At 47.0% G+C, this 288,031-nt stretch overlaps 2 protein-coding genes across 4 annotated transcripts; one reads left to right on the top strand and one right to left on the bottom strand.

Moving 5' to 3' along the window:
* The first annotated feature begins 28,038 nt into the window (after positions 1-28,038).
* Positions 28,039-51,954, top strand: TEKTIP1 (tektin bundle interacting protein 1). Its single transcript, XM_069216722.1, has 4 exons — positions 28,039-28,200; positions 30,350-30,546; positions 35,118-35,243; positions 51,784-51,954. Exons 1-4 carry the CDS (start codon positions 28,121-28,123, stop codon positions 51,858-51,860), a joined length of 480 nt encoding a protein of 159 aa, XP_069072823.1. The 5' UTR covers positions 28,039-28,120; the 3' UTR covers positions 51,861-51,954.
* Positions 51,955-81,966: 30,012 nt separating this feature from the next.
* Positions 81,967-212,801, bottom strand: LOC138267709 (GRAM domain-containing protein 2B-like). 3 transcript variants are annotated; one of them, XM_069216863.1, is made up of 14 exons: positions 143,507-143,703; positions 135,218-135,280; positions 126,222-126,362; positions 124,863-124,944; positions 115,187-115,256; positions 114,991-115,094; positions 113,476-113,574; positions 110,084-110,155; positions 109,051-109,122; positions 106,190-106,262; positions 103,134-103,211; positions 102,344-102,431; positions 99,321-99,428; positions 81,967-83,614 (listed from the first exon to the last, which is right to left on the bottom strand). In XM_069216863.1, the coding sequence occupies exons 1-14, from the start codon at positions 143,554-143,556 to the stop codon at positions 83,599-83,601; spliced, it is 1,116 nt and encodes a 371-aa protein (XP_069072964.1). In that variant the 5' UTR covers positions 143,557-143,703; the 3' UTR covers positions 81,967-83,598. The 3 variants fall into 3 exon arrangements, with proteins under 3 accessions (XP_069072964.1, XP_069072967.1, XP_069072965.1); XM_069216866.1 differs by lacking the exons at positions 135,218-135,280; positions 143,507-143,703 and adding an exon at positions 211,500-212,801; XM_069216864.1 differs by lacking the exon at positions 135,218-135,280 and having other exon boundaries at positions 143,507-144,093.
* Positions 212,802-288,031: the final 75,230 nt, after the last annotated feature.

Genomic DNA, 288,031 nt, shown 5'->3' with positions numbered 1-288,031 from the left:
TGTGTCGAGCAGTAGGCTTATCCAAGGAGTAGTGTTAAGCATTTGTTGTACATACACATAGACAATAAATGAGGTACACACACTCAGAGACAAATCCAGCCAATAGGTTTGTGTATAGAAAAATATCTTTTTCTTAGTTTATTTTAAGAACCACAGGTTCAAATTCTACATGTAATATCTCATTCGAAAGGTATTGCAGGTAAGTACTTTAAGAACTTTAAATCATAAAAATTGCATGTATACTTTTCAAGTTATTGACAAATAGCTGTTTTAAAAGTGGACACTTAGTGCAATTTTCACAGTTCCTAGGGGGAGGTAAGTTTTTGTTAGTTTGACCAGGTAAGTAAGACACTTACAGGGTTCAGTTCTTGGTCCAAGGTAGCCCACCGTTGGGGGTTCAGGGTAACCCCAAAGTCACCACACCAGCAGCTCAGGGCCGGTCAGGTGCAGAGTTCAAAGTGGTGCCCAAACACATAGGCTAGAATGGAGAGAAGGGGGTGCCCCGGTTCCGGTCTGCTTGCAGGTAAGTACCCGCGTCTTCGAGGGCAGACCAGGGGGGTTTTGTAGGGCACCGGGGGGGACACAAGCCCACACAGAAATTTCACCCTCAGCAGCGCGGGGGCGGCCGGGGTGCAGTGTAGAAACAAGCGTCGGGTTTGTAATGGAAGTCAATGGGAGATCTAGGGATCTCTTCAGCGCTGCAGGCAGGCAAGGGGGGGGGTTCCTCGGGGAAACCTCCACTTGGGCACGGGAGAGGGACTCCTGGGGTTACTTCTCCAGTGAAAGTCCGGTCCTGGGGGCTGCGGGTGCAGGGTCTCTCCCAGGTGTCGGGACTTAGGATTCAAAGAGTCGCGGTCAGGGGAAGCCTCGGGATTCCCTCTGCAGGCGGCGCTGTGGGGGCTCAGGGGGGACAGGTTTTTTGTACTCACAGTCTTAGAGTAGTCCTGGGGTCCCTCCTGAGGTGTTGGATCTCCACCAGCCGAGTCGGGGTCGCCGGGTGCAGTGTTGCAAGTCTCACGCTTCTTGCGGGGAACTTGCAGGGTTCTTTAAAGCTGCTGGAAACAAAGTTGCAGCTTTTCTTGGAGCAGGTCCGCTGTCCTCGGGAGTTTCTTGTCTTTTCGAAGCAGGGGCAGTCCTCAGAGGATGTCGAGGTCGCTGGTCCCTTTGGAAGGCGTCGCTGGAGCAGGATCTTTGGAAGGCAGGAGACAGGCCGGTGAGTTTCTGGAGCCAAGGCAGTTGTCGTCTTCTGGTCTTCCTCTGCAGGGGTTTTTCAGCTTGGCAGTCCTTCTTCTTGTAGTTGCAGGAATCTAATTTTCTAGGGTTCAGGGTAGCCCTTAAATACTAAATTTAAGGGCGTGTTTAGGTCTGGGGGGTTAGTAGCCAATGGCTACTAGCCCTGAGGGTGGGTACACCCTCTTTGTGCCTCCTCCCAAGGGGAGGGGGGTCACAATCCTAACCCTATTGGGGGAATCCTCCATCTGCAAGATGGAGGATTTCTAAAAGTTAGAGTCACTTCAGCTCAGGACACCTTAGGGGCTGTCCTGACTGGTCAGTGACTCCTCCTTGTTTTTCTCATTATCTTCTCCGGCCTTGCCGCCAAAAGTGGGGCCTGGCCGGAGGGGGGCGGGGCAACTCCACTAGCTGGAGTGTCCTGCTGGGTTGGCACAAAGGAGGTGAGCCTTTGAGGCTCACCGCCAGGTGTGACAATTCCTGCCTGGGGGGAGGTGTTAGCATCTCCACCCAGTGCAGGCTTTGTTACTGGCCTCAGAGTGACAAAGGCACCCTCCCCATGGGGCCAGCAACATGTCTCGGTTTGTGGCAGGCTGCTAAAACTAGTCAGCCTACACAGATAGTCGGTTAAGTTTCAGGGGGCACCTCTAAGGTGCCCTCTGTGGTGTATTTTACAATAAAATGTACACTGGCATCAGTGTGCATTTATTGTGCTGAGAAGTTTGATACCAAACTTCCAGTTTTCAGTGTAGCCATTATGGTGCTGTGGAGTTCGTGTTTGACAAACTCCCAGACCATATACTCTTATGGCCACCCTGCACTTACAATGTCTAAGGTTTTGTTTAGACACTGTAGGGGTACCATGCTCATGCACTGGTACCCTCACCTATGGTATAGTGCACACCTGCCTTAGGGCTGTAAGGCCTGCTAGAGGGGTGTCCTTACCTATACTGCATAGGCAGTGAGAGGCTGGCATGGCACCCTGAGGGGAGTGCCATGTCGACTTACTCGTTTTGTCCTCACTAGCACACACAAGCTGGCAAGCAGTGTGTCTGTGCTGAGTGAGAGGTCTCCAGGGTGGCATAAGACATGCTGCAGCCCTTAGAGACCTTCCTTGGCATCAGGGCCCTTGGTACTAGAAGTACCAGTTACAAGGGACTTATCTGGATGCCAGGGTCTGCCAATTGTGGATACAAAAGTACAGGTTAGGGAAAGAACACTGGTGCTGGGGCCTGGTTAGCAGGCCTCAGCACACTTTCAATTGTAAACATAGCATCAGCAAAGGCAAAAAGTCAGGGGGCAACCATGCCAAGGAGGCATTTCCTTACACAACCCCCCCCCCCCCCCAAACGAAAGAGGATGAGACTAACCTTTCCCAAGAGAGTCTTCATTTTCTAAGTGGAAGAACCTGGAAAGGCCATCTGCATTGGCATGGGCAGTCCCAGGTCTGTGTTCCACTATAAAGTCCATTCCCTGTAGGGAGATGGACCACCTCAACAGTTTAGGATTTTCACCTTTCATTTGCATCAGCCATTTGAGAGGTCTGTGGTCAGTTTGAACTAGGAAGTGAGTCCCAAAGAGGTATGGTCTCAGCTTCTTCAGGGACCAAACCACAGCAAAGGCCTCCCTCTCAATGGCACTCCAACGCTGCTCCCTGGGGAGTAACCTCCTGCTAATGAAAGCAACAGGCTGGTCAAGGCCATCTTCATTTGTTTGGGACAAAACTGCCCCTATCCCATGTTCAGAGGCATCAGTCTGCACAATGAACTGCTTAGAATAATCTGGAGCTTTTAGAACTGGTGCTGAGCACATTGCCTGTTTCAGGGTGTCAAAGGCCTGTTGGCATTCCACAGTCCAGTTCACTTTCTTGGGCATTTTCTTGGAGGTGAGTTCAGTGAGGGCTGTCACGATGGATCCATATCCCTTCACAAACCTCCTGTAATACCCAGTCAAGCCAAGGAATGCCCTGACTTGAGTCTGGGTTTTTGGAGCTACCCAGTCCAGAATAGTCTGGATCTTGGGTTGGAGTGGCTGAACTTGGCCTCCACCTACAAGGTGGCCCAAGTAAACCACAGTTCCCTGCCCTATCTGGCATTTGGATGCCTTGATAGAGAGGCCTGCTGATTGCAGAGCCTTCAAAACCTTCTTCAGGTGGACCAGGTGATCCTGCCAGGTGGAGCTAAAGACAGCAATATCATCAAGATAAGCTGTGCTAAAGGACTCCAAGCCAGCAAGGACTTGATTCACCAACCTTTGGAAGGTGGCAGGGGCATTCTTTAAACCAAAGGGCATAACAGTAAACTGATAATGCCCATCAGGTGTGGAGAATGCTGTCTTTTCTTTTGCTCCAGGTGCCATTTTTATTTGCCAGTACCCTGCTGTCAAGTCAAAGGTACTTAGAAATTTGGCAGCACCTAATTTATCAATGAGCTCATCAGCTCTTGGAATTGGATGGGCATCTGTCTTGGTGACAGAATTGAGCCCTCTGTAGTCCACACAAAACCTCATCTCTTTCTTTCCATCTTTGGTGTGAGGTTTGGGGACTAAGACCACTGGGCTAGCCCAGGGGCTGTCAGAGCGCTCAATTACTCCCAATTCCAGCATCTTGTGGACTTCCACCTTGATGCTTTCCTTAACATGGTCAGACTGTCTAAAGATTTTGTTCTTGACAGGCATGCTGTCTCCTGTGTCCACATCATGGGTACACAGGTGTGTCTGACCAGGGGTTAAGGAGAAGAGTTCAGGAAACTGTTGTAGGACTCTCCTACAATCAGCTTGCTGTTGGCCAGAGAGGGTGTCTGAGTAGATCACTCCATCTACTGTGCCATCTTTTGGGTCTGATGACAGAAGATCAGGGAGAGGTTCACTCTCTGCCTCCTGATCCTCATCTGTTACCATCAACAGATTCACATCAGCCCTGTCATGGAAGAGCTTAAGGCGGTTCACATGGATCACCCTCTTGGGGCTCCTGCTTGTGCCCAGGTCCACCAGGTAGGTGACCTGACTCTTCCTTTCTAGTACTGGGTAAGGGCCACTCCATTTGTCCTGGAGTGCCCTGGGAGCCACAGGCTCCAGAACCCAGACTTTCTGCCCTGGTTGGAACTCAACCAGTGCAGCCTTTTGGTCATACCAAAACTTCTGGAGCTGTTGGCTGGCCTCAAGGTTTTTGGTTGCCTTTTCCATGTACTCTGCCATTCTAGAGCGAAGGCCAAGTACATAGTCCACTATGTCCTGTTTAGGCTCATGGAGAGGTCTCTCCCAGCCTTCTTTAACAAGGGCAAGTGGTCCCCTTACAGGATGACCAAACAGAAGTTCAAAGGGTGAGAATCCTACTCCCTTCTGTGGCACCTCTCTGTAAGCGAAAAGCAGACATGGCAAGAGGACATCCCATCTCCTTTTGAGTTTTTCTGGGAGCCCCATGATCATGCCCTTTAATGTCTTGTTGAATCTCTCAACTAAGCCATTAGTTTGTGGATGGTATGGTGTAGTGAATTTATAAGTCACCCCACACTCATTCCACATGTGCTTTAGGTATGCTGACATGAAGTTGGTACCTCTGTCAGACACCACCTCCTTAGGGAAACCCACTCTGGTAAAGATACCAATGAGGGCCTTGGCTACTGCAGGGGCAGTAGTCGACCTAAGGGGAATAGCTTCAGGATACCTGGTAGCATGATCCACTACTACCAGGATATACATATTTCCTGAGGCTGTGGGAGGTTCTAGTGGACCAACTATGTCCACACCCACTCTTTCAAAGGGCACCCCCACCACTGGAAGTGGAATGAGGGGGGCCTTTGGATGCCCACCTGTCTTACCACTGGCTTGACAGGTGGGGCAGGAGAGGCAAAACTCCTTAACCATGTTGGACATATTGGGCCAGTAGAAGTGGTTGACTAACCTCTCCCACGTCTTGGTTTGTCCCAAATGTCCAGCAAGGGGAATGTCATGGGCCAATGTTAGTATGAACTTCCTGAACAGCTGAGGCACTACCACTCTCCTAGTGGCACCAGGTTTGGGGTCTCTGGCCTCAGTGTACAGGAGTCCATCTTCCCAATAGACCCTATGTGTTCCATTTTTCTTGCCTTTGGACTCTTCAGCAGCTTGCTGCCTAAGGCCTTCAAGAGAGGGACAGGTTTCTTGTCCCTTACACAGCTCCTCCCTTGAGGGTCCCCCTGGGCCTAAGAGCTCAACCTGATAAGGTTCAAGCTCCAAAGGCTCAGTTCCCTCAGAGGGCAGAACTTCTTCCTGAGAAGAGAGGTTCCCTTTCTTTTGCTGTGTTGCAGTTGGTTTCCCAACTGACTTTCCTGTTCTCTTGGTAGGCTGGGCCATTCTTCCAGACTCCAGCTCTACTTGTTCACCCTGTGCCTTGCACTGTGCTCTTGTTTTCACACACACCAGTTCAGGGATACCCAGCATTGCTGCATGGGTTTTTAGTTCTACCTCAGCCCATGCTGAGGACTCCAGGTCATTTCCAAGCAGACAGTCCACTGGGATATTTGAGGAGACCACCACCTGTTTCAGGCCATTGACCCCTCCCCATTCTAAAGTAACCATTGCCATGGGATGTACTTTTCTCTGATTGTCAGCGTTGGTGACTGTGTAAGTTTTTCCAGTCAGGTATTGGCCAGGGGAAACCAGTTTCTCTGTCACCATGGTGACACTGGCACCTGTATCCCTCAGGCCCTCTATTCTAGTCCCATTAATTAAGAGTTGCTGTCTGTATTTTTGCATGTTAGGCGGCCAGACAGCTAGTGTGGCTAAATCCACCCCACCCTCAGAAACTAGAGTAGCTTCAGTGTGGACCCTGATTTGCTCTGGGCACACTGTTGATCCCACTTGGAGACTAGCCATACCAGTGTTACCTGGATGGGAGTTTGGAGTGGAACCTTTCTTGGGACAGGCCTTGTCTCCAGTTTGGTGTCCATGCTGTTTACAGCTATGACACCAGGCCTTTTTGGGATCAAAGTTTTTACCCTTGTACCCATTGTTTTGTGAAGAGGCTCTGGGCCCACCCTCCTGTGCAGGTTTTTGGGGGCCTGTAGAAGACTCTTTACTATTTTTAGTTTTGGTTGTCTCATCACCCTTCCCCTGGGGAGTCTTTGTGACCCCTTTCTTTTGGTCACCCCCTGTTGAAGTCTTGGACACCCTTGTCTTGACCCAATGGTCCGCCTTCTTTCCCAATTCTTGGGGAGAAATTGGTCCTAGGTCTACCAGATGCTGATGCAGTTTATCATTGAAACAATTACTTAACAGGTGTTCTTTCACAAATAAATTGTACAGCCCATCATAATTACTTACACCACTGCCTTGAATCCAACCATCTAGTGTTTTCACTGAGTAGTCTACAAAGTCAACCCAGGTCTGGCTCGAGGATTTTTGAGCCCCCCGGAATCTAATCCTATACTCCTCAGTGGAGAATCCAAAGCCCTCAATCAGGGTACCCTTCATGAGGTCATAAGATTCTGCATCTTGTCCAGAGAGTGTGAGGAGTCTATCCCTACACTTTCCTGTGAACATTTCCCAAAGGAGAGCACCCCAGTGAGATCTGTTCACTTTTCTGGTTACACAAGCCCTCTCAAAAGCTGTGAACCATTTGGTGATGTCATCACCATCTTCAAATTTTGTCACAATCCCTTTGGGGATTTTTAACATGTCAGGAGAATCTCTGACCCTATTTATATTGCTGCCACCATTGATGGGTCCTAGGCCCATCTCTTGTCTTTCCCTCTCTATGGCTAGGATCTGTCTTTCCAAAGCCAATCTTTTGGCCATCCTGGCTAACTGGATGTCCTCTTCACTGGGGCTATCCTCAGTGATTTCAGAGGTGTTGGTCTCTCCTGTGAGGGAACCAGCATCTCTGACTATTATTTTTGGAGTCAGGGTTTGAGGGACCCTGTTCTCCTTAGATAGGACTGGTAGGGGGGAATTGTCCTTCAAGTCACTATCCTCTTCCTCTGAGTTGCCACCCTCAGAGGGGTTGGCCTTTTCAAACTCTGCCAAAAGCTCCTGGAGCTGTATTTTGGTAGGTTTGGGGCCCATTGTTATTTTCTTTATTTTACAGAGTGACCTTAGCTCCCTCATCTTAAGATGGAGGTAAGGTGTGGTGTCGAGTTCCACCACAGTCACATCTGTGCTAGACATTTTGCTTCTAAAAGTTGGAATACTTTTTAAGAATCTACAACTGGTTCTAGAATCTAATTCAAACTTTTACAAACTTTTAAACTCTAAAAGAAATGCTAAACAGGATCTAACACAAGGCCCTAGCAGGTCTTTTAAGAATTTAGAAAACTTTTCAAATTGCAAAAATCAATTTCTAATGACAATTTTGGAATTTGTCGTGTGATCAGGTATTGGCTGAGTAGTCCAGCAAATGCAAAGTCTTGTACCCCACCGCTGATCCACCAATGTAGGAAGTTGGCTCTGTATGTGCTATTTCAAAGTAAGGAATAGCATGCACAGAGTCCAAGGGTTCCCCTTAGAGGTAAAATAGTGGTAAAAATAGATAATACTAATGCTCTATTTTGTGGTAGTGTGGTCGAGCAGTAGGCTTATCCAAGGAGTAGTGTTAAGCATTTGTTGTACATACACATAGACAATAAATGAGGTACACACACTCAGAGACAAATCCAGCCAATAGGTTTGTGTATAGAAAAATATCTTTTCTTAGTTTATTTTAAGAACCACAGGTTCAAATTCTACATGTAATATCTCATTCGAAAGGTATTGCAGGTAAGTACTTTAAGAACTTTAAATCATAAAAATTGCATGTATACTTTTCAAGTTATTGACAAATAGCTGTTTTAAAAGTGGACACTTAGTGCAATTTTCACAGTTCCTAGGGGAGGTAAGTTTTTGTTAGTTTGACCAGGTAAGTAAGACACTTACAGGGTTCAGTTCTTGGTCCAAGGTAGCCCACCGTTGGGGGTTCAGGGTAACCCCAAAGTCACCACACCAGCAGCTCAGGGCCGGTCAGGTGCAGAGTTCAAAGTGGTGCCCAAAACACATAGGCTAGAATGGAGAGAAGGGGGTGCCCCGGTTCCGGTCTGCTTGCAGGTAAGTACCCGCGTCTTCGGAGGGCAGACCAGGGGGGTTTTGTAGGGCACCGGGGGGGACACAAGCCCACACAGAAATTTCACCCTCAGCAGCGCGGGGGCGGCCGGGTGCAGTGTAGAAACAAGCGTCGGGTTTGTAATGGAAGTCAATGGGAGATCTAGGGATCTCTTCAGCGCTGCAGGCAGGCAAGGGGGGGGGTTCCTCGGGGAAACCTCCACTTGGGCACGGGAGAGGGACTCCTGGGGGTTACTTCTCCAGTGAAAGTCCGGTCCTGGGGGCTGCGGGTGCAGGGTCTCTCCCAGGTGTCGGGACTTAGGATTCAAAGAGTCGCGGTCAGGGGAAGCCTCGGGATTCCCTCTGCAGGCGGCGCTGTGGGGGCTCAGGGGGGACAGGTTTTTGTACTCACAGTCTTAGAGTAGTCCTGGGGTCCCTCCTGAGGTGTTGGATCTCCACCAGCCGAGTCGGGGTCGCCGGGTGCAGTGTTGCAAGTCTCACGCTTCTTGCGGGGAACTTGCAGGGTTCTTTAAAGCTGCTGGAAACAAAGTTGCAGCTTTTCTTGGAGCAGGTCCGCTGTCCTCGGGAGTTTCTTGTCTTTTCGAAGCAGGGGCAGTCCTCAGAGGATGTCGAGGTCGCTGGTCCCTTTGGAAGGCGTCGCTGGAGCAGGATCTTTGGAAGGCAGGAGACAGGCCGGTGAGTTTCTGGAGCCAAGGCAGTTGTCGTCTTCTGGTCTTCCTCTGCAGGGGTTTTTCAGCTTGGCAGTCCTTCTTCTTGTAGTTGCAGGAATCTAATTTTCTAGGGTTCAGGGTAGCCCTTAAATACTAAATTTAAGGGCGTGTTTAGGTCTGGGGGGTTAGTAGCCAATGGCTACTAGCCCTGAGGGTGGGTACACCCTCTTTGTGCCTCCTCCCAAGGGGAGGGGGTCACAATCCTAACCCTATTGGGGGAATCCTCCATCTGCAAGATGGAGGATTTCTAAAAGTTAGAGTCACTTCAGCTCAGGACACCTTAGGGGCTGTCCTGACTGGTCAGTGACTCCTCCTTGTTTTTCTCATTATCTTCTCCGGCCTTGCCGCCAAAAGTGGGGCCTGGCCGGAGGGGGCGGGCAACTCCACTAGCTGGAGTGTCCTGCTGGGTTGGCACAAAGGAGGTGAGCCTTTGAGGCTCACCGCCAGGTGTGACAATTCCTGCCTGGGGGAGGTGTTAGCATCTCCACCCAGTGCAGGCTTTGTTACTGGCCTCAGAGTGACAAAGGCACCCTCCCCATGGGGCCAGCAACATGTCTCGGTTTGTGGCAGGCTGCTAAAACTAGTCAGCCTACACAGATAGTCGGTTAAGTTTCAGGGGGCACCTCTAAGGTGCCCTCTGTGGTGTATTTTACAATAAAATGTACACTGGCATCAGTGTGCATTTATTGTGCTGAGAAGTTTGATACCAAACTTCCCAGTTTTCAGTGTAGCCATTATGGTGCTGTGGAGTTCGTGTTTGACAAACTCCCAGACCATATACTCTTATGGCCACCCTGCACTTACAATGTCTAAGGTTTTGTTTAGACACTGTAGGGGTACCATGCTCATGCACTGGTACCCTCACCTATGGTATAGTGCACCCTGCCTTAGGGCTGTAAGGCCTGCTAGAGGGGTGTCTTACCTATACTGCATAGGCAGTGAGAGGCTGGCATGGCACCCTGAGGGGAGTGCCATGTCGACTTACTCGTTTTGTCCTCACTAGCACACACAAGCTGGCAAGCAGTGTGTCTGTGCTGAGTGAGAGGTCTCCAGGGTGGCATAAGACATGCTGCAGCCCTTAGAGACCTTCCTTGGCATCAGGGCCCTTGGTACTAGAAGTACCAGTTACAAGGGACTTATCTGGATGCCAGGGTCTGCCAATTGTGGATACAAAAGTACAGGTTAGGGAAAGAACACTGGTGCTGGGGCCTGGTTAGCAGGCCTCAGCACACTTTCAATTGTAAACATAGCATCAGCAAAGGCAAAAAGTCAGGGGGCAACCATGCCAAGGAGGCATTTCCTTACACAACCCCCCCCCCCCAAACGAAAGAGGATGAGACTAACCTTTCCCAAGAGAGTCTTCATTTTCTAAGTGGAAGAACCTGGAAAGGCCATCTGCATTGGCATGGGCAGTCCCAGGTCTGTGTTCCACTATAAAGTCCATTCCCTGTAGGGAGATGGACCACCTCAACAGTTTAGGATTTTCACCTTTCATTTGCATCAGCCATTTGAGAGGTCTGTGGTCAGTTTGAACTAGGAAGTGAGTCCCAAAGAGGTATGGTCTCAGCTTCTTCAGGGACCAAACCACAGCAAAGGCCTCCCTCTCAATGGCACTCCAACGCTGCTCCCTGGGGAGTAACCTCCTGCTAATGAAAGCAACAGGCTGGTCAAGGCCATCTTCATTTGTTTGGGACAAAACTGCCCCTATCCCATGTTCAGAGGCATCAGTCTGCACAATGAACTGCTTAGAATAATCTGGAGCTTTTAGAACTGGTGCTGAGCACATTGCCTGTTTCAGGGTGTCAAAGGCCTGTTGGCATTCCACAGTCCAGTTCACTTTCTTGGGCATTTTCTTGGAGGTGAGTTCAGTGAGGGCTGTCACGATGGATCCATATCCCTTCACAAACCTCCTGTAATACCCAGTCAAGCCAAGGAATGCCCTGACTTGAGTCTGGGTTTTTGGAGCTACCCAGTCCAGAATAGTCTGGATCTTGGGTTGGAGTGGCTGAACTTGGCCTCCACCTACAAGGTGGCCCAAGTAAACCACAGTTCCCTGCCCTATCTGGCATTTGGATGCCTTGATAGAGAGGCCTGCTGATTGCAGAGCCTTCAAAACCTTCTTCAGGTGGACCAGGTGATCCTGCCAGGTGGAGCTAAAGACAGCAATATCATCAAGATAAGCTGTGCTAAAGGACTCCAAGCCAGCAAGGACTTGATTCACCAACCTTTGGAAGGTGGCAGGGGCATTCTTTAAACCAAAGGGCATAACAGTAAACTGATAATGCCCATCAGGTGTGGAGAATGCTGTCTTTTCTTTTGCTCCAGGTGCCATTTTTATTTGCCAGTACCCTGCTGTCAAGTCAAAGGTACTTAGAAATTTGGCAGCACCTAATTTATCAATGAGCTCATCAGCTCTTGGAATTGGATGGGCATCTGTCTTGGTGACAGAATTGAGCCCTCTGTAGTCCACACAAAACCTCATCTCTTTCTTTCCATCTTTGGTGTGAGGTTTGGGGACTAAGACCACTGGGCTAGCCCAGGGGCTGTCAGAGCGCTCAATTACTCCCAATTCCAGCATCTTGTGGACTTCCACCTTGATGCTTTCCTTAACATGGTCAGACTGTCTAAAGATTTTGTTCTTGACAGGCATGCTGTCTCCTGTGTCCACATCATGGGTACACAGGTGTGTCTGACCAGGGGTTAAGGAGAAGAGTTCAGGAAACTGTTGTAGGACTCTCCTACAATCAGCTTGCTGTTGGCCAGAGAGGGTGTCTGAGTAGATCACTCCATCTACTGTGCCATCTTTTGGGTCTGATGACAGAAGATCAGGGAGAGGTTCACTCTCTGCCTCCTGATCCTCATCTGTTACCATCAACAGATTCACATCAGCCCTGTCATGGAAGAGCTTAAGGCGGTTCACATGGATCACCCTCTTGGGGCTCCTGCTTGTGCCCAGGTCCACCAGGTAGGTGACCTGACTCTTCCTTTCTAGTACTGGGTAAGGGCCACTCCATTTGTCCTGGAGTGCCCTGGGAGCCACAGGCTCCAGAACCCAGACTTTCTGCCCTGGTTGGAACTCAACCAGTGCAGCCTTTTGGTCATACCAAAACTTCTGGAGCTGTTGGCTGGCCTCAAGGTTTTTGGTTGCCTTTTCCATGTACTCTGCCATTCTAGAGCGAAGGCCAAGTACATAGTCCACTATGTCCTGTTTAGGCTCATGGAGAGGTCTCTCCCAGCCTTCTTTAACAAGGGCAAGTGGTCCCCTTACAGGATGACCAAACAGAAGTTCAAAGGGTGAGAATCCTACTCCCTTCTGTGGCACCTCTCTGTAAGCGAAAAGCAGACATGGCAAGAGGACATCCCATCTCCTTTTGAGTTTTTCTGGGAGCCCCATGATCATGCCCTTTAATGTCTTGTTGAATCTCTCAACTAAGCCATTAGTTTGTGGATGGTATGGTGTAGTGAATTTATAAGTCACCCCACACTCATTCCACATGTGCTTTAGGTATGCTGACATGAAGTTGGTACCTCTGTCAGACACCACCTCCTTAGGGAAACCCACTCTGGTAAAGATACCAATGAGGGCCTTGGCTACTGCAGGGGCAGTAGTCGACCTAAGGGGAATAGCTTCAGGATACCTGGTAGCATGATCCACTACTACCAGGATATACATATTTCCTGAGGCTGTGGGAGGTTCTAGTGGACCAACTATGTCCACACCCACTCTTTCAAAGGGCACCCCCACCACTGGAAGTGGAATGAGGGGGGCCTTTGGATGCCCACCTGTCTTACCACTGGCTTGACAGGTGGGGCAGGAGAGGCAAAACTCCTTAACCATGTTGGACATATTGGGCCAGTAGAAGTGGTTGACTAACCTCTCCCACGTCTTGGTTTGTCCCAAATGTCCAGCAAGGGGAATGTCATGGGCCAATGTTAGTATGAACTTCCTGAACAGCTGAGGCACTACCACTCTCCTAGTGGCACCAGGTTTGGGGTCTCTGGCCTCAGTGTACAGGAGTCCATCTTCCCAATAGACCCTATGTGTTCCATTTTTCTTGCCTTTGGACTCTTCAGCAGCTTGCTGCCTAAGGCCTTCAAGAGAGGGACAGGTTTCTTGTCCCTTACACAGCTCCTCCCTTGAGGGTCCCCCTGGGCCTAAGAGCTCAACCTGATAAGGTTCAAGCTCCAAAGGCTCAGTTCCCTCAGAGGGCAGAACTTCTTCCTGAGAAGAGAGGTTCCCTTTCTTTTGCTGTGTTGCAGTTGGTTTCCCAACTGACTTTCCTGTTCTCTTGGTAGGCTGGGCCATTCTTCCAGACTCCAGCTCTACTTGTTCACCCTGTGCCTTGCACTGTGCTCTTGTTTTCACACACACCAGTTCAGGGATACCCAGCATTGCTGCATGGGTTTTTAGTTCTACCTCAGCCCATGCTGAGGACTCCAGGTCATTTCCAAGCAGACAGTCCACTGGGATATTTGAGGAGACCACCACCTGTTTCAGGCCATTGACCCCTCCCCATTCTAAAGTAACCATTGCCATGGGATGTACTTTTCTCTGATTGTCAGCGTTGGTGACTGTGTAAGTTTTTCCAGTCAGGTATTGGCCAGGGGAAACCAGTTTCTCTGTCACCATGGTGACACTGGCACCTGTATCCCTCAGGCCCTCTATTCTAGTCCCATTAATTAAGAGTTGCTGTCTGTATTTTTGCATGTTAGGCGGCCAGACAGCTAGTGTGGCTAAATCCACCCCACCCTCAGAAACTAGAGTAGCTTCAGTGTGGACCCTGATTTGCTCTGGGCACACTGTTGATCCCACTTGGAGACTAGCCATACCAGTGTTACCTGGATGGGAGTTTGGAGTGGAACCTTTCTTGGGACAGGCCTTGTCTCCAGTTTGGTGTCCATGCTGTTTACAGCTATGACACCAGGCCTTTTTGGGATCAAAGTTTTTACCCTTGTACCCATTGTTTTGTGAAGAGGCTCTGGGCCCACCCTCCTGTGCAGGTTTTTGGGGGCCTGTAGAAGACTCTTTACTATTTTTAGTTTTGGTTGTCTCATCACCCTTCCCCTGGGGAGTCTTTGTGACCCCTTTCTTTTGGTCACCCCCTGTTGAAGTCTTGGACACCCTTGTCTTGACCCAATGGTCCGCCTTCTTTCCCAATTCTTGGGGAGAAATTGGTCCTAGGTCTACCAGATGCTGATGCAGTTTATCATTGAAACAATTACTTAACAGGTGTTCTTTCACAAATAAATTGTACAGCCCATCATAATTACTTACACCACTGCCTTGAATCCAACCATCTAGTGTTTTCACTGAGTAGTCTACAAAGTCAACCCAGGTCTGGCTCGAGGATTTTTGAGCCCCCCGGAATCTAATCCTATACTCCTCAGTGGAGAATCCAAAGCCCTCAATCAGGGTACCCTTCATGAGGTCATAAGATTCTGCATCTTGTCCAGAGAGTGTGAGGAGTCTATCCCTACACTTTCCTGTGAACATTTCCCAAAGGAGAGCACCCCAGTGAGATCTGTTCACTTTTCTGGTTACACAAGCCCTCTCAAAAGCTGTGAACCATTTGGTGATGTCATCACCATCTTCAAATTTTGTCACAATCCCTTTGGGGATTTTTAACATGTCAGGAGAATCTCTGACCCTATTTATATTGCTGCCACCATTGATGGGTCCTAGGCCCATCTCTTGTCTTTCCCTCTCTATGGCTAGGATCTGTCTTTCCAAAGCCAATCTTTTGGCCATCCTGGCTAACTGGATGTCCTCTTCACTGGGGCTATCCTCAGTGATTTCAGAGGTGTTGGTCTCTCCTGTGAGGGAACCAGCATCTCTGACTATTATTTTTGGAGTCAGGGTTTGAGGGACCCTGTTCTCCTTAGATAGGACTGGTAGGGGGGAATTGTCCTCCAAGTCACTATCCTCTTCCTCTGAGTTGCCACCCTCAGAGGGGTTGGCCTTTTCAAACTCTGCCAAAAGCTCCTGGAGCTGTATTTTGGTAGGTTTGGGGCCCATTGTTATTTTCTTTATTTTACAGAGTGACCTTAGCTCCCTCATCTTAAGATGGAGGTAAGGTGTGGTGTCGAGTTCCACCACAGTCACATCTGTGCTAGACATTTTGCTTCTAAAAGTTGGAATACTTTTTAAGAATCTACAACTGGTTCTAGAATCTAATTCAAACTTTTACAAACTTTTAAACTCTAAAAGAAATGCTAAACAGGATCTAACACAAGGCCCTAGCAGGTCTTTTAAGAATTTAGAAAACTTTTCAAATTGCAAAAATCAATTTCTAATGACAATTTTGGAATTTGTCGTGTGATCAGGTATTGGCTGAGTAGTCCAGCAAATGCAAAGTCTTGTACCCCACCGCTGATCCACCAATGTAGGAAGTTGGCTCTGTATGTGCTATTTCAAAGTAAGGAATAGCATGCACAGAGTCCAAGGGTTCCCCTTAGAGGTAAAATAGTGGTAAAAATAGATAATACTAATGCTCTATTTTGTGGTAGTGTGGTCGAGCAGTAGGCTTATCCAAGGAGTAGTGTTAAGCATTTGTTGTACATACACATAGACAATAAATGAGGTACACACACTCAGAGACAAATCCAGCCAATAGGTTTGTGTATAGAAAAATATCTTTTCTTAGTTTATTTTAAGAACCACAGGTTCAAATTCTACATGTAATATCTCATTCGAAAGGTATTGCAGGTAAGTACTTTAAGAACTTTAAATCATAAAAATTGCATGTATACTTTTCAAGTTATTGACAAATAGCTGTTTTAAAAGTGGACACTTAGTGCAATTTTCACAGTTCCTAGGGGAGGTAAGTTTTTGTTAGTTTGACCAGGTAAGTAAGACACTTACAGGGTTCAGTTCTTGGTCCAAGGTAGCCCACCGTTGGGGGTTCAGGGTAACCCCAAAGTCACCACACCAGCAGCTCAGGGCCGGTCAGGTGCAGAGTTCAAAGTGGTGCCCAAAACACATAGGCTAGAATGGAGAGAAGGGGGTGCCCCGGTTCCGGTCTGCTTGCAGGTAAGTACCCGCGTCTTCGGAGGGCAGACCAGGGGGGTTTTGTAGGGCACCGGGGGGGACACAAGCCCACACAGAAATTTCACCCTCAGCAGCGCGGGGGCGGCCGGGTGCAGTGTAGAAACAAGCGTCGGGTTTGTAATGGAAGTCAATGGGAGATCTAGGGATCTCTTCAGCGCTGCAGGCAGGCAAGGGGGGGGTTCCTCGGGGAAACCTCCACTTGGGCACGGGAGAGGGACTCCTGGGGGTTACTTCTCCAGTGAAAGTCCGGTCCTGGGGGCTGCGGGTGCAGGGTCTCTCCCAGGTGTCGGGACTTAGGATTCAAAGAGTCGCGGTCAGGGGAAGCCTCGGGATTCCCTCTGCAGGCGGCGCTGTGGGGGCTCAGGGGGGACAGGTTTTTGTACTCACAGTCTTAGAGTAGTCCTGGGGTCCCTCCTGAGGTGTTGGATCTCCACCAGCCGAGTCGGGGTCGCCGGGTGCAGTGTTGCAAGTCTCACGCTTCTTGCGGGGAACTTGCAGGGTTCTTTAAAGCTGCTGGAAACAAAGTTGCAGCTTTTCTTGGAGCAGGTCCGCTGTCCTCGGGAGTTTCTTGTCTTTTCGAAGCAGGGGCAGTCCTCAGAGGATGTCGAGGTCGCTGGAGCAGGATCTTTGGAAGGCAGGAGACAGGCCGGTGAGTTTCTGGAGCCAAGGCAGTTGTCGTCTTCTGGTCTTCCTCTGCAGGGGTTTTTCAGCTAGGCAGTCCTTCTTCTTGTAGTTGCAGGAATCTAATTTTCTAGGGTTCAGGGTAGCCCTTAAATACTAAATTTAAGGGCGTGTTTAGGTCTGGGGGGTTAGTAGCCAATGGCTACTAGCCCTGAGGGTGGGTACACCCTCTTTGTGCCTCCTCCCAAGGGGAGGGGGGGTCACAATCCTAACCCTATTGGGGGAATCCTCCATCTGCAAGATGGAGGATTTCTAAAAGTTAGAGTCACTTCAGCTCAGGACACCTTAGGGGCTGTCCTGACTGGTCAGTGACTCCTCCTTGTTTTTCTCATTATCTTCTCCGGCCTTGCCGCCAAAAGTGGGGCCTGGCCGGAGGGGGCGGGCAACTCCACTAGCTGGAGTGTCCTGCTGGGTTGGCACAAAGGAGGTGAGCCTTTGAGGCTCACCGCCAGGTGTGACAATTCCTGCCTGGGGGAGGTGTTAGCATCTCCACCCAGTGCAGGCTTTGTTACTGGCCTCAGAGTGACAAAGGCACTCTCCCCATGGGGCCAGCAACATGTCTCGGTTTGTGGCAGGCTGCTAAAACTAGTCAGCCTACACAGATAGTCGGTTAAGTTTCAGGGGGCACCTCTAAGGTGCCCTCTGTGGTGTATTTTACAATAAAATGTACACTGGCATCAGTGTGCATTTATTGTGCTGAGAAGTTTGATACCAAACTTCCCAGTTTTCAGTGTAGCCATTATGGTGCTGTGGAGTTCGTGTTTGACAAACTCCCAGACCATATACTCTTATGGCCACCCTGCACTTACAATGTCTAAGGTTTTGTTTAGACACTGTAGGGGTACCATGCTCATGCACTGGTACCCTCACCTATGGTATAGTGCACCCTGCCTTAGGGCTGTAAGGCCTGCTAGAGGGGTGTCTTACCTATACTGCATAGGCAGTGAGAGGCTGGCATGGCACCCTGAGGGGAGTGCCATGTCGACTTACTCGTTTTGTCCTCACTAGCACACACAAGCTGGCAAGCAGTGTGTCTGTGCTGAGTGAGAGGTCTCCAGGGTGGCATAAGACATGCTGCAGCCCTTAGAGACCTTCCTTGGCATCAGGGCCCTTGGTACTAGAAGTACCAGTTACAAGGGACTTATCTGGATGCCAGGGTCTGCCAATTGTGGATACAAAAGTACAGGTTAGGGAAAGAACACTGGTGCTGGGGCCTGGTTAGCAGGCCTCAGCACACTTTCAATTGTAAACATAGCATCAGCAAAGGCAAAAAGTCAGGGGGCAACCATGCCAAGGAGGCATTTCCTTACACCAGTCCTCGCCAGTGCCCTCGGCCTCCTGGGGGCTGGCGAGCCCCTTGGCATGGATCCACGTCCAGGCATCCTCCGGGGAGGTGAACACGTGGGTGCGTTCATCTGTTGACACTTAGTTTGGCAGGGAACAGTATTGCGTACTTTGTCATGTTCACGTAGGCGCTGCTTTATTTTAACGTAGGAGTTGCGTTGTTTTTGTACCTCTTGAGTGAAGTCTGGGTAGGCGCTGACAACTGAGTCCTCGTATCTGAAGGGGCCTTTGTTGCGGAACTGCTGCAGTATTGCATCACGGTCTCTGAAGTTCAGAAACCTGGCTATGAGCGGTCTTGGAGGTTGGCCCGGAGCCAGGGGTCTTCCCGGGATCCTGTGCGCCCTTTCCACAGAGAAGAACTTCGATGGGGCCCCATTCAGAACTTCTTTGGATAGCCAGTGTTCCAGCAAGAGTTCCGAGTTTTGATCCAGTGATTTTTCAGGAAATCCCAGGAACCGTACGTTGTTGCCCCGGGATCTGCCCTCCGCCTCCTCCGCTCTTCTCAACAGTGTCTTTACTTCTGCATCGAGGCGGAGAATTTGTTTTTGGTTGTCCGATACCGTGGGGGTCAGTTCACTTAGCACCTCTTCCGTTGACTTCACTCTCTCAGATAATTTGCGATGGTCTACTCTGAGTAGATTCAGGTCTTGCGATACCGTATCTATCCTGTTCTCCAGTGAAGATCTAGGGGGTTATTACAACTTTGGAGGAGGTGTTAATCCGTCCCAAAAGTGACGGATATACCACCAGCCATATTACGAGTTCCATAGGATATAATGGACTCGTAATACGGCTGGTGGTATATCCGTCACTTTACCGTCGCTTTTGGGACGGATTAACACCTCCTCAAAAGTTGTAATAACCCCCTTAGTGTCCATAATTGCCTGTAGCACTTTTTCAAATTGTGAGGAGTGGGACTGGAGTGTGCTTTCCAGCGACTGTAGGGTTGGTATAAGTTGTTGATCGCCGGGTGCTGGTCCGTGTGTGCTTCGGTCTTGGCTTTTCGCTGATTTGGACTTCCCGGCCATTTTGCCTGATTTCTAAAGGCCCTTTGGGTAGCTGTACTGCACCACTGGGTGCAATCCGGGCAGTTGGCTGCGTTGGTGGCGCACCCGCGCCTCACCGTTTGTGACTCCTCGTCCCAAGCGCACCCACGCGGCCGCCTGCGTTCTTCGAGCAGGCCGGGCGGAGGCAGCGCGCCCCCGCGGGCCACCGCCGATGGGCACTCCACGATCTAGAGCGCCGGCTCCCCTGGCGACCTCCGAGTTAGGTTTTAGCCTCCGGCTGCTGGGAAGGAGGCAGGGGGCGGGCAGGATCCCCCTACCGCAGGGCCTGCCGATCAGCGAGGGCAGAAGAAAGGGGGGAGCCGAACCCACGTTACGCTCGCCGGATCCCCCGCCGGCAACAGGCTCCAATCGCTGGATCCTCCAGTGGGATGGGGGGGAGATCCACCTTGTGTGTGTGTGCTGGCCCAGCTCCAGATGTCCCTGGTGTCACCACCGCGGCCGGGCGCTCTCCCGGTGAAGCGGCGCCGCACGCCCAAGTCCAGCTCCAGGCCCGGTCCGGTTGCGCATGCGCCCCACGGACTGCGGTGGCGAGTATCTCATGCGGCCCCCAGGTCCTCTCTGGGGGCACGCCTCACACACGGATAATGGGCGACACGCCCAGGGCACCAGGGCCGCGGCGTCCACTCCCCCCCCCCGCCCGAGCAGGGGGGGGAAGAACAATGGTGAGGAAAGGAGGGGGAGTGGAGGGGGGAGCAGGGCCCAAGTTGAGGCCCGCCTCCCCTCAATGCAGGCCCCTCCCGCCGCCTCGCACTCACCGCGCACCCGGTCCCGCAGGTCGGGTCTCGGGACGCCGCTCCAGCAGGGTCAGCCGCCGCGGCCCCTCCAAGGCTCCCGGATCCCCGGCGGCCGCGACCGCTTAGCTTCAGCCAGTCCCGCCGAGGGGGGGCCAGATTCCCCAGAGTAGATCCTGTCTCCGCCGGCGGGTAATGGAGCCCCCGGGAGCGCCCTGCAGTTATTTCTTTGGCAAGCCTGAGACGGAGCGCTTAACTAAGCGTCCTTCCCGGCCGCCATCTTGGCTTCACGTCCACTTAGTGTGTTTGTGGCGCCTCGAGCGGGACCATGATTCGAGTTCATGCTCTGACTGCTGTGCCATCGTCCAGCTGCTGTCACGGCCCATGGGCCAGGCCGGTGGAATCCAGGGACAAATTCTGGACATGGAGGACCTGAAAAAGAAAGGGGACAGAGTTCAGCACCCTTGGTGCAGGTGGCAATGCCCACCCTCCTCGAGGTGAAGTTCCTGCAAGTCGGTGGAGGTAGAAGTCCAGCTGTGGGGGTATAGGAGCTGCAGAAGTCACCTACGAGCTGTCCTTCGACGGCCACCGGCTTGTAGGAGGGTCAGTGACCAGCCAGGTCACCAACAATCACTGCCAAATGCAAGCAAGAGCTGAAGAGGTATTTGTAGAGTTTTAGGGACCAGCAAGGTTCAGGAGACTCTACCCTTGAGGGGGTTTCAGGATTGGCACTCAGGAAGGCCAGCAGAAGTCATTGGAGCCCCCACGAGTGACCCACAGGCGATGGACACAGGGAGTCACAAGGAGGCCTCATAAGCACAACAAAACAGAAGTCACACATCTCAGGAGTTGCAGGACAGGGGCTGATCTTAAACTTGCAGAGTGCTGGTGGCCGGGCATCTTGGCACCTGAAGATCTCCTGGAGGAAGTGTCAACAAGCCCTGGCAAGTGCAACAGTTGCAGTGCACAAGGGTTCCAGTCCAGTGGCAGGAGCAGGGGCCCACAGTCTCCCAAGTTGGACAGAAGACAAGCAGGACCGAGAGGAAGCCATAGACTCACCACCTGTGAAGTAGAGCCTTTCGATGTCTGTGACAGGAGCCTCTGATCTCCGCCTCTCCCAGATGTCCGCCCCATTCCAGGAGTGACGCATCTGTCACTACTGTCAGATCTGGTTAGGGAAGGTAGAAGAATCTGCCTTTGACCCCAATCGCAGTTCATAAGCCACCACTGCAGATCTTGCGCAGCTCCCTACACAAAACTGGACCATGTTGGATAGTTTTTCCTGATGGTGCGCCCACTGGAACTTCAGGTTCCATTGTTGAGCCCTCATATGCCATCTGACAAGATTCACCAGCAGTATGCAGGAGGTCAAGAGGCCCAGCAGCCTCCGAGTCATTCTCCCCAAAATCCAGGATAAAGGCCGAAACATCGATATCAATCCAAATATCCTGAACTCGCTGCTCAGGAGAATAAGCCTGAAACTGCACTGTGTCCAGACCAGTTCCTATGAAAGGGAGCATCTGGGAGGGAGTCAACTGTAACTTTGGCACATTTATAGTGAACCCCAGCGAATGCAAGAGGTCTGCTGTAGTCTGGAGGTGGGCGATGACAGCCTGGGGCGAGCTCACCTACAACAGCCAGTTGTTGAGATAGGGAAGACTGAAACCCCTAACCTGTACAGATAAACAGCTGCGACCACCTCTGCTCACCTTGGTGAACACTCAAGGGGTACTAGTAAGACCAAAAGGGAAGCACAGTGAACTAAAAGTGCTTGTTGAAGCACAAGTAACCCCTGTGTGTAACCAAGATGAGGATGTGAAAATACGCACCCTGCAAGTCCAGTGTTACCAGTCAGTTTCCTTGGTCTAGGGCAGACAAGACCTGACCCAAAGTGAGCATCTTGAATTTCTTGTTTCTGAGGAAGAGATTTACGGTTCGCAAGTCTAGAATAGGGCGCAGATCCTTGTTCTTTTTTGGGAATCAGAAAGTAGTGGGAATAACAAACACTGCCTACTTCTGTTATAGAATCCCTTTTTATAGCTCTCTTAGCCAAGAGAACTGTAACTTCCTTTGAGAGCAAGGACAGATGATCCTCCACCAGTCATTCCTTTGTTTGCGGTATTGGGGGAGAAAAGATTGGAAAGGGAGGGAGTAGTCCCTCTGCAAGACCCAATTGTTCAATGTTATGGACTGCTAGAGGAGATGATGTTGGATTCTCCCTCCAACTGAGCCACCATGGTCTTGCAGAACCAGATTAGGAGGGCTTAGAGACTACAGCTGCCAGTGGGGTATATGGCGGATGACTTCTGGCTACCAGAACCACAGCGTAGGATTGCATCATGTCCCTGCACAGCTTGTGCAGGTTGGTGGCTGGCATAGGGCTGGGGCAGTGGCACGTCCCTTCCATAGGCAAGAAAGATAGCCTGGGGGGCAAGCGGTCACTGAAAAGCCCAAGGACTTGACCCTAGCACGTGAGTCCTTGAAGCGCTGAGTCTGCTTTCTCTCTGAAGAGATGAGTCCCAAAGGACATGCAGTAAGCTGTGTTTTGGTTATAGCACCCCCTAACATTTTTTGCCTGGTGTCAGTATGTTTTGACTGTAGTTCACTGGGATCCTGCTAACCAGGACCCTAGTGTCTGTGCTCTCTCCCCTAAATTTGGTTGCTGGTAAACTTTTGACACCCACAATTGGCATACTGGTGCACCTATGTAAGTCCCTTGTATATGGTGCCTACGTACCCAGGGTAATGGTATGCCAGGGGTCCCCCAGGGGCTGCAGCATGTATTGTACCACCCATGGGGCTCTTGCAACTGTGTCTGCAGGTCTGCCATTGCAGCCTGCGTGAAATGGCGCATGCACCCTTTCACCACAGATATAAGGCTTACCTTATAGCCTGGTTACTGCACTTAAACACTGTAAGTCACCCCTCTGGTAGGCCCTCCAGCCCAATGGCATAGTGCATGTCCCTAAGTGTGAGTGTACCCCTCCATGAGCAGGGTGCCCCTACAGACCTCAGGCCCCATTTCCTGGACTCTAGGTGCGGGGAAGCCACCTTAAGGTATGTAGTGGACACTTGTCAACAAGAGTGGTCCAACTACATAATAGCTTCTCTGGACCTAGGCATGTTTGGTATCATTCATGTTGGAATTGGGCAGCTACACCAATTCCAGTGCTAGTTGCATGATACCGTGTACTCTGTGGGTTCCTTAGAGGATCCTCCAGTTCTAGCTGTGCAGCCCATGCAGCTGCTGACCCCAGACACTGTTGTGCCCTCCTGCTGGCAAGCCTGGCTCAGGCAGGAGAGGTAGAACAAAGGATTTCCTGCAAGGGAGTGGTGTGACCATCTCCCCCTGTGTATTATATGTCTATGGGCTGGGGTGGTCTTTGAGTGCCACCAGACTGCTTTTGAAGGGGCACATTTGGTGCCCTCCTTGCATAATTCAGAATGTATGAGTTCAGGAACTCCAGTTCAGGTTCTGGCGTGAAACTGCACAAAGGACAGGGAAGTGACCACTCCCCTGTCCAGCTCCTCCCCTAGGGAAGTGTCCAGAGCTCCTCCAGGAGGCCACTTGATTCTACCATCTTGGAAAAAAGATGTGCAGAGGCCCCTGGGAGCATTTGGTTGGTAAGGACAGGTGACTGACATCAGTGACCCCCTCTGATAGGTGGTCACCCTGCAGAGTTACTAAGCCCCCTGTTTAGGCTATTTAGGGACTCCCTTGTGGGTGGGTCCCCAGATTTGGCATGCAAGACTCCATCAGGACACCTCTGCATCGACCTCATTTACTCCTGGCCATCAGAAACGCTGATGCACTCTTCAGGAACCAAGCAAGCCTGCAACTCCTGAGACTACCTCACCTTGCAACATTGCTTCTTCTGCTCCTTACAGCATTTGCAACATTTCCCTGGCTGTGCATCCTCTGGGGTCGGCAAGACTTCAGCTGCACCAAAGAAGCCAGAAGGAATCTCCCTTGAAATGAAGGAGTCACTCCCCTGCATTCGCAGGCACCTAAGGCAGCGACGACTGGTCGCTGCGATGTTCTGCCATCCAGCTCCAGGAAGAATCTCCAACACAGGTGGTGGTTCTGAGTAGTCCTCTTGGTCCTCTCTACCTGCTTTCTAACTTGGGAAATAGTGAGCCCTAGCCTGTCCTTGCAGAACAGTATCCCTGTGCACAGTGACTCTTGCAGCAACCAAGGCTTCTTGACTCTGGTGATCTTCAGTCTCCAAGTAGCCCCTGCCTCCAGCACTTCATCCTTGCAAGGACAGTGTCTCTTCTGCTGCTCCAATGATGTGGGACTCCTCGCCAGGTGTGTTGCCTCATTGCAACTTAATGTGCCTGCTGCCAGTGGGTTGCCTGTGGGGGCTGCGATTGCTTCTGCTGGCTCTCTCGAGTGCTGATGGTCAGCTCGGACTCCCCTCCAAGGGGCGAGTCCCCAGGTCCTTGCTGGTCCTCTTCTGCCCAGATTTGCATCTACCAAGGCTTGTTGATGGTCCTCTTGACCACCTGCGACCCGGCAACCGGCGTGGGACATCTGCACAACTCCAAGGGCTCCACAGCTGATCTTTATCTTCCCCTGTTGACCCAGATCTTCATCCACAGAAGGGTGGGTAGTCGCTCCTGCCCTGTCTAGGCACTCCTGTCCCCTTCTTTTTCAGGTCCTTTTCTTCCAGAATCCACCGTTGGGTTCCACTGGACTGGTCCTGGCCTTGCAATCTTCCTTTTCCAAGTCCCCTTGCTAGTCTTTGGGAAGACCAGGTAACTTATCTCTGCTCTCCTGGTTGCTAAAGGTCACCTCTTGGGGTCCTGAGTTCTCCCAGCTCCCTTCTAAATGCTCCACATACTTGGGTAGGGGGACCTCACTTCGCATTCAACTATTTTAGTATATGGTTTGGCCCCTCTATAGGGCCCTAGCTATTTTTCACTAGTTCTTGCCAATGCTTGTTGTTTCTATATGCTAATTCCCAATATTTAGTGTGTACTTACCTCCATTTGGGGGACTGGCCATAAGTAATCTAGTTCAGTGTTACTGTAATGAAGTACCTTTATTTTTGCAACACTGTGTGGTTCATTCCATGTGGGATAAGTTACTGGTGACTGCTGTGGTATTGCAAGTGCTTTACACTCCTCCTAGATAAGTCTTGGCTGCTCATCACAGCCACCACTAGAGAGCCCTGGCTTCCTAGACACTGTCTTCATTCACTAATAGGGAGTTGCCTGGACCTTGGTATGAGGTGCAAGCACCACAGGTGTCTACCACACACCAGGCCAGCTTCCTACAGTACTGCTCACACAAACGTTTCCAGATCCAATTTGACGCCTGGGAAATTCAAAGGTAAGGAATCTGGAGTTAGATATTGTCTCTACCAGATAATGTGTTACTGAAGATAAGTAACTCGTTCTTCCATGCACCTTGTTGAAAAGTACAGAGTGTATTATTCTGTGCACCTTGGACACTGTTGAACTATGTCTGAAATCACCTATCTTTAGAGGAAAAAAAAGTGAAAACTTTTACTCTTGAATGGGGCACGAATCTAGGATCTTGTACAGTCTGGTTCTCTGTTTACTTGGTGGCTCCAGACTTGGCTTCTCTAGCAAACTACACAACTCTTTCACGTTCAGTCATACACAAAGACAAGACTGTCTCAAAGTGCAGCCCCTCCGGAGTCACCCATTGCGAGTGCTTGGTTTGTGAGGAGCTATGTTTCGATTATTACCTCTAAAATTCTTGAGATTCTTGTATAGCCAGATACAGGTATATGAGGTTTTGTCACACTGGTCCTTGCACAAGGACAATTCTCTCACCTGCTCTTGGAAGACGTACCCATTCGCCACCCACATGTATTTAGGCGGACTCCTGCAAGGTCTTTTTTTAGCAGCCATATACCCGGTAGAAATAGCCATGGGGCTCTTTTCCACTGCTGATAAGGCCATCACATGTGATCTAAATTGGTCCCTGCATTACTTTACCTGCTCCTCTCAGTCAAAACCTTGCTGTGAAATAGGGCATCAGCATCCCTCTCCCTCATGCACAAGCCTTCTGATCCGGTGTGTCCAGGATATAGACATTTTTCCAGAGGGATCAATGTGTTCATCGGAAATGTGCTTCTTTTACCCCAAAGGGGACTTAATTTAGCCTAAACTAGATTCTTGATGGATATTTATTCCTGCAGATTGTTTGCCTTGTGGATACCCCAGGCACCAGGCTGGATCTGGAAAACGTCTCTAGAATACAGCATCCCAACATCGCTAGGAGCGAGATGTGGCTCGATATTAGATTATACACAGCTGCTGGTTCCTGTTTTTCAAACTAGGGCCATATGTACGAACGCTTTTTCCCATAGACACAGAATGAGTAAAAACATTTGCTACATCTGGCCCCAGGTCAGAAGATCCTGTTTAATTATTGACAAATTTGTCAAAATGATTTTAAGAGCATGCAAAATGTCAGCTCCCTCCCCTACTGGGGTTTAAGCTGAGCAGATAGCCCGTCCTGGTCGCCAAGACGTCTTGATATGATGAGTCTGTACTATAGTCGGTGTGGACTCTGCCTGGGCCATGAATGGTGAAATGTGGCACAGAATGCTCCTGTGGGCAGTAACCCAACTGAAGACCCCTGCAGTCCCTTGCGGCCTGATGGTGCGTCTAAGGGAGCTGGAAATGCATCAGAAATCTGCAGCATGGCCTTCTTGAAGGCTTCAATTTGCTATGGCATCACCGAAGACTATGAAACTCTGGGCGCGCCAGAAATAGTAGAATCTGCTCTGCTACCCAGGTGCTGGAGGGAGACCGACTGACATCTTGACACCCTTGCGCCTTCTCTTTGGATACAAAGTGGTAGGAAGGTGTCAAGTCCGGTTTCACTTTTTAGGGTCGAGCCTGCGTTGCATGCGCTCGCACATGTGTATCGCAGCGAGACGCTTTAGTGTTTAGAAAAGGGCTCGGAGCCCTGTCGACGTCACGTCAGTGTTTTTCATTGGTTCATGGGCTTGCTTAATAAAATCTGCTTGCTTTCATTAGTGGAAGGCATACATACGTCATGCCTTTTCCGGTGGCTAGCCCTCCTCGAGCGCAGCGACCAAGTACAGAAAACATGCGAGGCTCGCTGTTTTCTGTCCGGCTCGTGGACTTCTTTTTCTCTAATTTACTAGCGCGATTTCGCTTGGCAGAAGTCGAGCGCTTTACAGAGTTAATTGCACTTTTTCGGGTTACGTACTTAAATGCACTTTTGCCGATAGGTGAAAAGTCGGGTTAGGAGTTTACAACGCTATCAGCTCTAACATGAGCAAACGCGAGACCCGTTGCATTTCAAATGCTTGTTTGTGTTTGGACTTACTGGAGGACTTCACCCACAAAGATGACCTCTCGCGGTGACGGGCTTGGAGCCAGGTTCATGAAAGGGCCATGACTGCTTCTGTTCGATGAATTACAGCTTCGCTTCTTGGTCCCAGATCACCTTCAGGGTACACAAGGGCACATTTGTTGCACAACTTTGAGTTGTGTCCCGAGTCCAAACACCAGAGATGCACCTTGTGTGGGTCTGTGACTGGGATTTGCTTTACGCAGTCACAGCATGGTTTGAAACCTGTCGTTTTAAAACTTGACATTCTTTACAAGCACGCTGGGGATACTCTGGGAGTCATTACAAGGCAAACAAAACTGGGAGGGAGTTCGAGATCCACATCGGAAGATGCTGAAAGAAAGGGGCTGGGGTCGGGTGCCTCCTATAGGCTGCGCTCGAGCGTTGCTGGAGAAAAGTTTCCGGATTTGGTTTATGCCTAGTGAGTTCTCTAAGGAATCTGCAGTAAACAGTTTGCACAAGACAGACTCTTACTGAAGATAAGGAATCTTCATTTCGGCCAGTTCAGGCGACCTCAACACATCCGGAGTTTTTTTTAATGTTGTTAATGTTCTTTGATATAACGCTGTACATCTATAATATAAAAGAATGCAGGCTGAGGGGAAGGACTTTGCATGAGCAGGAATGGGGGTGTAAAGGGAGCTGCCCCGTTTCTTCCGGTGCCATGTTTGTGTGACGTGCCACCCCCGGCTCATCCTGGACGGGGCGCTGATGGACAGGTCGGCCTCGCAGCCTCCTCCTCCTGCTTCCCGTTGCCATGGAGGTGTCTCCACTGCTTTGTTGACTAACAATGCGCCCATACCGCTCCTCTCTGCCTGTCACACTTAGAAGGCACCTGGACCCCGACAAGGGCGGCAGACAGGCGGGGGCGTTTGGGCATGTCTCGGTTGGACTGCCGGGACCCGGGGGCCATCCCGCGCAGGACTTTGGAGGTCGACTTCCCGGCCCCCTTGAACAGGTCAGATGCTTTGGAGCTTAGTGGAAAGCGCTTGCAGTTATGTATTGTGTTGAGATATTTATATAGCGCTTACTACTCCAATGTGGGGCAATGAAGCGCTTGCTGCAAGGCACGGCTTTTTTGCGTTTTTTCCCCGTAGGACAAAGTGGCCCGCCGTAGCAGAGGTAAAAGGTCAAAGGTTTCGATTCTCGACCACTTAAACATAGGTTTCTCCAGAAAGGAGTGAATGCAGCTTACTTGGGGTAGGAAAGTCGGCGTCCTTTACTCCTGCCCCAACCCCTTGAAGATAGGCTGTTCGTGAACATTGCGCTGACAACTGCGTAAGCAGGGACACAGCGCCGGCCGCGCACCCGCGGGCTTTGTAGCGCTATAGAAGTTTCATTTTAAACAGGTATATACAAAAGATCTCGCTCCTCCTGGCAGAATGCGCTGGAGCGGGCTGTGGGGGACTAAAAGTATGGTTGGCGGTGCACCCGAGGAGCAAATTAATTCCGGGTGTGGGGGTGTATGTGTGGAAGGGCGGGGTACCAAGGGACAGGGGGATACAAGGAGGGCCTGGTGGAGATAAGCATTTAGTGGATTGGGACGAGTTATTCTGAGTTTCATTCGACACTTCCCTCGAGAACGACGCCCCTTCTCTCTAGAAGAGAGACGGATTTGACGAGGCTGTGGAAAGCCATCTCAGTCGATATCCATCTACTGTGGCTGGGGTACGCCCTTTCCGCGTGCTGGCACCACCTTGATCCAGTCAAGTATGCACAGGAAGTAACTTAAAAGGGCATCTTATACCTCACAATCTCCATACTCCTATAGTCTGCTATATGTGAACATCCGGATGCTTTGGAACAGGCTCAGTTAAGGTATCCAGTGCTATAAAAGAGATTTGGCAAACACCCCCACTTGTGTGGACTTGCACTATAAACGCCGCTGGTACAGGGAGCATTAGATGTCCGTGCACATCCGTCCTTTGCTGCTTTTGGTTACATGGCCGAGCATTTCTAGATTCTCGTGAAACGTCCTCTTGATCCGTCCCTGCCCGGGTTCCTGTGGGTCCTTTTAACTTCCGTTATAGTGTTTTGTGAGATGTGAATTAGAGATGGAGGTCCAGTAATCTGTATCCACGCTTCACGATGAAGAGCAGTCTCTCTCTGCAGTGACGTGAAAGCCGAGACGGGCCCCCATACCTGAGCAAATGCTGTTTAGACTCAGTGCGTCGCTTTCTGCAGGCCCTGCATAGAAGGAGTTCTTGAAAAGAAGTGTACCAGCGAGGGCCATGTGTGAATGACACTTCACAGCTGGAAGGATCAGCAGCTGGGACAGGTTTCAGAGCGCTTCCCTGAATGCGAGCAGTGGAAGGATACAAGTGTCCATCCAAAAAGGGAGGTAAACAGGCTGTGGTACAAGGAAAGGACAAACGAGAGGCGGAAGAAGCAAACAAATGAGATTGACAAGAAAGCCAGCCAATGGTGAGCAGTGGGCTGGGCCAGAGCTCACTATAGACATCGCCCACAGTAGGTTTTCGGCGGGTGAGACCTAAAAACAGGTCGGTAGATATTGCATTTGCATGGGCAGAAGACATTTAGGATCTGCCACGCTGAAGTAAATATAAGCAATGCGGGTTGCTTAAGAAAGTGTAAAAAACTATCAGATTTACTATGGGAAGGGTGTGTAGGGTTTCCAGGTGTAATTTACAAATACATGTTGACACTTGAAAGCACGTAAGGGATATGTGATATATGTTGTTGTAATACAACAATACTTTTGTGAGAACGTTAGCGCTGTAGTACAAAAACGTGGCCATCTGCATCATTTAGGTTTTATTAGACAAACACCTCCTTTTGTTTCTTTCTTGTAAACTCTACAAGTTGTGGGTCTCAGTCTCTGGCCTGGCACTCATGATCCACACCGTTGAGAGTAACTTAAATGGAAACCTGATTTCTACTACTTATTTCAGTTTTAAAGAATAAATACAGGCATTAAACCCAATGCTTCCATCTGTGTTTGTGTGTATTGTAAAAAAAAAAAAAATGTTGCCACAGTTATGATTGTCACTGGGGTGGGACCAGGTCTTCACTTAAGTCGATGTTACAAGGGGCAGAGCGACTGATGTAAAGGCACCTTCTAAGTGTCATGTCCTTACACCCCCCAGCGATGAAGTCATCACCCTGCCAGGACCCAACAACGCCCCCATAATTAAGCAGGCGGTGAGGTGGAAGACCACGCCCCTGGGCAGAGATGCGCAGTCTCAGGTGTGGTACACAGGGCTGACCAATGGCAACAATCGCGAGGCCTACAACCGCTGGCACGACTGGTACAAGAGGCGTGAGCTGAAGTCTGTGCCGCACGGTAAGGAGGGTACCTTGTATTTTTGTGAGTGATGTTGGCAAAGGGGCGAGTCATGTGTGGGTGTCTGCAGACCTTTTTAAAATTGATCAGGTGACTGAAGCTCCCTGGCAGTGCCTTCCAGAGTGTCATCACAAGGAGGGTTAAACCTCATTCCTGAAGGATAACCCAATTCATGCCCGGTTGTCACTATCACTAAATCCAAATACAATTATTACACTTTCTATCTCGATTTTTAATTGGTAACTCTTTTGCCTTGTTGCCTTTCTTTATATTGTTCCTTTGCAGTACACACAAGTAAATCTACATTGGTACTTTTTACAATTTTGACTAAATATTTCTAAAATAACTAAAAATTGCAACTTTGGTGGTTCTTGCAAATACTGCAGCGTTTTCTCCTCCAGCCTTTTGTTGCAATTAAATATGTATGAAGTATTTCTTTTCATAATAACCTTTCAGCTTCAAATTGCTTTTTACTAATTAGCAATAAAGAAATCATTGTATTTTACTTTCCACATATTAATAAATATTTTCAGCGTAACTATTACAATTTCCTTACACCGAAATGACTACAGCCTCGTTGTTACTTTTAACTGAATGCAAATAAAACAAACACAAATCTCCCTGGTATTTTTTTTAAAAAGAAAATAAAGGAATTTTGTTTGAATCCCCTGAAGGTGGGCAAAGTGGCCTCTACCTCTATCTCATAGTTAAAAAAAACATTCCCAAAAATGTGAACTACACAGACCTGACCAAGCTTAAAAAAGAAAGTGGTTGAACAAACTAGTTTTGCAAAGTTCCAAACTCTTTCTCCGAATTATTCTTAAAATTTTCAAAAATGTAACCTTTTGAAAAAGGTGCTATATAAATGGTATGAAAGATATTATTTGAACAAGGCTCTTGCAAAAAAGCCTCACTCAGTTTTTGGAAGAATTTCAGCTGATGGCATAGACGCAGCATTTCTCAAAGTTCATGAAATTTTAGGACCTTTTGAAACTGCTAAGTTTGTAAACATTGAAAAACTTTGTAAGCAAAATGCTTCTTTATGGCAGAAGACGCTGCAAAGAATACTTTTTTCGCCAGAAAGTCTTCCAGCTGAAAAATGTTTTAAGGGGAAAATGTCCATAGGTGGATTCCCTTGTAAAAGTTTCTCAGCAAAACTTTATTGCGATCAACGTTGTGCAACGTCCATACACTTTGTAGCAAACGTTGGGTATGTCTGAGGCATGTCAGAGTAAACTAAGGACCATATTTATATTTTTTTGCGCCACATTTGCTTCATTTTTTATACAAAAGCAGCGCAAACTTACAAAATATAGGGGCATATTTATACTTGTTTTACGCCAAATTAGCGGCATTTTTTTCACGCAAATTCTGTGCAAAACTAACTCCATATTTATACTTCGGCGCTAGACCCGTCTAGTGCCAAAGTTATGGAGTTAGTCATTTTTTGGACGTGGAAACCTACCTTGCGCCAATGAGATGTAAGGTAGGGATTCCTGTGCAAAAAATGACTCTATGGCCTTAGTGCCATATTTATCCCCCTGTGCTAAAATCACGCACGGGGGAGAAGGAGGGGTCAAGCAAGCTTTGCACCATTATTTAACATCTGGGTCAGGGCAGGCGTTAGGGGACCTGTGGGCCTATTTCCATGGTGGAACACCATGGAATAAGCCCACAGGTGCCCTCCCCAGGGACACCCCCACCAACACCAGAGGGACGGCGGAGGATGGGGGACCCCATCCCAGGTAAGTATATGTAAGTACAGGTATTTTTTTTTTTTTTTAAGTGCCATTGGGGGTCCTGAAATGGCTCCCACTACATGGCACTGGTTGCAATGGTCATGCCCAGGGACCCTGGTCCCCTGTGCTGGCCTTTGCGGGGTGGTGGGCATGACTCCTGTCTTTTCTAAGACAGGAGTCATGTGGTATGGATGGTTTTGCGCCAAAAAATGATGCTAGGTTGGTTAGTCTTTTTTTTGTTTTTTACCTCTAACCTGACTAACGTCATTTTTTAGTGCAAACCCCCCTTCTCCCATACTGCCACCCCCACCTAGCTAACGTCATTTTTTTTTACACTAGCCTACCCTTTGTGCCAGCTTGCACCATTCCATAAATATGGTGCTCGGCTGACGCTCAAGAATGGTGCAAGCTGGTGCAAAACTTTTTGAAGCAAAAATGCATTAGTGCAGTTTTGCACCAAAAAGTATAAATATGCCCCATAATTGTATTTTGTAAGTTTGCACCACTTTTGTATAAAAAAAAAATAATGCAAATGAGGGGCAGAAAAAGTATATATATGGGCCTAAATGCTTTCCACCAATAAAATGCAGTATTTTATCGGTAACTCCAGTTTGCATCTTGGCAAGATAGACTCATGTTTCCTTTGCCGGTGGCTTGAGTATAGGATTTTGGGTAATAGTCACATCTCATTTTTTTTCAGTGCTTAGAAACAGCAGACCTGAGACTTTTAACACTGGATAAAGATCAGGCTACTATTATTTTACTTGCAGAATTTTACATTTGCCCAGTTAGTGAGTTATTTTAAAGTTCAAAATGTTTTATTGCAGTTAACAAATAAACTGATAAAAATACCAACACCGAAATTGTAAACAAATCTTATCAAAATAGAATCTTTCTTGCAATAATAAACTAGTCACAAGAAATGAAAGGGAATGAGCTACACTTGGTAAACTTTAGAAAAAAAGATTACATTTTAAGGAAAAGCAGCCATGCTTTTTATAATCATTATTGAAGTACGTACACGGACATGTACATCTTATGTGAAACCAAGTGCCTGATTTATACTTTTTTTCCATTGCATTTATGTCATTTTTTTAACGCAAAAGCGGCGCAAACTTACCAAATAAGGCCCATATTTATACTTTTTTGTGCTGCATTTGCGTCCCTTTTTGATGCAAAAGTGGTGCAAACTTACAAAATACAATTATATTTTGTAACTTTGCGCCGCACTTGTATCAAAAAATGACGCAAATGTGGCACAAAAAAAGTATAAATATGGGCCATAATTGTTTTTTAAGTTTGCACCGCTTTTGTGTCAAAAAATGACGCAAATTCGGCGCTAGAAAAGTATAATTCAGGCCGCGTGTGTGAAATACGCAAGGCCCAAGGTATTATGTGACCGAGGAAGACCGAATTATTTGGCAGAGTTCACTAATTATGTGGCCAGAAAAGGCAAATTACGTGGTGCGACGCAGCATATTTTGTGACCGTTTTACTACATTTTTTTTTATTTTTTTTTTTAACCCTCATGGGCACACAATCCGGGGTAAGGTTCCACCACACTAGTTTAACACTCAAATACAGCACCAGGCTATTGAATGGTGACCTGTTCATTTTGAGAAGCTCCCTCCACTGCTTAGCTACACACATTGCAGTGTTTTTAGTAACTGTCGATCCTTTTGAGTTAGAAACATCATTTTATTTGTGATCAAATCTGCAAACTATGGAGCAGAGGATTGATTACGGGGAAAATCCACTATTATGGGTAAAACGCAGCGGCTGCAACATTCTACTGCTTTTAGACATAGGTATCGAGTGGCCCCCAGAACCGTTGCTGCGAGGCAGGTTGTTGTGATGCACCGCCCCCAGCTGACATACCATATGTCACATTATCGCATGAAATCCCCTGTGCATGACGTTTATCGAGTTTGCCTGACCTGCAAGCTGTAGCCAGGCTTTTCCATGAGTACTTGCAGGTGGGTGGCAGTAGATGGCGCTCCAGGCCAAGCCTTCACCTGCAGTGACACAGCAGCCGTGCACGCGGCAGGACTCAGGCGCTCGCCTCTGGCACCATTCACAGGTGGAGTCACGGGGCGCGTGGTGTGATATGACGTCATCGCCACGGGCGTCTGACGTCACATGGGGATGAGGTAACCTGGTCGCGGTTTAATGGCCCTTTTAAAGTACTCTAAACATTACAAACGAACACAAAATCGTGGGTAGAGGATGTTTACCTTTTGAAGCGGGGCCAAGCCATTGCTGCAACTGATCAAAACCGATTTTTCACTCGTAAAAGTATTTACGCGGAGCAAGATTTTACTCGGCTGGAGATTTACTCCTGCCATGGGTAGGAGTAAATATCTTTCAAGTGCAGAAACGGAAACAAGTCAATGCCACAGTTGGTCGGACTGTAGAAGAAGGGGGTTCTCTCATAGGGGGCGCGGGTGCGTTACCTCTCGAAATATAAAGTGTAAGAATGTTAGCAATTACATTTGTACTTCTGCTATGTTGGAAAAATAAACACTTGTAAATATGGAATTTACAAACGGGTTTCAGGGTTAGATCTGAAAAACTACGATTGCTGATTTCAAGGGGCAATCTTGAAACCTCTGTGAAGTCAAAAAGAAGGACATTTGCTCCAATGGGAGGTCGCATTCGTGCTGCAGAGTTTTTATTTGATAAAACCTTCAGGCCCCATGTAACTCTCACTGCTGTCCATTCACACATCTGTGCATCAGAGTCGCGTCTCGCACTCCCCAGCGCCGGGGTGAGGAATCAGGAGAGGGCATATCATATATCATATCATGTCATATATCTGCTTATTCCCTCCAGCCTACGCACAGCACCTGAGGGAGGCCTGCTGGTACGACCCAACGATCCCGGCCCAGTACCTGCACCCCGGCACCCGATGGGGGCCCTTCGAGTGGAACGACAAGCCCATTCCCAGGAAGGAGTTTGGTAAGAATGTAATGTGACCAGATACCTCCACGTCATCAGCAGCACCGTTTTCCAGCGCTGGGGATTCCTTTAACATCCTGGTGCATGATGGGAGTTGTAGTGTTGGTGTATTTCAGTTGGGCCGACCAAGTGCACCCACAGAGCTGTAAACAGTGATTTCCAGGGGGAAGTCCGTACTGGTGCACGGTGTCCCGGATGAGCCGGATTCCTTAAGGACCATTGTAAGGGGGGTGAGGGGGGGAGGGCCGCAGCACAGTGTTCGGTATAAGGGGAGGAGGGGCGTGGAGAGAAGCATGTGCGTTGATTGGGTGAATTATTCAGATATTCTAGTGCAGTGGTTCAAAACCTTTTGATTTCTGTGGACCCCCACTTTAACATTAATGGAACCCAGGGACCCCCACTGAATCATAATGGGAATCCGGGGACCCCCGCCTGAGTCATTACTGGAAGCTGGGGACCTAATTTATCAATATTTGTTAATATTTTTTAATTTTCTAGGCTCTCGCGGACCCCCCGGGGTCCCCGGACCACAGGTTGGGAACCACTGTTCTAGTGCACACTATTGGGTGAACATTGTATGCAAGTCCATGCTCATTAGACTTGGGGTCTGCCAGGCTCGGCCCCTGCGACCAGTGTACCAGTAACTGAGCCCAGACCCCCTCCAAGGGGCCTAGCTTGGTCAAGATGGTGGGGAGGCGAGCTTCAGATTTTACAACCATCACACTGGCACATAATGCGAAAGTACACTGTACGAGAAGCAGGGCACATGGAAGGGGTTAGTAGGCAGCAGAAAGGGAGAGGAATGCGGATTGTTAAGGTTACTAACAACATTATTTCCAAAAACAACCAACATTTTTTAAGATCTTCAAAACAGGGACGAGATGGGGATGAGACAGCTCTGGACTGTGCATTGCCACTGGGAGAGTAGGTGGCCCTGCACACAGTGGGGCGAGGCCTTCATGTCCTGCGACCAGGAGTTCACATAGCTGTGCTCTGTGCACTGCAGCGGGCAGCACAAGAAGGCCTGCGCCATGTGCCGTCTCCGGCGCCTTTCACAGCGGCCCTCCAGGGTACACACCCCCTCCTCTGGCGCCATGTGCCATCTCTAGCGCCTTTCACAGCGGTCCGCCAGGGTACTCCACACCTCTCCTCTATGTACTTCCCCCAAGCAACACCCCCCTCCTCCAAATACTGCCCCAAGGAACACTTCCTCCTCCAGAGCCTGCGCCATGTGCCGTCTCTGACGGCTTTCACACCGGTCCTCCAGGGTACACACCCCCTCCGCCAGGGCCCGCCCCTTGGAAGTAACACCACCCCCCCATCCCATGCTCTGCCCCAGGAAGCTTACTCCGGGGCCTGCGCCATGTGCCGTCTCTAGCGGCTTTCACAGCGGTCCTCCAGGGTACACACCCCTCCTCTATGTACTGCCCCAAGAAACACAGCCCCTTCTCCATAAACTGCCCCCAAGGAACACCCCCTCCTCCAGGGCCAGGGTACTCCCACACCACTCCTCAATGTACTGCCCCCCAAAGAACACCCCTTCCTCCAGGGCCTCTAGCGGCTTTCACAGTCCTCCACCCCCTCCTCTATGAACTGCCCCCAAACAACACCCCTCCTCCTTATACTGCCCCAAACAACACCCCTCCTCCTTATACTGCCCAAAGGAACACACCCTCCTCCATATACTGCCCCCAAGCAACACCCCCTCCTCCATATACTGCCCCCAAGCAACACCCTGCCCCAAAGCAACACCCCCTCCTCCATATACTGCCCCCAAGGAACACCCCACCTCCTCCATGGCCTGCCCACTGGGAACTCACACAGCACCGTCCTGTTGTGTACCTCTTGGATCATAAATAAATCTGGGCCTTCGCTTACCCTCGGAATCACACACAGCTCTGTGCTCTTGAGTGCCCCTAGGAACATCTACAGCTCGCAGGGGCTGCTTACCCTTGGGATCACACACAGCTCTGTGACCCTGTGTGCCCCTAGGAACATGTACAGCTCACATGGGTTGTTTACCCTCGGAATTACACACAGCTCTGTGCTGTTGTTACCCCTAGGAACATATACAGCTCATAGGCTTGGCTTGCTCTTGGGATCACGCACAGCTCTGTGCTATTGTGTGCCCCTAGGAACATGTACAGCTCACAGGGGTTGCTTACCCCTGGGATCACACACAGCTCTGTGCTCTTGAGGGCCCCTAAGAACATGTACAGGTCACTGGGGTTGCTTACCCTTGGGATCACACACAGCTCTGTGACACTGTGTGCCCATAGGAACATGTACAGCTCACAGGGTTTGCTTACCCTTGGGATCACACACAGCTCTGTGACACTGTGTGCCCCTAGGAACATGTACAGCTCACATGGGTTGCTTGCCCATGGGATCACACACAGCTCTGTGACACTGTGTGCCCCTAGGAAAATATACAGCTCTGAGGCTTGGCTTGCTGTCGGGAACATACACAGCACTGTCCTCTTGAGTGCCCCTAGTAACATATACAGCTCTGGGCCTTGGCTTATCCTTGGGATCACACACAGCTCTGGGCCATATTCTACGTCTTGGCAGATACACTCCTGTGTTCCATAATCTGTCTTTTAGCCCAAACACACACTGCTTGGTGCCAATGCGTGGTCCTGGACACATACACAACTGTGTTCCATAGTCTGTCCCTTAACACATGCACTGCTGTGTGTCATTGTGTGCTCCTAGACACGTACATTCCTGTGTTCCATAATATCGCACATTTGCACCTACACGGCTGCGTGTGCTTGTGTGCTGCTGGGCGCGTACATGCCCGTGTTCCATAGTCTCATTTCTGCACCTACACGGCTGTGTGTGATTGTGTGCTCCTGGGCACGTACATGCCCGTGTTCCATAGTCTCACACATTTGCACCTACACAGCTGCGTGTGATTGTGTGCCACTGAGCACGTACATGCCCGTGTTCCACAGTCTCACACATTTGCACCTACACGGCTGCGTGTGATTGTGTGCTCCTGGGCACGGACATGCCCGTGTTCCACAGTCTCACACATTTGCACCTACACGGCTGCGTGTGATTGTGTACCACTGAGCACATACATCCCCGTGTGTCTCACACATTTGCACCTACACGGCTGCATGTGATTGTGTGCTCCTGAACACGTACATGCCCGTGTTCCATAGTCTCATCTCTGCACCTACACGGCTGCGTATGATTGTGTGCTCCTGGGCACGGACATACCCGTGTTCCATAGTCTCACACATTTGCACCTACACGGCTGCGTGTGATTGTGTGCTCCTGGGCACGGACATGCCCGTGTTCCATAGTCTCACACATTTGCACCTACACGGCTGCGTGTGAATGTGTGCTCCTGGGCACGTACATGCCCGTGTTCCATAGTCTCTTCTCTGCACCTACACGGCTGCGTATGATTGTGTGCTCCTGGGCACGTACATGCCCGTGTTCCATAGTCTCTTCTCTGCACCTACACGGCTGCGTGTGATTGTGTGCCACTGAGCACATACATCCCCGTGTGTGATTGTGTGCTCCTGAGCACGTACATGCCCGTGTTCCATAGTCTCTTCTCTGCACCTACACGGCTGCGTGTGATTGTGTGCCACTGAGCACATACACAGCTGTTTGCTATAATCTGTCCTCGGCACATACACGAACGCGCCCCTCGGTTGCCCCGTGTTATTTACACGTCCACGAGACATATTCAGTTTTAAAGAAACGTCCCACTAAACGTTTGATGCGGTGACGCAGGGCGAGAGAAAATGTCGTAGGACCTGCCGGTTTGTATAACATATGAATATAGCGAAGCACTGAGTGTGAACGAGCTGCAGGGTGAAATACCTTGGTATGGAAAATTAGAAAAAAAAGATATTTAAAGTATTTTCATTTTTTTGAAAGTGTGTACTATTAAATAATAATGTATTGTTAATCTACTTTTATTTTTTAATAAATATACCAAAAGGTGATAAACCAGATCACACGGTGCGAGGAGGGGCGAGTAATGGTGAAAGCAGTGTGTACGCGTACACAGTGCACGGAAGGGCGGGTAATGGTGAAAGCAGTGTGTAATCCACACAGTGCGAGGAAAGGTGGGTAATTGTGAAAGTGGTGTGTACATCTCACAGTGGTAGGATGGGCTGGTAATGGTGAAAGCAGCTTGCATGCCACCCAATGCAAAGGAGGGCTGGTAATGGTGAAAACAAGTGTGTATGTCACAGTGCAAAGGAGGGCTGGTAATGGTGAAAACAAGTGTGTATGTCACAGTGCAAAGGAGGGCTGGTAATGGTGAAAGCAGCTTGCATGCCACCCAATGCAAAGGAGGGCTGGTAATGGTGAAAACAAGTGTGTATGTCACAGTGCAAAGGAGGGCTGGTAATGGTGAAAACAAGTGTGTATGTCACAGTGCAAAGGAGGGCTGGTAATGGTGAAAACAAGTGTGTATGTCACAGTGCAAAGGAGGGCTGGTAATGGTGAAAGCAGTGTGTATGTCACAGTGCAAAGGAGGGCTGGTAATGGTGAAAACAAGTGTGTATGTCACAGTGCAAAGGAGGGCTGGTAATGGTGAAAGCAGTGTGTATGTCACAGTGCAAAGGAGGGCTGGTAATGGTGAAAACAAGTGTGTATGTCACAGTGCAAAGGAGGGCTGGTAATGGTGAAAGCAGTGTGTATGTCACAGTGCAAAGGAGGGCTGGTAATGGTGAAAGCAGTGTGTATGTCACACAGTGCGAGGAAAGCCGGGTAATGGTGAAAGCAGTGTGTACGTCACACAGTGCGAGGAAAGCCGGGTAATGGTGAAAGCAGTGTGTACGTCACACAGTGCGAGGAAAGCCGGGTAATGGTGAAAGCAGTGTGTAATCCACACAGTGTGAGGAAAGGTGGGTAATTGTGAAAGCAAGTGTGTATGTCACAGTGCGAGGGAGGGGCAGATAGCTGTGAAAGCAGTGTGTACGTCACATAGTGCAAGGAAGGGCGGGTAATGGTGAAAGCAGTGTGTACGTCACACAGTGCGAGGAAAGCCGGGTAATGGTGAAAGCAGTGTGTATGTCACACAGTGCGAGGAAGGGCAGTTAGTCGTGAAAGTAGTGTGTACGTCACATAGTGCAAGGAAGGGCGGGTAATGTTAAAAGCAGTGTGTACATCACACAGTGCAAGGAAGGGTGGGCAATGGTGAGAGCAGTGTGTAAGTGTCACAGTGCGAGGAAGGGAGAGTAATGGGGAAAGCAGTGTGTACGTCACACGGTATGAGGAAGGGTGGGTAGTTTGAAAGCAGTGTGTACGTCACACGGTATGAGGAAGGGTGGGTAGTTTGAAAGCAGTGTGTACGTCGCACAGTTCGGGGAGCAGCAGGTAATGGTGAAAGCAGTGTGTACATAAGATAGTACGAGGAAGGGTGGGAATGGTGAAAGCAGCTTGTATGTCACAGTGCGAAGGGCAGGTAATGGTGAAAGCAGTGTGTACGTCACACAGTGCAAGGAAGGGCGGGTAACGGTGAAAGCAGTGTGTACATCACACAGTGCAAGGAAGAGGCAGGTTAATGGTGAAAGCAGTGTGTATGTCATACCATGCGAGGAAGGGAGGGGTAATGATGAAAGCAGTGTGTACGTCACACAGTGCGAGGGGGCAGGTAATGGTGAAAGCAGTGTGTACATAAAGTGGTAGGATGGGCGAGTAATGATGAAAGCTGTATGTATGTCACACAGTGCATGGGAGGGTCAGGTAATGGTGAAAGCAGTGTGTACATCACACAGATGGAGGAGGGGAAGGTAATTTGTGAAACCAGTGGTTACGTTACAGTGTGAGGAAGGGAAGATAATGGTGAAAGTAGTGTGTACGTCACACAGTGCGAGCGAGATGCAGGTAGTTGTGAAAGAAGTGTGTACGTCACACAGTGCAAGGAAGGGCAGGTAATGGAAAAATCAGTGTACATGATAGACAGATCGAGGAAGAGGCAGGTAATGATGAAAGCAGTGTATATGTTACACAGTGCAAGGATTGGCGGGTAATGGTGAATGCAGCATGACCTTCACACAGTGCGAGGAAGGGGTGGTAATTGTGAAAGCTGTGTGTACGTCACACAGTGCAAGGAAGAGGCAGGTAATGGTGAAAGCTTTGTGTATGTCACACAGTGCAAGGAAGGGGCAGGTAACGGTGAAAGCTTTGTGTATGTCACACAGTGCGAGGAAAGACAGGTAATGATGAAAGCAGTGTTTACATTACACAGTGCAAGGAAGGATGGGTAATGGTGAATGCAGTGTGTACTTCACACTGTGAGTGGAATGGTAATGGTGAAAGCAGTGTGTATGTCACACAGTGCAAGGAAGAGGCAGGTAACGGTGAAAGCTTTGTGTATGTCACACAGTGCGAGGAAAGACAGGTAATGATGAAAGCAGTGTTTACGTTACACAGTGCAAGGAAGGATGGGTAATGGTGAATGCAGTGTGTACTTCACACTGTGAGTGGAATGGTAATGGTGAAAGCAGTGTGTATGTCACACAGTGCAAGGAAGAGGCAGGTAACGGTGAAAGCTTTGTGTATGTCACACAGTGCGAGGAAAGACAGGTAATGATGAAAGCAGTGTTTACGTTACACAGTGCAAGGAAGGATGGGTAATGGTGAATGCAGTGTGTACTTCACACTGTGAGTGGAATGGTAATGGTGAAAGCAGTGTGTATGTCACACAGTGCAAGGAAGAGGCAGGTAACGGTGAAAGCAGTGTGTACATCACACACTGAGAGGAGGGACGGGTAATGGTGACAGCACCATGTACGTCGTGCAGTGCGAGTAATGGTGAAAGCATTGTGTACCTCACACAGTGCGAGGAGGGGCAGGTAATGGTGAAAGCAGTGTGTACATCACACTGTGAGAGGAGGAGCGGGGAATGGTGAAAGCGGTGTGCATGTTGCAGAGTGTGAGGAAGGGTGGTAAAGGTGACAGCAATGTGTACATCACACAGTGGTAGGAGGGGTGATTAATGGTGAAAGCAGTGTATATGTCACACAGTGTAAGGTAGGGCAGGTAATGGTGAAAGCAGTGTGCACATCACACAATGCGATAGAGGGGCAGGTATTCGTGAAAGAGGTGTGTACGTCACAAAGTGCGAGGAAGGGCAGGTAATGGTGAAAGCAGTGTGTATGTCACACAGTGCTAGGGAGGGGAGGTAATGGTGAAAGCAGTGTGCACATCACACAATGCGATAGAGGGGCAGGTATTCGTGAAAGAGGTGTGTACGTCACAAAGTGCGAGGAAGGGCAGGTAATGGTGAAAGCAGTGTGTATGTCACACAGTGCTAGGGAGGGGAGGTAATGGTGAAAGCAGTGTGCACATCACACAATGCGATAGAGGGGCAGGTATTCGTGAAAGAGGTGTGTACGTCACAAAGTGCGAGGAAGGGCAGGTAATGGTGAAAGCAGTGTGTATGTCACACAGTGCTAGGGAGGGGAGGTAATGGTGAAAGCAGTGTGCACATCACACAATGCGATAGAGGGGCAGGTATTCGTGAAAGAGGTGTGTACGTCACAAAGTGCGAGGAAGGGCAGGTAATGGTGAAAGCAGTGTGTATGTCACACAGTGCTAGGGAGGGGAGGTAATGGTGAAAGCAGTGTGCACATCACACAATGCGATAGAGTGGCAGGTATTCGTGAAAGAGGTGTGTACGTCACAAAGTGCGAGGAAGGGCAGGTAATGGTGAAAGCAGTGTTTATGTCACACAGCGCAAGGTGGGGCGGGTAACAGTGAAAGTAGTGTACGTCCCAGTGCGAGGAAGGATGGGTAATGGAGAAAGCAGTGTGCATGTCACACAGTGCAAGGAAGGGCAGGTAATGGTGGAAGCAGTGTGTTTGTCACACAGTGCAAGGAAGGGCAGGTAATGGTGGAAGCAGTGTGTTTGTCACACAGTGCATGGAAGGGCGAGTAATAGTGAAAGCAGTGTGTACATAACACATTAGGAGGAAGGGCGGGTAATGGTGAAAGCAGCTTGTATGTCACAGTGCGAGGAAGGGCAGGTAATGGTGAAAGCTGTGTGTACGTCAAACAGTGCGAGGAAGGGCAGGAAATGGTGAAAGCAGTGTGTACATCATACAGTGTGGGTAAGGGCGAGCAATGGTGAAAGCAGTGTGTACATCACAGTGCGATGAAGGGCAGGTAATGGTGAGAGCAGTGTGTACATCACACAGTGCGAGGAAAGACGGGTAATGATGAAAGCAGTGTTTATGTTACACAGTGCAAGGAAGGATGGGTAATGGTGAATGCAGTGTGTACTTCACACTGTGAGTGGAATGGTAATGGTGAAAGCAGTGTGTATGTCACACAGTGCGAGGAAGGGGCAGATAATGATGAAAGCTTTGTGTAAGTCACACAGTGCAAGGGAGGGATGGGTAATGGTGAAAGCAGTGTGTAGATAACATAGTACGAGGAAGGGCAGGTAATGGTGAAAGCAGCTTGTATGTCACAGTGCGAGGAAGGGCAGGTAATGGTGAAAGCAGTGTGTACGTCACAGTGCGAGGAAAGACTGGTAATGATGAAAGCAGCGTATACGTTACACAGTGCAAGGAAGGGCAGGTAATGGTGAATGCAGTGTGTACTTCACACTGAGTGGAATGGTAATGGTGAAAGCAGTGTGCATGTCACACAGTGCGAGGAGGGGCGGGTAAAGGTAAAAGCTTTGTGTAAGTCACACAATGCAAGGAAGGACGGGTAATGGTGAAAGCAGTGTGTACATAACACAGTAGGAGGCAGGGCGGGTAATGGTGAAAGCAGGTAGCATGTCATAATGCAAGGAAGGGCAGGTAATGGTGAAAGCTGTGTGTACATCACACAGTGCAAGGAAAGTCGGGTAATGATGAAAGCAGTGTATACGTTACACAGTGCAAGGAAGGGCGGGTAATGGTGAATGCAGCATGAACGTCACACAGTGCGAGGAAGGGCAGGTAATGGTGGAAGCTGTGTGTACGTCACACAGTGTGAAAAAGGTTGGGTAATGGTGAAGGCAGTGTGTACGTCACACAGTGGGAGGAATGGCCGGAAATTGTGAAAGCAGTGTGTACGTTACACAGTGCAAGGAAGGGTGAGTAATGGTGAACACAGGTTGAACCTCACATAGTGCGAGGAGGGCAGGTAATCGTGAAAGCAGGGTGTATGCCTTGGGTGGAACTAGGAGCCCAGCCATGTGCATCTGTGAATGCAGCCACCCATGGAATGTGGCACTGAGGATTCATGGTGGGCGTGTTGCACAGGACAGTGAAAGAGGGCACAGACCCAGTGAAAGCAGACGTTGGGAGCGATTCCCTGCATAACCGGGTATGGGCTCAGCCCAGGAGGGTACGAAGTACTCGACACCATGCACATATGGACCAGGCAGTGCAAGAGAGGGCTGGTACTGAATAACAGCAAGAGATGCCGGCCTGAGGGCAAAGGGAGAAGATTTGGTGTACCTGCCAGAGCTGCCGACTGTGAAGCCTGGGAACCAGGTTCGAATCTCAGCATAGGCTCAACATCCTTTGATTCTGGGCAAATCACTTAATGTCCCTGTGCCGATCAAGAATGAATCTATCCATGTGTAATGTAACTGGTGCTCATGTAAAGCTCTCTAATACCTTCGAGTTGAGTTTGCTCTATATAAAAACTGCAAAAAAAAGGTCATGAGCCTAGTCATGTGCACCGGAGTGTGGGGCCACATGAGAAAAGCACCATATAGCTATGAGCTCAGGCATTTGGGCATGGGTGTGGGGCCACAGGATGTGGGCACAGGGGCAATGATGGACACAGTGGGCCCAACCATGCCCTCCTGGGTGAGTGAGCCACCAGAGAGTGTGGCTGAGGCATTAAGGGGGAGAGATGAAGGACCCAGGCAGTGAGTAACACATCAAACAAGTCACTAAGTACGGAGGTAAGCCTGTTTGGCTGGGACCACCATGTCTGAGTCTGTCCTAAATCAAATCCGGAGCACCGTAGTGGGTCATAGATTAACAACTAAAATACAGAGTGTGAGCAGTGATCCAATCCGGGTGTCCCTGGCACCACCATGACAGAGTCTGACCTTGTAAACTGCATCTAGGTCACTGGATTGGGTCTCAGATCAACCCCTGAACCTCAGATTGTGGAGGTGGAGATGTCTTGGTTTTTGGCAGAGCAAAAATGTTGTACTATTTGCGCCTTAGTTTCAGTAAGTAGCACGTCCCTTCGTTGTATACCTCTGCACCTTCTCTCTTTGGCTGCGGCATACATTTTGTTTACAACCCTCTTGGCCTATACAAGATTGAACACTGGCTCCCTGCTAGAATAAGCAGACGATCACCCTAATATGTGTCCTGTGATGACCTCCAAGTGTCAATGGGCTGTTTTGTGACTCACACCTATAAAGCCCTGCACAACCAAGGACTGGTGTACATCAACCACCGCCGAACTTCCACCAATCCTCCAGACTTCTGCACTCCACCTCTCTCCCTCGCCCACATCTGCCGCAGCTGAGGTTGTTCCTGCTCGTACTGCGCAGCAAAATCCTGGAACAGCTTCCACATCCACCTGAGGACATATCCCTCCTTCCAGGAACTCAGAAAGGGACTCAAGACCGGGCTCTTCGACTGAGACACACAACACAAAAGAAGGGGAGGGATGAACTTCTCCTTTTCCGTCCTTCCTCATCTCTATAAACCATTTGCACACAACATGAGAAAGGGGGGAATAGATGATGTTCCTATAAATTCCAGAGCAACATCTGTTCGGAAACAATGCTAGGTTCTTAAAAATTGCCCTTACCCACTAGTCGTGGCATGCTTCAGCATCGGGCTTGCTACAACATCTCCGCGCTAGCCAACGTCCGGGATGGAACACACTTCTAGTGATCTACTCTGCAGAACACGCAAATAAAATGAATAAAACTATCTCATTGGGGTCCTACACAGACTTTATACACGGACTCCCTGGATAGGATTTAAAACTATATCACGGTGATGAAGTGGGCATATTACTGCCCCTTCATCCCTGTCATCTGCTCATTTGTTGACATGTTTCTGCCATTCAGCAGCACCCTTAAGGGCTGTACAGCCTTCCTCAGGACGGAAGATCCCGCCTAAATTCCAAAATACCCCATATCTGTAACACAGTTTTAGGAACAGGGATGTGATGACCTTACCAATAAACACACACAATAATTCCTAAAACAAACATAAAGAAACAAATAAATAAAACAAGAACCCTGCGTGTTTCCACACATACACTTAAGGTACAATAGTCATGCAATGGTTGATTCTAATTTAATCTCTTCAACCATGCATTGTACACTGGATTCCGAGTCCAGAATCTCCTGTCTCGACGTCCTTATCATCCCTCCAGCACAAATGCACATCACCCACAGGCTTTGTGAGGTTATTTGAGGGGCTTAGTAAGATATAGCTTACCGGGTTCCGCTCATGATTTTTCCTAAAATGGAGTGCCAGTGGGAGTGCCTCCCTGTAGTCCCACACTGTTACGAAAGAAAAAGACACGTACTCCAGCGCACATTCAATTAGAATGCTTATCTACATATCGATACCTAGAAGCCTCCAGCGCTATTGCTCATATACTTCATCTGTTTCATGGATGCCGACTCCTCTCGGATATACGAGCCCAATGCTATAACTTGGGGGTATCTCCATACGGATACCCCACCATGTAGGACCCTCATGAGATAGTTTTATCCATTTCATTTGTGTGTTCTGCGGAGTAGATCCCTAGATGTGTCTATTTAGTGCTTAATTTGTAAATAAAAAAGGTGCTGGTGCCCAAAGCTCTCCTGTGAAACACGCGGCTGCTGCAATTAAATGGGCGAGCACAGAACGTTGAGGCAGCGTAATCCTAAAGCCATTTTGGGCCTCTTTAATCCATTCACAGCCAGTCCCTGCTTTTTCCCCCTTTGTGATGCATTTTCGTTTTTCTCTTTCTCCGCCTTTCCCATATGTGTCTTTTGCTCGCAGTAAATGCTTGCTGCAGAAAACTAAGTGCCGGCCCTCAAAAATAAGTGCTGGTGCCCCGCACTGGAAACCACTGGCTCAAATTAAGCACTGTGTGTATTGTACTGTCTTCCCCGTTACCTTGTGCTCCATCCCGGACGTTGGCCAGCACGGAGATGTTGTAGCAAGCCCAATGATGAAGCATGCCATGACTAGTGGGTGAGGGCAATTAAAAAAAAACTAGCACTGTTTCCTAACAGATGTTGCTCTGGAATTTATAGGAGCATCATCTATTCCTCCTTTTCTCATATTGTGTGCACATGGTCTTCCACTGAGACCCCCGGGCTTCCTGGACCCAGCGCCTAGATACCCTGTGGGCGATTAGTGGGCTACTCAAATCCGAATGACTGATTGATGGGATTGTCCTACAAATGGCGGAGGCCAGTTTGGTAGCCTGTAGCTCAGCCCGACACTCATTCATCAGGCCACTAATGTGATCGCGGTCTGTGGTTTGGGTCCAGCTCTCTCTAGCCCCACCCCTCCCTGAGAGAGAATACCTACGCACAGCCACACCCCTATTCCGTTCCTTGCCCCCCCACCGCCATTTCATCTCTGTGAGGTCAGGCAGGCACAACTCGGAGCTCCTCCACATGTTCCAGATGTCACTGTGTTGTTTCCATGTTACTCTGGGCCTTCACTAGATACAGTCCAGGCTGGGCTTCGACCCCCATCCAACAGCAGAGATGGACGGCCGGACAGGCCTTTCATTACCTGGGCATTTCCCCGATGGACTGGAGCCCTTGGTGACCGGTTTTGAAAGCCCAGGGCCTCTGTCACTTGCTCAAGCAGACACCAGGAGTCTCAGAGAGGAAGAGAGGATAGGAGGGTGGCAGGGAGACAACGATTAAAGGGAGAAGAGCGAGAGGATGGAAGGAGAAAAGGGGATGGATGGAAAGTGAGAGACAGAAGAAGGAGAATAAGAGAGTGGGGCTGGTTTGAGCATTTTTGCTATGACTGCTTTTGGTTCCCCAATCCGGACATAGTCATAAAACCTGAATAGATTATATAGCGTACATTGGATCCCGCCTACCCTCACTTTACTCACCTTGTTGCGTGGCCTATGCATATCCCATACAAGCTATACACTAGAACTTGTTTAGTTCTAAAACCGCTAAACGTGTTGTATATCTCATCAGTGCAAAATACCACACAAGCGCACACACCAACAAAACCCGCCAAACAGATCTTCCCACTCCCTCATGTACACAGCGGCAAAGCCACTTTATGTAGCAAAGCAATGCTTCCCAACCACACAACTTCCCCCACACCAGTGAGGACAGATAAACCAGCCCCACCGCCAACCTCACAAGTGCAAACAAGACAAAAATCACCTAATGGGCAAAGTGCTGACATCCTAACAGTACACCTCATTACTTACACACACCACATTAGACAACCCACGCATGTACAACACAGCATCAAGCCCACGTAGATGACAAGGCGGTGCCTCCCCAGCTTTGCAAGACACTCGTTACAGCTGCCAACAATAGTAAAAGTACACAATACATATCCCGCCTGCATCCTCGTGCACACAAGGCGGCACCTGACCAGGTTAGGAGGTACAAAGAAGCCAACTAAACAGCAAAGCCAACTTCCCATGCATTCACCCCACACAATCAACCAACAGAAGATGTGACTGACCATCCCACACCAAACACTGCAAGCAACGCCATTATCTTACAGCTAGCGACTAGATGACCAACACAACTGACTCCTCTCCTATAGCAATGACCACAGTATCAACAGAGCACTTTACACACCCTGTCTTCACTCTCAGGTACACAATATGACATCAATTCCACGTAGTCGCAAGGCGAGAATTGTGTCGCAGAAGACCCTGGTGCATCTGACCGGGCAATGAATAATTTTGTGCCCTAATTAATTATGTTCCTACCTTACCCTGCCCTATACTAACATCCTTCACACCACCCCAACACACGTTGTGAAAGGCAAGGGGGCCCAAAGCCAACATGGCAATATTTATCTCATCCGTATCCTAGTTGGGAACATCCTTGTTGAGTCCAGGTGCTTTGACAGGGTTCGAGAGCAGAGGAGCTGTGATTACAGTAGAGAAAGGCACGAATCGAGACCTGAGGACCCGTCTCTGTCAACCTGGGTATGTGGTCGCACTGGTTGAGTCTACAGAATTTATCTGGATAAATGGATGAATTAGGATGACCACCTCACTGCAGGTGGGTACGGGCACTGTGGCCTGTCCTGATCTTGATTTCACATGTCTTATTCTAAATATTGCAATGGAAGTAAAACAAGGTTACTACAGCCACAACACATCTGCCTACCACACACAGTGGGGACTGGAAACAGTGCCTTTCTTGACTTTAATGAAGGAAGGTGCTGACCCTGGGTGGGGAGCGGAGATTGATACAGGAGAGAAGGATCTACATGGGGTGCTCATGGTTGGGTACAAAGATTTCAATATAATGGGAAGAGGGCACACTCAGTCATAGGACTGATAGAACCAGTGATGGTGACCCAAGTAGGATACTGAGGCCTCAGAAGGGTGAGAGGATGGACCAGGCAAGAAGGGTCAACTGACAAAGGAGAGAATGGCACTGGGGGACCCTGCATGTGTACCAAGATTTTAACGACATTAAACTTTGGACCGAGTCTGCAAGTGCACATGGACCGAGGAGAGGTGGGGCGATTGGGGTGCCCCTTGGAAAGCACAGAGGACAGACCTGGGTGCATAATATCAACTAGAGCAAGAAAGGCAGGAGCAGGTTGGCACCTTGGATCAGTACAGAGGGTTAAGCAGGGTCAGACCCACCAGGGCACTATCTTGGGATGAAAGGTGGCACAACAGCTCAGGTAAAAGTAAGCAAACTCAATTGTGCTTTATAACTATTATCCACCAGACACCTCTTCAAGCTCTGACCTGGCTCTGTGTACAAGCAATTGCACCAGAGCTTGCAGCAAACAAAATCCGAATGATGATATCCTCTAAATAAGTAGACTATCCACAGAGAGAGCTCCAAACCCCACATTAGGAAATTTGCCAGACTCAGCATGGGAAGAATGACGCTGGGTAGATCCTTTCTATGGAAAGTTGGCGGGAGGTAATGAGGACAGAGAAATATGAATGGATTTGATCTTTGTATTACTGGAGGGTAAGTGGAGTGCTTTAGATGTACTGGGGCAGGTTTTCAAGAACCCATATAAAGATACATGGACGATGATGATTGGGCAGATAAAAACTTGATGAGTGGATGGATGGATGAAGTTTCTCAATTGGAGGATAGGACCTACAGAGGAAAGAGTGAATGACTACTGTATGGAACACAAGCTTTTTGAAGACAGTAGACACCCCCCCCCCCCCTTTGTATAGCCCAGATTATGCATGATGGAAAGGAAGCAGAAATGCTTGCTTCACGTTATAATTTGTTGTATATGTACCTTGACTCTACATGGTTCCCTGAGGGTTTTTTAGGGGCTGTAAATTTGCTCTGACTGATCTCTCCAGTGATGTCACTGTCCTTGACACCTTTTGACCTTGTTAACTCCCAGCCTCAACCTGTTTTCACTGTTACTTACCTAGATATCGTTAACTTTCTTTGCTAACAAATTTTGTTGTCTAGTCTTGGAGTCTTCAGATCTTGCTGTGTCCCAACCATATTGTCTTCTGTCCTTCATATCTTCTAACTTTGACATCTTATAACCTTGATGTCTCCTAACCTAATCTGCGCTTGACATCTTTCGAACTTAATTTCTCCTGGCTGACAACTTTTAACCTAGAATCATTCCCAGCTTGACCTGGATGTCTTAACTAATTGATTAGTTGATGACTTCAGCATCTCCTGGTATTCTAGTGTTCCCTGCTTGATGGCTTCTGTCTGTGACATTTCGTTTTCTGTTCTTGACATCTTGCAAACTTTGCAATTGTAATCTCAACAGTATGTCTAACTTTGGTGTGTTCGATCTTTGGCCCCCTGTTGATGTTGGCACCGTACAACAATAATATACACAAAAGGTGTGGAGGGTGAGTTTACTCCATATGGCAACAATCACTTTGATTGTGAGCCTGCCACCGCTCATTGACTGTTTTGACACTGTTGTGTTGATTAGCTAGCTGGGAATTCCTCCTTATAGGAGAGGTGGTCTCACACACTTGGTCGTGTCATGCTTCATCATTGACCACCTCTACCCACTCTGGTAGGACAGTGCCACTGGGGTGGGCTCATCCTCTTGGTGAACTGCACTTCACCAGCAATTCCCAGCTAGCTAAGCAACACAACAGTGTCAAAAAAGTCCACGACTGGTGCCAGGATCACAATGAAAGTGATTGTGGCCATATGGAGTAAACTTATCCCTCCACACCTTTTGTGTATATTATTTCTACGCTGGGGGGGCGTATGGTGGATTCACCTCTCATCTCTTACCCTGTGTAAGGCATCGTACAAAATTCACATCTTCTCCCTTCGGTTTCTCTTTTGCTTCTCACAACTGTGAAAAATGTTGAATTTAGCCTCCTGTCCCTCACATCCTGTGCCTAAGAAACCTTTAGATCTTCTTTAACAAATGTTTGTCTTTTTCAGTTGTGAACCGTCACACGTTTGGCACTCAACCTGGCCAGACTGAGGAATGCCTTCACCCCTACATCCCAAAGTTCTGAACATAAACTGAAGAAGGAATTCCTGGAACAAAATCAGTGACTTGTCTGTGGTAGTCCAACAAGCTTCACAATAAACACTGTCTGTCTCCTCAAATGTTCCAGAGTCTGCTTCTTATTGTCGGGGGTTTTGGAGGTGCTTACATAATCGGTTGAACATAGCCACCCGTTCTTCTTCATCTTGTGGGAGAATGCACGTGGTGTATCTGCATACACTGTAGTCACTCTATTAAAATACTTAAAGCATCTGTCACTAATGAGTAATACACACCTACACATACTAATATACATATATATATATATACACACACACACACATATATAAACGTCATTCAATCTGGCGTATGAAAAAGCACCGAAGACCCTGCACTCATTTGACTAGTCATTTACTCAAGATTTTCCAGCGAGATGGAGGCACTTAGTCATTAAATAACTTTATTTCTGCCAGAAAGCCATAAAAGTAGGCATCACAATAAGACAATTGAATACGTCAATGAATACAATAGGCACAATCCTACACATCATCAGTTTAGAAACAAAACAATAAAAATCATTGAAAGTTTTAGATAAAAATGCATTGCAACTGGTAATTAAAAGTCTGACATAAGATGCTAAACAATCTTTCCCAAGCAGCAATAATCACAATATGGTCGGATTACTCGGCTTTTAATTGATCAGTGAGAGCTACACATAGTAATAAAGACCATTTCTTAGAGGCCTAGGGTGCAATTACAAGCCTAGTACTTGTATTCGTAAAAAGGGTCAATTTTAACAGACACCTAGACAGGAAGTTCCTTCGTTCTCCATTTCCATGCCCACAACAAAAATATTGCGTTCAAAATCCTGAGTGTCTCCCGATAATTCCTAACCCTGAGCATCTTGCATAATGCAATGATCCACTTTGAGTGGGGCTTTTTATATACTTGGGTAAAAGGAAAGAAAGTGTGCTTCCATTTCACTTTGCGGAGGATGAGTCAATAGTTTGCCGGCATGTTTTTCCCCATTTCTCAGTGACAGAATTTAGTGGCAGTATGCCCAGTCTAATTTTTACATATGAATGTTTAGCCTGAGGTGGATAAATTCAGTCCAGGTATTGCTCATATATTTAGGGGAGCACTTGTGGTTAAAAAATTGCCTGCTTTACTTCCTCTGCCTGGTCTTTCCAGATCTATGTTAACAAAAATTCCCAGTGATTCATTTACTTTCTGGGTGACGCCTTTGATGAGTTCCAGGGGGGAGTCCCATATCTCACCCATTTTATTCATCTGGCACAGATTTTTAACATGTCTAAGCCATGGGGTGCGAAACTTATTATCTCCACAGATTAGCTCTGATACAGCATCCCTATATGGTCTCAATTCCTCAGTAGACCACAATTGTAGGAAGCTGGCCTGGTGTGTGGTGCGTACCAGGTCCAGGAATCCCCTATCAGTGAAGTGTGGGCGGTGTCTAGAAGCCAGGCTCTCTAGCGGTAGCTGTGGATGAGAAACCAATGCTTATCTAGGAGACATGCAAAGCTCATGGAATACCACTGTAGTCACACAGCACTTACACACATGAAAGAAAACACTTAGGCCCATATTTATACTTTTTTAGCGCCACATTTGCGCCGCTTTTTGACGCAAAAATGGCGCAAACTTACAAAATACAATGGTATTTTCTAAGTTTGCGCTGTTTTTGCATCAAAAAGCGGCGCAAATGCGGCACTAACAAGTATAAATATGGGCCTCAGTGTTAAAAAAAATAATGGTTCTTTTGTGCTTTTAGGTAATTGTGTCACTAAAATAGAGAGGCAACCCTCCAATAGGAGGTAAGTAACACACTAGATATGTACACTAGTAATCAGAAATAGGCATTGAAAGTGTTAGAAAACAGTGTAAATAGCAATAAGCAATAGTGCCTCTAAAGGGAGCCCAAACCATATACTAAAAAAATGGAATGCAAGTGTAGGACCCCCACGTAGGTAAGTGGAATATGTACAGGGGAGGTGGGGGTACTAGGAAACCCCAAAGGTAAGTACCACAGTGCCCCCCAGCGACCAGGAAGAAAGGAGTAAGTTACTGGATTTTCCCCAAACCACCCAAACGGAAGGAAAAGAAGAAAATGCAACACCCAGATAAGACTGCAAGGAACCAGCAGTGGATTCCTAAAGAGAAAGACCTTTGAAAAAGGGGGACCAAGTCCAGAAGTGTCCAGTGGGGGCAGGAGCCACTACTCACCCAACTGTGGTTGCAGGAGCTGGTCGAGGATAGGATGGAGACGGTCAGGAATGCAGCCCTGGAGCAGGTGAAGTTCCTGGAGTCGATGGTCCTCGCCGGATGGATGATTGCAGTCGGCCAGTGGCGTGGAAAAGCCACCAACAAGCCTGGTCAAAGCCCAAAGTCGCAGTGAAGCAAAAGTGGAGCTGCCAGGGACGAGCAAGGTCCAGGAGGCCTCAACCCACTGGGTAGTCCTAGGGGGACCCTCAACAAGGCAGTGGGTCTACAGAAGAAGAGACAGCCCCCACAGGAGTCCCACTGGAAGAGGAACCAGAAGTCGCAGAGGAGCCCACGCAGCACACCTGGATAAGGGTCCCAAGCCGCAGGTGAAGCATGCAGAGGGCTGTGCGTCACAGGAAAGGGTGCCGGGGGCTGGGGCTACAAGGAACCTGAAGATCCCTTGGAGGAGATGCCAACAAGCCTTGGTAGCTGTAAGAGACGTGGTGCAGGGGCGTACTGTCCTACGAGGGAAGGCAAGGGCTTAGCTCCACCAAAGTTGGACAGCTGGTAGAGAGGACCAAGAGAACTACTCAGGACTATCACCCATGATGCAGGATCCACACAGCTCAGGATGAGAGAAGGACCATGCAGCCAGTCGTCGTTGCAGTTGGGGCCTGCGGATGCAGGGAAGTGACTCCTTCATGCCAAGGGAGATTCCTTCTTCTTTCTCATGCAGGCTGTAGGCTTGCCACCCTCAGAGAATGCACAGCTGGGGGAATGTTGCAGAAACTGGAAAGAGCCGTGGAAACAATTTTGTAAGCAGAGTCTTCATCGTGGATGCAGATTGTTGGTTCCTGGAGGGTCCAGTTGCGGTTCCAGTGGCTAGAAGTTGAAGTAGAGGTTGCAGAGGAGTTCTGCTGGAATCTTGCAAGCCGAATCTGAGGACCCACTCAAGAGAGAGACCCTAAATAGCACTGAAAGAAGGACTGGTCACCTTTTAGGAGGGAGCTCTGACGTAACTTGCGTGACCTGGCCATTCAGATGCTCCCAGTGGTCCCTGCCAACCTTGGATTCAAGATGGTAGAACTCAGGGACCCTCTGGAGGAGCTCTGGGCACCACCTCTGGGCACCACTCCACTTTCATTGTCCAGTTTCACACCAGAGCAGGGACTGGAGGTTCCTGAACCGGTGTAGGCTGGTTTATGCATGGAGGGCACCAAATGTGCCCTTCAAGCATGCCAGTGGCTTGGGGAGCTACCCATTCCAAGCCAAGTAACACCTATTTCCAAAGGGAGAGAGTGTTACCCCCCTCTCCCAAAGGCAATCCTTTGTTCTGCCTTCCTGGGCTTGAGCTGTTCAAGCAGCAGGAGAGAAGAAACCTGTCTGAGTGGCGGCAGCAGCTTGGGCTGCCCAGAAAACTCCAGATGTCTGGTAGGAGCAATGCGGGGGTCCTCTAAGGAGCCCCCAGAGTGCATGGAATCATACTTCCAATACTTGCAACAGTATTGTGGTATGATTCTGACATGGCCTGCAGATGCATTTTGCATGGGCTCCGCATGGATGGCATAATACATGCTGCAGCCCATGGGGATCCCCTGATACCCAATTGCCCTTCCATATACTAGGGACTTACTCCACATATTTTGGATACTGGTGCCCCCATGTAAGTGATTCAAGTAACCAAGTTTGAAGGTTGAGAGCATAGTCACTGGGGTCATGGTTAGCAGGATCCCAGTGACCACAGTCAAACAGACAAAAAGTGGGGGTAACCATGCTAAAAAAGAGGCTACTTTCCTACAACAAGCGCACTCAGTGTAATAATGGTTTTAAAGAGATTACATGATGGATGCACTTGAGGGCCACACTGAATCTAAGTGGTGTAAGCGGGGTACTTGATGGCAGGTTTGAAAGCCCAGGTGTATTTATTTTCAATCAGCGTCGGCACGTGGGAATTAATATAATCCCAATGCTCAGCGTCATATGTTGCAGCTCCACCGCTGTTGCTTTGTACAGACTGAGGGCTCAGGAGATGGACCCACCCATAGAGGCCCTGTGCTATCTGCCAATTGCAGCTGCTCCTTGATGAAGGATAGTTCTACTTTTCTCAATTTGTGGGGCCCATGTCAGGTTGCCAGCCATTCCTACTCCTGGGTAGTCGAAGTATTTAACCTTCTCAATTGAAACTCCACCAATGGTCACTCTGCCCAGAATGATCTATGCAGGTTTAATACCATATACTTAGATTTGGATGGATTTATTTCCAGGTCCCTGCTCATGCAAAAATCTGCAAAAGAATCCAACTCCGATTGGAGACCCATTGGAATTCTCGAAATGAGGACGGTATCATCTGCAAACATGAGAATTGGCACAGGGGCTTCAGCTAACTTAGGAGCATCATGTTTACATTGCGTTAGACAGTCTACTGCACCATTAATATAGAGGCTGAATAGGGTGGGTGCCAACACGCATCCCTGTCTGAGCCCTTGCTTTGTTGGAATCTGGGTCGTAAGGTCCCAACGCCTACACCCCCGTGTTCCACCGCACCTTAGCATAGGAATTTGTGTGTATACATTTCAAAATCAAGAGAAGGTCATCAGGAAGACCATATGATTCTGAAGACCATATGATTCTAAAGTCCTCCACGGTTTTTCCGCTAGACCAAATCACATGCCACCCTCAAATCAATCAGCGTAGAGATGGTCCCGCCTTAGGGTAATGTATTTCCTACACAATATTTTAAACCAGGAGACTTGATCGAGAGTACTGACCCCAATTCTAAACCCCGCCTGAGCATCCTCAAGAATATGATGGTTGGAATGCCAGGATTGAAGCCTTGTCAAAACTTGCCTAAAAAAATATGTTTTGGGTGATGTCAATTAGGCTTATTGGTCTGCAGTTGGCCGTAAATATCTATTCCCCTTCTTCTATAGCGGCACTATCACAGCACCATACGATGTGGGAGGAATCTCCTCCCCCCTTATGACGGCATTACTTAAAGCATTGAGGTACGGTACCCAGACCTCAGTCTGTGATAGGTACAGGCCTCCGGGAACACAGTCCAATCCAGGGCCTTATCTTTTTTCAGTAATGTGAAGGCCTGAGCTGTGTCTTCCAATTTGAAGCTGATGGACTCTTCTAAAGTCTCTCTTGACATTATCTGTAGGGTCAGGAAAAGCTCTTGCGCCTTAGGGGTCTGCTGCCTGCATCATGTCACAAGGCCGTTCCATATAGAGTTCCTCAAAGTGAGTTACCCACGCCTCAGGCTGAATTACTGCCTCGAGGTGGTTGTAAGTGGACAGTGAATCTATGGACACCAACTTCCAAAAAAGTTTAGCATGTTTCCCCTGTAGGGCATCAGTTAGGTCTGATCATTTCCCAGCTTCTCAATTCCTTTTAGCTTCCCTGAGCATTGCCTTATAAATCCTCCTTGCAGCATCTTATTTTAGTGTAATTACCCTTTTTTATTGCTTCTAAAAGAGACTTTTTGGCATTATGACAGGGTTTTCAATACCATCTAGGTGAGTTTTTTGCGCCTCTCCCCCTCCACATTACTCCTGTGGAGTGGCCTCATTTGTGCCATCAGTTGGCAGTGTACAGTGACAAAGTCAACCTTTGTTGAACCACAAAACCCAAGCGGGGCATTCGCTCTACGAACAAGTTGTAAATCTGAGCCTGAATCTCATCATTTGCCACCTCTGACCATTTTACATTCCTTCTGTTATTTGTTACTTAAATATTATTTGTCACTATTTTAGGTGCCGGACTGCTACATTTAAATGGACAAGCATCAAATGGAGCCCTTATAACCACGGTCAAGTCAACAGATGCTATGGGGGCCTGAATCTATCTTAAGGGAATTAGCCCCTACAAAAGATTACAGTTCCCTAACTTCAGCCCTATGCAGTCATGTTGAGGTTCAGGAGCACTAATTCGGGGAGCATGCCTTATGTCTTGACTTATAGCTCTGCAGTCTTGGGGTTTCCTGATCCAAAGTATGGTTTTATTAATGAGTGAATCTTGAGATTCCCTAACACCCTGTGTCAGTTTAGGGACATTTATTAGGTATATGTCATGAGGTTTATCTAAGGGTTTGATACTCCTGGCTAGGTCACTTTGCCTATATGTGGTGTCTGGAAGTTGCCCCCTCGGTACATAAAGGTTAGTGATGAAAGTTGCCTCTTTCCCTGTGTCAACCAACCTAGACAGGCAGGTCTGTTCTAACTGAGGCTTTAGCTCCTGAATCGAATCTGTGCTCCTTCTGATGTTTATTGCCTTGTTGGGGGAGCCCTTCAGAAGGGTGCTTAGTGGGGCCCCGAGGCAAGGTATTAATGTTTGCTACCAGAACTGACACTAATTTCTATTTTAGTACTTTACTTAATCTGCTCATGTAAACTTTTAATTTTGCCCCTCAGGTAATTTAGTTGTGAGCTAGTAGCAGTGCTTAATTTGTAAATAAAAACGTGCGGGTGCCCAAAGCTCTCCTCCGAAACATGCGGCTGCTGTGTTTAAAAGTGCGAGCACAGAATACTGAGACAGCGTAATCGTAAAGCCATCTCAGGCCTCTTTAATCCATTTACAGACACTCCCTGGCCCGTCCGCTCACTCTTCCAGCTTTCTTTTTCCCTTTGTGACGCTTTTTCATTTTTCTCTTCCTCTGTCTTTCCCATAGGTGTCGTTTGCTCGCAGTAAATGCTTAATGCCAAAAAATAAGTGCCAGCCCTCAAAAATAAGTGCCTGGGCTCCACACTGGAAACCACTGGCTCAAATTAAGCACTGGCTAGTAGCTGCTTTTCTCTCCTTTGCGTCATTTGGAGCAGGACCATAGACGCTGGTTTCCTTGCACTGCTTGTGTTCGGGGGACCCCAGCACTGCAAAGCGATATGGGCACTCAATATCAGGTATTAAGCAAGGGAAGGATCTCATCTGATCGTTTTGGAGGCCTATCGAGGGGGTTCTGAGTGAACCTCTATAACCGAGGGGTGGTAGTTTGAATTTCCCTAAGGCCTTTAACTGAAGCATTTGTCTTTTCCGACTTTTTAAAATATAACTTAACGCCTTTTTCAGTAGCCCCTTTATCTCCTCCCCTTCCCAACTCGAGTAACCCTTATTTTTTGGGGCAAGTAAGCCCTCAATCTCCTCAATTTGTTTGTCGATTTGGTCCATAGTACAGTTCTCCGCTGAATGTCTGGGTGATTTTCTGTCCCCCACCCATCAGTTTATCAAACACCTTCGCTTTCCCACCCTCGTAAATGCCTTCAGCTCTTATGCACGAAAGTCAATAAAAAAAATTCTAGCTTACGCAACAAGAATTTTCAATTCTATTAAGGACACAGAGGCGAGGATTATGCTATCTCACTCTTTACTGTCAACACACAGCAGCCAATAGAGAAACAGAACTACATTTCCCAATATTAAACAGCCTCGATATGTCCTTAACACCTTAGTCCTTCCTCTTTCTTTGCTTAATATCCAGCTACCAAAGACGAACCATCACCCAAGAGAATTCGTATCGTCGAACCACGGGAATCCCAAACGCGGGAGATGAACAGCACAACAGAGCAACTTAAATCGAATAGCTTTCCATGAGAAACTCAGTCAAGTCTCCGTGGAATTCTTTCACGTAGCTTTCTCGTCTGAAAAAGAAAATCTTTAAGTAATACCATATCTTAAAAACGGAGGGTCACATCATTATAATACAATGTATTTGACAGAGATACAACTTTACATTAAATTGTTACCAAAACACGGGTGGGATAATCCTTGCCTCCGTGTCCCTAATAGAATTGAAAATTCTTGTTGCTTAAGCTAGAAAATGTTTGATTCTATGTCAGGACCGGAGGCTTCGGATTCTGCTAGTTTAAAGCTGAGCAAGTACCCCAGAAGCTACATCCACAATAGGTTTATGATAAAATAACTTAAAAGTAGAATCTGAAGACCAATCAGCCGCAGTCATAATGTCTTCAAGTCTAGAACCTGAATTAAAAGCTTTAGAAGCCATAGCTCCTCTAACAGAATGGGTTCCGAAAACAGAGATACCAATTCCTGCCTCGTGCAACAGGCACCCGACCCATCTAGCTAAGGTGGCTGAAGACACAGGTCCAAGTGGTTTCTGCAATGAAATCAACAATTGTCCAGAATGATCTCTCTTCAGTTCTCGAGTAACATCTTCATAAACTTTCAAACAATTCACAACACAAAGTTTAGAATTATCCCTGAAACTTGGATAAGAAATGCATGTAGAATGTGATTTAGTTTGTTTAGAAATCCGAAAAGAAACTCCCGTAGGAGTAAATACTCTACCTGCGATATCCAGGGCTTTAACATCAGATACCCTTCGACATGAAATACGGCAAAGTAACATAGTTTAGCTGACAACTATTTTCTTGATAGACCCTCATTAGCCGGCCAAGAAACCAGGAATTTCAAGATAATATTTACATCCCATAAAGCAGAATATTTGGGTAGAGGAGGACGTACTAACTGTATACCACGTAAAAGCTTACATATCAGAGGATGTTCCCCAATAGGCTTACCCTCAAATCCAGGATGCTTAGCCAAAATGGCAGAACGGATGTTATTAATCACTCTGTAAGCAAATCCCTGCGCCGCTAACTGGGACAAAAAAATTGCTATCATTTGCACTGATGCCCCCAAGGGATCCACACTCCCTTGACTGCACCATTCCAACCATCGCTTCCATGCGTAGACACATCTCTTATGTGTACTAGGCACCAAGGATTGAGAGGAAACTTCAGACAGTTGTTCGGGGAGCCTGAAATTCTCCAAGCCATGAGCGACAACTTGCCCTCCAGAACAAGAGGATGAGGTTGTCCCAGAGGATCTAATAAGAGATCAATTGAATTCAGAATTTGCACCAAAGCTACACAACACAGGGACAATACTACTGGGAACCAAGATTGGGCTTTCCAGCATGGGGTTATCAAAATCATCTCTACACTCTGTTGAAGGACCAGGGAGAGAAACTGGTGAATCATCGAAAAAGGAAGAAACGTAACTCAGTTCCCCCATCCAGGACTGCAGTAAGGCATCTGACCCTAGGGCCGTCTGGTCTCCAACTGTAAAATCGTAGAAGATGAGAATTCAGGTGAGATGCAAACAGATCCACCATGCAAGGACCCCAAAGACGTTTCAGAAATTGAAAAACCCTGGGGTGCAATCTCCAATCGCTGGCATCTCGGAGATACCGAGAGTTCCAGTCCGCTATTATATTCACCCTGCCCGGAATGTACTCCGCTGTAATCGAGATTTGGTGATCTAGGCAGAAATGCCAAAAATCCTTTGTGATCTCCGCCAACATCTTGGATTGAGTCCCCCCAAGTTTGTTGATATATCTCACTGCAGGAATGTTGTCCATTTTTAGTAGGATACAACAATTCAGCTTGAGAGGGGACAGAGTCTTCACAGCAAATGAGCCCGCCAGGAACTCTAGACAATTGATGTGTAATTGGAGCTCTTCCGGGGACCACCAACCCCCCCGTCTCTATCTGGCCACATCTGGCTCCCCAGCCCCATCTGCTGGCATCTGACTCTATGACCACCTCCGGAACAGAGGCAAAAATTGCTCTGCCGTTCCAAGCATCCATGGGAGCTAACCACCACTGGAGTTCTGTTCTGGCTTCCTGTGATAAAACTATCAGCTCTGAATAAGCAAGCCCCTTTTCAAGATGCATACTCTTCAACCTCTGAAGAGTTCAATAATGTAGCGGGCCCGGAAAAATGGCTTGAATGGATGAAGCTAGGAGGCCCACCAGACGGGCAAGAATCCTCAAGGAAATCGAAGTAGCAGTCAATGCTTTCCTCAACTCCTTTTTGATCGCCAGTCTCTTTATCAAAGGGAGTTTCAATTGAGACGAGATGGAATCTATCCTGAAACCTAGACACTCTATCGTCTGAGAAGGATCTAGCTGGGACTTTTCCACATTTATAATGAAGCCCAAATCCTGAACTAATTGAATCATCCAAGAGAGGTGGAGAATAACAAGACGTTTCTCTTGTGCCATGATGAGAATGTCCTCGAGATACACTATGAGACGCACTCCCTTCTCTCTGAGCCACTGCATGACTGGAAGCATGAGTTTGGTGAAGCACCAGGGGGCGGAAGATAGACTGAAGAGAAGAGCTGCAAACTCGTAACAATTGTCTCCTCAAAAGAATTGAAGGAAGCGACGATGAGGCACGAAAACAGGAATGGTCAGATAGGCATCCTTGAGATCTAAACGGACCATCCAATTGACCTCTAGTAAGAGATCTTGGAGCAAATTAATGCCCTACATCTTGAAATGGCGATACACAATCCAAGCAGTGAATTGCTGAAGATTGAGCACCAGCCGAGATCCCCCTCCTTTCTTTTGCACCAGGAAGATAGTACTGATTAACCCTCTGGGATGAGGGGAAGAATGAACAATGGCTCCTTTTAGAAGCAGAGCTTCTATCTCCTGATCTATGAAACTGCTCTCTAGTTGGGAAAAACTGAGAGGAAGAGGAGGGAATTCTTGTTTAGGAGTTGAGTAAAACTCCAGATGATAACTTGTCACAGTCTCCAAAACCCATGCATCTTGAGTGATTAAGGCCCAATTGTGTGCAAACTCTGCCCCCCAACAAAACCTCCAGGAAAGAAAAAAGCTTTACCTGCTTGAGAGGAAACTTGGTTATACTGTCGTCTTCTGTGAGGTCCTCTCGGATTGCGTCCTCTATAGCCTCTACCTCTTGAGGGATAGAAGTTGGAGTTGTCCTGGAAGTTGGAATTACCTCTGCCTCAGTGATAGGGACATGAGGTCTGGGAATAGATGTGGCCTGGCGCTCGACCCCCAAAGCATCCAGCCCTGCGAAAAAGGCCGCTACTAAAAACCTTTTTGATAGAGGTCTGGGCCTTATCCAAACTGAAAAGGTTGCCACATATTTGGCAATATCTTTAACAAATTGGTCGCCAAAAAGAAGTCCATTGGCCGCAGGGCCAGCGTCAGTAGGCGCTAATTCAGCTAGCTTGGGATCAATGCGTAGCAGGAGAGACTTCCTGCGTTCCGTGGAGATGGAGCAATTAGCATTGCCTAATAGGCAATTGGCCCTTTGGGCCTATTCAAGCAATGCGTCTGGATCAATGGCTTCCTGCGATTCTTTGGCCTGAACTGCCAAGTCCTGGATCTTCGTGAGGGGACCAGAAACATCCAGCAATTTATCTTGACATCCCCTCCAGGCCCTGTCAATACCTTTTTTAGGATCCTTAGCATAGTTGTTTAGAAAAGTAACCATATGGGGATCTAACTTGGGGGTATCTGCTACCTTACCGGCTAGGTCAGGACGAGGGCATTCAGAACGCAATGTACTGCGAATGTCTTTTTCAAAGCTCTTCCGAAGTCGAGATTTGACATACAAAGCCACTTCTTGACAAGGGCTCCATTCAGTTGGTCTGGGATGTATCAAAGCCTCAGGATCAAAAAGTAAATTCTTACTAGCTTGAGAGCTCAAAGGATCTTCAGCATGACGCTTTTTGCATTTGCCTTGCGTTTTATCAGGGGATGATTTATCCTCAGAGTCAGAAGAATTGGAATAGTCAGAGGAATTCTGATTAGTCCAGGAGGAATGAGTATCTTTGTGGCTTCCTAAAGATTCATATTCATGATCATTTAAGATAGCATTCATTGACTGATCCAAAGGGTCATTCGAAGATGACTGGCCAGGCTCATTTATATTGACCACTGTGAGGTTGGGGGTTCCCCGAGCCTGCGCCAAAATGCCTGACCCCATAATTAAAAATGGGTTGTGCAAAAGGGCGCGCAAGGCTTTCACCAGGGCCTTATTTACAGAATCACGTGGAAGTCAAGAGCTTCCACCAGGCGCTCTTCCATATGCTGATCAAATTGACCGGCTTCATTAACCCCAAACTGATCATAGTCTTGATAATGTGCCATAATTGCTTTGTTTGCAACTTGAAATCTTTTAGAGGTCCCAAAGCACAATAATATTTAGTTAGTGGGGGGAAACACCCAGGTGCAGAGAAAAAACGGGAAGAAATTCTCCCAGCCGGTAATTTTTTGTAATGATTAGGCAAATCACTACTATTGCAGAGGAGGCGGCACCAAAAAACCCCTAGAGCAGAGCTCTAATGTTTATTCCAGCCCCTCCGACCGTAAAACGGGGGGTGCGCGAGCGCAAAACCTTCAGAGCTCCGTGTTTTCCGACTTGCTCGCACTGAACTTAAAAGAGAAATTCATGCGCATGCGCGAGACAGGAAACAGAGAGAGGACTGCGCTGCCGTTAGCGTGACTGCACCAGCACTCCTCACCGGCAATTTTTTAATCAGCAAAAAGCCGAGAATTACAGTGAAACCTAGACCAGAACAAAGGCGCCTGAAGGCAAGAGTGCCGCGCCACAGAGGAAAACCTGAAAATCACAATGCAAATCACCATAAAAATAAAGGACTTATCTCTGCATGTTGAGAAGCAAAGAAAGAAGAAGGACTAAGGTGTTAAGGACATATATAGCAGATGGTGGGCCCTGATTGGGGGTCATAACGAGGCTGTTTAATATTGGGAAATGTAGTTCTGTTTTTCTATTGGCTGCTGTGTGTTGACAGTAAAGAGTGAGAGCATAACCCGAAGTCTCCGGTCCTGGCATAGAATTACTTAGGCTTCTACCACCACTCAAGCCGCCCCTGCATAGACCTTAGTAGGAGGTGGTTACCGTCAGGCAGAGAGCTGGAAGGACCTGCACCAGTCCCATCACAGCACTTCCTCCCTGGCTGCAGCCACCCCTACAGGGTGAATCCAAGGTCGTAAATGCTGATGAACATCCAAGCAAACCAGGAAGTGCAAGGCAGCCAGTGGACAGCCAGCACTGAAACAGTCTACATTGTGGCGATTAAACCATGGCCTTTTTTTGCGGCAAATAAATATTCAACTGTAATGCCATAGCTGTAGAACATCCGGCATCACCCTCAGAAAGAGTTTTTTGTTGTTGTTTTTTTAAGTGCCTGTGATAACAACGAGCGGCAGGAACAGTTCTTCCAGAGGATTTTGGCAGGGGAGTCTAGCTGTTCCCCTGCCCTGCCTCTTCCTGTCGCTGACGGGTGCAGATAGGCCTGCCCTTGACCTGAGCTGGTGCCGTCCCACGCAGCAGGATAGATGGCAGCACTACAAGCGCTCAGGGCAGCCTGCTCCTCCCCAGTACTGGTGTTGGCACCTCGAGGCGCAAAGCATTATGGGGGAGGTAGTCCCCTAGCCTTCAAGTCTTCTTCAAGGTAGCCCGTGCAGCGGGACAGATGGCAGCGCTACAAGCGCTCAGGGCAGCCTGCTCCTCCCCCATACAGTTGTTGCTGCCTCCAGACGCAAAGCAGCTTGGACAGTGCTTAATTTGTGCTTGTTTCTGGTGCTGAGCACCAGCACTCATTTTTGCGGGCCGGGGCTTATTCTTCTGCCTCAAGCATTTGCTGCGAGCAAAAGACACATATGGAAAAGGCGGAGGACAGGAAAAATGAAAAAGCGTCACAAAGGGAGAAAGTTGAAAGCTGCTAGAGTGAGCTGAAGGGGCAGGGAGCAGCTTTATATAGATTGAAGAGGCCCCGATTGCTCCAGGGTACGCTGCCTCAGTATTCTGTGTTCGCACATTAAATTGCAGCAGCCGCGTGTTTAAGGGGAGGACTTTGGGCACCGGCACGTTTTTATTTACAAATTAAGCATTGAGCGGGGGTGCAGGTAGTCCCCTGGCCTCCAGGTGTGTTTCATGGTGCTTAGTCTAGATAGATAGATAATGATGAAACATGAGGGCCCCCCCACAAGGTACATGGGGGTGGTGGGGACTCCTCTCCGGACTCAGTCAGGAGCTCTCTGCACAGCACAGTACCGAGGGAGCCCCCTGGAGCTCGGATTCCCCTACCCCGGGGGCTGTGGAGGCCTGTGTTACACTGATGGATGGATGGATGGATGGATGGATGGATTTATTTATTCTAAGCATAGGGTTAGCACAGTGCCATCCACACCGAGATGTTTATGTAGCGCAAAAGGGAGATCATCTCACTACAGGCCATTTTGGACAGTCTCCTGTTTTCAAATTTTCACATACAAAGGGTCGTTTTCAAGTCTGTTTGACTAATTAGTTCAGTGGAAGAAAAGCGAGATACATCCAGGACCGGGGACAGTGACCATAAGGAGCTGGAGGGGGGCACATTGCATCTCTGCCAGTCCCCGGGTGCCCGCGTCAGAGACGCCTGCTGGAGACCGTGCACAGATTAAAACAGAGGAGTCTAAAGTATTCCTTTGGAGACTAAAGGCGGTTCTTTCCTCCCCGCTCAGGGGGAGATTAATAGACCGCCAGGGACGGGGTTGGAGGATGCACCGCCAACAGGCTGGCGGTGCATCAAGGGCAATTCTGACCGCGGCGGTAAAGCTGCGGTCAGAAAAGGGAAACCAGCGGTTTCCCGCCGGTTTTCCCCTGCCCCTGTGAATCCTCCACGGTGGCGCTGCAAGCAGCGCCGCCATGGGGATTCCGACCCCCTTCCCGCCAGCCTGGTTCTGGTGGTTTTCACCGCCAGAACCAGGCTGGCGGGAACGGGTGTCGTGGGGCCCCTGCAGTGCCCATGCCAATGGCATGGGCACTGCAGGGGCCCCCTAACAGGGCCCCACATTGATTTTCAGTGTCTGCCTAGCAGACACTGAAAATCGCGACGGGTGCAACTGCACCCGTCGCACACCAGCAACTCCGCCGGCTCCATTCGGAGCCGGCTTCCTCGTTGCTGGTGCTTTCCCGCTGGGCGGGCGGGCGGCCTTTTGGCGGTCGCCCGCCAGCCCAGCGGGAAAGTCAGAATGACCGCTGCGGTCTTTTGACCGCGGTACGGTCTTCTGGCGGTTCAGAATGACCCCCCATGTCTCCATTATGCTAACGAACCCAGGTGCCGCCCTTCAGTCCTCTGGAGAGAGGTGACATAATATTAGAGACAGGAAGCATTAAGGAAGGTGAAAGAAATAGTGGGCAAAACCCTGCCAAGCTTCCTAGCTCCATGCGTGACGAGCTGCCTGGACCATGTTTTTATCATTGAATTCTGGAACTTGCAGTCCTGATTAGTCCATTATAAAACCAAGACTACAAGTCCCAGAATTCAAAGGAAAAAAGCTGGACTGGAGCAGCACATGGCTCGCGGACCTGGGGAACTTGGCAGGGCTGTATTTGCGGATGGGCTGGGTGCAAATTCGGGGAGCTAACTGTGTCCTGTGGTTTTGGGGGCCCAGTTTAATTCTGTTCCTGCTGCAGACTTTGCCCCTCAGGGGTAGGAGGAGCAGCTGCTGCCCCTAATCGACGTGCATGAGCCCACTCAAGTGAGTCGCAGGGGTGAAGTAAGCAGGGCTGTGGGAATTGTTTTTTTTTCCTCCGGCTGTTTTCCTCCCTTTAAGCCTTGCTTTTACGCATCAATTGTTTCGCAATGACAGATAATTTTCAGCTTTCAGGAAACTAAGTTGTAGGCACTCTAGTCGAACCCAGCCGAGCTGCATAAGGTACACAGGATTATTCTTTGTAACTTTACTTCCTGCGGAGCTTTTCTATAGAACTCTCGGGTTTCCCAGATCTCTGAGTGCGAAATTCGTCCTGTCCGGGTGTACTTGGCTGCAGGCTTGCATTTGTGACACAGCCTGGCCTACTGTAACATCAGGACTACAGATCCCAGAATGCAAACTCCTGGAATGGCTGGGTGACTAAAGCATCGAATTGGGAAAACCGAGAGCTCTGTTTCCCGTACATGGAAAAATAATACTATGTTATGCTTAGTGCAGTCTATTCATGCAGCGTGTTGGCGTTAAATGACGACGTGTGGCATAAAGTGCTACAAAAGTCAAGATTTGCCTTGCGGAAGTGCGAAAGTGAAAATAATGCAACTTTACGAAATAACAAAGTTTCCCGTAGAGAGCGCAATGTTTGGAAATGTGTAAACGTAGCACTTCGCACCTCCCTGGAAACGAGGACAAGGATGGGTGCCAGCAGCTGCTTCCCGGCGCGGCGCGGGTGCCCCGAGGCTGGCTGGTCATTTGTCCACTTTAGATGATTGTTTCCGCGTGCCCGGGCACAGGGAGGGGGGTGACGCTTTGTCGGGGCAGAGAAGGGGGCCCTGCCCGCCTTACCACACCTGTGCCCGAAGGAAGGGCGGGAAGGAGGAAGGAAGCGCTTGCGGTCACCATGTGTACTGTCCGCTTCCACGTGGAGCAGGCGGGCGGCCTCTCAGCCAGGGTGCCAAGCGTCGTCGGGGCGCACTGAGGTGTCTGCATGGAGGTCATGCCGCACCAGGGGGCGCACTGAGGTGTCTGCAGTAAGGTCATGCCCCACCAGGGGGCGCACTGAGGTGTCTGCATGGAGGTCATGCCGCACCAGGGGGCGCACTGAGGTGCCTGCATGGAGGTCATGTCCCACCAGGGGGCGCACTGAGGTGCCTGCATGGAGGTCATGTCCCACCAGGGGGCGCACTGAGGTGTCTGCATGGAGGTCATGCCCCACCAGGGGCGCACTGAGGTGTCTGCAGTAAGGTCATACCCCACCAGGGGGCGCACCGAGGTGTCTGCATGGAGGTCATGTCCCACCAGGGGGCGCACTGAGGTGTCTGCATGGAGGTCATGTCCCACCAGGGGGCGCACCGAGGTGTCTGTATGGAGGTCATGCCCCACCAGGGGGCGCACTGAGGTGTCTGCATGGAGGTCATGCTGCACCAGGGGGCGCACCGAGGTGCCTGCATGGAGGTCATGTCCCACCAGGGGGCGCACTGAGGTGTCTGCATGGAGGTCATGCCCCACCAGGGGGCGCACTGAGGTGTCTGCATGGAGGTCATGTCCCCCCAGGGGGCGCACTGAGGTGTCTGCATGGAGGTCATGTCCCACCAGGGGGCGCACTGAGGTGTCTGCATGGAGGTCATGCCCCAGCAGGGGGCGCACTGAGGTGCCTGCATGGAGGTCATGTCCCACCAGGGGGCGCACTGAGGTGCCTGCATGGAGGTCATGTCCCACCAGGGGGCGCACTGAGGTGTCTGCATGGAGGTCATGCCCCACCAGGGGGCGCACTGAGGTGTCTGCAGTAAGGTCATGCCCCACCAGGGGGCGCACCGAGGTGTCTGCATGGAGGTCATGTCCCACCAGGGGGCGCACTGAGGTGTCTGCATGGAGGTCATGTCCCACCAGGGGGCGCACCGAGGTGTCTGTATGGAGGTCATGCCCCACCAGGGGGCGCACTGAGGTGTCTGCATGGAGGTCATGTCCCACCAGGGGGCGCACTGAGGTGTCTGCAGTAAGGTCATGCCCCACCAGGGGGCGCACTGAGGTGTCTGCAGTAAGGTCATGCCCCACCAGGGGGCGCGAGGCTGCAGCATGAGTTCACCATGTGTACTGTCCGCTTCCATGTGGTTCAGGCAGGGCGGCCTCTCAGCCAGGGTGCCAAGCTTCGTCGGGGCACACCGAGGTATCTGCATGGAGGTCATGTCCCAGCAGGGGGCGCACTGAGGTGTCTGCATGGAGGTCATGCCCCACCAGGGGGCGCACTGAGGTGTCTGCATGGAGGTCATGTCCCACCAGGGGGCGCACTGAGGTGTCTGCATGGAGGTCATGCCCCAGCAGGGGGCGCACTGAGGTGTCTGCATGGAGGTCATGTCCCACCAGGGGGCGCACCGAGGTGTCTGCATGGAGGTCATGACCCACCAGGGGGCGCACTGAGGTGTCTGCATGGAGGTCATGCCGCACCAGGGGGCGCACCGAGGTGTCTGCATGGAGGTCATGCCGCACCAGGGGGCGCACCGAGGTGCCTGCATGGAGGTCATGTCCCACCAGGGGGCGCACCGAGGTGTCTGCATGGAGGTCATGTCCCCCCAGGGGGCGCACTGAGGTGTCTGCATGGAGCTCATGCCGCACCAGGGGGGCGCACCGAGGTGTCTGCATGGAGGTCATGCCCCACCAGGGGGCGCACTGAGGTGTCTGCATGGAGGTCATGCCCCACCAGGGGGGCACCAAGGTGTCTGCATGGAGGTCATGCCCCACCAGGGGGCGCACTGAGGTGTCTGCATTAAGGTCATGCCCCACCAGGGGGCGCGAGGCTGCAGCATGAGTTCACCATATGTACTGTCTGCTTCCGTGTGGAGCGGGCGGGGCGGCCTCTCAGCTAGGGTGCCAAGCTTCGTCGGGGCACACTGAGGTGTCTGCATGGAGGTCATGGCCCACCAGGGGGCGCACTGAGGTGTCTGCAGTAAGGTCATGTCCCACCAGGGGGCGCACTGAGGTGTCTGCAGTAAGGTCATGCCCCAGCAGGGGGTGCACTGAGGTGTCTGCATGGAGGTCATGTCCCACCAGGTGGCGCACTGAGGTGTCTGCAGTAAGGTCATGCCCCAGCAGGGGGCGCACTGAGGTGTCTGCATGGAGGTCATGGCCCACCAGGGGGCGCACTGAGGTGTCTGCATGGAGGCCATGTCCCACCAGGTGGCGCACTGAGGTGTCTGCAGTAAGGTCATGCCCCAGCAGGGGGCGCACTGAGGTGTCTGAATGGAGGTCATGTCCCACCAGGGGGCGCACTGAGGTGTCTGCATGGAGTTCATGTCCAACCAGGGGGCGCACCGAGGTGTCTGCAGTAAGGTCATGCCCCACCAGGGGGCGCACTGAGGTGTCTGCATGGAGGTCATGCCCCACAAGGGGGCGCACTGAGGTGTCTGCATGGAGTTCATGCCCCACCAGGGGGCGCACCGAGGTGTCTGCAGTAAGGTCATGCCCCACCAGGGGGCGCACTGAGGTGTCTGCATGGAGGTCATGCCCCAGCAGGGGGCGCACCGAGGTGTCTGCATGGAGGTCAGGTCCCACCAGGGGGCGCACTGCGGTGTCTGCATGGAGGTCATGCCCCAGCAGGGGGCGCACCGAGGTGTCTGCATGGAGGTCAGGCCCCACCAGGGGGCGCGAGGCTGCAGCATGAGTTCACCATGTGTACTGTCCGCTTCCACGTGGAGCAGGCGGGCGGCCTCTCAGCCAGGGTGCCAAGCTTCGGGGGCGCACTGAGGTGTCTGCATGGAGGTCATGCCCCACCAGGGGGCGCACTGAGGTGTCTGCATGGAGGTCATGTCCCACCAGGGGGCGCACTGAGGTGTCTGCATGGAGGTCATGCCGCACCAGGGGGCGCACTGAGGTGTCTGCATGGAGGTCATGTCCCACCAGGGGGCGCACTGAGGTATCTGCATGGAGGTCAGGTCCCACCAGGGGGCGCACTGAGGTGTCTGCATGGAGGTCATGCCCCACCAGGGGGCGCACTGAGGTGTCTGCATGGAGGTCATGTCCCACAAGGGGGCGCACTGCGGTGTCTGCATGGAGGTCATGCCCCACCAGGGGGCGCACTGAGGTGTCTGCATGGAGGTCAGGTCCCACCAGGGGGCGCACTGAGGTGTCTGCATGGAGGTCATGCCCCAGCAGGGGGCGCACCGAGGTGTCTGCATGGAGGTCAGGTCTCACCAGGGGGCGCACTGCGGTGTCTGCATGGAGGTCATGCCCCAGCAGGGGGCGCACCGAGGTGTCTGCATGGAGGTCAGGTCTCACCAGGGGGCGCACTGCGGTGTCTGCATGGAGGTCATGCCCCAGCAGGGGGCGCACCGAGGTGTCTGCATGGAGGTCAGGCCCCACCAGGGGGCGCACTGAGGTGTCTGCATGGAGGTCATGTCCCTCCAGGGATTCTGATCCGTGGACCCCACCCCGAGATGGAGGGTGCAGGCGCTCATTACCCCGGGTGGCTGCAGGGCAGGCCTGCTGGGAAACCCCGCCGGAAGTCTGGCCCGGGCGTGGAGGACATGACAGGCCTGCGGGCCAGGCCTAGCCTCGGCAGACGAGCAAGGAAGCAGCTATTGCGCGGGCACCAACATACGGATAATTTCAGGACTGTTTCGCTCTGCGCCAACAGAGGATCTGCCAGCCTGGCATCGCCCTTAAAAGAAACAGTTTAACATTACAAAAAAGCCGGCTGTATTCTGTAAAGACTCGTCTACATTTCCTGCTCTGTTGTTGCAGCAGGTCTGGAAGTGGGTCACCCAGCAGAGACGTGCCCCGAGGCGTGGGCGACAATCCTGTGTGCACACCTCAAACCATTTCCGGTGTGTGCCAGGATCCAGGGAGCAGGCCGGGTCAGTACACCCTATCACAGTTAATACTGCAAAGCTTCCTCTCCCGTCCAGGCAGTGCATCAGTGAAAGGTGGACCACTTAGAGGAAAACAAGGGTACATGATTTCCCTTTTTTATTCCTACCTTTCATTTTTATTAACCTTTGACTGGGACCCTTCAAATGAAGTAGTTTTATGGGATCTTCAGTTAATTAATAAATATTGTTTGATTTGGCCTATCTACATTTCTACCCATTACTGTGTGTCCAGGGGAATTCCCAGCCCCCCCCCCGCTAATTCGAGAAGAAGATCTCCAGCAAAAAGCCCCTTTTTGGGGGACCCTTCGGGCATTGCAGTGCCGGCCCAACGAGGTGCCATCCCAATGATGAAGCATGCCAGCCCTAGGGGTGGGTGTCCTAACAAAACCACTGCTCTCACACAATCTCCAGTCCTTTGCCCCTCTCCAGTCACAAGTAATTCCGCACACGGGAAGCATGTACACCTGCTCAGAGAAGAAAAGATTGAATTGACTCCTGTAGCCAGATTTTCTGGATTATCACCCAGCACATCAGATGCATTTTGATTAGTTTCTTGTCATTTTATTTTATGTTGAAGGTTTAGAAATCTGGCATGGAACTCACCCCCCTTCCCTGGAAGCCCCTGTTGTGTGGTAATTATACCACCCAAGTATTTAGCAAAAGCTAAAACTGAGTTCCATCTTGGCACTGTTATTAATCAGTGTTAGCCATCAGAATTTATTTTATCAACTTCAGAAGAATTAAAGGGGAATTCACTCTCTCAAAGATTTTAAGCTTTAACCTGCGTGTTGCATTCAGATCTTTGCATCAAACAAAGGATACTTCTCAACTGTTTTGTTTCTCTGTGTAATGAAGGCACAATGGCACGTGTGCGACAAACTGAGTGATGTGCTGAGTGTTCTTTTGAAATGCAAGCATTTATTTGGAGGCAGAACGATACACCCAAACAGCCAATCACATTAGGAAAGAGAGAAATACTCCAGTGACCGCCGCTGATACATGATTGACAAAGTCCCTGGTTAATGGTTGAAAGGGGCTGGTCGAAAAAGGCCAATGGGTGAAGGATGCGGACTCAAAACCTACTATAATTGTATTAGAAACAATATGTCTGTTAGCGGTGCTGTAAAAACCAGAACTAAAAAATTAAAGAGGGCCACTGAGTTTGTTTGCATGGAGTGCGTGAGTCTGTGTGTGTCTTTGGTATGGAATGTTGGCGTGTATGGATTCATGGGCAATTTGTTGCGTAAAGGCCAGATTGTGTGTTTTGAGGAGCTTGTGGTTGTAGGTGAGATATAGTTTGGTTGGATGTCTTAGACCAGTGGTCTCCAAACTTTTTAATGCTGTGCTCCCCCCAGTTGAAAAATAAAAATCACTGGCTCCCCCTCAGAATTTTTAACAAATATTTTATAAAGGTGGCAATGTTCAAATATGTCTAGCGGTATTTAAACATTGTAGTTAAGTACTGATATCTTATAAAAAATGCAATCACATGTTTCTGCTTCAACCTAAACACTGTTATCTGTGTAATGCCTTTTTTGGCCAGAGCCTGGCACCCTCTCCCCCCCTCCCCCGGGGATCACTTGAGGCCCTCCTTGGGGGGCCCACCCCCCAGTTTGAAGACCCCCTGTCTTAGACTGAGTAGAGAGGGGTATTAGGTTTGAGTGGAGTGTGGTATAATGTGATTGAACTGCCTGGTAGTGCTTGGCAAGCCTGTTTTGGTGTATTTGGGAGCGCAGCGTGGGACATCTCTGTGTGTGTTTCAAGGTGGGCGGTCCTTTAGGAGTGTGAGAGAGTGCAGTGTTGATTCACTTGTGTGGGTGTGTTTGAGATGGGCCTGACTCCCCTCTGATCAGTATGATGAATCTGCTTAAGGTGAGTGTCAGCTGCACCGCGTGGGTCATGCTTGGGCGTGACCTGGTCTCGCCAGTGCTGTGGGCATTGCTTAATCTCTGCAGGTGGGGGGCACTGCATTCATCTTTACAACACTGACTACATCTCTCATTAACAGACTTTCGTCCAGAGGGGAGCGCAAGATAGTAAAACAGAGTCAAACTTAGAAATATATCTATATATTCACACACACATGTATATATATACATAACAGGTAACTATGTAATATGGACCTATATTGCCATCAAGGGCTTCTGGTGACATTTACAAACCACAAGGCCAAAGGCTAAATGATTTATAAATGTCACCTGAACACAAGATAGCAATATAGGACCAAGTTAAACATATTACTCATTATTAATTGATCTTAGTACTGTTTAGAAAGATTTTAGAGCAAATATGTATCCTCCATTTAGTATTCTTTCTTTGCCGGAGAATGCACATATGCTTGTCAATGTTTTGAGAAATGTGTGTTTTTGTTAAAGCATGTAAGATAAAAAGCTGTGCTTAGCATAGTGTGCTGACCAGCTGGTATTTTGGTATTTCTTTATGTCATTGTGTTCTGATATATAATACAACAACCGATATTACACCTAAAACAAGTCAGGACTATTGGCTTTGTCAATGGGTGTTAGTTGCATAAGATAAACAAGTACAATAACGGCTCTGTTGTATATAATATTGAGAATGATTCAGTTCTAAAATGATGAGACTGTGAAATAACTAAAACGAATCTCTTTGAAGTTACATCAAAGGCAATGAAGGGCGGTATTGCTGTCGAGTTAAGATTTGTGTTTGCTCATCCTGAGGGTGAGGGCAAAAATGGAGAACCCGACAGGGACCCGTTTCAGCACCTGCCTTTTAGAACTGCTGATGCTGAGCTCCGGTGGGACCCGGCCCACTTAAAGCCCTGAACAGCGCCTTGATATTGTCACAGTTGAGTAGGGCGCTTTATAAATTCCTGATTGATTGATTGATTGAACTTTGGTGAGATGTTTGACAGCTGCATGAATCTGGGGTTGGCTGAAAGGGTGGCGCTAGGCCGGGGGTCTGTCCTAGCGCAGTGGACAGCGGCTTCAGGCTAGAAAGAGATGTGTAAAGTCTGATAAAGAATGACAGAGTGAACTGAGGAAATAGCCCCTCCTCTCGAACTGAGTTAAATCCTGACCATCCTTTCTCACACCTTCTGGTAAGAAAAACTCTTAGAATTCCCACAGGAAAGGATACAGGTGCACCCTCAGGGTGATGAGGTGTTAAGTACACTTGAAGGGTAATTACCCAGGCTTCTTCTGCTCCTGACTGTACTGCTACAAAAGTACAATGTGAAAAGCTGAAGTTCCTTTGTTCTCTGGTTTGTAACAATCCACACAGAATCTTGAAGTCCTGCCATGTTCTGCCCTTGCTAAAGTGCTCTGTGTTGAAAGCTCTTTTGAGATCTGTATATCTTTTGTCCTCTTGCTCTTTCGTTCGGATCTTTTCTCTATCAGTGCACTTAATCTCCGCCATTAATGTCTCTTTTTAATGTTTAAAGGTACAAGTGAAGGCGTTTTATCGACTTATGTTGCTTTCCTGGAACTCCAGTCTTCCTTTTAATGAATGTACATTGTTTAGCAGAAGTTGTTGCTTTCCTGGAATTCTAGTCTTACTTTTAATGAATGTACATTGTTTAGCAGAAGTAAAGGTTTCTTTAATCCAATTGTTCTCTATTGACTTTGTTTATTTGGCTCCAAGAGGGCCAGGTGGCCCTACCACACCCCTAAAATGCTGCTGTCACCTTTGAGCTTTAGAACTTAAAAGAACTTACAATGTTGGTTTTAAAAGTCACAAATGAAGGCACAACATTACAGGAATGTACCTAAAATAGCCTATAATATAATTTTAAAACACCTCAAAAGCCTATATAACGCAAACGGTCTACGAGCAATGGGCACATTTAAATAAAACCAGAATGTATACAAAAAATATTTTTAGTAAAAGAGAGAATAGTAAACATAAAACATCTCAAAGCCGCCTTTCCATAAGAGAGCGCCCCTGATCTATCACCAAAGAGGCTCACTAGCGTCCCTCAAGTAAGACCACCAGTGCGGTGGGCAGGGAAGGCATTATTCCCAGCCCCCACACCTTTGAGGTTTATTTACAGAGTGTAAAGCAAGCTGGAACTGTTAATTAATCATGAGGCATTTAGCCCGGCTATTGGCACTACGTGGTCCCACATGCTGAATTTGCTGTGGTTTCTCTGTCCCTTTAGGCCAATCATTTTCAACTTAGAAACAGGGGGTCGTGGCATTTGGGGCCCTGCGTGAAATTGGTGATCTGGGCCTGGTAAAAACCCATGGCACGCCTGTCCTTGAGTTCTAATAATGGGTGCCTTGGGCTCATCGAGAAATAAGTGGGAGATCTGCATGCTGCATGAGAAGTGGCAATCTTAGGAACCAGCGTCTTCCTCAGTTTATCAGAGAAGGTGTACCAGTGGTCCTCTGTAGTCATGCGGGCAGTGATCCGCAAGTGCAGGATGGACGGAAGAGACACAGTGAAAGCACATCTGACATGCAGCGGAGGAGGAAAAGTGGATCCCAGACGTGCTCGTGCACAAGGTAAAGATGGTTGAGTTGTCTCAAGGCCAGGACCATTCTGCAGAGAAAGCCCACTGGCCAGAGGGTTGGAATTAAGTGAAGAGAGTGGTCCGGATGGTTGATTTAAAGGTATTGATAGCGCAACCACAGAACCGTTAGGAGAAAATTCCAAAGTTTGGCGACCCATGTCAAGAAATTTATTTGCCCACGGACCATGGGCAGAGTGAATTCCAGTGCTCCTGGCCATAGTTAAGAGTCGATATCTCCTAGTTTCTTGGTGTCACACTAAGCCTTAACTTCCTGTTGATAGTGATACACTGTCTATACTTATTTTTCAAGGTTCAAGTAAGGAATACCCACATTTTCAGCATCCTTCTAAACCTCAAGTGATTTAAGGAAGCCTATATCTTTGATGGGTGTGAATTCTATAGTTTGGAAAGAGAAACTAAGAGTTTTCTTCTTAAATGGTGGAATGATCACTTATGGGGCCAACCTGGAAAATAATATTATTTTCTGGGAGTATTTCTTGAGTTTCACCTGCAAAAATGTTGGTCGTTTTCGGGTTGTTGCCTTGAGTGGTATGCGCAGTAGTTTAAAAGCAACTCTTCTGGCAACTGGTAGCCAGTGCTGGGACTTTGATGTAGTCCAGCTGTGATAGGATGAGTGAGGTCATTGCCTGGTCTTTCCGCTGGCATCCAAAAGGAAGGCAGGTGCATCCGATTACCTCATGGCGTGGAATGTCGATTTGGTCACAAAGGTGACTTTGGGTGGAGGTGTGCAAAATATGGGTTATTTGTTTTTGCTTTAATTATGCAGATTTTCATTGAAATTACGTGCAATTACACATGATTATGTAAATTGCAAACCCATCATTTCATGCTACATTTTATGGCGAGATGTTGCTCGCATCAAGTTTTGTCGCGAGAATGCATTTTGCACTAATAAATAGTGCAAAAACAAAAGCACTACAAACAACAGCTACTTGGGTTCTGTTCCTCGCGTGCATACGCCGTAAACTTCTAGAGTGAATGGCACATTTGTGGTGAATTTTAAAACCAATGGCACATAATTAAAAAAAAATGGGTTCAATTATGGAAATTCGCATAACAAGCATAACACAATTCCCAAAATTATGCAAAGTTCAAATGTTACCCCCTGCTACTTTGAGGGATCATAGACTAGGTTGAGTCCATGATAGTTCTGGGCCTCAGAAATAGCTGATTCTTGCAGAGCTCCTCTGGAGGAGAGCAGCGGGACAGAAGTAATACTTGATGTGTCTCTAAGACGGGGATTGATCCTCCAGGGATAGTTGCATTGATACCCAGATCGTTTAGTCTGCTCAGTAAGAGTTCATGATGTATAGCTTTGAATGCTGCGGATTGGTTAAAGGAAATGCGTGCTGCCACTACTTCTTTATCCACTGTAGTTATTCAGGTCTTCCTAAAGGAATATCCGGTTGGATTTAGTGCCTTTTTCCAACTGGAAGTCTGTTTGGTGGTCAGATAGTGATGAGCTTTCCCACGGCGCTTTGAGATGTGGGAGAAGGAGATTACAGATTTTATATCTATAAAAAGCACAAAGCATACCAACAAACCATAAGCCAGCGGGGTGACCCTAGAGCTTTTGTATCGCCGCCCTTATCGTTGTCATCACAGCTGTTCAATGCAATGACAAGGAAAGTGCTCATCCAATCTCATAGATCTCTTGCTGAGAGTATTCAAACCAACCAATCACGGCAGAAATGTGACTCCGAGGTGCAGCTGCCTCAGTCTCACGGTCTGTCAAGAGGAGGTCGGGATTTGTCACTGCCATGGATCTGTATTTCCATAACTTTGTTTAAGTTCTGTCCATCAGATCATCAGTGACAGGTAGTCTCTCCAAATGCTCATTTTTCTCTGCTGGCATGTGTATCTGTCCGGTACCTACAGTTTGATCTGTGGCAATCTCCTCAGCGGGTATTGCACTTTTTGGGGCAATGTTTATATTGGCTAAAAAGTTCAAGTCTTCTGGCTCAAAGAACCCTGTTGCCTTACCCTTCACTCTAATCATAACTGCATGTTTCTGTTCTACAATCTTTTCCTCAAAGCCAGAAACATCTTCTGTTTCACAGCGGCTTCATGTGAGAAGTTTGCAGTAATGTGCAAAGGCAATACTTGAAGATCAAAGACAACCCCAGCATTTCTTGGCCAATTGCAGTATGGTTTGTCCTTGCTGATGGCATAACAAACACAGAGTTACTGGCCTTGGGTTTTGAAACCTTTGCCTGTCTTTGTGTCTCAGACTGTGTGCCCTTTAAAATTCCAACAGTTCAGCAAAAACATGTTCAATAATTGTGCCAGGAACTCCTTCAGAAATACCAACATATCATCCATTTCCATAGTTTCAGATGTGCCGTTCACTTGGATATTTTATCTCCTTAACCTGTTCTCCATATCCTTTATTTTCACTTGCGGTGCCATATTTCAGTTCCTCAGCCCGAGTGCTAATTCTGCTGTCTCTCCACAACTTTTGAGTAAAAGTCCGTAAAATCGACTTTTTGTGAACAGATGCTAACTTAATCTTCTAGGATTTCACTTCGCAGACCAGGTCAGTCATTTTGGTACCAAAAAAATCCATTTTGGAGAGGATAGCCAACAATCCGGTTAAGCAAAACCTCTGATATGTTGGTGGTAGTCACTGGATGAGCATCCGGTTTACCTCTCACTGGTGCTTCCGAGAAAAGGAGCCACCTTGAGAGTTCAGAAGTCATCATGGAATAACTGTCTCCACACACACAGCTCCTGTCAAGGAGTGAATCCTACAGTAACAACAGAGGATCTCAGCCTGGAGGAGGCTGCACTGCAAAGCACACAGTAGTCTAGAGTTTCCAATCGATTTATGGATCCCGCAAGGTTTTTTTATGTAGCCTTAACCACACTGTCCTCCACTCCTTTGGAAGGCCGTGTCTGAAACTGTCCACTACTCCGTCCCAGTGGCTTGCGGGGAGTGGACAAGCGCAGTCATACCTTCCCTAGCTGTGGATCCAGTCGTCGTCGCCCTTGGATGTGGACTGACTGCTCACGTCTCCGGCGTATGTGGTTTCTCACCCGTCTCCATCGACTCACTCTGCCCCCCTAGCTGCGCTGGCAACGCTGCCTCTAAGGCAGGGCCACTGGAATCACGCAGCAGATGAGTACCAAACTATGCTGCAGGGTTTCACTAAATTATGCGTCAATAAAAGGCAAATTATGCTGAATACAGCAGCACATTTGATGATAGTATTTCCTCTTTATTCTGTTATTTTTTTCACCTGGTAACTGTGAGAAAAGAGTTCACCCTAATTAGTGCCAATTTAACACCCAAATACATCAATAAGTGACTGTAAGATGAACAGCCAACCTTCGCGAAAAGCCTTCCGGTGGGCAGGAACTTGAGTCCCCATGTTTTGTAACATTTGATCCGTTTGAGCTAGAAACACGTTTTTTCCCTAAAATCTGCAGATTCTTTGACCGATGATGGATAATGAGGCAAAGCCATAATTATGCTAAAATCCCCGCGGCTGCAGAATCGCATAATTCCAGTGACCCTCCTCTAAGATGGGTTCATAAAGGGGCAACATACGCAAACACCCGGCTATCCTGGGTGAATCCCAGCTGAGGAAGACAGCGACTGTATGCTTGGTAGGTCTGGTGGGCCTGCCATGCCATACATTTCTTACCACATACCTTGTCCTAGTTAAGCAATCATCAAATAATTGTACTTTTGAGGCATAGTCTTAACTGGGGGCAGGCAGTATATCAGAATAGGGGGAAGCGTTTTTTTTTTTAGGTTGCAAAAGAACTATAATAGGTTTACCAAGAACTTTGTGTGGGCTTAAAGCTCGCCCACTGCTTACAACTAGTTGTCTTTATTGTCAGTCCTATTTGCTCACTTCTTATTCATTGGAATTCCTTGTCCGCTTTCAGTTTCTCCCACTCCTGAGTCATAGCCTCTCCCATCCTTCTGCTCGGCTGTCTTATGTTCTACTGCTTGCTCCTGCGAAACTGCTTTCTTCTTGTTGGGTAAACACTCCATGAGAGTGCCTGTGTTTTCCAGCTCTCTCACGAGGTTCCATCAAACAGCCGCCACCCCCGTGTCATATTGCTCTGTCCCTCCAGAGCTGCTCACTCTAGTGTGCTTCTCTACACCCCATCCACACTCTGTTGCATGTGCTGCCTCCCTTCCATCTCCCCCCACCTGGCTTTATTTTTGTTTTAACCCTCTGCCCCTATTTCCCCCCACCTATTTCTCTGTTGCTTCCCCACTTTTGTGGGTATTTTAAAATTATTTTACCATGAGGGTCCGTCAGCTATTTGCTGCTGGGTGCTCTGCTTCAAAAAAGTGATTTTTTTTTATTGATCTGTCTGTGTGGTGCCCGCCATCTTGTATTGGTCAATTAAAAAAAAAATGGCACCCGTAAGTGTAGCGACATAGTCATGCGCCTTCAGAATGACGTGACTGCCACGTCATAGCTTGTTTGAGACACAGCTTTCTGCATTACAGGTGAGTGATGCCATTCACAGGAGTGGCAGAGTGTGTGTTTTTTTTTGTAGGTGGGTAAATGTCTTCCAGAGTCAGATGAAAGAACTGTTGGTAGTGTCATGGGCCATGAAGTTAAATATTCTGGCACATTCCGTTCTTGCAAAGATGTTGACACCATGAAAACTGTGGTGTGTGATTAAGAACTTATCACAGTAGTAGACTGTTTTATAGATGAACAACTGTTAAGAATGAGCTGAGTGAAATACCATACATGGCATATCCCTGGGGTGAGGCATTACGCTGGCCATTCCACGTGGTTTGTTATCAATGTGTTGGGTAGAAGAAGCATATGGTAAAATACGGAGAACAGTTAGTTTTCTGTGTTTTCTTTTGGCCTATGCTGCATTTCATCTGCTAAAAATGCTTTGTTCCGATGCTCTAGAATATTGCCAAAAGGCATTTTAAACCCCCGTAGGTTCCACAGATGAGACCTATTGGCTTTGCCAATGCTTTTTTATTTTGAAGGTGGGACTGAAATAAAACCAAGGTCCAGACCAGCTAGAGGTGGAAAGAAGACAAGTGGTCAGACATGAAAGGAAGGGATGGAGATTCTAGGGGTAAACAGGAAGACCAAAGCTCATGCAGGAAGTGGAAGGAAGGGAAGGCCGGGAAGGCCAACAGGACGTCATATCCTGTACAACCATCTCAGCATCCAATGTGGAGACATTTTCAGCACAGCCGCAGTGGAGGAATAATTACTACTCATGAAGCCTAAATAATGAGACGAGATGAAAGAACATAAATCAATCAAAACAGATTTATTTGCACAAATGATAAACATCTTGATAAAGTGCAATGATAAATAATTAAAATAAACGTGTCACACTCTCTCTCACACACACACATTTAAATGGCAAAACATTTTAATGTGCCGTCAATCTGGCATTAACCGAATGCTTTATAGGGCAAAGTAATACTTCATGCATTCTCAGGACTAAAGAGGGGTGCTTCATAACTCCGCAGACCACGCAGCGCACTTAGACGTTAAAACAAATGTGGCACTTTACGGTCCACTTCAGTATGTGTACGCATCTAATATGTGCATATTTCAATGAAGCCTCCTATTTTCTACAAAGTTCTGATCAAATATACATACATATTTATCTATACTCTTGCACAACCAATCATACACACTTATAAATAAAGTCTAGTATCGGTGTTCCTGCTGGAACGGGTCTAACCTAAGTCACTAAGTGTCGTGATTTCTAAAACCAAGCCCGGCTTGGTCTACCCAAATGGCTATGAAAATGGTGGTCCCATATCCGGAAATGAGAAATCTAACCCAATTGACATGCAGTATTCTGCTCTCAAAGCGAAAGCTGGATGCACCAGTCTGCCCCAGGTCACTCAGCACACTGTGACCCCTAAAACCATGCCCATGTCCAACACAGAACCCTGAGGCAGCCTAGTCCAAGTGTCCAGGAGCATCCTAGTCCTGAAACAACATCATGGAAGTAACCCATGTGGCATGGACCTCCATGGTCCTGGAACAAAGAATGGACCGGTCTGTCCTAAGTGAAATGAAACCTTGTGGTTCCCAAAGCTAGGCTTGGGATAGTCTGCTCCAGGTGGCTTGGAGCAGTGTAGTTTCCAAAACCAGCCCATGGTCAGACATAAATGAAATGACCAGGAACAGAAGTGATTGGCACGGGCTGACAAGTTCTAGGAGACCCAGGGCACAGTGTATCACAGAGATCCCTAGATAACCTTGGTCTCTTGGCCACTGCTAAAGTCCTAACCTTCCTGATTACAAGGCTGATGGCACCGGAACCGACAGAGGTCTTCATGCCTACAAGAATTGAGATTGCAAGGGAGAACTCTGTCCTGGAGTGTTAGGAAAATTATTCCGAAGTTCTTCTCAACTAACCGCATCATGGCTCAAGTTTTCCAGTTCCATCTTCTGCAACTCTTTGCCCCCGCCCCCCCCCCCACCCCCCCAGTGAAAATAGTCTAATAAAAACAGTTTGATTTGTTGCTCTCTGCATCTTGAACGTACCCTAGGTTCGAGCCCACCACCCTCTCCAAAGTAATCACCAGCCTTCAAAGAGAAGGTCACTTTGCTCTTTTTAGGCCCTTAAAGTGCAGTCAGAATCACGAGCCGATTGTGAGCAGAATAAGCAAATCTTCGCCATTGTGTCCGCTTCGAAATATATTAATCATTTCTTTCATTTGCACTGTTCCTTTAAGACACGGGGTGGGGAATACCAAGGCGACACTCCGCTCCCTCCCCACAGCCCGAACAGCACGCCCCTCTCCGGGGTATCTTTGATCCTCTGTCCAGCAGAGGGCTACACGCGCCCGCAAAACGTTCCCAGCGACTCGCATGCAGGAAAGCAATGCCTAGAAACAGGCACCGCGCAGGCTTCTTCGGGACTTCACGTTTCTTTGTGCCTAGAGGAAAGCAACGAAAGACTTAGTTAAGATAAATGGAAACAACCACTGAGCAAATCTTCCCAAAGTATGGAAACTTTTTCACTCCATGTTGTTCGGACGTGGTAGTCAAAAACAGAGTGGGGGGAGCATGGGGGCGTTGAGCCTCAGACTCCACATCTTACAAGGCCCTGAACTCCTTCAGCAAAGTTTATTCATAGATTTTTATTTACAAGCAAGCCTGCCATGTTTGTAATGCTAAGACAGCCTAGATGACAATACAGCTAGCTAGTCCCAGAAGTTGTGTTTTCTTTTTTCTTCAGAACCTTTTTTTTTTTTTTTTTTTAAATACGGACGCTTATGGTAACTATCAGAAATGGGAACAGCCTCTGGAGGGCCCCCCTCAGGTTCTGGCCCAGGCCTCACAAAAATGTAGGACAATCCCGCATTTGGACAACGTTTCCAGTCACTGCTTTCACTTGACAGTCTGATGCATTTTGAGAGTTGTACACTTGGCTGCCATTAAAGCAGGCCAAGTGACACCTTATTGCAATGATTTGTGAGGGAAAAGCCAAGACTTGAATCAAGATGTGCTGGCATAATCGAGCTGGGTAGTAACTCTAACGTAATACAGAGGCACCTTTAAATGTTTATAATTACACCAAAGTACTCTGAAAAAAAATGTTAACATTGCCCTTGCTCTCCTTAAAATTGTTTGCAGAAACAGAATTTCATATATATATATATATATATATATATATATATATATATATATATATATTCAGCAAAAGATGCACATTCTAGGAATGGTTATATAAATTGAGGTATAATACATTTCCCCTACCACAATCCATTATCTACTGCACAATCTGCATATTATTTAAAAAGGTTTGTTTTAGCTCAAACAGATCAAAAGTTACTAAAAACGCAGGGACATTGTTGCCGCACAGTGGAAGGCCCTACAGATAAGGTTGTATTTGAGTGTTAAACTAACAGTATTGAACTGAGACCTTTGCCCCGACGGTATTAACATGTCAAAATGCTAATAATGAAGCAATACCATCACAAAATGTGCCCCATAATTTGTTTTTTTATGGACACAATTTAGTCAACGCCGCCACGTAATTTAGACCTCCTCTGCCACATAATTCCATTGGCGCTGGTTGCACAGAAGGATAGTATGTTAAGGGTTCCAGCAGCCCAAGGACAAGAAGCCATTTACAGTACTCAAGGGAAGGTTGCTGACACTGGTGAGTGCTGGGCGAGCCAAGGCTTTAGTGTGGGAGACAGACTGGAATGGCTAGGCGGGTGCACTAGCCAGCCACTCCCCATAGCCCCTGGCATTGGTGGTGATTACCCACAGTGTCTCATCCCACTTAGCCTCCTAGCCAATCAATCTGTGGGGAGTTAGTGAGCAACTTTCTGAAATGTTGAGATTTCCACAAGGTCCAGATTTGAGTAAGTAATGCAATACATGCTTTTTTACTTTGCATGCTGGTACTTGCAGTCCTGATTTTATAATTGGAAAAATGGGACTACCAATCACAGAAGCCAAACAACCAAACCTTACCTGGATGACCCAGTCACCCAACACCCTGGGAAACGTAAGAGGTCTGGGATTCCAAGATTTCAACAGGTCTCTGATTTGGATTCAGGTGAAAAGTTCTGAATGATGGACTGAAGTTCTGATTGCACACTTAGGAACTTATTAGAGTGTGGCAGCAGATTCATCAGCTTGCCAGGACAGTGGAGGGGTTTTCTCCTCTGTCCCTATGGAAGACTGACTGCCCTGTGTGAAGAGCTCCACCAGGCAGGCAGAGATGTCTGTGCTTTTACGGGAGCCTCCAAGGCACCTTCTTCGTAGGCACTATAGCTTTCATCAACAACCACCATGTTTGAGGCAGCCACTCTGCAAGGTATATTTCTTCTTCATAAATGAACTCCAAAAGCTGGAGTTTGTTTCTGAAAAAGAAAAAATAAATCTCTCTGACTCAACGACAGTTTTCTCCAAGTGTGTAGGGGTCATTTCTTTTGCTTTTATGTTCACAATACCAGGTTTTTCTTGGAGGACCCGAACAAGAAATGTTTTGAATAGTGTTTGCCCTAAATAGGGTGACAATCTGAGATACTTAGACTGATGGCTCGACATCAATTGTCACATCTCTGTAACATTTCCACCAGCACAGCCAGAAGAGGATCAGTTAATGGAAACAAGAGGGATCACCCACTCGAAACACAGCAGGCGACCTGGGAGTCTGGCAAACAGGGTACCCCGCACAGTAACTTCGCCACCAAACTAAGTAAACCCCTAAGTTTGAAGTAAGCATACTACATTTACCAGAATGCAACGGGGTGAACTGTGCTGGGATGAGAGGCAGTGTGCTCCCGCCGCCCTTGTGTTTAAAAGGTCTCCAAGTTGTGTTCCACTGGGAACTGCAATATCATACATTTGGAGTTCAGACTGGTCATTCGGAATGTGCATCAGACCAACTGGATACGGACATCAACTGGTTACTCTCAACCTGATCACATTACAAATTCACCCCTATTTTTCTCTCTGGTGTTAGTGAATGTAAAGTGTGTCTTTCCTCAGTCACATGTAAGCTCATGGTTTTATTGTAGTGCTGTGTGTTTGTATCATGGCTATCACTCATGTCAAAAATATTCACACAAGTCAAACTTCAGTGTACTCGTGCATGGCTTCTGATCTTTACATATGAATAATGTCTGCATTATTTGTTCCTCGTGCACCTCTCTAATCCGTGGGGTGGTGTGTGGCTGTTCATTGTGTGATCTTTGTGAATATGTAGCCGGTCTCCATTTCTGTGTATTCATACGTGTAATTTGTGTCCTTGTCATGTGCATCGGTAACTTTGAGTATGTTGTGTGAGATTGTACTCTGTCTTTGTATGTGTTTGGTGATTATATACTATTTGTATATTATGTAGTGTTACTGTACGTTTGTTCTTTTTGCCCTTTTGTCAAACGTATCTGCTATGCGTGGATCCTCGGTGTACGAACATTGTGTGTGATTCTTGTTCGCGTGTGTCTTGTTTGCGTGTATACAATGTATGTGTAAGCTTAGTACACCCTCTGTGTATGGTGTGTTCTATTATGTATATTGCAATGTGTGATATGTGACTGTTTTATGTACTTTGTGTGTTATGAGTGCGACGTGTGGCTTTCTTTGAGCTGTGCATCTGTTGTGCCTGTTTTGTGTGTGGTGTGAGCCTAGGGTTTGCTTTGCACACTCAATGCTTTAGGTATGTGTCTTTGTGTAGTCTGTAGGGCTGCTGAATTACTTGAGTGTATGATGTGCACTCTTTTGTGTTGGCTTTACACGCGCACTGCAACGTTTCCAGCGGATGTGTCTGTTATGAGCCCTTTGTACGTCGTGTTGTATAATACATAAGATGCGTCTAGTGTCTGTTAATTAGCCATGAATGCTGTGTTGCCTATATTTGGGACCACTTGAATTATGCACGTGTGAGCATGTGGCCTTTTCCACATAATTATGAATTTGCCGCATTTGCCACACAATCAATCATTTGTCGCATAGTCAGAAATTTTTAACAAAAGAAAATGTTTCTAGAACAAATGGATTAAAAGTTACTAAAAATGTGGCGACACCCGGTCTGCGAAGAAAAGACTTCTTTCAGAAAGTTTGACTGGCCACCTTCCGTAGCTTATTGCTGTGTTGGGTGTTAAACTGATACTGATAGGGTGAAATATTTACCGAGATATTATTACCATGCGAAAAAACGATAAGATAATGAAGTGATTCCATCACAAAATGTGCCTCCTTACACTGCGTAACTTGCCTTTCCTTGGCGCATAATTTAGTTCACCATGCCGCATAATTTAATGCTCCCTGCCGCATGAGTCCAGTGGCCCTGTCTATACTGTTTGTTCTGTGCTTGTGAGCTCTGTGTCCGAAGAGCCTGTGTGCTTGCTGTGTTTGTATATTTTTTCTATGTGTGAGTGTGTACACGCCGGCGCGTCATGCATGCAGTTAGTTGTGTGACGTGGTTCGAGGTCGGCTTTTGGAATAATGTACGGTTCCCAGCAGTGTGTGGGCAGGATTGCTGATGTGTGCAATGTATGTAACGCATATTCCATCTGACACCAGAGGAGAGAAGTTGCTGTGCGAGCACTTCCAAAATGTGAGAACACAGGAGCAGGTGCTGGAGACAAAGACCCTCTGTGTGCTCGCCCCATTGGCCCCACACACCGGCACCCCAAACAACCCTGTCAATCACAGACTAAAGTGAGCCTCGGTGTGCAGATACCCTATTCACGGACTGGCAGCTCAGTCAGGGCAGGAACAGCAGGCTGCTGTAAGTCACAGGCGGCAGCGGCCACAGCCACGTGCTCCTGATGCCATGTGTGCTCTGTGATCTGCTGATGCCATGTGTGATCTGTGAGCCGCTGATGCCATGTGTGATCTGTGACCCGCTGATGCCATGTGTGATCTGTGAGTGACCTGCTGATGCCATGTGTGATCTGTGAGTGACCCGCTGATGCCATGTGTGCTCTGTGACCCGCTGATGCCATGTGTGCTCTGTGACCTGCTAACGCCATGTGTGATCTGTGACCCGCTAACGCCATGTGTGCTCTGTGAACCGCTGATGCCATGTGTGCTCTGTGAACCGCTGATGCCATGTGTGCTCTGTGACCCGCTGAAGCCATGTGTGATCTGTGACCCGCTGAAGCCATGTGTGATCTGTGAGTGACCCGCTGATGCCATGTGTGCTCTGTGACCCGCTGATGCCATGTGTGCTCTGTGACCTGCTAACGCCATGTGTGCTCTGTGACCTGCTGCGCACAGTCTCTTACTACTGCCGGATTCAGGACCAGCCCCTGACACTCCGACAGATTTGAGGCAAAGAATCCCCGTAGACAAGCTAGACAGAGGGTCCTAAGTGCGGACCAGGTGGGGACTGGAACAGAGGCTGGGTGTGGTCTTGAGTATAACTTTGGGATTTTGCTGACAGCTCTCACTGCCAATGTGCTGCTGAGAGATTCATCTCTCTATAAATGGAACCGGACACAAACAGGTGGTCTATGGTTCTCTGCAGCAAGGGCTGAAGCCCACTGATCAATGTTACTATGCCTGAGACTGATGTTCAGTACTTTATACACAAATCCTGTAGGTTGCATTTACAGAATGAACTTTCACTTAGGGATTAAAATCTGTGACCGAATGTGAGAAGGTAGCCTCTTTCTAGCCTTGTTACCCCCACTTTTGGCCTGTTTGTGAGTGTATGTCAGGGTGTTTGTCACTGTTTTCACTGTCTCACTGGGATCCTGATAGCCAGGCCTCAGTGCTCATAGTGAAAACACCATGTTTTCAGTATGGTTGTTATGTGTCACTGGGATCCTGCTAGTCAGGACCCCAGTGCTCATAGGGTTGTGGCCTATATGTATGTGTCACTGGGACCCTGTCACACAGGGCCCCAGTGCTCATAGGTGTGCATGTATATGTTCCCTGTGTGGTGCCTAACTGTCTCACTGAGGCTCTGCTAACCAGAACCTCAGTGGTTATGCTCTCTCATTACTTTCAAATTGTCACTAACAGGCTAGTGACCAATTTTACCAATTTACATTGGCTTACTGGAACACCCTTATAATTCCCTAGTATATGGTACTGAGGTACCCAGGGTATTGGGGTTCCAGGAGATCCCTATGGGCTGCAGCATTTCTTTTGCCACCCATAGGGAGCTCTGACAATTCTTACACAGGCCTGCCACTGCAGCCTGAGTGAAATAACGTCCACGTTATTTCACAGCCATTTTACACTGCACTTAAGTAACTTATAAGTCACCTATATGTCTAACCTTTACCTGGTAAAGGTTAGGTGCAAAGTTACTTAGTGTGAGGGCACCCTGGCACTAGCCAAGGTGCCCCCACATTGTTCAGAGCCAATTCACTGAACTTTGTGAGTGCGGGGACACCATTACACGCGTGCACTACATATAGGTCACTACCTATATGTAGCTTCACCATGGTAACTCCGAATATGGCCATGTAACATGTCTATGATCATGGAATTGCCCCCTCTATGCCATCCTGGCATTGTTGGTACAATTCCATGATCCCAGTGGTCTGTAGCACAGACCCTGGTACTGCCAAACTGCCCTTCCTGGGGTTTCTCTGCAGCTGCTGCTGCTGCCAACCCCTCAGACAGGCAGCTGCCCTCCTGGGGTCCAGCCAGGCCTGGCCCAGGATGGCAGAACAAAGAACTTCCTCTGAGAGAGGGTGTGACACCCTCTCCCTTTGGAAAATGGTGTGAAGGCAGGGGAGGAGTAGCCTCCCCCAGCCTCTGGAAATGCTTTGTTGGGCACAGATGTGCCCAATTCTGCATAAGCCAGTCTACACCGGTTCAGGGACCCCTTAGCCCCTGCTCTGGCGCGAAACTGGACAAAGGAAAGGGGAGTGACCACTCCCCTGACCTGCACCTCCCCTGGGAGGTGTCCAGAGCTCCTCCAGTGTGCTCCAGACCTCTGCCATCTTGGAAACAGAGGTGCTGCTGGCACACTGGACTGCTCTGAGTGGCCAGTGCCACCAGGTGACGTCAGAGACTCCTTGTGATAGGCTCCTTCAGGTGTTAGTAGCCTTTCCTCTCTCCTAGGTAGCCAAACCCTCTTTTCTGGCTATTTAGGGTCTCTGTCTCTGGGGAAACTTCAGATAACGAATGCATGAGCTCAGCCGAGTTCCTCTGCATCTCCCTCTTCACCTTCTGATAAGGAATCGACCGCTGACCGCGCTGGAAGCCTGCAAACCTGCAACATAGTAGCAAAGACGACTACTGCAACTCTGTAACGCTGATCCTGCCGCCTTCTCGACTGTTTTCCTGCTTGTGCATGCTGTGGGGGTAGCCTGCCTCCTCTCTGCACCAGAAGCTCCGAAGAAATCTCCCGTGGGTCGACGGAATCGTCCCCCTGCAACCGCAGGCACCAAAAAGCTGCATCTCCGGTCCCTTGGGTCTCCTCTCAGCACGACGAGCGAGGTCCCACGAATCCAGCGACACCGTCCAAGTGACCCCCACAGTCCAGTGACTCTTCAGCCCAAGTTTGGTGGAGGTAAGTCCTTGCCTCACCTCGCTGGGCTGCATTGCTGGGAACCGCGACTTTGCAAGCTTCTCCGGCCCCTGTGCACTTCCGGCGGAAATCCTGTGTGCACAGCCAAGCCTGGGTCCACGGCACTCTAACCTGCATTGCACGACTTTCTAAGTTGGTCTCCGGCGACGTGGGACTCCTTTGTGCAACTTCGGCGAGCACCGTTTCACGCATCCTCGTAGTGCCTGTTTCTGGCACTTCTCCGGGTGCTACCTGCTTCAGTGAGGGCTCTTTGTCTTGCTCGACGTCCCCTCTCTCTGCAGGTCCAATTTGCGACCTCCTGGTCCCTCCTGGGCCCCAGCAGCGTCCAAAAACGCCAAACGCACGATTTGCGTGTAGCAAGGCTTGTTGGCGTCCATCCGGCGGGAAAACACTTCTGCACGACTCTCCAAGGCGTGGGGGATCCATCCTCCAAAGGGGAAGTCTCTAGCCCTTGTCGTTCCTGCAGTATTCACAGTTCTTCAGCCTAGTAAGAGCTTCTTTGCACCAACCGCTGGCATTTCTTGGGCATCTGCCCATCTCCGAGCTGCTTGTGACTTTTGGACTTGGTCCCCTTGCTCCACAGGTACCTTCAGACAGGAATCCATCGTTGTTGCATTGCTGATTTGTGTTTTCCTTGCATTCTCCCTCTAACACGACTATTTTGTCCTTAGGGGAACTTTGGTGCACTTTGCACTCACTTTTCAGGGTCTTGGGGAGGGTTATTTTTCTAACTCTCACTATTTTCTAATAGTCCCAGCGACCCTCTACAAGGTCACATAGGTTTGGGGTCCATTCGTGGTTCGCATTCCACTTCTGGAGTATATGGTTTGTGTTGCCCCTATCCCTATGTTTCCCCATTGCATCCTATTGTAACTATACATTGTTTGCACTGTTTTCTAAGACTATACTGCATATTTTTGCTATTGTGTATATATATCTTGTGTATATTTCCTATCCTCTTACTGAGGGTACACTCTAAGATACTTTGGCATATTGTCATAAAAATAAAGTACCTTTATTTTTAGTATAACTGTGTATTGTGTTTTCTTATGATATTGTGCAGATGACACTAAGTGGTACTGTAGTAGCTTCACACGTCTCCTAGTTCAGCCTGAGCTGCTTTGCTAAGCTACCATTATCTATCAGCCTAAGCTGCTAGACACCCTATACACTAATAAGGGATAACTGGGCCTGGTGCAAGGTGCAAGTACCCCTTGGTACTCACTACAAGCCAGTCCAGCCTCCTACATTGGTTGTGCAGTGGTGGGATAAGTGCTTGAGACTACTTACCACTCTTGTCATTGTACTTTTCATAAGAGAAAAATATACAAAACAAGGTCAGTGTATATACACATAGCCAAAAAGTTTTGCATTTCCTCTTTTCACTCTTTTCTAAGTGCTGAAAAGTACTACTAAACTTTCAAAAAGTTCTTAAAAGTTTAAAAAGTTTTTTTCTGTCTTTCCAAAAAGTTCTGAAAACTTTTTTCTCTTTTGTCTATCACTTTAACTCTCTCTAAAAATGTCTGGCACAGGCCAAAAAGTTGAACTGTCCAAACTTGCATATGATCACCTTAGCTGGAAAGGAGCAAGGAGTCTCTGCATAGAGAGAGGTTTGAGTGTAGGGAAGAATCCTTCCTTAGAACTGTTAATTAATATGCTTAGAGTACAGGATAAGGCCATAAGTGCCCAATCTGTAGAAAAAGTAGCTAATGGTTCTCAATCTGATCCAGGGACTCCCCCAGGAAAAGGTTCAGGAAAGAAACTTCTCAGCCTGCCCATTACTAGACAGTCTAGCATAGTTGGTACAGAGGTTGAATCACATCATACTGATGATGTGCTCTCACATTATACTGGTAGCCAAGCTGTTAGGGTGCCCTCTGTAAGGGACAGGTCTCCTTCTGTTCATTCCCATCATACCTCTGTATCTAGAAATGTCCCTCCCACCCACCCTGATGACAGATTGTTGGAAAGGGAGCTCAATAGATTGAGAGTGGAGCAAACCAGACTGAAGCTCAAGAAGCAACAGCTGGATTTGGATAGACAGTCTTTAGAAATAGAGAGGGAAAGACAGAAAATGGGTTTAGATACCCATGGTGGCAGCAGCAGTATTCCCCATAGTCATCCTGCAAAAGAGCATGATTCCAGGAATCTGCATAAGATAGTTCCCCCTTATAAGGAGGGGGATGACATTAACAAGTGGTTTGCTGCACTTGAGAGGGCCTGTGTTGTACAGGATGTCCCTCAAAGGCAGTGGGCTGCTATCCTATGGCTATCATTTAGTGGAAAGGGTAGGGATAGACTCCTTACTGTGAAAGAAAATGATGCCAATAATTTTACAGTTCTTAAGAATGCACTCCTGGATGGTTATGGCTTAACCACTGAACAGTACAGGATAAAGTTCAGAGAGACCAAAAAGGAGTCTTCACAAGACTGGGTTGATTTCATTGACCATTCAGTGAAGGCCTTGGAGGGGTGGTTACATGGCAGTAAAGTCACTGATTATGAAAGCCTGTATAACACAATCCTGAGAGAGCATATACTTAATAATTGTGTGTCTGATTTGTTGCACCAGTACTTGGTGGACTCTGATCTGACCTCTCCCCAAGAATTGGGAAAGAAGGCAGACAAATGGGTCAGAACAAGAGTGAACAGAAAAGTTCATACAGGGGGTGACAAAGATGGCAATAAGAAGAAAGATGGTGAAAAATCTCAAGATAAGCATGGGGATAAGGGTAAAACCAAAGATCCCACTTCAAATCTTAAACACTCTTCAGAGGGTGGGGATAAAACAAAGTCTTCCTCTTCTTCCCAACCTGCACACATTAAAAAGCCTTGGTGCTTTGTGTGTAAAAACAGAGGCCATAGGCCAGGGGATAAGTCCTGTCCAGGTAAACCCCCTGAGCCTACCACCACTAATACATCAAGCTCTAGTGCCCCTAGCAGTAGTGGTACTAGTGGTGGGACTGCTGGCAACAGTCAAGCAAAGGGTGTAGTTGGGTTCACTTATGGGTCCATAGTGGAAACTGATGTAATCAGTCCCAAGACAGTTTCTGTCACACCTAGTGGCACTGGCCTTGCCACACTGGCTGCTTGTCCCCTTACAATGGATAAGTACAGGCAGACAGTTGCAATAAATGGTGTTGAGGCCTTGGCCTACAGGGACACAGGTGCCAGTTTCACTTTGGTGACTGAAAACCTAGTGCCTCCTGAACAACACATCATTGGACAACAGTATAAGATTATTGATGTCCATAACTCCACTAAGTTTCTTCCCTTAGCTATAATTCAGTTTAGTTGGGGTGGAGTTACTGGCCCTAAGCAGGTGGTGGTATCACCTAGCTTACCTGTAGACTGTCTCTTAGGTAATGACCTAGAGGCCTCAGGTTGGGCTGATGTAGAGTTTTATGCCCATGCAGCCATGCTGGGCATCCCTGAGGAATTGTTCCCTCTCATTTCTACTGAAATGAAAAAGCAAAGGAGAGAAGGCCTGAAAACTCAGGATCCCTCTCCATCAACAGGTAAAAAGGGTATCACAGTATCCCCTAACCACCCTACCATTCAGGATACCATTCCTGTGGTGGGAGAAACCTCTCCTGGGGTGGCACCTGTTCCAAGGGAATCATCAGCTGGCATAGCTGGACTCCCTGAGGTAGAAGTACCTCTCTGTGGGATAACTAACATTGGTGACAAAAAGAACACCATTTTAGTTAACATGGAGCATCCCTCCAACCCTCCCAGAGAAACTTTAGTGCAGAAACCCTGTACTGCCTCACAACACTTAGGACAGCATCCCTGCCCTAGTGTGGAGCTCATAGGACAGCATCCCTGCCCTGCTCCAACTCAAGAGAAACAGCATCCCTGTTCCCTCTTCCAGCCAAATGGACAAAGTTTTTGCCCAGCTATGGCTTTACTGAGACAGCATCCCTGTCTGGCATTTCCATCATTACAAATAGGTTCAGTGGATAATTCCCACTGCTCTAAACTAAAACTTACTAATAGAAACTCTGAAAATACATCTTCACATTGTTGGTTAGCTAAAAAACTTCAAACAGGGTGGTTTACATCCCCACAGGGAAGTAACCATATAGTGGATGATAAAGGGAGTAACCAGTCTATTGCAGAGCTACTCTCTACTTATCACCACTTAGACAATAAAGTCTCAACTGGCCAAGGTTAGCCTTATTGTCCTTCGTTTGGGGGGGGGTTGTGTGAGAAGGTAGCCTCTTTCTAGCCTTGTTACCCCCACTTTTGGCCTGTTTGTGAGTGTATGTCAGGGTGTTTGTCACTGTTTTCACTGTCTCACTGGGATCCTGATAGCCAGGCCTCAGTGCTCATAGTGAAAACACCATGTTTTCAGTATGGTTGTTATGTGTCACTGGGATCCTGCTAGTCAGGACCCCAGTGCTCATAGGGTTGTGGCCTATATGTATGTGTCACTGGGACCCTGTCACACAGGGCCCCAGTGCTCATAGGTGTGCATGTATATGTTCCCTGTGTGGTGCCTAACTGTCTCACTGAGGCTCTGCTAACCAGAACCTCAGTGGTTATGCTCTCTCATTACTTTCAAATTGTCACTAACAGGCTAGTGACCAATTTTACCAATTTACATTGGCTTACTGGAACACCCTTATAATTCCCTAGTATATGGTACTGAGGTACCCAGGGTATTGGGGTTCCAGGAGATCCCTATGGGCTGCAGCATTTCTTTTGCCACCCATAGGGAGCTCTGACAATTCTTACACAGGCCTGCCACTGCAGCCTGAGTGAAATAACGTCCACGTTATTTCACAGCCATTTTACACTGCACTTAAGTAACTTATAAGTCACCTATATGTCTAACCTTTACCTGGTAAAGGTTAGGTGCAAAGTTACTTAGTGTGAGGGCACCCTGGCACTAGCCAAGGTGCCCCCACATTGTTCAGAGCCAATTCACTGAACTTTGTGAGTGCGGGGACACCATTACACGCGTGCACTACATATAGGTCACTACCTATATGTAGCTTCACCATGGTAACTCCGAATATGGCCATGTAACATGTCTATGATCATGGAATTGCCCCCTCTATGCCATCCTGGCATTGTTGGTACAATTCCATGATCCCAGTGGTCTGTAGCACAGACCCTGGTACTGCCAAACTGCCCTTCCTGGGGTTTCTCTGCAGCTGCTGCTGCTGCCAACCCCTCAGACAGGCAGCTGCCCTCCTGGGGTCCAGCCAGGCCTGGCCCAGGATGGCAGAACAAAGAACTTCCTCTGAGAGAGGGTGTGACACCCTCTCCCTTTGGAAAATGGTGTGAAGGCAGGGGAGGAGTAGCCTCCCCCAGCCTCTGGAAATGCTTTGTTGGGCACAGATGTGCCCAATTCTGCATAAGCCAGTCTACACCGGTTCAGGGACCCCTTAGCCCCTGCTCTGGCGCGAAACTGGACAAAGGAAAGGGGAGTGACCACTCCCCTGACCTGCATCTCCCCTGGGAGGTGTCCAGAGCTCCTCCAGTGTGCTCCAGACCTCTGCCATCTTGGAAACAGAGGTGCTGCTGGCACACTGGACTGCTCTGAGTGGCCAGTGCCACCAGGTGACGTCAGAGACTCCTTGTGATAGGCTCCTTCAGGTGTTAGTAGCCTTTCCTCTCTCCTAGGTAGCCAAACCCTCTTTTCTGGCTATTTAGGGTCTCTGTCTCTGGGGAAACTTCAGATAACGAATGCATGAGCTCAGCCGAGTTCCTCTGCATCTCCCTCTTCACCTTCTGATAAGGAATCGACCGCTGACCGCGCTGGAAGCCTGCAAACCTGCAACATAGTAGCAAAGACGACTACTGCAACTCTGTAACGCTGATCCTGCCGCCTTCTCGACTGTTTTCCTGCTTGTGCATGCTGTGGGGGTAGCCTGCCTCCTCTCTGCACCAGAAGCTCCGAAGAAATCTCCCGTGGGTCGACGGAATCGTCCCCCTGCAACCGCAGGCACCAAAAAGCTGCATCTCCGGTCCCTTGGGTCTCCTCTCAGCACGACGAGCGAGGTCCCACGAATCCAGCGACACCGTCCAAGTGACCCCCACAGTCCAGTGACTCTTCAGCCCAAGTTTGGTGGAGGTAAGTCCTTGCCTCACCTCGCTGGGCTGCATTGCTGGGAACCGCGACTTTGCAAGCTTCTCCGGCCCCTGTGCACTTCCGGCGGAAATCCTGTGTGCACAGCCAAGCCTGGGTCCACGGCACTCTAACCTGCATTGCACGACTTTCTAAGTTGGTCTCCGGCGACGTGGGACTCCTTTGTGCAACTTCGGCGAGCACCGTTTCACGCATCCTCGTAGTGCCTGTTTCTGGCACTTCTCCGGGTGCTACCTGCTTCAGTGAGGGCTCTTTGTCTTGCTCGACGTCCCCTCTCTCTGCAGGTCCAATTTGCGACCTCCTGGTCCCTCCTGGGCCCCAGCAGCGTCCAAAAACGCCAAACGCACGATTTGCGTGTAGCAAGGCTTGTTGGCGTCCATCCGGCGGGAAAACACTTCTGCACGACTCTCCAAGGCGTGGGGGATCCATCCTCCAAAGGGGAAGTCTCTAGCCCTTGTCGTTCCTGCAGTATTCACAGTTCTTCAGCCTAGTAAGAGCTTCTTTGCACCAACCGCTGGCATTTCTTGGGCATCTGCCCATCTCCGAGCTGCTTGTGACTTTTGGACTTGGTCCCCTTGCTCCACAGGTACCTTCAGACAGGAATCCATCGTTGTTGCATTGCTGATTTGTGTTTTCCTTGCATTCTCCCTCTAACACGACTATTTTGTCCTTAGGGGAACTTTGGTGCACTTTGCACTCACTTTTCAGGGTCTTGGGGAGGGTTATTTTTCTAACTCTCACTATTTTCTAATAGTCCCAGCGACCCTCTACAAGGTCACATAGGTTTGGGGTCCATTCGTGGTTCGCATTCCACTTCTGGAGTATATGGTTTGTGTTGCCCCTATCCCTATGTTTCCCCATTGCATCCTATTGTAACTATACATTGTTTGCACTGTTTTCTAAGACTATACTGCATATTTTTGCTATTGTGTATATATATCTTGTGTATATTTCCTATCCTCTTACTGAGGGTACACTCTAAGATACTTTGGCATATTGTCATAAAAATAAAGTACCTTTATTTTTAGTATAACTGTGTATTGTGTTTTCTTATGATATTGTGCAGATGACACTAAGTGGTACTGTAGTAGCTTCACACGTCTCCTAGTTCAGCCTGAGCTGCTTTGCTAAGCTACCATTATCTATCAGCCTAAGCTGCTAGACACCCTATACACTAATAAGGGATAACTGGGCCTGGTGCAAGGTGCAAGTACCCCTTGGTACTCACTACAAGCCAGTCCAGCCTCCTACACCGAACCACTTCAGTATGCGCATTGACGGATCAAGAGCCTCATTTACTAGCCCTTTGCGCCAGTGTTTCGTATTTTTTTTTTTTTAATACAACAGTGGCACTAGCAGTGCACTACACTGCGTCATATTTACAAACGTATGCATTGGGCCTAATGCATCAGTTTGTAAAGCCCTGCGTCACATTATACCTGCACCAGGTGTAATGTATGCAGGGTAGGCGTTCCCACGGGAAAAGCCACGCGGAACTGACGCAGTGAAATTAACACTTCACTGCGTCATTCTTCGACTTTGCTGTGTCAAAATTTTACCTCCTGCTCCGAGCAGGCGTAAAATTGATGCAGGGATTTTCCCTATGGGAGTATCCTTGCATTGCTGGAGTTGCGTCAGTTTAACCGCATTACTCCAGCAATGCGCGAGTTAAGTGCCAACAAATGCGTCAGAAATTATGATGCATCTGTGAAAAGGTGCGCCATGGAGCTCTGTATTGTAAATAGAGTGCATCCCCAGCATCATTAGGGTATGTGCAGCAGGCACATGAAATCTGAAGCATCAATGACGATGCATCAGTCTTCTAAATGAGGCCCCAAGTTTTCTGACATTGGTTATGACCTGTGATAGAGGCTACAAACAGATCTCTGAAGCTGTTGTAACTGCCCAAGACACTGTCCAGCAAGCTCTGAACCAATTACTTGCTTATTATACATCGAACTGTGCAATAGATACATTTACGCCTATATGGGATCTGACCATGCTACAACCTATAGAATACATTTCACGTTTCTGTTGGTTTCTTTCTGTTTTCATTTGTGTTTCTTCATCCATGTCCTTTCTCATCATGTGATTTTCCCTTTTTCCACATTTCTGTCCTCCTTTTGCAGCTCAGTTATTTCCTGTAGTTTCTTGTTAACTCTTTCCATACCCATTTTAATTTTTCTGACATTGTCTGGTCTTGTCAACCCATAACTTCTCTTTTTTGCTATATCTGTCTTCTTCTGTACCTTTTTACTATCCATTTCTTTAATACCTTCTGGGGTGGTAGGCATTTGCCACACCAAAAAATTTCAGTGTGTTCGTAAGGTAATTGGGGGAGCTCTCCTAAACTACCCCAGCCTCAACTCAGGCTCCATATCGGGGCTCCTGCCCTATATTCTTTATTCCCTTATCTTCTCACCTTTGCATTCTCTTGTCTAGTCTCTCCACCAGGATGCCAGGCCCATTCCTCCCACTCGGTCGCCCTCCGTATCCCCCTGCCCCAGGGCTCCCTCAGCTGGCTCACCCGCTCTGAAGGTTCATCTCAGGCCATGCCCCCATGAGGGTCAGCTGCTGCTCGAGCTCCACGATCCGCAGCCCGATGTACCCCGAGGACAGGAGCAAGACCACCACCCTGCGGACAGAAAGACATTGGTGAGAACCGAGCACAGGTGAGGCACATACCGCCCGACGACACACCAGAAACATACTCAATGGACACAGTGTGCAGGAGGGTTTCAAAAAGCATCGCTGGCAGAATATCAGAAACAAAAATATTGTGTGGACAGAATATTGTGCCAAAAATATCGAGAAGGTAAGTGCAAAAGGTAAGTATAGATTTACTATTCTTAATTCAACCTCTAGGTACCTTGGAGATACATATAGCGTCAAGGTATATATCTGTGGAGTTTTAGTAAAACTTTGCTTACCTTTAGAAAGTTACATTCACAATATTTTTGCCCTTAATATTTTGGGTAGGATATTTCTGTTTCCGGTATTCTGTGTAAACCTCTGCAAAACACGGGGTCATTCTACCCAGAACTTGAACAGATCACCCATCCTTTCTCTCCAGGCCACTCCGGCAAGCTATATGTCCAGCACCTTCTCACTCGTATGTCTTCACTACACCAGAAGACATAGCAACACAAACACGATAACAGCACACCCAGTCTTCAGGATCGAGATGAAAGCATAGGCCATGTGACACGAAGTCTACTACCCATGCACCCTATGCTGTGGCGCGTGCCTGCCCACAAATGCGCTCCTATACTATCCGGCCAGTCATAGACTTCCTTTAAGCATGGGAGTATCTGCATAATCGCGACCCTTTGGCCACACACCCACATCCGCCATGGTTGCACACCCATGCATTCGCTTGCATTTTTAATTCTAATTATTGAAAACTGGGAGTGGTTCCAGAGAAGTGCATCACATAGGACAGAAACAAGTAGGAAAGGACAGTTGTCAGGAGGGTGGGTGCCTTGAAATGTTATTTGGAGTTTCTGTAAAGTGACACTACTCCCAGCCCTTTGAGCAGGGGTACATTTGGGAATGGTGGTGACTGCAATGAGATAAAGTTGCTGGAATCCAGTGGGAGGGATAAGGACCATCATCTGAATGGGGAAGGAGAGCGTCTGAGGGTTTATGTTATTGGGTATGACCCCAGCGTTGTAAAGAGCGCAACCGAAGACCGCTTCGATGAAGGTGCAGCCGCTCTAAGACAAGTGTGAGTTGACGGAGGCAGAAAGGCAAAGTATAAATTGAGATAATAAATATTCATACTAGCACCTGAGGGCTGAAGGTAGGTGTGTGTATCCTGGGATGGCGAGGGCACCTAGGGTTTGAAGAGCATGCTCTAACTGTGGAAGGGAGGCCCTGGCTCGGATTTGGCCTGGAAGGATGTTGCATTGGCAGATTGTGAATAGTTTAAATGGCCAAAGCTATGGGGTGTCGCCGGGTGTCTAGAGTATTGCAAGACGTTACCGAAGGGAAAGCACGGGAGCAGGGGAAGAAGCTAGAAGAAACAAAAGGGTGAGGGGCCTCCCATGCTTTTGAACACTATGGGAAGATACTGTGGGGCTCTGAACTTGGCAGAGAGAGTCTGCGTGGGTTGATAGTGTGAAGTGGGTGCATGACTGGTGATGGAGAGTAGGCTCACGTCCTACTAGCAGGCGATTGCACGACTCGGACAAAAGAATGACGATTAGATTTGGCTTCCTAAGGGGAGGTGGAGACGGGTTTTCCTAGTATTCAGAAGTTGGACCCTGGTGTCTGAGTCAATGGAGGATATGGCGTGCTTCAGTCTCATGCAAGATATATTACAAGCTTGCAGGCTGAGGGGGTCGGGGATCCGGAGGGCATGAAAGATCTTAGGGTTTTGAGAGCACAAGAGGCAGGAAACGAGGCTGCCGCCATTTTCGATGAGTTGACTGTCATGGAGCACGGCTGGTGCTACATTTAGGCGCTGCAGGCAGATGCCTTATGGCGCAACACAAAGAACCACCAAATGGCACTGGATGCCAAACAATGGTCTCATTACTAGGGAAGGGGAAATTCTTAAATGGCAAAACATCATTTTGCCTGGTGGTTTGAAACTCCTTGCACCTGATATGTGAGGAAGAAGAGGGCCATCCAACGCTTTAAAGATCTGAGGCAGTGGAAACCTATTTGAGATTGATACACAAAGATGGGAAAAGCAGGGTAGCAGTGTATTATCAACACACAAGTTGTATGAGAAGCCAACAGAGGTGACAATGTCAATGATGGATGTGGTTGAGTGGGGTGCCCTGGCGGACCTTTGGAAGAATGCCCACTGGCAGGGTGTCCGCCCAAGAGCCAGGAGCATGACGAATCAAGAAACCGATCATTAAAAAAAAAAAAAAAAATCAGATGAGATGGACCCTACAGTAGTGGTGAGCCTGCGATTCCTAAGTAGGCGGTGGTCATACGCAAAGTGTAGACGTCAACAGAGCCAACTGACTGAGAAATCAGGGGACAGTGGAAAACAGCTTGTTGTGCAACAGGAGTTAGAAAACTAAATATGTGAGTGGTGCTTCATTGAACTGTGGCTGTTGGGGGGGGGGCACAGATTGTAGTGTTAAGCAGGTTGCGTGAGATTAGCTTGTGACCAGCTAAAAACCAACTGTTACAGGGTTGTGTGTAAGCAGGAGAGTTGAGATAGAGGATGGTGGTTAGAAAGGATTGGGCAGAATTATTATTATTTTTTTTTTAATAGCAGGGGTAATATACATGTTGTCACGTGCTGCCGTCACGGAGAGACTCAGTCTCCATATTCATAGACTCAGTTCAGTGGTCTCCCACTATCCCTGTGGCCACCTACACTCCCTGTGGTCCTACCCACGGCTCAGCTATCACACACGTAAGGTCCCTGTGGCCACACACAGCCTCTATCGCCACATCCTCACGGTCCTTGTGTTCACGCAGTCTCACTGAGCTCTTACTCAATCACCGCATTCACATGCAGTCGCCGAGGTCGCGTCCACAGTCACACGCAGTTCTTCGCTCACTCCTGCAGGGTCATATACTCACAGCATGAGGTAGATGATGAGAAGTATGTTGATGGAGCTAAGGTTCTGCCAGCTGGCCCTGCTGCCCGTCTTTGGGTTCGAGCACTCTCCTGGAGCACAAGCGAGAGTGAGAACGAGTGAGTTTATGCGAGAGAAACACTGACACAAGAGGTATAGATACGTAGCACAGAGACGTAAGGCCACAGACAGGGTCACGCATTCCCAAAGACCTTTACAATCAGTGTGATATGGTGTGTTTAGGGTCAGGTGTGCTTCACTACGAGGCAAGGCGGATCCTAGAAGGAGAAGGTGACCCCAAACATCCATTCTGCTGGACATGGTGTGTGTTCTGTGGGGGTGCTCCTCAGGTGCAGGTGGATGAAGGGGGCGGCATCTTCCAAACCAGACATTGAATAAGTGACAAACCTGACTGACTAAACTGATGGTTACTGCAATGTGTCTATATTCATTGCCTTGTTATATTTTTAAGTTGGTGGATGTTTACAAAAAAATGTTTATAACATATTTGTTATGGTGCATATAATTTGCATAAACTCCAATACCTTTTTTACTGTGAGAAGAATCTTTAAATGAAACTATTTCTTTTGACGGGTTTACAAACCACAACGTGCATGCCCAAATCCTCAACCTGTTTATAACCCTTAAAATCCTGCATGAAAAACTGACCTGCCATCACTTATGTTTTTTAAATCGACCTCTGCATCTTTCTACCTTCAGTCTCCCTCATCTGTATACAACTTACTCTGAAAAGTAGAGGGATGTGTTCAAAGACAGCTTTCAAAGACACCAACCTTTGCTCTTTGTTTTTGGAGAAGTCTTCTTGACGTCATCGTCGGTTTTGGCTCTGCCTTGCAGAGATCCCCCGCCATCTGCACAGGAGTAGAGTAGATGGTTAACTCATGCAATGATGTTGGCAGCAGACATGCACATTGAATTCAGAGTGCGGGTGGGTGTAGGGTGACTGGTTCGGATTGGTTAATGTGTGTGGGTGTGCATATGTGTCAAAGGCCTCCACTGCAGGAAACAAGTCTCATACAGAGATGTTCCCCCAGAAAAGGGCAGATCCTCTGCAACAAAGGTGTAGGTGGCATTCACAGAAAGGGCAAGTCCTTAAGAATAATAGAGGCCATTCACAGAATAGGGTGGGTCCTTCAAAACAAGGCTGAGCCATTCACAAGAAAGAGGCGCGTTCTTCATAACAATTGGGGCCATTCACAGAACAGGGCGGGTCCTTCAAAACAAGGCTGAGCCATTCACAAGAAAGAGGCGCGTTCTTCATAACAATTGGGGCTATTCACAGAACAGGGCGGGTCCTTCAAAACAAGGCTGAGCCTTTCACAAGAAGGAGGCGGGATCTTCATAAGAACTGGTGGACAAACTTTACACTCCATTTAGAAACCTAAATCTAGTCCCACAAAAGGGTGGAGTAAGTGTGTAAACTGGGTGAAAAAGCTCCACAAACATCCTTGTGTTTTTTTTTTTTTAAATGGACAACAAAAGTTTTATACTCTAATCTACATTTTCACCATACATGCTCATACATATCCTTCGAGTTGAAAACTTGCCTGAGAAAGTATGGAGCTGGAATACTCCAGGTTATCTATTTGGCTTTGTATTGTCAAGAATACTATCCGAGATATTTGTCAGTACCACAAAAGTCAAGGCTCTCCTTCAAACATGGGAAAATCCCACGGGAAGGGATCTGCCATTTTCACAATACGACTTTTGAGAACCAAGCTGTTCAGGTCTTTTGTTCCTCAACTGTCCTTTTCACTTATGTATGGGACCCTTTCTGGTTTTTTTCCACACTGATTGAATTTATATTTCCTCTCTCTGTCCTTCTCAGTGTTTCCTTCAGAGTTTTTACATTTTCAGCCTTTTTTCGTTATGCTGCCCCCCTTCTGATTTATTTCGAACTAGTTCTCACTCCCTGTCCCTCTTTCACTAATCCAAATGCACCACCCCACCCTCCCCCCCTCCGCCGCCATTGGCTCCCTTAGATTGTGACTGACAGGATTCACCTGAGCACATGTCCACATCCACCTAAAAAGAAGTGCAACGCAGTGTCTGGGGTTTCCTTTGCATTCAGTTTAAAGTTTATCCGCACTAATACCACAATTTCTTAGTTTCAAGAATTATATCTTTAAGTGATACACACTCAAATTAAAATCCGTTCCAACACCTGTTCTAAGTACACCTGCTACGAGGAAGCAACCTTGTTGTTCTAATAAAATTACAGTCAAAGGTTCATGTTATTATTGTATTTTATTTTCACGCATATGGCCGCCATTGTTCTTACATATTATCTTGTGGCACACCCTTGCAATGAAAAATAAAAATTAGGCATGACACCAACTTGCGAAGGCCTGAGCTTTTGGTTCCGACAATGCTTGTAATCTCAGTCACTCCTCCAGGTTTTCAGTCTTTTACAAACGCTTTCTCGCTCTGCCACTGACATTGTTTAACTCTCTTATTTTTATGTCCACCTCCGCACACCTCTCTATGAGGAGTTTTTGGAATTTACAAATCAATGTTTTTCTGCGCCTGGGTTCCCTTTGTCCCTTGGAAGAGCATATATTTCGTATGGCCTTCTAAGGCTGTGGACAGCTTCCTGGTGGTTGAACCTTCTCTTACTATAAATGACCAGAAGCCTGAACAAGTTTACCCTTTGGTCGGTGTTACATCTGACCTGACCAGCAGCTACCAATTACATGTGAGCACTTCTGTGCTTAAGAAGTCAAGAACACTCCCTGATGCCACGAAAATATTTTTTAACACAGGAGAAAACGGAGTCAAAACTAATCTAACTGTTGAGCTAATAATTAACAGTAAAAAAAAAAATATATATATATCACATTTTCAGACTTTTCATCAGAAACAAGTGGGTCTGGTCCTAACCCCATTGTTGGCACTGAATATTCTATTGCAACCCCACCTTATACATTTTTTGCATTGCACAAATCACACCTATACATCCATCCATAGGTCTGCGCACCAGGTGGATGTGGTTGACGTGTGTACTGGAGGAATACATGAGAAGCTGAGGTCTGTTGTGGTGCGCGTAAGAATGGACTGGGTCAGTGCTCTGAAAAGGCCTAGGACAGAGTTCCAGGATTATTCTTAAGGGCAGATTTATGCACCCCTTAGCACCCCCTACCGCCACCATGTGTGCGCCATATCTAAAATACGGCGTACCAATGTGCAGGGTAGTTGGCAATAGCGTCATTTTTCAGGACGCTATTGACATACTCAGCAGGAGTTGTGCCAAAATGTTGGAGCTAATCCTGCAGAGTACATAGGGGCCCATTCTAAAGAATGGAAGCCCCCTTTTAATGCCTGCTCTTGAACAGGTGTTAAAAGTGCAGTAATGAATGATGCAAGGAAATCTCAGATTTTCTTACGCCATTTTACCAGCTCCCCTAACGGGGAACGCCCCCTTTGTATACATTATGCCTGGCACAGGCATATAGTAGTAGTGCAAAGAGTTACAGAGTGGTGCAATGCATGAATTACGCCACTCTGAAAATTCGGTGCGTGGATTTCAGCCTCGTTGGGCCACATTAACGTAAAAAATAATTATGTTAATGTGGCGCAAGGTGGCGCTATGGTATTATAAATACGCCCCATGGAGTTCGCTCACTTCATACAAGGTGGAATTCCCTCATCTGGCAGCGCATTATTTCTCACTACTGTATGGCGTGCCTAGAATCAATGTCTAGACTTATGAAGCACTTTCTTGGCCTACAAGTGTCTCCCTGCTCTAAAATATGACTATGTGGGTTACGGCGGTGTCTGCACACTAGGGCTGACGTATATGCTCAAGGGACCACTGCTGTGGTCATCTCACCTGTAACATCCGGAAAGGAGAAGGTTGGATCTTCGCCCGGAAGTTCCTGCTCCAGGTCTGACTGGCTGGAAGTCTGAAACACAATAAACAGCAGGAAATGTAGTTTCCATGACAGAACCTCAACAAGTCACGTTATGGCTTGCTTTTCTTCACAGGCAGATGAATGGCCTTGCTTACAACAGAGCAACAGGGTCTGTAGTGCGTACAGAGGGGTATCATAGGCTAGGCACAGACCTTTCATTCAGACTCCCAAGCCTCAAAGAGGCAATGGACTTGTTGGTGGAGATACCTTAGTGGTGGGCATGGTTGCAGTGCCCATCTCATCCATCTCACCTGATGGCAATGGCTTGCAAGTGACAAGCTCAGGACAGGAACAGGGATGTGGAATTCCTATCCGACGCCGGACATCTTGTTTGGGGTCAAGGGCAACAAGTTTTTATGTTTACTTTGTCCTTGGGACAAGTAGACCCAACCCTCTGCAGCACAAACCCTTTGGCTGCCTGTTTACAGAGAGTGGAACTCTCTGCAGTTGAGGTAATGTGTTTCCAAAAGATAATGCTGTTCGAATTGTATTTATGGTTCATTATTTGAAAGCCTTCATTATTAGGGTGAGTGCTGTAAATAAATGTTTTAAGGCCACACTTCACTGCTGACGTTGGTTCCAGTACAAAAAAAAGAAAACGTGTATACACATGTTTGAAAAGTTTAGGCTATGAGGCTAAGTATAATGCTCCCAGAATGCTCTCTGATTAGATGCAAATGAAGTGTCATTTAGTAAAATGTTTTGATGCATGCTAGTATTTCCCAAAAAGTTTTCTAATGGAAAATCAGTGTAACCATTTTCAACACGATTATGGGAAGCATGAAAATAAACAAACACTGACAAAGCCAACTGATCTGAAATATTTTTATAAGTCTTTTAGTTTCATTAATGCGTGTCTTGTTTTAACATGGCTTTTGTAACACTTTATTGTTGTGGGAGCTAACAGGCCCTCAACATTGTAACAAACACTGGCAAACCCCCCACCAAAAACGTTTTTGAACTCTAAAAGCACACGTTGCCACCAGTGGCATAACAAAGGCCCCGCAGCCGCCCTCCAGGGGGCCCCTTCAGCACAGCACCTGCCCTGAGTAAGTCTGGATAGGGGGCTCCTCCATGTTCTTTGCAAAGGGGTACCCTCCAGTTTTGTTACGTCACTGATTGCCACTGTAGTTCCTGACACTGAACAAAACTACTTTGTGTGCCAATATGCTCCTTGTGGAAGAGCAGAATGTGATCACTCACAGTAAAGCCAGCCGAAAGAGAGAGAAATAGAAGTTTAATAAAAACAAAATGTCTTTGTTAACACCAGACCTAATTAGGGACCAAGACCCACATGTAGGTAGCTTTTTGTATGTCGCAAACAGCGACTTTCGCTGTTTGCGACGTGCAAAAAGCACATTGCGATGCACAAACCCAGTTTTGCGATTCAGTAACCTGGTTACCGAATCGCAAAACGGGTTTGCGACTCGCAATTAGGAAGGGGTGTTCCCTTCCTAATTGCGACTCGCAGTGCAATGTAGGATTGTTTTGCGAATGCGGGCAATCCAATCGCAGTTTGCACCCATTTCAAATGGGTGCTAACACTTTCGCAAAAGGGAAGGGGTCCCATGGGACCCCTTCCCCATTGTGAATGTCACTGTAAAAAAAAATTCTGAGCAGGCAGTGGAAAACGGGCTGCATAACAAAACAAAAAAACTGCTTTATTGAAAAGCAGTCACAGACATGGTGGTCTGCTGTCTCCAGCAGGCCACCATCCCTGTGAGGGCCGCCATTCGCAAGGGGGTCGCAAATTGCGACCCACCTCATGATTATTCATGAGGTGGGCATTTGCGAAGCCCTTGCGAATCACAGACGGTGTCAGGGACCCCATCCTACATTCAGATTTGCGGGTCGCAAATCTGAACCTACCTACATGTGGCCCCAAATTCTTAAAGAAAGTCACAAAAGTGCACCCATGGTATATGTCGTACCTCTATAAAATATTTGTGAACTGTATTTAAGCATGGGTAAATACGCATGTGTAGATTTGCTCATGTGAAAATCTATTGAGCATTTGCAAGTTCATTTTCCCTCCAGCCACTTTCTTCCCAACCCTGGAAGAAGTTCTAATTCTGCCATTGTCAGGAGTAAATGTCCAACCTTTCTTATTATGGGAAAATATTAGAGAGAAGCTGGTGAAAATCTTTAAAACATGCAGGTTAGTAGGTTTGCAGACTCAAAGGCATTCCAGCCCTGGAACTATTGCTTACTGCTTCCTCGAGCCCCATTATGCAGATCTGCAGAAAAGTGGCAAAATAAGGAAATTACTACAGTAGGGATTGAAACTGCAAGTATTTAAGCCCTACTGTGGTAGTAGCCCTGGCATAATCAGAAAGGCTATTATCAGAGCTCTTACAAAATGAGATTACTGCCATAATTTGGCGCCACACTACATGGCACCAAAGGGACAAGTAGATCTTTTTACAGGACAAGTAGATTTGAGAAGCAACCTGTCCCCTGGACAAGTAGATATTTTAATAAATTCCACACCCCTGCAGGAAGCACAGTTTAAATGATGATATGGAGCAAGATGTCACCTTAGTGATGCTGCATGACGACAGCTGTGTTCATCACTGGTCATCAATGCAATTAAACCAAAGGAAGTATACCAGGGCCTAACAAATGTCTCAGAAGAACCATATCCAGGTCAAAGTGCAACATGCCTAAAACTCTTCCTCCTTAACATTAACAGCATTGAAAGGTTTCAGACTAAGGAGAGAGACAGAAATACCAGACCAATATTGCAGGCATTGCTTGACTCAAGGCGCTTTCTCCTTACCAAGGACTTCTTGCACTGTTCTGAGCTGGTGTCCCCCGGGGAGCCCAGTGGGCTATTGTTCGGGCTCACATCCTGTATCAAGGAGAGGGATACGTCAAATCGGCAATAGAGACAAAAATGAGAGATGCGTATTGTCCAAAGCGTGTGCCACTGGTTTCCAAATGAGGATCTGTATATGCGAAACCCTGCTACCCCAGTGCTTAATTTGAGCTGGTGGTTCTTGGTGCTCGTCACCTGCACTTAATTGTGACCACTGGCATTTATAACAATCTGCCACATGGTGGCTCTGTTTCTCTGATTTAGAGATCAACATAACAACATTTGCTTATTAATTCAGTATTCATTCAAAATTAATAATAACTGCTGCCCAGGCCATTGTTATAACTTTAGGGACCTCTAATAGTCTGATTTGTCACACACGTAGGCATGTGATGGTTAGAAGTTGCACGCTGCAGTGGCCTCCTGATGAGGGCCCCGGCACTTATTATTTCGCAAATTAAGGGCTATGCTACCTTTGGACAAGCCCCATCCTTACATTTTTAAAATGATGCAGTAGTTTATAAAAACATAAATTATTCAACAGCTAAGAGTGAAAAGTGCCAAGAGACTGTAGAGAGCCCTGAGGTTCCCTCAGAAACTGAAAGAATGGCCAGACTAGAGTGCTTAGGGAAAGCAAAGTATGTCCCCAAAGGCACACAGATTTCAAAACTGTTAAACATGCCTGGCGGGTAAGACATACAGCGTAGAATGAATCATAGTTGTGACGTTAAAATATGCATTTTTAATAGCACACAAACTCAGTGGTACTCATTTTATAAGCTTACAAGGTGAAAGGCAGAATGGGCCCTCACAGGTTTAGAACCTGCAATCAGCAGGAAATGCGCATGTCTCTACAGCTGGACCCTAGTCCACTGAGCTACCATACTAGTGTGTGCAAATGAGGGATTATTTCTAATTTCCACCCAGGAATGTCGGCATGCAGTGAATGCAAAGCTCCTAATGTGCCAATAAGTGTCAGAGATATGTGAATTACCTGCAGCTGTGGGCATAGCGCCCAGAGGACCTGATATGTGATTTCGCGATTCCGAAGTGAGCCAAACAAAAACTGTCAACAAAAGAGAGGAAACAAGCCATCAGAAACATCCACACAGCTGAGTGACAAAACAAACAGAGAGGAGGCTATTCACTTCCAACATTTTGTGGGTGCCACCCAAAAAAATGGTTGCAGGAGCTATTAAATTCAGTGCCTTATCTGTTTAGTTAGTATAATATGGAAGTGGCCATGATGGAGCTGTGGAAAGCCATTTGCAGCACATTCTACACCATGGATAGGGCGCTTTGATGGACTGGTTTGCTACAGGTGTGTTAAGGGTGCAGCCATGTTGGACTAGTGAGGCCACATCACTGTACCAATGTGATAGTGTCGTTAAGTATGGATATGTGTAAGAAAGTGCCTCTTTTTTTACATGGTTACCCCCCACTTTTTGACTGGTATCTGATGTGATTTCGACTGAAAGTGCACAGTGTTCCTGTTAAACAGGTCCCATGTACCAGATCTATTTTCCAAAATGGCACATTTGTTTCCCCAATTGGCAAAACCTTTAGCAACCTCTTTAAGTCCCTAGTACATGGTACCCCTGGTACCTGGGGTACTAACGAGGGTCCCTAAGGGCTGCAGCACAAATTTGAAGGGACCCCTCACCAAGCATATGACAGGCTGCCATTGCAGGATGCATGTCTTGGTGCAGACAAAAGTGAAAACTCGACATGGCACACAGCCTGTATCCCATGTCCCTTAACACTGCATATAGTATATGTAAGTCACCCCTCTAGCAGGCCTTGCGGCAGTAAAGCAGGGTGCATTATATTACATTTGAAGGCATATCTGCATGAGCAGCTATGTCCCTGCTATGTCTTTGTCACTTCTCAAACCTAGTAAGTGATCAGGGAAGCTGTTTCAAATGCATGTGCTTGACACTGGTCATTACGAGTTCCCCAGCTACATGATGGCTTCACTGAAAATAGGGATGTTCGGTAGCACACATCTCCTATTGGTGAACCCACAGTGATGCCAGTGTTGGATTTACCAATACATGCACCTTAAAAGGTGCCCCCTGAAACCATACCAACCTCTGGTGTGCTCATGGACTGTTTTCTGCCAGCCTGCCACCTGAGACACAGTTCTGGACCCCTAGGCTGAGAGCCCTCTGCTCTCAGGAGGCCCAGAACAAAAGCCTGTCTTGGAAGAGGGTGTAACACCCCCTCCCCCAGGGTGACCTTTTGATTAGGCTTCCTTAGGCGGCAGGCCTCACAAGGCTGCTGCTTTTGCAATGCAAATCTGTCTCCCCTGACAAGGAGAGAGATCCACCCCCAGTCCCCAGCCCCCATCCTGAGCCCATTTGGCACCCGGATAGGCAGGAAAATTAGCTAGTCAGGTAGGCGTGCCACCTTTCTAATACCACCCCTAATGTGGGCTACTGCAAGGTGGACATGATTTTTCAGAGGTAGCCATCTGAGATGGCATATCTAGGAATTCTGGGACAGGGTTATGGCCACTTCCTAAAGGAAGTGGTCATATAGGGGGGGCGTAGTGACAGCAGAAGAGGAGAAAAGAAGCAGCTGACCTGGTACCAAGCCCACAGGCCTGTCAGCATCACTCATTGAAATCTGCACCAAAGTCGACTCATCCTGCAGCTGTGATTCCAGAAATCCAGGAGAACTGCCTACCTTCGAAAAAGACTCAAGACTTCCTGTGAACAGCGGACCTGTTCTCCAACATACTCCAAAGAAGGGACTCTGAAGCATCTGGAACCGCCAAAGCCTGACCACTGAAGTCACCACTGCCCCTGCTGTCTCTGACCCAAGTTGAAGTGGACCACTGGTGCCACCCAGGTTCCCTGGCCCTACAGAGTCAGAATCCATTGTGGTTTCACCCGTCCTGGACTCTCCGACACCGCCTGCAGCCTCTGTAAACAGCTCGCCTCTACCGCGGCCGCTCATAAAAATCTGACACCTAAGGACACCTCTGCACCCGTCACCCCTTAGACGTGGAGAAGACCAAAAGGTGCCTACCTGTGCCTGAGCATCGTGAGGCTGGATCCCCGCTGTTGGTTCAGCCCGACTGGCTTCCTGGCCAGAGCCTGCAGCCTCTTTCCGCAGTGACTGATCTCCATAGGAATGCATTGAGCCCCTGACACTGTTTTGCAGTCTGCGCCAGGCTGCCCCCACGCCGCTGAGGGTGTACTGTGGGTGCTGCCTTGGACCTTGCCCACTACTCACCTTAACCCCCGGAGATTGATCTTGTAAGTCGCTGTACTCTACCTGTTTGCAGAACTTGTTTTTCCTCCCATAGGATAACATGGCAGAACTCAGCAATCGAAGTGTCCACTTTTTAAAGTGAAAAGAATTCCTAGTCAAAAACGTACTTAACTGAACAATTTTTCTCTGATGCCTAATCATTTATAAAGATACCTGCTATTTTTATAAATTGCTGTGGATCGCCTTCTTGAGTCGTGCGTCTTATCAACTATTGTGTGCATCTATAGATTTCTGGCACTTCTCTGTGTTAATCCAAAGGGTGCTCGACCACACTACCCCTAAATAGAGCACTTTGGGATTGCATAGCAAGTCCTGTCCTCTCTCTGGGAACCCCTAGACCCTTTACATGGTATTCACATACCACATACATTGCCATCTTCCGACAATATGCAATCAGTCTAATAAGGTGGCAGACATGACAAAGATAGAGGTTTTTCAATGTAATAGGGACCCACCCTGCACCACTGAGAAGGTGATTTGATGGATAGGTGTGCAGCAGGGGTAGTATGCAGATGCCTGATGGAATGGTGAAGCCTCTTCACTGCAACTGGGAGCAGATTGCACAATGCCTTGGTTAGCTCGATGGACAGGTGAGGTCTCCTTGTGCGAGAGAGATGGCCTTAATGAAATGATGAAGTGTCTCTATTTCAATGAGAACACAGCTGGCACCACTGAAGGCGTGTGGATGGATGGGTGAGCAGTCATTAATGATGGAATGATGGTGACATCCATGGAACTAAACCAATTCTTTGAAAATAGGATGTAGAGGTGGATTGTGGGGCATTCGTACATAGCAATGGAAGCGCCTCAGACCTACTTGAACAGATAGCGAACGAGCTAGTCGGACCATTTGCAAACTCTACACAGATAGAATTGTCTTGTGGGAAACGAAGAGTAGTAGGACGTTAGCCAGTTCGCCAAATGTTGTATAATTTGCATTACAAACAATTACACTGTCTCTTATAATCATGCGTCTCATTTTTCCTGCTCGACTTCTGATGGCAGCTCACTGTCGCGCATTCTCGCAATCATTAGGATATAAAGGGTAAGTGGCGCTTGAGGGTCCTTTCTGTGTCTGTGCAGGTCATGTGGGAAGGGGGCTCTTACCTTCTCTCCTCCCACAGTCTTGATGGTGAGGGCATTGGGCACCAGCAATGCAGTGTTCGCCTTTTTCAGGACTGCGATATTGATGATGGGAATCAGCACCTGTGCATGCGGACAAAAGGAGCGAAAAATCAAAAAATGTCAATGGGAATCGGTGCTTGTGTATGCAGAGAAAAAAAATCAGGATTAACAGTGTAAAGCGGTGGGAATCATAGGATAAGGAGACATAAATGCTATACAATCCTGGGAATCAGTTGGCCTGCATGTTGAGCGGGTGAGGTAAACAATGTATCTCTAGAGCATGGAAAGGTAAGCAATGCATGGTTATGTGAATCAGCACCTGCATCCAAACGAGAGATACACAATATATACCATGTAAATCAGCACCTGTGCATGCAGCAACAGGAGAGAAACAATATGTACAATGTAAATGAGCGCATGCCGCAAAATGCAAGGTACGCAGTATATACAATGTAAATCAGCACCTGTGCATGCAGCAAAAGGAGAGATAAGCAATGTATACAATGTAAATAGGCATCTGCACATGCAGGCACACGAGATATGCAATATACAATGTAAATCAGCATCTGCAACAAGGTGAGAGATACGCGGTATAAACACAATGTAAATCAGCATCTGCAGCGAAATGAGAGATACGCAAAATATACAAAGTAAATGATCACATGCAGCGAAATAAGAGATACACAAAATATATACAATGTAAATCAGCACCTGTGCCTGCAGGAAAAGGAGAGATAAACAACGTATATAATGTAAATCAACACCTGCGCATACAGCAAAATGAGAGATACTCAATATATACAATGTAAATCAGAACCTGTGCCTGCAGCAAAAGGAGAGATAAACAATGTATATAATGTAAATCAGCACCTGCGCATGCAGCGAAACGAGATATGCAATCTCTACAATGTAAATTAGCACCTGCGCATGCTGCACAATTAGAGATACGCAATATATACAATGTAAATTATCATCTGCACATGCAGCAATATGAGAGACGGTATATAAAATGTAAACCAGCACCTATGCATGCAGCTGAAGGAGAGATAAGCAATGCATGTGTTTCAGAATCAGGACTTATGCATGCAGAGAAAAGAGGTAAGCAAGACATTTGGATCAGAATGAGCACCTGTGCCTGCAGAGAAGAGATGAGCAATGCATAACTGAGTGAACCAGCACCTGTGCATGCACAGGTAAAAGATATCAGCAATGCCAATCAATAGCAAAGGACGATATAAGCAAACATATTGCAATGCAAAAGGTATAAAGGAGATAAGCGATGCATGCATATTAGAATGAACACTTGTGCCAGCCGATAAAAGAAAGGCAAGCAATGCATGTGTATTGCAATGAGTAACTGTACATGCAGTGTTAGAGAGTAAAGGATGCATGAGCTTTGAGACCTCCACTTGTGCATATATACGCATGCAGATATAAACAGTGAGTCAATTGTGCAGATTATTTCACGCTGCATCGGGGACTGCAGCCATGTCTCACCTTGATCTCTTTCCGCAGCATGGTGCAGTAGAAACCGACATAGTTTGGGGAGATGTAGAGCCGCCCCTGGTACAGGACTTCTTTCTGCCAGGCACACGAGAAGGCTGGAGGGGGAGAAAGGAAGAAATTGGGTATTACGTTACAGGTCTCGCGAGGAGCACAGCCTGATGAAGGTTCACAGTGAGCCGAAACTTACAGTCAATGAGGTCTTCGCCTTCCTGCACCTCTTTGAACACCCGGTGAAAGGTGATGTTGTGCTTGGGTAACTGGAAAAATAAAGGAAGGGACGGAAATGGGGGTGGTGGGGGTGAATGAAAAGGACAGAGCGAAAAAAAGTAAAATGGTTACGATGCTGTTTATATTATTATTATAAATATATCAGTTTTAGGCCAATGTCCATTTATAAATATTACTAAATACAAAATTGGCCCAGAACCGTCTAGCCAGTTCGCCGGTCTTACCCCCACCCGATTTCTCTGACCCTCGTACGACAGACAAGCAAGCACCACTGGGAAGGTGGCGAGAGATGGGTAGTCCCTGAGCAGGCAGGTACCCCAAGCAAGTAACACAGGTCACCAAAATTAGGCTAATTTCGACCAAGGTACATGGCACATCCCTGCGTCAGCTGCCATAGGACATCTGGGCACGTGATGTTCTGCGTTCGACTCTAGCACTGTCCTTGACTTAGGCTGACAGATTCTGACCAACATCTGGGGGTACTAGAAGGCTCCCTTCCGCCCATCCCACTCCATATATAAAAATCCCATAAACGTGCCAAAATGATTATATTGTAAATCTAGCGCCTCGCAGCCGCTGGACTCGGAAACCAAAATGATGGATTGACTTTGCAGCATCCTCCATACAAGATACATTTAATCGCTGGAGAATGTTTAGAGCTTCTCAGCAACCTTTTTTTACATTATGAAGAAGTTTTGTATCAATATTTGTACACACAAAACATAAAACCTAAAATGTGTTTGGAGGCTTTACCATCACATTAAATTAAACACTTTCATGCTTGTTATAGAATAACAAATTAACTTTAATTCTCAGTGACAGGCATCTAGTCACGTTGAGAGTCTTCCTTTAACTTCCCAATCAAAGAAATCATGAAAATTGAGTTATCCAAAAATCACAACCTCTCATTGTCTAGGTGATGCTTCATAAATGACCCTTTCCTGTGCCAAGGTAGGACAATAGAACAGGAAGTGCACTATTGTACATATGTCTCTATCAGGGGTCTTCAAACTGGGGGGTGGGACCGCAAGGGGAGTCTTAAGTGATCCCGGGGGGGCGCCAGGTTCTGGCCAAAAGAAACATTATGCAAATAACAGGGCTTTGGTTTAAACAGAAAATAATTCATCACATTAAAAAAAAAAAGGTAACAGAACTTAACTGCAGTGTTTCAATAAGTCTAGACATATTTAAACATTGACAACTTAACAGAATTATTCAGAAAAATTCTGAGGGGTGGCGTTGATTTTTTTTTCCACTGGGGGAGTGACCTTAAAAGTTTGAAATCCTCTGGTCTATACGGTATATCTATAGAAGGAGCCTAGCCAAAAGGCAGTGGAGAGCTGTACATAGTCGAAGACAAGCGCACTGTCTACGAGTGAGAGGAGATGGAACGGACTTCAGCAATACTGTTGTAAGTCGACCATACATGTCTCAGGACACCTAAAAAATGTGCCACCTCACTATAGGATTAAAAGTGCTCCATTTACTGTACCATAAAGTGCACGGTGCATGACAAACTGTGGTTGTTCTAATGTGCATTCAACAGATCATCTGCAAGTACCGACTTGAGGGGAATGTACTTCCGGTTCAGAAAGGGAGGTGGCAAGGTGATCCAGGAGACCCCTTTACGTTGAGGGAGACTTGAAAGAGGCATACAGAGTAGCAAAATACCTTCCTTCGAGCTCAGAGGACTTGCATAGCGTGCTGCGTAAAAGAGTCTGTTCTGTATGAAGCAGTTTTCCAAATTACTATTTAAACAAACACATTTTCTTGTGTATTGCAAAAAGGTAAAAGGCTCAATCACTCCCCTGTTCGTGGAAAATGAGCAAGAGATGAAGCGATTTGCCCAGGATCACTCAGTTTGGGGATGGGATTTTTTTTGTATGGCACAACATTCACCAACTCCTTGGCCTAGTGGCACCTTGGGGTCTGGGGGTCTGCTGTTTGTCGGTTTGCACCACAGAGGGTTTTGGGGTGGCGATAGGCACTTAGGAAACTTTCCCTGAACAGAAGAAGTGTGGGGGGGGTTTGGTTGGTGGGGTGACGTTTTCCCACAGCCACAGAAACTTTGGTACTACTGTTTGCAACAAATTCACAAGACAAAGGGTCTGATTACGACCTTGGCGGATGGATGGGATTACTCCACCCTAAATGTGACGGATATCCCGCCGGCCGTATTACAAGTTCCATTGGATATAACAGAGCTTGTAATACGGTGGGTGGGATATCCGTCACGTTTGTAATGGAATAATCCCCTCCGCCAAGGTCGTAGTCAGACCCCAAGATTCCCGTCCTCTTTTCCCACATACACTAAAAGGATATGGTAGAGACCTATTTTAAAGAATGCTTTTAGTGAGCGGTGAGTGAGGATAGAGGTGCATGTGGGGGTGTAGGATAGGAGGGGGGGTTCCAACCCCACTGACTCACTTGATCCAGGAGAGAAAGATAGCAGCAGGTGCCAGAGGGAGCAACTAAATGAAGGCTTCCATGTTGGATGTCTGCCTGGCCTCTAACCTCCAGAGTCCATGCGCTTTTTCAGCTTTGCTTGATCTCAGGTGGCAATGTCCCAAACTGCTATTACTGAAGCGCCCAGGGACGGGCGTGCTGGCAGGTGGCGTGCAGCACGTCAGCTCGTTAGTGGCCACCCTAGCCACGAGTGTTTCTAATTAGCCATCAGGGCCACTCATGATTGGATGCATGGCGGATCTCCAGGGAGAGGAGATGGACAGCTTAAGAGACCAGCGCAGCTGCTCCCTTTGCTGTCACGTGGCAGCTGTGCCCGGCGGCTTGTCGCCGGTGTCACCGCTTGGCGAAGCAGTTCAAGCAAACAGGAGAGAAGGAATAGAGTCTGAGATCAGTAGTGTCAATGGTAAACTCACTGCCTTGAGTATGGAGATGTGTTTTTACACCGGTGAACTTTTGCAAAGCTCCCTCCTTTAAGTTCACCTCCGCCCCTGCGGAATCTGCTCATTGTGCGATCGCTTTCCATCTAATCAAACCCAGCCGGGGTGGAAAATAAATGCATGCAGATTTTATTCTTCAGGCTTATTGCTTCTGACATAACTTTGAACAAAAGTCACTTAATTTTGGAAAAGCAGACAACCGTATGAAATTTTTCCATTGATCTTCCCGAAAAATGCAAGGAAGGAAAAACACCTTTCAAGATGGCACACTGTTCATCGCATGCCCCCCTCCGCCTTATGCGCCATGTGAACTGCATCAATGTTCCCTTTGGTAGTTACTTGCAAAGAAGACATCACTTGTATAAGATCTGGAATAGAGCTAATATGCCCCACCTCATATCCAGCTCCATACAATCTCCCTTGAACACCTGTTCTCAGGAACATCAATCAGGGCCATGTCCCTGACAAGTCGGTGGGGGGCTCTTCTTCTCCCCAGAAGTGTTAGCTTGATGGAAATGCTATCCCAGCCCTCATGGCCTAAATATTTGCTTGCTGTCACATCTCATACAAAACATTCTGGCTTTCAATGGGTAAGGCATTCAATGGCCTACTTGTCACTCCTGAGAAGATCCCCCCGAGTTACCAGGACTTAGCATAAAGATCAGCCAGGGATAACTTCTAAGAACTTCATACTATTGCGAAAGAGAGGCATTCATCACAGTTACCTGCTGCGCCAACCGGGCGGAGGTTAGCCGATAGGCACCCATTTCAAAGAAAAGGACTGCCACACAAGGATATATGGGTCACTTGGCAGCAGGTTCCTAGAATGACCGAGTTTTATCTGGGAGGAGCTCTGCAGAGGAAGAAAATTCTTAGACAAAGCGCGGAGGTTCGATGAATGCCACTCAGCATTGAAGGAGAGGCTCGCCACACGAGGATATATGGGTAATTTGGGAACAGGTTCCAAAAATGACCTATTGTAATCCAGGAGGAATGTCGAAGAGCAAGAAACATCTCACCCGAAGAGTGCCTCGCCGTCTACTTGGGTGTCGCCCGTTTCAGGTCGGCCCCAGCCTTTTCCAAGAGCATCGCCTTCTAACGGTGTAGGATGGAAGCTGTAGGAATGGGGCATGGAACTACATGTCCGTGGAGCCAACACAGCCATTAACTGCTTGCTAACACCGCCGCGGCACAGCTCCCAAAATAAGCCATCATTTGTTAGCAGGCAATGGCTGGGACTCTATTTCCTCTGCCTACATATTGAATTTGTTGAGGCGTTCCATGCGGGACAATGCCGTGTTCATTCTTGATGGTCATATGAAAAGAAATATTCACAAATACTTCTCATCAATTGCTGTGAAATAGCCTGTAATCCGTATCCCTTGCAGAGTGTGTGGAATGATCCCCAAAATTGTATGTCAGGTAAACACTTCCAGGCCAATTTTATCTTTACATTTCTCTCATGAGTGCAACGACACAGAGCTTATGTGTTCGCCGACTCTGTTTTCGCTTTCCGGCAGATTTTACGTCTGTTTCTACCATATACTCTGGACAGGTCTGTCCACTACTGCAGTCAAAGCTTTCTTAAAGCGTGTCTGATGGGAGAGGTGGTATGCCAGACAGAAAGAATGTAATGCCCTGCCTCCTACTACATCACACTCTGATTGCTTCCACTGGCCAGACCTAACAAAAACAAGCAAGATCTTGTCCAAGGTAAACTGACCAGTGCATTACTTTGCAGCTCTCTGTTGCCCAGATGTTGGTAACTAAGTTTAGTGTACTGGGAGCCAACAGGGGGGGGCACTGGCCTTATAGTTCACTATAAGGAGTTCCTGGTTCCCTAGTGGTGGGCATGTGGCCCACTGTCCCAGAGCAAGTGCAAGAAAGATAAAACTCAATACAAGAAACAACTTAGAGCCAATTATGAGAGCCAGCCACACAACAGCAACAAGCACATACTCCTGATCGTCCAGTTATTCCTTCCTTCCTGTGAAACTAACATGATAAATGTCTGGCTCTTCTCAGAAGTTGTACCTGGCACTGTGAAGCGTGCAATCACCAGCTTCATTCCCCCCCCCAAAAAAAACACAAAACACACAAGCAAAACACTACTGTCAAACTGCTTCTCATATCCCACTTCTAAGTCCTCAGCAAGTTCATGGAAAGGGAAGGGACAGGATAATTCCAAGAGCACAGTGAGGTAATTTGACCTCCACATAACTATCAGCCAGGATCTGGACTCTTAAGGGATGCTAAATCAGCCCTCGCCGACAAGTAGGATGGACACCTCTTCTCCATGGAGAAAACACAAGTGGACAACCCTTAAAATCCTTGGTCTGTCTGTGGCTTACGACACTGACATGCGCACAATACTGATAAATAGGCTGAAACATTGATAGGGAATCCACTGCGTCCAGGATTAGATCTTTTGTTTCTAACTTCAGCCAAAGAGTTAGGGACTGCTCAGTCCGGTCGACCACCCACCTGGGGCATTGTTGCAGTCCAGAGAACCATCCCTAAAGGGATGCCGTTTGGCCCATGGTCATGTTACTCAACCATTGCCAAGTCATTTTCTATATGGATACAGACATCGCGACTAGACAACCACTTACAAGATCCCACCGACATCATCTCATGCATAGACCATTTGTCTACTGGATGAATTAAAATGTAATTTGCATAAACGGTAGATAAAATTGATTTCCTTGTAATGGGAAGAGCGGAGTCTCGCGCTCTAGCTTTCGAATGGTTCGAGAGTCCAGGAGCCTCGTGGTACCAAAGGATACTTTTCAACTCTGAGCTCATGTCCAAGTCATGGATGTCAATGGTATCAACTTTCCACTTCACCAAATCAAAAACAAAAAATTGGAGGAGCTGACGGGCAAGGTCTCAGCACAACTTGACAACTGCAACATCTTCTACACAGTCCTACACAAGAAACTCATTACTATCTTAAAGATACCGTAGAGCTGGGGAGTCAGGGTGTGCCTAAACGAACATCTGGGTCGCAACTGGCTTGCAGTTGAAGCCAGGAACAAATTCAAGGTTCTCTGCGTCATTTGTGAGGTTCACCCCGACAAAAACAATGGAATCCTTGGATTATGCTCCACCCACTTGATCAAACAATGAAATTCAAACCCAAGTGTTTCGGATTCCAGAAATTCATAAAGGCTGAAATTTTACAACTTTGTCTAGCAAACTCTGCACTGAGCGAGGACCGCTATGTAAGAACATCAGATACTCATCCGACTGGACTACAACGCCCATGTTTCTTGTATCCTCCTGCACCTGTATTCTCTCAACTCTTCTAGCACTCTGAAGTACCAGGGCGTCACAAAAAGCTCTATATATAACTCATTATAAATAAATCCTGCACATTTGCGTCACACAGGAAGTCCCGCCCCCAGGGACCTGTTGGTGAGATTTCTAAAATGTCAAGGCGATGTAATTCATCACAAACAGGGTATGGGTTCTGGAAAACTTGGCAAATGGTTAGGAATTCCTTGACCCCTCAAAATCACACATTTTACATTCACCTGCATTTCAGCAATATCCTAAAACCGTGTTTTTTTTTTTTTTTTTTTTTTTTAAATCAGCGACAACCACAATTAGTTACTGTTTCCACGGGTAAACAGTAACCAAGTTAGCACTGTTACTAGGTAAATTCTAATCTTACTGATCAGGTGTCTTTCAACAGGGTAAACAAATCCTACTGAAAAGATTTCACAATCTATTATATAGGTCACCACCCCAATTCTTATGGCTGTGAGGCTGCTAGAAGCAAGTAATATGCAGTAAGCGCTAGAAACCTTCCCTTAAAGGGGCCTTCTAGGGAGTGAGGTCACAATACGTCTGTAAACCCCAGATTACATCACGAAACAACCGAACATTCTAGAAGTCCATTCTTGCTGCTTGCTAAAGCTGCAGGATTTGACATTTTTCTCTACACTGGATGTCCCTTTAAACGAGTAACTCAAAGGTATATGCAGCACATCTGTCGCTGCAGCTGAACAATGCTCGTCTTATTTCCAAACTCAGTTTCGCTCATTTTATTCGCCTCCGGAAGATGAAAGGCTGAGTTGGTTTTATTTTTTATTTAATTGTTTATGTATTTATGTACGTATGTTTTTGCATTTGTATATCGCTCGAACTCGACCCGAAGAGCGCCAATTGTTACGCGCGGTCACATTTATTTTTCATTTTTTTGTTTTTTTCAGCACGGGGAGATTAAATGATCAGCCCGGAATCACAGGATGTTGGCCAGCACCCCGGGCATTCATCGCGGCTACATCACAGATGAGATTATTGATGCGAGCGCTCAATTCAAGGCGCTATTCTACAGGCAAAACGCCACCACCACGTCGTTCACAGCAGGAACACGCTGCCACAAAGGTTAGAAAGCATTAGCGCTGAAACAGGTAATCTGATGTCAGGGAGTGGGCGGGAGCCCCCTGCAGCTGGGCCCTCCTATCTCATGATGTTACAACTGCGCAAACTTTGTTGTTTGGTCTTTGTCGGTCACGTAGTTATTACTCGTGTTTGAGATCATGGTTACATTACCACATTTAGCGACCTGGCTCAGACGGGGAGAGTATGCCAAGATAACACCGAGTGTCAGGGGAGCGCCGAGAGGCAGGTGCCAGCGCCTCCCCTCGGTTGACTGCACCCCTGTGCCACCTCACGTGTTTCCGGGGTTCCACAACGCCTGCTGCGCAAGGCCTGGGGATGCCTCAGAGAACAAGAGCGTCAGGAGTGCCGCCGGCGGGCCGAGCACCTTTCCATTGCGGGACAAGAAATACAGGAAAACTCCGCTTTCACAACTCCTTCCCGCCCAACACTTCCTGCTTCGCGGCAGGGTGGGCCCTGGGCCAGGGCTCCCATCCCTCGCCGTGCGGTGGACGAACCGGAAACGGCGGGCATGCATTCCTCCACATGAAACCGAGCTCGGGAATTGTGAAACCAACATCCGGCTTGTGCAACACACGTGTTGCACCTTCGTGGAAAGTACACAGGAGTTATCATAAATCATAGTTGCAAGGTTTCCCAGGTCTATGTACAATGAGCTGATCCAGGCTAGGATTTATCCTGTGACCCTAAAATCTGTAGTCTGGTTTATTCCATTATTAGACTACAAGTCCCATAATTCCAAAAGAATACACTTGGTGTGGGGCGGCTCACCCAGCGTGGACCTGGGTAACCTGGCAACCATGATAACAGAGTAAAGAGGCCCGAAAGGTCCTTGTTTAATGTCTCTATCCGCCTGGCCCTTAACTTCTCAGCAGCAAAAGGAGGCTGCTGAGGCACTAGTGGGCCAAACTAGCAAGGTCATTGTTGGATAAAGAGTGCAGAATGCCACATTTGCTACCTCTGGCATTTAGTCAATTGTCATGGACGAGTTTCCTATCATTGCTTATCTCAATATATCCGCATATTCCCTTGGCCTTGTTAAGAGTTCAGCACCCACACCTAAGCGCCTTGTCTGCCTAGGTACTTAGAGCCTAGCCTGGATATGATCTGAGACATCTGTCCTGACCCTTGCATTGACTCCAGGTTTAATTCTCTAGATCACGTTTCCGACTAGTGCTGTGGCCTCTACAAGCTTCCATTGGTTCTAGGTTTGAGCTTCCTAGATCTGGGTCTCGACTCGTGGGGAGTCCCTATATCTCCCCGTTGACTAAGTTTGCTCCCTTAAATATTGGGCTTCACTTCTGGTGTGGCAAATAATTATTACAAAATGTGCCCTCAGTGAGATCTCCCCTACTCTGGTCTTCATTCTTGGTATCACTTCTTCCCACTATATAGACTTTAGCGTTGATCTCCTAAATGGTGTTCTCAGCTCTCAGAGCCACCTCTCTAGCCTTGCATTGGGCGCAGATTTTATCCTCTAGATGTGGTTGTCGACTCTTGGAGCAGCCTCGCTATCCTTGCATTCGCCCCAGGTTTTATCCTCTAGATATTGTTTTCAACTCTTGAAGGCACCTCTATCCTTGCAATGGCCCCAGGTTTGATCCTCTAGACGCTGTTGTCAACTCTTGAAGCCACCTTGCTATCCATGCATTGGCCCCAGGTTTGATCCTCTAGACGCTGTTGTTGACTCTTGAAGCGACCTCGCTATCCTTGCATTGGCCCCAGGTTTGGTTCTCTAGACGCTGTTGTCGACTCTTGAAGCGACCCCTCTATCCTTGCATTGGCCCCAGGTTTGATCCTCTCAACGCTGTTCTGGACTCTTGAAGCCATCTCGCTATCCTTGCATTGGCCCCATGTTTGATCCCCTAGACTGGTTCTCGACTCTTCAAGCCTCCTCGCTATCCTTGCATTGATCCCTAGTTTGATCCTATAGAGGCCATTGTTGACTCTTGGAGCCACCTCTCCATCCTTGCATTGGTTGTACCTCCGAGTCCTTCGATGATGTTCTTGACTCTTGGAGGGACCTCGTTATCCTTTCATTGACTATCGGTTTGATCGCTTAGATCTCGGACTTACTATGATTCTATTAAACTGTTCTTGCTGGGATCTTATACAGTGGTTTGGCTATTGCTACGACCGTGGTCTTGACTCTGGATGTGAACCTTATATCATGACGGATTCTGCTCCCCACCCCCCCGGGTTCTGGTTTTGCTCTACATCCAGACCTAGTCTTGGCTCTTGGAATCACCACTAAACAGCCTCTAGTCACCAGGACCACAAGACAACAGATGGAAAGGTGTCGCTAATAATAAAATGGAACCTTACATTTGATGAGGTCGACCTCCTCCTTTCAACGCCAGGTTCATTTTCCGGATTTTTGGCGGTAGTTAAGTCGTATGTTGTTGACCTACAAGGCAATAAGAATCATACAATTTGTGAGACTCTAGTAGAAAATCCACCAGAGATACATCAAAATGAGTCATCTAAGAGAAGGCTCCTTGAAATGTGCTTTTTTTTGGCGGGGGGGTGGGGAAGGGAGAGAACGGGAGTCACGTGACCACTTTCGCAGGGAGCAAAACCATTATACATTCGACCTTGGAGGTGCATGCTGTGACCTCTGGAGAGCCACTCAGAGAGACAGCTTGTGATCGCTTCTGAGAAATGTATGCATTGTAATTGGGTTTATGTAGCGCTTACTACACAGGACAAGGTACCAAAGCACTTTATGGCAGGTAGCACACTGCTCTGAGGCAGTGGTTAATTATCATACTGCGCAAAAGGAGAGCAGAGGCAGCAGATGGCCTTAAGAGCACGGAAATTGAAAGGAGCCCACGAAAGGGGTAAGATCCGTGCAACAACATTCCACATGAGGGTGCCCGTAGCACACAGGCCCTTTGTAGATGAGTTCGCCTGACATTGCCTACACATTAGAGGACTGAGATGTGAGGGTCTTTAACCTTTAAAGAGATGCTGGAACCTCAGCTGAGAAGGGCTGCTTTGCCAAAGTGAGAACAAAAAGATTGACCACTCTCTTGTGTACCAGCGACAGGTAACACCCACGCAGGCCACACAAATAAGCAGACGCGAGGCTTGTGGCCAGTCGGTAAGGAACAAAGGGTTCTGCAGCCGAGTGGTGCCTTTTGGCGGGGGAAAAGTTCTGCTTTCACTAGAAGACAGGGATCGGAGGGCCGGGATGATGTGGTCCTTCCAACCCAAGCTGAACTGGTGGAGATCTGTAGAGTTCGGACCTCTCTGGAGTTTGATGGGGGATGTGATGGGGGGGCTGTGTGTAAGCTTCTGCAACAGTCCAGGTGGGATGTCACAATGGTGAGTGAGGGTTATGACAAATGTCTGGAAGCAACGAGGCAACCTCAGGACTCTTTTCATCATCCATAGATGACAGGAATACATTTAGGATATGACATTGATCTGGTAGGGGAATACAAGGCTGCTACCTGAGATCCTTCCCAAATTATGTGTATTCTGCAGATGGATGGGGTTTCAGGTAGAGGGGAATGGGCTTGATAGACAGGGCCCAGGAGTAGGATTTCTGCTCCATCACCATTAATGCTGAGCCAATTATCCATTGAAAACTATTCATTAGACCAGATGTACAATGACAATTGCAGATTTATTGTGTCAATGGTGTGTGGGGAGGAAGAGGTGTGGAGAAACGGCTCTTACCTGGTGAGGGGTGGGTTCTTCACCGTCTTCGGGGTTTCGGGGACACTCGCTTCTTCCAGGCTTCGGGATTTCTTCTGTTCGGATATCTTTTTCTTGCTCTTCTTCACTTTCCCTGAGGTCACTATGGGGTCATTTGATATCCTAGAAGCACAGAAGATCAGAACATCTGGTGAGTGGCCAGCCTTGCACTAAACACACTACCGTCCACCTACACCCTACACTGTGGGACACAGACAGAACCAGCACCAAAGGCGAGGGATCACAGATCATAACTTTACTGGAGATAGGACTAACCATCTGTGCAAGGAAAGATGCAGTCCACGGTTCAGCAGCCTCAAACTCCAAAACGTGTTGGTAACGATTTCAGTACGAAGGAGAAAGACAGGCAACCATCTCAAAGACTGAATGCTGGGATGGCAAGCACAGCAGGGGTGGGAGAGACAGCCTACCCACTAACTGTTTCAAAACCCACAATAGGATGGGATAGAGCAGTGGTTCCCAAACTTTTGACTTCTGTGGACCCCCACTTTATCAGTACTGGAACTCAAGGACCCCCACTGAATCATTATTGGACTCTGGGGACCCACTAATGAGTCATTACTGGAAGCTGGGGACCGACTGTTAACATTATTACTTTTTCGAAGCAGTCACGGACCCCCTGAGAAGGCTTTGCGGACCCCCAGGTCTCCCCGGACCACAGGTCGGGAACCACTGGGATAGAGACACCACCTGTGTGTCCAAGAGCACAGAAGGCTGAAACAAGGCGAAACCGAACACACACTGAATGTAAATGGAATACATTTATATAGTCACTGGTCATTTTGAAGCTACATCATGGACTCGGCCTGGCAGGACCTACCGACACAAATCACCTGGCGGGACAAATTTGCAGTCTCAGGATACTGAAAATGCAGATAGACCACATTCGGTTGCATTTTTTTATTCAAATTAAATCAACCTGCAATAGTTCCCAAAAACATGATCCAGCGGTTTATATTCTCAAAAAGGAACTGTGATGTTAAGAAAACAATATCTCGACTTTCAAAGCAACGTAAAAACGATTTCATCGGATTTCGCTTACTAGAACTATTTTTCAGAAGTCCCGAGAGCGCTCGTTTAAAACGGCGCAAATGCTTTGAGAGTAAGGGCCTGATTTATGAAAAATTAGCGCCGCCTTAATGTCATTTTTTGACGCAAAGGCGGCGCAAACTTACAAATTATAATGATATATTGTAAGTTTGAACCGCATTTGCGTCAGAAATGACGTTAAGGCGGCGCTAATTTTTCATGAATCAGGCTCTTAATGTCACTACCTGGTGAAAGAAAATACATTTCCCAGGAAGTAAATATTAAAAAAAAAAAAAAGCAAAATTCAGATGTTTGTTCTTTTCCACCCCATTTAAAAACACTGTGCTTTTTTTCCTGAACTGTAAGGTGTTCGAACATGTTGTGTGACTCTCTTCCGTAGACCACATATGCTAGTAGGTATGTATGTTTTATGTAATTCAGTGCTTACGTAAGGGTCATTCGCCGTTCCCAAATTCCAAGCACGTAAACTGCTTCACCATATAATGTGGCGACCTAGAAATTATATAAATTAATATAACTTTGACCGTATACTGGTGGGGTGTGGTGGGGAGCTGGCCCCAAATGGAAAATCTGTAACCGCCCCCCCCCCCCCCTTCCTTCCCCAGAGCTGTGGTCGCTACAGGCTGGTAGAGCTGGGACAGTCAGTTGTATCTCACTCAGGAACAAGCTATGGTAGTAGCCTGGGCGCCATCTTGTGGTGGAGCCTGTCCCAGCCTCAGCCAGGGTGACCTGTGATCCATCCTGGATTTAAGAGAGGCCGCCTCGGAATATGTTCATGACCTTGTCCAGATTATGGAGAAAAGCCTCTTACAGACAACACATCGCTCTCCCAGTGTGCAAAGAAGGTGAATGGTTCCGAAGACCCTGACAGAACGTGTGACGTCAAGGATGGGCGGAGACCTGGGCAAGACTGGACCAGGGGGGCACCCAGAATACCCAGCACGAGACAGAGAATGAGTATTGGTCATGATTCTTCCAAGCCACACAACATCCCTCGTCCAGGGGGTGGCCTCGGAATGTACCAAGTATCAGGCACAGGGTTGTACCATCTGTTTTCAAGGGGGTCTGTAATGTGACAAGACCTCTGCACCTGACAGCTAGGCCACAGGCCACGCCCCGTCACCTGAGACCATGTATGCAAGGTAAGCTCGATAGCTCAGTTGGTTGCGCACCTCTTGCACAGGTATGCGTTTCCTTGTATGTGAACAGGGCGAGATGACTGAAGCTTCCAGCCGTGTAGGGTGTGAACAATAAACGCCATCCATCTGACTCACTGATTATTAAACAGCAAGAGACAAGTGAGTGTGTCCTGTAATTATGGAACCGGTCAGCATTCCAAGTTGATAACCACCGTGTTATATAATACCCCATGTTATACAGCTGATCGGTCATTATTTGTAAAACCAGAGGGGAGATAACTTCTCAGTGTACTTTTGACATCTTAAAATAGGTCTCGCTGCTCTGCCAAAGCGCCTTAATCCTGAGAGGGGCAGGCCCTGAAACCCCCACCTCACATCTCTGAGACACCGGCTGGTGAATGGAACGACGTAGGTTTACGTTTACCCACACTCCAGTCAGGATTACTTTTTTTAAAGTAATCAAAGTGAGAGACAAGAGTAACGCGGGGTAATCTCAGTATATTTTCAAGTTCCGCTTGGAGAGTCCATCACAACTCTCCAGGCCCTGAAGAAGTGCACAATTTTCACCCAGAAGACAAACATATTCCGATGACTATGCAACATGTATCTTTGGAATGTAATCTCTAATGTGTGATCAGTAGCTTCATAAAGTAGCTTTTCAAACTCTGCTAATACCCTTTAGTCCTGCCAGGATTTTGAGGGAGTGGACCCTTGAAGAGGTAATGCGTGACATCTACTCCAAGGACCCCATCCATTTACTCCGAGGATACTATTCGGCTGCGGGGGCTGTGTGAGAGGGAGAGAAAGCTCACTTCCCCAGGGGCCTGTTGGAAGGTGGGGGCCTGGACAATTGCCTACTCCCCCCATGCCTTAAACCGACTCTGCATCTTCTCTCAGTGTAGTTCCTTGTGGAGATCCTGTGTGTGGGAGGACATGTGTACTCCTAGGACACAACCCCCTTACTCTCAGGGCACTTCCGTGTACAGAGCCCGTGTGTGACTTATGTACTCCTAGGACACAACCCCCTTACTCTCAGGGCACTTCCGTATACAGAGCCCGTGTGTGACTTATGTACTCCTAGGACACAACCCCCTTACTCTCAGGGCACTTCCGTGTACAGAGCCCGTGTGTGACTTATGTACTCCTAGGACACAGTCCCCGTACTCTCAGGGCTCTTCCCTGTGCAGAGCTTGTGAGTGACTTATGTACTCCTGGGACACAGTCCCGGTACTCTCAGGGCACTTCCCTGTGCAGAGCCTGTGAGTGACTTATGTACTCCTGGGACACAGTCCCCTTGCTCTCAGGGCACTTCCCTGTGCAGAGCCTGTGTGTCTTGTGTACTCCTGGGACACAGCCCCCTTGCTCTCAGGACACTTCACAGTGCAGAGCCTGTGTGTGACTTATGTACTCCTAGGACATAGTCCCCGTACTCTCAGGGCACTTCCCTGAGCAGAGCCTGTGTGTCTTGTGTACTCCTAGGACACAGTCCCCTTGCTCTCAGGACACTTCCCTGAGCAGAGCCTGTGTGTCTTGTGTACTCCTAGGACACAGTCCCCTTGCTCTCAGGACACTTCCCTGAGCAGAGCCTGTGTGTCTTGTGTACTCCTGGGACACAGCCCCCTTGCTCTTAGGACACTTCACAGTGCAGAGCCTGTGTGTGACTTATGTACTCCTAGGACATAGTCCCCGTACTCTCAGGGCACTTCCCTGAGCAGAGCCTGTGTGTCTTGTGTACTCCTAGGACACAGTCCCCTTGCTCTCAGGACACTTCCCTGAGCAGAGCCTGTGTGTCTTGTGTACTCCTAGGACACAGTCCCCTTGCTCTCAGGACACTTCCCTGAGCAGAGCCTGTGTGTCTTGTGTACTCCTAGGACACAGTCCCCTTGCTCTCAGGGCACTTCCCTGTGCAGAGCCTGTGTGTCTTGTGTACTCCTGGGACACAGCCCCCTTGCTCTCAGGACACTTCACAGTGCAGAGCCTGTGTGTGACTTATGTACTCCTAGGACATAGTCCCCGTACTCTCAGGGCACTTCCCTGAGCAGAGCCTGTGTGTCTTGTGTACTCCTAGGACACAGTCCCCTTGCTCTCAGGACACTTCCCTGAGCAGAGCCTGTGTGTCTTGTGTACTCCTAGGACACAGTCCCCTTGCTCTCAGGACACTTCCCTGAGCAGAGCCTGTGTGTCTTGTGTACTCCTAGGACACAGTCCCCTTGCTCTCAGGGCACTTCCCTGTGCAGAGCCCGTGTGTGACTTATGTACTCCTAGGACACAGTCCCCGTACTCTCAGGGCACTTCCCTGTGAAGAGCCTGTGTGTCTTGTGTACTGCTAGGACACAGTCCCCTTGCTCTCAGGACACTTCCCTGAGCAGAGCCTGTGTGACTTGTGTACTCCTAGGACACAGCCCCCGTACTCTCAGGGCTCTTCCGTGTACAGAGCCCGTGTGTGACTTATGTACTCCTAGGACACAGTCCCCTTGCTCTCAGGACACGTCACAGTGCAGAGCCTGTGTGGGAGGACCTAGGTACTCCTAGGACACAGTCCCCTTGCTCTCAGGACACTTCAGAGTGCAGAGCCTGTGTGTCTTGTGTACTCCTAGGACACAGTCCCCTGTCTCTCAGGGCACTTCACTGTACAGAGCTCGTGTCTGTGACCAGCTGGAGTCCAAAGGCCCGGTCCCCTTACCCCGAGGGCACCATGCCACTGTACAGGCATGTGATACCAGGTGTAGTACACCTTACACACGGGTAACGTTTCCAGGTTTCCCAGGTGGATATTGTGAGTCAGTCAGTCCAAGCTTTTAGCTCACACACGGACCTGGGAAACATGTGAGCTTGACAAGGGTTCTGAGATCTGTGCCACATTCTCTGGCCAAAAGTTTTTTTTTTTTTTCTTGGAACAGCTGGAGGGGTTTCAGTCCAGACTTGCATTTCCCTCACACTGACCACAACACAAGGGCGCCGTGAGGCCGGGAGCCAATAATTCACAAAAACATGACAGGAACGGATAAAAAAAAAAAAAAAAAAAAAAACATATCCCAGAAAACCATGGACTGAAATGCCGCTGCTGTGAACCTCCTTTGGCCAGATAGTTATGTCCTTGGATAATATACACAACTGTCCTTTGTAATTGCAGAGTAGCTCTGTGCACCTAGGCTGACCACCTGACTCCAGGTCATTAGGGATAACTCTTCCCAGTCCAGGACTTTTGTGTGATAACACTGCAGTTTGGGTGCTGTAGTCCTGTTTTCTTCCACTGAGCTTACTTGACTTACACCTGAAATCAGTGACTTGTAGGTGAAATATTCTGGAGACAGGGTCTGTAATGACAGTGAGGTGGTCACCCTCATCCAACCCCCATGCGGTCTGAAACTTGTAGTCCAGAATATTTGTTTTGAGATGAGACAGGGCCACAGGTGCCAGCATGCAAAGAAATAATCTGGACTGTAAGAACCAGGAACAACGTAAGCCCTTTGAACTAATAAAAAGGTTATGATGCAGGGCCTGGAACGTGCTGTCTTCAGGTCAGCAACCTGCCCGTCACCAAGTACCCAACACTTACATCCAGCAAGGAGTGATATCAAATACTGCTTTAAAGTGCATGGCTGCCAAGTTTCCCAGGTGCATGCATGCTGCGCAGGTACAGTCCAGGCTTTTTTCCTTTGCATTCTGAGACTTGTAGTCCATTTTTATAATAGAACGAGCAAGACTGCAAGTCTCAGAATTCAAATAAATAAAAACCTAGACTGGAACAGTACATCACACATGGACCTATGAAAGGTGGCAGGGCAGAAAGTGGCCCGTGTGATGCCAGTGGCTTTCGGGCTGTATTGCTTTTCATCAGCCAACAGCACTAGGCATGCTGGGACTTGTAGTTTAATTTCCCATTATAATATGGCATCTGAAACAACAGAAATGATTGGAAGTCATGTCCATGCTTTGTGGCCTGTTGACGACTAAGTGTCTAGTAGGTTGTATGCACAGGCAAAAAGTGGTTCTAGTCTATACATGTGCTATGGGGGTAGAATTTGAGAATAAGAAGGAGGCCACAGGCTGGCAAATGACTGTACCACCAGCCACAGACATGCAGTCCCATGATTACGGTATGGGTAGACTACAGGGGGAACGAAGGGAAATGATTTGCAACTTCACATTATTTGTACAAACTTCACCTGCTATGCAAAGTGGTTGGAAGTTGTAACAAAGAGAAGTAAAATCTGGACCTCTGTGCAATGCTTAATTTGTGAAATAATAAGTGCCGGTGCCCAAAGGTTTTCTCAAAAGCCTGCACCAGCACAGCAGGATGCTGGGGTTGCCAAACACCAGGACTGTCTAATTTTGATTCCATAGTGCTGATGGGCCCTGCTTGCAACCACTGGCTCAAATTAAGCAGTTCTTGTGCGACAGTGGGAAAACATCCCCGCTTCCTGTAATGAGGTAAATCAGGCTGCTACCACTTAAATGGGGTGGTCGATGTGCCCCTACACTGCCCAGGCTAATACAATGGTTACCTCTTGCTACTCAAAACGTATTTATTTAGATTTATACTGTGATGTTCTATAGTGCCAACATGGCCAAAGGGCATCAGAGAGCTTTGCAAGAGTTTAAATTCCAACTCTCATGGAGGTTATACTTTTTTAGTAAAACAAAGGAAAAGAGAAAAACAGGATAATCTGGAAGAGTCCAAGAGTGTGTGGGAGATCACAGACAACCCACATGTCTTTTGAGAAGATATGTTGTGGGTCCCTAGTCTGGTCTGGAAGGGCTGCACAGGGAGGGGCAGGCGAAGGGATCTGCAGGTTCTTGTAGAGCTTTCCAGAGTTATTGGTTCTCCTTTGAAGGTGAGAGGCTCGGGAGAAGGGGTTCTCCCCAGAATGGCGGGAAATCATCACCTACTGAGCAGGTAAATCTGTAGGTGGAAGCAGGACACTTGGCACCAGGGCTCTGCAGGGACTTGTTGAACTTCAAACTGTCTAAGTTTGCAGGTTACAAAGCCTGCTATCATGAAGGGTGACATTTGCAGACTTTGTGGGTAAAGTTTAAACTTTACACACCTCTAGAGTACACATGTACATACATGAACACTGTACAAGCAGGGCCACTGCAATTATGTGATGCCGCAGCCATTTTCGCATAATTATGTATTTGGCACATAATCCTCCATCATCTTCTGCATAATATGCAGATTTAAAAAATATGTTGTTTCTAGCTCAAACAGATCAAAAGTTACAAAAAATATGGTGATTCAGGTTTGTGCGCACTGGAACGCTTTGCAGAAAGTTTGGGTGGTCATCTTTAAGTTGCTTATTAATGTATCTGGGGATTATATTGTTAATAATACATGAATGAATTCTATTCCCAGACACTATTACCAGGTGTAAAATAATGAAGTAATACTATCACAAAAATATGCCACTTATGCTGCATAATATGGCATTTCTTCCCACGTAATTTGTACAACACAGCTGCATAATTTGGTCCTCCCTCTGCCGCATAATTCCAGTGACCCTGTGTATAATAAACTGTGTGTCCAAACCTTAATAGGAAAAACCCTTCTTCCTCTTTTTAGGAAATCTAAAGTTACTGCTGGGAGTGAAGCACTTGTCGCTTTATCTTCAATGGCACACTTCAATGTAGGAGCAGCCATTGTAAGATACGTCAAGCTAATTACGAAAAAGAAGTTTCTTGCATAAGAATATGTCTTAAAAAGAGTTTTGTATAATTAATGTATCAGATTCCTATTTCTGCTGATTATTGCATATTCGTTTTTAATAATGTGTTTGCTGGCTGATTTTAACTCATCAGAAATGTACTTGGATATTATTGTTTTATAAATTGCATCATGCTTTAAAGTTTTTTTCATTTCTATAAGATAATATTGTGGAAATAAACTTTATTTACCCTCCAGGGCTCAATAATTGTGTAATGCAGGGGGATCTGAGAAAGCGGACCATGAAATAAAGGAAATTCTCCCACCTGCGGGTTGGGACCGCGGTGGGGTTGACAGAAGCTTGTCTGGTGCTCTCTCCGAAGCTCAGTTGAGTCTGAAGTATTGAGGACAGACCCAGCAAGCCAATGACCCTAAGAAACTTTGACTTAATGCTAAAGTAGAACAGTCGCTTCAGGAATAAGCTGGGGGGGGAGGGTGCTCAGTTAAGGGGGTGCGGGAAAGGTGGACTTAAAAACCACTTGGTGCTCTGTAGCGGTAGATAATGCCAGTCTAGAAAGACAGGTTTGTGTCTGATTTTCCGGGTAACCAGGAGTAGGCAAAGGGTCCGATTTAGATGCATGGCATGCATATTTGTCTGATGTGGCCATCTTGAAATTCTGGCCTAGGCCCACAATGGACTCCCCACCCTAAACCATTTCGCGAGTCATCACGGCCGTTCATCCCCCGCATTGATTGATCATCCTGTGAACACACCCTTGGAGGCTTTGTAGCCACTTGTTATGATTTCACAGAAGGAAACTACGAAGCATAACAATAGGTAAAGGCTTGGCTGCTCTTTGGCTAGGTTTGCGCTATAGAAATACCATATACATACATAAATTCACATAATGCCACTTCAGGTTACCAGAAACCCACTCCAGTATAAAGATGGAAAACCTTCGCCATGTATACTTACAACAAACCTTCCTTCCTACTTTCAGATCTATCCAAGAGCACACGCTGTGACAAAGGTGGAGGCGAGACAGTCCCAGAATCCCTTTTGTGGGGATCAACATGTCCTCCATTTTTAATAGTAACAGAAGAAGAGGTAAAGTACATACCAGGAGCGCCCCCAACAGGGCGTGGGCAGGACAGCAAGGAAGCGGTGGACACAACGCCAATCTCTGCAACAAAGAGGATTCATAAACAACACATATATGTGACAAGACAGGGGTTGTACAGGGTCTGAACAGCCCCGGCCCTCTCCCTTGCGAGAAAGGTACAAGGTGGCAGGTACGGACTGCTTTACTCTAACAGGTCCTGGTCTCCAGTCAAACCCACGGGTTAGGGTTTGCAAAGATCAGATCTGTGGCTGGCACAAACAGTGGGACAGACACAAAACAACACTCAACAACACTGACAAACAGAGCTCTCAAGTCCTCCTGGTCCATGAGTGAGAAGATCATGGAACGCACATTTTTTGTTTGCATTCTGGGACTTGTAGTCCTGATTTTTTAAATCCCAGTTAACAGGACTGTAAATCCCAGAATGCAAAGGAAAAAACCTGGACTGGATGAACTATTCACATATGGAACTGGGAAACTTGAAGGCTTTGCAGGCATGGACTTTAAGTGACCACACCTCAAAGTTAGCTTCAACAATCAAAATTGGCGCAGAGATGGGGGCAGACAGCCCCCCTTAAGAGAGGAGAAGGAAGAAAGAAGCAATTAACACAGAGATAAAACACTTAACAGAGGCGAGGTTTAACTGACACCCATTTCTAGGGGTGTGTGAAATGCCTGTGATTTGCTTTCACGTAGTTACGCAAAATGACATGTAATTATGCAAAATTCAAATCTGTCAATTCACCCTACAGTTTAGGACTGGGTGTGTCCTTATGTCAACTGTTGGTGCTAGAATTCATTTAAATAAAAGCATAGCAAACAAAAGCAGTTTTTGTTTTTTTTGTTCCTGTGTGTTAACTGTAAACTTACCACGAATGGCGCATTTGCGGTATATTTTTACTGTGAATGGCACATATTTACGCGAAGTGACAGGGTTTGGGAATTTCGTGTAAAAGGCATAATAATGTAATATTCCCAAAATTAAGTGAATTAAGCAAGCGTAATTTAAATTTGCCTAGCCTTACCAGTTTCAAGAAGTGTGATAGCTTTTTGAAACCCAATTACTCAGAAAAACAAATTGTTGAACTCAGGCCATATTTGCTTATAGTGGGTCGACACCACCCTACAGTGTGATCAGACAACAGCAGGCGCTCGTTCAACCAACTGTGCCTACCCCAGCCCATCTGCCTTTGGTGACCGGTAGAAGACGCACATCCATATATATATATATATACAGACTGGATAAAACCCCTTAATACATCAGGCCCACAGACTGCAAAAGTACAGACCACCAACATATCTACCACACACGAATATCTTCCCACATAAATTCTGACTTGCACCAGATCACACCAACTGTCCCTGTATGCGCCAGGACTGGAGCAAGAATAGTACGCCCATGCAGTCTTGCGATAGCTCGGCTCAGTTTAGTTATTTAAAAAGTGGTACATGTTTTGTAGGGAGATACTCGAATATGGCAGACATTTTGGTGGTTTAAGTGTTTTTGAGTCTGTTCTTGCTATCTATGGTTTCGTGTGGAACCCCATTACTGTCTTTGGAAGTGTAGGGTTTTATTTGACGTGCACATTTAAAGGCCTTTTCGGAGGCTGAATGCTGATGTGAGCTCCAAACGTGCACTTCAGCATTAGAGCATCCTACATGTCACAGTCCTCATGATGCCTGACAGCGCCACCTGCTGGCAAAGAGCAGCATTATATACAAGTTATTATATTGTAACTAAACGTTGTGACAGTCTTCAGAGGGAGTTTACATTCCAAATGCAGGCCTTACTCAAAGGTAATTGAGTCAATTAACAAGAAATGCATGATGCACTAGACTGTAGTCAGTCAGTCAAATAAACTTTAACCGGTTTGCAGAGGCACTAGACTGTAGATTTCGATATTAAGTAGATGAACTGTCCCCTGAAAGCTGAATATCACGCCCCTAGATAGCTGATGTGAACTTGGGCGCGTGCCTCGAAAGGGCCGGAGTCATTACTCTGGAGATTTGGTGAAAGTGGTCCATAGGGATGGGAATGTTGTATTATTGACAACTTTGCTACAACTTTCTGAAGCTCAGTGTAATCCGACAGAGTCCTGGCTCCCTCAACTAAGACTCGTTGTTTCAAATTGTGAGGAGGCCGGACAAGAGGAGGGCGCAAAGTTATTAGGTTGACACAAAAATATCGTTTCCCATTTAGATCGTTTCTAACTTCTGTTCTCTGATGGAACCAATAAAGCTGAATGGAATTACACCAAAGCCGGCAAGAATATCCTCATTTTCAGATCAACCACTGAAGACGAGGGTATGTCCTTGAGATACATCAGCTGGCATGGGCACTGCACGCGCCCTGTACCCAGGGCCCACTGCGGAAAGCTAGGAGCAGCAGGATTGTTACTTGGGCCTGGGCACAGTGTACTTCTGTGGGTGAAATACTGGATGCAAGGCTTGGAGAAGGCTGTGCGTTCATCCAGAGACTATACGTGGCCTTGGGAACTAGACCTAGGCAGAACGTAACAAAAGTGGCCCAAAAAAGGGAGTATATGCAACTTTTACTCATATGAGAAAGTAACACTCAGTATAAAAACACATAGAAATTCAGCTAAAATATTTGTTGGTAGGACTATGTGGTCATAATCTAAAGCACTCTTAATTAACTATGTGGATCCAATCATATCTCCTCAAAAGCACTGCCACGGACCTTCAAACAAAGGCACAGATTATATCACAGGTAAAATTATGGGTGACATCAACGGTGACATCACATACACGATTACCTTTGACTTTCTGACATAGGCATTAGATTTCCAGAATCTGATACTCAGACCATCACATGGTGCAGGAGACTGAAGATTGTGGTTAATATTAAGACAGAATTCTTGTGCAGTAAAACTAGAGGTGCACTTCTTCCATCAAAATAAAGGGGGGATCTGCTTCGATCAGAGCTGATCTTGAACAGTCAAAACAAAAAGTATCTTGTTAGTTCAATAGGGTGACTTTTTCAGTTAAAAGGTATGTTTTCAGCCTAAACTTAGTGGCCGCTTCTTGGTCAGAGCAGACTTGTTCGATCAATCTTAAAAAGGGGAATCTTGTTTGATCAGAGGTGAGGTTGTTTGAACGGATGTAACATATTCAGCTAGGGAGTGGTAAGGGGTAGTGGTAGTGCATTTTGGAGCACATGAATTACTACAGACAACATGGTTGGTGAGGCACTGTTTACAGACAGGACACTTTCACTGAAATGGCCCCTAGATTGGAATAGACAGGCATCTTTACTAATAAACTAGACGGCGCTCAAATGATTACAGGTGAAAATTGTGTTTCTGCAAATATTTAACTTGCGCATTACCTGGGTATTGATTTGAACCTATTAAACACGTTGTTTTCATCACACTTCAGAATTACAAAAAAATTGCTTCCTTAAATAATAATATAGTGTGAAATATTTGTACAGTTCATTTACAGGTATTCAGATTTTGTTGTGAATCTAAAAACAGCGACATCCCACAGCCTTTCCTTTCAGACTCCCTCTACCCAGTGAGATCATCATATCTCACTCTACGAAGTCCTCTCACCTAGCAGTCAGAGCAAGAAAAGTAAACAGCAATCTCCTTTTAAAAGAATAAGGAGCTATGTGTCAGAAGACGTGGAATGACATTTAACCTCCGTCTTTGAACGCACAGCAAATGCGAGAAGACAAAAATAAAATGTAAAGCCATCTTTATTGCTCATTCAATTTCTGAACTCGGGCATAGTTATTTTGGGGGTGTTGTAGCACCTTCCTGCGCCCCTACATGCAGCGCTTATGTGTGCGTCTCCAACTTCATTTCTAATAAATCCATTGTCAACTTTGTACGTTGGCAAATTTAAAACGTGGTTGCTAAATCCAGCAAAGGCTAAGTTTAGAAGGAGGAAAAAAAAAACTCAACAAAATCTACTTCTCCGAGAGGAGAAAAAAAAAATACAACACAGAACAAAATAGTCTGTGTAAACTTTGTTTTGCAGGAAGCTTCACACTTGGTGAAAGTGACATACTTTGCAACTCTGCCGGCAGAACATTCAGTTCACACTTCGAATATTTTTACAGATATTTCGGGGGCCTCGGCCCTGGCTCTCCCTGCTGCATTTTGTCCCTGGTTTCCCCACACACTAAACTGTTACAGTAGCAGCGTCTGATCTCAGCGCCAGGGAGCCAAGAAGCTGCCAACAGATGGCATGCAGCGCTATATAAAACCATCAAGTATACACATGGACGCAAACAAACACAACCCTGCTTACACACAAGTTCTACAGAGGTACACTGAATCACACACCGATGAAGCCACACACAGACCCCGGCCCCTACACATAGAAGCTCAGGGTCTCAGATACACACCATACAGTCCAGCACACACACAAACACAAAGCATAACGAGCATCTAAAACCCCTCATTGTGTTAGAAAGAACAGCTACACACCAGCATAGCCACATACGGTCACACACAGACCGCCACAGAGTGCCAAACACAAGCTCCGAATAACCCAATGATGCCTCATATCTGACACACAACCTGTCAACATTTATAATTTATAGAACACAAAACCACCCCACACAACCTCAACACATTCCCATAAAGCCTTGTGTAATACACACACAGGCCTGCTCCAGCATATCAGCCACCTGGAGGCCATTTGCATATGGAAGAACAAACAAACAACCATTGGCACTGCACTACAGTGCCTTGTGTAACTCACAAACAGACCTCCCGGGGACTTACAGCCACATGGACAGTCCATATCCTTATGCTAAACACACCGACCAACACAACCTCTACTCAACGCCCTAGTGCCTTGTGTAACCCCCACAAAGACTCACCACAGAATTAAATTCACGTGGAAACCGCCAGATGCTTCTGAACAAAAACTCAAACCGGCCAACACAACCTGCAGACAACCCGAAAAGCATGTATGTAACCCATGCACAAAGTTACACAATCACTCAGTCCTAAAGTCACGTGGAGGCTTGCACGGATCTGTGCGCGCAAACATTGCTTTGTGCAAATACAAGCAACCGTACACAACTGGTTTGTCACCTTTCTACAAGCAGTACTTGTGTTACTCTGCAAACACTAGAACATCAAAGACAAACCAGGCTTCGAGGCACATCACACTACCACAAGATGCATACCGCCTACACTGTTCAATACCTACCTATGCCATCCCTACAGAACCTGGGCTCACACCTCGCCCCATGACATCCAGAGTCCAGGCTTCGAGGCACATCACACTACCACAAGATGCATACCGCCTACACTGTTCAATACCTACCTATGCCATCCCTACAGAACCTAAGAACCTGGGCTCACACCTCGCCCCATGACATCCAGAGTCCAGGCTTCGAGGCACATCACACTACCACAAGATGCATACCGCCTACACTGTTCAATACCGACCTATGCCATCCCTATAGAACCTAAGAACCTGGGCTCACACCTCGCCCCATGACATCCAGAGTCCAAGCTTCGAGGCACATCACACTACCATAAGATGCATACCGCCTACACTGTTCAATACAGACCCATGCCATCCCTACAGAACCTAAGAACCTGGGACATCCAGAGTCCAGGCTTCGAGGCACATCACACTACCACAAGATGCATACCGCCTACACTGTTCAATACCGACCTATGCCATCAGAACCTAAGAACCTGGGATCACACCTCGCCCCATGACATCCAGAGTCCAGGCTTCGAGGCACATCACACTACCACAAGATGCATACCGCCTACACTGTTCAATACCGACCTATGCCATCCCTACAGAACCTAAGAACCTGGGATCCCATCTCGCCCCATGACATCCAGAGTCCAGGCTTCGAGGCACATCACACTACCAGAAGATGCATACCGCCTACACTGTTCAATACCGACCTATACCATCCCTACAGAACCTAAGAACCTGGGCTCACACCTCGCCCCATGACATCCAGAGTCCAGGCTTCGAGACACATCACACTACCACAAGATGCATACCGCCTACACTGTTCAATACCGACCTATGCCATCAGAACCTAAGAACCTGGGCTCACACCTCGCCCCATGACATCCAGAGTCCAGGCTTCGAGGCACATCACACTACCACAAGATGCATACCGCCTACACTGTTCAACACCGACCTATGCCATCCCTACAGAACCTAAGAACCTAGGATCACACCTCGCCCCATGACATCCAGAGTCCAGGCTTCGAGGCACATCACACTACCACAAGATGCATACCGCCTACACTGTTCAATACAGACCTATGCCATCCCTACAGAACCTAAGAACCTGAGATCACACCTCGCCCCATGACATCCAGAGTCCAGGCTTCGAGGCACATCACACTACCACAAGATGCATACCGCCTACACTGTTCAATACCGACCTATGCCATCGCTACAGAACCTAAGAACCTGGGCTCACACCTCGCCCCATGACATCCAGAGTCCAGGTTCGAGGCACATCACACTACCACAAGATGCATACCGCCTACACTGTTCAATACCGACCTATGCCATCAGAACCTAAGAACCTGGGCTCACACCTCGCCCCATGACATCCAGAGTCCAGGCTTCGAGGCACATCACACTACCACAAGATGCATACCGCCTACACTGTTCAACACCGACCTATGCCATCCCTACAGAACCTAGGATCACACCTCGCCCCATGACATCCAGAGTCCAGGCTTCCAGTCAAAGACCTTCATGTTACAAAACACGGTTATCAAGTACGGGTGATGGATGATGGAAACCAGGACTACAGCTCCCAGAATGCAATAGATCACTAGCTCGGCAGGCAATATAACATCTTGATGGCATAGACCCAGCTAACAACACTGTCCATACTACTCCACAAATATACATCTTCACTCGTCCATGAGAGCACCACCAATCCATGCAAGGCAGGCCTCACAGCCCCACAAAAACACATTCAGGACTTTAAGCGGCCACGCGCAGCAGTGCTCGAACCCAGGTGAACACAATCTCACCCCACACATGGTGCAAGAGGGTGGAAAGCATGTGCACTGGACTGGAGCAAACACACGAACATGGACAACCGCAAAACCCCTCAGGGCCAGGCGGCACAACTTAACTAGACGGAGAAATACTTCGAGGCCTATTCGCAAAGACTCTGGAGTCATTTTATTTTCTCTTACACCCTTTGTCAATTGGCCCCAAAACTTCAACAATGGAAATATCCAGTACAAACAGAAAAGACTGTGCGCTCTGCACTTTTGATGGATATTTTACAGTGTGATGATATGTAGAACGCCACCCTGGAGAACCACTAACTGTACTTATAAATGCGTTTGTGAAGTTACCCGCATGTGCTCAGTTACAGGTCCGTTCGGCTGCAGACACTGCTCTATTACAGGAACTCTGTAATTACAGGTCTCTCTGTTCGAGGCTATGTTCACTGGCAACTCCCCTGCGTTCGAGGCTCCGTTCAATCACAATTCCACTTTAGAGTCAGACGGGGTGGGAGTAGACTGTCTCCAGCCCCTTGGATCAGACCCAAGGCTCACACGTATTGTGTATACGCCGGCCTGCTCCACAGCACACAGGTCTCTAGGCGCTACTCACAGCTCCCCAGACATAAAATACCCTTCTGTAGACCACACACCATATGCATGCAGACTTAGACAGCAGAGGCGTGCTCCCACACACACAATCCCACCCTACACATATACACTTCTAAACGTATACACACCTACATCTAACACGCACATCACTCCAGAGTCTGCTCCGCACTCATCCATAATACGCAAAGATCTGCTTACAACGCCCCACACAAACACCTGGCATACACAGACACCGTCCCACAGTTGTTGACATCAGCCCCAAACACATAAAGTTAGACTCTGAGAGATCGTTACTCCTGTTTTAAATAACTCAGAAGTGACAGGAGGTCTTCTTCTGAATTGGACAGAACCAATGAGATGTCTATTGGCAACTGCATCAGAGGTAGGACCAGGAGATCAGATTTGTAATCCCGGCTCTTCCACTCGACACCAGTTTGATCGTGCGAAAATCGTGAAATCACCTGGAGTTTAGAGTCACTTGTCAGAAGTGGGTGCAATACGAAATAAGTGAAATACGGGTCATTTACGAGTGTATACAGAGCTTGTGCAGAAAGCGCACTGAAGTTACCACCACTCAAAGGAAGGAGCTACAGAGAACATGATGATGAATGCGCACAACACACAGGCAGAGCTCTAGTAGGCTCAGGGCCGAGAGTGAGAAAGGGTTTGAGGGGTGACATACCTTAGAGGTAGAGTGAGGGTCTCCCGCGAGCTCCTTCCGACGAGCTTCATGGTGGCGGCGCCTCGAGGCCCCGGTGTACGGTGCTGGTCCCTCCTCTTCTCCTTTTTCCCTCTCTCCCGCCTGGGTCGTCTCTTCCACTTCTCTCCCTGTGTGTCTCAGCCTTTTCAGAGTCTCTCTCCTCTTCTTTTGGGGGTCTCACCCGCTCTTCCTCCGCTCCCTTTGTAGCTTCTCTTTTGTTTCTCCCTTTCGTTCCCCTGTCCTCTCTCTCTCACCAGCACCAGTCACTCCTCCCGAAGTCTCTCTCCCTGTTTCAGGTGTTTCTCTCCGTCCTCATGGTCTCCAGCTTGCCTCTCGGTCTTCCTCGTTCGTCGCTGCGTTCTCCTCCTCCGGCTCTCAGTCTCTTTCTCTCCCTTCCTCCGTCACTCCCTCTTTTCCTCCGGCCCTCTCCACCCTCTGTCCTCGGCTAGCTCATCCAGGCGGTGCCCCCCTCGCCCACTCTCGCTGGCCCGCTCCCGCTGGCACTCATGCTGCTCCGTCGCACACACCGGAGGGAGTCGGTCTCTCTCTGGGCCGGGGCCCTCCCTCTCAGCTGATATCTTCTGGTCCCTCCCCACCCCTGGTGCCAGCTCACCTCTCCCTGCCAGGGACTGCCCAGGAGGCCGGGCCGGGCCAGCCCCTGAGAGTGACTGACTTAGCATGCAGCCAATGGCCAGTCAGAGGGACATGCCAGGGACGGGTACCTGCCAGGGGCCAGGGAGGGGCCACAGGGGGACACTGAGAGGTGTCTGACAGGCCGGGGTCTCTGAAGGCGAGGGGGGTCTCACTCACGACCTAGGCCGGGGCATATCATGGACCGTAGGCTGGCAGGGCTGGGACAGAGTGGGTCAGGTGGATGTCAAGCCTGGGTGCCATCTGTGGGATTGCTAGTGCCTCGGGATGGGTGGTGGGCTCGAAGAGAGACGACAGACTCCCGTGCTCCAGTCGTCTGTCCGACTGACTGAAGAGATGTGGGATGTCAGCCGGAGGTGAGAACCCTGGGCAAACCAGGTCTGAATCCCAGCCTCACCGCAACATCCTGTGATTCTGTGCAAACCACGTAAGCTCCCCATGCCTAAAGATGAAACGCGAGGGCCTCCCTTAAGGCGTCTCGTGAAAGGCACTCTCAGTCCCTTGGTCCAAGTTCACGCTATATAGAAATTGCAAAAAAACGCAGACTGACTCTTCGCCAGCCTTTCTCGCCCCTTAGAGGCACTTGCTGCGGCAATAGCTCGGCTTCGTGGCCCTATAAAGCCTGCCCAGCTTTTGACAGGCTCTCGCCATAATTTACAGAGGCAGCAAGCGTCGGTAAATGCAGGCGCCTAGAAGCGTTGCAGTTGCTTGAATGCACGATGCATGCACTGAAATACACAATGATGTCGTGGTTGAGGGTTCAAGCAGATGCGGCCTCTTTACCCGTCTTTCCCTGGTCACTTACCCGGGCTTCCTCCGCCGCCCATCCGCCCTCCCCCCCTCCACCCCCCACGGGTTCAGGACTTTCCTGTCCATCGTTTCTTTGTCTTCTCTCAGTCTTTCTTTTTATCCCACTCACACCGTCCCCTTCCCCCCAAAACCATCTTCAAGCTTTAAGGTTATGTTACTTTTATTTTTCTCGCTCTCATTGTCTCATCCCCTCAGTGACCCCACTCCCCCCTTCCCCTCAATGTCTCCGTCGCTCTCACCTTTCACTCCACTTTTCTCCCCCGTCTGATTCTCACCCTCCGACCCTTTTTCACTCCCTCTCCCAATCCCCCCGCTTTCTCTGGCGCGCACCCCTCTTTCTCTCATTTTTTCTCTCTCACCCCTTCTCTTTCTCACATCTCTCTCCCCGTGCTTCCCCCACCGTGTACTCTTACCCCCACCTGTCTCCCGTTAGCGCCTCCCGTTTCTCATCTTTCCGATACTTGGCTCGTGCCAACCACGACACTGTACCCCGCTCAGGGATAGTTTCCATCTCCACGAACCTCAACCCTCTGAGCTACCTCTGCGCAGCGACGCGCTTAAAACGGACCCCGTGGCCCAACTCAGGAAAATCCAGGAATGTCTTCCTCATTAAACCGTTTCTTCACACGCTGCCGCACCCTTAGCTGAACCCCCCCCCCCGCACCCCCGTCCACCTCCCCCTCTCCTGCTACCTCTACGTTTCTGTTTCCTCTCGTGCCTTCTCGTCCCATCGCGCCTCTCCTATCTGCCCCCCACATATCTTTCCTCTGCCCCCCACCACACACACACAGCCTGCGTGTGTAGGTTTGTCACGCGGGGTCAAACCAGCGTTTTCAAAGTCAAACACTGAAATACTGACGCAGATGCTGACGGGAGTTGGCGGGGATCTGGAGAAGTTGGGGGGTTGAGGTACGTTAAGCCGTCTCCCCCCCTCCTGCCTCTTCACGGGTCTATACATAGCGCAATCCGCTCTCACCCTTCCTCGTCTAACGCATCGAGCTCAGCATCTCACCTTCACCTTATCCAACCCCCCCAAAGCCTGCTCTCCCCGCCACCTCTCACCTTCCTGGGATTTATTCTTTTCTCTTGTCTCCCCCCTCTCCTCTCTCTCCTCCCTGACATGTCTCCTGCCGGCGATCCGTCCGTCCGCAGGTCGATCTCCAGGGGCCTAGCTTGGCCAGTAACATTGGAGGGTGTTTTTTTTTTGGGGGGGGGGGGGGGGGGGCGGGGCGCTCGGATTTTCCAACAATCACGCTCACCTATAATGTCAAAATGCAGAATATGACAGGCAGGGCACATGAGAGGGGCTAGAGCAGTGGTCTCCAAACTTTTTAATGCCGCACCCCCCATTTGGAAAATACAAATCCTTAGGCCCCACCTCAGAATTTTTCACAATTATTTTATAAGGATGGCAATGTTTAAATATGTTTAGGTCTATTTAAACATTGCAGTTAAGTAGTTACCTTTGTTTAAATACAAAAACATGCTTCTGCTTAAAACAAAGGCCTTTTATCTGTATAATGCTTCTTTTGGCCAGAGTCTGACGCCCCCCCTAGTATCACTTGGGGCCCCTCCAGGTGGGCCCGCCCCCTAGTTTGAAGAACTCTGGGCTAGAGAGGCAGCGGAAAGGGAGACGAAAAGGGATTGGCGGGGTACTAAGTGAGGGAAAACACATTGGCCCAGATTTATGAGGGCCTAGCGCCATTCCAACACCACATTAGCGTCATTTTTTTACGCTAAAGTGGTGTTGGAAGGGCAAAAACGCCACGCCATATTTAAGCATTCTGCCACTTTGTAACCCCGTGCGCCACATTATGCCTGCACCAGGAATAATGTATGCAAGAGGGATGTTCCGGCACTAGGAGGGGGGGGGGGGGGGGGATGAAAAAATTGTGAAAATAAATCTAAGAGAGTTCTTTGCGTCATTTTTACTGGCACTTTTAACGCCTGCTCAGGCTCCCATTGTTTTCAATGAGCCTCTGGGTGCTTTGCAGGATTAGCATCAACATTTTTTACACGCCAGGCTAGTGTAAAAAATTATGACGCTAGTACCCCTGACTACTGCCATGGTGCGCTGTATTTTGAATACGGCGCACACACGTTGGCGTTAGGGGGGCACTAAAGGGCGCAAGAAAAGTGGCGCTACAATAGGTGCAGCGCCACTTTCCATAAATCTGCCCCAATATTTAGTAAAATAACCAACATTTTTGAAGACTTTCAAAGCAGTGAGTAAGAGATTGTGCGTGCGTATTTTATGTGTATTTATGTAAAAATTCCTAGTGAAATCCGACAGACAACTCACCATACCCAACTGAAAGCACCTGTACCCAACTATTCATCACAAAAAAGATTATAAGGTGGGTGTAACACCCAACCACCCCCCGCTCACGCCCCGCTCCTCCATGCTACACCCCTGTCTACCTCTCTCCTCTTCAGGGGTGGCTCCTCCATAAGGGCGGAGGAGCGTCACCCCTCCCGCCTGCAGCCACCTCTGCAAATCCTTTCACAAGGAGGGATAATAATCTCTGGCATTGGGGTGGCATTGGGGGTGATGAGCAGAGGGGAGTGCACTGTGCCAGGCCAAACACACATGCGCACAGGGCTCTCTGCAGCCCAACAACGCAGTTGCTGGCCTGGAGAGAGCCTACACAGGCTCCCAGTCTGCCTGGAGCGCCCAGGGTGGGCACTCTCAGCCAATCCTGACGCTGCTTTTGGCAGCATCAGGATTGGCCGCAGGGCAGGCTGGGAGCCTGTGCCTGTGTGGAGCAGAGGAGTGGCACGGCGGTGGAGCGGAGGTACGTTTTTTCAAAATGTTATTTTGTTAACTGTTATTAATTCTCCTGCCCCCCGCGCCGCCCGTCCCAGGAACTCCGCGAGCCGCGACTGCTACTCTTCTTTTCCTTCGACCTGCCCTAAGTCCTGTTCTTTGCTTTTACCTTCCTCTGCCCGCTGCATATCCCTTCTTCTGACACTCCCTTTCTCTCTCTCTCCTCCTGCCTCCTTCCCACTCTGTGTCCCTGTCAGTACTTCATTTGTAAAATAATTAGTGCTGTGCGCTTGTCAGGAGACCACTACATCTGGCACCACCCATTGCCTCTGTCAGCACTATTAAATGACAATTCAGAATTTGTATATGTTCAAATGACTAATACCAGCCAACCAGTGGTTAATTTGTGCTTGTTGTTGTTTCAGGTGCGGAGCACTAGCACTTATTTTTTTAGGGCTGGCACTTATTTTTCTGCCTCAAGCAGTTACTGCGAGCAAAAGACAGCGGAAGAGAAAAACAAAAAAGTGTCACAAAGGGAGAAAGTAGAAAGCAGCAAGAGTGAGCTAAAGGGGCAGGGAGTGGAAATAAATGGATTGAAGAGGCCCGAGATGGCTTCAGGATTACGCTGCCTCAGTGTTCCGTGTTCGCACATTTAATTGCAGCAGCCGCGTGTTTCAGAGGAGGCTTTGGGCACTGGTGCGTTTTTATTTACAAATTAAGCACTGCAGCCAACCAGGCTATTCCTTTTTAATGTACATAGCATTATTAAACAACTGTTGTTGTGTTCATTACAAAATTAGACAAGCAGCGCCATGTGGCTGGCTGTCATAAGTGATTGTGTTGATGCTTAAGTGTCAGTGCTAAGCACCGGAAACCACCGGCTCAAATTAAGCATTGGTCCTCATTACCAACTCTTGCCTCTCTCCTCGCTTCTTCTTCTCTCTTCCTGCCTTTATCTCTCTTCCCTCCACTGAGCTGAGTTGTGATTGGTTAAAAAGAAAGGGGTGATGTTTCTTATTTATGGCTGGGGAACAGAGTCCTGAATAATAGGGTCACTAGAACTGTGTGCCTTGAACTGTGCACTTGTATGGCCTTCAGTCCTTCACTGTCTCCCCTGACTACTGCTACTTGTACCGTTCCATCTTCCCTGTTCTGGATGCCCTCTCCAATACCCAGCGGCACTGGAATTATGCACCCGGGGAGGACATTACTTCATTAGAAACATCACAAAATAAAATTATGACAGAGTGTTGAAACTTTTCAAACACTCACCGCCTGTCACAGATCTAGGTTTAATCCACTATTATTTTGCTCGCCACTTCACCCCAGATTGGACCCATCCACATGCAAATAAGTCTTGACCCTGCTCCCCATGGGAACAGTGCAGCCCAAACTGCTAAGCCTGATCCTCCGGAAACCTGGCCTAGTGAAAAATCACCACTGATTCTAAGATGCCAATATCCGCTTTTGATATCGCAGGTTTGAGCTGGTGTTGGGACAAACAAATCTTATATAAATCTACCAATTTCTCATTCTGGACTGTCACTGTGTGCAAAACATGCAATGCTCACCTTCCAGAATGCACCTTTCAGCACTAGAAAAAAAGTACAAGTTTCATTAACTGCACACAAAAGTTAAACGATGTGTCTAGGGTTACACATTTTGGTCAAATGGGTAAATTTAAGATTTCATCCAAGCTGATTCCACAGTGTGCAGTTCAGACACTGGGGCCATATGACCTTCTGCGTTTACTTCTTCAAATGTGCAATTCTTTATGAAATCTTGTGTTTGCTGCACTAAAATCATGTGGGAAGATTCATGAAAGGCATGGATTTACCCATGTTCATGTAATCAGCCTCATTGATGCAAATACATCATTTCTGGCAATTCCCAAACATAAGCAGTAGTACGTCTGAAAAACTGCACCATTCTTGCGCTCATAAACACTCACCCATCCACATAAAAACACATGCACAACCCAAACAAACATATGCAAGAAATATTAAAAGAATAAAAGTAGAAAATAGAAAAGTGCCCCTAGATAAAGGTGTTGGCACGTGTTTGCAATAAAAAGTAAGTTAAAAATTAAACACAGCAGTTGGTTGCCTCCATTGAATGGTACATTGTGTATCACTGTTATACCAATGCAAGATGGCTGACATATTGCTTTTAAACATGGTGGCCATTTTGGAATAGAAGTACAAAGATATAGTATGCACTACTGTCACCATTACTAAGTAAGGCCTCACTTATTGAGCATAAACTTTGCAACAACGCATAATGTGCATTGCAAACATTCTTCTTAAGAGGAAGCACAAAACATCTGCCCAATCAAATGCTGTAGGATAGCTGTCAGGCCAGACCTTAAAACTAAGGATATGTAGCAACTATTGACGACATGCCATGATGGCGTAGAAGCTTCAGATGTTGAAAAATTGAGCTGTTTTTTCACCTTGGTGCTCAAGTGAACTAGTAAACTTCCCAAAGAAGTTCCAAATTACGGCTGATAGCTAATCACGTCACAAAGCCAATGGCATAGTATGTAATGACGTGACAATGATGCACCATATTGATAGGCAGCATCAGAAACTGGTAGTCACTGCTAACAATAAGATCCAAAAGGTACATTTCAATGGTACACTGCATGACAAAACAGCTTATATGGCGCCTGTTGACATCACAAATGGTATCATATTGGCAGACTGCGTCACTAAAGAGCTGGCACACAGAATGATGACATCACAAAGAAGTATCATAATAGACCACTTCATCGTGAAGCAGCTATTGCGCCAACTGATGTCACACTGGCTGATGACATCAAAATGGTTCTTATAATGGCGGACTTCAACAAAAGTACTTCAACAGCTGCTCCCCCCCCCCAGTGCCTTGAAACCCTCACGGGTACGTAGAGCGCTTTATAAATTCAATGATTGATTGATTGATTAAAAAAGCAGGTGCCAGACAGGCTGATGCCATAAATGAGCATTACGTCGGTACATTTTATTACAAAGCTCCTGCTATGGGGTGAATGACCTCACACTGGGCTGCCATACTGGGACGCTACATCATAACGCAACAATCAGACTGGTTGATTGACAGGCAGGAATGCAACAAACAGTAACTATGAAACCAGCTGATGGCCAGAATAACAGCTGCTGTCGATGAGGTCCAGGAGGATGGCATAATGGCGCACTCTATGAAAAAGCTGCTGTCATATCAGGTGATGACGTCAGAAAGGGAGGACTTCTAATCGAAGACTACATTATAGAGTATCCGTGATCCTGAATGACGGGATCATAAATGAGTGTAATGAGGTCTGACTACCATCTAACAAAGCGGCTTGAGACATCACAAAGGGGTGTGCTTCTGGCCTTGACCTTTGGACCTGACCAAAGGCGACTTACATCTAAGCGCATCTATCAGCATGACTGACAGTGTCAAAAAATACTTTACCACAGCGCACTCTATCATGAACCATCCGTGGTGACATCACAAAAGGGTGTCCTATTGTCTGGCTGCAAGGCACAGCAGCCAAGTGTATGTTAATGACGTCCCATATCATGAAGTAGATATGACGGCCATTCATAAAGCGCTATCGCAATCCAGGTTTACACCTCAACGTAGCCAAAGGCAGGCTGATAGCGTCATAAGCATTACAGCTGCGCACTAGGTCATGAAGAACCATTGATGACGTGGCAAGAGTATCGTGATGGGGGGCGCACCCCGAAGTGAGTGTAAGACTAGCTGATGACATCATGAATGAGTAATACACCGGTGCTCTGTAGCATGAAGGAACTGTGAGGTATCACCAAGGGGTGTTACAGTGGCAGACCACGTGACAAAACAACCGTAAAACTGACTGTTTGCGTCATAAAGGAGCATTACATCAGCACAGTGTACCACGAGAGAGCTGTAATGACATCACAAAGGGGATTATAATCGCTGGCTGCACCTCAGAGCAGCTGTGGGACGGTCTATGACATCATGAAAGAGGGTCACAATGGCACACTGCAGAGCGAAGCAGTTATCACCAAGGAGACGTTGGCATGTTCTCTGATTACATCACAAAGGGGCATTACATTAGCACACTGCGCCATGACACTTCTGTGATGTCATCCGAAGGGGCAGTAAAATGGCTGCCTCTATCACAAAGCAACTGTGAGACTGGCTGATGACATCACAAAACAGGGCCGCAGGGTGCACGTTAACACGAAGCAGCGATCATCATAAACAAACAGGTTGCTCAGTGACATCATAAAGCATCTGGCACAGAATACATTAAAAACACAGGAAGGTGGGTAAAATCTGCACTTTCAAAAGTACAATTACTTTATGAAAACAAGTAAAACAAAAGCGCTTTGCACACGTGAGAGACTCTGCCACAGAAGCGGAGGCGAGTTGTTAGGAAATACAGGTGTCCGTTTTTTCCAAAAAAGTGCAACTCAGCAGCCTGGAAAAATATATACTAAACAAACAACGTAAATAAATCATGATAATGATTCTGATTGTTGTTGATGTTGTTATAATCATGAAGCACATGAGCACTGGGTACGGAATGCTGGGGTTGGCTCTGCTGCCGGAACGCGTGCAACGCAGCGGCTGCTGCCGTCCTGGATGCCAGATGCGAGGACATCCTGAGAGGTAACATCGCGCGTGCGCTGCTGCGAGGGGGCGAGTCTGGGAGCAAACAGCATCACTGCCCATCACCAGGGACCTTAGTGACTGTCATTCTCCACCACTCTGTCCCTTCTCTTGAGTGGGTAAGGAAAACAGATGCTATGATAAAGGCGGGGAGGGGCATTGTTACATTTGCAATAATAGTTATTGCTTTTCGGTCACGTGCTCCATCCTGTGAACATGTTGTACTTGCAGAAGTATCCCACAATGCCACTGGACCTAGGTCTGCTCAAACTCTTCCCCATTCATTCCTAGCCCTTGCTAGACCCACCCCCCACCCACCTGTCCACAACTCAGTGAATGCAAGGGCCCTAAAGTTGCCACCGAGTGGCGTCCTGGTGCAGTGGCACATTAACAAAATCAAAGAAATCACAAAGAAATGAAAATACTGTCGACAATAAAGCTGATAATGCTAACAACGTACATTGTTTAAATTATTATATCCCCCCCCCTTTCTGAGGACATCAGACTTCTCCTTGTTTTGCTTCTCAGTGGGGGCACGCGGACGCCACGAATTCCCACATGTATTCCGAAATGACATAACCCCACGGCTGGACGCAGAGTGACCTCTGCCCCCGGATCTCGCTGTGCCCCGCCGATGACGTCACCGAGCGCGCGCTCCAGAGTGGACGCAGAGTATAAATAGCGCGCAGTTCTTGTTCCCATGGCCTCGGGGCTCTGATTCACCTCCTGGGAACAGGACTTTCAAGGAACAAACGAGGCGCTTATGCAAGAGCGCCACTTGCGCTGCGTGCCTGCGCGGTGACGCAAACTTTCAGCGCAAGCCTCCTGGACTGAGTGGCGCTAATACCACCTGTGTGTAATTGTATTTATATAGCGCTTACTACCCCTGAGGAGGCAATATAGCGCTTTTCGGCGAGTACGCTATTCCGGAACCCAAAAGGATTAGTGGTGGATTAGTATAGGGAAATATAAGTTTTGTATTATTATATGGAGGTATGAGTTAACTTAAGCGGAGGACACGTGAGTCTGTTAGTTTGAATAGAATAATAGAGGGACAGAGGAGGGAAGAATCCAGAAGTGCTAATTGGGAGATCATATTAGTGAGATAAGGTTTGGGATGATTAAAGGGGAGATGGAGGATGGAAGAGTCTGTAGAAAGGGATTAGGGAGATCATAGTAGTTAAATGGGGTTTGGGATGAATCAAAGGAGAGAGAAGTGAGGGAGAATTTATTAGGGTTGTTTAGGAGATCATTGTCGTAAACTGAGGTTTGGGGTGAGCCAGGAGCGGTAGAGGAGGGAAGAGTCTAGGAAGGGTTATAGTAGTAGAATAGGTTTGGGATAAGTCTGAGAGTGGGGATGGAGGATATATTGATAGAGGCATAGGGTGATGGTGAGACAGAGTAAAACTTTTGAAAGTGTAAAACTTTTTTCCCCTCTTGTACAGTAGGATTAGATTAGTAAATATATAGATACACAATTACATAATTAAGGGAATAAATGTGTAAGGAATATAATATATTGAGATTTTAAGTTGTATAGTATAAACACAGGCTTTCAAGAGTTACAGTATTTGAAATTGATTTATTTGTGTACTTTTATAACATCACTTTCTTTCCTCAATATTTCAATAGTGAAATGTTTGTAGATAAATAGTTAATATTTACCTATTTTGATGGATAAAATAAAAACAGACACTCATATGCATCTAATCAAACAATTTATATAGAAACTATGCAATGACCTAAGAACATATTAAGTGTAGAATAATATACACATATATATATATATATATATACATAAACATACACAAATACATAATATTTATATAAACACACACATACACATATACATTTACTGAAGTAGGATATACATTTGTTAAACAGGCCTAAAGGGTATGCATATATTTTAAGATAAAATAGTTTTAATATGTATTTGTACAAAGAACTACATATATCTAGATAAATACTGTCCTCTGCCATGTATTGCTTAGTGCTGATAGGAAGCAGCTTGAAGGTGGATCTTCTGGCAATCGATAATGCACCTGTTCAGTCCCAGTCTGCATCTGTACTTCCTCTCTGTGTGCACCTGTACCACGCCTGTGTGCGTTTGCACTGTCCCAGTGTGCATCCACACTTACTCTCCTTGTGCATCTGTACTTCCTCTCTGTGTGCACCTGTACCACGTCTGTGTGCGTTTGCACTGTCCCAGTGTGCATCCACACTTACTCTCCTTGTGCATCTGCACTTCCTCTCTGTGTGCACCTGTACCACGTCTGTGTACATTTGCACTGTCCCAGTGTGCATCCACACTTACTCTCCTTGTGCATCTGCACTTCCTCTCTGTGTGCACCTGTACCACGTCTGTGTACATTTGCACTGTCCCAGTGTGCATCCACACTTACTCTCCTTGTGCATCTGTACTTCCTCTCTGTGTGCACCTGTACCACGTCTGTGTGCGTTTGGACTGTCCCAGTGTGCATCCACACTTACTCTCCTTGTGCATCTGCACTTCCTCTCTGTGTGCACCTGTACCATCTATGTCTTTCCCTGTATGACCTGTGTGCGGACCTGAACCGCCTTGGTGTGCATCAGCATTTCCTTTCTGTGAGCACCTGCACTGCCTCTGTATGCACCTGTACCTCCTGCATGTACACAGACGCCGCCTCAGTGTGCACCTGCACCACACTTGTATGCATCTTCAGCCTCTCAGTGTGTACCTGCACCATGTCATTGTGCACATGTACCTCCTTTGTGTGAAGTGCACCACCTTGTTTAGTTTATGGACAAGCTCTGTGCAGCTGAACTGCCTCTGTGTGTGCCTTCCCTGCCTCTTCATGCAGTGAATATTTGCACATCTTCTGTAAGCACTGTGCAACATCTCTGTATCTACCTACAACACCACTGTGAGTCAATGCACTGCTTAACAGTGTGTAGTGCCTCTTGAGAGCACCTGCCCTACCTCACAGTACATCTGCACAACTTAAATATGCACATGTGTTGTCTCTGTCTGTATGTGCACTGCCTCTTTGCACCTGCTTTGCTTCTGTATGCACACCCGTGCCTCTGCGTACACATGCATCTCTTCTATGTGTACCTGAATAGGCACCGGGGCACCTAGCCTGCCACTTGCCTGTGGCCTCCAGTTCCTGCTTGTTCCAGCCTGATCCAGTTGCCACCATTTGATCAAGTGACACTGCCGATGCCTGAGTATTCCCACCTGGGTTTTCCCACTCACCGCTCCTCCTGCCAAAACAAGCCCTGCCCACCACAGGACCCACTTAATGCAAGCAGTAGCGCAACTGCGCAGTGGGTGTGCTGCTGGCCCACCGAAAGCAAGCCCATCTGTGCCTGTCAGCATCTGGACTCCACCCAGCGCCACAACTTTTGGCCCTCCTGCCCCAGCAGATGCACAATCGCAAAGCTCAACACCCTCGAACCCGGACGCCACAACAAACACTTCGACCCACTCCGACCCACGCTTGATGGTAGGATCTTTCACCTGCACCCACTGCCACTTCACCTACCACAGCACACACACCAGCCCACCGACCCACCCCACCGCGAATACACCACCGACACCACCTGAAAAAACACCAACTTGCATGTGCCCTTCTCAACTAACGCTCATGAGGCAAAAACATCACCAAGATTTAGGTCCTCAGCTCTGCCCTCACACCCGATGTCCTCTTCTTCACTGAGACTTGACTCAACCCCACTTCAGTGCCTGACATCGCCACTGTAATAACTGAAGGTTACAAGATCACCTGCTGCAACAGCATTAACAATCCGGGCGGAGGGATTGCCATCAGACACAAGGTAGGGATCCATCCAATGCACCACCACAAATGACAACATTACCCAGACATGGAACACCTCAACTTCTAACTCCAAGCAGACAGCAAAACCTCCATTAGAAGCAACCTCACCTACCATCCTCCAGGAACACGACCAGCCTTCTGCAGCTCCATCGCCAAATTCATTGCCCCCCTCGCCATAGATTCCAACAACTGCATTTTCTCATTGACCTCAACTTCCCTCTGGACGACCACAATGACATAAACACTACCAACATCCTCTACAGCATGAACAACATCAGACTCACCCAATTCGTCAATGACCCCATGCACACTGCAGACCTCATGCTAGAACCTATCTTCTCCTCCAGCGACAGCATAAGCTACAGTCACACAGTGGAACTCCTGGACCGACCACTCCATCGTCCACTTCAATGTCAGCAAGTCACGAACCTCCGCCCCCGGTCTGCCCAAAGCCCCCACAGCAGCTGGAGTAGAGTCTAAAAGGACACAAAACAACATGCTTGGCACCACACCCCCCATCTCCTCCAACAACCTAGACTAGAAATCAGAAACGACAACAATTGGATCACCAACTGCACCAGCAGCGTCGCTCCCATCGGCAACAGCACTCGCAGAAGGTCCATCAATCAGGCTAGCTAGTACATCAAAGATCTAAGACCACTAAACAACACTGTAAACAACTGGAAAGGAAATGGTGCACCAGCAAGGACACAACCGACAAGACCACTTTCAAGACAGCCCTCAATCTCTACGACAGACAGCTGAGAGAATCAAAGAAAAAGGCCTTAGCCTCACATATCAAGTCAAGCTCCAATAACTCTCTTCAAGATCGTCAAAGAATTCTCCAACCTCTCAGCTGCAACAAAGAACATTACCCCCACACAGGAACTTTGCCACAACCTTGCAAACCTCTTCCACAACCGGAAAACCAACATCTATAGAAATCCTAAACCCTAGCCCAAGGCCACTAACCTCTTCAAACAACACAATGAACCTGCTACCCCCACAGACATCCAGCTAAATGAAATGGAGCTAGCTCGCCCCACAGGACATTGCCTCCATCATGAACTTGGTCCACTCATTCACTCAGGAGCCCCAAACTACCCATGCCCTCACCACATCTTCAACCTAGGCAATGCCATACAGCCTAACCACCTTGTTCAACACCTCAGTTGCCACAGCCACCTTCCCTGAGGACTGGAAACATGCAGAAGTCAACACCCTACTAAAGAAACTGTGGGCAGACCCCAGCAAACTCAACAACTACCAATCAATCTCCCTCCTCCCATTCTTGGTCAAAGTATTAGAAAAAGCCATTAACCAACAACTCTCCTCACATCTGGAACGGCATCTCCTACTAGGCACCTCCCAATTCAAATTCCACAGCAACCACAGCACAGAGACAACACTCATTGTGTCTACTAATGACAACCAAGCCCTACCCAACCGAGGTGAGACTGTGGCTCTGATCCTCCTTGACCTCTTGGCAGCCTTCAATAAGGTCTCCCACCACACACTCATCACAAGGCTGCACAACATAGGCATCCAAGGATCCGCTCCCAGATGGATCACATCTTTCCTCACTGGAAGAATGCAAAAAGTACACCTTCCCCCTTCAACTCCGAACCCAGGGAAATCCTTGGTGGACTACCCCAAGGATCCTCACTCAGCCCCACCCTCCTCAACACTGATATGACACCTCTGGCCAGGATCATCAAAACCCAAGGACTCAAGATCATATCCTATGACGACACAACAACTCGTCCTCTCCCTTTCCAAAGACACCACCAACACCAACTTCCATAACTGCATGACAGGCTTTGCCAATTGGATGAAGGATAACTTCCTGACACTCAACACAGACAAGACAGAAGTACTGATCTTCAGAAACAAAAGCACCCCATGGGACACATCCTGGTCGCATGGGGAGCCTACTCGGGCCTACTGCTATCCCCACTGACAGCGTTAGGAACCTAGGCATCATTCTAGACAACAAGCTAACCGTGATGACTCAGATCAGCTCTGTCTCCTCCTCCTGCTTCTTTATCCTCCACATGCTTCGTAAGATATTCAATTTGCTACTCCAAAGCTCAAGACGCACCATCACCCACGCCCTTATCTCCAGTCTACTGGACTAAGGCGAAACTTTCTACGCAAAGAATGCAGTTCACCACCTCCTATACTGCCGCAGCCAGAATGATCTTGGATCTCCCTTGACAAATCCACATCAATCCCTACCTCAGAGAACTCAACTGGCTCCCTGCACAGACGTTAGTTCAAGCTCCTGACCCACGAATACAAGGCCCTACACACCTGCAAACCCACCTACTTGAACCACTGCTTGAGCATCCATCAGCCCACCAGACAATCTGCTCTGCTTCCCTTTCTCTAGCCCCCAACACACACGTCCAACGTAGCAGGTGTGAATGTTGCTCTTTCTCCTGCCTAGCAGTAAAAACATGGAATGAGCTACCTTTTCATCTCTTGACCTCCACATCTCTTCCAGAGTTCTGAAGGTCCCTGAAGACCTGGCTATTCAGCTAATCAACTGGACCCTGCCAGCACCTTCATACACTCATGGGTGACAAGAACAGCTCTACAAATCTACTGACTGATGGACCTGCTTTGCCTGTGTGCACACGCACCGCATCAGTTTGCATTTGCACTGCCGCACATGCACTGTGCACCACCTCTGACTATTTGCACCTCTTCTGTAGGCAGTGTGCACTGACTCTGTGTATGTGTGCCTTCACCACCTGTGTGGAGAAAAATAACTAGTTCAAAGATTACACCAGATTCTTGTTCTTGGTCACACAATTCCTAATTCTGCTGAAGTTCTCTATCCGGATCGGGGTTAAGCGTGCCCCTAAACCTGAGGCAAATAAAGTCTCACTCTGAGAATAACACACCAGAGCAGATTTTTAGCTCTGTTTTCCCATTGCAACCTACTGTTTGCATGCACTAAGATTTGTTATACCTTACTTTACATAACCCATCTTTTTTGACATGCAAATATGTTTGCACATGTACTTATAGAACAGACATGCTTGCAGACATTGTTTTAGCAAGCAAAACCACTTTTGGAATTCACAGATGTTGCTTTTGCACTCATAGACAAATTTGAAAAATGTAATGCAGACAAAGCTACTCCCTTTGGCGTGTAGTGGACATTCCAGGGCATAGGTGCCCTCTGAGTATGAACACAACCATGTATGTACATATTCGTGTGTATTCACAAACTCTTTCCTGCTCCCCACCTCCCCATCACACCTTGAACAAGGCCAGAAACGTACTCCTGACAATACATTTCTTCGAGAGTGGAAAGAGGAAGTGAACATCCCTAAATATTAGTGCATAGGGATAGGTTTCTGCATGTTTAAAATATGTTCCTCACCAAAAAAATAATTCAGAAAGTGACATTTTGCATGAGCAAATATGCACATGTATATTTTTCAGCTGCTCACGAACAAGGACACGATCACATGGGGAGGACAACTCAGGTACTCCTCACTGAACCTTGATGTAAAAGAAGACCTTGCAGTCCTGCGTGTTAGTCTCAATGTAATCTTGAATTGACTTTGTAAACTTTAAAAACACACTAGTTTACATGTAACTGAAATTAATTATTGGATGGAGATCTTCAAGATCTCTGTGGACCGCCCTAGGATTAGATTGTTATAGCAACAGCCGGCGACATTATAGGCCTTATCTTAAGCTGCTGAATTTGACCTATAGAAGGCTCAATAGTTCTTGTGTGACATTGTAGGAGCAAAGAATGTGCATACGAGTAAATACACTTATGAAGAAGTAGTCATTAAAAATACTTAAAAATAAAAATAAAATGCCTCCACATTACATTAAAAATCATACAATAACTAATGGAGCACATTCTCAAATGAGGACAATATCTAACACATCCTGAACCATAACATTCACCCCTGCCTTTATTCGAACCACAACCCTACCCCTCATGCCAATCGCAGATACAAAATCTAGCTTAAACATAACTCCTGATGTATACATAACCACGATTCTAAAATCAATCAACAATTTTGAGATAACTCTAACCCTTAAAAGAAATTCCTCCCCAGTGTCGAAAACTTCTTAAAGTTTTTTTAAACTTTGCATTTTTTGTGGACTTCAATAAATTTGTGAGGCTAAAAAGGTTGAAGAAAATGTCAACTACAGGTAAGTTTGTAAGGAAAACACTCTCCAAAAATATTTTTATATGGAACATTTTCCTTCAGGCCCATATGAGTGAAGTCTGTAAGCTTACAAAAATTTCACAAAATGGGCTAAGTGTGAAGTTTGCCATTTTTTAACCAATTTTAATGATGAAGATTAAAAATGTACACTCATAAAAACAACCAAAATCCATTCTCCAGCATAGCCCTGCAATGTATGAATTGTCTGAATAATGAAAAAGATCCATTCCTCATAATCATGTTTTTATCATATTTTTAATATTCTAATGATAACTATTTTCCCTAATTTTCACTACAGTCCTAGGATATATCGGCCATTTCAATCCGTAAAAAAAAGTAAATTCCTTTGCACATATTCAAATCCTCTGGATACACATATACTCGTAATTTGCCTATATTTTGTTTTGACTGTGATGTAGGTAGTTTCAATTTCTTAACAAAGTGATTTATTTAAAGTGGTTATTTGTACAAAGAAATGCATTGCTTTCTGAAATGTCTATAATACATTAATGTTATTTTGGTAAACATATGTCTATATTTAAATGACTCCTTTACCCCTATTACGTCTTAATTCAGCAGTGGTGGAAAGTTTCATTAATTTCAAATATTTTCATTGTTTTATGAAATACATTTAACTATACAACAATGTCTAGGTGTGGGTTTGTGTGTAGGTTGGTTCGAATATGTGTGTTTAGCTCCTGGGTATGGATAAGTGGGAGTGGCTAGCAGTTTATGGGAGTGCACGTAGGCAGACGTGCATCCACTGTAGGGGCCTGTGTTCTACCTCATAGTACACAGGTTTGAATCCCTGCAGGCCCACTCAGCCTTTTATCCTTCAGAGGTTGATAAAATGAGTACCGTTGAGTTGGGTAACAAGAAGCATATGTTATTCCGCGCCAAGATACCCTTCTGGGTGAACGTGCGCTTTACAAATACTTATGTTATGTTACATGCTTTGATCAGGTAAGTGAGCGAATGTGATGCTTTGTTCCTTTGTGTTTCTATAGCACTTTTCTACCTCTGGAACAGCATTGCAGCGCGGTGGGTTTTCTGGAGTGTCTGTTACCCCATTTATGGTAACTTTACTGCTGTTCCAGCTCTGTTTAGCAGTGCACTGTCTTCCTTCTCTGATGCCCCTGTCTCTCAATTCCAGTGTGAATGTCTCTGGGAACTATGTGTGCCACTTTCAGTCTCAGGGTCCATGTGTCTCAGATCCCTTGTCCAAGTCTCTACCTTATTCTCTGTGTCTTTGTCTCTCAGCCCCAGTGCATAATTTGTAAATAAAAAGGTGCTGGTGCCCAAAGCCCTCCTCTTGAACGCGCGGCTGCAGCAATTACATGTTTGAACACGGAATACTGAGGCAGCGTAATCCTGAAGCCATCTCGGGCCTCTAATCCATTTACAGCCACTCCCTGCCCCTTCAGCTCACTCTTGCAGCTTTCTACTTTCTCCCTTTGTGACGCTTTTTCGTTCTTCCCTTCTTCCGCCTTTCCCATATGTGTATTTTGCTTGCAGCAAATGTTTGAGGCAGAAGAAAAAGCCCCGGCCCTCAAAAATAAGTGCTGGTGCTCAGAAACAACAAGCACAAGTTAAGCATTGCTTAGCCCCAGTTTCTCTATCAATTTTACTCTCTTTGCTTCTTGCTCCGATTTTCTCTGTCTCGCATTAGGGTCGCTTCTGGCCCAGTAATATACCAACATGGCTGGAATCATTATGTCAAAGTGGCATCAAACTGGAAGGATTGTAAACGTATTATTTTCCCTCCTTAAGCAAACACTTAAAGCCACGAAGACAAGAAGAAATAACTTCAAACGTATTTCGAAAAGGTCCTACATTTTCCTTTTTAAACCAAGAGGAAGACTTATCATGTTAACAATGAATACTGGAATACATGAATATATGAATAGGTTAAAAGGAATAATGGAATAAAAGATTTTATATGCACATGCTTCATGAATTGACTGGTATTGTTCAATGAGAAAGAGGGTGACACTGTCCCCCCCCCCTTCTGTATATTTGTTTCTGGTGCCTGTTTCCATATCTGTCAACATCTACGCCCTTTTGTTTTGCAAATATGTATTGAAATTGCTGTATCTGTTTGGATATTGCGTTTATGCAGTTGCATTTCGTGTAAATATGCGGTCCTGTTAAGTAGATGCGGTGTACTCGAATGTTTTGCAGTGTTCTCAAGTTCCAGGTCCTAGCGGTCACCTGTTCTAGATGTTTACATTGCATTCTGGGACTTCTTGGCTCGGTGTTTTAAAAGGACAAACAGAACTACAAGTTCCAGAATGCACAGCTAAAATAAGGATTGGTTGAGATAGTTCCACCTGGATGTCGGAAACTTGACGGCTCAGGGGCTGTGCGTGTACATATGCAGCTGCATTGGTGGCCAACTGCGTTTATTTGTTGTAAGTATACCATGACCTCTGCGCCAGTCCATGGCTGCCAGGTTTCCCAGCTGCAGGCATGATGTGCTGTTCCGGCAGTGTGTCTGTCCCCTCGTCCTCTTTATGTCACCGCATGCACTAGGATTTTTCAGCCTGCACGTTCTTCCCGTGCCTCGACATTTTATCTTCCCATGTTTAAAAAAAACTCCCAATAACCATAGAAATCCATCCTTCAAATTGCTCCCCCCCCCCGGGGCCGGCTTTAGGCCGGTATGAGTTGTGTGGCCGCACCCTGTGCTGACCTAGATTGGGGGTGCTGACCTCAGGGGGCGCTGTGTTTAGCAATAACTTACGAAACGTGCCATTTAAAATCAATTACTTGAAAGTTCCTTGTGCGTCCAGCCTTCAGGAAGCAATTAAGAGCTACCTCTTGTGATTACTGTACCTGGTTTTGAGGGGGAGGGGGGTTGTCCAGGGGCAGCTTTGACTTACCACTGAGTAAACTCAGCAGGTTAATATGCCTGCTGCAAAGAGAAGAACTATATTTTATGTGGCTAGCTGAGTGGATTGGTAAAGCCAGCCTTTGCAAGCGCTTTGAAACAAATGATTGTATGTGAAAGGGGGCTATGGAGAAATGAGGGGGTGCACTTTTGCCGGGTGGTTGTGACAGAATCCGAGGAGGGGGCCATGGGCTAGAGGGCGCCACCAGTGCTAAAGCCGGCCCTGCACATCCCGTTCTTTTGACGCTAATCCTCCCGCGCTAGCTTTATTGAAAGTGAAAGAAGCCGCCTGATTGGTCACTCATCCGGCCAGTGCCAGCGTGGCCGGGTCTTGCATAAACACGCGCTGCAGTGACGTCAGCGAGTGGGCGTGTCACTGGAGAGGCAGACAGGGGCCTCTGTGTGCGCGCGGGGCAGGAGAGGGGCGCGTGCAGAGGTGTGCTTGTAAGGCGGGCACAGGGTGGTGACGGGACACGTCCAGAGGGCTATGTGTGGGTGCAGGGAGGATTAAAAGGTGTTTGTGTGTCAGAGACCTCTAATTACACCTTGCAGGTGGCTGCGCAGTCATTATACAAAGGAGCTGTGAATGCCCAGAGTGTGTGGGTAATTACACTCTCATGCAGAGCTCCAAACTGGTCTCACGACTGACTTGTGCAACGATTACAGTGCAGGCCGCATTCTTTGCAATCTGTTTTTTGTACTTTTTGAATTCTTATTATGCCAGCAGCACAACGAGACCAAGATTGAAAAAAATAAACAAAAAATGTGGATGAGCGATTCACTCATGATTTAGCACAGCTTGGGGACACCATTCTGTTCCGGGTCCGGAGGTTCCACGTCTTATTTAAGGAATATATCTGTTCCTTTGAATTAAAGATACAGCGTCCTGGCTGCCGTGGAAGCCTGGTTGGTGCTTTATAAAGCGGTGGAAATAAACTTCTTTTGGGGGTGGTATTGCCTGTTACCTGGCCTTTGAGGATTAGAATTTGTGTGGCAATAGATCAGATTCAGACGGGAGACTCCTGACTTTTTAAGCCAAAATAGCTCGATTTTGGCTGTCTCCCGCCTGAAATTGCCTCTGTCTGTAGAGGTCACTGGGAAAAATATATTCTCCCGATTATGTATTTTATTTTAAATTTCCTGTTTTCCTCTTCTAAGATGTTGGCATGTAGGCTAGAACGTGTTAAAAACCAAATTGACAGGAGTGGTTTCCTAGTTTGCAGGAGGCAAATGACCAGAGGCGCGTGGGCAGTCCGCCAGGATGGCTAACGTGAGCTTCTGTAGATGCGGTGGGTAGACGAGAGTGGTGACTTTCCTGGGACCTACGCCTCTTGACAGACGGGTATAAGCAGGACCACTGGAATTATGCAGTGGGGGCAAATTATGCAGCACGATTCACTAACATGCAGTAACAAAAAGCAAATTATGCGGTATAATGTGCCTCATTTTGTAGCAGCTTTACTCCATTATTTTTTATTTTTTACTCACGTAACACCGTCTGGGCAAAGATCTCACCTCGTTACCACCAGGTCAACAACCAACTACAGCAATAAGCGTTTGAAAGATGACCAGTCAACTTTTGCAAAGTTGGAAACAAGGAAAAATGGATCAAGTCGTAACATTTTTAGTGACGTTTGATTAGTTTGAACTGGAAACATTTTTTTTGCTAAATTCTGCAGATTAGGCAGACGATGAATTATGGGGCCACCGCGTAAATTCCATAATTATTAGGAAAACACCGCAGCCTCAGAATTTCATAAATTCAGTGGCCTGGCTATAAGCCTAGTTGTGTCTGACTTCTCTTATGAGTGAGACAAATCACTTATTCCACAAAGACTGAATCATTTCAAAAAGGTTATAAGAAGCCAGAAGTGTAAGGATTATTGATTCTAATCTCTTATGTTCAGGGGGTCACATACAATCAGATTCTACATTTTATTGGTGGTAATTTATTTCATAGATATTTCCCAGTTCAATATCTGTACTCTAAACCATTGGTTCTTAACCTGTGTCTCAATGACCCCTGGGGGTCCAAGAGGCCTGCTCAGGGGGCCCACAACTGTTTTACAAAAATTCCAATAAAGTGAATACATTAAAATTAATAAACCATATGCAAGTAAAGTGGCACAGTTGAACATTTTAAAACGTTTTCTATATTTGAAGTGCATTAAAAATATGTCAATGTTTGAGAATTTGTTTTGTGTATGCTTGTTTTTCTATTTTTGTTTATTGTTTTGAGGTACAAATCATAGAAATTGCTTGGGCCGGGGGACCCCAGCTTCTAAGAATGACTCATTGGTGGTTCCAGATCCCAGTAATGATTCAGTGAGGTCCTCAGAAGTCAAAAGGTTAAAAACCACTGCTCTGAACAGAAGAAAAAGGCCAGCCAGCACGTGTTTCGCCCCTTTATTGGTGCATATGCCTGTGGCTTTCTCAAGGACTGGATTTCTGTAAGGGAGGCTGTATATTACAGTATTATTTGGCTAGTGTTGTTTTGATAAACATAAATATTTCCACGGTTGAAGCTCAGCCTAGAGCCTGGGTTGTTGCGTTCCTCCCATTGTGGGGCGTTTTATCTGATGCGTAGTATCCCAGGGTAGCGGTTTTACACTGGCGGTACTATTGCACCTTACAGATTTGTAGGGTTATAAAACCTTTATGTGAGTAGGAAATTAAATGTGGTTGTCACTGTGGTCCAAGAATCGCTTCTGTGCGTTCGGTCACTGGTCATGGATGGAGCCGGCCCACGAGTGACCAGGAACACGGAAACGATACACTAGTCTCACCAGTGTAGCGCCGCTCTCTCTCGCTGTCTGTTTCTCTGGCTCACTCTCTCTCACTCCCTTACTTTTCTCACTGACTCTCCCTCAGTCGTTAACTCTCACTCTTTATTTTTTTGGTCACTCACTCTTCTTCTTCTCGACCTCCTACTGTGTCTCTCCCTCGCTTTGCTTTTTTCTCGCCCTCGCTTCTTCTCGCTGTCTCTTTCTCTCTCGCTCTCTTTCGTTTCTGGCTCTCTATTCCCCCTCCTTTGTCTCCTTCTGTGACTCCCCCTCTACTTCTACCTCTCCCTTTCTTCTTCTGCCTCTCCCTCTCTTCTTCTTGTTCTCTCTCTCTCTCCTTCTGTGTCTCTTCCCCTCCTTCTCTACCACTACCTCTCCCTCTCTTCTCATCTCTTGCGTTCTCTCGCATTTTGTCTCCTTACGTCTCTCCCTCCCTCCTTTTTTCCTCTCTCTCCCTCCTCACCGTGTCTTTCTCTCTTTATTACTCTCTCTCCTCTGTCACCTGTCGCTATCTGTGTGTCTCTCGCCCTCTCTACTTCTGCCTGTCCTCTCCCGCTGTTCTCTTCTAGGGTCTCTCTCTTTCCTTGCCCTCCTGTGTCCCTCCCTACATCTCTCTCTTCTTCCCTCCCCACCCTCCTCCTTCCATCCCTCCCTCTCTCCGTGTTTCTCCAGTATGTCCTTGACATCCTGTTTCTCCCACCAGTTTCCGGTCTCTCCCTTCGCCAGCTGCGCGCCCGCTCTGCTCACACACAGACGTCTGATGGGGCAGACGCCACGCGGACCCGTTGTCATAGTTTCACCCACATTTAAAAGCCTTCTGCGGGCTTCTGACTATAATTATTCATGCATTCAGTCTGCGCGCGCGCGGGCTCTGATGTGTACTTCCGGGGGTTTGTGGTGCGCGTGCAGCGCCTGGGAAGAGAGAGCGGCAATGACTGACCGGCCTCAGAAAGAAAGAGGGGATTTTAGTGTCCGTGGCACGTGTCGGGACAGTGCCCCAGCCCTCCTGGCCTGTGGCGTCGCTAGTGCAAGGAAGGAACTGGGCCACGTGGCTGGTATCTGAACTTTAAAGAATAGCAATAATCAGGGTTCAGTGCAGTGGGCCCCTCAGGCCTCTGGGCTGCGGTGTCACTGCACCTGCTGCGCCAATTGGTGCTACACCCCAGCTCCTGGCTTTTTAGACCCATAGGTAGGGTGACCAGAATGTGGGGAGCGAAAACCAGGACATGTCAGACTTAAAAGAAGGACTAAAGACTTTACTCTCACTTTTATATCTGGCCTGTCCCGTTTTTTCTTTGCGTAGGTTTGTGAATGTGTGCCTATACATATGTGTGTGTTTATTTATATATATATATATATATACACACAGACACACAACACACACATGAACATGCACACATTTACAAGACTCCATATATAAAATTAGCTATGGCTTGACCTCCCAGCCTGCCCCCCAACCCGCCCCACCCACCTCTCTCTGCTCCCCCACTCGTCTCTCAGGTGGGAGCAGACAGTGGACTGGGTTGCCTGACAGTAAGAGATAAATTACTTTAATTATTTCATACTTTACTTATGTTTCCATACATGATCTGACTTTTGTCCCAAAAAACGGGACATTTATTTCATTATCTGACCTTTGTCCCAAAAACCGGGACAATTGTTTAAAATTAAGAGAAGCATCGGGACACCGGGACAGTCCTCTAAAAACTGGGACTGTCCAGGGAAATCCGGGACGTCTGGTCACCCTACCCGTAGGTGAGGTCTGTCCAGACATTTCATATTTTCTGGTCTGCACTCAAGACTTAACTTCCCACCCCCTCCCCCCAGAAAAATCACATTTTCCAAACATAGCGTCTGTAATGGGAGGTGTACAATGGAAAGAGACAGACTCAAGAGTCTAGAGGTGGCCAGGGGCATGGCTGCAATTGGTGCAGCAGGTGTATTAGCACCAGGGCCATTGAAGCCTGATAACTGCTGTATTTTACTATACCCAGCAGAAGTCGAAACAACCATTTCCCTTGCATGCACCAGGGCCCATGGCATCCTTGCTATGCCACTGAAGGTGGGTAGGCTGGCAAATCCACAGGGACAGCCAAACACGAGCCGAGACAGGGCAGGGGTCTGGCTTAGTGGTAAATGCTAAGTCCACAAGCCCAGACAATTTTGTAACTTTCTTTGAAAACACGAAAAGTCTGGAAATTAGTCAAAATTACACCTGCAGAGCGAAATGTGGTTTGCTGGTATCTTGTGTGATTTTTTTTAAACTGAGCACAAGGCTTACATGAAATGTTTCTCCAGGTTCTGTCAGGAGAATGGTTCAAGCAGAAAATGTCGACGTGCAAACCAGTCGTTTAATTTATCTCACAAAACCTTTTTTTATGCAAGCTAAAACCTGCCTTAAAAAAGTTATGTTACATTGGGTAATGTGAAATTTCATGAAATGCCACATATTTCGTGTGGCGCAAAATGCAGGAATTTCAAAGTCATAATTAAAGTTCTACCTAGCCGTAATTATATCACTGCACCCTTAATGCCCCGTTGACACGGCTATGAGTGAATTATGAGATATATGTTTGTCACGTGCCCAGTTTAGAGGGCCAATATTGTTATTGGAGTTTATCGTACAATTCTATTATCTAATAAAGCATTCACAAGAGAAGTAGTTATATAGCACACATCCTGAACTGAATTTCTTTAAGGAATGCTTTCATTTGACACAAAATCAAAATAAAGGCACACTGAATTAAAATGATTTGAGTAGGTTCGCACAGTTTGATCCAATAGGGAAGCTTGGATTGGAACCATTAATTTCCTGTTACACATTGTGCAATCCAGCCTGTTGTGAATATCTCTTCCTCATTCCCTTTTACCAGCTAAGGATACGTCTTTAGGACCTATTTACAAACTTCAGTGTGTAGTACATTCAGTAGAGCTACTCGCATACCAAAAAACGCTATTCTATAACCTATGGCTGGACACGTCTATCTTTGCGTCCCCTAAACTTTCTATGCAGAGATCTGTTCCACTGTGGCAAAAATCTTGGCCCCGCGGATGCCATCCCCGTGTCCTGGCCTAAATATTTTTCTCAGAGGAGGAGGGCCACGCGGTCCCCCTCCCCAGCCCGATCTCAGCCCTGGGGACCCCATCCCCTGGGGCTCAGCCATGTGACCTGGGTGCCCCCAGGGCATACAGTCACAATGTTGGGGACCGTGGGAGGAGCCTGAAAGCCCCACATGCTCCCAGCTGGCTCCCCCCGCTGTGGAAGGCAGCATTGCTGTCCCAGACAGGGAGCTACTAAAGCAACTTGCTCTCTGTGAGAGCAAGTGTTTCCTCTGTCTCCCTGCTTGCAGCTCCGCAGGCAGGGAGGCAGAGGAAATCTCTGCTCACAGCGAGGGAGAGCTGATTGACAGCTCTCCCTTGCTGCGAGCAGAGGTTTGCTGTGACTCGGGGGCAGCTGTCAAAGCTGCCTCCAAGCCACAGCAAACAGCTATGTCCCTGGGCTGGGCACCCCAGGACACAGCAGGAGTGGGCCCTGGGGGATGGCAGTCCCATGGTCATCAGAGGGGACTTCAGAATTAAAAAGCGCTTCATAAAAAAAAAAAAATGCTGAATCCGCCGCATATCCTGGCAAAAATGTAAAAAGAAACTGCTTTTTTACTCTGTGGGGTCCCTCTGAGACCCCAACACCAGAGCTATGGGGTCAGGGTGACTCTACCCTGCCCCTTTTTCTTAATTTTTTAACTTTTTTCCTTGGATTCAGCTGAAGCAGAGTCTCAAGATGGCTGCCAACACTTCCTTGTTGAAGTGTTGGCAGCCAATCAGTTCTCAGCACGAGATCAGGAGGGTTTGCGAGCCTTCGCGTCCCTACATATGCACATTTGGATTTTCTTTAATATCTCAAAAACTACTGACCGGATTTACACCAAATAACAAAAAGGGCCTCTTTCTGGACCAAGAGCTACCTTTTTGCCAAATCTGCTGTAATTCCGTCCAGTGGTTTGGGCACTATCGCTGTTCAAAATCCCTATGGAAAAATGAATGGGGAAAGTGCGTTTTAGGACCCCCCCCCCTTTTTCTCACCCCCAGCTTGACGGATCACCCTGAAACTTTCCAGACAGACGCTGAAACGAGCATAGTATTTTGTTGGAAAATTTTGTGAGAATTCATCAAATGGCGCCAAAGTTATTTGGAAAACAAAAAACACTTTTTTTTCCATAGAAAACAGGTCCTAACTATAACTACCTAGTGGCAACTGCCACTAGGTAAACCAAACAAATAATCATATATATTAATATATGTATAAACTAGATTTATATATAGAAAATCTACACAAAGTTACAGCTTGCTGTTGTGTCCATCAATATTCTAGTCACAATATTGTGACCCGTGGATAGTCTGCCTTCGATGTTCCAGGCCCCACCAACCAGAGCAGACACTGGTCTAGGGCCCTCTTTGCTTACCCACCTCCACAAGCGAGTAGCAGTCACCAACGTACGCAGGGCCCTGTGTGTGTCCCACCAGCTTGTTTATTGGTTGTAATGAAACACGTAATTGGACAGTGACATATAAAACCAGGCATTAGATTTTGTAACACGAGTGACTCATTCACTTCTCCTGCGTTTGGGTTACTTAGGGCGGAAGCACATAGCGCTCCGCTGGAAAGAACTGAGTGTGAAGAACAGGCGGTGCGGTGCATTATGTCATCAGCACGTGTCAGATAAGGAGATGACGGCTCACAAACAGGTCCTGGCAGCCGTGAGAGGTGGGGGAGGGGGTTGGGGGGGGGGGGGGGAGGGCGGAGGTGCAGCAGGGACTCCCTTCCAGCACCAGAATGCATCAATGCAACATGTCACTGGTTTCACACCTCAGAGGCTTCTCTCACTAGCACAGCACATCACTACCAGCGATTAGGGCAGTGTGACTTCACACCTCGAGGGCAGAGAGCTTCTCTCACTGACAAACCACCGCAGCACCGGTGCATAATGCAGACTGTCATCACGCCCAAGAGACAGGGCCACTAAAAGGGCACAGCAGCACAGAGCATAGGGCTGTGTGTCTTCACACCTCAGAGGCAGGGAGCTTCTCTCACTAACTAGTTCTCTCACTCACAAGAGACCAGGAGCTTCTCTCACTAACAAACCACCGCAGCACCGGTGCATAATGCAGCCTGTCATCACACCCAGGAGACAGGGCCACTAAAAGGGCACAGCAGCACCAGAGCTTAGGGCTGTGTGTCTTCACACCTCAGAGGCTGGGAGCTTCTCTCACTAACTAGTTCTCTACCTCACAAGAGACCAGGAGCTTCTCTCACTAACAAACCACAGCATAACCAGTGCATAATGCAGCCCGTCATCACACCCAGGAGACAGGACACTTCTAACACTAAAAGGGCACAGCAGCACCAGAGCATAGGGCTGTGTGTCTTTACACCTCAGAGAACTTCTCTCACTAACAACACCAGAGCACCACTTCACGGACAGTGTCATCACACCCACGAGATGGCGTGCATCAGTCACTGGCACAGCACCAGAGCATAGGGCTGTGTGTCTTCACACCTCAGAGGCAGGGAGCTTCTCTCACTCACTAGTTCTCTCACTCAAAAGAGGCCACGTGCGTCTCTCACTAACAAACCACTGCAGCACCAGTGCATAATGCAGCCTATCATCATACCCAAGAAACAGGACACTTCTACCACTAAAAGAGCACAGCAGCACCAGAGCATAGGGCTGTGTGTCTTTACACCTCAGAGAGCTTCTCTCACTAACAAAACACCAGAGCACCACTTAACAGGACAGTGTCATCACACCCGAGAGATAGCGTGCATCTGTCACTGGCACAGCACCAGAGCATAGGGCTGTGTGTCTTCACACCTCAGAGGCAGGGTGCTTCTCTCACTCACTAGTTCTCTCACTCACAAGAGACCAGGAGCTTCTCTCACTAACAAACCACGGCAGCACTAGTGCATAATGTGTTTCACACCCATCAGACATTGAGCTTCTCTATCAAGTGTAGACTACTGCATCACTAAAGCTGTCTGCACACCTCAGAAGAAGGGAGCGTCTCGCACCACAAACCACTGCAGCGCTAGTGCATAATGTAGTGAAACATTATGCACTAGTGCATCACTAAAGCTGTCTGCACACCCCAGAAGAAGGAGCCTTCTCTTACTAACAAACCACTGCAGCACTGTAGTGTTTCCACAGCCATGAGGCAGGGAGCTTCCCTATCAAATGCACACTACAAGTGTCTGCACACCTCAGAGGAAGGGAGCTTCTCTCACTAACAAACCACTGCAGCACTAGTGCATAATGTAGCACTTCACACCAATGAGTCATTGAGCTTCTCTATCCAGTGCACACTACAGCTGCCTGCACCCCAGAAGACGAGAGTGACTCTCACTACAAACCGCAGCAGCACTAGTGCACAACGTAGTGTTTTCACAGACATGAGGCAGGGAGCTTGTCTATCAAATGCACACTACTGCATCACTAATGCTGTCTGCACACCCCAGAAGAAGAGAACAGCTGTCACTACAAACCACTGAAGCACTAGTGCATAATGTAGTGTTTTCACCCCCACGAGGCAGTGATTTTCTCTATCAAGTGCACACTACAGCATCACTACAACTGTGTGCACACTTAGGAAGAAGTGAGTGTCTTTTACTACAAACCACCACAGCACTAGTGCATAATGCAGTGTGCCTTCACGCTGCCTGAGGTAGGGAGCTTCTCTATCAAAAGCAAAGTACTACATCACTAAAGCTGTCTGCACACCTCAGAAGAAGGGAACTCCTCTCACTAACAAACCACTGCAGCACTAGTGCATAATGTAGTGAAACATTACGCACTAGTGCATCACTAAAGCTGTCTGCACAGACCAGAAGAAGGAGCCTTCTCTTACTAACAAACCACTGCAGCACTGTAGTGTTTCCACAGCCATGAGGCAGGGAGCTTCCCTATCAAATGCACACTACAAGTGTCTGCACACCTCAGAGGAAGGGAGCTTCTCTCACTAACAAACCACTGCAGCACTAGTGCATAATGTAGCACTTCACACCAATGAGTCATTGAGCTTCTCTATCCAGTGCACACTACAGCTGCCTGCACCCCAGAAGACGAGAGTGACTCTCACTACAAACCGCAGCAGCACTAGTGCACAACGTAGTGTTTTCACAGACATGAGGCAGGGAGCTTGTCTATCAAATGCACACTACTGCATCACTAATGCTGTCTGCACACCCCAGAAGAAGAGAACAGCTGTCACTACAAACCACTGAAGCACTAGTGCATAATGTAGTGTTTTCACCCCCACGAGGCAGTGATTTTCTCTATCAAGTGCACACTACAGCATCACTACAACTGTGTGCACACTTAGGAAGAAGTGAGTGTCTTTTACTACAAACCACCACAGCACTAGTGCATAATGCAGTGTGCCTTCACGCTGCCTGGGGTAGGGAGCTTCTCTATCAAAAGCAAAGTACTACATCACTAAAGCTGTCTGCACACCTCAGAAGAAGGGAACTCCTCTCACTAACAAACCACTGCAGCACTAGTGCATAATGTAGTGAAACATTACGCACTAGTGCATCACTAAAGCTGTCTGCACAGACCAGAAGAAGGAGCCTTCTCTTACTAACAAACCACTGCAGCACTGTAGTGTTTCCACAGCCATGAGGCAGGGAGCTTCCCTATCAAATGCACACTACAAGTGTCTGCACACCTCAGAGGAAGGGAGCTTCTCTCACTAACAAACCACTGCAGCACTGTAGTGTTTCCACAGCCATGAGGCAGGGAGCTTCCCTATCAAATGCACACTACAGGTGTCTGCACACCTCAGAGGAAGGGAGCTTCTCTCACTAACAAACCATCCCAGCACTAGTGAGTAAGGTAGTGTTTCACACCCAAGAGACATTGAGCTTCTCTATCCAGTGCACACTACAGCTGCCTGCACCCCAGAAGAAGAGAGTGACCCTAACTATAAACTGCATCAGCACTAGTGCATAATGTAACAACAAACCCGAGGCAGGGAGCTATTCTATGAAATGCAAACGATTGAATCACTCAAGCTGTCAGAAGAAGGGAGCTCTCTCACTAACACGCCCCCAGTGCATAACGCAGTGCGTCTTCACACCCCAGAGGCAGGGGGCTATTTACCTCATTTAAACTATCGAAAAACAACAGTGTGTCACTGCACATGCCGAAAGCAGAGAGCTTCGGCGTCACTGAAAAAAGAACCAAAGTAAGTACAATAGCATCCTACCCCAGCACCAGAGCACTATGCAGAGTGCTACTCTGCACACCCCTGAGGCAGGGAGCTTTGGTACCACTAGCAAATCATTCTCAGCATCATATTCAGTGTTCTGTGTTGGCACTCCAGATAGGCAGGGGGCTTTTCTTTCACTAACAAGCTACCCAGGTATAACTGTGTATTTTTACACCTGCAAAGGCAGGCATTTACACTATCACTAACAAACTACCACAGCACAAAATTGTGTATCTCTACAGCTATGAGGCAGGAAGCTTCTCTGTCACTAACAAAGCACCAGAGCACAAAGTCTTGTGAGTGCACACCTCAGAGACAGGGACCATCTTTGTCACGATCATTCAACCTTATTAATACCTTTCCACATCCCACAGGCAGGGACCTTCTCTCACTAACGCACTCCCAGAGCACAAGCACTGCGCCAGCACATCTCCAGAGCACACGCACTGCGTCTGCACACCTCCAGAGTTCAAGCACTGCGTCTGCACACCTCCAGAGCACACGCACTGCGTCTGCACACCTCCAGAGTTCAAGCATTGTGTCAGCACATCTCCAGAGCACAAGCACTGCGCCAGCACATCTCCAGAGCACACGCACTGCGTCTGCACACCTCCAGAGCACAAGCACTGCGCCAGCACATCTCCAGAGCACACGCACTGCGTCTGCACACCTCCAGAGCACAAGCACTGCGCCAGCACATCTCCAGAGCACACGCACTGTGCCAGCACATCTCCAGAGCACAAGCACTGCGCCAGCACATCTCCAGAGTTCAAGCACTGCGTCTGCACACCTCCAGAGCACAGGCACTGCGCCAGCACATCTCCAGAGCACACGCACTGTGCCAGCACATCTCCAGAGCACACGCACTGTGCCAGCACATCTCCAGAGTTCAAGCACTGCGTCTGCACACCTCCAGAGCACAGGCACTGCGCCAGCACATCTCCAGAGCACAAGCACTGTGCCAGCACATCTCCAGAGCACACGCACTGCGTCTGCACACCTCCAGAGTTCAAGCACTGCGTCTGCACACCTCCAGAGTTCAAGCACTGTGTCTGCACACCTCCAGAGCACAAGCACTGCGCCAGCACATCTCCAGAGCACAAGCACTGCGCCAGCACATCTCCAGAGCACAAGCACTGTGCCAGCACACCTCCAGAGCACACGCACTGCGCCAGCACATCTCCACAGCACACGCACTGCGTCTGCACACCTCCAGAGTTCAAGCACTGCGCCAGCACATCTCCACAGCACACGCACTGCGTCTGCACACCTCCAGAGTTCAAGCACTGCGCCAGCACATCTCCAGAGCACAAGCACTGCGCCAGCACATCTCCAGAGCACAAGCACTGTGCCAGCACACCTCCAGAGCACAAGCACTGCGTCTGCACACCTCCAGAGCACAAGCACTGCGTCTGCACACCTCCAGAGTTCAAGCACTGTGCCAGCACACCCCCAGAGTTCAAGCATTGTGTCAGCACGCCTCCAGAGCACAAGCATTGTGTCAGCACACCTCCAGAGCACAAGCATTGTGTCAGCACGCCTCCAGAGCACAAGCACTGTGCCAGCACGCCTCCAGAGCACACGCACTGTGTCTGCACACCTCCAGAGTTCAAGCGCTGTGTTACTACGCCTCCACAGCATATGCGCTGTATCAGCACTCCTCCAGTCCACAAGCACTGTGTCAGCACTCCTCCAGAGCACAAGCACTGTGTCAGCACGCCTCCAGAGCACAGGCACTGTGCCAGCACACCTCCAGAGTTCAAGCACTGTGTCTGCACACCTCCAGAGCACAAGCATTGTGTCAGCACGCCTCCAGAGCACAAGCATTGTGTCAGCACACCTCCAGAGCACAAGCATTGTGTCAGCACGCCTCCAGAGCACAAGCACTGTGCCAGCACGCCTCCAGAGCACACGCACTGTGTCTGCACACCTCCAGAGTTCAAGCACTGTGTTACTACGCCTCCACAGCATATGCGCTGTATCAGCACTCCTCCAGTCCACAAGCACTGTGTCAGCACTCCTCCAGAGCACAAGCACTGTGTCAGCACGCCTCCAGAGCACAGGCACTGTGCCAGCACACCTCCAGAGTTCAAGCACTGTGTCTGCACACCTCCAGAGCAAGGCGAGCCGTCCGCATGCATCCAGAGCACAAGCATTGTGTCAGCACACCTCCAGAGCACAAGCATTGTGTCAGCACACCTCCAGAGCACAAGCATTGTGTCAGCACTCCTCCACAGCACACGCACTGTGTCTGCACACCTCCAGAGTTCAAGCAGTGTGTTACCACGCCTCCAGAGCATATGCACTGTATCTGCATGCCTCCAGAGCACAAGCACTGTATCAGCACTCCTCCAGTCCACAAGCACTGTGTAAGCACTCCTCCAGAGCACAAGCACTGTGTCAGCACGCATCCAGAGCACAAGCACTGTGTCAGCACGCATCCAGAGCAAGGCGGTCTGTCAGCACGCATCCAGAGCACAAGCATTGTGTCAGCACACCTCCAGAGCACAAGCATTGTGTCAGCACTCCTCCACAGCACACGCACTGTGTCTGCACACCTCCAGAGTTCAAGCAGTGTGTTACCACGCCTCCAGAGCATATGCACTGTATCTGCATGCCTCCAGAGCACAAGCACTGTATCAGCACTCCTCCAGTCCACAAGCACTGTGTAAGCACTCCTCCAGAGCACAAGCACTGTGTCAGCACGCATCCAGAGCACAAGCACTGTGTCAGCACGCATCCAGAGCACAAGCACTGTGTCAGCACACCTCCAGAGCACAAGCACTGTGTCCGCACTTATCCAGAGCACAAGCATTGTGTCAGCACACCTCCAGAGCACAAGCACTGTGTCAGCACGCATCCAGAGCACAAGCACTGTGTCAGCACGCATCCAGAGCAAGGCGGTCTGTCCGCACGCATCCAGAGCACAAGCACTGCGTCTGCACACCTCCAGAGTTCAAGCACTGTGCCAGCACACCCCCAGAGTTCAAGCATTGTGTCAGCACGCCTCCAGAGCACAAGCATTGTGTCAGCACACCTCCAGAGCACAAGCATTGTGTCAGCACGCCTCCAGAGCACAAGCACTGTGCCAGCACGCCTCCAGAGCACACGCACTGTGTCTGCACACCTTCAGAGTTCAAGCACTGTGTTACTACGCCTCCACAGCATATGCGCTGTATCAGCACTCCTCCAGTCCACAAGCACTGTGTCAGCACTCCTCCAGAGCACAAGCACTGTGTCAGCACGCCTCCAGAGCACAGGCACTGTGCCAGCACACCTCCAGAGTTCAAGCACTGTGTCTGCACACCTCCAGAGCAAGGCGAGCCGTCCGCATGCATCCAGAGCACAAGCATTGTGTCAGCACACCTCCAGAGCACAAGCATTGTGTCAGCACGTGTCAGCACACCTCCAGAGCACAAGCATTGTGTCAGCACTCCTCCACAGCACACGCACTGTGTCTGCACACCTCCAGAGTTCAAGCAGTGTGTTACCACGCCTCCAGAGCATATGCACTGTATCTGCATGCCTCCAGAGCACAAGCACTGTATCAGCACTCCTCCAGTCCACAAGCACTGTGTAAGCACTCCTCCAGAGCACAAGCACTGTGTCAGCACGCATCCAGAGCACAAGCACTGTGTCAGCACGCATCCAGAGCAAGGCGGTCTGTCAGCACGCATCCAGAGCACAAGCATTGTGTCAGCACACCTCCAGAGCACAAGCATTGTGTCAGCACTCCTCCACAGCACACGCACTGTGTCTGCACACCTCCAGAGTTCAAGCAGTGTGTTACCACGCCTCCAGAGCATATGCACTGTATCTGCATGCCTCCAGAGCACAAGCACTGTATCAGCACTCCTCCAGTCCACAAGCACTGTGTAAGCACTCCTCCAGAGCACAAGCACTGTGTCAGCACGCATCCAGAGCACAAGCACTGTGTCAGCACGCATCCAGAGCACAAGCACTGTGTCAGCACACCTCCAGAGCACAAGCACTGTGTCCGCACTTATCCAGAGCACAAGCATTGTGTCAGCACACCTCCAGAGCACAAGCACTGTGTCAGCACGCATCCAGAGCACAAGCACTGTGTCAGCACGCATCCAGAGCAAGGCGGTCTGTCCGCACGCATCCAGAGCACAAGCATTGTGTCAGCACACCTCCAGAGCACAAGCATTGTGTCAGCACGCATCCAGAGCACAAGCACTGTGTCAGCACGCCTCCAGAGCACAAGCACTGTGTCACCATGCCTCCAGAGCACAAGCATTGTGTCAGCACGCATCCAGAGCACAAGCACTGTGTCAGCACGCATCCAGAGCAAGGCGGTCTGTCAGCACGCATCCAGAGCACAAGCATTGTGTCAGCACACCTCCAGAGCACAAGCATTGTGTCAGCACTCCTCCAGAGCACAAGCACTGTGCCTGCACTCCTCCAGAGCAAGGAACTGTGTCTGCACTCCTCCAAAGCACAAGCACTGCACCAGCACATCTCCAGAGCACAAGCACTGTGCCAGCATGCCTCCAGAGCACACGCACTGTGTCTGCACACCTCCAGAGTTCAAGCAGTGTGTTACCACGCCTCCAGAGCATATGCACTGTATCTGCATGCCTCTAGAGCACAAGCACTGTATCAGCACTCCTCCAGTCCACAAGCACTGTGTAAGCACTCCTCCAGAGCACAAGCACTGTGTCAGCACGCATCCAGAGCACAAGCACTGTGTCAGCACGCATCCAGAGCAAGGCGGTCTGTCAGCACGCATCCAGAGCACAAGCATTGTGTCAGCACACCTCCAGAGCACAAGCATTGTGTCAGCACTCCTCCACAGCACACGCACTGTGTCTGCACACCTCCAGAGTTCAAGCAGTGTGTTACCACACCTCCAGAGCATATGCACTGTATCTGCATGCCTCTAGAGCACAAGCACTGTATCAGCACTCCTCCAGTCCACAAGCACTGTGTAAGCACTCCTCCAGAGCACAAGCACTGTGTCAGCACGCATCCAGAGCACAAGCACTGTGTCAGCACGCATCCAGAGCAAGGCGGTCTGTCAGCACGCATCCAGAGCACAAGCATTGTGTCAGCACACCTCCAGAGCACAAGCATTGTGTCAGCACTCCTCCAGAGCACAAGCACTGTGCCTGCACTCCTCCAGAGCAAGGAACTGTGTCTGCACTCCTCCAAAGCACAAGCACTGCACCAGCACATCTCCAAAGCACAAGCACTGCGCCAGCACATCTCCAGAGCACAGGCACTGTGCCAGCACGCCTCCAGAGCACACGCACTGTGTCTGCACACCTCCAGAGTTCAAGCACTGTGTTACTACGCCTCCACAGCATATGCGCTGTATCAGCACTCCTCCAGTCCACAAGCACTGTGTCAGCACTCCTCCAGAGCACAAGCACTGTGTCAGCACGCCTCCAGAGCACAAGCACTGTGCCAGCACGCATCCAGAGCACAAGCACTGTGTCAGCACGCCTCCAGAGCACAAGCACTGTGCCAGCACGCATCCAGAGCACAAGCACTGTGTCAGCATGCCCCCAGAGCACAAGCATTGTGCCAGCACACCCCCAGAGTACAGGCACTGTGTCAGCACGCCCCCAGAGCACAAGAACTGTGCACACTTTAAAGGCAGACACGTGCAGACATGAGGTCTGTCTCTACTCTGAGAGGACAGGACGAGTCAGGTGAGTGCAGTCATGAGGTCTGTGTATACTCTGAAAGTATATCCGGGTCAAGTGAGTGCAGACAGGAGGTCTGTGTGTACTCTGAGATAGCAGGCCGGGTCAGGTGAGTGCAGACATGAGGTCTGTGTATACTCTGAAAGTATATCCGGGTCAGGTGAGTGCAGACATGAGGTCTGTGTATACTCTGAAAGTATATCCGGGTCAGGTGAGTGCAGACAGGAGGTCTGTGTATATTCTGACAGTACACCCGGGTCAGGTGAGTGCAGACAGGAGGTCGGTGTGTACTCTGAGAGAGCAGGCCGGGTCAGGTGAGTGCAGACATGAGGTCTGTGTATACTCTGAAAGTATATCCGGGTCAGGTGAGTGCAGACAGGAGGTCGGTGTGTACTCTGAGAGAGCAGGCCGGGTCAGGTGAGTGCAGACATGAGGTCTGTGTATACTCTGACAGTATATCCGGGTCAGGTGAGTGCAGACAGGAGGTCTGTGTATACTCTGACAGTATAGCCGGGTCAGGTGAGTGCAGACATGAGGTCTGTGTGTACTCGGAGAGAGCAGGCCGGGTCAGGTGAGTGCAGACATGAGGTCTGTGTGTACTCGGAGAGTACACCTGGGTCAGGTGAGTGCAGACATGAGGTCTGTGTGTACTCTGAGAGGTTCATCAGACTTTAAAGAAAAAAGTAAAACAGGTCTGATTTTCTGCACTGTGAGTGCCTTCTTGAAATACCTGCCTCTCTGAGGACAGTGACTGTGGTGTAACCTGAGCTTGCACATATAATGAAACAGAATATTTTAAGGCAGAAATGTAATCAGCATTTCTTCTCTGGCTGAAATAGAATTAATCATGCGAGGGTGTTTTAATGCTCCAGACAAAGATACCCCCCAGTCCATCAGATGGGGACATTAATACTGCCTGGACAGAGGTTGCACCTGTCTAGCGTCTTCTTTATACCTCACGCCAGTAAAAAACAACCGAAAGGTGACTAGCTAACTCTTGCAAAGAGTCTGCCAAGGCTTTGCACAGCTTGTGCTGCGTTCACTTTAGTAGATTTGAATCTCAATTTTCCAACTTTTAATCAGAAATGTGCAACTCATGCAGCAGATGGTGGAATACTGGGCAAGTGTAACAAAACTTTACATATACAACAACGCAACGTCCATGAATTGAGTGTTTAAGGTGCTCTGTTCTGTCCTGAGAAGAGGGGATGAGTCAGGTGAATTCAGAGTCTGGGCTGTGGGTGAAGATTTCTGTCCTCCCTTCCACACCTTGGACAAGTGCGCCTGACCCTGGTGCTCCTTCTCTTCAGAGACCTTCAGAACTAGTTCATGCCTCAGAAAAGCAACACACCTCCAGGCAACCATAGTCCCTGCCAGTGCTTCATTTGTACAAAGGTAAGTGCCAGGGCCGGATGGATTTCTCAGGAGACGTCTGTGGTTGGCGCTCCCCACTGGGCCTGCAGCCATTGCCAAAAACCAGCTGTCACATAATACAGGTGTAACTTTATCACTATTCCAGGTCACTTAAGGGCGTAAATGTGGCCTTCACCCATTGTATTTATGTGTTTTTAAGTATACTGAATATGTCGAACTTAAACTCTGCTAAAAATATACAGACAGTGCCACCATTTGGTAGACTGCCATAAATAAGTGTTGTTGCTCAGCACCGGCAAACACCTACACAAATTAAACACTGGTCCCTGCTAACTGTACAAAGGCCAGGTCAGAAGAACTCCACATCAGTTCAGTCCATTGCATTGGTATGCCTGGCTGTGGGTGCTTCTCCGTTGGTTTTTAGGTCTTGTTCGCACACAGATTTAGCTGCCTGTTGGCAACAGACGTACTGTGTTCACGCTACTTAGACCGGGCAATGGGGCCACCAACCCTTCTTCATAATGTGACACCTTTCTTGTCTATCTCATTTTCGTGTTCCTGATGCAGTGACTTTACTCACTATTATGTGTTTAAGCCCAAGGAGCCTAGCAGCATCACCATGTTTTGATTGGATGAGTTGTATCCTTCCACTTCTATCATCATCCATTGCAGTGCCTGAGGGACTATTTTTCTCCTTTCAGTCTCTCTCACTCCTCTCCTCGTTACCCTGCTCTGTTTCCTCCCCCTAGACTCCTGATCATCCCCGGGAGAGCCCAAGGCACCTGCAGCACTCCGCCCGACGACCACAGAAGGTCGGCAGTCATCTTTGAATGGGTTTTTAAAGATGCTTAGTGGACATATTGGAATGTTTTTTCTTATACTTTATGGAAAAAAACAATGAAACATTCTAACATGGGCACCGATCACGTGTTAATGCGCGGCCTTCTTGGAATGGTTTAACATAACCCAGCGTTTTAAGATTGCTGCCTCATGCACATGTGTCTGCAGCCAAAGCGGCCATCTTAAAATGTTTTAAAACTTTCTGATAATCAATTCCATGATGGCCATCGATGCACGAGGTTCGCAAAGCCAACAGGTCAGAACCATTGTGTCAAAAGGGAGACCTGTTGGCTTTGGTAATGCTTGTTTATTCCGGAGTCTAAGGGACCCGGTAGGCCTTTCAGGCAAAAGCGCGAGGGGAAAGATATCAAGCCAGAGATCTGAATAAAATCCGCACTTAATCTGTGGCTGAAAACTTAACAAGCCTTGGCAAACTCACTTGTTTTGGGTTTTGCTTAGTGAAGTATTTTCTAAGGTTGTGGAACACTGAAAGGGGCACCAGTGGCACAGCCGGATGGCATGAGTCCTACTGCAAGCAATGGTAGTGGATTACTGTGGTGCTAGGACACAAACACCCCGGAAGGAAACACAAGAAGACGACTCGGAAAGAGATAACCAGGGGAGCAGCAAAACAGAAAGGTTTTAAGCTCTCTCATTAACAAATCAGAATTCAACACCCGCCGCAGAGCGATCGAGAGAGCTTTTCAGGTTTTGGGGGACAAAACCCTAAAGAATCTTTCTCTGCAACGTTCTTTTTTGGAGTTTTGAAGAAAGCGAGCAAAGAGCACAATCTAGGGGCATCTGGAGACGAGAGGACGTCTTGAGGTCCGCCATGTTTTGGGCATGGCGAACAAGGCACAGGACCTCAAAGTGAATATTTCTGAGATAACATGCGCTTATTCAGTTAGCTACTAATACCCTGGATTTTTTAAGCTCCAAGAGAAAATTCAGGGTGTGCCAAATGCCGTACATTATGGAATTCAAATAGTCCCGCTTTATAGGGGTGGTGGAAGGTACGGGGGTGTCTCTCTGTACATCAAGCTCATGTCCTCACAGTCTGGGAGGGAGCACTGCAGCACCATCCGCCCAGGGGCTGCACTGACCCATATCCTTCCGCAGGCCAGCAGAGTCCATGCAAAAAATAGGTGAGAGTTGGAAGGATGGATGAAGCCGCCATCACGGCAGACAGCCTTCACTCTGGAATGCTGGAGGCGGAGGGGAGGACATGCTGTCACCGTGATGTGGCGGTGAAATGAGGGCAAGGGTAGCCGGTAAAAAAAAGTTTCCAAAGCCAACAACATAGAGCTAGCAAAGGACGGTGGTTAATACACAAAGTTACTATATATATACATATAATATCATTATTTTATATTAACTCATTATTTTATTATTGTAAGAGTTAATAAATCTAGTTTTAATTACAATAACAAACTTGTATTAAATTTTTAAAAATAATTAAACACATAAATATTCACAAAATAAAAATGATGATGACATTGGGATTTTTATTATTGTTTACAAATGTTATTTAAAATTTAAATAATATATTGCATTAACTAAATTAATTTGTGATGTTAATGTGCTGTAACATTTTATTTTGTTAGATCTAGGTTAAAAATATATGTGCTCATTAATTTGCATTTATATTTCACATTGAAATATATTTTTGTAAATAATAATACATTGTATGAATTTTCCTTTCACTTTCCCATAGGAAGGTCTCCGCCATCACCAACGTGCGCAGTTACTGGAGCAGCTTCGTACATGTAAAACGTTTTATGCACCTCGGGTCAGGGGGCTTCTCTACCAGTTACAGCCCGTAGCAACATAGCCCAATGCAGTGTGTGTGTGTGTCTGTGTGTGTGCACACACGTGTGTGTGTGGGCATGTGTGCCTGTGTGTGTGCATGCATGCTTGTGTCTGTGTATGCGTGTGCACCTCAGAAGAAAGGGGCTTCTCTACCAGTTACAGCCCGTAGCAACATAGCCCAATGCAGTGTGTGTGTGTCTGTGTGTGTGCACACACGTGTGTGGGCATGTGTGCCTGTGTATGTATGTTTGTGTGTGTGTGTGTGCATGCATGCTTGTGTGTGTGTGTGCACCTCAGAGGAAAGGGGCTTCTCTACCAGTTACAACCCACAGCAATAGAGCCCACCACTCTGTGCGTGTGTTTGTGCATGTGTGTGTGCATGTTTGTGTGTGTATGTGTGTGTGAGGGCACCTCAGCGGCAAGGAACGGTTCTACCAGTTACAACCCACATCAATAGAGCCCAATGCAGTGTGTGTGTGTGTGTGTGTGTGTGTGCATACGTGTGTTTGTGCGCACCTCAGGTCAGGGGGCTTCTCTACCAGTTACAGCCCACAGCAATAGAGCCCAATGCGGTGTGTGTGTGTGTGTATGTGTGCACGCATGCGCGCACACACCTCAGGCGCAGAAGGCTTGTCTACCAACTACAACCCACATCAATAGAGCCCAATAGAGTGTGTATGTGTGTGTGTGTGCATACATGTGTTTGTGCGCACCTCAGGTCAGGGGGCTTCTCTACCAGTTACAGCCCATAGCAATAGAGCCCAATGCGGTGTGTGTGTGTGTGCATACGTGTGTTTGTGCGCACCTCAGAGACATGGGGCTTCTCTACCAGTTACAGCCCACAGCAATAGAGCCCAATGCGGTGTGTGTGTGTGTGTGCATACATGCGTTTGTACGCACCTCAGAGACAGGGGGCTTCTCTACCAGTTACAGCCCACAGCAATAGAGCCCAATGCGGTGTGTGTGCACGCGAGTGCACGCATCCGCGCACACACCTCAGGTGCAGAAGGCTTGTCTACCAACTACAATCCACAGCAATAGAGCCCAATACAGTGTGTATGTGTCTGTGTGTGCATACATGTGTTTGTGCGCACCTCAGAGACAGGGGGCTTCTCTACCAGTTACAGCCCACAGCAATAGAGCCCAATGCGGTGTGTGTGTGTGTGTGTGTGCGTGTGCACGCATGCACACACACCTCAGGCGCAGAAGACTTGTCTACCAACTACAATCCACAGTAATAAAGCCCAATGCAGTGTGTGTGTGTGCACACGCGTGGACGCACGTACACACACACTTCAACACCTCAGGCGCAGAAGGCTTGTCTACCAGTTGCAACCCACAGCAATATATCTCAGTGCAGGGTATGCACACCAGTTAAGCAGAATGCTCCTCTACCAGTAACCACCCGACTACAGCAGAGCAGAATGATGTGTGTGCACACCTGTGACACAGTGTGCAGCTCTACCAGTAAAAACAATTTGCACCAGCGCCCAACGCAGAGAGTGAACACAACTCGGAGGCTGGGAGTTTCTCTGTCACTAACACCAGCACCACAGCCCAATAACGAGTGTGTGCACACACCATAGGCAGGAATTTTCTCTATACTAATAACCTCTGAAATCAGAGCCCAATGTTGAGTGAGCACGCAGTGTGTGATCTCTTCACTGTGGGGCCAGGAACCAATCAGGTGTGTGCGGATGTGGTTTCAGTGTGTTCTCTTTCCTTCTGAGAGCAGTAAAAGGGTCGGGTGAGTGCAGGCTTGGATTCAGTGTGATCTCTTCCGGTGTGAGGGCAGCACAAGGGTCAGGTGCGTACAGACGTGGATTCAGTATCATCTCTTCCCTCCTGAGGGCAGTACAAGCTGAGGTGAGTATAGCCTCGGTATCAGTCTGTTCCTTTGCAGCCTGAGGGCAGTACGAGCGTCGGGTGGGGTCAGGGTAGGGGCTGTTTGTCTGCCCTGCCTTCCACATTCTGAGCCAGATGCCCACGAACTTGTCGCACTTCAGGAGGAACTGGTCCCTGCTTCAGAATAACAAACCTCCTGAGACCAAGTGCACACTTTGAGTAATGGTCGCGCACTGCCCTTTGACCCTGCAGGATGCACAGAGGTCAGGCCAGGAGAAGCCCCTCCCACTCGAGCAGCGGCCTTTAAACAGTTACTACATACACTATTTATACATCTACGTGCGGTACCTGCCACTGATTTCACTTTTCTACTCACCAGGGCGAAGTCACAAAAAAAACACAATGGAGCACAAATCTGCTCTTCACGATCAACACAACACGGCTAACATAGGGCACGTAAAAGGCAATGATATTCACCCACTTTCTCACGGATTAGCGGTGCTACCCAACCGCGAATGCGCCTGGATGCCTCAACAGGGAAGCGAAGCGCTACACAAATGTAACCACAATACAAAATAATAAGATTGAGAGCCTCAGAGGTGAGTTGGGGGGGGGGGGGGGGGCATTAGGGGAGCCAGATTGAGCACCCTCTGCTGTAACCCCGAGTCTATTGTCACAGCTGGAGAGTAGCCGAGGTCCAGCGCCTGCCTCTGGGATGTCATAGTGTCTTCCAGGGACACGTAAGAGCAGTCTGGCTTGAATTACTTTGAGATTTACGGCCATATGTACAAACACTTTTTCCCATAGACACAGAATGGGTAAAAACCTTTGCTACATCTGGCCCTTAATTCCCACTATTTGGTTTTGCCGCGTTTCCTTGCACCGTGAAATCTCGCAAAAATGGAGACGCAAACCGGTAGGGTCTTACTAATAAAAAAAGTGTTCAAATCATACAGGTGTTTTCCAAGGTATCAAGCCTGGAAGTTTCCTTGATATGAACTACAACTCTCCCTGGACCCTCAGCCTCAGAGGGTGTCTGAAAATTAGATTGCAAGTGCCCAAATCCAAGATGAGGCCGCTCAGACCCCACAACCCAGGGACACCAAAAATCTCCGATCACTACCGGATGGTTTTAAGATACTTGCCGAAGAAACCTTTGTTGGAAATCACATCCAGGAGCCCAGACGGTGATGCAAAGCACAAAGAAACCTATTGTAGTTAAGCATGGTTGAAGACCCCCCGAGAAGCTCCAGCCCGCCCCCTCTCCACTTAGATTTCCCATTAGGGAACCTGTAGTACACAGAGCAGAAGTTTAAGACCACTCAGCAGTTCCATGGAGACGCTATACCTGCTTTGGAAGACCAGGGTGACGTCACAAGCTATTGTACCATGTACTAACTGGATCCAATATGCACACAGCAGTTTGTTGAGAAAAAATCAGCTGATAAGTCACAATAAACTCCCTCAGTGAGTGAATTTGCATTCACATGCGCTTTAGACTGACAGACGGTGAGCTTGCACAGGACTGAACATTGGCATCAGGCTCCTTTTGACTAATACTCTTTGAAAATACTCTTTAGGTTTCATATTCACAGAGCTTGTGAAATCTCTTAAAAGGAGTTTAGAGCCCACCCATTACTTATAATTGCCTGATTCCCAAGTCAGTCTCATTTCATGTCTTCCTGGCCAGTGGCTCCTCCTGGCCTCCAGCTTCTTCCAGGGCTTCAGAGTCTTCATCCCTGCCTTGGAGCATGGACCAAGTATTGCTTCCTGTGGCCAGTGTCCTTCCACTGGCCACTGGTACTCTTTTTTAAATTTTCCACATGCACTGTTACAAAGTGCATGTGTGTGCAGGCCATCTGCCTTACCCGCTCCCATGGTTTCACCCAAACTGCGTCTTCACTGTACTTGACCGAATGTATTAGTGCACTTTACATGAGCACCAGTTACATGGACACATTTGTTTGTTATTGAGGCTTGGGGAGATTAAGTAATTTGCCCAGAATCACAGATGTTGAGGGTGCAGGGAGACTCAAACCTTATTCCCCAACTCCAGTCCGCAGCTCTGGCAGTTACCTCACAGCCCCATCAATGCATTTATCTGCATTTTTTTTAAATATGTACTTTAATATAGCACTTGCGCGCTCTTCTCTGGAGTGAAGTAAAACAATGAACTGTCGACTCTCTGACGGCCGATGGGCTGGGCAGAGTCAATTGCATGTCAGGAAAATGTGAAATAGGAGGGTTCCCCGCAGATCAAGGCCTATGAAAGCCAGTGGGGTTGGGGAGGCTCGATCTGGTACACCGCCGGTCTTGCAATTGAATCTTCCCCTTCTCCACCTTCTTTTTATAGTCACCGGCCTGTCGATAAGTGTCTTCATTCAGTATAGGCCAGTCTGCCTCAGTCGACATTAATCAACAATCCGCCATATTCCTCTTGCATTCGTATGCCTATTCCCAGCTTTTAGACACTTAAAATGCAAACTGTTCTTAGCGCTCTGATGAAAAACCTGCTAGACAGTCAGATCGTATGATCCCACCTTCATCCCCACAGTCATAGCTATGATTTGCATTGTAGCTTGACCCCCTTTGTCACCCCTGATACATTCTGATCCTAGTCACACCCCAATTTCTTCAAAAAGTGGTGAGGACACGGGCCCTTTAAGGTAGCCCTGGGATTGAGTTTGCTAATGGGCCTGCGGTTTAAAAATATTATGAAAACTAATTCATACATTCCTGAACCTCTAAAAACAAAGGATTGGTATTCTTAATATCTAGAATATATGTGTGGCCGTCTTACTGCACATACGTCTGTGCTCAGGGTCAGTTATGTGTGTATGTGTATGCACATGTACGTGTGCGCACGCACAGCGCAATCTTGTGTATGCGCATATGGCAACAGGTCAATATATTGTATGTGCAACCATCACTCTTGCCACACTTTGTGTGTATGTTTGCCATGTTGCACAGCAACCCTGCGCTGCTGTGCAACATGTGTAAAAAACAGACAAAGCCAATAGATCTCGCAGAGACAAAACCTATTGCCATTGCCAATGCTTGTTTCTTAATTATAATTGGATCACTTGGTTCCAGACTGGAAAAACCACACTCTGGGTAGGTGCAGCATGTCTGGTTGTTGCTCAACATCATGTGATTCTGGGCAATTCACTTAATCCTCATGTGTCTGTAATCAAATGTATTGTGTAATATAATCTGGTGCTCATGTAAAGCGCTTTAATGCTCTTCGGCCAAGTTCGCGTCATATAAAGCTGCAAAAGTAATTACGTAATTATCTGCCCCACTTCCCCTTTTTATGCTCTCTGCCGCCTCCTCACCTTAGGCTGCAAAGCTCACACCTCCATGAGGTGAGAGTTCAAAGCACTACAACACATCTAGAAAGTTCTGGGCGCTGGTGGTGGCCCTGCATTCCACCTGTGAGGTGAGTGCAGTGGAGGAATGAGGGCAGGTGTGAAATACCAGAGTCAAGTCTCCAGTCTCCCTCAAAGCCTGCTCTAAGCCCGCTTGTTTTAATCAGGCGTATCAAGATCATCTGAATATTGACACAGCTGAGGGCAAAAGTATGTGGCAAGGTTGACTAAATTATGCAACAACAAAAGATGAATTACGTAGCATGATGCGGTTCATTTTGTGTTAGTACTCCCTCATAATTTTGTCATTTTTTTACACATCTTAACACTGTTTTTGGAAGGGTTTCACCTCATTAGTACCAGTTAAGCACCAAATACAGCAATAAGCAAAATAAATCTGACCGACCAACTTTGCGACAGGCCTTCCACTGCTTAGCAGCACAGGTCACTGGTTTTTACTATCTTTTGATCCGGTTCAGCTAGAAACAAATATTTTGTCACAGAATGTCACAATCACTTCGACGACGATATTCAAATCTTTTACTAATAAGGTTAATGGCAGCATATAACGCATTTGGGAGATTTCTTCTCCTTGTTCACAGATCCTATTTAACCCAACTAGGACTACAAGTTCCAGAATTCTAAGAAAAAAAACTGGCACCGGACTAACATCACGCATGGATCTGAGAAACTTGGCAGCTTTGAGCTTTCTTCAGAGACAGTCAGTGTTTCTAAACAAAATGAGGGACAAATTGTGGGCCGGTTGTTTTGCAGAAAAGAAATCAAACCTGCATTTAAATTCTTACTCCTCGTCTGCAGACCACCAGTTTCCACCATGGAGACAAGGCAATGGGAGCTGTGCTCACAGCTGCAAGGGTCGGTGATAGCAGTTACTAGAATATTTCTCCTTTGTGCTATAAGGTGTCACTCAAGGTGCCACACAACACATGGCTCTGTCACGCAGACACTGAAAACATTAATATCACATACAAGCAAAGTAAACCTTGGCAGCTACGCAGACACCAATTGTGAAGATGAAGGGCACTGGTGATGTCAAGATGTCACACATCAGGAATAGTTTAATCCATGTATATGCTGAGCTTTTAGAACAAAGATGCTTTACAACTGGTTCATGGTGGTACATAAAGTCCTACAGAGAAAGAGACAGGCACCATTGTTTGTTCTGAAGGAAGGGGGCTGAAAGGCATTACAAGGCGATGAGGACTTGTTTCGTATTTTTAAAGTTTTGCACGCAATGTTTCAGTGCCTTGGAGCGATGCACTGGGCGAGGTTGGGCCACGTGAACGGCACATCTTAGACCTCATTCACAAAAAAGTAGTAAACCCTTAAGGGTGCAGAATTACAACTTTTTCCTATTTACAAATATGCCTAGAAAGCTGCGCCTTTTCGAATTTTTCATGTGAATGCTAAGGCTGTTGCAATTTTCCATGTGAATGTCTGGAAAGTTACGTGATCTCCCTTTTTTAGAGTCGAGCGCTAGCACATGCATCTCGCTTGTTAGACTCTGTTGTGTACAGTAAAGGGCTTGGAGCCTGCCTTTTGCTTACCATTTGTTGGCTTGTGTGACACTCTGCTTTACATCCTTGTAATTCGTCACTGCAGGTCTTACATAATTTCCGTTCCTCTGTGTGGAGCAGGGACCAAGCACTGATTGATTCAACTCAATCAGTGCCCATCCGCTGCTCCCAACGTAATTGAGGTACTATTTTTTTCTTTTTAACTTCTAGTGCCCTGGAAACAGGTTTGTGACTGGCAAAAAACGTGCACAGTAGGACAAACAAAATGTCAATTTTTTTTTTTTTTATAGCTAACTTTCTTTCATTCTGCCAAGTCATCTTTTCTCACTTTGCACTCATGTTTTCTTTTGTTTTTGCTTATGGGTGTTGTTTTAAAAATATATTGATTATCTTTTTCTAAATATTGCAAAGCAACATTTTTTCTTTATTATGTGTAAATTCTGAAATGATGCTTTAACACATAATTATGCAGTGCACCCCAATCCACTCCAGTACAATCCACCCCACTCCAATCCACCCCAATGCAGCCCGCCCCACTCTAATCCTCTCAACCCACCCCAGTTTAATCTGCCCCACTCCAATCCAAAGCAATCTACAGCACTCCAAAACAATCTGCACTACTCCTAATACAAAGAATCTGCCCCACTCCAGTCCAAAACAATATGCCCCACTCCTGTCTACTCCACTCCATTCTGCCCCACTCCAATCCAAAATAATCTGCCCCACTCCAATCCACAACAATCTGCTCCACTCCAAACTACCCCACTCCAGTCTGCCCAATCCAGAACAATCAGCCCCACTGCAGTCAGCTGCACTTTAATCCAAAACAATCTGCCCCACTCCAGCCTGCCCCAGTGCAATCCAAAACAATCCGCCCACTCCAATCCACCTCACTCCAATCTGCCCCACTTTAATCCAAAACAATTTGCCCACTCCCATCCGCCCACTCCAATCTGCCCCACTCCAATCCAAAACAATCTGACCCACTCAAATTCACCCAGCTCCAGTCCAAAACAAGCTGTCCCGCTCCAATCCGCCTCACTCCAATCTGCCCCACTTTAATCCACAACAATCCACCCCACTTCAATTTATAGCAATTTGTCCCACTTAAATTTGCCCCCACTCCAATCCAAAACAATCTCTCACTCCTCTCCACCCCACTCCAGGCTGCCCTACTCCAATCCAAAACAATCTGACCCACTCCAATCCAAATCAATATGGCCCACTCCAATCCAATTCACTTCACCCCAATCCAATCACCCAATCCATCCCAATTTACCCCACTCCAATCCACTCCACTCTCATCCAATCCAGCCCACACGAACCCAATCCAATCGACCCCACTAAAATCCAATCCATCCTAGTACAATCTGCAGGGCCTGGGGGTCTGCTTTCCACCTGTAAGGTGCTTGCAGTGGAGGAATGAGGGCAGGCATGAAATACCAAAGTCTCCAGTCTCCCTCAAAGATTGCTCTAAATCCGCTTGTTTTTATCAGTCATATTAAGGTCATCTGGAACTATGTGACAGATGAGGACAAAATTATGTGGCAAGGTTGATTAAATTATGAGACAACAAAAGACTGATTATGTGGCATAATACTGTACACTTTGTGACAGTATTCCTTCATCATTTTGTAATTTATTTTTTTACACATCTTAACTAGGCTAGGCGGAGTTCCCCTATGCGGAACTCCGCAAAGTGACAAAATAACTCTGCCACGCTACGCAGAGTTCTACAGTGCAGTGGAGTTTGGGTAAGTTGTGTTGTTTCGCACTGATTTTCAGCGCAGGAGTTCCTCCTCCGCTGTAAAATCAGTGCAAATGGCATCACTCTGAGCGTCAGAGGGTGCTAACTTCTTTCTGACGCTCAAGTAGATTCTCTACTCGAGCAGCAGCGTCCTCAAAGCGAGCAGCAGTTTTCTCATCGTGAGCGGTCGCGTCCTACTGCTCGCATTCAGAAAGCGTTTGCTGGCCAACTTAGTGATTTCTCTCGCTCACTCTCGCCAACTTAACGTTCACTAGTGGGAGAAAAAAACTCCACTCTGAGTCACTTCGCTGTGTTTTTTGGAACTCCGTGCGGATTGGGGAAAACTCCACGAACTCCGCCGGCAGAGTAGAATTCTTCACCCACCCCTAATCTCCACTGTTTTTCGAAGGGTTTCACCTCATTAGTACCAGTTAAACACCAAATACAGCAATAAGCAAAAGAAATCCGACTGGCCAAAATATGCAAAGGACTTTCCATTACATAGCAAATCTGCAGCTAATGAAGGAGATGATAGATCATATGGCAAATCCATTATTATGTGGAAGATTAAAAGCTGCAAAAAAGCATAATTCCAGTGGCCCTGATCATATCTGATGATTGAAGCCTGTTGCATCACCCGGTGTTTACCAATACTACTCATACAAAACCACCAAATAGCCAGAACTGCAATTGGGTGAAAGTTTAGAGAGAGAAAGTGAGAAATAAAGATTGTGATTTTAAGTTGATGTTTTTGATGTGTGCAAAAGTCCTTTCTTCGTGCATATTTCAATCTCTTTGGAGCATGCATAGCTGCCAAATGTCTCAGTTCCATGGATGGCTACTTAGGCCAGTCACAGCTTTTCTTGGAATTCTGAGGCTTGCAGTCTAATTTAACCCACGACAATCTGCCCCACTCCAGTCCAGAACAATCTGCCCCACTCCAATCCAAAACAATCTGGCCCACTTCAATCTATCCCACTCCAAACTCCCAATCCAAAACAATTAGCTCAACCACATTCACTGCCCCACTGCAATCCAAAACAATCTGCCCCACTCCAATTCAAAACAATCTGCCAAACTCCAATCCGCATCACTCCAATCTATTCCACTTTAATCCAAAACAACCTGCCCCACTCCAATCTGTCCCACTGCAATCCAAAACAATCTGTCCCACTCAAATTTGCCCCACTCCAATCTGCCCCACACCAATCCAAAACAATCTGACCCCCTCCGATCCAAAACAATATGCCAAGCAACTCCACCTCACCCCAATCCAATCCACCCCACTCCATCCCAATTTACCCAACTCCAACCCACGCCACTCCATCCAATCCACCCCCCACCAACCCAATCCAATCTAAACCACTAAAATTCAGTCCAACCTAATACAATATGCCCCACTCCATTCCAAAACAATCTGCCCCAGTCTAGTCTGCCCCATTCCAACATGCCCCCCCAGCCCCACTTCAATCCCACACAATCCACTCCAACCCAACACAATGTGCCCCACTGCAATCCACCCACTCCATCCTAATTCACCCTACTCCAACCCACCACAATCTACCCCACTACAATCCAGTCCACTCCACCTCATTCAGCCCAATCCAATTTACCTCACTACAATTGAATACACCACACCACAATCCAATCCACCCCACCCCAATTCACTCCACTCCAACCCATTCCACTCCAATCCAACCCACCCTTCTCCAATATTACCCACTCCACTCCAATCCAATTCCACCAATCCACCCACTCCATTTCACCCCTCTCCAATCACGTCCACTGCTACCCAATCCACCTCACTCCAATCCAATCTACTCACACCACCCCAATCCATCCCATTTAAATACAATCCACTTTAATCCACCCCACTCCAGTCCAATCCAGTCCATGCTAATCCACTTTACTCCAGTTCATACCACCTTAATCTACCCCACTCCAATCCAGTCCACTCTCTCCAATTAATCCACCCCACACCAATCCATCCACCCAACCCCATTCCAACGTACCCCAACTCAATGCAATCCACCCCACTCCAATCCACCCAAATACAGTCCACCCCATCTAATACAAACACATCCCACTCCAATACAATGTACCCCACTCCAATACAATGCACCCCGCCCCACTGCAATCCAGTCTATCCCAAAGTAGCCCACCACACTCCAATCCTATCCACACCACCCCATTTCAATCCACTACAGTCCACCCCACCCCACTCCAATCCACAACATTCTACTCCAATCCACCCCACTCTATCCCAATCCAATCCATCCCACCCCATCTCAGTTCAGTCCACCCCACTCCAATCCATTTCATCCAGCCCACCCCACTCCAATCCACCCCACTTCAATCCAATCCTCCCCACTCCAATCCACCTAATGCCATTCTAATCCATCCCACCCCACTCAAGTCCAACCCAGTCCAATGCAGTGAATCCAATCTAACGTACTCCAATCCAATCCTTCCCACTCCAGTCCAATATAATCCACCCCACTCCAGTCCACCCACCCCTATCACGCCAATCTAAACCACCCACCCCAATCCAATCTAACCCATCCCACTCAAATCCAATCCACTGTACTCCATTTCAATCTACCTCACGCCAATCCACCCCACTCTACTTGAGTCCACTCCACTACCTCAATCCACTCCAACCCACTCCACCCTACTCCACACTATGACACTCTCCTTCGCTGAACCACTGAACTCTACTCAACTCTAAAACACTCTATTCCCCCTACTCCACACTATGGCTTTCTACGCCCTCACTCCACACCACTTACTTCTAGCCATGCTGGACAGCAGCCACACTGGTGTACAACATGGCAAAAACACATTGCCAAAGCCAATAGTTCATGTATAGGTGAGATATATTGGCTTTGCCAATGCTTGTTAATTGTGGGGGATTTTGTATTTCTCCAGTGCTGAACTGTAGACAGCATATTTCGAATCGTGGGAAAACAAAGCCTTTATTTTCTTCCCATTTTTATCCTCCACAGGTTAAATATTTTACTTATGCGGTAATCCCTTCTTCACCCCACAAAGTTTGGGGGGTCTGTTCGCCTCAGTATCTTGGAAAGGAAAAAGATGATGTGTTCTGGGACGCGCCCTTTACCCCGCATGTTGCACCGCACAGCTCTCGGGACCCACCCTTCCACAGCCTGATAACACGAGAGAGACTGGTTCGCGTGCCTGGGCCTTCGAGGCGCGCGCACAGCGCTCACCTTTCGCACACTCGTGAGCTTTGCCTTCGTGCACTTTGAGCCCGAAGTCGTTTACCTTCTCTGCTGGGAGCCAACTTTCACCTGTTTGTCTTGGATGCAGCTGCGGAAGGGGGAGGGGTGAAGAGACGACAGGTGAATACAGCCATTAATCGGATTTATGGCGCTTATTTTGTGAGCCTCTGGAATGTGTTTATGGCATCGCCGGTATGCATGGGATGAGGAAGGCGGCGGGCGGGGGAGATGTCACAAGTCTGGCCTTAACATGGCGGGAGTGTGTCTGAAGGGACAGGTGTGTTTATGATTCCATGCGCGGTGCGTGTGATGCGGCAATTATGCACACAGGGGGTAACATATCACGGGTGTGTTGTGGTAGGGGGCCTTCGCACTGGCATGTTTATGTATTTATTCGTGGGGTTTTCTAAAAAGGGTGTCACAGCACAAAGTGTAGTGTGGTGGAATAAGTGCGGACCGGTATGTGTATCACCAGTATATTGACGGCGCCGGAAGTGTACACAGCATAGTGCCTCACTAGTGCGCCTAGAATGGGGCAACGGTACACTAGTTAGTGCGTGACATGACTGCTGTATTTTGGATGGGCGCTATGTGCAAGCGTGCACGGAGTGCTTATTAAGAGTGAAGCGTGTGCAGATTGGTGCACAATAACAGTGTTTTAGAGAAATTGTGGAAAACTGACCTTGGGGCTAATCGGCTTGTACATGCATCCTTCTCAATTATTTAGTGCCTTTGATCAACTTGTTTTAAATATGCCTCGTTGATTGGTCTAATTGTGCAAGGCCCTACACCAGCCTCTGGATCGTACTGTACTGCCTTCTTTATGAAATTTAAATAAAATGGTTTACTAAAAATGTATATCAGTGATGTGATCATGGTGAGGTACATGTGCACAAGCTGAGGCATGACACCACGTGTGGTAATGATGTGAGGCGTGGGTATAGCTTTCATTTTGATACAGCTGGTGTATTTATGATGGGTGAAGTGCTCACGTTTGGGTATGACATCACCGGTGTGTCTATGATAGCTGCAGTGTGGCCTCGATGGCGCGTGACATCACCAGTGTGTCTATGATAGCTGCAGTGTGGCGTCGATGGCGCGTGACATCACCGGTGTGTCTATGATAGGTGCAGTGTAGCCTCGGAGGTGATGATATATACAGCGTGGCCTCGGTGGCGCGTGACATCACCGGTGTGTCTATGATAGGTGCAGTGTGGCCTCGGTGGCGCGTGACATCACCAGTGTGTCTATGATAGCTGCAGTGTGGCCTCGGTGGCGCGTGACATCACCAGTGTGTCTATGATAGCTGCAGTGTGGCCTCGGTGGCGCGTGACATCACCAGTGTGTCTATGATAGGTGCAGTGTGGCCTCGGTGGCGCGTGACATCACCGGTGTGTCTATGATAGGTGCAGTGTGGCCTCGGTGGTGATGATATATACAGCGTGGCCTCGGTGGTGCGTGACATCGCCAGTGTGTCTATGATAGGTGCAGAGTGGCCTCAGTGGCGCGTGACATCACCGGTGTGTCTATGATAGCTGCAGTGTGGCCTCGGTGGTGTGTGACATCACCGGTGTGTCTATGATAGCTGCAGTGTAGCCTCGGTGGCGCGTGACATCACCGGTGTGTCTATGATAGGTGCAGTGTGGCCTCGGTGGTGATGATATATACAGCGTGGCCTCGGTGGTGCGTGACATCGCCAGTGTGTCTATGATAGGTGCAGAGTGGCCTCAGTGGCGCGTGACATCACCGGTGTGTCTATGATAGCTGCAGTGTGGCCTCGGTGGTGTGTGACATCACCGGTGTGTCTATGATAGCTGCAGTGTAGCCTCGGTGGCGCGTGACATCACCGGTGTGTCTATGATAGGTGCAGTGTGGCCTCGGTGGTGATGATATATACAGCGTGGCCTCGGTGGCGCGTGACATCACCGGTGTGTCTATGATAGGTGCAGTGTGGCCTCGGTGGTGCGTGACATCGCCAGTGTGTCTATGATAGGTGCAGAGTGGCCTCAGTGGTGCGTGACATCACCGGTGTGTTTATGATAATTGCACTGTGGCCTCGTGGAGTGATGATATATACAGTGTGGCCTCAGCGGCACGTGACAACACTGGTGTATCTATGATAGGTTTAGTGTGGCCTCAGTGGCGCGTGACATCACTGGTGTGTCGATGATAGGTGCAGTGTGGCCTCGGTGCTGCGTGATATCACCAGTTTGTCTATGATAGGTGCGGTGTGGCATCAGTGGCGCGTGACATCACCAGTTTGTCTATAATAGGTGCAGAGTGGCCTCGGTGGCGCGTGACATCATCAGTGTGTCTATGATAGGTGCAGTGTGGCCTCAGTAGCGTGTGACATCACCAGTGTATCTATGAAAGGCGCAGCGTGGCCTCGGTGGCGCGTGACATCGTCGGAGTGTCTATGATTGGCGCAGTGTGCACTTAGCGATGCATGATGTCACTGGTGTGTTTTCGATGGGGGCAAGCGTTTGTATGTGCCTCATATCAGGGGTGTGTGTCTGATGGCACAGGACTTCACAGGGTTAGGTGTGACATCACCAGCGTGCTAATGATGGCAAAAGTATGCACTTGGTGGTGCATGGTATCAGTGCTTTGTTAAAGGTGAGAGGTGTGTGCACCTGGCGAGGCATCATATCACTAGTGTGTTTTCAACTAGACAAGTGAATACAAGTGCCTGATATCACCAGCGTGTGCATGATGCAAGAGAGATGCACATGAAGGTGCATGATGTAACTAGAGAGTTAACGATGGGATATGTATGCACAATGTGGTGCATGATCTCACCATTGAGTTTTCTGTTGGACCAGTGTACATACACATTTGCCTGATTTCACCAGTGGGTTTGTGATGGAAGAAGAATGCACTTGATGGTGCATGGTGAAACTAGTAAGTTAATGATGGGAGATGCGTGCACAGTGCAATGCATTATATCACCAGTGAGTTTTTGATTAGACAAGGGTACACACACACACACACTTGCCTGATTTCACCAGAGTGTGTATGATGGAAGAAGAATGCACTTGATGGTGCATGATAAGACTAGTGTGTTCCTGATGAAAGATGTGTTCAGAATGTGGTGCTGGATGTCACCAGTATACGTGCATGAATCCACTGGTGCACAGGTCATCGATGTGCATTACACTTTTACTTTATCACCCAGTCTTGGTGCATAGGTCCACCAGATACACCTCACCTGTACTGACACTAGTGCGACACAGAACCAAGCTCACTATAGACCAAACATATCACGCACACCCAACATCTCACACAGGAGCCAACAGAACCAGCCACCTGAAAACACCCCACAAACACACCCGACATATAACATCACCACTCACCATCAGAAACTGAAACAGACTTTGATGAAAACACCAAAACAGTGCCGTAGCTCACCACAGAAGGTACTAGGTGTCCTCACCAGTGGTAGGTGTGTCCTGTACAAATGCCACTAATGCAACATAACGTGTGGGTGATCGAACTGTTGTGCACATGCGTGTGTATGAGAGTGGTTTGCATGTGATAGGCGAAGTCTGCACAGATCTCTATGATGGGTCAAGAGTGCACTTGGGGTTGAGTCATGTTCTGTTAACTTACAGCCTGTTACAGTTTTCACATTGTGCAATCCCCCCAGTTTCCAAGGGCACCGTGATGTTTTTTGGGTTGCTATGAGATGGGTGATGAGTGGCCACAAAAGGAAGGAACTCCTGTGGGGAGATTAGAGCATGGGACCCTCAATCTCAGCCCATAATACTGTGCGCGAACCCTCATTGTGAACTGCACGATCCTGTCCCGAGGTTGCACGCCTGTCTCGCCTGGTGTGTCTCTTTCACCACCTTGTGAGGTTCCACTGGTGACTGTTCTCACTCACACCCCTCAGTTGCTGCCCACCCACCACTGACTGCTGACCTATGATAGGGGGTTATCACCATGTAAACCTGAGGGTCTGGCAGAGAGTAGAAAAAAGTTTATTTGCAATGACTTATTTTTGGAATGTGATGCGCGTCTTTGTTGTGTTGTGTGTGTGTGGAGCTGTGCGTTGGCTGCATGTGCCTTTCCTGGAGTTCCTCCAATGCCCTGGTTGTGTTTGCTGTGTGTGCAGGCCATGTATGGGCTGTCCCACATGCTGCTGTTCCTCGCCTTTGACCATAGTGCACATGGGTATCCACACTGTGGTGTGGTCTGACGTGCTAGGAAGAAACCTTAGAAATATCTAAGAACGTGGATGCCACCACGTGCTCAAGTAAGGGTGTCAATAGGGTTTGCTTTTATTGATGAAATAACCATCTTCTTCCTGGTTACACCACTTCAACCTGAAGAGTTTGCGTTTCACATACTCTTAATAATGTTATCTTATGTTTGCGCAGATATGTTGCTGTGATATAAAAGGTTGCTGCTCGTAGACCTGCACAAAAATTGTAAAATGTAATTTCTCGAAAGTTGTGAAAAGTAAGTGAAATTATGTGAAATTATATTCCATAGGTTCACATATGAAATGTCTATGCAAGAGCGTACCTTGTGTTCAAAAGTCAGCAAGATGCAACTGAGGGCACAGGTCCGAGGAGAAATGTCCCCCCCCCCCCAAACTACTCTCTGCTCTAACCGAACCTCGGAAAAAAATGTGTGGGTGTGAAATTTCGTAGCTGCAAAATTCACAGTTGTATTCATTTCTCAAATGCAAAATTCACAACTTTTGTGGCTTAATACAAATTTAGAACAAGCGCAGCGTCCAGCAGTTTGAAGCAATATGCATTTGAGGGGGGTTATGCTGTTTTTTTTATGGAAATACAGGGTAGTGCATTAAGGGTGTGGGTGTTTTGTGTTGTACGGTTGGGTTTTGCTGACGATGGGGTGGGATGACACTGAATGGCCTGTGACTGCATGATGGGCTTTATGTAATGGGGATGTGCTTGGCCTGTTTAGATGTGGGTGGGGTGTCCTTGTGTGATGAGATCCTTTCTAATGCCTTCTTCAGTGTCACAGAATGGATTGACTTTGAGTGATGTGTTTGTGTATTGTGGCTGGTACCACGTGGGTAGGCGAGGTGGTGTATCGTGTGGTGCAGAGTACGACTTTAGTGTTCAGTGTGTTCTGCGTTGCTTTGTGGATAGGCACAGGGTATTGTTAGGCGTAATGGAATTTTGCATCGTATTTTTGTGATATTTTGGATGATGTTAACATCTGATGTTTGGGTGTTGTGCTTTGTATACGAAGAGTGGGGTGGACTCATGGTATTGTGCTTGCGGGCACAGCTTGTGTTTATTGAGTGAGGCTTCTGTGTTTGTGAAAGGACAGGGGTACACAGTGCCGCGTGTATGATGCAACAAGTCTGTAGACGTGTGTTCGATGCCATCTTGGCCACAGGAGTACATGTGACAACAGGAGAGTGAGGGGGCCTCACCACAGGCCTCGCTTGTGTTCGTGATTCAATAACGAATCTTTGCCTGTGCCGCAAAAGTTCAAAAAGGGCAGACCCCTCTGTTGATAAACCCATCCGTTCCCATCCTTATTTCAATTGCTCGGCTCAATAGGTGAACCACCTACCCTGTCTGAAGGTGGCACATCTAGGCGCCACCTTTGACGTGAACCCTCCTGTATTCATATGAACCCGATGAGGATACTGCGCTGCACACTCACACCCCAATGCGCCCAGCAAGTCAAGAGCCGTGCTCAGCTTCCCCCAAACAGTGATCCTTGTACGTGCATTGGTTTTTATCATGCCTGGATTACTGCAGTGACGTCTTGAGGAACCCACCTTCCCTGACTTGTTTACAACGGAGCACCGAGACTAGATTCACGTTTACTCCTGCGCCCCTCTGTGACCTTTCTCTCTTCACCCTCCGCCCTACTGTCTCTCCCTGCTCTGGGACTCCGAAGCATCTCTCCAGGACACGAGACGCCTTCTAAATCACCAGGTGGTGCGTGCGCAAGAGCACAGGGCTGTGAGTGATAGCACTAGTGCCTGTATAACACCACAAGAGTGTACATGATAGTACTGGTGCCTGCACAAGAGCACAGGGCTATGTATGATAGTACTGGTGCGTGCACAAGAGCACAGGGCTATGTATGATGGTACTGGTGCATGCACAAGAACACAGGGCTGTGAGTGATAGCACTAGTGCCTGTATAACACCACAAGAGTGTACATGATAGTACTGGTGCGTGCACAAGAGCACAGGGCTGTGAGTGATAGCACTAGTGCCTGTATAACACCACAAGAGTGTACATGATAGTACTGGTGCCTGCACAAGAGCACAGGGCTATGTATGATAGTACTGGTGCATGCACAAGAGCACAGGGCTATGTATGATGGTACTGGTGCATGCACAAGAACACAGGGCTGTGAGTGATAGCACTAGTGCCTGTATAACACCACAAGAGTGTACATGATAGTACTGGTGCATGCGCAAGAGCACAGGGCTGTGAGTGATAGCACTAGTGCTTGTATAACACCACAAGAGTGTACATGATCGTACTGGTGCGTGCACAAGAGCACAGGGCTGAGAGTGATATCACTAGTGCCTGTATACCACCAAACGAGTGTACGTGATAGTACTGGTGCGTGCAGAAGAGCACCGGGCTGTGAGTGATAGCACTAGTGCTTGTATAACACCACAAGAGTGTACATGATAGTACTGGTGCGTGCACAAGAGCACAGGGCTATGTATGATAGTACTGGTGCATGCGCAATTGCACAGGGCTATGTATGATAGTACTGGTGCATGCACAAAAGCACAGAGCTGTGAGTGATGGCACTAGTGCTTGTATAACACCACAAGAGTGTACATGATAGTACTGGTGCATGCACAAGAGCACAGGGCTATGTATGATAGTACTGGTGCGTGCACAAGAGCACCGGGCTGTGAGTGATAGCACTAGTGCCTGTATAACACCTGAAGAGTGTACATGATAGTACTGGTGCGTGCACAAGAGCACCGGGCTGTGAGTAATAGCACTAGTGCTTGTATAACACCACAAGAGTGTACATGATAGTACTGGTGCATGCGCAAGAGCACCGGGCTGTGAGTGATAGTACTAGTGCTTGTATAACACCACAAGAGTGTACATGATAGGACTGGTGCGTGCGCAAGAGCACCAGGCTGTGAGGGATTGCACTAGTGCCTGTATAACACCACACAAGTGTACATGATAGTACTGGTGCGTGTGCAAGAGCACAGGGCTGTGAGTTATATCACTAGTGCCTGTATAACACCACAAGAGTGTACATGATAGTGCTGGTGAGTGCACAAGAGCACAGGGCTATGTATGATAGTACTGGTGCATGCACAAGAGCACAGGGATGTGAGTGATAGCACTAGTGCTTGTATAACACCACAAGAGTGTGCATGATAGTACTGGTGCGTGCACAAGAGCACAGGGCTGTGAGTGATAGCACTAGTGCTTGTATAACACCACAAGAGTGTACATGATAGTACTGGTGCGTGCACAAGAGCACAGGGCTATGTATGATAGTACTGGTGCATCCACAAGAGCACAGGGCTGTGAGTGATAGCACTAGTGCTTGTATAACACCACAAGAGTGTGCATGATAGTACTGGTGCATGCACAAGAGCACAGGGCTATGTCTGATAGTACTGGTGCATGCACAAGAGCACAGGGCTGTGAGTGATAGCACTAGTGCTTGTATAACACCACAAGGCTGTGTATGATAGTACTGGTGTATTCACAAGAGCACAGGGCTGTGAGAGAAAGCACTAGTGATTATATAATGCCGCAAGGCTGTGCATGATAGTGCAGGTGCATGCAGAAGAGCACAGGGCAGTGAGTGATAGCACTAGTGCTTGTATAACACCACAGGCGGTGCATGATAGTACTAGTGCATGTGCAAGAGCACAGGGTTGTGAGTGATAGCACTAGTACTTGTATAATACCACAAGGCCATGCACGATAGTGCAAGTGAATACACAATAGTACAGGGCTGAGAGTGATAGTGCAAGTGAATACACAATAGTACAGGGCTGTGAGTGATAGCACTAGTGCTTGTAATAATACCACAAGGCTCTGTATAATAGTACTGGTGAATGCACAAGAGCACAGGACCATGAGTGATAGCACTAGTGCGTGTATAACACCACAAGGCTGTGTATGATAGTACTGTTGCACTCAACAGAGCACAGGGCTGCAAGTGAAAGCACTAGTGCTTATATAACGCTCCAAGGCTATGCATGATAGTGCAGATGCATGCAGAAGAGCACAGGGCTGTGAGTGATAGCACTTGTGCAGGTATAACAGCACAAGGCTCTGTATGATAGTACTTGTGCATGCACATGAGCACAGGGCTGTGAGTGATAGCACTAGTACTTGTTTAATACCACAAGGCTGTGAATAATAGAACTGGTGCATGGACAATAGTGCAGGGCTATAAATGATAGCACAAGTACTTGTACAACACCACAAGGCTAGGTGGTGGTTTGAACTTTTTTGTCAGAACTGAGTTCTGATTTTGAATCCAGTTTGGCGTGGATTCCACTCCAGGCCCATTTCCTTCTGCAATCAAGACTACAAAGAATCCAGAATGCAGCAGCCAGACTCAGTCTGGACATCCCCGACACAGCCACATCTCCTCTCACGTCAGAGACCTACACTGGCTCCCAGTCAACAAGCGTGTCACATACAAACTCCTGATCCACACCTTCGAGGCACTACACAACATAGGACCAGCATACCTCAATCACCACCCCGCCTTCTACGTACCCAACAGACAATTCCGTTCTTTCCAGCTCGCCCTCACAGCCGTTCCCAAAATCTGGAAAAGCACAACAGGAGGAAGATCCTTCTTCCACCTCACAGCCCAGACATGGAACACGCTACCTCTCAAACTCAGACAAACCGCATCACTGAAGCAGTTCAGGAAAGACCTCAAGACCTGGCTTTTCGATTGAGCTGCACACCCGCAAACAGCACCTTGAGACCCTACAGGTGATTAGCTGCACTTTAGCAATTACTGATTGATTGATTTCCCTCATGATATATGTCTTCAATGTATATAAACACGTGTTCACTTGTTTATGCATCCCATCCATCCGCGCACACGTAGTGTGAAATTCCCTAACACTTGCACTGGGTTTTCATTACAAAAGTGGTGCAAACCCAGGTCAAAAAGTTTTTGGGGACTTACTTTGCAGTGCAAATCATAATTTGCGCTGGAGAGTACCTAAAGTAACTCAAAGTAGCGCTATGGGGTTCTATATGCTACTGTGTGATAAAGGGGCATTCCGTGGGTGGTACATAGGTATTCCCATTCAACCACGCAAAGGTTTGGACAGAAATCTATATCTACTAACATCTGTATCCAGGATTTACGCAAACAATGTATGCATTCTTAAAGCTGGAGTAGTGGGGTGAGTTCGAATAGTCTCAACATTCCAAACTTTGCACATGTGCTGCACTGTACAACACACACTTAAAGTGGAAAGCGTTTTAAAGCATAGTTTTGGTCCTGAAAAGCGTAAAGTGTGCCATGCCTGGGGGAGAGAAAAACAGTGCTGTATCTTAGTAGCTACATCAGTATTCTGGTTTCTCCCTGTGACACAAAGAGGCGCAGGAACTTTTTGCATCAAACGTTAGTACATTTCCTCCATGAACTTTGACTCACATTAATTACATTAAATTAAATACATTGATGCATTATAATGTGGGAGAGCTCACAAAACGTTAGTAAACGTGGACCTTTGTGGTTTGTTTTCCGAGCCGCTAGAAATACCTTCCAGGGCATGTACTGTCTGTTGCGAGGCATATTGTGGCTTACCAAGAACACAAAGGGGCTTGGAACCCACCCATTGCTTCCTATTGTTTGATTTTTAACTTTCCCTCTTAGTCTGTGAGTCATAAAACCAGAATAACTAGCCCTTGCCTCTTTCTCTCTAGTACATGAGGTGTGCCTGAGCTGGGCCAGGGCCAAGAGGAAGTGGAAGCAGGCACGGGAGGGGTGGGGCTACAAAGGATTCATGGCATTTATGTTCTATCCTTTTGATGTTTTAGGAATGTGATTCTCAAAGCCCAGCTATGCACGAGATATAGCAGGTGGCTGGTTTTGTGTAGGATTTCTCAGATTTATGCTTAAACTTACAAGCCCTGATACAGGTGTGTCCAAATTTACCGACCCCTGTGTGAATCCATGTTTGCGCAGGGAGCAGAACTCCGAGTTGGGGGGGTATTCACTGGATCCGGTAATTGCCTGGTGCGTTAAATATCTCACAGTTTGTTCAATTCTAGCAGGTCAAATGTGCCCGAATTTAGAAGGGGGAAAGTGTATGGTATTTACTGCATTAAAATCTGCATGTTATTCCCAAAAACTTCGTGATTGGTGTTATTTATAGTACCCGATAAATAACGAACCACACAACATCATTATTTCTCTGGTGCAATAAATAGCAGCTTTATTACAACAATCTTGGAATCAGGGATGTAGTTGTGTATAATGAACTGAGACAAGAAGCACAGGTGTGTGTGTGTTAGTATGAATGTGCATGAGTCTTTAATCTTCTAGTTGTGTGTGTGCGCGTGTGTATGTGGAAACAAGCGTGCACAGATTTGTGTGGCACATATTGTTTCTAGATGCATGTGTAATGAGACAGGAGTACATGGCTGCAGAGGGGCACCTAATGTGTGCAAACAGCATGCATACATATATGTACGGTGTCATTCTTGGGGACTGAAGGTGGCACGTACGTGACATCAACACGCATGAAAGTGACATGCGCCAAGATCAGCATTTGTGAGATAGCACGAGGTGGCTCACTGGCATAACACAAAATGATGGGTCCCCCTGCAGAATGTGGCGGTGTCACCCCCTCCTATAGGCTGTGGGATGAATGGGGGCCCCTAACCAGAAAGGGTCCCCTCTATCCCAAAGGGCCTCATTACGGCCCTCCGGTGGCTGTGAGGCGTTTGTGACATGAGGCTGCCATGTACCCTATGCCTCAGCAGCCTCTCATTAGGCAAGTGCCAGCGAAAAAAAATATAAAAAAACAAACTAAAGTCCAGGGCCTTTATTGCTTTCCGTAAAAGGCGACTCTGCTGGATTCTGGGTTTGCCTCATTCTTTGCCTGGGTTCATCTCACTCATTCTGGCTCTTTCCAATGCCCCTTTTAATCCTTGGTCACGTTTTCATATCTTTCTCTTGTCCCTTTTTTCATCCTTTCCTGCCTCTCCTTTCTTGCTCAGAGTTAAAGTCTGGTAAGTGGTGGTGCCCACTATGTGCAACCTCCATCACAGAGTCACCACTGTTCATAGGCACAGCTGTGGCATTTTCTACTGCACCTCAGGGTCTTCTGCTCACCACATGTAAGAATATATTGTGCTGCTTGTGGGCACAAGCCCAAGAGGGTACAATGCCACCCTCTTTAGCATCACAAGTAGGTTTGACGTTGCCTGCCAGCCTTGTGGCATTGTAAATGCTTGTTTGGTTTTGCTATTTTTTACTACTAAAAATTGGCAGGTCCTCGACAATAATAAAAATCAGCACAAAAGCAAAAATATTTTTTGGTCTCAAGAAGCACACATTGCCACAGTGGTCCATGCCCTTCAAAAGAACTACTTTGTGTGTTGATGTGCCGCATGTGATTGAGCAGAGTGCGACCACTCACAGTGGGGTTAGTCAATGGCTGAAGTTGGCTGACCCAGAGCTCTATGATGAATGCTGACGTCGACAAAAGACAAATGTGACTGGTCCAACAACAGACTAATGGAAGCCGACGACTCTCTGAAACCCTATAATACACGTGTAGTATATATTTAACTTTAATAAAACCAAAAGGCCTTTGCTAACCCCAGACCTAAAAAGTAGCAAACCAGGTGTTTCAAAATGTGAACAAACCCTACGTATTCAAAATAAAAGGACACACCCGTCAATGTCTATTCGCCAAATACACCAGCAAGCAAAAATGACAGCACAGACGCTGTTTACTCCTAGTGACATCACAGTGCATATCCTTGTCCCACTCCCTGCTCTCCAAAAGCCTTCTGTTTACTCTCTTTGTCGCTCATGTGTTAGGGAAAAGGTAAGTACTCAATATACTGAAACCAAATATAACTTTTACATTCTTGTTTACTGTCTGTTCCTGCCTTGATGATCTCTGTGTGCAACAAACAACAGTGATTCATTCAAGCAATGTTTGCAATGATTGTTTCATTTGTAACAAAGTTCAGAGGAGTGCACATCTTTGCATCAACAAGTGTCTTCATCTTTTAAGCAGTGAGGGCCATTTCAGACAGAATCCGCAGTCTGGAGTTCATTAAAAGACAAGCCAATGCTCAATTATGCATGGAGGGGCATATGTAAATTTGATTGCTGCACTGTGTTGCCCTATTTTGTTTGTAAATCTGCCCCTTAGTAAAAACAAAAAACTAAGCATTATCACAACCAATAGTGCTGGCTTGCATATTGAGTCCTGGCTAAGACATTAACAAATCCTGCTGAAGTAAACAAAACTTTCTATATGCAACATATCCATGATATAAAGAATGTAATATTCAATCATTCACAGTGCTTTTCAGATCTAAAATAGTTCCTCGTATATTCCAATGTAGGTACTCCATAGGAGGTGGACTGATACACAAAACAGTCAATAGTGTGAGGTGACAAGAAATATACTGCTCTGGGCAGAGCCAAAGCACGCTCTCTGGACAGTTCAAATATTTAGTAACAAACCTTATTACGCACAGCTGGGCTGTCAAGCCAGGCCTAAACGATTTGGTAACAATAGGTCCTGCAGAGATCAGCATAATTTGGCTAGTCCTAGTAATCCATGATGTGATGGTAAATGGCTCACAGTGTCCAATAGTAACCTTCGATGCATCTGAGATGGAAGCATTGTTTCGTAAAAATCTGAATATCATGTAGAAGACAATGGATAATGTGAAAGCTGCTGCAAGTCAATAATTATGTGGAAAACGCTGCAGCCACATAATTGTATAATTCCAATGGCCATTCCTACCAGTAAGGAAGAAATGTGACTCCTACATCATGTAGGCCTGATTGCTTTATGGAACACATCTTGTACACTGATTTACACAGTTGTGTGATTTACTGTCAATGTGTTATGTTTGCTTGTAATGGAAAGTGCTCTGACACACTGCGTTAGGATGATTAGCGCTATGAAAGGAAAGAATTCAAACTAAAGTAATGAGTGAATTTACATTGTTATTTGTGCGACTACTCAGTGAGACCGAAACATCTGGCATTCTTACAGAGCATGTACATCTCTTATATGCAAGGATTAAATAAAGCCAAAACCCTCCCTCCACACTTTAGTTTTTTCTCAGTACTTATGAAGTGATAACAAGCTGTGAGTCTTTGTTTACTGTCATTGCATTGGCATGCAGGTGTTGGGCTCCAGATAGCTCCCAACCAGGATGACAATGAAACAAAAGAAGGGCTGATGGCCCTTTAAGTGAGGCCTTTGTTTTGGGCCCATCTGGGCATGAAAGTAAGTACGCCCCCTTGCCTCCTGCAGGTTGCTGCACTGCAACTGAAAAACAGACAACATGCAGGCACTGCTGATTGTGTCCCACAGTTGGCAAATTACATCAGGACAAATTCAGGATATATCCCTAGGGCCTGCCGTATCCTGGATCCACTCCAAAAAAAGCAGCCGGATCCAGAATCCGACTTGATCTCCACCATTTTCCTCCCTGGCTGTAGAACACCACAAGTTTGTGATTGGGACACTGACTACAATAGCATACATGCACAATCAACTACACACGCACCACAGTGATTGGACAAACACACAGCTACACCCCTGTAGAAACATTAACAGAAAGGGACACACACCGCAAGAAAACACGCAGGCAGAGAGAAAAACAAGTATGGATCAGAGGTCGAAGTGGGCAGGATCAGTAGGGCACAACCTGCCCACACTTTTCAATTTAACACAAACAGTTCCTGTAGTTTTAGTTGAAGGTGGAAGGAAAGGTGCTGTGAAGCCAGTGAGGGGCAGGGCGGCTGCTACCCGGAAGAAATCAACGCCATTGTATAGGTGTGGTCAATCTACAAATGTGGAGGCTTCCTGGGAAGGTGGTATTGGCTTTATTGATGGAGTCACTTGAAGCTTCATGGTGACAGAGATGTATTCTTTTTGAGGGGCAATGCAAGTTTAAAATAATGACTTACACAATCACAGTGCTTTCTGCCACAGGCAGGCACCTCGCAGCACTACAAATACACATGAAACTTTTCCCCTTTGAGCTGGACAGGATTCAATGCTATGGCTCTCCGGTTACACGTAAACACATCTGCTGTGATGGAATTAACCGAAACAAGTTTACTAACGTAAAATGGAGCATTTTCCACTGATTAGTTTAATGTGCATTGACTTTTGATTTCAGGTGTGTGTTATGTGAAGTTAACTAAAGGTGAAAGACCAACAAAACCGAGAATAATTTTTAGCCTCAGAGTTGGCCATGCTCACTGGCCCCGCACACTCTGCATTCAGGATCACAGTTCCCATACTCTTCTAGTGGAGGTGTACATGCACAGCCACACAAACACACTGGGGCAAACAAAACTACAGGTAGATGCGTGCAGACGTAAATCACACAAATACATAAGCACAAAGGCAGGAGACTCCGGCAAACAGAGCCAGACACAGGGACACACAGACTGAGAGTCAGACAGAGAGACACATTGACCGACACACACAAATGCACACATAGAGATGAAAAAAAAATCACACAAACACACACACACTTACGTGCACGGATAGCAGTCAATGGCTTGGGATGGGAGGGTTAGGAGAGGGATCAGAGGGTCTATGGCGGGGCTGGGTTGGCGAGCCTGTGTCAGTATATGTCAGTGCACGTAAAGAAATAACCAGTCATGGTGGGGATGCCTATGTAGAATGCTTACAAAATGAGCCCTAGTAACATTGGGGCAACCACATGGAAATTATACTGCCACCGTGGTAAAGCCCTCATCGTGTCCTGCCTGGGCACCAAGTGCAAACTGAGAATCTCTGTAGGTCTAGCAGAGGAGCAGATTAAATGTAAATAGTTCAAAGGCATGTAAGAGCATCAAACCATCGCATCCAGCTTCGAGCTGTGCCCACCTTACAATTACTGTGCGATATCTCTCTCGCTCGCTCTCTCTCTCTCTCTCTCTCTCTATCTCTCTCTCTCTATATATATATATATATATACATATATATATTTTGTATTTGTATATATGTTTGTGTGTGTCTTCATGTCCCTGAAGACTCTCTATATAGGGATCCTCAGAGCCGTAGGGATCCTGCAAGGCATAGGGTACGTCCTCATTCGGATAGTGAGGGTTCCTGTAGACACAGGGAACTCACTCATCCGAGACTGGATGCGTCCTACAGATGCCATGCTCACTCATCTCTGCAGAAGAAGGATGCTGCAGACAAAGAGAACTGTAATGTAATGTGATTTGTAGAGAGCTAGTTGTTGCCTGTGAGGCTATCCAGGCACAAACTCACTCATTCCAGCAGGATGGATCCCACAGGGTGCTCACTCATTACCAGCAGACAGATATCCTGCAGACACAGGGTGCTCAGTGATCTCTGGAGGGGCGGAACGCTGGAGACAGGAGGTACTTACTCATACCCAGCAGGTCGCCTGCAGACACATGGTACTTACTCATACCAAGCAGGAGGTCTGCAGACCAACAGCACTACACATACCCAGCAGGAGGTCTCCTGTAGACACAGGGTACTCACTCATTCACGGGGGACTCCCCGTCCTCCAGCGTAACCGGCATAGGTATCTCCATCACACTGCCGGGACGCTCGTATACCACTGCTGCACGGCTCTGTGGACCAACGTGGGCTCTGGGGCTTCAGTACTAACAGCTTTTTGTGGTCCTGTCCCTCAGTGTTCCCAGCTCCCTAGGGTCTAGGTGCTAACAAAATGGACCACTATTCTCAGCGATCCCTGATGCACGTGGTCACCATGGTGTTGGCGTGGTTACGGTGGCCTCAGTGTTTCACGGCGTCTGTGGTCAGTGTGTGATGCCTATGGCCAATGTAGTCTTTACTGAATGTAGCCCCGTCCTCTGTGCTCCACTGATGGCCCTACAGACTTAATGTTTCCCGGTGCACGTGGTCACTGTGGTGTTGCTGTGGTTACTGTGGCCAGAGTGGTCGCCAGTGTCAGTGGTCAGCGTAGTCTTTAAAGAATGTGGTGACTATCCTCCACTGGTCACCAGGGCCCGATAGGCTCAATGTTCCTCGATGCAAGTGGTCACCATTGTCTAATAGTGGGCCCTAGGGTGCTCATTGTTCCCAGTTGCCCGTGGTCACCGTGGTCTTTATTGAACGTGGTCTCCGTTCTCAGCTGCTCGCAGGGCCTTTATGGTCAATGCTCTGGGATGCCTGTGGTCTCTCAGTGGACCTAGCTTTCCCCAATGCCAGTGGTCACCGTGGTTCCCAGGGGCTCAGTCACCCCCTTGCATGTGATCAGCGTGGTTTTTATTGAATGTGGTCTCCGTACTCGACAGACCCCCAAATAAGCTCAATGTTCCTCGATGCCCGTGGTCACAGTGGGTACCGTGGCCTCAATGTTCCCGGATGCCTGTGGTCTCGTGTTATCCAAAAACCCGTGGTCTCTCAGTGCACCCAGCGTTCCCCTACCGGTCACTGGTGCCTCGCCGTGGGCCCTCTGCTCGCACACTTCCCCGTTGTCACCGTGGAGTTTATTGAATGTGGTCACCGTCTTAGGCTCATGTTCCCCAATGCCTGTGGTGTCTCAGTGGCTCAAGTGGCCCCCGGTCAATCCGGTCCAGCCGCGGGCCCTCCGCTCTCACACTTCCCTGTGGCTCGAAGTCGCCGTGGTCTCTGTTGAATGTTGTCTCCTGCAGCCTCGCAGCACAAAGACCTGCTCCGGGAGCCCCGCTCCCTCGCCCCGGCCGCCGCGTTGTCGACCAAAGTCCAGGCCCGGGGTGCTGACTCCACTCTTTTCCGCTCGCGTTACAAGAACACCGGCGCTCCTGCACCGCTCAGCACAACCTTATCTGTGCTGGTGCCCTGCACAACACTGCCACCTCACAGCCCCTCTCTCCTCCCCTCAGCAGCCTCCTCCGAAGATGCTCTCCGTTACCATGGCGACAGCAGGTGCACACTAAAAAGATGGATTTTTGAGCGCTCTGGCTCAGGACGCATCTCTTGAAGAAAGACAAAGCCAGGGATGACGCCGGGTCCATGGAAAGCGTGACTCAGCGCCGGCGGGGGTCCGTGAGGGGGCGGGAGGGGAGGTGTACATGCTGGCGCGGGTCTGTATGTGTTATGGGGGGCTGCACATGTGATGCTCCCAAAACAGTTATTTTCATATTTACGTTTTTTTTTTCACAGCGCCTAGCATGTTCTTCAGGGCACAGCTGCAGAGGTCAGCGGACGTTGTTGTTATTGAGGACTTTTAGCTAGCGGACACAACCAATTACCACTTGACGCTCCAAACACAGGGTTCATTATCACCCATCCGTACTCCATTTATCTCAGAAGGATGAAAGGCCGAGTTGGTCAAGCTGCTGGTTGCTCATGGGCAAGCGGTCCTTCTCTGGGCCAGCGTCAATGGCTGGGAATGCTCGGTTCGTGGGATACTTTGCGATGGGATGTACGAGAGATTGTGTGTGTATGTGGGTGAAGATGAGATAATGCTTCCCTTTAAGTGTCTGTGTGTGTACTGGTGAGGTTAGGTGTGCATAGTATGAATGTTAATCTTGGTCTGTGGGGATATCTCGGGGCGCGTCCAAGGACCCTGGGAAAGGGATGTGGGTGTGGACGTTTGTGCCTGTACCTTGGAGTGTTCTACTGGTGAAGGTTTGTGGTTGCACCAGTGCTTTAAATGGGCCGGTACTGTCCGGTACTGAGTACCGGCACTTTTTTATTTTGAGAGGGAGAGTACCGGCACATCTCAAGAAAAACGTAATACTTTTAATTGGAGAGTACCGGCACTTCTCAGAAACAAGCAGGTACTCTGGTACAGAGTACCTGCACTTCTATTTTTCCATTTAAAGCACTGGGTTGCACTCTGGTGAGTCGGTGAGTACGTGGGTATGCTTTCCTACATCCATACACGGCGAGGGTACCTCTTGTGTCAGGGAGAAGTTCTATGTTGCTGTGGAGCCGTGTGCTCTTGTGCATGAGTGTGTGTTTTTAAGAGCCTATGTGTGAGTCTGTGTTGTATCAGTCCCTCTGTGTGTATGCAGCACAGAAAGCAGAGTATTGAACTGCTGTGAGAGAAGCAGCATTTTACTGAAGGCCCAGAGGTTAACATTAAGTATAATCTAATTTTTTTCCTTACACTAAGCAGCCCTCTCAAAGCAAAAAACAAGAAGCAACACGCCAGCATTAGAACACAGGAGAACATATAATCTCCGACTCACAACAGCCCTGCCTCTTTGAATTTGCTCAATGACACATCAACAAGAGCCCTTCAGCATCCAAACTTGTGGAGAAACTGATTAAAAAAAACACCCCATCTTGCAACCTAACCACACTTCTCCCTTGTTTACAGCCCATCTGCCAGAAAAACGAAGAGAATGGAAACATAGACTCTAGATAAACCAACAAACACAAAAATAAGCACTGTGTTTAAAATATTACAAGACCATATTAATTTCCATTATATTTTTCTTATTTTTAGGTCCTGCTCTGTGCTGCAAGACGTATTGTTTACAGTTGAGTGTGCTTACAACACGCTCACAGCGTACCATTAGTTGTTTTTCTTGTCTTTCTCGTTTGCATTCTTTCAATTGCTGAGCTTCTGTAGGCTGCCGTTCCTTTCTTTAGTTAGCTCCGCCCTGGAGCATAGACCAAGTGCATGTGTTCTTCCCCATCATTGTTCTTCCTCGTCTTTTTGCAACACATGATTTCTTTTGTTTTATAAGGGTTTCAGTATTATTCTTGGATGTGCAATGTGATTTCTTATTTTAAACACAGGTACACTGTGTCTTATTTTATTTACTTTCATCCAACTTGCAGCCTCTATTGACACTTTAGTTACTTACACTAACAACTTTACTACTCCACTCTACTCTGCCACTCTACACCACACGACCCCACTCTATGCCACTTTGCCACTCTATTCTTACCCACTCTACCCTGCGCCATTCCATTCTACTCTATGCCACTTTGCACCACTCCACTGTACACTATGGCACTCCACACGACTCCACTCCACTCCACACAATGCCACATCATGGTACTCTAAGCCACTTCACTATACACAATTGCACTCTATGCCACTCTATGCCACTCCATGCTACTCTGAACTACTCCACTCTACTCCATACCACTCTACCCCACTTCACCCTACTCTATGTTGTCTTTACTTTATGCCACTCAATGTCACTGTACTCTATGCCACTCCACACCACTCCGTTCTACACCCCTCCACTCTACTCTACAACACTCTACTCTACGCCATTCTATGCAACTCTACTCTTCTACGCCATTCTGGTCCACGCCAAACCACTCTGCCACACCACTCTACTATACGCCACTTCAATCTATGCCAGTCTACTCTATGCCATTTCACTCCACACCACTCTACTCCACACCACGCCGCTCTATGCTACCCCTCGCTACCCCACTCCACACAATGCCACTCTGTGGCACTCTACGCCACTCCATTCTACACCATTCTACGCCACTCCACACTGTACCTCTCCCCTCTATGCCACTCTACTCTACACCACTCTAATTTATGTCTCTCTGCGCTATGCCACTGTACTGTACACCACTCTATCATTGGCCACTGCATGTTACGCCACTCCTCTCTATGCCACTCCACTCTATGCCACTCACCCACCCCTTCTGCACCACTCTACCCCACTCTCCTCTACGACACTCTAATCTGTACCATGGCACTAACTTTTAGCCATAATGAATAGCAGACATGCTGCTGTACACCATGGCTAAAAGACATTGGCAAAGCCATTAGCTCTCACATAGGCGAGGCCTCCTCTTTCGGGGAGGGAGGGGTAATGTTAGTCTCTGTGCCCTTAATCAAATCCAGAGTATCTCATCAGAACATTTGGAGAATCCTCTTCTTAGGACAAAACTGGGGAGTACATTATGCACGGTCAAAGCCCCTCAAGGGATGCAGTTGACACATGCTCAATAGGTTTCTAATAAAAATGTGCAAACACTGTAGTATTTGAATAATCTGTTGCCTTTAAAATAGCTTCCAGGCGACCGCCCACTAAAAATGTTTCAGTAGCTATCGCACTGCCAACAGAATGCACTGCAAACCTGTTCATATCTGCTCCAGATACAATCATCAAAGTTCAGCCCCCTCTAGCACTAGTTACCGTTTTCTGGCAAATGACAAAATTAACTGTTTCTCTCCATCTTTCTGAAATTCACTCATTCAACATGTATATTCCTGTAATCACTGTATCAGACACATTTAGGTTGTTCATCAAAACTAGAATAAGATGCTGAAAAATATAGCCCTGCTAATAACCTGGAAACAAACCCTATCAGGCACATAACTGCTTCTTGAAACTCCCAAAGCATGGGGACATCCAATACCCCCTGAAAGAAAGCTAACTTCATGCTCTACTGCCTCAAGCTCACATGTTTATTAATCAGTCATCCTTAAAACAGATAAAAAAACAGAATAACATCCCAAAGACAACCATATCCAGTCTTTGGAGGGTGCCTCATCTTAACTCCTTTAATGATTCTATAATCTAAAGAATCCCTAGAAATAGGCGTGTCTTCAATTGACTTGCGATCAGGAGAGAACGTTGATCTATACAATTTATCATTCTATAACGCAAACCGCTTGAGGATAGAATAGATGAGACAGACAAATCGACAATTCTATTGCAGATGCTTCAACAGGATTAAGTCTCTCTTTATGCATCAATTAACCCAAACCTGCCAAGACCCTCTTCATTTCCTCCAAGTACTTGGGGCCCATGACTCATTGAGCAACACTCTAGCCTCTTGTGGAGGCCACAGTACTGCGTTCCTCCACTGATACCTTCCAAACAGAAACTTGCATGGCCCCCAGCACCACTAAACGAAGCCCCTCTCCTTCTGGGACTAACAGCAAACCTTGCATCACAGGCACAAAAGGGTTGCTCCACCGCTAACTCCAACACTCCTGGATACATGGTAGACCTACCTAAAAAGCAATCACTAAAACTATGGCATCTCTGATTTTGACCACCATTAGGACTCTCTGGATCATAGCAAATGGTATTAAAGCATATTAGAACATTGTAATATTTGGAGCTCTATTGAAAACAATGTAGTGCTCCGGGCTTCTATGGCCAGTAAAAGCCTGGAGCTCCAACATTCCAATGTTTTTGTTCACAGCTGTTGCTGTGAAAAAAGGCTTCACGGAGCCCGAGGGGATTTCAATCCCCTCTGGCTCGGTGAGGCCTGCCTTCTATTTATTGGAACATTTTGCCCTCTAGTGGCGGAATGTTTTAATAGCCTTATAGCCCTCTGTAGCTGGGCTATTCTGGCATTAAAGTCCTGCTTCCTTGTAAAAGGCACAACGCTGGAGCAGGCCTTTAATGGCTGGTATAGCCCCCTATGGGCTATAACCCTTCATTGTTCTCCAGTCTTGAAGAAATGTGTCTGTTTCAACCGCCCCTAGATTTGGCCTCCAACTGAAATAGCTCAGATGGTGTACCGTCAAAAAGATTTCTCCCTGCCCCACACTTCCTCAACTCTGCTGAACACTGTTCGATTCAATCTCTAATCGCTGTAATCTCTTAAGCTTCTCGAATTCCAGTTGGCCACCACATTCACCTGAAATGGCAAACACTCCACCCTGAGGAAAACCACCAACTGCAATAATCTCTTCGAACTACTGCCTCCTAAGCTGTTAATTACTAGATTGCAGATACATGATTCCGTATGAAAAGGACTGAGCACCTGTTCAAAAGCTCTGAAAAACTTGGAAGAGCACAGAGGCCTGCCTTCTTTTCAAAGCAATTTGTATGGGACTGTTTTTTCTTCATTGACTGGCTGTCCCAGACTTCAAACTGTCTGATCTTGTGCCCCCCTTCCAACCATACAAGCTCTGATCTGACTCCACTATATATTTCTGTTTCACACCAAAAATACCCGACCACTCAAATCTTTTAAGCTGCACAGCCACCAAATCAACTCACCCTGGCATCTTCTGTGAAAGACAGGACATTTCTGAAGCAAGCCTCATTGGGTAAATCTTCTGCCATGAAATGCCACAGATACATGTAATGAAACAGTATAGATAGATAGATAGATAGATAGATAGATAGATAGATAGATAGATAGATAGATAGATATCAGCCTTGGTAACATCCTTAATGTAAACTGATGTTGACTCGACAAATAGCAAATCTCCACCTTAATCAATTTTATCTTCCTACACTAAAGAAACAGCATTGTTTTCACAGTGTAGACTTTCTGGAGATTCCAATCGTCTGCACAGAACCAAAATCGACCTCTTTTGGTTTATCAAGAAAACCGAGCTCTCAAACAAATCCATATTCATATTCAAGAGACTTGCTATATCTAATGCATTTTGGGATATTATCACAAAAATCATCCAAGTAAATAAATAATTGTATACCTCTCTCTTAACCATGTTGCTACAGGCCTCGCCTCCTTCGTAAAGCACCTAGGTACAGAAGCAAGACCATGTGGTAGACAAAGAAAATGAAACAGATAACCAGCCTATCTGAATTGGAGATATCTATGACCGACTGACTGTGACCATGGGAACTGCAAAACAAGCATCTTTCAGATCCAGTTTCACCAACCAATTTCATTCCTGAAGAACATCTCTTAAAAAATGGATCTTCTCCATGTTGAAATGATTGTAATCCATGAACAACTGGGATTCCTTAAATATATAACTGGACACAATTCTTTGTCCTTCTTTTCTACAAGAAAACGAGAACCTACTAATGTCCTCAACCTCCCCGGTACCTGAGATATTGCCCCTCTTAATAAGATTGCTCCACGTTTAAATCCACCAAATGACGTGTAAAAATTTTAACTTTTGAAGGACTGTTGTGGGAAAAGAATTCTGCTTCCGGAATGCTGTTTCTTTTTATTTCTAGCTCTGAATGAGCTGCCTGGAATAGCAATAGAGAAACTTATGCACAGTGGTATTCTCTGGTCTTGCCATAAAATATATCTGTGCCATATAGGGGTCTTTATGTTGGGGTGAAGGCACATGTGTGCCATTTCAAATGTCCGTGTGTATTTTCGGATCACCAGTTGACCTATTATTAAGTGTCAGAGTTTCTGTTCCTGAAGTTCTGTGACCCAGCCCACAAGAGTTCCTGCTCACCTGTGGCCTACTGTGGTTTAAAATGTCTGTGTTTATGTTGGTGGGAGCCTATGGGTCTCATTTTAGGTGCCTGTGTTCATAGTGGTGACAGTCTGTGGGCCTGCTTTATGGAGTCCGTGTTCATGTTGGTTAAGGGGAGTCTAGAAGTCTGATTTTAAGTGCCTCTGTCAAGGTGGTGGTGGCCTGTGGGCCTGCTTTCATGAGTTTGTGTTCATGACAGAGGGATGTCTGTAGGAGAGCTTTCAGGAGTCTGTGTTCATGCAGGAGGAGTATGTTGGCATGCTTTCAGGCCTCTGTGTTTATGTTGGTTGGTGGGGGTCTAGAGGTCTGATTTCAAGTGGATGTATTCACAGTGGTAAGGGTCTGTGGGTCTTCTTTCAGGAGTTTCTGCACATAATGGTGGATGGTCTGTAGGGTGTGCTTACAGGTGTGTCGGTTTATGTTGTTGGGAGTCTATAGACCTGCTTTCAAGTACCTGCGTTGATATTGGTTAGTTGAGAGGCCTGCCTGTGAAACATTTAAAATTGTGAATGACTGTACACATCTGATAGTCGGTGTATATGTTGTTGTCAGTATCTATGTGCTGAGGAAGTCTTTGTGTGCTTATGACCGGTACAGGGCAAATGAATGTGGCAGTAGGTTTGCATGTGCTATGAAGTGTGTGCCTGCACTGGGGCCTGCATGTGCAAATGACAGCCATTGTGTACTTTGAGGGCTTGTTTCTGCTGATGAATGTGTGTGTTCATAGCAGTCGATATGTGCTGAAGATGGCCGGTGTGTGCTCCCAAAGCACGTTGTGTGCCAGTAATAATTTGAACGTGTTACTGATGTGGTCCCGTGTGCTGTGTGCTCATGAGGGCTGTTTGTTCTTATCAGGGCGTGTGTGTGCTGAAAAGAATGTCTGTGTGTAGATGAGGGCCTACGTATGCTCTTGAATGTTTGCATGTAGGTATGTGCTGATGGCGGCCTAGGTGTGCCGATGAAGGCCTGCACCCATGGAAGGGGATTTGTGCGTGGTGCGGACAGCCCATATGGCATGAAGGCCCTGGACTTATGTACAGTGTACTGGGGAGAGCAGGTTTGTGCCAACAAGTGCCCGTTTCAGTAGATGAGGCTATCATACATGCCAACATTTTATAAGAGGAAAGTGGGAGATTTTCAAAAAAACATAATCAGGAGAATGTATTTTCCCCATTGACTACTGAAGAAAAGGCAATTTCAGGCGAGAGACAGCTAAATTAAAGACATTTCTGGATTCAAAAGGCAGAAGTCTCCCGCCTGAATCGGGCCTTTTAGTATGTATGGGTTATGTATGTGCTGATGAATGCCTATCTGTGCTCATGAGCGCCTAGATGTGCCAAAGAGGGTCTATTCAAACGTGAGGGTCTGTATGTGCTGGTGAGGGTCTACTCTGTGCTTGTACCCTAGGGCCTGCGTGTGTCTCTACGCAGCTTCCGGTGACTCAGCCCTGTGCGCGTGCTGGATGCGCAGATGTGACGTCACTTGCGTCACACGCGCGCAGATATCCCTTCTCTCCGCCCTGGCAGTGCCGCGCAAAGGATGCTGCGGACACCAAAGGGACTCCGTAAGGCGGGTGTTTTCGGCATCGAAGCCCGCACGCGCAGAGTTTGTGGCAGATAACGAGGAAACCTTCGGATATAGCAGCACATCACCACCACGACGTGCTTACGTAAACAACCCAGCAGCCTTGAAAATTGCTAAATATCACACACAGATTTTGCAAAGGCCCGGGCATGATATTTAAAAAATGGAACTTAATAGAAAATTGTCTGTATTCATTTTTAACATAGCCTTTCTGTCTTTGTTCGCTTTCATGATCAGCCAGGGATGATTATCAGTCAGGGATCATTGTGTACTTGTATTGGCCGTTTAAGGCATGTGCGGAAAATGGGAGGTGGGGGACCTGCTTTGAGTCATTTTCCTCATTTTTGTAGCAGCTGGGAAATGAAAATACTGCAATGGTGCAAAAAAAAAAAACAGCAGACAACCCTGCCAACACTAAAGATGCTTATACAGGTTTGTGTTTTAACCTACACAATTAAATAACACTGGTTTTGCTACATGTGGAGTAGGTGGTTTACAGGTCATCGTGCAACAACCAGCCAAAATGACATCAGTTAACAGCACACAGTAGAAGCATCTCTGACCAGGGTTCCTGGCTTCAGAGCCCCTTGCATAGCTTGTGTATGGCTCTGAAGCCACAGTTAATAAGATACATTGCCCACATCTCAGTGGCGGTGACGGCACAGGCCCTTTGACCCCCACTTTCACTCACACACACATACTTATACATCCACACAAATTCACACTCAAATACACACATAAACTCCTTCACCCGCAATCAGGCAGACAACATACATTTAAAAACATTTTTTACTTAACTCAGCTGCCAAGGAAGAGCATATGCCAGCTAATGCTACTCTATTTTATTACACTAATAGTGAATAATTAGTGAAAATATATTATTATTCACTTTTCGTTTTACAACAAATTTACAGAAAACAAATAGAGTGGAGCACCCAACTGATGTTCATAAGGGAGAGCTGCCCCTGTGTTCCTAGCACTGATTTTACCACCTCTGAGACCAGGGGTCAGAAAGGCAGTGCCAGGGGTGCCAAAGGGCAAGCCAGGGGTCGCAGCTGCGTCCCATGGCGACCCTTAAATGATGTCAACGCTTTTGAGTGCATCCATCCCGATCAGGTTTGTGGTGTGCCAGGATAGCTCCAGGTGCTACTCAGCAAGGGCTGATGGCAGATTGTTATCAGTATTGTTCACAAAAACATCAACACGTTCTAGAGTTTCTATTATTAACTGCAAATTACATTCAGGACACAGTATGTATGATGTAGGGGTTCCATACCCTCATGTTCCGTCTCAAGGAACAGATAAGTTTGTTTTACTTAAGGCTTAAATGGAGAACAAACGCAAGACCTTTATAGATGACGGAATGCCAACTGTTAACATAAGGTCATCCTACCCACGGGGGAGAGTCTCTGCTCTACCCATAATCTGGATGTCTGAAACACTGGACCGGAAACAAGCATCCTGGGACCGGTTTCGGGGTTTCACCCCTCATCAGCCAGGCTAGCTTGAATCCAGTGGCATGGGAAGCACGGGACCCACGTCTGGGCATACCCTTCCCACTTAGGGCGACAAAGCAAAAACAACAAGTGATGGACAGAATGCTGAACATTGTCAAACACTCACCCCCAGTCATAGATCTGGGTTTAATCCATCGTTCTTTTGCTCACCATGCCACCCCAGTTTGGACCCAGCCATATGCAAATCAGTCTTGACCCTGTTCCTCATGGGAACAGTCCAGACCAACTGCCAAGCCAGGTCCTCACTGGACCGGAAACAAGCATCCTGGGACCGGTTTTCGGGGTTTCACCCCTCATCAGCCAGGCTAGCTTGAATCCAGTGGCATGGGAAGCACGGGACCCACGTCTGGGCATACCCTTCCCACTTAGGGCGACAAAGCGAAAACAACAAGTGATGGACGGAATGCTGAACATTGTCAAACACTCACCCCCAGTCATAGATCTGGGTTTAATCCATTGTTCTTTTGCTCACCATGCCACCCCAGTTTGGACCCAGCCATATGCAAATCAGTCTTGACCCTGTTCCTCATGGGAACAGTCCAGACCGAACTGCCAAGCCAGGTCCTCACTGGACCGGAAACAAGCATCCTGGGACCGGTTTCGGGGTTTCACCCCTCATCAGCCAGGCTAGCTTGAATCCAGTGGCATGGGAAGCACGGGACCCACGTCTGGGCATACCCTTCCCACTTAGGGCGACAAAGCAAAAACAACAAGTGATGGACGGAATGCTGAACATTGTCAAACACTCACCCCCAGTCATAGATCTGGGTTTAATCCATTGTTCTTTTGCTCACCATGCCACCCCAGTTTGGACCCAGCCTGTGGATCCTACTTTATCATTCTGGAACCTGGGGACCCCCACTGAATCATTATTGGAATCCAGGGACCCCCCCACTGAGTCATTACTAAAAGCTGGAGACCTAATCTGTTAATACTATTTAATATGTATGCATGTACAAGGGGTCTATGGCCAAGGTGGTAACAAAACTGCCCCAAGGAGGAACAAACGTAAAGCATTTACCAATGATAACAAAGGATCTTTGAAAAGCAAGCCCTGGAACGAGTGAAAGTGATGGGCGTGCAGTGGGTGTGGCTAAAAGCCCCCAGATAGATTACAACAGGCCAGAGTGCTTGCGCACTCCACCTAAAAAGGGCCTCACTTAGATAACTTGGATGTTACTGTACCTCTTAGGGATAGCTGGGATTTTTGGCATTCATCCTGCCCTGAACTGGCGATGGACACAGCTGATCTAGATACAAACCTATTCCCAATTATGTCAGTTGTAGATACATTTAAATACAGTTTATTGCCTCAGGTGATGATATACCATCTCATGATACATTGTTCATTTTCAAAGCAATTTATAGATGCATGTACAATGTATGTCATTTTATTCTGTCTACATTTGAGAAATGTTTTACAATTATATATTCTTTTACATTTTTCAGGTTGGAGATATTTTCTGAGTCAGTAATTTGATATGGAAGTTTTAAGATTGGGTTGCTGAAGTTTAGGGAACAGTCTAAATGTTTCTTTGAAAACTGAGCAAATGCCTTGAGGCCTCATGTGGATTTGATGTTGGAGAAAAGAGTAGAAATGGGGCGTGAGATGGGGGTGTATAAGCAGACAGTGCGATGCTCTATACTGCTTGAGCCATTTCCATTTCTTTTGTAGCTTTCGAACACAGTATGATACTTTCAATAGTTGTGACACTTGTGTTTTAAAATTAAAACAGACCTTAGCCTTAAAACAATCAGTACTTACTGACTCTTTTTGGTTAGACTGTTCGAATGGATTACATGATGTACTTTTTTGCAATGCATCTTGTTATAAAAATTCCAATAAGCAGCAAGGAAAGATTTGAGAAAAATCTGAAAATATTAAAATTGTGGCTCCAGGGATATGGAGTTGTGCTTAAAGAAGAAGGCATTGCTTCTAATCCAGATATTGGCACCATGTACTGTCTTTTTTTCTTTCAAACACATTGGAATGTTTCTCAAAACTACACTAACCAGGAATGTTCCAAAAGCTGTTAGTTCTACGGGCAGGTCTTACTTTTAAATATATGTGTCACACGCACTTCTTTTCGTCTAATGTTAACAAGTAAAAATATGTATAGTAGTGGATTAGTTTCATTTAGTTATAAGGATGCGAAGAATTAAATTCCATCCATAACGTTACACAATGTTTAGATCTTTAGTATGTTGAAAAGTTTTGGGTCTTTTGATACTTAGCATAACTCTGCTGGAGAAAAAACATTGCGGGAAAATTCTTGTTCCCACAGTAGGGTTTTGGTGGTTTTACTTTGGTGAAACTTACTGTTAGTGAATCCTATCTTTCTTAAAGTTGATGAAGATCATGAGATTTGCAAAGTCTATAACAGCAACAACATTTGCTGAAGTGAGATCTTATGAATTTGCATACCTCTAATTATTACTGGCAAAGAAGATGAATAAATATATAAAAAATGTACAACCTTTTACTTATTCAGCTGTTGAGTGTTAGTACCAAGGTTGGTGAAACAAATATATGGCACTAAGTTATTTACAGCAGCAACCAACACAAGAAGAGAACATTTTCACAGTTATGTAAGCACAACTTTCCCACAAAAAAGACTATACAGAAGCTAGGTGAAAGGTGGCATTGTTGTGCTGTGGGTGAACAAATTCATAAATCTACGTGGCGGTATGAAAAGAATGCAATATTACTAGTTGAATGTCATAAAAGGAATATAGGTCATCCACATTGTGCGGGCAAATACCTACGATGTCTTACATAATGGGGATGAGTGACATTTTACTTCAGCCTCAACTACAGGATAGACAGAAACACAAAAATCTAGAAGTGATAACTGATTAAAGAGACTAACAGAAATATATATATATATATGTATATATATATATATATACACATATATATGTATATATAGGAATTTTGTAGGGGTAGAACGTGATTTTTTATGAATATGTGGCAGGCAATGGTGGTGCAACAAGTGATTTGAATTAGCTAGTAATTTTGTCAGCCAAGAAACTTGTAGTTTTGCTTCACATTTTTAGCTTTGCGTTTATTGATAGAACTTTCTCCCCTATGGGATGTAGCCCCCAACATTTTCATGGTTGTCAGATTTGTTTAATCAAGAATAATTTCAATTGCATTACTGGCTGAATGGTGAGTCACCGGAAACAAATACACAATGTCTGTTTCAAAAACTGTTTACAAATAACATCAATTAAGTGATCGTTAAGTGTAGGATTCACTCACATAGCAGTATTTTCTCAACATGTGCTCCCTATACAAATCCATCTAAACTTACTACGGTTATACAAGCGTGCAGCTCCATGACAACTAAGGGGGTTATTCCAACTTTGGAGGAGGTGGTAATCCGTTCCAAATGTGACGGATTTACCACCAGCCGTATTACGAGTTCCATAGGATATAATGGACTCGTAATACGGCTGGTGGTATATCCGTCACTTTACCGTCAGTTTTGGGACGGATTACCACTTCCTCCAAAGTTGGAATAACCCCCTAAATGTTTTACAGGATAATGTATAAAGATTTTTGCCTCTTCTCTATGTAAGTTCTCTACCTGCCCTGACATGTCTTCTCTTGATTAAATTCTCACTGGACAAGAATTGAAAGATGCAAACAAGCTGGAACAAAATAAGTGCCCCAAGCCATTGGAGAGTGAAGACCAGTTGTCATCAGGGTTTATGTTAGGACTAAGAGTTTCAGGATACTCTACGGGACAACATGACGCATTGTAAAATGGCGAGGCCAGTAGGACACATTGATGAAATATGGTATTATGGTGGACATCTTATCTTCTACTTGAAAAATCGATCAGTGTATATCGCCTTATTAAAAAGTAGACACTGGAATTCTATGGTAGCAATTATATTTGCTTTTTTTGTTAATCCCTCTTCTTTCTTTGACGTCTGCCTTCAGTAAATTAGTTAGACTATATTTCATTTGATTAGGGATGTGAGTAACGCAGGCTACCAACCGACTGCTCCCACAGCTAACGACGATGTAACTTTTATACAACTCAATGGTGTTTATTTAATCATACTTGTCAGACTAAGTCAGCTCTAGTGAGAGTTGCATTCTTGACCTTGAGGGTGTGCAGAGAACACTAGAGAAAAATAATTACCACCATGATCTATCTTACTCACATAAAGAGTATGTCATACATCTATAACTAGGAACCTGGTTCCTTTCAAAGTGAAGTTTCCATTTCATGGGTGAAAATGTCTGATTAGTGACTGTCCTTAAATGGTTAAAAAATGAATAGAATGTCCACAGATGTGTTCCCTTTTATTTGACCTGACGCCCTTCTCTGGTGTCTCTAACACAGAATTCCTGTTGTCTTTGTTTTTTTCTTGGGAATGGATATTGTTATTTAGAGAATCTGTTAAGGAAGAATTGAACAACCAAAATGTATATAAAAAATTTCAAATTCCATCAACAGTTACATTTATGCGAATATTGATTTCAGCTATTGAAAGCATTGCACAGACAAGATTGGACACGCCACTGTAATACATCACAGTAATATTTTGGTACATCAACACTGCCATCCAAGTGTCAACAACTTTGGATAATATTTACAAAACCTCAGAGACTCTCAGTACAGAATCCTAATCCCGAGCTTCAACTTTCAAAGTTCAGTGTGGTATGTCATCAAGACCTTTTCGGATGGCACCAGGCGTTCCACATCTCTTGAATGAGATCTGACATTCTGAGGGAATAGCAGCCATCGCACCTCTTCTCCAGTCTGCAAAGCCCATGCCTGACCAAGCATCATGTGTTGACTCCAAGATAAAGGCTTCTTCTGCAACAGGCCACTCCTGATGGGCTTTAAGAGACCTATTTAATCTGGATCCTAATGGGAAGGGCCAGGGCATGGCTATCCACTTTTGAGTAATGATAAGAATATGGAATCTAATTCGTGTTTCATTTTACCTTTCTTTGGTATCTGGACAACCACAATAAACATTACTTAGAATCCATGGTTGTCATTTGCATGCAGAGGGCAGCTAGAGAGTTTCCACTATTTCCTCCAAAAATATTTTAATTCAGAACCAGATTCAGGCTACAGTGTATAGATTGTGCATTTTGTTGACTTATGGTTATTTAAGACATCCTTTGCTGTAATCCACTGCAATATGTGTGCAAGCTGTTGGCAATCTAGGAAGTAAATATGGTGCTGTGCAGTCTTCCATTCATCTCACTTCAGTCTAAGTGGCAACATATCACTTTTTTGTAGATGTAAGTCTCCCACACGCTGTCACTAACAGCATCTCTTTCAAAGGGTCAGTTTATCCATCACACCCGGACAGTGTTCAAAGATTTGCAGCACTACCCAGGCTAGTCTAAAACACTGTAGAAACTCTCTGGTTGCATTACCACAAAATCAACTACAAACATTCTCCCTTGATGAACACAAAGAACTATGGACATTTCAGTTACTAGTGCTTATGAAGAATGAATATATCGCCCCGTGGCCTCAGTTTACTGCAAAACTGATAGACCCAGCTGGATCTCACTGTGAAATGTAAGATTATGTCTGATATCAAAGACATAAAAGCATTTTCTTTTTATAAATGTGTTTTCTTTTAATTTTTCCATGGAGAACACAACCTTCCTCTACATCTGTATCAATCTGGGGTGCTCCCTCGCTACCCTCACCCTAAAAACTCCCACACTCAACAAGAGTAAACCTATGAATGTTTCGGAGTCGGCAACCACCTGCAAAACGTTTGTGGCATTCACAAACTCCTACAGATGGGCTCACTCAGTAATGCCCACAAACCACTATTATAGATCACTACATGCTGGGCGAGATGTGAATTTGAAATTAATTTTCTTCTCTCACAAATGTTTGCATTGAAAAAGCTTTGACAATCCGACTTACCAGTCCAGTTACTTCCACTTGGTGAGCTCTAAGGCCTTTGCATGTTTAATCAAAGTGTAATATCACTCTAACTGTATCAGACATTTGACTTTTAAAAAGTCCAAACATTCACCCTAGTTTACCTGGCATCACAATTAAAAGTAACCCAAGAGACAAGCAGCAGGTACAGAAAATGAAAATATTCTCTTTCAAGGGTCAGGCAGCATCCATTACCTGGCAGAAGGATTTGCAGATTTCTTGCATTCGGGCCACTGTTTTTCCTGTCCTAAGTGGTCATTTAACAAACCACTAAATTCTGGGAAACATGCCTATCATTCCTCCGACTGAACTAATACACCTGAAAAAAACTATCTGCAAAAGAAAAAACAATATAGGAGAAGTGATGTAATGACAACTTAAAAGAATCTGGCAAAGCTATCTGAAAGCTGCTTTGTAGTAACGTCCATTCTTTACCATAGTGAAGGAGGTGGTGCATAATTCTTTCCTGTAGTGCAGTCCAATGCAGAATATCTGCGGCATCACACCTTGATGATCCACTGAGCCTAAGGAGGATTAGGTTAAAGGGTCAGAGAGACGTAGAAGTGAGTCTTTTTCTAAGAAGGGTGGTAAAGAAGCATTTTTGATGCTGCAAGTTTGGGGAGACACATCCTTGTCTTTTTTCAATTAACAACATGTTTCGTCTGATTTATAAAAGTCTATTTATTCATTATTTAGGATAAAATTTGAATACAAGTCACCTGAATGTAATCAAGTTATAGTATCCTTGTTACTATATACCTGTACAATAAAGCGAGGAAGAGTGGGCACCTTCGAGTGTCACTAAAGATGTGCAGTAGAGGGCACCAGATAGCAAATGGGAGCTTCTAACAAGGGCCTTTTTAGGTCACAGCCTACCAGTCAGCACAGCTGTCTAGTTTGCAAAAGACATATTGGGGACATTCAGAAAGCTGACCTAAGAATGCATTCTACCCGTTGCTTGCCATTGCTTTGTGGTTTGTAACTCACGTTTTCTTGCTTTCCAGTTGCTGGCTTTGTTTTAGGCTTTTCAGCTTGAGTTTGTACCTTTCCTTGCCCAAACCATATTTACAGTATTCTTCTGAGTGCTCCCTTTCTGTAAACAGGCCTGTAAACCTTGTTCTTAACACATTTGCTGTGCATTCAAAGACCAAGGTCAGATATCAGGCACTGTCTTCCTAGGCCGCTTGTTTACTTTTCTTTCTCTGACTTCAAAGTGATTGGACTTATGTGACTATCTTGCTGGATACTGGGATAATATAGAGTTTTTTTCTCACACATGACAATATTTAAATGAACTGTGTAAGTATTTCAGATGTATCAAAATTAGGAACACAAATGAAGCACAATAATTGTTATTTCTGAAGTGTGTTGGAAACAAATACTTTAATATGAACAAAACAAGTCATTACACTAGGTGATGCAATCTCCACACATTTCCTTGCACTGTATAGTTTAATTAGTAAAATTGTATTTCTGTGCCAATGTAATGGTCATTTCAATTGAACAGTGTGCTACCATACCATAAAGACTCCATTCTATGCCACTGTACTCTACCCTGCACCACTCCACTTTACACCCCTCCACACCACTGCACTCTGCACAACCCCACTCTATGCCATTGGACTCTACGTCACTTCACACTACTCTTTTCTACTCTACCCTGTACCATTCTACTGTATGCCAACGCACTCTTAGTCACTCTACTCTACACCACAGCAGTCTGCGCCACACTGATCTACTCTGCACAAATTACATTCTATGCCACTGTATTCTATGCCACTCTGCAACACTGCACTCTATGCCACTGTACTCTATGCCAATACATTCTCCGCCAATACACTTTACTTTGTAACACTCTACTCTATGTCCCTGCACTCTATGCCAATCCACTGTATGCCACTCTAATCTACTCTGCACCACTTCACTCCATGTCACTCTACTCCACTTTACGTCATTACACTCTATGCCACTGTATGCAACTGCACTCTACCCTGCACCACTCCACACTATGCCACATCACTCTTCTATGAAACAATCTGCTTTACGCCACTACACTCTATGCCACTTTACTCCACTCTGCGCCACTGTCACTGCACTCTATGCCAATGCACTCTACTCTGTTTCACTGCTTTCTATGCCACTCTACTCCACTGCACTCTGACACTCTGCTCTGCAAAACTGCACTCTCCTCCACAGAACTCTATACCACTCTTCTCTGTCCTACTCCACTCTATGCCATTTGACTCTGCTATGCACTCTATGCCACTTCACTTTATGCCACTCAACTCTACTCTGCGCTTCTTGTCTCTGCATTACTCGATTCTATGCCAATCCACTCGGCCCCACTCTACGTTACTCTATTGTATACCACTGCACTCCACTCTGACCCACTTCACTCTGTGCCACTGTAAGCTACGCCACTCCATTCTGTGACACTGTATTGCACGCTGCTGAATTCAGTGCCACTATGCTCTGCAACACTCTACGCCAATGCACCATACACTAATCCATTCTACTTTATGCCACTCCAGTGTATGCCATCCTACGTGACTTCACACTATGCCACTCCAATACACAACACTCTCTGCCACTCCACTCTAATACACTCTACTCCACTCTTTGCCATTCCACTCCATGCCACTCTCTTCTAGGCCACTAACATTTAGCAGTGCTAGACAGCAGCCACGCTGGTGAATGACATAGCTAAAACGCATTGGCAAAGCCCATAGCTCTTGCATAGACAAGACCTATTTGCTTTGCCAATGCTTGTTTGGAGCAAGAAGCACAAAATGTGTCTAAAATCCTTGCAGCATGCCTGAAGAACAATGGCACAATTGTCTGGCAAAATGAAACAAGCCTGACTACCAAGTAGTTGTGCTTCTGAAAAGAACCATCATGCACAGGCACTTTTACGTCTGCCCAGATCACTTTCACTACCTCGAATGTGGCATAGTGGTTGTGTGTTTGTTCCTGGTGTATGTAGAATCAGTTTCAATCCATGTGCGGGCATACAAGATGGCGGTTGTTCTCCAATACTGGTTCTCTCTTCCAGGAAGTTTCATCTACTTTTAATTCCATCATGGCTACCACTGCATGTTATGCTTTGGGCTTAGATCAGTGGTTCCCAACCTGTGGTCCAGGAGCCCCTGGTGGTCCACGAAGCCTCCTCAGGGGGTCTGTGTCTGCTTAGAAAGTAAAATAATATTAATATATTAGGTTCCCGGCTTTCAGTAATGACTCGGTTGGGTGGTCCCCGGATTCCAATAATGATTCAGTGGGGGTCCAGAGTTGTAGTAACGATGAAGTGGGGGTCCACGGTAGTCAAAAGGTTGGGAACCACTGGCTTAGATCATTCCATCATGGCTTCTATTTAGGTTTTCCCCATCTGTTTAGGTGTTTTCTGTTTCTTTGCTATAGAAGCTGTCCTGGAGCTATGCTTCTTTGTACCTCAAGTCTTCCAACCTACCAGCATGAGTCCTGGTCTTCTGTGTGCCTGTGTATATTGCACATTTCAGGCAAGCTTCATTCCTGCAGGCTACAATATGGATGTTTCAGTCCGGTAAACTTTAATCCTGTAATCTCAAATCCTGAGCTTCTTATTGTGCCAGGTCCACTAATGCAAAGGACAGTATTGGTGTTTGATTTCTGCACACTCGTTTGCTGCATGCGCCAATATTAATATTTTAGTTCTGTGCTTATGTTCCTGCGTGCTGTAACATTTATGTTTCCGCTCCGCAGGCTCGATTCCTGCAGGGTGTAATACTGATTTTACAGTTGTGCAAGCTCCGTTCCTGCACTCTGTAATAATGATGGTATAGTTGTGTACAGTTGTGCAAGTTTCATTCCTCAATGTTACAATATGGACGTTTCAATCCTGTCAACTCCTTACCAGAGAGCACTAGTCCTGCATGACTATTCAGTTCTGCAAGCTCCTTTTCTTCAAGCACGAGGCCTGCGAGCTACACTAAATGACTTTTCAGTTCTGCAAGCTCGTTTTCTTCAAGCACGAGGCCTGCGAGCTACATTGTATGACTTTTCAGTTCTGCAAGCTGCTTTTCTTCAAGCACTAGTCATGCAAGCTACACAATATGACTTTTCAGTTCTGCAAGCTGCTTTTTTTCAAGCACGAGGCCTGCAAACTACACTATGACTTTTCAGTTCCTCAAGCTCCTTTTCTTCAAGATCGAGGCCTGCGAGCTACACTAAATGACTTTTCGGTTCTGCAAGCTGCTTTGCTTCAAGCACGAGGACTGCAAACTACACTATGACTTTTCAGTTCCGCAAGCTCCTTTTCTTCAAGCACGAGGCCTGCAAGTTACAATACACAATATTCATTTCTGCAAGCTCCATTTCTGCAAGCTACATTACTAATATTTTAATCCCTTAAGCTCTATTCCTGCAAACTACAATATTGTATTTCAGTTCTTGAGTTCCATTTCTGTGAGCTACACTATTGACATTCCAGTCCCTTAAACTCCATTCCTTCAAGCTACAATATTGATATTTCAATCCAAGAATCTCTCTCTCCAGCATTTTTCAGTACCGCAAGCTACAATATTGATGCGTAAAATCTACAAATAATTACACAAAGTGCAAATCTGGCATTTAGCGCTATATTTTAGCGTGGAAGGTGATGTGAGGATGCATTTCATCTTGAAAAATGGTGTCAAAACCACAATTACCGTGAACACAGAGGCTCGCATCCTGATCACTTGCATTGCTCCTGCACACCTGCGCTATAAACTTTGCCAGTATCGTGGCATAATGGTGTAATTTCTGGAAATTCGTGGGCCACAAAATTCCCAAAATGATGCCAACGTAATTGAAATTTCGACCAGACCTAATCTGAGCATGGTTTAATTTTTAGTGAGGTGATCTGTCTTTACTCAATATCACCACATTGGTTCCTACCACGCACTCTGAAACGCAGGACACAGCCGGCTTACATTTTGCATTCACCCTTAGAATGCAATGGCCACAAGCTAGCCAGGTTTTCAGTCTCACCATTGAATATGCAAATGACTGCCTGGAAACTCACTGCATGTAAATTTATCTCATGAATATCCGGAAGACGAGGCTGGATTTGGCCCATGCCCCTGTGAGACTCTGCAGGAGTCTAACCTGTTCGTAAGGCGCCGCACATCGAATCACTAGGACAGTCACCATCTCTGTGAGGAAGAAGATGGGACCTAGAACCTTTCCTTATTATAATGCATGGTGATAGATGACTGTCCACACCTCCCCTGGCGAGCCACTATTCCAGACATCTGGGTTCAGACCTCGGATCCACATGTCTCACTGATGAGACAAGGCTAGTTAGATACGATGTTTACATTTCTTGTGATATTAATGTCTTGCGTTAAAAGCAGAATGATTTCAAATCACCTCTAAAGTATGTAACAGGACCAACGGGGATCCTTTACTTATCATTCCTATAGGAAGCTGGCTCGGTAGACATTATACCAAAATGAGTTATACTGTGCACAGAGACTTTACAGAGGCTAAAGTAGATAATACTAATGCTCTATTTGTGGTAGTGTGGTTGAGCAGTTACGCTTATCAGAGGGTAGTGCTAAGCATTTGTTGCACACACAGTCAAGAAATGAGGCTCACACTCAATGACTAACTCCAGGGCAATGTTTTATGTTTCAAAAATATACTTTGTTACTTTATTTCTAGAACCAAAAGGATCTTTGTTGCGGGTAAGTACAGTTTCAAAAATGTATCACTTTCAAGTATCAAATGCACTTTTTTACAATTCACAGGTAAAACAGTTTACAGGTAAGTAATACCTTTCAATTTGAAAAATAGCGCAATTTCTCATAGAAAGCAATGCAGTCCTAGGGGAGGAAAAGTAACAACACAGTTTACAGGGAAGTACTTGACTTATGATCCCAGTCTTCGGGGTAAGGGTCCACAGGGTAAAGTTTAGGAAGACACCAAGGGTGCACCACCACACAGGGCTGGCCGGTTGCAGAGGTCAAAGTTGGTGCTGGGTGCCCAAAGAAATCCTAGGGCACTCAGAAAGAAAGAGCTGGCAGGTAAGTACCCCGCAGCTTTAGGGCACAGACCTGGGGGGTTTTGATCCTCATTAGGGGGGCCTCAGGTCAGCACCAAACACACCCTCAGCAGCGCAAGGGCGGTCGGGTGCTCTGAGTTTAGGCTGCAGGCATCGCCGTGTTGGTCAAGAGGGGTCAACCTAGGGTGGACTTGAGGTCGAAATCACCTGGGAACTTTCTCTGCCCGGTGGGCCACCTGGACTTGGGCCGTGAGCGTCGGGTGTAGAGTGAGTGGGACTTACGGATCTGGGATGGTTCTAGAGCCCTTGGAGATTTCTTTGTCGACAGGGCCGTTGCCCTTGGGAGATCTCGGTCCTTGGGTAGGCAGACAGTCCTCTGGGGGTTTGTAGAGGTCGCTGGTCCTGCAGGACGAGTCGTCTTCTTGTAGCAGGGGTCTTGAAGCTGCAGATAGGCTGGTAGGGCTGGTGCCAAGTCAGTAGTCATGTGGAGTCTTCTCTGCTGGTGCGGCTCTTCAGTCCTTCTTCTTTTTTTCAGATCACCGGGAATCTGAAGAGCAAGGTTCAGGGGTGCCCCTAAATACTAGATTTAGGGGTGTTACAGGGGGCAGAAGCCAATGGCTACTGTCCCTTAGGGTGGCTCCACCCTTCCTGTGCCCACTCCCTTTGGGGAGGGGGCACATTCCTGCCCCTATTGTTCCCTTTCCTCCAAACCAAGATGGGGAATTGTGCTAGGAGGGGTTGGTTCACTTCAGCTGTGGACATCTTAGGTATGCTCCTAGCTGGAGTGGTCACTCCTCCTTGTGTTCCCTAATTTTCCAACCGGACCTGCCGCCTAAAGTGGGGCCTGGTCCGTGGGAGGAGGCATCTCCACTAGCTGGAGTGCCCTGGGGCACTGTAACAGGAGGCCTGAGCCTTTGAGGCTCACCGCCAAGTGTTGGAGTTCCTGCCGGGGGGAGGTGTGAAGCACCCCCACCAAGAGCAGGCTTTGTTACTGACCACAGGGAGCACAAAGGGTTTCACCCCATGGGGTCAAAACTTGTCTCTTAGTGGAAGGCTGACACAGACCGGTCAGCCTTACACTAGAGAGTTGGGTGAAATACAAGGGGGCATCTCTAAGATGCCCTCTGTGGGGCATGTTTCAATAAATCCAACACTGGCATCAGTGTGGGTTTATTGTGCTGAGAAGTTTGATACCAGAATTCCCAGTCTTCAGGGAAGCCATCATGGGGCTGTGGAGTTGGTTATGACAAACTCCCAGCCCATGCACTCAGTATGGACACACTGCACTAAACAATGTCTAAGAATGGACTTAAACACTGTAGGGGCATATTGCTCATGCAGCTATGCCCTCAAGTGTAGTATTGTGCACGCTGCCTTAAGGTTGTAAGGCCTGCTAAAAGTGCTGTGGCGTGGTTAGCAGGATCCCAGCACACACTCAGTCAAGTCACTATCAATATCAGGCAAAAAGTGGGGGGTGTAACCTTGCCAAAAGGATCACCTTCCTACAATTCCAATGACAAAGCACACCATAGAGAACTACCCTTGAGCCTAACACCCCAAACAATTCACACCTGCCAGCAGACGGTGCTACAGGGTCAGAATAATGCTAGACCTATGCGACAGAGAAATGTACAAAACCTAACACCAAGTAAGCTCTTCTAGATCACATGCAATGATCAGAGTCAACTACTAAGGGAGGGGAGACGGAGAAGGCAGCGCTTTAAATCTTCGCCTGAAAGAAGCCGCTCTTAGCTGCCGCCCCCACCTGGGCAGCTAGCGATAATGTTGTTAGCAGTTACACCTGTTTCAAAGGACTGGGCAAGAAGCTATTGAGTTTGGCCAGAGTCCGACCTGCCGCTGCTGAATCAGTAATTAATCAGCAGAATTTTTATTTGAGGAGCTCGTTTTGACAGCCGGTAAAGATGTAGAATAGAAATAATGTCTGGGGAACTTGTTTACCAGGCATTTTATTTATACTCTGGAGAATAGCAACAATTGCATAACTTACCAATCGCTGTGATAATATAACAGGGAAATCTTAGGGATTTTGGGGGCCCTGGCACAAATGTATATTGGGGGCCACTCTTCAGAACAGCTTTGACTTTATGATCCAATTTCAGCCCACACTGCAGAGACTCACTGGTCCAAATTCTAAATGTGTTTCCATCTAATATTCGGGGATAGTCATATGTGTTTTCAATAGCAGCTTACTACGACTGTTGCAAATCAATCAATCAATCAAAAACTTTTATAGAGCGCGCTACTCACCCATGAGGGTCTCAAGGCGCTGGGAGGGAGGGGGGGTCAAGGGGGGGCAGGGAGGGTCACTGTTTGAACAACCATGTCTTGAGGTTCTTTCTGAAGAGCAGGAGGTCTTTGGTTTTGCAAAGGTTGGTGGGGAGGGAGTTCCAGGTTTTGGGGGCGAGGTAGGAGAAGGACCTGCCTCCTGTGGTGGTGCGTTGGATGCGGGGGACTGTGGCTATGGCGAGGTCGGCTGATCGGAGGTTGCGTGTGGGAGTGTGGAAGTTCACTCTTTCGTTGAGGTAGGTTGGGCCGGCGTTGTGGAGGAATTTGTGAGCGTGGATGAGGATCTTGAATGTGATTCTCTTGTCTATGGGGAGCCAGTGAAGGGATTTGAGGTGTGGTGAGATTCGTTCGTGGCAGGGGAGGCAAAGGACGAGGCGTGCAGCTGTGTTCTGGATTCTTTGGAGTTTGCGTTTGAGTTTGAGTGTGGTGTCGGCGTAGAGGGCGTTGCCGTAGTCTAGTCTGCTGCTGTTGAGTGCATGGGTGACTGTCTTCCTGTTTTCTGGGGGAATCCATTTGAAGGATTTTTTAGAGTGTGGAGTGTGTGGAAGCAGGAGGAGGTTAGAGCATTGATTTGCTCTGTCATGGAGAGGGAGGGGTCCAGGATGATGACGAGGTTGCGTGCGTGGTTTGCGGGGGTGGGTGCGGGGCTTAGGGTGGTGGGCCACTAGGAGTCGCCCAATGTGGTTTTGTTGGGGCCGAAGATGATGATCTCGGTTTTGTTGGAGTTGAGCTTGAGGTGGTTAGTGGTCATCCAGTTGGCGGTGTCGAGGAGAGCAGCATGTAGGTTGGTTTTGGCGGTTGTGGGGTTGCGGGTGAGGGAGAGATGAGTTGGGTGTGATCTGCGTAGGAGAGGATAGTGATTCCGTGTGCTCGGTGGATGTTGGCTAGGGGGATCATGTAGATGCTGAAGAGTGTGGGGCTGAGGGAGGACCCTTGGGGGACTCCGCAGATGATCTTGGTAGTGGTGGAGTGGAAGGCGGACTCTCTGGGTCCGGTCGGTGAGGAAGGAGGTGAGCCAGTCTAAGGCTTTGTGGTGAATTCCTATGTTGTGGAGGCGTGTGCGGAGTCTGTGGTGGCAGATGGTGTCTAAGGCTGCGGAGAGGTCTAGGAGGATGAGTGCAACGGTCTCGTCTTTGTTGACTTTGGTCCTGATGTCGTCCGTGCATGCGATGAGGGTGGTTTCCGTGATGTGGTTCTGGCGGAACCCAGATTGTGAGCGGTCAAGAGTGTTGTTTGCTTCGAGGAAGTGGGATAGGCGGGCATTGACTAGTTTCTCAGCAACCTTGGCGGGGAAAGGGAGATGGGGCGGTAGTTGGAGAGGATCTCCGGGTCGGCTTTGGTTTTTTTAAGGAGAGCAGTGATTTCTGCGTGCTTCCAGGGGTCTGGTTGGTGGCGGAGTCAAAAGAGGAGTTTATTATGTTGCGGAGTATGGGGGCGATGGTTGGGCTGGCTTTGTTGTAGATGCGATGTCGGCAGGGGTCGGAGAGTGATCCGGAGTGGATGGAGTTCATAGTTTTTTCGGTTTCTTCGTGTGTGGTGGGGGCTCAGGTGGTGAGTGTGGTGGGGGGGTCGTGAGTGGGGGTTGGGTGAGTGAGGGGTGTGCGTGATGGGTGTGTGTGGTATGGAGCGGTTGTGGATGTCCAGGATTTTGTGGAGGAAGTGGTTGGAAAGGGTGTCACATAGGGGCTGTGTGTGTGTGAGGGGTCTATGTTGCTGGCTTTGGGTTTGGCAAGTTCATTATTGATGGTGAAGAGTTCTTTGCTGTTTTGAGAGTTGTTGTCAAGGCGTGTCTTGTAGTGATCTCTTTTGGCGGTGCGTATGAGTTGGTGATGGGTGCGAATGGTGGTTTTGATGGTGGAGAAGTTGGTTGTAGAGGGTTCTAGTCGCCATATTTTCTCAGCTTGGCGGCATTTGCGCTTGGAGTTCAGGAGTGAACCATGGGGCGTTCTTGATGTTGCGGGTGGCGATGTGTTTTCTGAGGGGGGCTAGTGTGTCTGTGCAGGTGGTGATCCATTTGGAGAGGTTGTGTGCTCCTGTGTTGGGGTCGTTGGCGTGGGGTAGGGGTTGTGAGCCAGTTGGGAGTTTAGTCGTTCTGTGGGGATCTTGTCCCACATGCGGTAGGGTGTGGTGTGTTGATGGTGGTGTGTGGGGGGTTTGGTGAAGGAGAAGTGGGTGAGGAAGGCGATGTCAGGTGAGTGTGATGTGATGAGGTCCCAGAGTTCAATGGCATGTTTGTGAAGGGAGTGGGTGTTGAGGAGCAGGCAGTTGAGGTGGTTGTGGTGGGTGGTATTGGTGTGGTGCATGAGGGTGTTCTGGTTGTGGGCTGGTGTGCGGTGGGGTTGGTTGGTGGGGGTGGGGGCAGAGCAGGTGAGTATTGCATTGGGGGTGATGTGTTTGTTGAAGGTGGGGTCGCTGTGATTGGTGTGTGGTGTGAGGGATGAGGAGCAGGAGAAATTACAGGTGTGGCAGGTGAAGGGGCCATGAGTGTGTGTGGGGGTGGAAAGGGTGCATGTGGGGCGGGGCCTGGGTTGAGTGAGTGGAGGGTGAGGAGGAGTAGGTTTTTCTGAGAGGGCCAGGGGGACTGGCGCTGGGCGCGGTCTTGGCACGGACAGGCGCAGGTGGGCTTGCCTTTGGCGCCCCAGCGGCGCGGCTGCCATAAAAGGAGTGGAGGGTGGGAGTGGCAGCTGGGAGGAGGGAGGACTGGTCGAATGGGAACGCTGGGGGGAGGTGCCGCAGGGGACGCAGCGTCGGGAACTGGAAAAGGAAAAGACGGTGAAGAGGAGGAGGAGGCGGGAGGGGCTGCAGGGGACGCAGCGGCGGGGAACTGGAAAAGAAAAAGACGGTGAGGACGAGGAGAAGACGGGAGGGGCGGCAAGGGAAGCAGCGGCGGGGAACTGGAAAAGAAAAAGACGGTGTGGAGGAGGAGGGGGGAGGTGGGAGGGGCCGCAGGTGACGCAGCGGCGGGTAACTGGAAAAGAAAAAGACAGTGAGGAGGGGGGAGGCAGGAGGGACCGCAGGGGCCACATCCGCGGGGAACTGGAAAAGAAAAAGACGGTGAGGAGGTGGCACGGGTGGCGGAGCGGGGAGCGACCTGCGACCAACTGCCATTTCTCATATGTGAGGTTCTGTTTAGATCTAAAAGGAACTTTTCCATGGATGATGTATGGCATTGAAACATGTCTGTAACAGACCCCCACACATCACTGGTATTAAAATAAAATTAAAGAAAACTGGTATTTAAAACAATTTATGTTTAAGAATCATTCAAGGTCGTCAGGGCAGGACTGTGTGGAGAACAGAGCCGATCTATCAGGGGCCCTCTTAAAGGCTGGGGTCCTGGGCCACAGCCCACTTTGCCCACGCCTTAAAATGTCTCTGTATTATAATGCATAATTGGGCCATCATTTTGAGGGTCCAATAATTCTCACATATGCTCTAACTGGTATTAACTGCACATAACTCAGTTAAAGGTTTTGTGATAAATAGCAGGTCGTGGTAAAATTGTCCTGGAAAAATATTTACCGAACATGCAGATTTTGGTCCAGTAAGCACCAAAGTCTATAATTTATTCCTGAAAACTCATAAATGGTTGGTATTTATTGCACCCGATAAATTGAGTCTCAAGGCAGTCAGATTTTATTTGATGTGTTAAATATCCCACCCATTACTGGGCCACTAGTAATGACGGCCATAGTACTAATTGTAGCATGCTTCTAGCAGCCTTCCGCTGCTGTTGTATGGTTGCTCCAGTGACCAGTGGTACCAACATTTCCTTCCCAACCTTAGGCCCCCCCCAAAACAAGCCTTAAGGCACCGTCCAGCTTCTTAATATGGTGGTAAAGGCTGCTAGTAATGTTCTATACCACCCCTCCCATTTTGGTCGCTTATTACAGTGACAACTTAATAGGGCTTCAGATATATTTAGGTTTGATTTCTTGTGAGATTGAGCTTGTTGCAAATGATCCAGGAAGCAGTCTTTTGCGTATGTAACGTAAATCGTGAGGCATTCTCACAAAGATCACCATCAAGATGGACAGGGCCTGAAAGTTGTCCACATACATGTACAAAGCCAAATCTTATTCCCTAACATATATCAGAGAACAGATACAGTTACAGAATAATACTGCATTGGTGACAATAAGTAATTGCGGGAGCCATCAGTGGAATCACTTAAATTATATTAATAATGCCTCCAAGGTATAGATAGGAGCAGTATTTAGATTTTTTTCTTCATTGCAGGCTAACAGCCAAGGCTGTGATAAAACAATTACTACAAACCTCGCAGGTACCTTTGTCCAGATGAAGGCCCTTTTAATTGATTTGGCGGTGCCGCAACATTCCAGCGCCAATCATTGCACCAAATGTATAGGAGCAATTTAGGGCTCAAGGGATTCAAAGTTCACTGTTATGTCCATAGTACAGTCGTTTAGAAGGGACCCACACACATCATGTCACAATGTCATATGATCATGTGTGGTGCAGTCCTTGCACAGGCAGTTCAGTGTCTAGCTCTGGTGTGAGAGTACTGACTTTCCCGCAACCAGTGATCTAAGAGCGAGGTTGTTGATATAATCGTGATGTGTGGTTGTTGCTTCTAAAACAGACATGTTGCACATACTGTACGTTCACTTTCTTTACATAAAATAAATGTACAACTTGAAAACATGTTTCAGAATAACTAGGTAGTACAGGACACTGCCTTCGACTCTGTTATTATGTAAAGCTGTAGAGGTTATATTTAGAGATGGGCTGTAGGATTGAGTTTGTGCATACTTTACTACTGAGTAGCAAATCAGGGTGCTACTAGGACATTGAATCCGCAGCCCCCTGGCTGTGCCCTAGTGCGCTTGACTTGAACCTCATATGTAATTCGTGCAAACATTCTAGTAACTTTGTAACATTTGCACAACCTACGCATGAAAACCTCATCCCAGACATAGTGCCCATCCTTAGAGCTGCTGTCTGAACTGTATTTAATGCTCACTTCCTCCCTCAAAGTCTGCTTGTTAAATAGTGCACGTTTACAGCGGAGGCATACTCCACAAACAATAGGGTGATCCATCTAAATGACAGCTGCCGAAGCTAGAGTCATCCTGGTAAATTACTGGGTTTCAAAACATCTCTGCCATCAATAGGCTCCATGGCCAGACCTAACACATGCTCTGTGCTTGTCACTGAGGGTTGTAATTATAGGGGAGAAGGGGGTTATTATCCACTGGTGGTCTGGTTAGTGGACAGGGGGCGTCACCCCCTCAGGGAAGACTGCTTGGAAGGAGGTTGTGTGTTAAAGGAACCACATTGATGTGGTGACTGGTCAAGAAAAGCAGTGATATACTTCTTGCCAACCTGTTATCGAGAAGAATACAGTCGTCAGCACTGGCTGAAGCCGATCCCATGACACGGTTCAGCCTGCTGCCAAACTTAAAGGAAAAAAGGTAACACTCCTTCATAACAAGGAGGCAAGCGCTAACTAGCGGAAGGTCTAAGGTCTCGGTAAACCATCTCTAGAAGGTGTAGGAAGAATACTGCAAAAGATGCCCAGTTTCAGTAGGCAGGAACTCAGTGTAAGGCAGTAGTTCCTAACCCTTTCACTTCTGTGGACCCCCACTTTGTTATTACTGGAACCTGGGGACCCCCACTGAATTATTACTGGAATCCGGGAACCCCCAGAGAGTCATTACTGAAAGCTGGGGACCCTGGCCTATTCATTGTCGATGATTTGAACTGCAAGACAATACACTAAAAAATACAGAAACAAGCATTCCAACATGCACATACACAAATGAAAAGACATTTTATTTAATTTGCAAACAAATAAATTATAAAAAGAATTAAAATGTTTAAATTTAATAGGAAGGTAGGAGCTTTTCTATATACAATTGAGGCCACACATCGCCCATATTGTAGTCTGTTTGATGCACCTCTACTGATCCCACAAATCAATTTGAAACTAATTAAATTTTTAGCCTCCAAATTCAAATTCCTTGACACGTACAGTATGTTTTAAAATTTTCATTTGTACATGTAGCCACTTAATTGATATACACTTTATTAATCTGCTAATATTAGCAAATTTTCCCAGCAGTCACAAGCCCCCTGAGGAGACTTTGCAAAACCCCAGGGGTCCCCATACCACAGGTTGGGAACCCCTGGTCTGAGGTATTTTCCTGACTTGGGCCTGAAATACACATATGGCTTAGTCCCAGCCAGCCCTGTGGAGAGACAAGGTGAGAGAAAGCCTGACTATGTGCCATATGAAGAGACTGGCTACACCAACAATGTAAGCCAAACCAGCTCTTGTGATTGACACAGGCCAGCTGTCCCACACGGTCATGTAAGCCTTAGTCAACTCCAGACCTTCTACTGGCTTAACCTGCATGTACCTGTAATACTTTTTTTATTTCTGCAGTTGCATGCTGTCTGGTTTCCTTAGATTGATATTAAGTGTAGACCTCTTGACTGTGGTCATGCTGTTCTGCAGCAAACTGCATACGTGAAGTCTCTGCTAAGCCAAAGTAATCTGTGTTGATAACTTGCAGACCTGTGAGGAGCTGCCCTGTGAACTCTCACTGGAGATGTACGAGAGCTGTTCAGCAACAACACATGCAGCCGAGCTGACCCAGGATAAGTGATTTGGCTTAGAGGTTAAGTTATCTGGCACTATCATTGATCTTTTCGGGTATCACCTACAGACAGCTTTTGGTGGTCTGTTGTTAAAAGATCTCTTGTGGACCACACCAAAAACTTACAGGGGCCTCTAGGCCAGCTCATTGCTTTCCATTGGTTGGCTTTCTTGTCACTCTTATTTGCTTGGTTCTTATTCAATTACGGCCCTTTCTTTTCCTGTGTTTATTCCACCACTGGACCATGGAGCGATTCTGTTGATAGGATGACTTGTGTCCTTTTACTGCTCACATTCAGGGAACAACTTTATTTCTTTTTTTTCGGCCCTCCATGATAATATGTGTGTCTTCTACCTCTCCGTCTCCTGTGCTGCTTTCCTTCAAATACCCGCTTCCCTCCATGCTCAATGTCACTCCCCCACACCCCTACTCCAGCGCGTCTGCTGCTTTCCCCATCACGCCCTTATGTTTTTTTAAAATTACATTGTTCTCATACTCCTCCCTCCCATGGTGCAACCTCAAATGCCTTTGCTGCGCACATCACCCCACACCCTCCCTGTTGCTTCCTCCCACTCAAACTGACCCAACCCTTAAGTTTCTTTTTAAATATTTTGTAGGGGCCTACAGCTGCCGTTTACCAGCAGGCCACTCTTTTTTCCAAGTGTGCTTTTGGGCATGTTTAAATTGACTCTGTTTTCTATGTATTACTCTAAGGCTTCCACCATCTTTGAAAAGGTAAATAAAAACAATAAACAAAATGGCTGCGGTTTCATCGTTAATGGGCACAAATGTCTGCCTGCCGTGGTGTGATGACGCATATGTGTCATGAAGCATGTGCACAATCAGTCCATTGCACTTTAGTTTTTCCTTTTGAGGGTCGAGCCTGCGATAGCATGCGCTAGCGCATGCAAATCGCTTGCGAGACGCTGTAGTAGTTAGAAAAGGGCTCGGAGCCCCGCCCTCACGTCAGTGTCTTTCATTGGTTCGTGGGCTTGTCTTTTAAAACCTGCTTGCTTTCATTAGTGGAAGGCATGCATACGTCATGCCTTTTCCAGTTGTTAGCCCTCCTCGAGCGCAGCGACCAACTACTGAAAACATACGAGGCTCGCTGTTTTCCATCCGGTTTGTTGACTACTTTTGCTCTCTTTTTGCAGCGCGATCTTGCTTGGCAGAAGTCCAGCGATTTGCATGACATCGAACCTGAGACCGTTTCTATTTCCATTTCCCTTTCCCTTTTTTAGCAGCGCGATCGCGCTCATTTTTTTTCCATTTAATGAGGCAAGAAAAGTCCGGTTGGGAGTTTACAACTGCTAATAGCTCTAACTCGGAGAAATTAGAGACCCGTTGCATTGCAAATGCTTGTTTTTCTTGATGCCGAACAGCGCTGGAAAATGGCAATGGCAAAGTCAATAGGTAAGAAAGGTGAGGCCTGTGGGCCCTGCCCCTCCTTGTTCCTAATACGGGGAGCCCCTTTGAATCATACCAGCAGCATGCAGCTTCTGTCAGGCTTAGCTTTGAGCATGGGGCCAGCTTGGCTTGTGCATGGTTATCAAGGGTCTGCCTAAGAGCCAAACCAGGTTCCACCTGAGATTGCTATTCTGCACAGTGAACCATCGGAGCAGGGACTGGAAATTCTTTGTTTGCAGTTGGAGGCAGAACTGATCCTGCATCACTAAGGAGAGCTCCACAGAGATCTAACGCCATTGACCATACGTGGATATTACCCGGGGGCTGGAGCTACAAAGATCTTTAGGTTTGAAGAGTCTATGCGCAAATTTAAACAAATATTTTGGTGTTTCATCTACATTACTTCACCATCAATTCAGGGGAGAGTAATAGTCGTGCCTTCAAAAAATGTTTTTTTTTTGTGAATTCGTATGAAGTTCTAAATTAAGGAACCTCATCAGAATTTATATAAGAATGTTGTCTTAATTTCTTGAATCTTGTATTCCTCTCAGTCAACAAATGCATTATTCTTAATTTGAGGATGAAACAAAAACTCCCAACACGTTTCGTGCTGTATCCTACATCAGGACAACATCTGGGCCAATCTTTCTATAAGAAATAATAAAAATATTTAACTTCAGTTCTTTAGACCGTGAGCAAAGACTCTCACGCCTGCTCCTAATCGTGGTCTTGGAAAGCATCCCTACAAAGCAGTTCTCATTATTGAAACAGCTTCTACAACAAATTGTTACTCCTTTACTGCACACTGTAGGATGATTTGCTCATTTGAAGATTTTATCGTCACTTGGAGTTTGTTTGTTACATGATAAAAATTGCCTAGCAGAACACTACATGGGTGGCACTTGTGTGATGGCAATAAGAGCCTGAGCACAAGTGATGTGAGAAGCTTACCCTTTTTGTGTACACATAATGAAGGAATTCGAATTCTCCTTTTAGGTGCGTTTGCTGCTCCCACATGGACATGACAGATATTGCTGATGGCAATTACACCCAGATTATAACCCTGGGATTCATACCCATCAACAGGGAAGTGACACGTCAGGTTGACAGATTGACAGAAAGATGCACTGGAACACGTTTGACAAAGTTGGAGTGCTTTTTAAACATTGCTGCATTTAATTACATTTTAATATGTCTCTTTCATTAATAGGCGCCCTTACCAGACCTAAAAAAAAATGCCTATGCTTGGGTGTTATTTACAGAAGGGTGTAATTGCTGGAAAAGAGGTGAACCTTGTCCACCAGAAGAATGGTTCTTTGAGAAGGGAGTCACGCCAAAAGGTAAAGTTTGTCTCCAGGAGTTTGTACCTTGAAACAATATCTCTGCTTCTGGGAAGCTGTTTACTTCCTCGTGCACACATGCAGAGAACAAAACCTGCTAAACCGCCTCTTTCACAATCCCAGGATCAGCCCACTGCACAGCTGAAGGCAGATGAGGCCACGTTTCTTGAAAACAATGGGCGAGGGGTTGAAAGAGGTGACAACAGGCACCTATTGCATGAAAAAGTTGACCCCTTATCACCTCCAGTTCTTGAACGGACTACTTTTGCTGAGACCACCGGCACACAGTGTAAAGTGCCAGGGATACGGAAAGGAAACCACTTTCGGGGGCTAAAAGGTCCCATGTCACGTGACATCTTCAGCCAGTCCTTGCTATCTAGCCAACAACGCTCTCTACTGTGCGGTTGTAGTTTTTCCTTTTCCACAATAACTATTGGCTTAAATTCCCAGCATGCCAAGTACTGCAGGTTCAAAAGCCATATATGGGTGAAAGTGTCACACTTGACAGAGGGACACTTGGCATCTATGTCAAAGGTAGCGACTATCCTCCCTGGCTATGTGTGGTTGACATCAGTCTGCCTACCCCAGTCTGCCTTGCTTCTGTAGAGGCCCATGGAGTACTTACTAGGAGTTGTGTTTACTTTTACTGTTAGGAAGGGGATCTTCCACCGAGCTGCACCCTAATTTCCACTGCTGAAAGGGCAGATAGAACAAGCTCCAAAACTACTTTCTATAATCTGTACATTAGTGTCATCCAGAACTTGCATCTACTCTTCCAGAGGTAGGAACCAGAGAGTGAGTTCTTGTGGCAGCCCCTTTGCACTAGGCCTTGTGTGCTGGGTTCTCAAGAGCAGCTGTTCTTTCACCCCTCTGTGACCCTCCCATGTATTAATTAAAGGATGTCCATCGTTGGTCCTCGATTTGCACAGTAACCAATGAATATGTAAATGGTTTCCATTTAAATTCACTGTACATGATTGTTTCTGTGTGTAAAACTCTATTAATTGGCATAAAGTTGTCTCTTTTGCAAATTCCTCCTTTTATCTCACTCCACTTCATCTACAAAACTATTGGATCCCTCTTGAACATCTAATTTGTTTAGGTTCCCCTTGCCCCCCTTCAATAACTAGTATGCTCCAGGTTCCTCCAAAATATTTGATTTGTGCTCCATAGGAGCTAAAAACAAACATTCAATCTTTTTGATATGTTTAGCAAAATTATTAGCATTTCTATGGTGTACGACTACACAATGTGGTGTTATATCATTCACATTAGTACAGCATCAACTTCCATTATTATGGCATCGCAACACATTTCCGATCGGGGTACCTTATTGTGCAGAGCTGGAAAGGCCATTAATCGATTCTGACTGACATTTGTTTGCGCTTGATTGTGTGAAGTTACTACAGAATAAGTTCAAAGTGAGTTTAGAAGGGTTTGTGTAGATTAGTGTGAAGGTAAATTGTGCCAGAACTTCTTGGGATAACTTTATAGTGTTACATTTGAGTGTATTCTTAAGTATGGCGTGGAGCCTGAGGGCCCAATTCACAAAGGAACTTATGACTCGTAAAGTTATGAGTGTGGAATCTCCGCACTGGTGGTGGAATCTCAACATTGCAGTATTCAGTGCGGAGATTCTGACCCTGTTAGGGTGGTAGAGGGTATAACCTCCGCCACCTGAAAGACCTACCATCCACCATATTTTGAGATAGCTGCTAGCCAGCCGGAGATTTCTGTGCCTTCAGAGGAGCCGCTGTGAAGGTAGCTACTATGAAGACAAAAAGTTTGCTGGGTGACCTCTCAGTAAGAGTGAGAGTTTGTTTCTGAAAAACAAAAACTAAACAAACCTTACAAACAGGGTTTTTCCTAGAGGATGTGAAGGTAATTTTTCTATTTTTTCAGTTGGGGAGCTCCAGGAAAACCTACATACATAGATGGCCCCAAATCTTTCGGCACAGTGATATAGGTTTTCCGACAGCAGAGCCGACAGGGGTACTGCCATGGGAAACATGACAGTCTGGCAGACAAGGTAATCTGATAAATGCAAAATCAGGGCTCTTGCCTTTACTCTCTGGATGTTCTGTTACTATCCTCCATCAGTCTTAATACTGTACATGGACGTCACTACTCTTTCGTTCATCAACAAAATTCCACCATCTGTTGTAGCCGCTCTCCGTCTTTCTGTCAAACTGTCCTCATTCAACTGTATCCCAGCATAAAACACCACACAACTGTATTGTATCCCTGCACAAAACACCACACATCTTTATACCCATAACATGTATGTATATATATATATATATATATATATATATATATATATATATATATATAAAGACTAGTGGCGGTCACCACTAGGTAGTTATAGTTAGGACCTAGTTTCCATAGAATAAGCTGCTTTTTGCTTCCCTCTGTCTTTGGCGCCGATTGATGAATCTTCACAAACATTTCCAAAGAAATTCAACAGTCGTGTGAGCTGCTGTCTAGAAAGTTTCGGGGTGGTACGCGAAGCAGGGGGCAAGATAGAACGGGGGTGAACTTTAGAGTGTTTCCAATTTTAATTCCCAAAGAAAAAATTGAACAGCGATAGCGCCAAAACCACTGGACGGAATTACCCCAAATTTGGCAGAACGGTAGTAAGAACCCTTTTTGTTATTTGGCATAAATCTGTTCAGCAGTTTCTGAGAAATGAAAGGAAATTCAAATTTGTATATATAGACACACGAAGAATTAGCGACCCCTCCCAATCTCGTGCTGATCGGGTTGACTGCCAACACTTCAACAAGGAAGTGTTGACAGCCATGTTGGGACTTGGACCGAGTCCCAAACAAAATATTTTTTTTTTTTTAAAAGGGGAGGGGGCAGGGTACTGACACCCTGACCCCTCAGCTCTGGTGGTGGGGTCCCAGAGGGTTAAAAAGCATTTTTTTGTCAAAAAAAAATTCAGTGTGAGTTGTGGTGGATCAGTGGATCTGCAGAAAATTCAGAAACAAAAAAATGAACCTCAGGCTCCCACGCTTCATCATTTATTTTAAGACACCGAGTGGGCCAAGTCCCGGGGCCATTGTTTTAAACTAACAGGGGGAGGGCACCCGGCCCTGCCCTGTAGCCCTGGGGACTGCCACCTCCCTTGGGCGATGCTGAAAATATGTGTGGGAGGGTCATGTGCACTCCGCCGTGCCCCAGGGACCACCACCGTCCCCCCCGGGGCAAAATTTTTACTTCTGTGGGAGAGGCCTGTCAGCCTCCTCCACAGACTCGGGGACCACATCTCCCCTGGACGATTCTGAAAATATGGGCGGGGAGCACCTCAGCCCCCCTTCACCCTAGGAACAACTACCCCCCGGAGGCAAAATGTCTTAACAGGCCTCCCCCACAGCCCCGGAGACCACCATCTCCCCAGGGCTTTAACTTATTGGGATGTGGGGGGTCCGTGTGGCCCCCTCCTACAGCCCCAGGGACCATCACCTCCCCATGGCTTAAATCAGGATTAATGTAGGGGGACTGCCCAGCCCCACCTCCACAGCCCCACCCCCGCAGCCCCAGGGACCACTACTCCCCCGGGGCATTAATAATATTGTGTGTTGGGGGTGTGGCCCCCCCAGCCCTGGGGACAACCACCTCCCTGGGGCTATATTAAAAATAATCATAGGGGTCTATTTTGGACCCCCACAGCCCAGGGGACCACCACCTCCCAGGGGCTCTTGTTGTTGGAGCAGGGCCGCGCGGCCACCTTCGAGGAGCCACTGATGGCTCTGGGGACCACCACCCTTCAGGGTCGGCCCCTGCTATGTCCCAGGGTGCCAACCACCAGGACATAACTATTTACTGTGGCTTGGCAGCAGCTTTGACAGCTGCAGCCAAGTCACAGCAAACACTGCGCTTTCTGACAGCAGAAACTGTCAAACAGGTCCCGCTGTCAGAAAGCAGAGTTTTCATCCCTGTTCCCTGCACGCAGATATACGTGCAGGGAACAGAGATGAAAGCATTGCTCCAGCTACCGCACCGCTGATTCTTAAAGCAGCTCCTTGTTTGCTAGAGCAATGGTACAGCGGGGCAGGCCCTGAGGCTTCCCCCACAGTCCCAGATAGCATGTAAAGGGCAAGAACATTTTTTGAAAAATAAAAAATGGGGTGGGACTTCGGGGAGGCTTGGAGGCTCCCCCCACCCTCCCAGATATCCCATAAAGGGCATATAATAAAATAAATTTAAAAAATCGTCAGGAACCACGGAGGAGGCCTTGAGGCACCCCCCCTCCCAGTCCCAGATAGCCTATAAAGGGCATATAATAAAATACATTTTAAAAAATCACCAGGGACCACAAGGGAGGCCGTGAGCCCCGTGAGCCCCCCCCCCCTGCAGTCCCAGGCAAAAAAACATTTCTTGAAAAAAAAATGTAATGCTCAAGTGTGAAGGTTACAGACCTTCACATTGAGGGTTTGAGTCCAGGTGTATCCCTGGTCATTTACCTCCTTTATTATTATTATTTTTTTTAAGTGCATAAGTTTAAGGCTCATACTGAAAGGTGATCTTACTCTTTTTAAATGACACATACATTTTGATTTTCAAATTTCCAGAAATATCTCATTCTAAGTATATCATACATCAAAACCTAAAAAACTTGTCTCCCTCCCTCTCTCTCTTTCAATCTCTTTCTCCCACTCACACACCCTCTTAGACACTCATGCACCTAGTCACAGACCCACTCAGACCCTTGTGCATCCACTCACAGCCCCACTCAGGCCCTCACTTTCCACGCATCGTCCCTGGACGCCAATTTGTCATCGACCCTGCACCACAAAAGGAACTGAGGCAGCGTGTTTGGAAATCAACTCATCGCCTTTCCTGCGAGGAAAGAACCGACGCATCACCTCCCCTGCAGAGTAAGGAACCAACTAATCGTCTCACCTGCAAAGAAAGAATCAATGTATCACCTGCCCTGCACAGGAAGGAACTGATACATTACTTTGCTTTTCAGGCACCTCACCTCCCGTGTGGCCCGCATTGCCTCTGTTTTTGACGCATCGCAGGTACTTTGTGCTAAAGAGATGTACCAATTGATTCCTAAGGATTAAGACTTGCTTAAACGTTTAAAAAATGATATCTTGACTTGTGTATGTTGGATTTTTGTTGTTCTGGTCTTGTTTTACTCAGATAAATATTGGCTATTTTTCAAAACCGGTGTGGACTCCTTTTGTAGTAGGTGTGTGTGTGTGTGTGTGTGTGTAGGTGTGTGTGTGTGTGTGTGTGTGTGTGTGTGTAGAGTGAGGGTCCCTACTTGGACAGGGTGCAAGCCACTGCCAACTAGAGACCCCATTTCTAACATATATTTATCTCTCTCTCTATCAACATATATATATATAAATAAATATAGACACACACACTGCCACAAACTCACTAGTGTATTTGCTCTTCTGCACCCACTCATTTTACTTTTCTAACACTCTTCCACATTTCACTTTTTTGCCAATCTTATCTCACCCCTTCCCATGGTCTCCCTCTTGTGAGCTGTACTAAGACGCTGCAGTCATTCAGTCATTGTGCAATGTCAGTTGACCTAAGGAGATAAGATTGCACATAACTTCTTTTTATCAACCTAGGTAAACTGTAAAATGATATCTCCACCACCAGGAGCCTGGTTGCAGAAACCTTTAAGCACTGAACCACAACCCTCCCCTGCTTTTCATTACGGACATGTAATCAGAACCACCAGCACCTGCTAAGGAAACCCACAATCTGTCACAATTTTCATTTCCATTGCCCATAGGTTCCACCTCCAACTCAGACTGCGGATGTCTTCTCTTCAATACAGTCACCATTTCCCATTCAACATCAAAGCCAACCACTCACAATTGTCACTACCAATTGCCACACGTCGAAACAGCCAACAACTCAATAGCCCTTGCAACTCAACGCTAATGCCCACAGCAAGGGGTCTTGCTGTGAACCAAGTTGTTGAATTCACAGCCAAAGCGAGACTATGAGCCAAGGTGTAGATTGCACCGAATGAGAGACTGGGAACCAAGGTATGGAATTTGCATCCAATGAGAGACAAAGGTGTGGGACTCGTAGCCAATAAGAGACAGCGAACTGCAAACCATGGTGTGGGACTCGCAGCCAATGAGAGACTGCGAACCAAGGTGTATGACTCGCAGCCAATAAGAGACTTCGAACCAAGACTCATAGCCAGTGACAGACAGGGAACTGCGAACCAAGGTGTGAGACTTGCAGCCAATGAGACTGACTGTGCATCAAGCATTGGGATTTGTGCCCAATGAGAGCCTGCTAACCAAGGTTTGGGACTCACATATAATAGATTTTCAACGAAGGTGTGCGGCTTGCACCCACTGCCAGTGTGCACTAAGTTGTTGGCCTCACATCAAATCAGTCAAACTATGATCCATGAAGTGAAAATAACAATGAATGAGGATGTGCTCTAAGAAGCGATACTCACACCCATTCAGAATGTCCTCTCATCCATGAGACTTTCAACTTCTGAAGAGATTGTGCATTGAAGGCTGAGTCATGCATGAAATGAGAGAAACTGTGCTTCAGTGGTTGGGACTCACGCCAAATGAATGAGATTTTGTCCCATAAGCTGAAACCTACAAACAATGATTGACAGTGAGCAACAAGGAGTGAGACTCCCACACCACACTTGTGAAACTTGCGCCCAATTAGTGAGGATGCCCTCATCCCCTCTACCATCTCCCTGTCCCTGATGTCCCCTTCTTGTGTGTTGGCCTTAGGTCCAAGCTTTTTTCTGTGTGCCTTCTGGCCATTCGCACTGCACCATGAGTTCCTGCCAGCGCCTGCAGCTTCAGAGGCAGGACTTCAAAGCACTGGAAATCAGATACAGTCGCACAAGAGTCTTAAAATCACAGATTATCATAGTAAATGTGATCACACAAATGCATCGAGAAACACTTCAGCTGTCACTCTGCCAGCAATCAGATAATTAGAAATCGGTACCTTCTTTACAAAGCTGTTAAGGAAATTGACCCTCACCCACCTAAAGCAACTCAAGTCTTTGTGAGTCCCTTGGTGTGCGGTGGGGTGGAGGACCATTGTGCTTGGCCCTCATGTTCGACGGGCGGTCTCGAATTTTAATATTTGTACACTTGCCACTTGATGAAGATAATCATTACTAGGTGGCCTTATAAGCTGGACGTTCTCTGTGCTTCTGGTCACTTTTGTGAGGACCTCACAATATTGTGCAGACAACCAAGTTTTAAGGTTATCTCTGAATATCAGCCAGATTCCTAAAAACAGACTGAGTGGCAGGAAATGTTCTTCATATATCAGCAGTTTATGGGTTAACTCATCTCTTATGTCAGTAATATATGGGTTGAGACATGGGTTTCCTACGTCGGTCAAGGAGGACTGAATCCATGCAGGAATTTCAGGATACCTGCATAAGATACTTAGGGTGAATCCATGCAGGAATTTAAGGATATCTGCATAAGATACTTAGGGTGAATCCATGCAGGAATTTAAGGATATCTGCATAAGATACTTAGGGTGAATCCATGCAGGAATTTCAGGATACCTGCATAAGATACTTAGAGTGGAGCAGATTTACACAACAATTAATAAATCTGCAATTTCTGGTCATTACCCCTGCATGAGTAGAAATGGACGACCTGTCGAAATTCACAAAGTTTCAAAACTACTCTGGAGAACCTGCAATAGTTGCACATCTCCAGGAGTACTTCTGGGAAAGTTGTTAAAATGATTCATTCTGTCTGGGCAGTCATTTCTGCATGCCTAAATGTACATTGTGTACAACTGGGCATTAGAAAAAACCTCTGCATTCGTGCAAAGGGTCTTTTCTTTAATAATAAAACAAAAAATCCCTACGGGGAAAATATTTTTGATTATGTAGAAAACAAGGGCCAGATGTACCAAAGGATTTTACCCATTCTGTGTCTATGGGAAAAAGCTTTCGTACAAATGGCCCCAAGTATTCATTTCAATTCTGGGGTGTATTGTCTTCCTATTCGTGTCCTCAAAAGTAAATTATTTGCTCGTGCCCTTAACAGAAGTACATTTTAGACCATTTCCATGGTAGGACTGGGTCGCAAAGGTTTGTGAAGAGTAACACCTACACATTTTTGACTTTATGGGTGTTTCCAAACTTTCCAGGGCATGCTCATCAAGTAACACCTACTCCCCACCCTAGAATAAGATTTATCGACGGCTAACATCACACCATGTAAATAGATATATAAATCCAAGTTCAAAATTTGAGAATTCACAGCACTGATAAATCAAGTAATTTGTGAGAGTAAATGAGACTTAAACATGCATATAGGTTTGTGAATCAGCTACATAAAATGTATATAAAATCAATTTACACAATACTTTTTGTATGTGTCAGTCATATCTGGGGTCAACAACCTATTGACTAACCTTTCTATGACTCTACAATTTGAGGCATGTGTGACCTCTTCATAAAGAGTTTGGTGACATATACATTTTAAGTTAGCCCCTGCACTAATTTCCAAGCGTAACCTACACTTTATTGGATTATTTGCACAACAGCTGTAACTTGTAACTGCATAAACTGTTTTATAAAAAAGTATGCGATCCAGGCGTACATTTTATGCTTCCTCCCAGCTCTGGTACAAACACTGTAGGAGACACAGACGGGGTTTTGAGATGTTTTCTGACATCACTCCCTGGATGACCCCTTTAATGTGGCAGCAGCCATGTTTACTGCTCTCCGCAGCGCCTTTCGGTAGTGTGGGGTAGGACTTCCAAACTGTTCCTTGCGGGCTGGAGTCTGATTCTGATACGTTGAGGCATGTGGTCAATAGGAGACAAATCATAGTGCATTCTAGGGAAAAAGTCAAAATAAATCAGAGAGAGAAATTAAGGAGGTTTAGTAAGAACATCAGAGATATATAGTGCTAATGGCTGAGGTCTTCTTGTGTGTTGTAGAGAACAGCAGTATTTATTGATCACTAGCCAAGAGTAAAGGACATGTTTATTAAGAAGGATGTAGAAAGAATACCTTTTGGACACAGTCTACAATTTAGGGACTCGCACTAAAATGGGAGGTACTAGAAGGAATCTCTGTAGCAGACATGGGGGAGATTTAGCAAACTTTTCTTAACAAAGTTAAAGGCTTTTATGGAACATAGTGTGAGGTTTAAGTGTCCACTTTCTGTGCTCAAGAGTACTTACTTCCACCTCCAAGTATTAACACATCTTGGTCCACGTCCTTTCTAGATGAGGAGAGTCCAAACCTTGCAGGATCACCGCTGTGTTTACAAATTGCAATTTCCATGAGAACTACAAAGATCTGCTCCATCCAGGATCACCGTCCCAGAATGCACCTTGTAACTTCTCTGTTTCTAGGAGACAAATTACCAGATACCTTTGGGCAGAGCATAGACAGGCATGACCAGCACCCTGTGGGCTGAGCTTGCTGTAGAGTTGGAAATACAGGTAATGCAATGCAGATCAACTCTCTAAACCCTGCCTTGTTTGGGACTCGATTACGCAAGTGTGACAGGCCACCTACTATAGAATGCAGTTGCAGTAACTACCAGGTGAAGTATAAAGTCCTTGAACTGCACTGGTTACACCTGCGAGCCGGGTAAATGTGACACCCTAGGCCGGTTTCCATCTCTGCAGGATTAAGGGTCACCACAAACTCATACTCAGAAGTAGCACAGTATAGTGAGAGAACACATCCTCAAAGGCAGTCCAGCAGCCAAGACGGAAGTGTCTCCAGGCACCCTAGAGGATCCTCCACGTGTGTTAGAGCATCCTTGTGCCCAGGACTCTCAGGGGTGATGTTAGAAGCACAAGACCAACAGAAGATACCCATCCTCTTCTTCTCTTACCTAGGGTGCGCCCATAAGGACCTCCCCCACACAGAGGTCCTTATACACGCACCATAGCTAAGAGCTGTAATCGTAAGAAGATTATGCCTTATTGATATATTTGAACCTCAGCATCTTGTTCTTAATAGAGACTTGGTTTAGACTCCACATTGGTCCACTCATGAATGAATTCGTACCAGACAGCTTCAAAGTTCTGCGGAGGACCACCCTTCCAATCGGGGAGGTGAGGTTGTGGTCATCTACCGCACTGCTTAGGACCTAAAAACCATTCTGATCTCAATTCTCCATACGATTAGCTAGCATTCACCCCCAAAATACATAATAACACTTACAACTTTCTTCTATTATACAATCCCCCGAATAAGTCTATCGTACATCCCAATGGAAGAAACTGGAAGCTACGTCTTAAAGAAACAAGATCACAACGCCTGGTGATCTTAACCTAGGGTTACACGACTCCAGAGTCCAAGCATTACAATTTAAGAAGGTAAAGTTCCCAGCCAGTCAGCACACACATCAAATGCCTTCTAGTGGACCACATTTTTTAACAACTGTGACAATCTTGTATATAAGGAAGGGACTCCAATTCATTCGTCAGGCAATTACATATTATCTTTCAGCCTTATTTTTGTTTCGTGAGTCATGCAGAATACAAAGCAATCTTGATGAATTAAAAAGGATTTGGAAATGATCCACCCCTGGAAGGAGAGCAGCTCATGACACTCAATCACTGAAACGTGGTTCTTACATGATTTGATAACAATAAATTTGGAAAGTTGAAACGCAGGTAGGTAGACTGATGAGGAAAACCTACGAAAACATTAAAAAAATTGAGTATCTTTTGGATGCTGTTGAATATAAATTAAACATGAAAGTAGCAAAAACCCAGTACTATAACAGACATATCACAAGCTCCTAAACGTGCTGAGGAACTGTTTCATGCAGTTAAAGAACTTCAGACTCCTGTAACAGTGATCATTACCATCTTATCCTCTAGTTCTGTGAATAACTGGCCGCCATCTTCACAGGCACAATCCTGAATATTAGGTATATCATTATGTCCTTCTCTATCTCAACCCCTGATTTATCCATCATGCCAGCCTGACCAATTAATTGGTCCAGTTTCAGACGTGTTTGACTTCACAGCTAAACAAGAACAGCCTTGGGTAATGATCTTAATCGACCACCTGTCTCTCCTCTGAATCATGGGCCCTCTAGCTGCTTTTGGACAGTTAGCAAATGACCTGCCCCATCTTTTTAACTCTTTGTTAAGCTCCGACTGAGTTCCCAAAAGCTGGAAATTTGCGATTGTTTAATCGTTTTAAAAAAAAAAACATAAATTCTGACCCTTCCAATGTAAACAATTTCAGACCAATATCCCTTCTTCCTTATTGGTCTAATATTGGTCACAATTGCTGGAGAAAGTGTTTTTTCAAACAATAACAAAACTTAGTTGAGTCTCTCTCTCCTCTGAATCCTTACTAAGCGGGGTTCCAAGATGGCCGCAGCCTCGCGCCGGTGGTACTGTCAAAGACTGACAATATTCATAAATATGCTGATAAAGGAGAGGTCGCGCTCTATGCCTTACTGGACTTATTCAGCCCCTTTATCCAAGGGCCAACCTACAGAATAGGTCACTCTGGATGTTTGCGTTACAAAAAAAACTATTACATGATTAGCTTGATTTCTCCCTGAATATGGTCAGATCACTTCCTGGTCTATTGCACTCTGTTCCACTCTTCGTGTCTACCCAAGCTGGTCACCTATAGAGCAGTCACCCCGATACATTCAAGATCTCGAGCCAAAGCAGACCAGATTGGACCCTCTTCATAACTCTGTCCAAAACACCCGGTTGTTCATTTCAACATGGATGTGGGTTGCCCGGTTAGCTTCCTTGGTGGGGCATCACCTTCTCCTATCTCTCATGATTAAGATTGCAGCTTGTAAAATTGTGGGTACTTCTATTGCCATAAATGTAGATTTCAGGGTTCACAGCCCTTGGTCTTGATACCTCCCATTTTAGGCGCTTCTGGGTGTTAAGTATTCTTACTACCTGCTGGATCGTGGCTGTGGAAGGTGTTAGGTGGTGGGGATTGTTGTGTTCATCGCTTGTGTTTCAGTAATATGTCACACCTCACATCTGGTGATTCTTGTCTTAGGGGTGAAGCTTCTTGAGTTTGGGGGTTGAAGCCTGGCATCTTGGTAATTTATATGTTGAGTTTCAATTCTGATCACTTTTGGCGCTCGGTGGTGATTTTGTAAAACGATTGGCTGCAAAAATCATACCGATGATAGTGAGTTTTTTTCTGGGTCGGTGGTATTTGTTTGCTCTTGAGAATTGTGGTGTGAAGGTTCCCTCTCTTCTACTGGGGGCGTGGGTGGATGTATTTAGTTGTTGTGTTCACACAGCCACTGGAATTATACAGTTCTTCGCTTGCTTCGATTTCCGCATCATTATGCATTTACACCCCTTGCCACTTAATCCACCGTCTGCTGAAAAGTTTTGATTCCAACAAATACGTTTCTGAGATAAACAGGTCAAAAGTTATTTTTAAACAGTGCAACAGATGAAGCGCAGAAATGCAGACTGTTTGCAAAAGTTAACTGACCAATTTCAGTTGTTGATTGGTATTTTACGGTGTCAAAAGAAGAAACGGAGGCGAAACTTTGCCAGACACTATCACCATGTGTTGAACAAGCACAACACAGAAATAATGCTGCCACAGAGCATGTTGAATAATGTGCTCTTTCTTGCCGCATAATCAACGCTGCCACTTAATTTGGTCCTGCATTGCCACATAATTTCAATGGCCACTCGTATGCTGTGGATGCCTGGTACAAGGCAGAGAAAGTGCCATTAATGAGATCACTGCTAAGTAATCAAGGTATTAAAGAGTTAATGGAAATGCTGACGTGCCAGAGGGAATCTACTGGAGCAGGGCTCGTGGCTGCTATATCTTATGTCAAGGCCTTGTGTAAGGGCTGAGATGTACCCGAGAGACAGGAGGACGCGTGCCGACACAAGGCCAGAGACCGTGCAATTACCTGCTTAGGTAACAGCGCTCAGAAGCCGTGGAAGCAGAGTCCAGGAGCAAAGGGCGGTGTAATTGATAAACATAGACAGATCGATCTCACGGTGTGCCACGTCATGTGAGCAGAGCGCCTCCAGAAATGTTTTTCCTTCCTATTCTAGTGTTTGCAGATAGCCTTTCCAGCTACAAACCCAGGACTCAGTGTTAGGGTGGCCACCTGGCATGGAGGCAAATTCTGGACAGGACTGTAAAAAATTCAGGAGAAAGGGTCAGAATTCAGGACAAAAGTCAATTGCACCGACACATGCAAGGAGAGACCAAAGGAGACAACTTTATCAGTACATTTATGTACTATTTTCTACATAGCACTATTTATTCACTATGGTCTTTATGTGATTGCCTCTAGGAATGCTACATTCAAGTGGCACATTATGTTCTTGTTTAAATAAATGTCCTTAAGCACGTGTCAAGGGCATCTGCCCCATCCAAATTTACCCATTCTTTCTTGGAGAAAAAGCATTCTAAACATTTTAAAGCCTATGGCATACAGTTTGGAAACATTACTAACGGGGAGAGTGACCTGACTCAGTGCTTAATTTGTGGTTGTTATTTCTGGTGTAGAGCACCGGCACTTATTTGTGAAGTCTGGCGCTTACTTTTCTGCCTCAAGCATACACTGTGAGCAAAAGACACATATGGGAAACACGGAGGAAGAGAAAAACGAAAAAGCGTCACAATGGGAGAAAGCAGAAAGCTGCAACAGTGAGCTGAAGGGGCAGTGGGTGGCAGTAAATTGATTGAAGAGGCCCAAGGTGGCTTCAGGATTACGCTGACCCAGTATTCCGTGTTCGCACATTTAATTGCAGCAGCCACATGTTTAAGAGGAGGGCTTTGGGCACTGGCACATTTTTTTTTACAAATTAAGCACTGACCTGGCCAAATCTCTGCACGATGCAACCTGGGCTAAAATATTGGAGTATCTCTAGAAAGTATCCAGCTGCTTCTGTTTTAAGTATATTGAATTTAATATTCTGAACTGCGCCTACCTTACAATATACCAGGGAGCCGCAGCTGCATTCGTCCTTACTGTATGCAATTAGATGTCAATTTACTTCATATGCTCTGGTCTTGCCCCACGTTCTTTCATACTGCCAGAGAGTTCTCGAGGTGCTGTCAACCACGATGGGCCGTGCACTAACGAATTACCCAGAAATAATCCTATTGGGCGTATTCCCCCAACCCTAAGTTCAAGAAACCCTCCACCAAATTCCTTGACCTGGCCCCTCTTCTAGCAAAACTCAATATCACACTGCACTGGAAGGATTCACTTCCTCTAACTATGGTAAGTTGGACCAAGGTCTTGCTCTTTTGGGTTTGAACTGAGAGCACCCTGTTACACAGAGAGCAATGAACAGGTCTGAAAAAATATTTTATTGCACAGAAGTGGAATATTTGGTGGAGGGCTTTAAACCCTGCACCAAGGACAATAACACCCCCTGTAAACCACCCAACACATACACTCTCAGTTTCTATGTAGTAGTTGTTCTTGCCACATCTAGGCAACTACACAAGGCAGTGGTCTAAGGTCACCTATCTCTGACACACACATTCTTTTATGTTCCACAGGGTTCATTGTTCTGCTTCCCTATGCTGATAGGTAAGACAGCGTCAAGTGGGCGCGGGGGGTGGCTGGAGGGACACTTTATTGTGGATCAGTTTGTTACACAGAAAAAGGTAAAAACATATGTACTGACTCTTCATAAAGTATTTAGCCCAGCACTGTTCTTCTGTAAATGTACAAAGGAATCTGTTGCCACTTACCTGGGTTCTGTCCTGTTATGCAACCTCTTTTGGCATACAACAATAAAATCTTTAAAAAGCATACAGTAGTGTTTCAATTCAGTACATTACATCACAATATTTACATTTATATGAAGTGAAAGTTTCTAAACATGAACTTTAAAACATTCATTAACCGTCCCTCCTGACAGCACCAGGAGTGAACACAGTGAACCAATTATCTGGTGTACCTTACATTATGGCTAATATTATTGGTATGGTTGGTGGAACATTAACCAACCTCCCTGGTGCGGGTCACAACCAGTTGCCGACACCAGGGAAGGGGTTAATAAATCCACGTTCGGGAAGGCCTCGTAAGAAAGGGGAGACTCTCCCCTTTCTTACGAGGCCTTCCTGAAAGTGTTTCCTGGCCCCCGATCGCAGCACAGCTGCGATCGGGGGCCAGGAAACACCACTAGACACCAGGGATTTCACTTGGGGGGGGTTGGCCCCCTTGGAAAACGGGCCAGCCCCCCCGGGGGCATATATATATATTTTTTTTAAAGGTAGGTATCCCCTTGGGTGGCGCGATCGCGCCCCCCAGGGGCTAAAATGTATTTAAAAAAATAAATAAAAAGAAATGGACAGGGGGTCGCCCGTCGGCAGGGCAACCCCCTGTGGGGGCAATATTTTTTTTAGTTGTTGTAGGGTTTCCCTGGGAGCCATTTTGGCCCCCAAGGAAACCATACAATTACAAAAAAAAAAATATAGATCTATATATATATATATAGATCTATATATATATAGATATATCTATGTAGATATATCTATCTACATGGATATATCTATATATATATATATATATATATATATAGATCTATCTATATAGATATGTAGAGATGTAATACTGTGCCTGGAGTGGTAAATGGCTTTTGTCATTTTACAGCTCGGCAAGGATGACACTATGTCAATCCTATGCTTAAAGATTTTGCTGTACAAATGGCAAAAGACTTTGTCACTATCTAGCTCGGCGAGGATAGCACTGTGCTGATCCTATGCTTAAAAACTTTGCTAGATAAGCAGACATTTGAGGTGAGCAAATCTAGAGTGTCGCTGGTGTTGCAGAGTGCTCCTTACTAGAGCAGCTCTCCACCTAAAATTGGGAACTTCCCAGAGTTCTCCTTTGTTTTTTGCATAATTTATGCGTCACTCTATCCCTGAAAGGGCCTTGGTTTGACTTATACTGGGTGCTCCCTTGTGTCTGGACAAAGCTATACCCCTCTGAAGAGCTCTAATGAGAGCGAAACACGTGTCAGGGGTTGCTTTACTCATTCCAGGTTGGCTTGGATGGTATTTGACCAGTCCAAAGCTGTAATACTGTGCCTGGAGTGGTAAATGGCTTTTGTCATTTTACAGCTCGGCAAGGATGACACTATGTCAATCCTATGCTTAAAGATTTTGCTGTACAAATGGCAAAAGACTTTGTCACTATCTAGCTCGGCGAGGATAGCACTGTGCTGATCCTATGCTTAAAAACATTGCTAGATAAGCAGACATTTGAGGTGAGCAAATCTAGAGTGTCGCTGGTGTTGCAGAGTGCTCCTTACTAGAGCAGCTCTCCACCTAAAATTGGGAACTTCCCAGAGTTCTCCTTTGTTTTTTGCATAATTTATGCGTCACTCTATCCCTGAAAGGGCCTTGGTTTGACTTATACTGGGTGCTCCCTTGTGTCTGGACAAAGCTATACCCCTCTGAAGAGCTCTAATGAGAGCGAAACACGTGTCAGGGGTTGCTTTACTCATTCCAGGTTGGCTTGGATGGTATTTGACCAGTCCAAAGCTGTAATACTGTGCCTGGAGTGGTAAATGGCTTTTGTCATTTTACAGCTCGGCAAGGATGACACTATGTCAATCCTATACTTAAAGATTTTGCTGTACAAATGGCAAAAGACTTTGTCACTATCTAGCTCGGCGAGGATAGCACTATGTTAATCCTATGCTTAAAGACTTTGCTAGATAAGCAGACATTTGAGGTGAGCAAATCTAGAGTGTCGCTGGTGTTGCAGGGTGCTCCTTACTAGAGCAGCTCTCCACCTAAAATTGGGAACTTCCCAGAGTTCTCCTTTGTTTTTTGTGTATATATATATATATATATATATATATATATATATATATCACTTTTGTCAGTACATGTGTGGTTTCCCTGGGGGCTGCGATCGGCCCCCAGGAAAACCAGACCCACATATAAAAGTGATCAATATATATATATATATATATATATATATATATATATATATATATATATATATTTGCCACCAGTTGTCTTGCAGTTGCAGCTTGCATCTTCAAAGCAATGCACATACTTCAATTGACGCATTTCAACTGCAGCTTTTAGGCAGCAATAAAAAAGTCAAGTAAGTATTGTGATTATGTTTCTGCTACAAAAGGGTCAGACTTTTGTCTAATGGCAGTTTTAGTGCCATAAAGAAGCGCAGAAGGTTTATATGCCTACTTCAAAGAGCAAATCTGTATTTTATGTAAATAGCTGAGTACAATAGTAAAGTCAGCCATTACCTGTGCTATAATACAAATGAAATGTATGTGCGGGGTGAAGGGCGGCTATGGAGAGATGAAGGGCACTTTTGCTGGGTGGTAATGAGGGAATCCGAGGAGGAGGGAGTGGGAGCACCAATAATGATTGTTGGACTGGGCGCAGGAGGTGCTAAAGACTGTGACAAATGGTATGTGACAAGGTGTTTTTTTTTAGTGTCTTGAAAGAACGTGCTGATTGAGGGAAGAAGCGCAGGTAAGGTGGCCTCTACTGTTGCACGTATCTCACACACACCATCGATTTTGTGACTGTCTACGTAGGCTAGTGTTTTAGAGCAACAGTTTAGCCAATAGCAGAGATGGCATCTTGATGGATGACTGCTGCCGTCACTCGGGTTATAGAGGACAGCTCGGACATAGGATCAGAGACTGAGACATCAGATACTGAGACAGCATCTGAGGGATAGGACAATGGCGCAGACTCAGGGAGTGATTTTTCAGTCGGAGGAGTCCCACTCGATAACTCCTCTTCCAGTAAATTATGAGGGAGGTGATGAGGACAGTCCTGCTGTCCCTTCGCAAGCACAGTCTGTGCAACGAGGTAATAGTGGGTTAGCCCAACCCAGAGAGCAGGTGAATGCGGCGGCAAGCAGAGAGAGAGAGAGAGAGAGAGAGAGAGTGCTCTCTTGGGAGCTCCCCAATTTAGTTCAGCCCCAAATTCCACTGCCCAATTCGTATTGTGGAGACATCAAAATTATCTATCACAAAACAAACTGGTTTTGTAATGCAGGCACCTGTGTTTTTGGTCCTGGGTTCGGCGGCCATATAGAGAAACACACTAAACCCAAACATTTCTGGAAACTAGACATTCGGGGAAGTCCACAGAGGTGTGACTTGTGTGGATTCCCCAAAGATGTCTTACCCAGAATACCCTGCAAAGCTGAAATGTTGAATAAAAACTATTTTTCTCGCATTTCTGTCACACAAACTACAGGAATATGCTGGGATCCACAACATTCCTACCACCCAGTGATTCCTCACCTGTCCTGATAAAAACACTACCCCACTTGAGTGCCTACACCTAGTGCCTGCTTCAGGAATGGATCACCCCAGGTTCAACAGCTGACTCATGTAAGGACCAACATTGACCGTTGTGTGATCTATTCCTGTCGCGGGCACCAGGCCTACCCACACAAGTGAGGTACCATTTTTATCGGGAGACGTGGGGGAACGCTGGGTGGAAGGAAATTTGTGGCTCCTCTCAGATTCCAGATCTTTCTGTCACCGAAATGTGAGGAAAATGTGTTTTTTTAGCCACATTTTGAGGTTTGCAAAGGATTCTGGGTAACAGAACCTGGTCAGATCCCCACAAGTCACCCCATCTTGGATTCCCCTAGGTCTCTAGTTTTAAAAAATGCACAGGTTTGGTAGGTTTCCCTAGGTGCCGGCTGAGCTAGAGGCCAAAATCTACAGCTAGGAACTTTGCAAAAAACACGTCAGATTTCAATGTAAAAATGTGATGTGTCCATGTTGCGTTTCCTGTTGCGAGCATTAGGCCTACCCATGTAAGTAAGGTACCATTTTTATCTGGAGATTTGGGGGGAACACAGAATAGCAAAACAAGCGTTATTGCTCTTGTCTTTCTCTACATTTTTTCCTTCCAAATGTAAGACAGTGTGTAAAAAAGACGTCTATTTGAGAAATGGCCTGTAATTCACATGCTAGTATGGGCACCCCGGAATTCAGAGATGTGCAAATAGCCACTGCTTCTCAACACCTTATCTTATGCCCATTTTGGAAATACAAAGGTTTTCTTGATACCTATTTTTCACTCTTTATATTTCAGCAAATGAATTGCTGTATACCCGGTATAGAAAGAAAACCCATTGCAAGGTGCACCTCATTTATTGGCTCTGGGTACCTAGGGATCTTGATGAACCTACAAGCCCTATATATCCTCGCAACCGGAAGAGTCCAGCACACGTAACAGTATATTGCTTTAAAAAATCTGACATTGCAGTAAAAAGTTACAGAGTAAAACGTGGAGAAAAATGGCTGTTTTTTTCAGCTCACTTTCAATATTTGTTTTATTTCAGCTGTTATTTTCTGTAGGAAAACTTTGTAGGATCTACACAAATGACCCCTTGCTGAATTCAGAATTTTGTCTACCTTTCAGAAATGTTTAGTTTTCCGGGATCCAGCATTGGTTTCACACCCATTCCTGTTACTAACTGGAAGGAGGCTGAAAGCACCAAAAATAGTAAAAATGAGGTATGTCCCAGTAAAATGCCAAAATTGTGTTGAAAAATGTGGTTTTCTGATTCAAGATTTTAGCACCAGAAACCCTTTGTTGATGCCATTTTCAGGGAAAAAAACACAAGCTTTCTTTGGCAGCCCTTTTTTCCTCATTTTTTTTTTTTAAAAAAAAAACGAAATTTTCACTGTATTTTGGCCAATTTCTTGGTCTCCTCCAGGGGAAACCACAAACTCTGGGTACCATTAGAATCCCTAGGATGTTGGAAAAAAAAGGACGCAAATTGGCGTGGATAGCTTATGTGGACAAAAAGTTATAAAGGCCTAAGCGCGAACTACCCCAAATAGCCAAAAAAGGGCTCAGCACTGGGGGTGGGGGTGGGGGTGGGGGCCCAGCAGCTAAGAGGTTAAAGGCTAATAAACCATAGTGTGTTTTTGTACACAGTCCATCTTAAACTGAATTACTTGAAAGTGCTCTCAAATATCACTATCAAGTAAATTAGACACAAAGTTAATTGATTTGACTTAGATCACGCAATTAAGTCATGTAGGGAATCCAGGATTTGAACCCAGGCTTCCCAGTCACACACAATGCATTTAAGCCAGTGACTAGATTAATTTATTTTTCCAAAGCCCCTTAAAAACTAGAGGACAGTGTTTTGGTACAATTCTGTAAAATCATTAGTACACTATGGTAAATAAATACATGCCATAGGATAATTTGACACAATAACTAAAAAAAGAACAAGTATTGGCAAAGCTAATAGGTTTTGCCTTACAAGAACTATTGGTTTTGGCAATCTGTTTTGCCATGTTGTACACCAGTGTGGCTGCTGTTTAGCATGTCCAAATGTTAGTGGCGTGTAGTATCAGAGTGGAGTGGGGGAGTAGAGTGTCATAGAATGGATTTGTTGGAGGGTCATGGAATGGAGTAGGGGAGTAGACTGACGTATAATTGAGTAGAGGGGAGTAGAGTTAAGTGTTTCAGTGGCAGAGAATGTCAGAGTGGGGTGGAGTGGAATAGGGTGGAATGGGTTGGAGTTGATTGAGGGAGTGGGGTGGATTGGGGCTGTAGTAGCGTGGGGTGAATTAGAGTGAGGTAGATTGGCATAGATTGAGTACAGTAGGGTGGATTGTTGTGGGGTGGATTGGATTGCAGTGGGGTGGTTTGAAATGGGCTGATATGGATTGAATTGCGCTGGATTTTGATTAGATGAATTAAATTGGATTGGTTGGGTGCTTTGGATGGGAATGATAGGGCTTTGTAGGGTGGATTAGATTGAGGTGGGGTGGATTGGATGGGAGTGGGGTGGGTGGATTGAAATGGGAGTGGGGTGGATTGAAATGGGGTGAGGTGGATTGAATTGGGGTGGATGGTTTACATTGGAGTGGCTGCGATGGGGTGGATTGGATGGGAGTGGGATGGATTGGAGTGAGAAGAATTGAAATGGAGTGGGGAGTACTGGAGTTGGGCATATTGTTTTGGAGTGGGACAGATTGGAGTGGGGCAGATTGTTTTAGATAGGAGTGGAGTGTACTTGAGTAGGACAGATTGGTTTGGATTTGATTAGGGTAGATTGGAGTGGGGCAGATCGTTTAGGATTGAAGTGGGGCAGATTGTAGTGAGGTGGATTGGAGTGGGACAGATTGTTTTGGATGGGAGTGGGGCAGATTGTTTTGGATTGGAGTGGGACAGAATGTTTTGGAGGGGTGCAGATTGTTTTGCAATGGGGAGGGGCAAACTGGAGTGGGGCAGATAAGACTGGGGTAGATTGGAGTGGATTGGGATGAGTGGTTTGGAGTGGGGTAGATTGGTGTGAGGTGGGGTGGACTGAGGTGGATTGTAGTCGGGCAGATTGGATTGGAGTGTGGTGGGGTAGACTGTGGTGTACTGCACGATTATGTTTTAAAGCATCATTTCAGAAATTACACATAATAATGAAACAATGTCGCTTTGCAATATTTAGAACAAGTTAATCGTCATCTGTGGAGGACAGCGCCCACAAGCAAAAACAAAAGAAAACATGAGTGCAAAGTGAGAAAAGGCGACTTGGCAAAATAAAAGAAAGTTAGCTCTAAAAAAATAAAACTTTGCAATTTTGTTTGTCCTGCTGGGCACGCTTTTGCCAGTCAAGCCATCTGTTTGCAGGGTACTAGAACTTAAAAATAAAATAAAAAAATTGTATGTTAATCACATCGGGAGCAGTGGACAGGCACTGATTAAGATGAATCAATCAGTGCTTTGTCCCTGCCCCACACAGAGGAATGAAAATGATTGACCTGGAGTCACTAATTACAAGGCTGTAAAGAAGAGAGCCTCACAAGCCAACAAACTGTAAACAACAGGCGGACTCGAAGCCCTTTACTATGCACAACAGAATAGTGCTTAATTTGTGAAAAAAAAAGTGCTGGTGCCCGAAGCTCTGCTCAGAAGCCAGCAGCCGGTGCACGTATACATTGGTGAGACCAATACCAAGGGTGGTAGTCTTTAATCCACTACCAGACAGTTCCTAACACTTTTTCTCACTCTTGCAGGTTCCTGCTTCCTTATATTTCAGTGGTTTTGCCATGTTTCTCTAGCTCAGTCTTTCCGATCCATGAATATTTGATGCAGGCAAATAAGTGTAGATCCCCAAAATTAAGTGGCAGTGACCCCCACCGACAACCACCGGCTCAAATCAAGTACTGCAACAGTGTCTCGCAAGCGAGATGCATGCGCTAGCACGTGCACTCACGGGCTCAACTCTCAAAAAGGTACATAATTAAGGTAAGCGAAGGCAGGATACCATATCCTAATAACACTGGGTTTTTAGGCATTACAGGGCAGATTTAGCAAGGTTTTGCTTTTCCCTTGTGGCACTGAAGGCAACACAAACTGCAGAGTAAGATTTACGATGCCACGCAGAGGCCCCCTGCATGGCTTGGTAACTGTGATAACGCAAGGCAGCACATGTTGTTGCCTTGTGTTGCATTATGCCGGGAAGGTGTTAAATGGGTGGAGCTTGGATGTTCCCACGCATCCACCAATGTATTCTGAGGATTCCCAGATTTACCAACAGTGCCAAACCTAGGACTGCGTTAGAGTTGTGCGCCTTGCCAAGGGAGGCGCAACAAGAAGAACTATCTTTATTTCTCCTTGGTTCCTCCTTCTGAGTGCACACTCAGAAAGAGTAAAATGCCTCCAAGGACTCTTTTTGTGCAGAAACGTGTCCCATCCTGCACAAAAACAATACTGCTTGTAACACAGGCACCATGGTGCAAGGGTACCTGCGTGGGCGCTAGGCTGCAGATTGTGCGCTAGTGCTGATAGAAGACCGCAATGAGCCATATTTTGATAAGGCATATTCCTGCCCTCTTCCTTCATGCAGCACTGCAAATTGTTTTGCTGCGTTGCATGGAAAAAATATTAAATCTGGGCCTACTTAACTATTCAAAGCAACAGTCGAACTCCATAAAAGAAAAGTATGAGTATTGGAATGGGGTCAGAGTCAGTGAATGCAGAGGTACAATCAAAGGCGATGTTAAAAAGAACTATTTTTAGATCTTTCACCATCAAGAAACTACACATTAAATAAAACACACCTTGAATGAAAAGAAAATGAAAGTTAAATTATTCACTCGGAAATGCACTATTTTATGTCATGAAACCTCTATTGGTTAATGCAATCACTGCAGATGCCCATGTGTGCAACCAGAGGCCCATGGAATTTAATCATTTTGGTGCAGCAGGAAAAAGTGACATATTTGTGGAGGTATGCGCTCCTTAAAGCACTCTGAATGTGTAAGTCATCATTTTAAACATGCATTACATAGAGTATTTTATAGTCTGACACATAATGTGCGTATAAATTTAGGTTAAGATAAAAGAGCTCAAATATATTTTTCAGTAATATACAGATTACACCAAGTGCAAACTTTTTATTACAAATGTCCATTGTAAGCATGCACGCCACAGCTCAGCTTCTAGTACCCTTACAGTACTTCTCAAAAAGAAAATATTTTTGTCACAGGAAGCTTCAAGTCATTCCATCAATTAAGACCTGTCCTGGCTCCAGAAAGGGGTGTAGCTCCAGTGAGGGTGTGTGGGGTGTTACCCCCCTAATAAATATATATTCTGGAAAATTGTTGGGTACAGGTGCTTTCAGTCAGGTATGATGAGGTGTCTGTCCGATTTCAATAGGGAATTGTATATACACACAAACAAAGTCACACAAACTTTCTAATTCCCTGCTTTGAAAGTCTTATAAAATGTTGGTTATATTACAAAATATTGAGTTTTCTCTCAGTTAGTACCCCTACCAAACCGCATTTGTCTACTTTTCCACTGCCTCTTTATGCCCTCATGTGCTCTGCTTGTCATAATGTATTTTCACATTATGTGCCAGCGTGATTGTTGGAAAATCTGAAAATACCCCACCCTACACTCTCTCTAATCTTACTGATCACGCTACGCCCCATGCTCCAGCGGACCACATAGGATTGCAGATTTAACCAAATTCACACATTTGCATTTCTTTCTGGGAAGCAGGCACCTTGCTATTATGGACATTAGGGTGAAATTACGGGCAGTCCTTGACAATTACGGGCAAGTAGTCACCCTACTCCATGTACTGGATTATAAACGAACCCAAGGACTGGGTGAACCCAGTAAGAAGTGACAGGGTTTGCATGAGGTCTCCCTCATGGCCACAAAGGAGCCCTGGTACCACCACTCTTAAATAAATCACTGGCACCACACAGGGTGCGAACTCCCCACACAGGCAGCATTCTTACACCCACCACTAAACACGAGGAACATGTGAGCTCCTCACAGACACCAACTCTTACACCACTCACTGCTGTCAGAGGGTGTGAGGTATCCACACACAGCTCTCTTACACCCCCCACTTGTGTCAGAGGGTGTGAGCTCCCCACAGCAACCACTCACTGCTGTCAGAGTGTGAGCTCTCCACACCCAGCTCTCTTACACCACTCACTGCTGTCAGAGGGTGCAAGCTCCCTACAGCCACCACTCACTGCTGTCAGAGGGTGCGAGCTCCCTACAGCCACCACTCACTGCTGTCAGAGGGTGCAAGCTCTCCTACAGCCACCACTCACTGCTGTCAGAGGGTGTGAGCTCCCCACACCCAGCTCTCTCACATCTATCACAGCTGTCATAGGGTGTGAGCTCCCCAGAGCTCTTACACCACTCACTGCTGTCAGAGGGTGCGAGCTCCCTACAGCCACCACTCACTGCTGTCAGAGGGTGTGAGCTCCCCACAGCAACCACTCACTGCTGTCAGAGTGTGAGCTCTCCACACCCAGCTCTCTTACACCACTCACTGCTGTCAGAGGGTGCAAGCTCTCCTACAGGCAGAGCTCTTCCACCAATTACAGCTGTCAGGAGGTGTAAGATCTCCACAGCCATCACTCACTGCTGTCAGAGGGTGTGAGCTCCCCATACCCTGCTCTCTTACACCACTCACTGCTGTCAGAGAGTGAGCTCTCCACACCCAGCTCTCTTACACCACCCACTTGTGTCAGAGGGTGTGTGCTCCCCACAGCAACCACTCACTGCTGCCAGAGGGTGTGAGCTCCCCACAGTCAGCATTCTTAAACCCATCACTATATACGAGGAACATGTGAGCTCCCCACAGACACCACTCTTACACCAATCACTGCTGTCAGAGGCTGCAAGCTCCCTACAGGCACCACTCACTGCTGTCAGAGGGTGCGAGCTCCCCACACCAGCTCTTACATCTATCACAGCTGTCATAGGGTGTGAGCTCCCCAGAGCTCTTACACCACTCACTGCTGTCAGAGGGTGTGAGCTCCCCACACCCAGCTCTCTCACATCTATCACAGCTGTCATAGGGTGTGAGCTCCCCAGAGCTCTTACACCACTCACTGCTGTCAGAGGGTGCGAGCTCCCTACAGCCACCACTCACTGCTGTCAGAGGGTGTAAGCTTCCTAAAGCTGGTGCTCTTTCACCAGTCAGGGGTGCGAGCTCCCGCACAGCCAGTGCTCTTACACCAGTCACTGCTGTCAGAGGATGTGAGCTCCCCACACTCAGCGCTCTTAATACCTCTTCTACTCGCAGAGCACGTGAGCTCTTCACAGGAAGCGCTCTTCTACCAGTCACTCTCTTAACACGATCTGAGCTCCTCACAACCAGCCCTGTTGACCCAGTCATTAATGTTAGCTGTTAATTGCCCCCCGCAGCCAACACTTGTGTCTGAGGGAGTGAACTTCCACATCACCAGTGCTCTCACACCATTCCCTGCTTTTAGAGCAGTTGGACCAAGCCTCTCACTACTTGTCTGTGGCCAATCACCAGGGCAGAGCTGCTGGTCAGCGTCACCTTTGACCTAGCATTGGTCCTATCGAGCCACATCAGGGAGAGAGTTGTGTCCACCAGGTGGGTAGACCTGAACTAACCAGAGATTTATGGTATGCAAAGCAGGAAAGAGCAAAGATGGCGCCTCTGTGACGTCACACACCCAGCCAAGCAGCTACTTACCGAGCTCTGTAGATTGAGGGGTGTCCACTGATTGAGGCACTCCGGTCCTAGGGGTATATTTGGTGCTGAATGAAGTGTAACTCAGTTCAGTGAGATGTAGATCACAGTCCGTTCCTTATGTAGTGAGCCTTGCACACTGACATCTTGTGCTTGCCGAAGAAGTTACTTACCTGTAGGACTGGTGATATACATGTTTGTACTGTGCGCTACATAGTGTGAGGTCTCTTATCTTCAACAGTTTCACCACTTACACATCGCATAGGCAACCTAGAGAGTGCCAGATCCAAGGACAGCAATAATGAGCACCTCTTCATCGCGGACTTAACTACTGACCGTAAAACATATGTTACAGGCAAGCAGCTGCTATTGGGGCATGAATCTATTATAGATTCACACTGTAGGAAGCTGGCTCTGTATATACTATACCAAAACGAGGTATGTTGTGTACAGAGTCCAGGGGTTCCCCAAACTTTTAACAGAGGCTGAAGTAGATAATACTAATGCGGTCTTTTGTGGTCGAGCAGTTAGGCTTGTCAGAGGGTAGTGCAAAGCATTTGTTGTACACACACAGTAAAGAAATAAGGCTTACACTCAATGACTAACTCCAGACCAAGTGTTTTATATAGCAAAAATATATTTTGCTACTTTATTATTAGAACCAAAGGATCTTTGTTACAGGTATGTACAGTTGCAAGTAAGTATCAGACATATGTATTAAATGTATTTTCTTTGGGTTTTGCAGATAAAGCAGATTACAAATATGTAACACTTTCAACTTTAAAAGTTGACACTGCAATTTTTCATAGGAATCAATAGAGTCCTAGGAGAGGAAAAGTGTTAACACATTTAACAGGTAAATACTTGACCTATGATCCCAGTCTTCGGGGGTTAGGATGTCCACAGGTCAAAGTTCATGACGACCCCAAAAATGCACCACCAGCAACACAGGGCCAGCTGGGTGCAGAGGGCAAAGTTGGCATCAGGTTCTCAATGGAATCCATTGAAGTCTGGGTGGACTCAGTAGAAAACAGATTGCAGGACAGAGGCCTGGAGGATTTAGGTCAGCACGGGGGGGGTAAAGGCCAAGACCAATCACACACCCTAAGCAGCGCAGGGGCAGCCGGGTGCAGGCTGCAAACACAGCATCGACGCCCAATGCTTTTCAATAAGGGATCCCCAGGGCTCACAAAGATGCTTCAGGCTAGGTCCAGGGGGTCGGTTCCAGAAAACCAAAGGCTGGAGAGGAAGAAGAGGTGCCCACTGGACGTTGCCCGACTGTTAGTCGGATTCCCCAAGGCCAGGGGGCTCCAGGTGCAGGGGTACCTTTGGGCATTAAAAATCTTCATCAGATTCAGTCGGGGGGGGGGTCCTCTGGATTCAGGCTGCAGGTGCCGTTGTGTTGGCCAGGAGGGGTCAACCTAGGGTAGATTCAAAGTTGGAATTGCCTGGGTACCTTCTCTGGACTAGGTGGCTACCTAGACTCAGGCCGTGGGTGTTGGGTGCGAAGTGAACAGGGCTTGCAGATCTGGGGCAGTTCTGGAATCCTTTTGGAAGGATTTTTCTGGACAGGGACGCTGTCCTCTGGGGTTCTTTGACCTCTGGTGGGCAGCCAGTCCTCTGGGGGGTTTGTAGAGGTTGCTGGTCCTGCAGGATGCATCATCTTTTTGGAAAAGGAGTCTTGAAGCTGCAGACAGGCAAGTAGGGCTGGGGTCAAGTCATTTGTCGCTTAGAGTCTTTACTGCTGGAGTCAGCTTAGCAGTCCTTCTTCAGGTCACCAGGAATCTGGTGGGAAAGGTTCAGGGGTGCCCCTAAATACTAGATTTCAGGGTGTTACAGTGGTCAGAGGACAGTAGATAATGGCTACTGTGCGCAAAGGTAGCTACACCCTTCCTGTGCCCATTACCTTTGGGAAGGGGGGGCGGGGACATCCCTATCCCTATTGGTCCCTGTCCTCCACAAACAAGATTGAGGATTCAGCAAGGGGGAGGGTCACTTTAGCTCCGGACATCTGAGGGGTGGTCCTAGCTGCAGTAGTCACTCCTCCCTGTTTTCTCAGCAGACCTGCCACCAAAAGTGGGGCTCGGCCTGGGAAGAGGCGGCCATCTCCACTAGCTGAAGCGCCCTGTGGCACTGTGACAGGAGGCTCACCCCCAAGTGTTACAATTCCTGCAAAGGGGTGGGAGAAGCACCTCCACCCACAGCAGGCTTTGTTTCTGACCCCAGAGAGTACAAAGGCTCTCACCCCATGGGGGTCAGAAACTTGTCTGTTAATGGCAGCTGGCACCGGCTGGTCAGTCCTGCACTAAAGGATTTAGTAAATTACAAGGGGCATCTCTAAGATGCCCTTTGTGTGCATTTTACAATAAATCCGACACTGGCATCAGTGGGGGTTTAATATGCTGAGAAGTTTGATACAAACTTCCCAGTCTTCAGTGAAGCCATCATGGAGCTGTGGAGTTCGTAATGACAAACTCCGAGCACATGTCCTTCATATGGCCACAATGCACTTATATTGCCTAAGAATGGACCTGGACACTGTAAGGGCATATTGCTCATGCATGTATGCCCTCACCTGTGTGACAGTGCACCCTGACTTGGGGCTGTAAAGCCTGCTAGTGGGGTGACTTACCGATGCCACAGGCAGTGGTTTGTGGGCATGGCACCCTGTTACTGGTGCTATGTCAACTTTACCTTTTTCTTCCCATAAACACACAAAGCCTGCAATGGCAGTGGGCATATATTTGGTGAGGGGTCTCTTAGGGTGGCACTATACATGCTGCAGCCCTTAGCGATCCTTCCTGGCCACAGAGACCTTGGTACCACTGCTATCTTTTACAAGGGACTTAGCTGTGTGCCAATAGTGGAAACAATGGTACAGTTTAGGGTAAGAACAATGGTGCTGAGGCGTGGTTAGCAGGATCCAAGCACACACTCAGTCAAGTTAGCATCAATATCAAGCAAATAGTGGGTGGTAACCATGCCAAAAGGGGCACTTTCCTACACAACCCTCTTCCAAACGAAAGAGGATGAGACTAACCTTTTCCAAGAGAGTCTTCATTGCCTTGAAAAACCTGGAAAATCCATCTGCATTGGCATAGGCAGTCCAAGGTTTGTGTTCCACTGAAAATTCCATTCCCCGTAGGGAGATGGACAACCTCAAAAGTTTATGATTCTCACCTATCATTTGCGTCAGCATTCTGAGAGGTCTGTGGTCAGTTTGAACAATGAAGTGAGTACCAAACAAGCATGGTCTTAGCTTCTTTAGGAACTCCACAGCAAAAATTCTCCCTCTCAAAATGCATGTCAACGCTGTTCTTCAGGCAATAACCTGCTAATAAAAGCAACAGGCTGGCCATGGCCATCATCCTTGGTTTGGGACACAACTGCTCCTGTCCCATGTTCAGAGGCATCAGTCTGCACAATGAACTGCTTATAGTAGTCTGGAGCTTTGAGAACTGGTGCTAAGCATATTGCCTCCTACAGGGTGTCAAAGGCCTTTTGACAAATAACAGTCCACTTTACTTTCTTGAGCATCTTCTTAGAGGTCAGTTCTGTGAGGGACGGTCACAATGGATCCATACTCCTTCAAAAACTTCCTGTAATAAGTCAAGCCAAGGAGTGCCCTTGAGTCTGGGTTTTAGAAGCTCCCCAGTCCAGAATTGTCTGGATGGTGGGCTGTAAGGGTTGCACTTGGTCTCTACCTACAACATGGGCAAAGTATACAACAGTGCTCTGCCTTATCTGGCATTTGGATGCCTTGATGGTGAGGCCTGCAGAGTGCAGGGCCAGAAAAACCTTCCCCAGGTGGACCAGGTGATCCTGCCAGGTGGAGCTAAAGACAGCAATATCATCTAGATATGCTGCACTGAAGAACTCCAAGCCAGCAACAACTTGATTTGCTAACCTTTGGAAGATGGCACGGCATTCTTTAAACCTAAGGGCATAACAGTGAACTGATAATGGCCATCAGGTGTAGAGAATGGGGTCTTTTCTTGTGCTTCACGTGCCATGCGAATTTGCCAGTACCCTGCAGTCAAATCAAAGGTACTGAGAAACTTTGCTGCACCTAATTTGATGCTCATCAGCCCTTAGAATAGGGTGAGCAGCTATCTTGGTGACAGATTGGAGACCTCTGTAGTCCACACAGAACATCATTTATTTTTCACCCTGTGCCTGGCTCTGTGCTCTAGTCTTTACACACACCATCTCAAGAATTCTCAGCATAGTTGCATGGGTTTTGAGTTCTACCTCTGCCCAGGCTGAGAACTTCAGGTCATTCCTAGCAGACATTCAACTGGGATTGTGGAAAAGCCCACTACCTGTCTCAGGTCAATAACCTCTCCCATTGTAAGGTCACTATAGCCACGGGATGGACCTTAGTTACATTGTCAGCATTGGTGACTGGATACGTTTGTCCAGCCAGATACAGTCCAATGAAAACCATTTTTTCTGTCACCATGGTGACAATGGCACCTGTATCCCTCAGGGCTTCTACCTTACTCCCATTAATCAAGGGATGCTGTCTGTATTTGCTCATATTAGGGGCACCATCTACCCTACACTCAGAAACTAAAGTAGCTTCAGTGTGAACCCTGATTTGCTCTGGGAACACTGTTGATCCCACCTGGAGACTGGCTATACCAGTGCTCGCTGGTGCAATACAAAGGGGATTCTTTTTTTAATAGGCCAAGTCTCCGTTCTGGTATCCATTCTGCCTACAGTTGAAACACCAGGCCTTTTTGGGATCAAAGTCCTTACCTTTGTATCCATGTGAAAACTGTGAAGAGACTCGGGCTCACCCTTCTTCTCAGGTTTTTGGGGGCCTTTAGAGGACTCTTTACTTTTACCCTTAGGTGTCTCACCACCCTTCCCCTGGGAGGCTGTGTAACTCCTTTATTTTGATCACCCCCAGTGGAAGTCTTGGTTACCCTAGTCTTGACCCAATGTCTTGGCCTTCTTTCCCAAATCTTGGGGAGAAACTGGAACTAGGTCTACCAGATATTAATGCAACTTGTCATTGAAGCAGTTACTTAAAAGATACCATCTAGTGCTTTCACTGAGTAGTCTACAAAATCATCCCACAACTGTCTTGAGGATTTGTGAGCCCCCTGTACCTAATTCTAAACTCCTCAGTGTTGAATCCAAAGCCATCAATTATGGTAGTCTTCATGTGGTCATAGGATTCAGCATCTGCAACAGTGAGTGTCAGGAGCCTATAAATACACTTACCGGTGAACAATTCCCAAAAGAGAGCTCCCCAGTAGACTTTTTCAATTTTCTGGTTCCACAGTCCCTCTCAAAGGATTAGAAAAATTCTCAGTTCAAAAAACACTTCAATCGAAAGGCAAATTTGGGAACTTAGTTGTGTGATCAGATGTTGGCTGAGTAGTCCAGTAAATGCAATGTTGTAGATCCCACCGCTGCCACCAATGTAGGACGCTGGCTCTATATATACTATACCAAAATGAGATATGGTGTGTACAGAGTCCACAGGTCCCCCAGAGGCTTCACAGAGACTAAAGTAGATAATACTAATGCTCTTTTTTGTGGTAGTGTGGTCGAGCAGTTAGGCTTATCAGAGCAGTCCAAAGCATTTGCTGTACACACTCAATGACTAACTCAGGCCAACATTTTTATATAGCAAAAATATATTTTGTTACTTTATTACTAGAACCAAAAGGTCTTTGTCGCAGGTAAGTACAGTTGCAAGTAAGTATCAGACATATGTATCAAATGTACTTTGTTTGGGTTTTGCAGATAAAGCTGTTTACAAGTATGTAACACTTTCAATTTTAAAAGTTGACCGTGCAATTTTTTCATAAGAATCAATACAGTCCTAGGGGAGGAAAAGTGTTAACACATTTAACAGGTAATTACTCGACTTACGATCCTAGTCTTAAAGGGTTAGGATGTCCAGAGGTCAAAGTTCAAGTTGCCCTCAAAAGTGCACTACCAGCAACACGGGCCGGCTGGGTGCAGAGGGCAAAGTTGGCATTGGGTTTTCATTGGCATCCTATGAGGACTGGGCAGGCTCTGTAGAAAACAGATTGCAGGTAAGTACCTGCAGTTTCAGGACACAGGCCGGGGGGGGGGGGGGGGGATTAGGTCAGCACCTGGGGGCCACAGGTCTGCACCAAATACACACCCTCAGCGACACAGGGGCAGCTGGGTGCAGAGTGCAAACACACCATCAGGCTCCCAATGCTTTTGAATAGGGGAACCCCAGGGTCACAAAGATGCTGAAGGCTGGGTCCAGGGGGGTCAGTTCCAGAAAACCAAAGGAAGGCGAGGTGCCCGCTGGACGTTGCTGGACCATCGGTCTGATTCCACATGGCCAGGGGGCCGTCGGATGCAAAGGTACCTTTGGGTGTCGGGAATCTTCATCAGATCTGGTCGCAGTCAGGGGGGGTACTCTGGATTCAGGCTACAGGCGTTGTCATGTTAGCCAGGAGAAGTCAACCCAGGTTTGACTTGAAGTCAAATTCACCTGGACACCTTTTCCGGACTGGGAGGCCACCTGGACTCTGCCGTGGGCATCAGGTGCAGAGTGGACAGGGCTGGCAGATCTGGGGCAGTTCTGGAGTCTTTTTGGAAGGTTTCTTCTACTCTGGACACCTTAGGGGTGGGCCTAGCTGCAGTGGTCACTCCTCCCTGGTTTACCCAACTTTACCACCGGACCTGCTGCCAAAAGTGGGGCCTGGTCCGGGGGGGGGGTGGCATCTGCTCTAGCTAGAGTGCCTTGGGGAACTGTAACAGGAGGCCTGAGCCATTGAGGCTCACTGCCAGGTGTTACACTTCTGCTGAGGGGAGTTGTGAAGACTCTCAACCCATGGGGTCAGAAACTTGTCTGTTAGTGGCAGGCTGGCACAGACTGGCCAGTCCTGCACCAAAGGGTTGGGTAAAATACAGGGGGCATCTCTAAGAGGCCCTACGTGTGCATTTTACAGTAAGTCCGACACTGGCATCAGTGTGGGTTTATTATGCTGAGAAGTTGAATACCAAACTTCCCAGTCTTCAGTGAAGCCATCATGGAGCTGTGGAGTTCGTAATGACAAACTCCCAGCCCATGTACTTAGTATGGCCACACTGCACTTACAATGCCTAAGAATGGACTTAGACACTGTAGCGGCATATTGCTCATGCAGCTATGCCCTCACCTGTGGTATAGTGCACCCTGCCTTATGGCTGTAAGGCCTGCTAGAGGGGTGATTTACCCTCTCAGGGTGCCATGTCTACTTTACCTTTTTCTCCCCACCAACACACACAATCTGCAAAGACAGTGTGCAAGTATTTGGTGAGAGGTCTTTAGGGTGTCACAATACCTGCTGCAGTCCCTTGGGACCTTCCTTGGCCACAGAGACCTTGGCACCAGTGGTGCCTTTTACAAGGGACTTAGCTGTGTGCCAGGGGTGTATCAATTGTGGAAGCAATGGTACAGTTTAGGGAAGGAACACTGGTGCTGGGGCCTGGTTAGCAGGAACCCAGCACAATCTCAGTCAATTCAGCATCAATATCAGGCAAAAAAGTGGGGGGTAACCATGCCAAAAGGGGCACTTTCCTACACACATGCATTGTATGAAGTAGCAAAAAGCATAGCATAATAGGATTCAGGATAGAGATAAAGCTGCTGTATTAGACCACTTTCTAAACCTACTTGTTCACCAGGATCAAAGCAAAACACAGACGTGGGTCCCGGGCTTGCTATGCCACCAGATTCAAGCTAGCCTGGCTGATGAAGGGTGATACCCGGAAACCGGTCCCAGGATGCTTGTTTCTGGTCTGGGGAAGACGTAGCCTGGCAGTTCGAGCTGGACTGCTCCCATGGGGAACAGGGTCAAGACTGATTTGCATATGGCTGGGTCCAAACTGGAATGGCATGGCAAGCAAAATAACTGATGGACTAAACCCAGATCTGTGACTGGGGGTGAATCTTTGATTTGCTCTGCATTCATTTTTGCATTTGTCACCCCAAGTCGGTAGGGTATGCCCAGACGTGGGTCCCGTGCTTGCTATGCCACCAGATTCAAGCTAGCCTGGCGGATGAAGGGTGATACCCGGAAACCGGTCCCAGGATGCTTGTTTCTGGTCCGGGAAGACCTAACCTGGCAGTTCGGGCTGGACTGTTCCCCTGGGGAACAGGGTCAAGACTGATTTGCATATGGCTGGGTCCAAACTGGAATGGCATGGCAAGCAAAAAAAAATGATGGATTAAACCCAGATCTGTGACTGGGGGTGAATGTTTGATTTGCTCTGCATTCCGTCCATTACCTGTTGTTTTTGCAACTGTTGTTTTTGCATTTGTTCACCAGGATAAGCACATAGTTTAAAGTTATATTACGTAATTGGTCCATTTTATATAGACCCAAGAATGGCACCCAGGTACTCTAAGGGGAAAGAAAACTGATGGCAGCTATTTTTATTCACCATCATTTTGTATATATGTACTTACCTGGATGGGTGTTGCTAATCACGGTCTAATCATAGAACAATCGTTATATATGTGCACTCTCCAGTCCTGGCTGAACATGCCAAAGGTATGGTATGGTATGGAAGGCGAGGAGACCCCCACCCCCCCAGCGGTTGGGACATAGTGACCGATGTGGAGAAATGGACTAGGGCCAAAATAGAGGTAATGAAGGGAATAACAGGAGGTCAGCCAGAGGTGTAATAAAGGTCCACAAATTTCCCCACTACCACCTTCCATTCGTGCCACTAATCTCACCATACACCCTCTGTGACATACATTTCATATTTTAATAGCTCTTCTCGTAGGTCACACACTCAGTTTTGTAATTTTCATGGAACACGTTGTTTGCAGCAGGCACATTAATCCCCTTTGCTACAATGATGAATCAAAACTACCACCAAAGATTCCAATCTATCACCAGCAAGAACAGTAATCACCAGAGTTATCTTGGCATTTTTTTTGTTTTTAGTTAACGTGCTTGTAAACCCATATTAGTTTTAAACCCAGGGCCCGCCACAAAGTGTGCGCCAGGTGCGGCTGCACTGGTCGCCCCGCCCTAAGGACAGCCACGTCCTCCAGCCAGAAACCACGGGGTTTGTGACCAGGCCTGCGTTCGAGGCTCCTCTCGAGAACGAGGGACCAGGTGGTTTCTGCGTTGATGGACACCCCAGCAGTAGAGCACGCGCTCCACGGCGTGCACACGACAAACATGGCGAAGCCCTGCCACGTGCACCCAGCACAGGCACCCGGTGATCAGGCCCTGGCCTCGCGCCCTCCGTAATCCCAGCACAAGTACTGCGTCACGGCCTGCGGCGCGTGCACACCCGGCTGCGTGCCTGGCTTATCACGGCCAGGTGTTTGCTTCTGCACCCCGACCATTCACTGCTTGGGCGGGGGTGCACGGGTGCAGGGAGTGAGCCTCTGGCACAAAAGCCAGAGCCACCCTCGGGCACAGGGCCAGGACTTCTGGTCACAGGCTGCTCGTTATCAGCATCTCTCAGCAGACCGCTAGGCCTTCGTTGTGCAGCGCCACGAGTCTCCAAGAAGGAAGCAGGAGCTGCCAAAAACAGGCTTTAAGGTTGAAAGGGACCAGGGTGCCTGCCGGTGGGGGGAGCAGGGACGGCTGCCGCGAGAGGAGGCGACGTCACACGTTTGAAAAGGGCTCCTTTAATCTAAATATACAAAACGCATTTCTTTTTTTCTCATTTACACTCGGCTAAAATGGGTAGATTCTCATGAAATTGTCCTAGATGCTCCCTAGCTGCGCCCCCCGTGCAATGAACCCCGTGCCTTTTGGCTGGGTTTGCGCGGAAACATACATGCATGCATGCATGGATGCATGGATTCACAGGGATCTTTATGGTTTGGAACAAGATGTGTGCAAACACTGGTTTAGGGGCAGTGATATTTAATAGGAAGACGTTACACTGGGTGGAAGGGGCCTTTCAATTCGGGTGTTCCACCATAATATCGAAATGTTAATATAGACCAGCACTTATATTGATTCCTTAAGTCAAGGTGGAGTTATGAATAGTAAATCTATACTTTCCTATATATATACCTTGCCGGACACATTAAATATATATATATATATATATATATATATATATATATATATACACACAGATATAGATATAGAGGACAGACTGGTACTAGCAACCTTGAAAGGATGAAAATCTTTATTGCGTGATTAATTAAAATCGTTACACCAAATTACAATAAAAGAAGAAAAAAAACGCCCATAAAATACAAAAACTGTTAACCAACATAATCCCACATAAAACCCATGTGGGTGCATAAATCGCATAGCCTCCCAAATAAATACATTAAAATACAGATAGAATAATCCAATTGTGCAACCACCTAAAGTTCTAATGTTGCACGAAGTAAGCTTCCATTGTCCCTCCCTGCATGAGCACTAGCACTTGTTGATTATTAGTAACCTTGATATTTTGAGATATAACCACAAGCACTTAGATCGCACTAAAAGAAACTGAAAGACACCCCCCCCCCCCACACACACACGCACACCCCAGATCACTCAGTGTACAGTCTCATTATTTCAAATACCTCAGAAGCGAAGGGTAAATGCACGCTGTGCTCTTTGGTAACCGACATGTGCTCCTTACTTTATAGGGGCTTTTCTTAAAAAACAAAAAAAAAAAACACATCGTAACGTCTTGGGAACAGTAGTCTTGAGACATGGATAGCTAGAATCGCCCCCTGTCACGGAGCATCCCCAGAACATGACCAGAAGGTGCACTCTAGGACAAGAGATCATGTGAAAGGACATGTACCACATCAAGCCCTGCCCCCAAACACCCGCTTGAAATGTCTCATGATCACTAGGTTCTGTGGCTGCTTGCACCGAGCAAGGCATGTCCGTCGCCTGGTGCTGTCTGTGCACTGGACCTGCTCAAGATACTTCTATATCTATACCTACATATAAATGTACCTGGACATCTACACACACACACACACACACACACACACACACACACACACACACACACACACACACACACACACACACACACACACACACACACACACACACACACACACACACACACACACACACACACACACACACACACACACACACACACACACACACACACACACACACACACACACACACACACACACACACACACACACACACACACACACACACACACACACACACACACCCCCCCCCCCCCCCCCCCCCCCTCTCTCTCTCTCTGAGTTGCTTGGTAGACCAGAGTGAACAGGTTTAGTGCAGGAGCTGTAGTGCAAGGGTGAGCACCACTTTAGGCTGCGGAGTGCTACAAAATAGAGCACGCAACTGGTAAATGGGAAACTATAATCTGTAATAATCCTATGTGGAGGAATAGATCTGACATCTTCCATTAAAAAAAAAAAAAGTTCCTAGTGCACCGGCTGGAGTGCATAGCATCTGTCATTGCATGCATTGGTTTTTTTGGGCATAGGATAGGTTCCCGTTTTTATAATAAAACACAGGCAAACCTACAGAGGGTTCTGGATCACCCATCTTCATTCATTGACCTGTTCAACAGTACTATTTTACTTCCGCCCGCCACAGCATAGAGCATGGTCTGGTGGGTCAGCACTCTTCAGCCATTGGCTCGATTGCACTCTGAGTGGCAGCATTTTTTCCCTGATTACATGTGCACATCCGCCTAAAAACAAGTGCAAGGGATGGTCTTGTCTGAGCAGCTTGGCAACGCCTTTTAGTACTGTTTATTTTGCCATTTTTGCATATTTTTACAAAGAGGAACATTAAAAAAAATATTTCAAGTTTGCCAGAGTCAGGCACGTTAGCTTTGCCAATGCTTTTTTGGAGAGGTGTTGCATGTGAGCATTTTCGAGCCTTTTGTCCTGCTTCCTTGTGCTAAAAAGTAATGCAACGCCACTTATTAGAGGGCTACTATATGCCTAAATTTCTGTGCAAATAGGTGGGCATCCGCTGCAGGGCGCTGGTAGGACTATGAGTGTTAAAACGCACTCTGTTCTAAGCAGAGTCATTATTTTGTTAGAGACATGTTGAATGCGAGCTAATGAGAACTTTGGTGACAACTCAAATAAGTATTCCAGGGAAGTGAGACGACTGGGCAAAGGTCACCTCGACTGATGAGCGTTGAGTGCATGATGGGAGTTTATGCTGAGTAGGGAACTTTTAAAATGTCACCCTCAAACTTGCATAAAGTTTGTCCAGAATGCACATTTTTCTAAGTTTATTAATTTTACCCTACTTCACTTGTGAAGAACTGTTTTCTGAACATACAAAATGCAAGTACATTCATTTCTCCCAGCAAAAATGTGGTTTGTGCAGTTTTCCTCTCGTGCGACCCTACTTTTAGTTAATATTTTCTAACCCTACGTGCTACTGTTTTAAAATACTTTAAACTTTAAATTTACTAAGAATGTGAAGATTTAAAATGGTGTTGCAAAAAGTTGCAAGTAACAGTTTTGCAAAGGCACACTCTCTCTCTCGGTCTCTTCCTCCCCCTTCTCTCTAAGTGGTAAGTACAAGGAAACTGTTTGGGTAGGATCTTGTTGAACGTGGAGCAAAGGGACACACTCATCGCCAATTTACAAGCTTAGGTATGCTGAATGGATGGTGCAGGGCCAGTTGGATCAGTCACAATGAATGTCCACTGGAGAGAGATCATTTTGTTAGAGTTATGTGCATAGCTCCATCACAACATGTTGTTTGGTTAGAGGTGTGCTGCATTCGGATTGGAGATGAGTACCTGAGTTGGAGTCATAAAGAAATAAAGAAAGGTTGGTTAGAAACTTGTGGAATATTGTGTAACGACGGATGATAGATTCCGCCACAATGCATGCAGTGATTCCTTGGTTCATGTAGTGTGTAATACTCAAGATAGATGGATCACCCAGATGGAGACATGATGAACGCAAACCAAGATCGTTTGCTTAGAGGTTTGCTGAATATTGAGTGAGGATAGATCACTGATTTTGAGTCAAGAGGAAAGTAAAGAACGATTGGTTGGTTAGGCTCTAGCTGAATACTGAAGGAAGGTGGCTTACAGAGTTTGAGTTATGAAGAAAGGTTGGTTAGAAGCAAGCTGAATACTGAGTAAAGATGGATCATTAATTCCGAATTAAGATGAACATAAAAGAGGTTGTTTGGATCGAGTTGCGTAGAATTAATATTGTTAAACTGGACTGATCTTGTAGGCAAAGAGATTATTTGCTTCAAGTCATGGAGAATGCCAACTGGCTTATTGTGTTCTAGAGTAAAGCTGAGTCAAGAGATCATTGGATACAAATCATCATAAACGGCGAGCGAAGATCAGTTGTTGGGTTGTCTTTGTGCTGAATGTAGAGGATGAGATTGAAGCAGTTTATCTGTAAGAGATAACAGTGTAAAATAGCTGTCCAAGGGTCCGTGCTTAGTCAGTAGCTGGAAAGATAGTCTTGCTGTAAACAGATGCCAAAGGAGTTCACTCTTTCTTGGTGATGCCCAAGATTTCCTGTTGCTGCATGTGAGGCGTTTTCTACATATCCTTTAGCAGTCCGTGGTTACTGGGCCAGATCCATGGTGGGGATTGTGGGTACCAGTGCATCCTAGGGTAACATTGCACCGTAAATGGATAATCAAGTTACTTCCTTTACATTTTAGACTTCTAGAGGGTAGTGTGGGTGAGCTGTCATCTCATACTCCAATCAGGGTAGATGGATTAAGACAAACTAAATGTCCATTAAAGGTATTGGTTTAAAAAGAAGCAAACATTGGGATGTACAACAGTAATATTTACACAAAAAAAACCTCAATGCTTTTAGCATGTTCTGGGCTGGAGATCCAGTACCAAATACATTTCTAGCGCCTACAAAATAAGGTGCTAGGCTACAAGTAGCATGGAGCCCTAAGAGCAATGGTTTCCTCTGGGAAAGGATTTATGAGACTTTGGAATCTTTGGTTCTCTGATACTGCAATATGGGCTTTATGCTCTAGTCAATGCACATAAATCCCAACCAGAATGATGCACAGTAGGGCTGGTGCTATGTGCCACCTACCCTATTTTCCAGGGGTCCTGGATTCAAGCCAGACCACTCAAAAGGTTTAAACGTGTGTAGTTAATCTGCTCAAATGTCAAAACCAAGTATGTCCTCTAAGGCAAGAATCTCAGCGTCAGTAAACATTTCCATGTTAAAGGGCATCCATGGGATTGGACACTCACTGGACCTCAGTGGGAAGGTCCAGCCGAGACTCCAACCTACAATATCTCTGGAACTGGAGGGGTCTCTAGTAATGGTTCCAATAGTTCTGGTTTCAGAGTCGCCAAAGGAGCACTCTCTTTAGACCAGAATGAAGTGGAAAAATGTGCTCTGCTTGGGCTGGAAGTGAAAAGGCATATGCTCCTCCAATGTCCAAGATGTTATGGGTGTGATGGAGCATTGCAGGCTTCCATACTCTCAATGTTGGGATAGATCCTCCAAGCCCCAAGGAGCTTGAAATAATTTTGTTGTGGTCAGCTGGAATACAACACCCTTGCGGCGCTTGGGAGAGTGACATGGTAGGGTGAGGTTAGGAGGAGAAGAGGGAGAGGGGAAGGGGGAGGGGCGGTTGGCCGGAGTTTGGGGGGCAACTGTACAGGAAAATCAAACAGGTCCAGGGTAGCACAGCTTTTCTTTGGCATGCAAGGCGTTTCATCACTAAATACACCGTAGTGCTTTAAAGCACATATTTAAATTCTGTTATTTCAAAAGTAAGGACCCAATTGAGAGTTTGGCAGATGGGATACCCCGTCTACTATAGTACATGTGCAATATATCCTATAGCATTTTAGCACTTACAATACGGCGGGCAAGATAGTGGTCATGTTTGTGACAGAGTACCCATCCACCAAACTTTAAACCAGGCCCTATATTGTTGTGGTCTTTGATAAATTTACTGAATATGCTTGTAAATGATTCAATAAAGAGGAGAGTGATTTAGATAATTTTGGGATACTGGAATCACTTCAAGTGTTGCTTTCATACAGAAAAGTTGGCTATCAAGAGATTGGTTCCGAGGCATGCTTTATGGCAACACTACAAGCCGCCCAGTCTGTCCGTTGCAGAAGACTCAAAGACGGGCAACTATTCAAGCAAACCACCTAGGGACCCTTATGTCGTATGTGTTTGTTAAGTTCGTAACTATCTCTGCGGCTGATGTATACCTATTTGTACAGCAAAATGCCCTGAATTGACAGTTTTACAAACTTGACGCACTTTACAGAATGTTCAAATAAACATATAAATAAAAAGTTAATCAAATCCTTGGGCTACAATATGAAATCCTCAAAGATAAAAAAAAAAAAAACAACACTAAGCTCAAAAACCTCAAAACTACTATTTGATTACCATGGCTCAATTTTTCAAACTGACCTCTGAATGAAGATTCTCCAATATTCCTACATTATAAAAAAAATAAAAAAAAAAGGCCAATATGAGGAGACGTAATTTCCTACGACCGCCTCTCATCTGCCAATGTCAGTGATGTGGTAATAGCTATTACCAGGCCCAAGGTCAGATCTACCAACCGATAACAGACTCGTGACCGCAGATCCTGGAAGATAAGCCTATGGGCTGGGCTCCTCACTACTGGCGTGACTGGGGAAGAAGGTGATTGGCGCACTGACAGAGCCGCCGCCCATGGCACACGGTGGGACGGTGTTCCCATCCAATGAGGAAGGTGCAGGAGAGCAACGACTGCCCACCTGCAACGCAGGAAGGAACGCTCTAATGCCTTTGTGGTAATGATTACAAGACCATCTGCAAGAAAAGAGTGAGATTGAGGAAAAAAGCATAGCACACAACAGTGAATATCAGGCAAGCAGATATAAAGAGTGGAGGGCCAGAATGTTCCTGCCTCCCTGACTTAGGGAAGGCTGGGAAACTTATAATCTTAACCTTGCATGCACGGTTCTCCTTAAAAAGGGACAAACACACTCACACTCCCACTCCCAGTAGCATGCTTCGTCATGGGTTCGTTCTCACCATGACCAATCAATGCATGGTGATCCTCCTGCGATACGCAAGACTTGCGTGTCGTCCTCCACTTTCCTCCATCCATGTTTAAGGAACACCATAGAGTGGGGCTAAACTAATACGTTTCCAGGTCTTTCTAAAGTCAGTTTGTTAGCAACACTCTGACCAGGCTCTGGTTTTATCAGCTTATGAGATATTCTTTGCAACGACTGAATGACCACTCTGGTTTGCACATAAAGTACAATGAAATCTTTAA

This window comes from Pleurodeles waltl, chromosome 12 (assembly GCF_031143425.1).
Source record: "Pleurodeles waltl isolate 20211129_DDA chromosome 12, aPleWal1.hap1.20221129, whole genome shotgun sequence".
NCBI lineage: Eukaryota > Metazoa > Chordata > Amphibia > Caudata > Salamandridae > Pleurodeles > Pleurodeles waltl.
The sequence above is the reverse complement of the archived record's forward strand: the minus strand, read 5'-3'. Positions and strand labels throughout refer to the sequence as shown.

Coding starts and splice junctions, on each gene's coding strand:
- TEKTIP1 (XM_069216722.1), top strand. CDS start 28,121: ATGTCTCGGTTGGACTGCCGGGACCCGGGGGCCATCCCGCGCAGGACT. Junction 30,547..35,117: donor GCTGAAGTCTGTGCCGCACG/GTAAGGAGGGTA, acceptor TATTCCCTCCAG/CCTACGCACAGCACCTGAGG. Junction 35,244..51,783: donor CATTCCCAGGAAGGAGTTTG/GTAAGAATGTAA, acceptor TGTCTTTTTCAG/TTGTGAACCGTCACACGTTT.
- LOC138267709 (XM_069216863.1), bottom strand. CDS start 143,556: ATGAAGCTCGTCGGAAGGAGCTCGCGGGAGACCCTCACTCTACCTCTA. Junction 115,095..115,186: donor AGGCGAAGACCTCATTGACT/GTAAGTTTCGGC, acceptor CTCCCCCTCCAG/CCTTCTCGTGTGCCTGGCAG. Junction 113,575..114,990: donor TGCTGCGGAAAGAGATCAAG/GTGAGACATGGC, acceptor CCGCATGCACAG/GTGCTGATTCCCATCATCAA.